A 218,142-nucleotide genomic window follows, 5' to 3' on the forward strand; every position below is an offset into this window, starting at 1 on the left:
TGCTCTTAGACCAACTTGTCTCCATTCTGTTTCTGTGCTACTGTGATCCCAAGGAGCCAGAAGTAGAACCTTACAAATACTTTGATCTTGTTCCCCCATAGATGTGGACCCTCAGAACCAGTGAAATTAAGAGGCAGTCCTAGGTTCCACAGCAAAATCGAGACTAATCCCAGGTTCTAACCCTGCCTGAAAAGGGCTTTGTGAAGGAGCAAAAGAAATGTATGGGGATATGTTTTTCTCAAATGGTAAAACCAAAGTCAGAAGGAAACATTTTAAAATCATATTTCATTTGAGCTATTATCCCCATGAATGGAGTAACCTTGCTGAAGGAGAATTGATGAACCCACACTTTAAGCACCAAGTCCTGTCAAAAATCAACTGAGAGAATACTTTTTGGACCCTTACTTTTAGAGACTGGAATTCTAATTTTTTTATTTAATTTCCATGTACAACCACACTGCAGGCCAAACAAAATGTATTGCAGGTCAGAGGCAGCCAGAAGTCACTGAATTGCAACCTCTGGACTCTCAGAGGCAGCCTATTCCCAGACCTCCAGGCCTTCCATGCCTCCCCCAACCCTACACCAAGAACAACTGATAAGATTGAAAGAATGGGAGGCTTGCATCTTTAAGCCCTTTGTATTGTCTTTCTCTTTTTCTTATCAATTTCCCTTTCCCGATGTATTTGCTCTGGGTATAAACATCTAAGACTGGCTTAAGAGTGCCTGGTAGGGCAAGCGGAGAAGATGCATCTTATATTGTGCAGAGTCTCATGCTAGAGCCATTTCTCAGGCCTGGCTGCATATTAGAATCACCTGGGAGCTTTAACAGATACCTATGCAAAGGCCCAGCCCAGGGATCCAGATTTAATTGGTTGGGAGAGGGCCCAAGGCATCATTTTTTGCTTCAAAGTTCCCCTGGTGCTGACAGATGAGGTCAGCAGGCAAGTGAACATATAGGCTAGAAAACATACAAGGGTTAACATGCACAGGTGCCCTTTCATGATGAGTAATGGGAATTGTGTTATCATCATATGGTTAAAATTAACTCCGCTCCAGCCTGCAGTTTGGAAGACTTTCTCATTCCAGCAAGTCTCCAGAGTGGGATTTGCTGCAGATTTTTGCTGTTGTCTGGGAGAGGAGATGAACAGCAGTTTTGATATGTAGTGCAAGCAACCCAAAGTGCAACCTCAAATCAACATTAAAATTCATATTGTGGTTCACAGATGGATGTTATTAGCAATGTTCTATTCGGTAGAATAATAATTGATGATGGAGCTAAGGGCTGAACTCAAGTGTTAACATGAAATGTAACTCACTTAAAAATGGTTCAGTATTGTTCACTATTTTAAAAGCATTAGACCCATCCTAGACAATACTCTAAACCAGCTGCTTTGACTTACGTGATACTTAAGCAAGTCTGCAACAAGCAAGTGCGCAGGAGAAAAACGTGCCTGGGCAAGGTCTGACTCTTGTAAACCAAATTACCAACAGAAGATGGTTTTGTAATTTGGCCCATGGATTGTGGGGATTTTTTAAGTTCTAGGCTCACTGTCTGATAGAGGAGAAAGGCCTCCAACAAGAAGTTATGAAATGAGATGGGCAAGGTGTCCTGGGTGGTTTCACTGTTGACTCTGACATGGTGAGAGCCCATGTGGAAGGGCAGCCCCTCAGAGAAGACACAGAAACTGAGAGGCAAATCGTGGGTAGACTCAAGGGTCCTCAGGCCTTTGTGCCATCAGTGTTCTTCAGGGAAATGGACATCAACTGTGGTGTCAGTTCCGGCCAGCTGAGAGCTGGAAAGGAGAAATCCAGGGATGAGTGCTGCTTCTCTCTGGCATTAGATGGTGTAGGCATGCAAGCTCAGAGGGCAATTTGTGCCTCTTAAAGTAGATTATGTACCCAGAGCCACCTCAATCGGAACCACAGACTAAGTTCCACCCCGACCTCCCAAATCCGATTTCTATGATGTAATTTCAAGCCCATTAAAACTTATAGAGAACCAGCAACCTAGAGCAACAAAATTCTGTTATTCTCTAATCGTCAATGTCAGTTTCTTAAACAGGGCAGCCTTTCTCAGCTGCCCTGGGGCCAATCTTGGTGGCAGCTACGGGCAAAACCCCCAGCAAAACACCCCCTCCCCTCGCCATGGACCTCCTTCCAGTGCAAACAGTAGAGCTTCTGGGTTTTCCTTTCTTAAGGAAGGTGGTATTTCTTTACAGGGCAGGCATCAGGTGGAAAGGCAAAGTGCTCACTTGAATACAACAGAGGGGGAGTAACTAACTACCCAGGCAAATGTGGGCGAGCTCCTGGGAGGTGAGGAACTCCTTTCCTAGAGATCTTTAAAATACAAGTTGCTATCTCCATCAGTACTCAAGAGCTTTTAGAGTCAATTACGCGCCCAGAAGGAGACGCTAGACTTGAGTCGGTCCCACTGGCTTCAAAGTTCCCCTGATGCCAAGCAGCCTATAATAGAAACAGCTGGCTTACTCATGCTGCTTTTCTGGCATAATGACTCACTGCAACCACACCTCACCCCAAACAAGAAGTGGCCAGGTCTCGCCACCACCAGATGTGCCTTGGGTGACTTAACACTTCCATTAGTGGTGAATGATCCCATTTTCAATCAACAATACATTGGCCTTTGTTTTTATCTTTAGCTAATGTCATGTCAGCCCTTTATTCAGCACTACTTCTTACTACTTAACAAAAATCCCCAAAATTATCCTTACATTAATTAGTACTAACATCAACCAGACTCTCCTCGGTTTTTGTGTCACTGTCTATTCCATTAGCTCTGACATCACACTAAAATAAAGCAGGGCTGCATGTTCCAAAACAGAAAGTGAAACAGAACAGACCTTTGAAGGTTTAAGGTTAAGAGTGTTAGAAGCCTGGTACCTGAGCTCTGAAACTTTTCAATGTGATAAAGGCTAAAACGTACTTAGTAAACTCATGAGGCTTACAGTAGGGTAGGAGCAGGAAAATATTTGTTTTAAAAAGGATGGAATACCATTCCTTAATGGACTCACCCTCTCATCAGTTTTTCATGTTCTTTGTTCTTATCTCCCTGGTACTACATAAAAAAACAAGCAGCAACTCAGATGATGTTTTCTGAAATGTTTTAGAAGATGGCCCAAGCCAGGATAAAAAAGTAACATCATAAAATTTTACTTGGGAAATTAAAATTAAACTTTGAAGAAAAATAGAAAATCAGATTTCAAATAGGGGCATTTAGCTGGACAAGCTTACCAAGGGCAGGAACCATCTTTCTTATTTGTGTATGCACATCCTTGGTATAGTGCCTGATACATAGCAGGGGCTTAATAAGTGCTAATTTTCAAGTTTATTCCCACTTGTTGAGGCAAGAGCAAACCCAAGTCCTGATCTTAGAATGGACTAAGCACACCAAATTTACAAAGCACAGGCAGATTAGAAAATACAATTTATCTAACCTTGCCAACAAGCTTTATGAACCACCTAAAGAGGAGGAAGAGGGAAAGAGGAGGAGGAAGGAGAGAAGTAGGAGGGAAAAGCCAGTAAAAAACTAAAAGAAAACATGGTTAAAAAAAGATTTATGACCTTGGAATGGAACCACCTTACAACAAGCAAATTACAAAAGACAAATTTGGCTACATAAAAATGTAAACTTCTGCTATAAAAACTACTATATTTAAAGTAAAAACAAAGTATAAACTGTGACATCTGATAGAAAATTTCCTTAAACTTTCAAAAAAAGTTTAACAAGAAAAAGACCACAATCCAAAAGCAAACAAAAGCAATATACAGATCAGTAAATACATGAAAAGGTCAGCCTTACTCATAATAAAGGGACACAAATCAAAACCATGAAATACTATTTTTCATCAATCATCTTGACAAAAACTAAATGATTAGGTAATATCTGGTGTCAATAAAGGTGTAGGCAGATAGAAGGCAATTTGGAAACTTCTAACAAGATTTCATATACTCAGTAACTAAACCAGAAACTCCAGTGCTAGTAATGAATTTGTTCTATGAATAGAATATATTAGGATGTTCACTGAAGCATTATTTGGAATATAAATAACCTGAAAACCTGAAAGTTCAACAATTAAGTATGGTTAAATAAATTGTAGGTCCACCCATAGAAGTAATTGCTATTAAGTTTTGTTTTTTAAATCTATACTTACCAAAATAAAATTTAAAAATGTCTAAAATAGAGCTGAAAAAGACAAGATACAGCCCAAGCTGGTTTTGCTCAGTGGATAGAGTGTCGGCCTGCAGACTGACGGGTCCCAGGTTCGATTCTGGTCAAGGGCACATGCCTGGGTTGCAGGCCCGATCCCCAGTGGGCGGGGGGGGGGGGGGGGGGGGGGGGGGGGGGGGGGGGGCGCGTGCCGGAGGCAGCCGATCAATGATTCTCTCATCACTGATGTTTCTCTCTCTCCCTCTCCCTTCCACTCTGAAGTCAATTTTAAAAAAAATAAAGACAAGATGCAGCAGAGGATAAAATCCATGTGTATTTTTTTTAATGAAAAGAAAAATAAATACACATATGCAAAGAAAAGTTCTGAGAAGCTACTCAAAAAACCAGTTATGGTGATTACCTTTGAAGAGTTCAAATGGGAGGCAGAGAGACATGGGAAGGGAATTTTCTTGTTTTAACTATTTAAATTTTTACTATATGAAGTTTTCCCCCATACATATGTATAACTGGCAACCTGAATTCAACTAAAGAGCAGCTCAACTAAAGCACACTGATAATAAAGACACAAACTTCGAGGTAGTTTTGGGGTTTTTTCAAACATTTACTGAACACAAACACCCTTTTCTTTTTACACAGCAATTTTGTTAGTTTCAAATTAGCTGAACTATTAGGACTATAAATTGCCATGAAATTAAAAATGATTCTACATGTCAAACTCAAATAGAAAATGTCATGCAATATATAAATCACTACTAGACCTCTTGTGCAGTCAGCAAGTTTACTAAGTTTATTAAAGTCACGTAAATGGTTTGACAAAAGTGCACAATAGAATAACATCACTGGTTTTTTATAAATCACAGTGAATTACTAGAATACAACCATTTAGTTCCTATACATCGAGGATTGCAGGATGGGATGAATTATTATAAAAATGGGAACTTTCAACACATAAAGCCAGTCAGATTTTACTCCCCAACTATGTACCTCTGAAAAAAGTGGTTAGCAAAGCTGAGGTTTTTTTCCCTCATGTTTTCTCCTCTACCAATTACTATGCAACAATAAAAAAGCCATGCACAAATTTCACAACACCTGATTAAAAACATACAAAACCTTGTTCACTTCATCACTTGGCAAAGCTTGCATCTTCGTTCCTTCATTGTTCTGATTGGGCCGTTCATCACGTGACTCACCCCTAAATGAAAAGCTGTTAATAGTTTAGCAATACTCACCCCTGCACACACATCAAGATACACTCCCCATAACCACCAAGTCAATGTGTCCCTTCCCTACACATTAATACAAATGAACACACCACAAACCTAGGACTAGAGACCACATTTACTTTACAGTTTTAAAAAGTAATATATCTATCACCACTATCAGTGTCGTATTTATTTCAGATCCCATATTGGGGGTGGGGATGCTATACAACCCAGCCCATCTGGAGATGTGGGCAAATCTGCCAGACATGTATGAGAAAGCCCTGCAATGTGCCATACATAGTTAGGAGCTTTCTCCTTTCCAGAGGATGTCCAGAGCAGAGCTGTGCATTTTCACAGTAGGATACACAGCTTAAAATCTTATGAACTAGTAACTTGTCAGAGAGCAAAAGACAGAGTTTGGATTTCTTTAACCCATTTTTATGTTACAGTATAGTTAGTGAGGAAAAACAGACTAGTCATCTGTACATTGGTACATCTGACTAGCCTGAAAAGGAACATTTACGACTTTTACAGAAAATCTACCATAAAAACAAGTCGTTATACTTTTATCCATCTACTCACTAGTTTAATCACCGGCTGCTTCTAAAACCAGCAAACTGTAATCCAAGGTCAAGCAACTCATTCCTCACCCAAATGCTCTACCTGAATAATCCAAAATGGTCTTATTCATCGAGGAGCTGCCTCAACTGCAGTGACAGTGTTGTTCCCTTGGGATTTCAATTTTCAAAAACACTTGCCAAATGCAGTTATTTAGGGATCCACTGCCCCCAAATCATCTTTTACTTCACACAGTGCTATCACACCTACGTTTCTCATGATTACCACTTACTAATCAACAGTTAGTATCACGAAATAAAACCCTTCCCAGAAATAAGCAAGACCAAAGCTTGCTTCTGAATTTGTTTGAAGTTCTCACAGCAAAGAACCTTACAGTAGTGGGGCTGTGCAACCAAAGTAAACTGAAAAAAAAACGATGTTGTATCAGAATTCTGTCAAAAATGTCCCCCGTCTTTATCAATTGAGGGGATGAATTTGCTGCCCGTCTCTTGAGTTAGTTACCTAACCTCAAAAATTCAATTTTACCAACTCTACTAAAAGCACAAATCCTAGCAAGTTTCACATGGTTTGCCCAGGCACTCATCCACCTGGGCCTCTAGGTCAACCAAATTTATATGACAGTTATAAGCAAGACAAAGAAGTTTTGATTGAATTTGTAATGCTACCGAGGAAGACTTACAATCCGAAGCTTACTCCTACCAATAAGAAACATAAAATGTCAATAGTGGCTGGAAAATGGAGACAGTCTAGAGTTCTCAGAGAGCTGAGATACAGAACTATCACCTTTCTTACCTATTTATTTTCCTTAAGAAAAAAAAAATCAAAAACAAACTTAAGTTTGGGAAGGGTTTGGCTAAACATATTTTAAATTCTACCAAAAACAAATAAAAAACAGGCATGGAGATCACTTTTCAAGAATGGTTTTATACAGGTGTTTCACAAAACATATCTGATTTTATAAGACAGAATCAGATCCTTAGCAATGTAGTACACATGTACTGCTATACTATAGTAAAAAAAAAATCTCAGTTACCATCAGCAGAGTTCATAGTTTATTCCACTGTCTTCAAATTTTCTCCAACTTTGTCAGCATTTCAATCAGCAGTTTTACTTTCTCCAGCATTCAGTCCTCCCTTCTCAAAAACAGCATCATTAAGTTTTGATGTCTAAATATGTACACATAATCATTATCTTCATTTTACAAATAAGCAATATCTAAAAGAGTGCTGGTCCTGGGTAGCCAAAGGGATGAAATGATTTTTAAAACATGCAACATTATCTGATATTTGAATTTTTGGTGTTTAAAATCACATACATTAATAATGAAACCAAATGAATACCATGTATCACAGCCATGCCTCAGACTGTCAATAAGCAGGCCTTGAAGTCTGAAAAACGCAGGGTCTGATCTGAGCTGTAGAGAGGAGTGATTCACTCACCTTGAGGATGGGCATTTTCTCTTTCAGTCCATTAAAGTTGCCAAGAGCAAGGTACAGTATTTCCTTGACTCACACCAGGGGGATCAAGGCCAGTAATTTTCAAATTAGGGTTCATTCAAATACCTCCCTTTAAACCAATCTTCCTTGTAAAAACTCAGGTTAGAAAAACAGAAATATATTACCATGACAGAATTAACCATCAAAACATTCCTAACTGAAGCAAGAAGACACACGAAGTACTAGTATAACTACAGTAGCTGTAAAAGTATCTTGCATTCTTGGGGGAAAAGCTCTTGAAGTTCCCCCTTTCCATTCCCTCCCACCCTTCAAAGTATTTCATTTTGTGGGGTATCTCTATTTTATTTAAGGCCCTAGGTGCTGATTTTGGCTTGGTCATTATGTTTTATACTGATCCAACTGCAACCTTTCTTATACTTCACAAAGCAATTTCCATACATAAAATGTTAATTGAAACCTTACAGGTTTTAAGTTTATGTCTGATGTTGCTACATCATTATAATGCTTTTCATGAAAGAAACAAAAAAGCTGTAGGTCTTCACTTACAGTACCATGCACTATGAATAGCTAAGGCATTCATTTGGCACTAGAGAGAAAAATACAGATATAGCTAATTTTACTTTATTTTTAACATCAATAAAAATAGGTGTGTATGCTTTGCTTGAATTTCTGTGATGCTTAAAAGATAATCACAGAACAATCTTTTAGTCTTACACTTAAAATGTTGCCATTAAAGCAAAACAAAACAAAAAAACATAAAAACCTCTGTACAACCTGTCGGAATAAGTGACATTTTGTGGTTGAAAAATGTGCAGTTCTCAAACAGAACTATCTTTCAAAGTGGCATTGCAAATTCTTTTCATCATCAAAAATATTTAATCTCCTATACCACACTAGTGATTTTTTTCTACTTCTTATCACAGACTAAAGTGGAAAACAAAATTTAAAATATCCTGGTTCCTTTCATCTGTCATACACACCTTAATAGGGAGGTACAGATAATGCCTGCTAGAAAAGTAGTTTCCAAATTTAAAAACTACCACACAGGAGGAAAGAAAGAAAAAAAATAGAATGTGTAACTATATGTGACAATTTGTTTCATAAGAAAACACAGCATTCATAATTTTTACATGTTTGTGAGCCGAGTCAAATGCAGACTGCTGCAATTTAGATAAACTACAATAAAACAGAGACTTCAAAGAATTTTAGAATTCGAAGCCTAAAGGCAAATAGTCCATCAATATTTTCTGAAAAGTCACTTTAAGATTATTACTACTTGGTATATACCACCCAGCATAATGCAATAATTTCAATTGATTTAACTTTATAAATTTATAACTATTATTAAGTAAGCATATTTTTCAGATTGATCTGCAGTTATATTTTTTTAAATCCTCCTGATGTTATAATGTGCTGTATCACTCCACATAATTAATGAAAGAGTGAAAACTACCTACAGCAGTTTGGCATGTGCAAAACACCTGGGTATCCCATTACTTTTAAGGTTCACGTTTAGTTGTTTTTCTTCATGAAATCCTTAAAACTGCTACAAGAATAACATGCTGACAAAGGCTTAACAGAAATACTTTTGTAGGCAATTTTTTTCAAACATTATCAACTTCAAATTAGAAATGTTCTCTGTTACATAAACAAAACATTTTATATTCATTCCTTAAAAAAAAACAAGAAAGAAAAGTAGTTAAGTGACCAATATTCAAACACCTTAGATTAGTTACACCTAAACAATGTGGCTTTGTTTAAAGTGTATTTGAAATCAATTACCATATGAGGCAAGAAGACCAAATACAGAACTAAGGAAGGATGGGTAGGGAGAAAGGGTAATGGAAAGAAAAGTAGAATTTATGAACACATAATTCTATTGTCTGTGATTAAAGTTCTTTACTTTTTAGCACCACATTAAACAATTTTACATATCCAGTCACTTAATGATATCCAACAAATTCTTCAAGAGTTCTGGGGATCTGGTCTTGGTAGTTAATGTCATTAGCCCGAACTGCTCGGGCAGCCAGGCACTTGAGACTCATCTTCATTTGAGTTTTAAGTAGTATTTCAGATACCCCAGTTGTACTTTTGTCTAGTGGAGTCTTATTCTGTTTATTTGTCATGTCAGTGTGAGCGCCAGCTTCAACTAGGCTAATGATGATAGAGTGCAAGGTCAAAAAATCACTGATGGGCCTGTTGTATTGAACGATAATATGAAGGGCACTGTTCCCTTCGTTGTCCACAGCATTCACCTCAGCACCACAATCTAGCAGAAGCTTGGTGACAAGTGCATTTGGAAAGCTGCAAACGTCGTTGGTGTGGAAATCATCAACTGGGGTATTCGAATTGACAGCTAGATGCAGCAAGGTGAAACCTTCCCGAGTTCTGGGATCAAGGTGAATCAGGTTGTAGATCTGCTTGTTAATTTTGCACTGATCTTCTTCACTGCACTGTGTTTTGGTGGAGATGCACACTAAATACAGAAAGGTGTAGAGATTACATTCATAATTGTCCATAGCACTGTGGACATCAGCATCTGAAATATTTCTTACTCTGTTCATACTTTGTTCTATTTCCAAAACACTGCATCTCAAAACGCATTCTATATCTGGTGCTTTCACAGTTTCATTCAAATGTATCATCTGTGAGAAAACTTGAGCAAATCGAAGAAGATCCTTGTGGGTATTCCTGTTACCTTTCTGTCTGAGGTGCAGGGCATGAAGCCACAACTTGATACACTGTTCGAATTCCATATTATCTGCATAGACAGCTCCCCTATAAATGATGGGATGGGAAACATCAATATTGTCAGCACCTAAAATCCGTTCCCGAACTATAAGGCCTTCCATATGAAGAGCATCTCTGTCTTGTCGAATGGATTCCAGCTCCTGAGGATTTCTACATTCAGTTCTGTTCCCATAAGCATGGATTGGTGGGAGAACCTCTTTCTCAAGAATGTTATCACCATCTTGAAATCTTTCCAACATGGCTAAATATAAATAGTGGTATGTCTTCATGATGTCATAGTTCTCACGGTCATTTGCAAAGGAGGCACCCAAGAGTTCCAAAGCTTCAATCCGACTTCTTCGGTCACAATCAGCGTGAGAGAGCAACAGTTCGACGACATCAGCTTTACAGCTTTCGGCAGCCACTTTTAATGGTGTCATCCCATGGCCATTCACTACTATAGCAGCACGCCATTTTATCAGCTCTTTCACAATATCTATGTGCCCAGCTTCAGCTGCAAAGTGCAATGCTGTGGCTCCACAATGTGCTTTAGCATTGGGATCAGCACGTTGTTCTAAAAGGTATCTGACCACATCAGTGTGTCCCTTATATGCTGCAATCATTAGGCAGGTGTTGTCATACTTGTTGGCAATACTGATGTTGGCATTATTTTCAACCAAGTATTTCACAATGTCCAGTCTGCCGTCAAAGCAAGCTGCCCGCAGAGGGGTCGAGTTAGTTACTGTAGTATGGTTCACGTTGGCTCCATGACTGACTAGAAGTTTAACAACTTCAAAATGTCCTGCTCCTGCTGCACACCATAGTGCAGTGGCACCATCAATGACATACCTATTATGAATGAAAAGAACAACAGTCAGAAAATGGAGGCCACATAAATTTAAAGATAAATTTAAAGAATGGATTCATTTCTACTGACCAAAACTTCAATCTACAGAATATTTAAAAAAAACATTATTTTTGGTGAAAATAAAACCTGGTAATTTAAGTAAAGCACTATGCATAGAATCTGTAACTAGTATGAGCTCAATAAACATGAGCTACTAGTTTACTACTAAAGCATATACACTTTTCAAAACATCACCAATTTTCTACTAGCAAAAGTAAATAAATTTCAGATAGAGGAAATGAATGGAGATATGTAACTTCTTTACTACCACACTGATACACTAGCTCATATATGTGTGTGTGTGTGTGTGTGTGTGTGTGTATAATCTAATAATAGACAAATATGCAAATTGACCGCACCTTCGCTACACCTAAGCCACGCCCAGCAGCCAAGCCACGCCCACCAACCAATCAGGATGAGTACGCAAATTACCCCAACAAAGATGGCGGCTAATTTGCATAGCAAGACAGCGTCCAAAGAAGCCAAGAGCTGCAGAAGGGAGTAAAGCTTCGAAGAAGCAAGCAAGCCGCGGCGGGGGGGGGGGGGGGGGGGGGGGGATAAGGGCGGGGCGGAGGCGGGGCCGGGGGCGAAGGGAAACTCGGGCGGGCTGAAGGAGAAGGCGGGGCGGGGGACAAGGGCGGGGTGGAGGCGGGGCCAGGGGCGAAGCGAAACGCGGGCGGGCTGGAGGAGAAGGTGAGGCGGGGGACAAGGGAGGAACGGAGGCGGGGTAGAGTGCAGCAGGAAATCCTATTGCAGGATTTTTCCTGCAACGGGAAAGCTAGTATATGTATGTATATATATATATATATATATATATATATATATATATATATATATATATTTAATTAGGGCAAAAGGTTAAGCCAGCTCTATGGTTAAGCCGTGCTCTTTTTCCCCCTCTGGAGCTCTAGGCTGCTTAAAGCCCTCTTGAATTGCGCCTTCCAAACCCAGCGGCCTCAGCTACATGCTGGGGTAAATCCTGATAACACTAGCTCTTATATAAAATTAGCTTGCTCAGTGGTTGAGTGTTGACCTATGACCTAGGAGGTCATGGTTTGATTCTCAGTCACACCATAAGCCCAGGTTGCAGGCTCGATCCCCAGGCCATGTGCATGTTCCTCCTTCCCAGTAACCCCCAGGTATCAGCTTCTCTCAGTAAGTCAGTAAGAAAGCAACCCAATCTCTAAGGTTTCACTGTGTTAGAAACTGCTTTAGAGAGAAAAGTATTTAAGCAGATAACTTTGCCCTAAGATTATCTACGCTAACCAAATATTATACGTACCTACTCTAATATAGAAAAGAGAATGAAACAATTACTGCTCCCACAACAAAATGGATGGATCACATAAACATGATGCTGAGCATAAGCAGTCAATAGAACATAGTACATACTGTATTATTACATTTACATATCTATCTGTAGTGTCATTAGTCAGGATACTGGTTACCTTTAGGAAGAGGAAGTGAATGACAGGAAGCACAAAGAGGACTTTGTAAATATGTACTTTTATGTATCTGTCTCTCTTATGTTATACTCCAATTTAAAAGTTTAAAAAATATATACTAGTATGTATAGCCCTGGCCGATGTGGCTTAGTTGGTTGCGTGTCCTCCCGTGCATCGAAATGTTGACAGTTTGATTCCCAGTCAGGGCACATGCCTGAATTGCCAGCTCAATCCCCAGTAAGGGTCATGCAGGAGGCAGCTGATTTTACGCTCTACCTTCCTCTCTCTCTAAAAATCAGTAACAACTATTAAAAAATTGTGTGTGTGCGCGTGTGTGCGCACACACACGCACACGCGCACATTGTGCCTCTAAGTGTGTTGCTCAACTAAGCCACTGGGGAAAAAACACTAATCGCAGGAAACGACTATCGGTAGTACTATTCGAAAACCAAGTAGGCATCTTCCCTGACCTTCAGTTTATGATTGGACGGTGTGGCTTCACAGTCACCACTTAATTACTGAGTGTTTAATATGTGCCAGATTCATTACTTATATAAAATTAGCTTGCTAGGGCCCAGCCAGCATGGCTCAGTGGTTGAGTGTTGACCTATGACCCAGGAGGTCATGGTTTGATTCTCAGTCACACTATAAGCCCGGGTTGCAGGCTCGATCCCCAGTGTGGGGTACACAAGAAGCAGCCAATCAATGATTCTCTCTCATCATTGATGTTTCCATCTCTTCTCCCTCTCCCTTCCTCTCTGAAATCAATAAAAATATATTTAATAAATAAATAAATAAATAAAATTAGCTTGCTAGGAAGCCAATCTTTCCCACTTTTTCATTTCAATATTTTCCCAACTTCAGTTTCCCAACTTTTCATCATATTACTATCAACCCTAAAAGTAGATATTTGCTAGAGATAGTTAAATCTACTGTGCTACAATCACTAAATATACCTATTTGAAAGTTAAAGAAAAAGGTCAATCAAAAGCAATATTCTCTAGAGCAATTAATTACCAAACACCTAACTGCTGAGTTTCTCACCATACAACCTTATAACTCAGCTCAACATATACCTCCCATGAAGTAAAAGAGTACAATCCTCCTGGTATAAATGTCATAGATTAACCCCAATTAACAACACCCAAAAAAACAACACTATCTATTATTTCTGCTGAATATAAAAAACCCACAGATAATTCAAAAGCAATCACTTTTCAAATAATGACACAAAATGTTTATAAGCAAAGCCTTCTCGCCCTAGCTGGTTTGGCTCAGTGGATAGAGCGTCGGCCTGGGAACTGAAGAGTCCCAGGTTCGATTCCAGTCAAGGGCACATGCTCAGGTTGTGGGCTCAATCCCCAGTGTGGGGCGTGCAGGAGGCAGCCGATCAATGATTCTCTTTCATCATTGATGTTTCTCTCTCTCTCCCTTTTTCTTCCTCTCTAAAATCAATAAAAATATATTTTTTAAAAAAAAGCAAAGCCTTCTCATGGGGTTACCTATGAGGAAGGATGTAGGACTGACTGGGAAGAGGCTTAAAGCTACTGAAAATATCCTATATCATGATCTAGATAGTAGCTACATGGGTAGATAGGAAAAAAACTCACCTAACTGCACACTTAAGATCTGTGCATTTTAAATACTGAGATAAATTTTGAGATAAATCTCAAAAAAATTTAGAAGCCCTCTCAAACTTTTTATTTTTTAAGTGCCGCATAATTTTTTAAATTAAAGAATGAATAAGAAAATAAGACATTACATACATATGTTTTAGTGGTTTCCAACTGTACTTCTGCAAACAATTAAAATTCATTTATTACATTTTTATTGTCATGGTTAACACAAACTTCAAAAAGTTTGTCTTTCACTGTCAAAAAAAAAAAAAAATACCAGACACCAGAAAATATCTAGTAATAAATCTAATGAAAAAATGTGTAAGACCTTTACATGAAAACTACAAAACATTCAGGATAAATTAAAGACCTAAATAAATGGAGAAATAGTCCATGTTCATGGTTTAAAAGACTCAAAAGTGCTAAGATATCAATTCTCCCTCAAAATGACCTATAGATCTGATGCAATCAAAATCTTAGCAGATGCATCCACATGTGTAGAAATTGAGAAGCCAATTCTACAATAAATATAGATATGCAAAGGACTTAAAACAACCAAGATAATCTTAAAAGAAAAATAAAATTGAAGGACAAACTATAGTAATTAAGATAATGTGTCACTAGTACAAGGATAGACCAAACAAACAAAAACTCCAAATGTTCAAGGTATGACAAATGCTCAAGTGAAATTCAGGTACAAAGTATGGTCTTTTTAACAAATGGTGCTGGAAGCAACTAGATGCCTGAATGGGGGGGGGGGAAAAAAAAAATCAACCTTGACTCTTATCTCATACCATACACAAAAATGAGAAGTAACATTGATCTATAATATGAAAAGCAAAACAATAAAAGTTTCTTAAAAAAAAATATTATCGTCATGACTTCAGGGTAGATGACAAATTCTTAAACAGAATGAAAAAATAGCGAATAACCAGTGCTGGCCAGGTAGGCCAATTGATTAAAGCATGTCCCGATATGGCAAAATTGTGGATTCGAACTCTGATCAGGGCAAATACAAGAATCAACCAATGAATGCATAAAAAAATAGACAACAAATCAATGTTTCTCACTAGCTCTCCTTCCCTCTCTCTCTAAAATCAATTAAATGAAATAAAAATTTTAAAAATAGCAATAACCATAAAAATTTTTTTATTAATTAGACTACATTAAAATTAAAAGCTTCTCATCAAAAGGCATTGTAAAGAAAGAAAACAGGCAATCCACTCACTGGGAGAAGGCATTTGTATTAGATGTATTTGACAACTCAATAAGAAAAAGCAAGCAACCCCATTAAAAAATGGGTGAAAATGCCCTGGCCGATGTGGGTCAGAGCATCAGCCCTCAGACCAAAGGGTTGGGGTTTGATTCCCGACCAAGGGCACATACTTCGGTTGCAGATTCGACCCCCGGCCCTGTTTGGGATGTGTGCAGAAGGCAACCAGTTGATGTGTCTCTCTCACATCAATGTTTCTCTCTCACATCGATGTTTCTTTCTCTCTCCCTCTCCCTTTCTACTCTCTTCCTTCCATTCTCTGCAACTACATGATAAATCTCAAAGACCGTGTTAAGCAAAAAAGAAAAAAGCTATACAGAAAAGAGTATACTGTTATTATAGGAAATTCAAATACAGGCAAAACTAATCTATGGTGATAAAAGGCAGAATAATCATTACTTGTGGGATGGGAACGGAGAGGGATTGACTGAGAAAAGACACAAGAGAAACTTTTAGAATGATAAAAAATGTTCTACATATTGATCTAGAAGATGATTACACATATGTAAATATATGAAAATCTTATCACATTGTACACTTAAGAGTTATGCACCTTACTAAATGTTATACCTTAACTAAAAAAATAGGCATAATTATAAACAAAAAGAGAGGCACAAATCATTTTAAAGAATAAGTTTAAATGAACACCAATAGCTAATACTTTCAATGTGCCAAGCACTGTATTAAGTGCTTAATATATCTCATTTATTTCTCACAATAACCTCCTCTCCATTACCCTATGAGGTAGATACTATTAATATGACCACTTTACAGACATATAACTACTAAAAAGTTTATGAGGTTAAAAATAAAAGAGTACTTTGGAAACTATAAAATGCATTAACTGTAAGAAATCATAACCCATGACATTTGTTTCAATTTAAAAAGCATTTTTTCAACCTGATTATTTATATAATCTACCCTAAAATTAACACACAATTAATATATACATCTACATAGTTACATCTACATAGTTCCAATATTTTCTTGCACTCTTTAAAAGTATAAAATTATTGTCCCGGTCAGTGTGACTCAGCTGTTTGGAGCATCATCCCATACACCAAAAGGTCACAGGTTCGATTCCCAGTCAAGAGTGTGTGCAGGAGGCAGCCAATGCATGTTTCTCTCTCACATCAGTGTTTCTTTTTCTCTCTCCCTCTCCCTTCCTCTCTCTCTAAAATCAATAAAAACATATCCTCAGGTGAGAATTTTTAATTTTAAGTGTAAAATTATTATGCCAAGAACATGAACCTAAACTACCAAAAACTTAAGAAATGTTACATTAAAATGGGCATTCACATACATTATCTGTAACTCTGGAAATAACAGTACAAGATAAATATGACCCCATTTTAAAGCTTAAAAAGAGAAAAAAATGATTAAAATATTTTTCTGCCCTCAAATTTCAAGAATTATGTAAGAGAAAAAATTAAAATATAAGTATATACTTCACTTGGTTTTTGCAATAGTTTAATACTTTTCCTGGTATAGCCTAATAATTTCCATTTTTCTATATTTTTTGTAGCACGCTACCTCAAAAAAATTTCCATTACCTATTTTCACTGAGGCAATTACAATTCCTTAAATAGTTTATCACCAAAACAAATTCACTGCAATCTATAATAATAAAAGCGCAATATGCAAATTGACCGATGGCTATCCTGAAGGCCATCAGGACGAAGCCGGGGCTACAGCCCTGGAATCAAGGCAGACAATGCGGTTGCAAGGGATTGAGTGAGGGATCGAGACAGCCTCCACGGCTGTGAAGGCCTACTCTTACATGAATTTTGTGCATTGGGCCTCTGGTATATTATAAAATGACTAGTCCTCCAGAAACATTAGCCATAGTAAAATTTTAATTTCTACATGTAAACAAAAATATTAAAGATATTAAAAAGAATTATAATCCTAACATCTATGACATTCCTTTTTCCATCAAATTCAGCTAAAATTATAAGCATACACTGCCTCAAACAAAATACTAAACACATTTATAACAGAAAATAATAAAATTAATGCAATACTTACTTAGTGCCTATAGGAGAAGCACTCTATAAAACCATGACCTTTCTAAACTCAGTCCAAAACTGCAAAGCAACTTTCTATTATTTCATATTAAAAAATCAAGAAACTATAATCTAATATTCACTTTTTTACACAAAATGTATACATCAGATGATGGAAACACTTCACAATAAAAAATAACATTTCTGTTCACAAAATTAAGCTTAACTATTTTCTGGTTCAATTTGAAATAAAAAAATGTCTGGTTCAAGCATTTGAAATGGAAATAAAAACTCATTAAATGTAAATAATCAGCACTTTATTCTAACCAAAGTCCTTAAAATCATTTATTAGATCAAACATAGCTACTGGAACTATATACTGGCAATGACTTCTTAATGAAGTCAAATGATGTGACTCTATGCCTTTCCTCTAACTGGACATTCATTAAAAACATTAGTAGTAGCACTGTCTTGTTCTTTTTGTTTTCTGTTTGTTTGCGTTTGGGTTTTTTTTTTGCATTCATCTCATTTAGTTTCTTCTCCTAGGATATCTTATTCCTCACTCCTTTGCTATTTTTTTTTTTAATCCTCACCTGAGGATATTTTTCCATTGATTTTTAGAGAGTGAAAGGGAAAAGGAGAGACTGAAACATCAATGTGAGAGAAACACATCAATTGGTTGCCTCCCGCATGCTCCCCAGCCCCTTCACCACCACCACCACCACCAGGGCCAGGAGCTTGCAACCAAGGTACGTGTCCTTGACCGGAATCGAACTTGGGACCCTTTGGTCCACAGGCTGATAAATGCTCTATCCACTGAGCCAAACTGGCTAGGGTAGTAGCACTGTCTTTAAAAGTAAAAGCACTCAACAAAAAGCCTCAGAATTCCCAGAGGTCCTGCTCTCCTTCCCATCTATGTCAGCAAACCTCTCCTAGTTATAGGGTTCCTACAAATTCTGGCACAGAGCAGTCAGGCCCTGAGCACTCAAGTCAACACAATATTGTGTGATCACATGACACCTAGCCTTCGTTCTGTTTCCATTTCGGTAACATTCTTAACATCTTCCCATTCTCCAACTAAAGGTTCTTTCATTCCCACTCGTAACTTTTCTTCTTATCCAGTCATCTGTGTCCATTTTATCCTTCACATAGTAAGCCATAAGTAAAACTATTTCAAATGTTACTCCCAAATATATGAATAAGGACTCAAGTATCATCACGGAACTTAATCTGGGAGGGTAATCCCTTCCCTGTTGAAGTTCTAAGATGAATCTACTTTTGTTTCCTAAGGTATTATAGAAGTTTTTAGGCAAAACATAGACCTTTTCTTTACATTTTTAATGTTTTTATTCTCTCTCTCTCCTCTCTCACTAAACACACATACACACACACACACACACACACACACACACACACACACACAACACACCATGTCAAGCCCATAATTATACTGATACTGTTGCTTAGGTTTATAAAGCTAAGAAGTGAGACTGTGTTTTGTTTTGTTTTTAATATTAGGCAAATAACAGAAGAGGTGGTAAACAATTTGGCAAAAAAATTATGAAGACGATAGATAAGTAACTAAAAGTTGGGAAAGACTATTTGTTCCCCCTGGCCATGGGTCTCAAATGTCAATGGACTATAAAGACGGGGGTTTGACTTAATCCATTCACCTTTTTCACTCAAACCCCAAAACACAACCATCTCCCCCCGCCCCTCCCTCCCGCCACACACACACACACACACACACACAGCTGTAAGTCTGTTACTTGTCTCTGAGTCTGTTTCTGTTTTGTTTGCTAGTTTATTTTGTTCATTAGATTCCACACATAAGTGAAATCATATGGTACTTGTCTTTTTCTAAATGGCTTATTTCACTTAGCACAGTGGTCAGCAAACTGCGGTTCGTGAGCCACATGCGGCTTGCGAGCCTCAGTTTGCCGCTCTGTTGACTAATGAGTTTGCCGACCACTGCAAAAGGCATTACCCTTACCCAGAAGTTTTGACTTCAGGTTAAAGACATTAGTACATTATTAAAATGTTTTTTAAGTGTTTTTCCCTAGCAGTGGTCGGCAAATCTTTAGTCAACAGAGCGGCAAACCGCGGCTTGTGAACCGCATGTGGCTCACGAGCCACAGTTTGCCGACCACTGACTTAGCATAATACTCCTCAGGTCCATCCATGTTGTCACAAAGGGTAAGATTTCCTTTTTCATGGACGAGTAGTATTTCATTGTATAAATGTACCACTGGTGAAAAAGGTGAAGGGATTAAGAAAAAACACTTCATAGACACAGGCAACAGTATGGTAATTACCACAGGGAAAGGGGATAGGGGAAGACAGAAGAGGGTAAAGAGAAGATAAATGGAGATGGAAGGAGACTTGATTTGAGGTGGTGACCACTCAACAATAAACAGATGATGTATTATAAAATTGTACACCTGAAACCTATACAACTTTATTAACCAACTAGAGGCCCAGTGCATGAAATTCATGCACGGGGGTGTGGTGGGGGGGGTCCTCAGCCCGACCTGCACCCTCTCCATCCAGGAGCCCTCAGGGGATGTCCTACTGACAGCTTAGGCCCGTTCCCCGTGGTTCTCTGCTCTCTGCGGGGTCTGCCTGCTCCACACCACAGCAATGGGCAAGCAGGCCCTGCTGGGTGCTGCCTGTGGGCCGTGCTTGCCTACTGGGCTCACGTTGCCAGGGCAAGGCCATCAGCATCCCGCCTCGGCCGCTATGGGCGCGGCCATCTTTGTCGCAGAATGACGGTTAATTTGCATATCACTCTTTTATTAGATAGGATGTCACACCAATAAATTCTATTAAAAAATAAAATAGGGCCCTGGCCGGTTTGGCTTGATGGACAGAGCGTCGTCAGCCTGCAGACTGAGGGGTCCCAGGTTCGATTCCAGTCAAGGGCACATGCCCGGGTTGCGGGCTCAATCTCCAGTGGGGTGCATGCAGGAGGCAGCCAATCAATGATTCTCTCATCACTGATGTTTCTATCTCCCTCTTCCTTCCTCTCTGAGATCAATAAAAATATATTTAAAAATAAAATAAAAAATTGCCCTAGCTGGTTTGGCTCAATGGATACAGCTTCAGCCTTCGGACTGAAGGGTCCCGGGTTCGATTCCGGCCAAGGGCACATGCCCAGGTTGTGGGCTCAATCCCCAGTAGGGAGCGTGCAGGAGGCAGCCAATCAATGATTCTCTCTCATCATTGATGTTTCTATCTCTCCCTCTCCCTTCCTCTCAAAAATCAATAAAATATTTTTTAAATAAATAGGCAAAAATAAATAAAAATGGGAGTCTAACTAAGTACCTCAAAAGCCAGCCCCTAAGGGATGAGTGAGCTTCATACTGTGAACACCTCAGGCTAACATTTTCACAATGTCTGGAATGAGCGCAAAGTGAAATCATCACATTTACTATAACACTCTCTTTATCTAGTTCTGAAATGCTACAATGACTGGGATAAACTGCACAATAATCTCAGAGTCCTGTGAGTGGGCAGAAAAGTGGCCATAAACTTCAATTCTCCTTTGTTAATTAGTCAAAAGTAGGAACTTTACATTTTTTCTGAATCTTCCACAGAATGTGGCACAGGGCTAGGCCCATCATAGGCATTTAATAAATAAAATAAATACTAAACTATTTTATCATAGCCATCAATAAATTCATAACTGTAATAATCCATAAACAAAAAAGCTTCAAGAAGGCTCAGAGGAAATCATGAATGATAGAAATGTTTGTGACTTGAGTCTCACCAGTCTGACTCTTGATACTTTACACAAGGATCATCAAAATCTGGCCTCCACCCCTCTTGTCTCCCACAATCTCAGTCTTAATTTCCCTGGCTTGAATCCCTTCCTGCAACTGCACTAAAACACTTGTCACTGCAACTACATTATGCTGCTGACCCTCTTCTTCACTTCCTACAATCCTTTTAAGACTCAGCTCAAGCATCACCTGGCTATGAAGCCTTCCCTGGTTCCCCCAAAGCTGAGCACTTCCTCTTCCTGTGCTCCTCAGTAGTCCAAAAGATTTCTAAATGGCATAGCATCTGCAGTTACTCATTGATATATCTATCTCTCCCCCGCCTAACTAGACTGTCTTCCTCCACAGTGGGAACAGTGTGTTAATCGTCTCTGCCTACCCAATTAATACCACAGAGCCTGGCACACAGTAGGTGTTCAGTAAATGTTTGCTCACTGAACCCCTTAATTTCACAGGCCAGTGCAGATTACTGGGCAAGGTAAACCACAAAGCAGGCTGGATTTCTAATCATTTCAAGGTCTTTTAATTGCCATCTCAAAATAATTTTCTCTTTGGTGGTTAAGAAAGACATTGGAAAAAGCAAAGCTTTTCCAAATGCTTTAGAAAACTACGTTTTCTCCCCACTATTCTTCCCTCATCCAAATAGACCTTAGAAAGCTCATTAGCAGCACTGTTCCCAAGGACTGTTTTGCAGAGATTCTTATCTCAGTGGATGCATGTGCCTATACAACTGGAATGGTGCAGGAAGTTCAGGGGTCTACCTGCTTCACTCCTCTGGATACAGGAAAGGCTTTGGGAATACAGGGAGCTACAGAAGCCAGTACGGGAAAGCAAACATGAATCAGGGTGCCATCTTTGGTTAACATGAAAAAAATCATTTCCTTAATGTCTAGAGAGGTAGTAGCAGAGATTAACCACCACCCATGGGCTATCATTTCATTAAAATGTAATACTCTAAAATATCTTCTTCTCATCTAAAACAGAAGGAAAGGCCTTTATTATTCAAACCTAAAAAAGAATCAATCAAAATTCAACAATGCCCTAGTTATCTTCAAGAAGTGATTTTTTTAATCATGTTTCAACCAAGCAGTTTTCTATCACCAAAACTAGAAATACGTTATCTTTATGCTTGGACTACACCTACCTCAAAAGAAAATATTAAAACAGCTTAAGTTCTGGCACAAGTCAACAAAAACAAATGCAATCAATGAAGCAAAATCCTTACGCAGTTGTAATCTGTAAAACACTTTATAATCATCCAGCACAGAAAAGAGAATAATGTCAAACCTTACAATTCTGTGTTCAACATTAGCATACCCCCCAAAATGTACAATTAAACCCAAAGGGCAAGTTTTAACTTTGACAATGTGAATTTTTGAACTCCCCACCATGAAAAACAGTAAATTATAAAGCTTCCCCACAATATCACCAGATAACATGTAATCTAACCATGGCATCATCTCCTACACCCAGTTCAGTGCCATTTTTACGGCCAATATATCTAGCCCCTGCAATGTGGAATGTCAGTCATGTCTGGGGATGTCTGACTGCGTGACCAATCCCTCAGGAAGCGGTGCTGCTGCTGGCTCTAGGGGCTTGTTTTGACACGAAGGCCCCCGCAAAGCCACTGAGGGCTTCACAGGCCCACTAACTTGAAGGGGTAAAAACTGGTTGGACAAATAACTCATGAGAGGTCTTCAATGTTAACTGCTGACCTCGTTAATTTCTGATGTCGGTTACAACCTCTGTACTGATAAAGGCAAAACCTCCTTCATACTGCTTGCTCACAGACTATCTAGAGAAGAATAAACTATTAGACATCAAAACAGAGGGTGTGGCTATTTACCTACAGAGGAAATAAGATGTTGGGGCCGATGAGGGTGAGCAGCAAAGCATGGGATGGAGTATTAGCCCCGGAAGATGAAGTGGGCATGAATGGGGCAGGAGGAGGTACAAAAAGGGACAAGGGATACCTCCATGAAGAGAGTGGGGGAGGGGAGGGACCAAGAATCGGCCGGTCCGCGCGCCTGGGAGAGGAGGCCGGAGTTGGGAAGTACCTACCCGTCGAAGCGGACGGTGCCAGTCTGCTGAGTCTGCACCCGGTAATGTTCTAACAGCAAGCGCACCACCTTGGCGTGGCCATTGCGGGCTGCGATGATAAGGGGCGTAGAGCGCTGCCCTCCTTGCTGGCTGACATAGCCCAGCAGATAGCGGATGTCGCTTTCAGACCGGTTGAGAAGCAAGGCGGCTAGGGTCAGCACCTTGCCCTCGCTGGCCGCCTTGTATACATAGCCAGCCAGGCCCTCCATGGCCGCCGCCAACTCCAACACCCGTTTGGTCGCCACCGCTGCTGTTGCCTTGCGCCCCCGGAGGCCGCGTTCGCCAGCGCTACAAACCTGGGCCCTCACAGCCCATTCAACAGGGCGCCGTCGCCGCCGCCGCGCCCAGGCAGCAGCGCGGCCCGGGGAGGGCGGAGAGGCAGAGGTGGCGGGCGGCCGCGGGGGGCACGTCCGCGACCCGGCCCCGGCAGGGAGGAGGGCGGTCAGGGCCGCCCCCAAGGCTCCTGGCGCGGGCCCTGGGCCGAGGTGATCTCCATAGCGGCCGTCGCCCCAGGCCTCAGACTGGACCCCTCCTTCCTGCGGCCTGCGACAAGCGCGTGTCCGAACTACGGGTCGCCGGTGAGGTCCCAAGAGGACCGCGCGCGCCCTGTTAGGCGAAGGATGGGCGCGTCTCACTGGACCCGGTCCGCCGGGCCTAAGGCCTGAAACTGCCTCCGCCTCTGTTCTCCGACCTCCCCAGCTGGAGGGAACGCGCGGGCCCTCGCCCACCGCAGCTCAGAAGTGCCAGAAGCTGTCGGTGGCTTCGGAGCTCCACGCCTGGGGGCCCCCGGAGCGATGCGGAACGCGCCCGCGGCAGCAGCCCCGACCCGCGGGCGGAGAGAAAGGCGAGCCTCTGCAGACTGGGCCGGGAGGGGGGAGGGTGCGAGCGCGAGGGACGGTTAAGTGCGGTGTCTCTTCCAAAGCGGGCCGGCCGGGAAACCAGGCCTTGGTGAAGAAAGGTTCTGCTGCGCGAAATTCGCCCATCCCCACCCGGGCCTCCATGTCCTCATTGTCCTTGACGCCTGGCGCCTGCCTCTCGCCCCCACATTGGCCTGGGGGGTCCCTAGCCAGAGACGAGGAACAGAGGGAGGGCACTGAACCGTTATTACCGGTGGACCGGGGGGCCCGCCCCATTTTACCATAGACACCCCCAGGTGTCCCCCACACTCTGCCCCTGATTGCGGGCTCAGGGAAGGGGTTCGGGCACCAGGCAGGGTCCATATTTGGAAAAGGGCGGCTTCTTTGAGCCCCCGAAATGTGGGACGACTTTGAGGGCCGCCGCACCGGGCTCTGAGAGGGGACTGGAAGCCCTCCCGTCCTCCCTGGAGAGGGGCATTGGGTGTGCAGGAAGGTCGGGAGCTGCTCCCAGTGGCCTGGCGCGTCCTGGGAAGGAAGGCGACCGCCGTGTTCAGACAGAACAGAGCTCTGGTCCTGAGCCTGAGGTCCCTTTTGCCCATATGTCACAAGATTTAGGATTTAAAAAGATCATTTATCCAACTACTGCTACAGATCTATGTGCCAGGCTCTGCTTAGCACTAGAGATTCCGTGATGGACCTGGTAGATACAGTGCCCTCCCTTCAGGGCTGTGTGGTGGGAAAACAGACAATAAGCAAGTACACAAATGACAGACAAGACTGGTTGAGCATCATTACCATTTGCTATGAAGCCAATGGAATGAAGTGATGTGTCGGGGCTAATTTCGTGTAGGTGGTGAGTCAGGACCTCCGTGACAGGTAACTAGAACAGAGGGAATTCCAGGGAGGGAATAGCCAGTGCAAAAGCTCTGAGGCCCAACAACGGTCTTGATGAGCTTAGAAACAAAGGTCAGTGCAACTGCAGCAGAGGGGGCCATCTATAATAATAAAAGCATAATTTGCTAATTAGACCCGACAGCCGAACGACCTTCCGGACAAAGCTGGGACTGCGAGGGCCGAGGCAAGCTGTCGTGGCTGCCAGGGCCAAGCCCCTTGCACGAATTTCGTGCACCGGGCCTCTAGTAGGAGATAAAGTCAGCAGAGTCCATCTTGTTAGGGCCTAGTAACCTATGGTAAAGTATTTAACTTCTACTCTTAAAAGTGTGATGGGGACCCGGCCGGCATTGCTCAGTGGTTAAGCTTGGACTTATGAACCAGGAGGTCATGGTTTGATTCCCAGTCAGGGCACATGCCGGGTTGTGGGCTCAATCCCCAGTATGGGGTGAGCAGGAGGCAGCTGATCAATGATTCTCTCTCATCATTGATTTTCTATCTCTCTCTCCCTCTCCCTTCTTCTCTGAAATCAATTAAAATATATTTTTTAAAGTATGATGGGGCCATTTGAAGAGTTTTAAACAGGAGAGTGCCAAAATCAACCAAAGGACTTGTATGCATGCATATAAGCACAACAAATGGACACAAGACATTGGGAGTGGGGGGGAGTTGTGAGGGCATACGACAGGAGTAGGGGAGGCTGGGGAAGGTCAATGGGGAAACAAAAGGAGATATATGTACTACTACATGTAATATTTTAAACAATAAAAAAAATTTAAAAAATACAATTTATCCTATATAATAAAGAGGTAATATGCAAATTGACCCTCAGCCCTCACAAGATGGCTGCCTACAACCAGGCCGGCAGGGGGGTTAATGAGGGACAACCAAACGACTGAACAAGCAGGCTGTGTGGGGTGACCAGGCTTGCAGGGAGGGGCAGTTGGGGGCGACCAGGCCTGCAGGAGGGACAGTCGGGGGTGACTAAGCCATCAGGGGGGGCAGTAAGAGGCGACTAGGCTGGTGGGGTGGGAGGCAGTAAGGGGTGACCAGGCTGGCGAGGGGGGGGGCAGTTAGGAGCGACCAGGCCAGCAGGGGGAGTGCAGCTGGGGGTGACCAGGCCAGCAGAGGGGGTAGTTGGGGGAGATTAGGCTGGCAGGGGGGCAGTGAGGAGCGACTAGGCTGGTGAGGGGGGTAGTTGGGGGCGAACAGGCTGGCAGGGGGGACAGTTGGGAGCAACCAGGGAGGCAGTTGGGGGCCACCAGGCCGGCATGGGGGGCAGTTAGGAGCGACCAGGCCAGCAGCAGGGGACAGTTAGGGGCAACCAGGCAGGCAGGTGAGCAATTAGGAGCCAGCAGTCCAGGATTGTGAGAGGGATGTCCCGGATTGGAGAGAATGCAGGCTGGGCTGAGGGGACCTCCCCCCCAGCACGAATTTTGTGCACTGGGTCTCTAACGTTTTTATAAAGATCACTGTGGCTGCTGTGTGGAGAGTCAACTCTGGGAGGCAAGGGTAGAAGCAGGAAGTCCATTGAGGAGAAAAGGTCTTGAACTAAGATGGTAGGAGTGGTGATGGTGATGCTCCTGGGCAGTCACAAAAAGTACACTTTCAATATAGAAATTACTTCTTTTTCCCCCAACACCCTCACCTCCTTCATTCCCAAGCCAAGGACATTATCTACCACAGAGAAAGAACAAATGTATTTATTTGGTCCCAAGGGACAGGGGATAGTCTCAACAAGTTTACATACATTATTTTATTTGAACCCCATCAGTCCAGTCCTAGTTGGTAAAAGCCTCACCTCAGCTGCAGAGCTATTGGTGGGAGTTTGGGCCACTTCTCAAATTCTTTCCTCCGTTCTGCAACGTGACTTTACCTACTTGCCATTCCCGACACAAACATTGTCCCCTCACCCCTTACCATATTAAACAAAAATAATGTTGAAAATGAGGGCAGAATATGAGATGGGAGTCTCTGAAATAGCTGGTGGAAAAGAGGTGGGAGGTGGGTGGTTCCATTCTGGGGCTTCAGGATTAGAAGATCCAGTTCTGGACAGGCTGACCCAGGCTTTTTGGCCTCTGGAGACTTGGCAGCGACACATTCAGATGAGTGATCTGAGAGCTGTCTTCCTTGGCTCTGAGAGCAACCAGGCCTCCTCTTCCCTCACTTACCTCTCCCTCTCCCTCAGCCTTCATTACCCTCTTCCTCTACCTCCTCACTCCGTCTCTCTTTCTCCACCCCCACCCACCCTGCTCCTACACACACACACACACACACACACACACACACACACACACACACACAGCCTTTTGCCCTGCATCATCAGTCTTTTTTCACCTGACTCTTTGAAGAAGGTGATCCAAACATGGGCACCTTTTTCCCTTCAGTTTTATTTTCTGAAGAATACCCGGTTCATCCAGCTCTTCAATGCTGAATAAGAGACTTCCTTCTTCCTCCTCTCACCCTTGTAAGATAAATTAGGGTTCATCCTGGTGCTGACACCTCAATTCAGGGTGTAACTGGGTAGGAGCTAGGAGGGGTAACTAGACCCAGAGTCATGCTAGAGAAGGGCTCAGAGCTTTCACTGCATGGCCTCCTCCACCAGGTAGGAATACACTTCTGCTCCACAGTCCAAGGCCAGGAGCCTTGAGTTGCTCTTCTATGGTTATCACAGTTGTCTAGTACAGTATAGGGTTCTGGGATCCTTTGGTTGTTCAGTAGCATTGGCTGACTGGAGAGTTACTTGGCTGCCTGTATTTACCTGGGCTTGGCAAGCAACATATCTGTGGTCAGATTGTGCAAATCTGAAGAGAATGTGTAAACAGGATAAGGCTGCTTTCCAAAGGCCAAAGCCCAGAAATAGTTCCTTGTGCTTCTGACCTAGTCCCCACCCCCTTGACAGAAAGCTCCTGAGCAAATGAACAATAGTGAACTATAACTGCTGGAGGTTGATTTGCAGATGACAAAAACTGCAACCTTCCACCTGGACCAAAGACAGAACCAACCTCCAGTGCTTTGCTTCCTGGGAATTGGGAGGTCCAGCAGAATTAGTTGGACCCTCCATGGGATATTCCTTTTTCCAAGCCAGGTAGGCCCAGCCTTACAGCTCTAAATCAATGGAGTTTCCCAGATGTAATTCAAAGTGCATGCAACATGTCATATTTGAGCACCAGAAAGATACTTGTTTTAGTCCTATAACCCTCCCACATATTTTAATGGAAGAGAATGACCCCTGGTGTTGAACATTTGGGGGTTGAACTCCCTTTTCTATGGGCTATCTGTGGCCTTGAGCAAGTTTCTTCCTCTGTACAATGGAATTAATAACTACATTTCTTGCAGGGCTGATATAATGGCAACATGCAAGCTCCTCCACCCAGCCTGCTCCTGGGAAGGAGGCATCCTTCTGTTGCAACATTAACCTGCAGGGACGTGTCTGCCTCTGTGAATGGAGATTAAATCTACAGTATGCAATGGGCTCAGGAGGCTAACCAACAAGAACTCAGAAATTACAACAGAGCTACAGAAGGAAGATGTCAGAAAGCAATGAGTGTTGTGGAGAGCGGCCACAGCATTTGGACAGGTTCAAGCCTCGGACTAATGAGAGGGCACAGTCCTCTCATGGCAAAGCTACGTGCAAGTCCTAGCTTGGAGGGCAAAGCCCTCCCAGCACAATTATAGCCAAAGGCTATAGTTGTAAGCTTGAGCCTATGGTCCGAACCTGTGGTCCTACGTAGCTGAGTGATGTTGCCTTGATAGAGTTCAGGTGCATGTAATTGAGTAGATTCGAAACCCACGAGAATGTTGTAAACATCTTGACCACGCCCTTACTTTGCCTCGTGGAATCTGGCTATAAAATAAAGACACAGCTTGTAGTCCAGGGCGCTGTCGCTAGCTCTCCATCAGAGAGGACAGCGTCCCACCCTGACCCAGCTTTTTTCTCTTGTCTGTCTTTTCTCAATCCTTCACCACCCCCTCTCAGGCTCACCGAACCTGGCTGAGTTGGCTCGGCACATATGGCGCCCAACGTGGGGCTGAGTATGCCATGGCCGTGCCAGCTCGGCACAGAGTGTAACAACCAAGACACCACTGATGACCAGTCTCTACTAGCCCAGTTTCAGAGGACTGGTGGCCCATTGGCCTTATCTCCTTCCTCTTCCTCCCAATCCTCACCTCTCCCTGAAAAGCATGATTGTCAAAAACAAAACCTAAGGTGTAGGAGGGGGGCAGAAAGTCAGTGTTGTCTAATTTCTTCTCAACCCACTCCTCCCTGAATCTTGGTACAGTCAAGTACCCTGGGATGATAACAGAATAACAATAGCTGGCTCTTACTGAGTGCTTACTGTATGCCAGGCATGGTAGTAAACACCATACACAGATTAGCATGTGAAATTTGCACAAGCCTCTGAACAACATACCAGCATTAGCAATCCCCGTTCTTCAGATGAGAAAACTGAGTGTAGATGGTTTGCTCATGGCCTGGGAACTAGAGTATGGGAGAGCACCAGGATTTGGATCAGGCTGTCTGACCCCGACCCAGTCACTCTTTATCCTCTTTTAAACAAAAAAACTTAACTTCCACAGCTAAAAACCTCTTTATTTTATTTTATTTTTATTTTGAGATATATTTTTCATTTGAAGGTAAATCTTAATGTCATTAAAGTCACAAAAATATGCTAATTTAAATACCAACTTCTATTTATCTAAAATAGTGATTAGCACTGATCTTCTTTACTTATTAACTCACAAGGAAACACCTTCAAAACTGCATTTTGTTAAAGTTTCTGTACTAAAATGTAGAAAAAGTGAACTACACAAATATTGAAAAGTTAAAAATTCCTCAATTTTTTTATTCCTGGCATCACTACCACAATTTACAGGGCAGTATACCTGATGCAATGAAAAGGAAAAGAAAGGCTACCATAGAAAAAGACCTCAGGGATGTACATCTAATTGACATGACATTGCATTAATCAATAGCTGCACATTCCGCAAACTGTGGCTCTGGCAGTCCTGAACAAGAAGGGTTTCCTATTTAAGCTGCAGTCAATTTTCTGACTGTGGATCATCGTTCCTCCTCTGGCAGATTCTTACAGTTCCTCTAGAGCAGTGGTCGGCAAACTCATTACTCAACAGAGCCAAATATCAACAGTACAACAATTGAAATTTCTTTTTCTTTTTTTTAATATACATTTTATTGATTTTTTACAGAGAGGAAGGGAGAGGGATAGAGAGTTAGAAACATCGATGAGAGAGAAACATCGATCAGCTGCCTCCTGCACACCCCCTACTGGGGATGTGCCCGCAATCAAGGTACATGCCCTTGACCGGAATCGAACCTGGGACCCTTCAGTCCGCAGGCCGACGCTCTATCCACTGAGCCAAACCAGCTTCGGCCGAAATTTCTTTTGAGAGCCAAGTTTATTAAACTTAAACTTCTTCTAACACCACTTCTTCAAAATAGACTCGCCCAGGCCGTGGTATTTTGTGGAAGAGCCACACTCAAGGGGCCAAAGAGCCGCATGTGGCTCGCGAGCTGCAGTTTGCCAACCAAGACTCTAGTGCATTTGGGACGACTGTCTCAAAGTAACCTGCAGCTTTCCTGACGGCTCCTCGCTCACTCTCTTGCTAAGAACCGTAGCCCCTTTTCTGCTGAGTTTTTAGAACCTTCTGCTACCATATCTACCACTTCCACCACCAGATCCATAACCACCACCACAGGGGCTGCCAGAGCTTCTTCCACCAAAACTGTTCCCCTTCATGTTGTCCACTGTAATTTCCAAAATCATTTAGCTACCACCACCACCACCGTAGTTACCGCCAAGATCTCCCCCTTCATTGTAACCATCGTATGTATCCTCCACCACCGCCACCATATCCACTGCCTTGGTTTCCATATCCTGGTCTACCACCACCTCCTCTACTGCTACAACCAGGACCACCACCATGGTTGCCACCATCACCTTCAAATCCATTATATCCACCACCACCTCCTCCATAGCCACCTCTTCTGCCATCTCCATAGCCTCTTCCACCAAAGTTTCCTCCATGACCTATGAAGTCGCCAGATCCACCTCCACAGCCTCTTTGCGATCCATCCAGCAGACTCCATTTCTTGTTTAGAAAGGGCCTTGTTCACTTCACAGTTATGTCCATTAATAGTGTGGTGTTTCTGAACAATTTTATCAATTGTATCATGATAACAAAAGTTACAAAAGCAAATCCTCTTTTTTTGCCCACTCTGCCAGTCTTCCATAACTTCTGTGTTTTCAATCTTGCCATACTTTTCAAAGTAGTCTCTCAAATTATATTCTTCTGTATGTAATGTTAACGTAAAAACCATTCAAACCTGTAAAGAATTTTGTGAGCTTATTTGAGCCAATCTGTCAACAATTGCAGGGAAGCAGAATCTCAACGATTTGGGATAATGCTCCGGAGAATGGCCAGTTCATACCTTGTTTTTGTGGGTTACATGAAATTCATTGGTAATAGATTAGGGAGGTGGGAGAAAGCAAAGCGGGGGAAACCTCTGGGATAGGATAAAAGTGAAATGATGGACATAAGCTTCTTTTACATAGATGAATACAGGAGAGTTAAAATAGTTAACAGTTGATGATTAGCATGATAACAGTAACAATGAGGGAATGCGGTGGTGCCATTTGTTGTGACCTGAGGGGAGGAGGGGGTGGGGGGAGGGAAGTTACAAGTTACCCAGACATTTCACAGGTATGTTATCTTAGCTGCAAAAAGACAATAGGCTCAGTAAAGATGAAGTTGATCTTTGTCAGAGAAAATACTGGCCTGGGACATGACTACCCACTATAACCTGCTTGTAGTTAAATATTTCATTTCCAGACCGTCCTTTGTGGTTATTTTAGGTCTTTGAGTTTGCACAACTGCCATGCGGGCCTTCCCTGAACTAGTCAGGTTAGCATGTGGCCCCTTTCGTCCACACTTCTTTAGTGCCAACAGCAAAAATATTCTTCACTGTTAGATGGGCACCAGGCTGGACAGAATCCTCTCTAGAAACAGCTCTCATGGTTCCACTACTCGCCCATCAACCTTGTGTGGCTGGGCACACATTGCTGCATCCACCCCTTCAACACAGGAGTAAGTCACAAAACCGAAGCCCCGGAATGTTTTGTTTGGGGGTGTCTCAACAAACACACAGCCTGTGAGTGTGCCCCATTTCTCAAAATGTTCTCTTAAACTGTCCTCCGTAGTTTCAAAGCTCAGAGCACCAATAAACAGTTTCCTCAACTGCTCTGCTTCTTTAGAATCATGGCCCTCCCTCCCTGTGAAGTGGGGATAATAATAGTGCCTCTCCTACCTGGCTGTTGTGAGGGTTGAATGAGACACACACACACACACACACACACACACACACACACACACACACACACACACACACACACAGCAAGCAACTCAGTAAGTGTTGGTTATTGTTATTATCTCACTAGGTCATACGCCAAACCCTACGGGAATAAAGAAAGCAAATCAGTTCTGTCATCCGATGTAAAAATGAGTTTAAACCCGATAATCTCTACGCTCTCTTCCAGCACCATTAAGTGATGATTCCACCATGAGTCACAGTTATCTATGGACACATCTTAGCTCTTCTAGGCTGTAGCAACCTCCTCAAGGCCCAACCCTCAACAGGGGGACAGGGGACTGTCCTGCCAGGTCCATGTTAACATGTAATCATCGCCCAGGCCTCATCCAGGCATCAGGATGAACAAACGAGAAATTCCTGTATAGCATTTAGCACAGTGCCCGGCGCAAAGTAAGCTCCTAATAAAACAGTTAATGTTGTTGTCCCATCTTACAGTGAGGCTCTCTAACATGATTGTTATAAACAGAGACTCTGGAGCCATACTGCCTGGGTTCATCCTAGTGCTGACCCTGTGAGACCTTGAGCAAGTGAATTATCCACTCTGGGCCTCAGTTTCCTCATCTGTAAGAGGGACATGATGCTAACAGCACATGCTTAATGAGGATGCTGTGTGATTCAAATGACTTAATCTGAGAAAGACACTTAGAACTGTGCTTGTCAAACGCTTGGCGTACACAAGTGCTTTTGGTCATCCTTTACAGGTGAGGAGACCCAAGCAGTAGTGGAGTTGGGATGCAAATCTAACTACCATAGGTGCCTGGACTATCCCAGAGCCTCAGTCCTAACATTAGGCTACGTTCCTGCCCCAGGTGGTCCATGTGCATTTGAACAGGAGCCTTCTCTAATGGTGGAGACCCCAGGAGTGGAGCAGCGTGAGTTAGCGCCAGAGATCCCTGGGGTGAGCAAGACCACAGGATGCCGTCAAATCATACCAAAGAAGTGACCTTTTCCTCACCTGTGTCTGGCCCCATGGCTTTAGCATTTCATGAGGGCCACAGCCCAGAAGCCCATAAACTTGGCACCACCCACACCTGCCCTCTAGCCTGGAACCTGCAGCGAAACCCTCATTATGGACATTGGTGTAACATCAAAGCTGGGCCTCAGCCTTCCAACACAGGCCCTGGCCTTGAGGCGTTTTCCATTTCTGAGGCGTGATTCAGCCCAGGAGACAAGACCCGACAGGCACAGCCCATATCAGAGGAGGGCGGGCTGGGTGGTGGATGGAGGGGAAGAAAAACAGACGGGTTAGTGCTGGGTGGGTCTCAGAGCTGCTGAGCTGGGGGGAGGGGAGCGGGGGGAGGGGGAGCAGGAGCAAGCAGAGGGAGCATGCCCTCTGCAGGAGCTGCACACAGCTGCCCACTGACCAATTGATCTTCCTTGCAGTCAAATTTCTTGATTTACACATGAATCCAACTATGCTTCTAAAGCCCCAGGGAAAGAACACTAGTAACAGTTCACATTTGTGCAGCTCAATATGATTTTAAAAGCCCTTTCACGCCAATAGCCTTAATCTCGAGTTGCTTTTTTAAATAATTTGACTCTCTTGTTACAAAGTAGCCTGTGGTTATTGGGGAATACTGGGAAATTTTTTTTATGTAAATTAAAAATTTTCAAATATACCACCAGCAATAACGTTTTCAGTAAATTTCCAACTAGTCTTTTTTCTAAGTCCACATACATATATAGTTCATTAAACAAAAGTGGAGGCTTACGACATAAAGAGTTTTATCTTTTCTTGATCACTTGACATAAAATCATGAGCATTTTCCAATGTTATCAGTCATTCTACTGTAATAATTCAAAAAGTCTGCTTTTTTGCCCAACCGGCGTGGCTCGGTGGTTGAGCATGGACCTGTCAACTAGGAGGTCTGGGTTTGATTCCCGGTCAGGGCACATGCCCCCTTTGTGGGCCTGCTCACCAGTAAAGGTGTGCAGGAGGCAGCCAATCAATGATTCTCTCTCATCATTGATGTTTCTATCTCTCCCTCTCCCTTCCTCTCAGAAATCAGTAAACATGTTTTTTCTTAAAGTCTGCTTTTATCAGCATAGGTTGCCACAATTTCTGTAGCCATGCCCTAATTGTTGGACATTCAAGAGGTTGCAAACATGTTACTATTACAAATAACACTGCCACGGACATCTTTTTACTTATATTTTTGTCTCTATATCTAATTATGGTCTAATGATAAATCTCTGGTCATTGAATTACTAGCTTGAAGGATTTGAATTTTTTTGAGTACAGATAGCTGAATTACTCTCCAGAAAATATATTCATTAACACCTCCCACACCCCCCACCCCAGAATGTACCTCTTACTCTCTGTTTTGAACCTGTGAGCCAGTGAGTTAGGTAACAGGTGTCTCACGTTGCAGAGGAGGAAAGTGGGAACGAAGAGTTTAACTAGCTGGGGTTCACACAACTGAGACTCGAGCTCCAGCCTCCTGGATCTGCTGCCAGGCCCGTCCCACTCTGCTTCCCAGACAAGGAGCGCTCTGAACAGGTTTTCCTGAGAATGGAGTTGTGTGAAGTTCTCTTTTTGTATCCATACTTGTTGGTGACGCCCTAGCTGGTTTGGCTCAGTGGAGAGAGCCAGCCCAGGTTCGATTCCAGTCAAGGGCACATGCCCAGGTTGCAGGCTCGATCCCCAGTAGGGGGTGTGCAGGACACAGCAGAGCAATGATTCTCTCTCATCACTAATGTTCCTATCTCTCTCCCCCTCGCCCTTCCCCTCTGAAATCAATAAACATCTATTTAAAAAATACTTGTTGTTGACAATATTTTTTTAAATCTTCAGCTTGTTGACCTTATTTGTGCCATGGTCCCCTTTGGCAGCCTGAGTAAGCAGCCTACCAACCCTCTCTCAGAATAAGGTATTTATATGTACATAATAAAATACATAGATTTATAAAAGAAGCCAGTCATATTAAAATATAAAAACAAAATGATGATATGGTAAAACATCTGCTCCTTTATTAATGCATTAATAACAGGATCCAGCACTACATGTTGCCGGGGCAGGGTCCTGAACTCCCCTGGACATTCTTGCTGAGTGTGCCAGACTGCAAGGCTTATCCATCACGTGATACTGAGCAGTTTCGGTATCTCGTCACTTAGGCAACCAGGCCAGCCTATTTGCTGCTTGCTTCATTTACTGCTTAAAAAGCACTGGGCCCTGGGCCCTAAATTCCTCTCTTGTAACATAATCCACTGCATGTGCTCCTATCACCTGGCCCTTTGAGTTGGCCTGTGGGAATTAGAGATCAGGGAAACAGCACAGATACACTGACCCTGGCTACCACTTTTGCTGTAATGAAGTCTTTCATCTAAGATCCAGAAGTTTCGTGCCTTCTGTCAGCAGCCATGAAACTGTGGCAAGCTGTCTGTCTGGTTAGCTTGCAAGTAGGGCAACATCTCAGAGCCTTCACAGCTCTGCCGCCACAGTCATTTCGGAGTGGTGGTGGGCAGAAATGCCATTTTGAGAATATGCGACAGCTCTAATGCAGACTGAAAAGACCTGTATTTTTACGGGTGAAAAAGCCACCGGGGTTTGTTCATAATTGAAGGAAATGCTAAGTTTCAGTTAAAGGGTTATGAAAGTGTCAGTTGCTTTTTCACTCAAGTCCACAGATTTTGTGAGAACTCTTGTCTACTGCCAACACCCCAAAAGAACACCAGAAAAACCTGTTGATCAAGCAAAGTCAGTCCAAGTCTGTTACACGTGTACTGCAGCGAGGGAGAACACCAGCCCCACCGAGACTTGCTACTATGTCAGAAGGGAGATTTCAAGAAAGGCTGTTTATAGGACTTTGGGATCTGAGCTCAAGTGGCTTAAGGTGGTTTTTCAAAGCAAAAAAAAAAAACACAAAAAGAAAACCAAATGGGATTGGACACAGTTTGTGACATTTAAGACAGTTTAGGATTTGTAGACACACAGAAGTGAGGGTCTTGAAGAAAATCTTGATAAATAAACTTTGTCACATAAATGAGCTCATTGCCTATGTGAGCAGTCTGTAGTTCTGATAGGGGAGCAGTCTGTCCTGTCCCCGATGACCAAACTCGGAAAAATTAATTTCTTGAAGCACACAATTAATCTATTTCTCTTCCTGGGCAAGAATTTCCAGGAAGAGTGTGTCATGTTGATATGGGTGGTCTCGGTTCTTACTCAACAAGACCAGCTTAGCCTGAATCTCCTTTTTCACAAAAGTGGAGGCCTGCCTGTTTTGGCCTCTTTTTGCTGTCTGTCCTTTCCATACTGTGAGTTTACCGTGGGCAGGGCCTCAACCTTATACTCCTAGATGTGAGGTTTGTTTTCTATATATTTGTAGTCAAAATGTGTAATATACACTACTTATAATGTTTGATTTTATTTCCTGCTTTTGAAAAAATTAATATTGTGTCATAAACATTTTCCCATCATATTATACAATCTTTATAAAAGCCATTTCAGCCCTAGCTGGTTTGGCTCCGTGGATAGAACATAAGGAAGGGAGAGGGAGAGAGGGAAACATCGATGTGAGAGCAGAACATGGATCAACTGCTTCCTGCACACCCCCTAACGGGATTAAAACCTGAAACCTGGGCATGTGCCCTGACCAGGAATCAAACCAGCAACCTTTCCATGCACTAGACAATGCCCAACCAACTGAGCCACACCAGCCAGAGCTGTACCTTTTTAATTGTGTGAATGTCCTACCTATCCAAAAATACAGTTTAAAATCATCTTTCTTTAGTCCTGGCTATGTGGCTCAGCAGTTAGTGTTGGCCCTCACACTGAAGGATTTCAGGTTCTATTCTTGGTCAAGGGCATGTACCTGGGTTGCAGGTTCATCCCCAGCCCTGGTTAGGGCATATGCAGAAGGCAACCAATGAATGTATCTCTCTCACATCGATGTTTCTCTCTCTCTCTCTCTCTCTCTCTGTCTCTCTGTCTCTCTCTCTCTCTCTCCATTTCTCTTTCTCCTTTCCACTCTCTCTAAAAATCAATGGGGAAAATATCCTCAGGTGAGGATTAACAAATAAAAAATCTTTCTTTGAATATTAAAAAGTAAATTAAGTGGTAGTATACAAATTTATGACTTTCACAATCTAATCCAGGGTTTAACATTACTATGCTATTATATTACATAGCATTTCTCTCTGACTTAATAGAGTTTAATATAAAAATAATTTTATAGTTTTTTGTTAAATTAGTATATAGTCAATATGTAATAAAGTTATAGAATGCAAACTTCTTGCAAAAAGTAGTTATCAGCCCTGGCTGGTTTGGCTCAGTGGATAGAGTGTCGGCCTGAGGACTGAAGGGTCCTGGGTTTGATTCCGGTCAAGGGCATATGCCTGGGTTTCGGGATCCATCCCCAGTGTGGGGCGTGCAGGAGGCAGCCGATCAATGATTCTCTCATCACTGATGTTTCTGTTTCTTTCTCTCTCCTGAATTCTGCCACTTCACAGATGTGTGACTTTATACAAATATTTTAACTATTTTTGTGTCTCTATTTCCTCATCTATTAAATGGGCTTTATACTACTTACCTTGTAATGTCATTATGGGAAACAAATATTATAACCCATGTAAAACATTGCACTCAATAAGTGTTTGGTGCTTGTTTTTAAAAGTAGTCCTTTTAGTTATGTATGGTGATCAGATCATCATAATTCTGGAGAACTTAATGACTTGACAAAGTTGCCTCTCTTCTTCCTATTTTCCTAATAACCAGGTTGCTGGGAAAATAGTAGTCGAGTTTGCAGAAACTAAGATGCGCCTGGAAAGTGAAAATTTAAGATCCATCTACTTTCTTTCCTTTTAAAGTTTGTGGCAAACTAGGAAAAATGGCCATACATTTTCCCCATTCCTTAAGAGACCCTTTGCAATGTAACCGCAACTTCTTCCATCAAGAGGTGGAGTCTACTTCTCCACCCTGTGAGGCAGGGCTTGGCCATGTGACTTACTTCTCCACCCTGTGAGGCAGGGCTTGGCCATGTGACTTGCTCTGGCCAATGGCACCGGAGCAAATATGGCCAAAGTAGAAACACAAAAAGTGCTGGCACACTGTGTCTTATTCTCTGGCTGCTCTTTGGAATCTGGAGACGGCCAGGCCAAGAACCCAAGGCTGCCTAGAGAAGAATGAGGGGTCACAGAGGGCAGGGAGATGGGTGTTGCTGGAATTTACTCTTATCAGCTGAGAATGATGAGGGAGACCAGGGAGTTCAGGGTGTATTCCCAGGAGTGACTTGGACAGTGGACAATGACATTAAAACTGGGTAAAGAAGGAAGGCAGAAGGTAGGGAGGGAAGGACAGAGAAAAGGTGGTAACATCAATCAATTGTAGGTCCCACTGGAACCAGTTATTGGACTTGTGGTGCTGGGGGGATGAGCTGGGCAACCAGAAGGAGTGATTAGAGTCTAGGATGCTTGAAATTGAGATTATGGAAGCGGATGGACTACATCATTTGTGGGCTCAGTTCAAAGTTAAAATGCAGGGCCCCTTGTTCAAAAAGCTTTTTCCTTTCTTCCAATGATTTCTCTTGTCTTGTTGTGGTCTTTCTGTTTGCTACTCAATGTCTAAATAAAGTAAAATTAAAATTTTTAAATTATTAGCATGAATTTTTGAAATTTTATTCATTTCTTGATTTGAGAGACAGAGGAAGAGCAAGAGCCAGAGCAAGAGAGAGAGAGAGAGAAAACATCAATTTGTTGTTCCCGTTATTTATGCATTCATTGGCTGACTCTTGTGTGTGTACTGACCAGGATCCAACCACAACCTTGGTACATCTGGGCAACAATCCAACCAACTGAGCTACTGGGGCAGGGCTAGCATGAATTTCATCATTCATCGTTATATTGTGCAGTCCCAGTTTTAAATACAGATATCACGGTATTTAACTCGCATGTGGATTTACATTTATTGTGTATTAATTTTTAAATTATTAGCATGAATTTTTGAAATTTTATTCATTTCTTGATTTGAGAGACAGAGGAAGAGCAAGAGCCAGAGCAAGAGAGAGAGAGAGAAACATCAATTTGGCTTGTCCCCAGAGCGTGCCTTGAGCTTTCCAGAAAAGACAAACACAGCAAAGACTGAGGACGTTTAGAAGGAGAAATAGAAGTTCCGCCGCACCCCTGCCCCAAGCTTGCAGCCGGACTATGCTCCCCTGGGCACCTGGACACTCTCAGGGTGAGTGGTGCCCCTTCTCAGGGCCCCCACCCACACCTCCAGGGCGGGGTCCCTCCACACGGGGTGCGGGTGCACGCGAGCGCCCTGGCGGGGTGCGATCTAGAGAAGTCAAGCCAGGTGTCCCTCCTGCCCAAAGGTCCGCTGCCCAAACCAGGACAGACAGGCAACCCCCGCCGGTACTGCCAGCTTGTCGCACTCCGCACCTGGATCTGGGTAGCCGAGAGTTCTGCGCTGCCGGCCCGGGAAGGGATGGTCACCACCACAGCCCTCTCCTTGACCGCGCCCGCCCCCTGCCGGCGACTGAAGGTAGTAGCAGTGGAGGGGGGAGGGCAGGGCCTTAGGAGCCATCCCTGGAAGGCAGGACAGTGCTCCAGTGTCCCATGAGACTTCACCTCTAAAACTCAAATTCAAGGACGAAAATTTTAAATGTCAAGGCAATGACAGCAGAGCACGGGGCCCTGTGAGACTGCACTGGCCACACATCCCTGAAGCCAGCCCATAAGTAGGTATCGTATCCCAATTATTGGTGATAACATCTAGGGAGCAATGCTGTCCAATAGAAGTAAAATATGGGCCACGCATGTGAGCCACGCGTATCCTTTTAAATTTTCTAGTAAAAAAAAAAAAAAAGAGTGAAAAGAAGCAGGTGAAGTTAGGTTTAACTTATACTAAAACACTATCATTTTAGCATGTCATCAATATTAACAATTATTGAGACATTTTTACCCCCTTTTTTTTTCATACTAAGACTTCAAAATCCAGTGTGTAGTTTACACTTACAGCACATCCATTCCAATTCCTTCGCCACATGTGGCTAGCGGCTAATGCAGTGGACAGGGCAGGGCTGGAGAAGGAAAAGGAAGTGTGTGGCTGCAGCCCTGTGTGTGCTGTTGCCACTCAGTGATGAACACTGGCGGCTAAAACAGAAATATGACCCACATTTGTCAATCACATTACGTTAACAAGCAACTTGGCATCAGAATTTCTGTGAGTGGTTTTGATGACTAGTGTGTGGCTATTTTAACATAAATGTTATTAGATTTAAAATATTCCTATATATAACAGTGTCATCCAGACATTCATTAAACACGGGTTCTAATGCTAATGCTGAAAAACATAGCCCCAAATCCATGAACATAGAAGGCGAAGTTTGATGTGTCCCTTGCCATGAGGGAGGCCAAGTAACCAACTTCATGCTCCATGTTGTTAATTTAAGGAATGAACACCTTGGTAGATATTGGAAAATTCTGAGAAATAAAAATCAACATTCAAGCAGATACACTTTTGTTTAATCTATATGTTTTTATTGTGCACAGTATTACAGATGTCCCCTCATTCCCCCCCGCCCCCCGTGCCCTCCTCCACCTAGCCCCTACCACCACCACCCCAGGCCTTCACCACACTATTGTCTGTGTCCATGAGCTATGCATATAAATATAAAACACTTGCAAGTTTATAAAATCGTTACATAACCAGGCAGAAAGGAAAAAACCCGGCCACATGGATTCAAGATCCCACACCAGAGTAATGTGCACTGAGCTGGCCTGGTTAAGCAGGTAAACTCTCTAAGAACACACAGCCCTTTTTTATGTGTTCCTCTGGGAGACAGTGAATGCTACTAGGATGCGGCCACAAGGTACATTTCCTTTGTCATCAGCCTTTTCCTTCCAGGAGTCACTTTACTGCCGGACTAGCCTGCCATGTAGTGGTGAAAGAGGGAAACTACAGGCTACTTTAAAAAGACTTCATGCCTGGTGTTTGATACATCAAAAGAATAAATGTGACATAAAATAAATTCCTGTAAACCCACCATCCAACCTAAGAACGAGAACGTTACCTATTGATGCATCCACCTGTATACCTCTTTTCCTATCTTATTCTGCCTTCTCACCAGAGGTAACACTAACTTGAATTTTATGTTGAGCCATTTCTTGATTTTCGAAAATACGTAGTTTTATCGCATGTTTATGCTCCCCTAAACAAAATATTTAGCATACTTATTTGATTGAGCTTTATAAAAGTGATATACTTTTACATATACATATACTTTTTCTGTAGTTTCCCACAGCTTTCCTTTTCTATATGTTACTAGAGGCCTGGTGCACGAAATTCATGCATGGGTAGGATCCCTAGGCCTGGATCAGGGCCTTCCGGCTGCCAGCCGAAGCCTTCCTTCTGGCTGCTGGCCGGGGCCTTCCTGCGTTCTGCGCCACCCCCTGGTGGTCAGCGCACGTCATAGCGAGCAATCGAACTCCCATTCTCCCGGTTGAGCTCCCAAGGGGACACTTTGCATATTAGCCTTTTATATGTATAGATATTTGACCAGATTACAAGTATGTGTGTCCCTGTAGTGCATTCACTGCCTGAACAGCTATTTATTTATCCATTCTCCTATCAATGGACATTTAGGAGCTTCCAATTTTTTGTTATTGTAATGGTACTGCAATGAATATTCTTATGCATGTGCAAGAAGTTCTCTGTAGCATATCTAGTTTAATTCTACAAAATATTGCCAAAGTGTCTTTCATACTTGTACCAATTTACAGTCCACATGTGGTATATAAAAGGTTCCACTGATCCTCAGCCCCACCAGCAATTGGTGTTACTAATTTTTTTTTTTTTTTTTGCCAGTGGAGTTGGTGGAAAATGGTATCTTATTGTGCCATTGATATATATATACCCGATTGTCAATGAGGTTGAGTGTGTTTTTATTTTTTGTTGGAAAATTGTTTCCTTTTTTTTGTGCCTATTAATGTCTTTTGCCCATTATTCTACTAGTTTGTCTTCTTATTTTAAGATTAACATCTTGATCTTAATTTTTTGTCAGTTATATATGTCACATATACTTTCACCTAGTTTTCATTTTTAGCAACCTTGCTGGACTCTCTTATGAATTCTAGTAATTTGCCGATTTTTGGGGGCTTTTAAATGTATACAATTATATTAGCTGCAAATAATGACAGTGTTGTTTCCCTCTTTCTCCTTATGTCTGTCTTATCTTTGCCTCATTGAACAGAAGAGGTGATAACAAACACCTTTGTCTTGTTTTGCTCTTAAAGGAACAATGTTTTCAATGATTGCCATTAAGAGTGATTGCTACTAGAGGCTTTTTAAAAAATTCTTTTAACATTAGCAAGTTTTATTTTATTCCTGCTTTTGTCATTAATGGATATTGGCTTTTACTGAAGGACTTCACTACATCTATTGAGATAATCATATAACTTTTCCTTTAACCCATTAATGGGATTAATTAAAGCTACAGGTACTCACCCTAGCTGGTTTGGCTCAGTGGATAGAGCATCAGCCTGGGGACTGAAGGGTCCCAGGTTCAATTCGGTCATAGAGCACATGCCGGGTTGTGGGCTCGATCCCCAGTGGGGGGCATGCGAGAGGCAGCCGATCAATGATTCTCTCTCATTATTGATGTTTCTCTCTCTCTCCTTCTCCCTTCCTCTCTCTGAAATCAATAATAAAATATATATTTTAAAAATAATAAAATAAAATAAATAAAGTGACAGGTCCTTAATGTTAAATCATTCTAATATTATTGGGATAAATCCAGCTTAGTCATGATGAATTGTCTTTATTATACACTGTTGGATTTGATTTGCTAGTATGTTGTTTATAATATCTCTATCCATGTTCATGAAGGATTCTGTTCTTTTCTTTCTGATATAATCCTTGATTGATTATATTTCAAGGTTATACTAACCTCATATAATGAGTTGGGGAGTATTACTTTTGTTGATAGTTTTGTAAGAATTTGTATAAAATCAGAATAATTTGTTCTATGAAAATCTGCTAGGAATTGCCTTAACCAGCTACACTTGATTTTAAAAATCAAAACACTGATTCCATTTCTTTATCACTATTTTAAAAATCAGGCTTTCTTGATACAGCTTTGATTAAGTTATAGTTTTCTAGAAGCGTTTCCCTTCTAATAAGTTTTTTAATTAATTGGTATAATGTTATTCTCGATATACTCATGTTACCTTTTTAATCTCTTCTGTATTTGCGGCTTGCTTCTGTTATTTCTGTTATTATTTGGGCATGCTGCTACCCGCCCCACCCCACCTCCCTTTAAAGTGAATCTTGCCACCTGGCCTGGTAACTCAATTGTATGGAGCATCATCCCAATATGCCAAGATTACAGGCTTGATCCCTGGTAAGGGCATACAAGAAGCAACCAATGAGGGCATAAATAAGTGATCAGTGGAACAACAAATCTCTCTCTCCCTCTCTCTCTCTCTTCTCTCAAATCAATAAATAAATTAAAATCTTTTAAAAAATGAATCTTGCCCTGGTGTGTGACTCAGTTGGTTGGAGCGTTGTTCTGTACACCAAAAGGTTGCTAGTTCAATTCCAAGTCAGGGCACATACCTGGGTTGTGGGTTCAATCCCTGGTCTGGGATGCAACCAATCGAAGTTTCTCTCTCACATCAATGTTTCCCTCTCTCTCCCTCTCTCTCTCTCTCTCTCTCTCTCTCTCTCTCTCTTCCACTCTCTAAAAGAAGTTTTTAAAAACCATGTCCTTGGATAAGGATTTAAAAAAAAGAATCTTGCCAAAGGCTTGTCTGTTTTATCTGGCTTTGGTTTGTTGGTCACCTCTGTTGTATGTTTGTTTTTCATTTCATTCATTTTGGCTCATCTTTATCTTTTTCCATATACATATTTTATTTGGGTTTATTCCATTATTTTCTTTTCCTCTTAGAGTGAAATATAGCCTATTCATTTTCAGCCTTTTTTCTTTCTTTCTTTTTTTTTTTTTTACAGATTAACATATTTAATTTCTTTTTATTTTTTTTTATTTTTTTAAATTGTTTGAAGTATTACAAATAGTGGTACATATGTCTCCTTTTTTTCCCCCATTGACCTCCCCCCGGCCTCCCCTACCCCCCAGTACATGCCCTCACCTGCCCCCTACCCCCCAGTGTCTTGTATCCGTTGGTTATGCTTATATGCATGCTTACAAGTCCTCTGGTTGATCTCTTACAGCCCCCCCCCCCCCCCCCCCCCCCGCTGTAGGAATCCCTTTCACGTCCCGCGTGGTTCAGGGTTCCAGTTCAGGGTTCGAGTTCTGGAGAAGGGCCACACACAAATGAAAGGAGACTTGAAGAAATTCAATTTGGCGAAATGGGGGGCCAGGCGGTAGTCCACCTCTAGTGGGAGAACTACTCCCTGCTCTGGCCCTGCCATCCCTTTAATTGAGGCTTTGGGGAAAACATCTTAGCCAGGATAAACAGAAACTTACATGGGAAAAACAAAGGTGGAGGCTGCTTCAGCTAACAATGTCTCAACTAAAGGGTGAGTGGTTAGAGCAATTAAGGTTGTTGACCAGCCTTCCTGGCTTCCTGTCAACATCTCTCTTTTAGTGAAACTGATTTGTTTCCGGCACCCCGCAACCTCCCCTGCCTTCCCACTGTAGTTTGGCAGTCTGTTCAATGCTTCTTTGCCTCTGTATCTATATTTTTCCGCATTTCTTTCCTTTAAAAAATCTTGCCTCTGCAGACTAGAAATAAACATATAATAACAAAAAATGTTTGAGTCCCAATTTCAATGTCCAACAGTTCTGAGTCTCCGTTTCAATGTCAAACAGCTCCTTATGTGTACATGTCAGCAATGATATCTGGATGGTGGGCACATGGTGGCAATGCAGGTCCGACCCTCTCTGGTTTGGTCCTAGGCAACCTGCAGCGATGCACAGCTGCTGACTGAGCATGGCAAGGCGTCATCAGCGTCTTTCATCTCTGGACTGTTTCTCCTCTTGTCTTTGTGGTTGGAGCAGGCCTGTCAATTCCTCTCTGTTGCAGGAATCCACCTGGTCTTGGAGTTGTTTTCTGAAAATATACAAACATATTCTCGACCAAAAGTTAATAAAGGAATCTTTTCTATATAATTGATTTGGGATCCTTTTTATTTTTGCCCAAACAGTTTTCCTTTGTCTTATTTAGATACCATGTGTGTTTTTCTTGGTGTTAGCATTATAAATGAAAATTAATTTTGAAAAGTAAAAATTTTCTAGATGTAATTTATTTATAGGATATTTTTCCTTACATGATATTACCCTACTATCTCCCCTTTTTTTGATTAATGCAGGCATTTGTAAATTTTATAATGCAGTCTTAATAACTTTAAATTTTAATTTTTTGCACAAAAATATGATTGCTGTAGGTTCATTGCATGTTCAGGAATTTTACCATGAGATGAACTACCAATAGAAATTTTAGTTACTACTTTAGGAACAGCTTTTTTTGTCCAGTACAATTAAATTTTCTTGAATATTCACTTATTTCAATTAGCCTATTTAAATTATTCTGAAAACTTGATTACTATTTTACTGTCAAATTTAATACTCTACCAACAATCTTAGTTTACCCTGTAAATATTAGTGGAAAGGATTATTTGCATTCTTGAGTAGGCCCTAAGCATTCCTGGTGCTAGGCTGGATTTAGATATAGGGCAGCTGCTGTCCACCAAGTCTCTATCTGTTACCTGGGTCCTGATCTGAGCTGGGCCAAGCCTCTGTCTGTCTCCTGGGTCCCGATCTGAGCTGGGCATGGGAAGCAAAGCAGCCATGGGGGCGGGAGACCTCCCTCTGAAGGGATGAGGGTTCAGGCCCCTGCAAGGTTGGGGGGGTGAGGGTTTGTGCCTCACCTCTGTTGACCCCCAAGTTCTCTCCTGATGGCCCCTCTGCGACTGTGCCTGTCTTAGGTTGTTCCTTCCCTGAGGAATCTTACCTGTCTCTGGCTAACCAGTCATCCTCCTGGGCCAAGCAGGGTGATGTGAGGTTCAGTTCTGTCTCCTTGGTAGCCTATGCCCCTGTGGCCTCCACGCCCAGCACCTGCCTTGGGATCCCCTCACCTGCTGGCGGGGCCCCAGCTCTGATCACATATCTCGGGGAACTCAGGTTTCTTCTCCAGGGAGGGCCCAGCTCACATGATTGGGCGAGAGACAGATCCATGGTACCAGCCACCGCGAGACTTCAAGCTCAGCGTGAACAGAAAGCTCAGGCAACAGCTGAGGGCAATTGGATTGTGAGAAGAGGGTCCCTCTTGGCACAAAAGGCAAGAGGGACCAATATAGAATGCTCAAGTGCCTTCCCAGTGCCTTAATTCCTTCTGAAAGGGATTAAATCCCTTCATGTCCTTTTTTAAATTGCTGCCAAACATTCAAAGAATTAGTTTGTAAGTTTGTTTGGGATAATTGTACAATATGCTGTTGTAAAATATCTAGAATTATAATGACATTATAGAATAATATCATGTAAGGATATTATTTGCTCTAGGCCATAGCAATTCAATTTCAAACTGGCTGTCAATTTCTTTTTGTAACTTTATATAAACTTTGTCAGGGAGGCAAAAACACAAATTATTTACTTTAGTTCAAGAGGCCAAATATATTGACTTTCAATTACAATCCTTATGACTTTTGAAGGAAACTTCTCTTTGTTTCCTTCCAAAATAATTTTCAGGCTACAGAGAGTTTCATTTAAAAATCTTTATCACATGAAACCATTTTTTTTAAGGTTATGGTGACCACTAGTATGGATTAGATTTTATGTTTTATTTTTATTTTATTTTTTTTTAATTTTTATTTTTTACATATGTGTCCTTATTCCCCCATAACCCCCTACCCCCCACTTATGCCCCACCCCCTTGTTGTCTGTGTCCATTGATTAGGCTCATATGCATGCACACAAGTTCCTTGGTTGATCTCTCCACCTTACCCCCACCCTCCCCTACCTTCCCTGAGGTATGATGTTCTGATCAACGTTTCTCAGTCTCTGGATCTGTTCTTGTTCATCAGTCTATGCCGTTTATTATATTCCACAAATGAGTGAGATTATATGATATTTATCTTTCTCTGCCTGGCTCATTTTGCTTAGTATAATGCTCTCCATCTCCATCCATGTTGTTGCAAATGGTAGGAACTCCTTCTTTTTTACCGCAGCATAGTATTCCATTGTGCAGATGTACCACAGTTTTTTAATCCACTCATCTGCTGATGGGCACTTAGGCTGTTTCCAAATCTTAGCTATGGTGCATTGTGCTGCTATGAACATAGGGGTGTATATATCCTTTCTGATTCGTGTTTCTAGATTATTGGGATATATTCCTAGAAGTGGGATCATTGGGTCAAATGAGAGTTCCATTTTTAGTTTTTTGAGGAAACGCCATACTGTTCTCCACAGTGGCTGCACCAGTCTGCATTCCCACCAGCAGTGCAAAAGAGTTCCTTTTTCTCTGCATCCTCGCCAACACTTGTCATTTGTTGATTTGTTGATGATAGCCATTCTGACAGGTGTGAGATGGTACCGCATTGTTGTTTTGATTTGTATCTCTCTGATGATTCGTGACTTTGAGCAGGTTTTCATATGTCTCTTGGCCTGCCTTCTGTCTTCTTTCGAAAAGTGTCTATTTAGATCAGTTGCCCATTTTTTGATTGGGTTATCTTCTTTTTGTTAAGTTGTATGAGTTCTCTGTATATGTTGGAGATAGCCTTTTTTCTTTCTAATGTAAGCATCTAAAGCTAAAAATTGCCTTTATAATTATCATTTTTTCTGCACCCACCAGTCTTGATATGTAGAATTTTTAAATAAATATTTTTATTAATTTTTAAAGAGAGAGAAAACATCTTTGAGAGAGAACCCCCATGGGGATTGAGCCCTCAATCCAGGCATGTGCTCTGGCTGGGAAGCGGGCGGCCTCTTGGTGTTCAGGACACTCACCACCTAAGCCACATGAGCCACGGCTGGCATTTTATCACATAGCCTAGAGATGTGTCTACGAAACTTCCAATTTCTTTTATGGTTTCTTACTTGACTCATAAATTATTTAGAAGTGTACTTTCTAATTTCAAAATCTCAGGGTGTGTGCCATTTATCTTTCTGTTACAGACTTCTAACTGAATTGCATAAGTTAGACCTATGATCATAGATCATAAAATGTGGCATATGTGAATCAGATTCTGTGAAATTAGTTAAAACTGGTTTTATAGCATTTTATACGATCAATTTTGGGGAATGTTTCACATGCACTTGAAAAGAATGTATATTACTTGATTGTTTGATGTAGAGTAATTTATAAATGGCCACTAAATCAAGCTGGTTAATTGTGCTACTCAAATATTTCTTTTTTTTTTTTAATATATTTTATTGGTTTTTCACAGAGAGGAAGGAGAGGGATAGAGAGCTAGAAACATCGATGAGAGAGAAACATCGACCAGCTGCCTCCTGCACGCCCCCTACCGGGGATGTGCCCGCAACCAATGTACATGCCCTCGACCGGAATCGAACCTGGGACCTTCCAGTCCGCAGACCGACGCTCTATCCACTGAGCCAAACCGGTTTCAGCTCAAATATTTCTTGAGTCATCAATAATTGAGAGCAGTGTATTGAAATCTCCCACTATGTTAGTGGGCTAATTAATTTTTCCATAGTTCTATCATTTTTATTCTATGCATTTAGAAGCTATTTTAGTAGGTACCCACAACTTTAGAATTATTATATATTTATGATCATGATAGAAGGTCCTAATAATACATATTTCTTTATAGTATTTTTTCTAATATCATTAGACAAAATGTAATTATACCAACTTTAATTTAATTAGTATTTGCCTGGTATATCTTTTTTATCATTTTACTTTTATCCTGCGTCCCTCTGTTTTAGGTATATCTAGATTTTTTTAAATCGAGGTCTGAGAACCTGTCCTTTAATTGATTGTTTAGCCCATTTATACTTATTGTGGTTACTGATAATATTTAGATTTCTACCATGTTACCTTTTACTTTCTATTTGTGCCTTTGCTTCTGCTGGGTGCCAGGATGCCTACTGACCTAGGGCTACGTTAGCCTCCATCATCAGAGTCTCGTTGGGGAAGTGGAAGCCAAACACTCTGTGTTCCAAGTATATTCACCTATGTGGGCTTAAAGAGAACAGTCAGCTGCCCCTGGGTGCAGCTCACCTGTGCCCCAGAAGGTTGCTTCTTGCCTTTCCAGAGACTCAGGACAGGCTATCTGGAGACAGATTTTAAAAGGGAATGTTTAATATGAGGAATTATTAAGCTATGATAAAAGAATTATAAAATATATAAAGAACGGTAGGGCTAGAAGACAGGCTTTGAAGGGGGGCTCCCGCCCCTAAGCTGGGGTTCAGACCGCACTGGAGAAGATGTGGTTGCATCCCCCTGGATGGCGGAGAAGTTTTCAAGGTGGCTAGTGGGTAGAGCGTAGTGGAACCCCATGAGGCAGAGGATTCTGGGAAATGTAGTTTCCACTTCTCCTCTGTAAGGCAGAGGAACCCTTAGAAATTGGGAGGGGTGCAGTGACAATACATAGTCCCTCAGAAACCTGAGCTAAGATGGAGTCTTCAGTCTGACCCCCACGTTGTCATTGGTCCAAGGGCAGGCTTCCCTGTAGCAGCTGAAATGAGCATTGGCCTCGTGGCCACCCAACCTTGCCTTTGCTTCCAACCAGGGCTCCCTACTCCAGTCTCAAGTCTATGATTTTTTTGTTTGATTTTAATGGTTTGGAGATTTCCCCTACTTCCTGCAACCCAACAACACATTAAAAATATTTTTTCCCAGGACCCAGTTGTTTCATGTGGAGAATCTAGTCCATCACACTGCCAAAAGCAGAAGATCCAGGCTACTTTGAAAAAGAATGATTCCCACTCTGAACACTCCTCAAAACTCAATGGAATAATTGTAATGTCACTGCTTGCAACAGAGAAAAAAAAAAAACCCTAAGAAATAAGTGATTCAAACTTGTGGCTGTATCACAGAGGCATGTGAGGATCTGATGAAAGCCAGGCATTCCAGAAAAATAATATCCTAAAAACGTGCTGCATACAAGTTCAGGTGGTTCAAAGGTCCCTGTGATGCCTGTTTGTGGACCCTGTCCATGGAGAGTAAGAACCTGGCCCAGCGCTCTGCCTGTGTGGCTCAGTGGTTGAGCGTCGACCTATGAACCAGGAAGTCAGGGTTCAATTCCTGGTCAGGGCACATGCCTGGGTTGCATGCTCGATCGCCAGTGTGGGGTGTGCAGGAGGCAGCCAATCAATGATTCTCTCTCATCATTGATGTTTCTATTTCTCTCTCTCCCTCTCCCTTCCTCTCTGAAATCAATAAAAATATTAAAAAATAAAAAGAGCCTGGTCCAAGAGAAATAAGGTCACATACAAAATCTCAGCCCAGCATTCATAAAGAGGCCAAAGCCATCAGAATTTTTCTCCCAATGCTTTTCTAAACATAAACAAAAGCCTTTCTAATTAAATGTTCACCATTTACCACTTCCAGCATTTTAGTTTTGTATTATATTAAAAAATTTAAAAACATAGGTTTTTGGTTTTTTGAGTTGCATAAAAAAATTTGCAGTGGAATAGCCCCCTTGTGTAATTAATATCTATAATACCTTCATGCCTGTTTCATAAAGACCAAGCAAAATTTTACTAATAAGTTATTATAAAGGTTTATATTTGTAATAACTTTTCTTGTATAAGATTTTCATAACTTCACTTATGTCAAGATCTTCATCAGGAACACAGTCGGAACTCAAACACTGTTCTTATGGGAAAACAGAGTTTCATGCAATGGTCAGCTTTCTCAACTGTTTTCAGGAATGCCGAGTGAAAAACTGGATTGTCTTATGCATGTTAATCTAGGCCCCTCAGCTACCCTGCATGTTCCCCAGGGAAGGACTGGCATAGCAGGAAGAACTCCGAGTCCATCCTGGCCTCTGCCGGGTAGACTTGGGCAGGTTAGTTTACATCTCCAAGTTTCCGTTTAATCATCTATCGAGGACCAATGACAATATCCACGTAACGGTGGGGCAAGGACAATAAGGCTGCAAGAAATATTGGTTTCGTGGTGCAGCCCAACAAATGCTTACTGACTGATTGGGTAACTGAGAATGGGCTCTGGTTTATTGTCTAGCTAGGAAAGGGGATCCAGCTTGGTCTGCTGGGCCCATTTATAATTATGACTTGCCCATTGTTTGATGGAGGATCCTATAGCCAAACAAATAAATAGTTAATTTAAAGTCAAGCAACAAGGGCTCTTTACTTTGGCTGGAAATTTAATTCCCAGACAGTCATACATTATGTAAAGGCTGCCTTGACCTGCGCCCAGTACAGGAAGATCACGGAAGCACAGGGGAAGATCAGAGATGGGGGGGAGGTGAATGCCATGGTTTAGAGCAGGGGTCCTCAAACTTTTTAAACAAGGGGCCAGTTCACTGTCCCTCAGACCGTTGGAGGGCCGGACTATAGTTTTAAAAAAAACTATGAACAAATTCCTATGCACACTGCACATATCTTATTTTGAAGTAAAAAAACAAAACGGCAAAAACACCCGCATGTGGCCCGCGGGCCATAGTTTGAGGACGCCTGGTTTAGAGCTTCCCTCTCACATTGCACGGATAAGGAACCTCCCTAGGGGTTAACTCAGCATCAGGGTGATATTGATGTAGTTATATCTGCTGTCGTCCAGAAGTGTTTAAGATGAAAGAGCAGTTGAAATGGTCCAGCTACTTTGGAAGACAGTCTGCAGTTCTTATAAAGTTATATGTATACTTACCAGGACCTAGCAATCCCATTTACTTCAGAGGTACTAGTATTTACTGAACAGAAATGAGACATCTGTCCACACAAAGATTTGTACATGAACATTCCTAGCACTTTATCACAATCACTCCAACTGGAAACCACGCAAATGTGCTCCCACTGGTGCAGGATGTGGTCCTTCCAGACAACAGAATTCTGCTCAGCCATGAAGACTGGACTCTTGATACATGCAACAACACAAGTGATTTCAAAAGCATGGTCTTAAGTGAAGAAACCCAGAAAGAAAAAGCTAGATGATTCCACTTATATGAACTGTAAGGAAAGACAAAACTACAACGACATAAAGAAGACCAGTGGTTGACAGGGACGGGGGGTGATAGAAGTGACTACAAAGGGACCCGGGGAAATTTTTTTTTTAATATATTTTTATTGATTTCAGAGAGGAAGGGAGAGGGAGAGAGTCATAGAAACATCAATGATGAGAGAGAATCATCGATTGGCTGCCTCCTGCATGTCCCCCCACTGGAGATCGAGCCACAACCGGGGCATGTGCCCTTGACTGGAATCGAACCTGGGACCCTTCAATCGGCAGGCTGACGCTCTATCCACTGAGCCAAGCCAACTAGGCAGATGGTGTTTTTAAAGACTTCTCATGGGATGGGAAAGAGAGGCACTCACACCCCACCAGGCTGGGGATAGTTTTCATGGTGTTTTTTGAGGAAGGCCTGGCCCCCCTGCCAGCCTGGACTCCCTTCTACTCAAGCGCCAGCTGCCGGCTCCAGACAGGACACAGATTTGTTGGTATTTAAGGGATTGGAGGATTAAATGGGCCAGAGAGGCCCCTCCACACAGCCTCATCCTCTAATGCTGGGAGCCAGCCCTGGGTGTTATTAAATCTGTGGTTACATCACAGGCGCCTCAAGCCCCTTCCTTTGGAGCCCAGCAGGCTTTCAAAGCCAACAGAAAGTGAGGAGATTGGGGTCAGCGCAGGGAGCCTCAGTCCTTCTCTGGTGTATACACAGATCAGTCTGCAGATGGAAGATCAGATTCACCAAAATTAAACCTGGGATCCAGTATGAGCATTGTCATTGGCTGACCTTGGGTACAGGACTTCAGCTCAGGACACTGATCTTCTCTGCTTCAAAACAGGGACATTGCCCCGCCGGTGTGGCTCAGTGCTTGAGAGTCGACCTATGAACCAGGAGGTCACTGGTTCAATTCCTGGTCAGGACACAGGCCCGGGTTTCAGGCTCCGTCCCTGGTGGGGGGCGTGCTGGAGGCAGCCAATCAGTGATTCTCTCTCATCATTGATGTTTCTATCTCTCCCTCTCCCTTCCTCTCTGAAGTCAATAAAAATACGAATTTTTAAAATCCAATACAAGATCCCAAGAGAAGACAGGGAAGAAAATAAAATGTAAATAGGCATAGCTCAAACCCCTTACATCATGGAGGGAACATCAGGTCCCAGAGACTATCTATATATATAAAAAGCCAGTGTCCATGACAACTGTGATGACCAAAGGACCGGTCACCCTGGCCCACGAGCGGGGCTGGGCAGGACTGGGGACTGGCGAGCGGGCGGAACGGCTGACCTCTTGGTCCTTGCCCCCGGCCTCCAGGCTCCGATGGATCAGCGATTGTGAACGGGGGAATTGGGGTGGGTGGTGGGAGGAACGGGCTGGCTGTCAGGCCATTGGGATCACCAGCTCATCCCCAGCTGCTCAGGGGCTCAGGCCTGCGGGAAAGCAGGCACTGGCAACTTCACCTCCATATGCGTGCACCAGGCCGGCCGCTGATGGAACATGCTGCCTGCTTGCTGCCCACCCCCATGTCGCCACCGCCGCCGCTGCTGCTGCTGCCGCTGCTGCTGGGGCTTGAGGCACTGACAGAAGCTGCAGGGCATGCCCACGACCTACCCGCCCCGGCATGAGTGGCCTGAGCGGGCAGCACGTTCCACCAGCGGCTGGCCCTGCGCACGTGCATGGAAGTAAAGTCGCTGGCGCCTGCTTTCCCGCAGGCCTGAGCCCCCGAGCAGCCAGGGATGAGCTGGTGATCCCAACGGCCTGACAGCCCGGCAGTGGAGGCAGCGTTCGGCCTAGGGCAGTGATGGCGAACCTACGCGTAGCCATTTCTGATGACACGCGGCCGCTGAGGCAGCCGCATGCCGAGGATGAAACATTTGCTGCTCGTGAGGATGAAACATTTGCGAAATAATGTTTTTTCCTCAAAGTAACACACTACCCGAGTTATGCTCAGTTTTTTGGCGAAGTTGGACACACCCAGCTCAAAAGGTTGCCCATCACTGGCCTAGGGACTGGCGAATGGGCAGAAGATGACCCTGATCACAGGAGGCTAGGCCCTAGGGACCCTACCCACACAATTTTGTGTGCTGGGCCTCTAGTTATAAATAACAAATCACCAGGGCCAAACTCTGTGCTAAGGGCTTCATGTGTATTATTACCCCATTTAATCACCACAACCCTAAAGCAGTGGATGCCACAGGCTTCTCCTTGCTGAGTAACTGAGGCTGAGAGGGATTGAGCAATTTGCCTAAGTGTCCCAGCTAGTTAGGAACAACACCAGGATTGAAACTCTGCCATTTGTCTCTCTGCTCACAGGGGCGCTGTCTCCCCAGGCAGCCTCTTGGGTTCTGATTGAGGCACAAGTCATTCCTCCCAGCTCCCAGGTCTGGCCTAAGCTTTAGGTCCACAGGTGCAACAGCCTTCTTGACCCGCCTCAAGATTGTGCGGGCAAAGATGCATTCTCATTGACCCCAAACCTGCTTTCCACCTTCCCAACCCTGACATTCAAGTCACAGCTAAGGTACTTCCCACACACCTCGATGTCAACTCTCACCTTCCCGCTGTCACTAGGACAACTGCACCCCTCAAGCTCCACCTCCCAGGCTCCCGTCCTGCCTCCTCTGACCGTCCCCAGGCAGTGGCAGCGGCGGGAAGGGTCTAAATGCCCTGTGATGGTGCCACGCCTCTGCCCCCGAACTCCTTCCCACTGTCCCCGGGCTAAAGGCAGGGTCCCTGCCCTCGGTCTGGTCTGTTCCTCTTCCGCCAGCATCTGCCGCTCTCACTGCACTTGTTTCTGTTCTCCAAACACCAGCGAGCCAGGATCGAGCGTCCCTTCCGCCCCGGGTGGAGGTCGCCCCGCCTTCCCAGCTCCCTGGGTCCCTCCCGGCCCCGCCCGCCCGCCCGCCCTCCTCTAACCCCCGCTGCCAGCCCCGCCCCTGGGTGCCCGGCTCCCGCCCGCGCCTCGGGGCCGGTGCTCTCCCGCCGGCCCGCCCCGGCCCGCCCCCGCGCGGCATTCCCTGCCGCCGCCTGCGGAGCCTTCTCTCCGGCTCCGACCCGGGACGCAGAGCCGAGGAGGCGGCGGCGGCGGCGGCAGGGCAGCCATGGAGGCGACGGCGCGGAGGCGGCAGCACCCGGGAGCGGCGGGCGTGCAGCCGGGCGCCTCCTTCCTGCAGGCCAGGTGGGCGCGCTGCGGCGGAGCCGCGGGTCGGCGTCCCCGCCACGGGACGGGCGCGGGCGGCCGGGGAGGAGCGGAGCCCGGGGTGGGTCGGCGGCTGCCTGCGGGTCGGGCTCCCTGCGCGGCAGCTGCTCCCGCGCCTGAGCCCCGCCTCCCGTTTCGTTCTCTGCCTGGGGGCGCCCCGAGCCGCGCCACCGGGCGGCGCTGGACTCGCAGCTCAGCGGGGAAGACCGCTCCAGGGGCCTGAGAGCTCCGGGAGGGGGCGGCGGGCCCAGAGGACACCCCCGCGCACTCGGGCCTCCAACGCACCTGCAAGCCCGGGGGCCACCCCCCAGTTCTCGGGGTCCTTCCAACCCTGACTAGGACCCGGATTCCGGTGTGGTCAGGAGGCTCACGCCTTGCCCCGGGGAACCCTAGTGTGAGAATGGAAATGGGACCGCAGAGAAGTGTGGACGGTCCTCTCCAGAGAAAGAATGAGGAAGGGCTGTCCTCACGTGGTCGCTGGCCCTCCCGCCGCCCCGGGGAAGACGTTCCGGGTTGATGTGTTCGGGACCAGGCGGGGCCGAGGAAGAGGCACGGAAGCCGCCTTCCAATCTTTCCCTCCATTCTGCTAGAAACCGTGTGTTCGGCGGGCATTCATTCAGCATCGCTCCTGTGCCCAGCGCTGTGCCAGGCGCTCCGGGGGTGGGCAAGGTGGAGCCGGGAGGGGCTCACAGTACGGAAGGATCTGGGAGGCCTTCGTGGAGGAAGTGGCACTTGAGCTGAGTCTCCAAGGACTAAGTGGGTGACAGGGAAGAAAGGCTGTTTCCGAGAGGGCGTGAGTTTGGGGAAAGGCAAAGAGTGGGATGGTCCTGGCGCTTTCCAGAGGTACAGTGTCAGGAGGATGCAGACTGGGTGTGAGGGACCTTTAATGGCAGCAGGGCTGGGACTAGAGGGAAACATTTAAGGAGACACTCTCCGGACAGGGTACAACCCTGAGAGTGAGTGCCTACTTAGCTGGGCCCTAGCCCAGCCAGCGTGGTTGAGTGTCAACCTATGAACCAGGTCAGGGTTCCATTCCCGGTCAGGGCGCATGCCCAGGTTGCAGGCTCCATCACCAGTGTGGGGCGTGCAGGAGGCAGCCAGCGACCAATGCTTCTTTCTCATCATTGATGTTTCAACCTCTCTCTCCCTCACCCTTCCTCTCTGAAGTCAATAAAAACATATGTTATTAAAACAGAAAGGAGTCGGGCCCTGTGTGCGTGGCTCACCTTAGTTCCTGCTCTGACTGGCAGGTTAGGGATGCAGCCTTTATTCTGTAGGTACGGGCGAGCCATGGAAGGCACTTAGGCACTAGTGTGCTCAGAATAGATTCTAGGAGGTTTGTGCTATGATTTGGGATGAGGGGAGAAGTCTGAGAGGCTTGGCTGAGGGTAGCTCTTTCTCCTGCCACTGAGGGACGTCTCTGATCAGGATCCCTTTCAAGGTGGGAGTCTGTCTGACTGCCCTGAACTGTGCGAGCGCAGTCTGTGGGCATCAGATATGGTCCCCACTTCATCTCATGTGTGGGGCTTCCATGTGCAGCATCTTAAGTCTTTTTGTATTTTGCATATGGGGAAACGGAGGCCCAGAGAGTTTACATCATTTGCTGGTAAGAACCAGGGCCTATCCCTAGCCAGTTTGGCTCAGGGGATAGAGTGTCGGCCTGCGGACCAAAGGGTCCTGGGTTTGATTCCGGTCAAGGGCACGTACCTTGGTTGCAGGCTCCTCCATGGCCCAGGCCCTGGTCAGGGCATGTACAGAAGGCAACCAATCGATATTGTTTCTCTCACATCGATGTTTCTCTCTGTCTTCCCCTCTCTCTTCTACTCCCCCTGAAAATCAATGGAAAAATATCCTCGGGTGAGGATTAACAACAACAGCAGAAAAGAACCAGGGCCTACACCCAGGGCTTCTGACCTCTGGTTTCTGCTCTTATTTCTCCACGTTGGTTGCTAACAAGTGACGTCCCTCTTTACTCCTGCATGAGCTTCCCATCAGCTAGGATGCTCCCTAGGACTGCGGGAGGGGGTTGCTCTCTCTCAGGGTGTCTCTGTCACCCTCACTGGGTGCCTCTGGGCCCATTCTGACTATCATCGCTGCTCTTGATAGTAGGTAGAATCATCCTGTCTAATTCCTAGGATGCTTGGATTTCCTCAGCTGCATCCTTACATGCTTCTAATGACAAGGTGCTCATTACCTCGCAAGGCATTCCTGCTCTGTTGACAGTGTTTTTGTATTGTAATAAAAGCAATATATGCCCATGATTAAATAAAATAGCACAGAGGGCTTAGTGTGAAAAGCAACAGTCTCCTGTTCTACCTCTTTCTGGCACCAGAAACAACCATGTTAGCTTCTTTTAGCTGTTTCTATCTGTTAAATTAATATTTCTAAACTAGAGGCCCGATGCACGAAATTCGTGCAAGGGGCTCGGCCCTCATGGCTGCCTCGGTCCCTTGCAGCCCCAGCTTCATCTGAAAGGTCGTCCGGAAGGTCGTTTGGCCGTCCGGTCTAATTAGCATATTACGCCTTTATTATTATAGATAATAATAGGGAACGATGTAGCAGTTTCTGTGGACCAGACCCTGCTCTACATTTTTGCACATATTAATCCAACCATAACTCTTGACATAGGATCTACTATTATCCCCTATTTTACAGTTGAGAACATTGAGGTCCAGGAGGTAAGTAACTTGCTCAAGACCTGGTTAGTGGCAGACCTGGGATGTGAACTTCGGTGGTCTCCAAAGTCCACACTCTTTTTGGTTTTTGTTTGTCTGTTAATCCTCTCTCAAAGATATTTTTCCATTGATTTTAGAGTAGAAGGGAGGGAGGGGGGGAGGAAGAAAGAAACATTGACGTGACAGACATCGATTGGTTGCCTCCTGTGCACCCCAACTGTGACGGGGAGGGAATCGAACCTGCAACCCTTCAGTGTGTGGGCCGACACTCTAACCACTGAGCAACACTGGACAGGGCCAGAGTCCACACTCTTAAAAGCTATGTTCAGCTTCTATGTCTCGGTTTATCAATTTTACCCTCTAAGCTAATGTTTACCAACTGACTTTTCCCTCCTATGATTTGGCTCACTTATACCTCCTCATCTTCAACAGGTGGTGTTTTTGTCACTATTTTTAGTTTTTCTCTTTGTTACCTTTGTAGCCTTAGGGAATTGCATATACCTTTATTTCTTTTTTGGTCAACTGTAGGCCGTATCCCTTGATTACTTTTTAAAAGAAGAATATTAGTCCCCTGCTTACTCTAGCCTTCAGCTGTCTTGACCCTTTCCTCCAACTCCTGTCATATATAGTTTTACTCTATGTTGTCAAAGTTGGCAACATTTACCTGCTGTTTTTTAACCATATTGCCTTCGGTATTTTATCTGTGGGTTGATTCTAAACTTTGAAAATCAATATACACTATTTTCACTAGTTAAGCCATGTAAATAGTGTTCTCCGCAAAACCAAGTAATAGTTAGCAGTTACATGTGCTTTCTTCTATTGCTTTTGTTTTTCCTGGAGTTTCTAATTGCCTTTGTTTTTCCCCTCTTGTTATTTCCCTTTATTTCCTCATTTTTTGTTCAAACTTTGCATCTTGTCAGGTATTTCACCATTCTTTATATAGAACCAAAATCAGTCCGTCGACAGTCCCTAAGCATGGTCCCTGCTTGACTCCACCATGGCCAAGACCCCCTCCTTTTCTGCTAGGCAGTCTTGCAGATGCTGCTGACTGCTTTGACTATGTCAGCTGTAAGGTGTGCATGCCCAGGGCTACGGTATCAGTGTCCCCACATGGTAGCCTTGTAAAGCTGTGGAGGAGAGAAAAGGCCAGCCTTGCTTCAGGTTACCTGCCATTGTGCTTTCACCATTGCTCTCAGCAGTAGTTCCTGGTGATCGAGAACTAGAGCTGATGTAGGCTGGGGTGGGGGGCAGTGTGTGAAGTCTGTGGAGTCAGCAACTTGGGAAAAGCTTAAGGTTGTTCATCCCCAGGACAGGGGATGGGGGAGAGGATGACTTCACCCTCCATGATCTACCTTCCATGGTCAGTGATCCAACAACAACAAAAAACAGTTAGATGCTGCTCAGTGATTCCCAAGCTGGGTGTCTGCCCTGCTAAGCCAGGTTGGACTAATGGCAGGGATCCCCATTGACGGAGGCGCTTCCTGAGGAGGAGGAGGAGGAAATAATTACTGAGCCTCTAATATGGTTACACCTATGTGCTTTCCCAGGCTTTCAAAAAGCCTTTATTCCCTGTACCAAACATTCTTCTCCTTGCCCAGCTTGGAAGTTTCTGGAACAGAACACTGAGGACTCTTATCCTCCTTCTCCATACAAGTTCTTGGGCCTGGTGGTTATCACTGTCTGCTTTTTGAGGCCTTGCGCTGATGGTCACTAAGGGGCAGGGGCAGGGTGGGGCCTCAGTCACTGGGCTCAGAACCTGAGCAGTCCTTGCAGTTAGTTTCTGAGCATCTACCCAATCTGAAGGCCCAGCCAGTCCCTCCCTTCTCTTCTCCACCATAAGCCAGGCATCTCAACTCCATGCAGTGCTCACGTCCACCTCCAGGCCTTCGATCCTGCTCTCCTGCCGCTTTCCTGCCTGGTTAAATCCACCCACCCATGCTTTGAGGCTCCCTTCCTTCTGTACTCTGTGCACTGCTCCAGGCTGCTCTGACCCCTCTCTAAGTTCATCTCCTAGTATGCTGCAGAGCTTATTCTAATGAACAAAAACAGACTAGCACGCGATTAAGCGCAGGTCTTAAATCCATGCAGACCCAGTTTTGAATTCTGTGCTATTCAGGACTCTTGGGTTGCAAGTGACAGAAAGCCAGTGTGAACGGTAGCATCATAGCAAAAGGGAATGTGTTGGCTCATGAGGTCAAATCACTGGCCCTCGGAATGCCTGGAACTGGGACTGTGAACACTCTCGGGACTTTTGGCTAAGCAGGAGTGACCTTGGCCAAGCACTTAATGCCTGTAAGCAGCGGTCTCCTTATCTGTAAAACAGGAGAGTAAACGCCCTGCTTCCTGGAACTGCTGTGAGGATGAGATGAGATGAGACGGTGCAGGTGACGCTCTTGGCATAGCACACAGTCAGACTCTGTCAGCGGTGGGGCGCTGCGTAGGGGGCGCAGAAAGACCGAGCTAACCTGGGATAAAGGCCCGCTCCACCTGTGTTGCCTGCAACCAGAGGATGATAAGATCCCCCCCCAGCAGCTTGCCTTCCTGGTCTCACAGTGGCTCTACCAGTGGGGCCCTTCTTGGAATTGACTGAAAAGGATCCTGGAAAGGCATGGGAGCAATAGCAACCTTGACAGGAAAACCTTTCTGGTGCCTTTAAGCTAATGCTTGCCACTGAAAAGAAGGAGTAACTGGTCACTGAGATGGTTTCAAATCAGCCAGTAATCACTGAGCCTAAACCAGGCACTGAGCTGAGAACTCTGGAGAAGGCAAATCCAGGTCACGTCGCTTTTGTTCTTGGCACAAACGGGACAATAAAACTCACACCTCCGTCATCTTAGGAAGTAGTGAGCTGCCTGTCACTGGAGGTGTGCAAGTAGGAGCAGGGATGCTGTGAAGAGGATTTGGACTCTGATGGGGAGGCGGGTGAATTGAGAGAAACGTAAAGGTCACTCCTCTTCTTGAGGGTCTAGATAAGAGGCAAACTCCAGCCCTGTGATGTCATGGCCAGGCTGCAAGTCAGAGACGAAGCAGCCCCTGTAGTGGAGCTTTGGGGAAAGCTTCATCAGGGAAGCCTTTCTGGAGGAGGTGGCCCTGGAAGTTCAGCTCGTCCGTGAAGAGCCGAGGCTAACTGCCTTTCAGGAGGGACAGGCACCCAAAGATGTATTAGCAGATGGTGCTCCGCTTCTCGCCGTGGCTCTCACATCAACTTGTCCGCTGGCATCCTTCTCAGGTTTCACTGTGGACTGGTGAGAAGGGGCATCCCAGCAGTCCCATCACACTTTCTCGTGGTTAGGAACCAAGGGGAGGGAGACCCTGCTCATCCTACTCTACAATCTCTGAGGCAGATTTCACTAGAGGGCTCTGATTGGTCCAACTCAAGTCACATGCCCATCCCACAGACCAATCACTATAGACACAGTAATGGGCTGGAGGTAAAAAATATAAGCTCTAAAGGCTAATCATTTAGGTTCACATATTTAGCAATGTTAACTGGGCAAGTTGCATAATACCTTGGGCCTCCATTTTTTCACTCTAAAATAGGGGTAATAGACAAATCTCAAAATATTCTGTGAAGATTGAAACAGGTAAATGAGGTAATACATGTAAACAGCTATAATGTAAATAGTGCCCAGAATATATAATAAGTGTTCAGTAAAGGTTAGCTACTATCATCCATCGTTATGTTTCATGTTTTTCAGCTACATTTGCATTCTTTCCCCTTTTTGATTTCCTCATCATTTTATAGGTGAGAAAACCCGACAGTTATTAACGCCTGTTTGGCAGCTTTCTTCCTGAATCACAGCGAAGCTGAAGTCAGGGCAGCTGGAGTTCATTTTTAGGACACCTTCCCCTTGGCCACAGGCCCAGGCCCAGACCCCAGTATTTCCTGCAAAATTCTTTTCCTAGAACTTAATTATGTGTGTTTCCTCCTGCCCCCAAATTCCTTTCTGTGGCTCACTGTGTGCATGGGGGGTTGGGGTGGGGGGGGGAGTTGAGGAGGTTCCCGTGGGAGGGAGAAGCACTGACCCCTCTGGTCTGGTTCCTTCCCAGGCACAGCTCCATCAAGGCTGAGGAGGCCACCGGCACGGCTCCCTTTCACCTTGACCTCTGGTTCTACTTCACCCTGCAGAACTGGGTTCTGGACTTTGGCCGCCCCATCGCCATGGTGAGTGTGAAGCTGTGGACGGAGCCCCAGCCAGCAGTGCGGAAACGGTGTGACTTGAACTAGCTCGGTGACCTTTGACAAGACATTTCCCCCACTGGTCAGCTGCGAGGATAGGCCTGGATGACTCCATGTCCTTTGACCCTGTCACTGCGGCCAGTGAGGCAACTACCAGCAAGTAGGGGAGGGGGTCTGGGGCCTGAACAGTCATACTGTGCCCGACTCCCATATTGGAAATGGTGGCTCTGAAGTCAGACGGTGCCACCCACCGTGTCTCACCTCCAGATCAAGCTAGAGGAGTGTGGGAAAGAGAGCAGAGCCTCCCCACTGGCTCCCCGTAGCCTTGGAATAGTATTATTTTTCTGGAGGTGAAGAGTATAGGCTGATTTTGCATGTTACATATGACTCTGAGCTTCAGGTAATTGGTGCCATCGGGTGAAACTGTCCCCTCCCCTCCAAGGCCACTTCATGCATCAGCGTGCGGTGGTGGCCTCACAGAGGAGGTTAATACTGGAAAAGCTCCAAAGCCCCTCCCTGGTGATGGATGGATGGATGGATGGATGGATGGATGGATGGATGGATGGATAGATAGATAGATAGATAGATAGATAACAATGTGAAAAATATTGAAGGAGGTACCACCATGTACCAAATTGTTAATTTTCATGTGGGGGTGATAAAAATAACAATATCCACTGCTGAAACTTTGTTTTTTCACTGCTGAAACCTTTTATTTGCTAGTGATAGTGCGAATTATCAAAGCCTTTTTGGAAAGCAGTTTGTCAGGGTGATAAATAGTACCTAGAATAGTGCCTAGCATGATAAGTGCTCAATATACTTAATGAATGAATATGAATAAGAGTAAGGTAGACATAGCAGCTAACATACATTAAGTTCTTACCCTGTTCTAAGCTCTTTCCGTGGTTAAACTTACTTAGTTCTCACCTCAACACTAATATTAATCTCACCTTTACACAGGAGAAGACTTGAGGATAGAGAGGGTAACTGGCTCAAGCTCACCCAACTAGCAAGTGGAGGAGCCAGCATGTGCACCCCTTCCCATCATATATATCTCCAGATCCTGCTGTGTTCATCCCTCCTTTTTAAAAAAGAAATTTTATTATTATTTTTATTGATTTCAGAGCAGAACGGAGATGGAGAGAGAGAGAGAGATAGAAACATCAATGATGAGAGAGAATCACTGATTGGCTGCCTCCTACTGGGGATCGAGCCTGCAACCTGGGCCTGACCGGGAATTGAACCTGTGACCTCCTGGTTCATAGGTCGATGCTCTACCACTGAGCCAAGGCAGCCAGACTGTTCATCCCTTCTGACCTAGTAAAATCCTTCCAAGAATCTGCCTTGAAGACAATCAGCCAGAGACAACAGCCTTTATGCCCAAAGATGTTTGTTGCAGCTTTGCTTACAATAGCCAAAACTTGCACGTGTTTTCAGTGTGCAGCAGCAGGGACTGAGTCCATCAACTTAGCTGTATCCAGTACAGAATCACCTGGCCATTAAGCAAGAACTATGGATCCCATAGAGCAACCTGGAATGTTTAAGGAGAAAAGAGGTGTCTAAGTGACACACATACTGACTGGTTACAAGTCAGCAACAACCCTAACGGTCTTGTATTCATGACTCCAAGACGAAAGGGGTGGAGAACAGCTTTCCTGGTGGTGTGTCAGGGAAGAGCTACGGTGGATGCTGGTTCTCCTTTCTGAAAATACGTTGTTATTGTTTTTAATGTAGGAGAAAGGAAAGGGACTGAGCCAGGAGTCAGGATGCCTGGTCAGGTTTTGGGTGACATGGGCAAGTCACTGTCATTGGGGCTTCAGTTCCCTCATCGGTAAGAAGACTTGCGAACTAGCTGCTCTGAGCCCCCTTCCAACATGAAGGTTCCACATATTGGAGGACACAGGAGCTGCCCATCAGACTGGTGCTCTGCGGAGGGGAGAGATGAGGAGAGCCTGCTCCTGGCTCTCCTCACGCAGCAGGACTCAGTCTCATTCATCCCAGAGTTGCTATGGCCACTCTAACCCCAAGTGGGCTTGTGGGGAGACGATGCATTTGAAAAGTTCGTGTATACACTGGGGCTTTTCAAATATATGCATGTTAATAACTACCAAATAAAACCTTTGACCAGTTATAAAAGTAATATGTTGTAGCTGTAACAAGTCAGTTCATACCCAGGTGTATAGAGAAGTGAGAGTCCCATCCCTGACAGTTTGGGGCACATCCTTCCACTCCTTTCTCTACTGGTACAGCATACATACACATCTTTTTTCTTTTCCTAACCAAAGTGAGATTTTACTTTATATCTTATTCTACAACGTGCTTGTTTTATTTATTTATTAAATATATATTTCCTTTATTGATTTCAGAGAGGAAGGGAGGAGAGAGAGATAGAAACATCAATGATGAGAGAGAATCATTGATTGGCTGCCTCCTGCACGCCCCCTACTGGGGATCAAGCCTGCAACCCAGGCATGTGCCCTTGGCCGGAATTGAACCTGGGACCCTTCAGTCCGCAGGCTGATGCTCTATCCACTGAGCCAAGCCGGCTAGGGCAACAACGTGCTTGTTTTACTTTATCATGGACAACTTTCAATGTCGGTACAAATAAGATATCATTTCTGTTAATGGCTACTGAACCTTCTATTGTAAATATGTACTATAGTATATCCAACTAGTCATATTTGGTTGAAGAGTTGGCCTATTTCTGGCATTTTGCTATCATAAAGAATAATTCAGCCACCATGTATATCTTGCTATAGATATAGAGGTATACACACATGAGTAAGAGAAAGAGTGAGATTTCTGTATCCCAGGAGTTTCTACAGATTAGTTTTATCCAATGTGGCATTTCTGAATTAAAAGAGATAAAAATTTTAATGAAACATTTTGGTCATTACACCTGTTCTCATTCAACAGATACTGGAAGTTTAGTTTGGTGGTGGTGGTGGTGGTGGTGTGTGTGCGCGTGTAATGTTTTGACTGCGAATGACGGTTTTCACGCTGACCCCCACGAGGCCAGGACTCCCTGGGGTAGACCAGTAGGAAGAACTGCCCCTGGCCTGCCTCCTCTCTCAGGGAAGGTAGGAAAGGAAGAACTGAGGCTACTTTGAAGAACTCATTTTCTCCTTTGTTTCCTAATGTATACCCTTCACCTGATTCGGAAGCAGTCCATCTGCTCAGTACAGAGGGCATTTTCCACCCCGGGCCTCCTGACCAGAAGAGCTTGTATTCATCATAGGACCTAGAGTGCCGGGTCCCTACGAGTCCATGTGGACCCCCTGGGCCACATTTCTTGTGTTACAGATGGGGAAACCCTAGAGAGGGGAAGGACTTGCCCAGGGTCACCAGGAAAGCTGGTGGCACCACTGAGTCCCACAGGAACCTCCATCTCCCAGGCCAGTACCCAGGAACATTTATTTGGTGCCCACTGGGAGAGGGACACGGGACAAGGCCAGGCCTGGATTTGCATCTACCGTGTGCCTGGGGACAAGTCTACCTTCTCTGGGGCTGTTTCTCTGTCTGGAAACTCCTTTGCCTCGGGGCTGCCCAGAGGATCCCAAGAAACCCCGGAAAGAATTAAGAGTGTGTGGAGGAGGTGGGGCTGACCTCTGAGCCTCGTGGGGCCGTGCCTGGTGAACACCACTCCTCCCCTTGCTCCCCAGCTGGTGTTCCCTCTCGAATGGTTCCCGCTCAACAAGCCCAGCGTGGGGGACTACTTCCACATGGCCTACAACATCATCACGCCCTTTCTCCTGCTCAAGGTACAGTCCCAGCCTCCTTGCCCCTCTCCCTGCTCCCCCCCCCCCCGTCATTGCCGCCTCCAGCCGGCAGGGAGTGCCAGCCCTGAGGGTGCCCTGAATCAGGCTCCCCTGCCTGATCCAGAGCTAGGGGCCCAGGGGAGGCAGGGCTGCCTCTGGCTGGGAGGGATGAAGAAGGCCTCCTCAAGGAGAGTGTCTGATTTGGGCCTCAGCCTGCTGTGCCGGGGTGACGTGGGAGAGGCATTCAGGCAGAAGGACCCGAAGACAAGGCCATGCTCGGGAAACCAGCGTCCATTTTGGGAGGCTGAGGCAGGAGTGGCTGGGTTGCCCCCGAAGAGGTGAGAGACCATTTGGGAAGGCAAGTCAGGGCCAGGTGACAGGACTCGCAGCAACGGAGGGAGAACTGGATCCTCCGGCTGGGAGGTCCCTGACTTTGAGATGCCACTGGGAGCAGAGCTAGCCAGGGCTGCCGGTTTCGCATTTTGCCACCCAAGGGGTCTTAAACTATGTCACCATCTACTGTCCCCACCATTTTGTTTTTAGAAAGGTATTTCAAGTCTCCGAAAGTTATAAATCTATAATCACAAAATTCAGAGGAGTCCTCAGTTAAATAATTTAATTTCTGAAGCACCTGCTCCATCCCTGTCACTTTTTTTGTGTGTGTTTGCCATGGATCAGCCGCTCAGAAATCTGAGGGTCTCTTCAGTATACCCGCCCAGCCTGGGGCACAGCTGGGGCGGTAGGAGGCCTGAACCTGGTGCCCTGGCGCCTGTAGTGAAGGCCTGGCCGTCACAGCCAGTCGGTGGCTGGTGTGTAACCTTGGACAAGGAGCTGGCCCCTCTGTTTCCTCTCTGGCGAAAGGGGGTGCTGTTCCCTTGGCCCTGCTGGGTTCCAGGGATGGTGTGGGAGTCTGGAGGCTGGGCTGGCCCACGAAAGGGACCCACCAATTGGTGAGAGGCGCTCCCGCTGGCGGCGTCCATCCCACCCCAGGTGCGAGGGAGGGGTGTCTCCTGTTGGGAGGGAGGCCGGGTCCTACTGCTGGGCCTCCCTCTGCCCTCAGCTCATCGAGCGCTCGCCTCGCACCTTGCCTCGCTCCATAATCTACATCAGCATCATCACCTTCATCATGGGCGCCAGCATCCACCTGGTGGGCGACTCCGTGAACCACCGCCTGCTCTTCAGTGGCTACCAGCACCACCTGTCGGTCCGCGAGAACCCCATCATCAAGAACCTGAAGCCGGAGACGCTGGTGAGGCCGCCTCCCCCACCGCGTGTGACCCCTGCGGGTACGGTCTGCCCTGGAGGCCAAAGAGATGCCGCGCCCATCTCTGTGCAGGGCCTTTGTGAAGGCGATCTGCCAGGGAGGGCACTCGTGTCCTTAGGGGGTGCACACCGACCTCCACGGGGCCCCCTCCTACGGGAGGGCAGGGAGTGAGGACAGTGGGGGGGAGGCCTGGGCGTGGGGGAGGGGTGGGAACCAGGGGGCTGTGTGCACCTCCCTCTAACCCTGTCCCCCTGCGCCCTCAGATCGACTCCTTCGAGCTGCTTTACTACTATGATGAGTACCTGGGCCACTGCATGTGGTGAGTGATGGGGCCAGTCTGTCTCCGCAGGGCCCTGCCCCCCTCCCCCCTCCCAGCTCTGCCACCAGCCCTGGGGACACTGGGCAAGACTCTGGGCCTGGGGCCTCCAGGTGTCCAGCGCAGCGGCTGGAATGTGTTCTCTTCCCCGGGGGCATGGGGGCGGGGGAGGGGAGTCGCCGTGAGCTCCGCAGAGACGCGGAACCTTGGCTTCCCTCCGCCTCCTCCAGGCCGGGCAGTGCCCGCGGCGGCCACTAGAGGGCAGCGAGCGGCCGTCTCGCCCTCGCCCGGCCGGAGCGCCTGAAACCCCTGGAGAAAGAGGTCATCCTGCTGATAAACATACCCCACCCCCCGCCCCCCACCATGTCAGGCCGCTGTCTTGGGGGATGGAGGAGGAGAGAGGCACAGAGGCCTGAAATAGGAGAGGACATGGGAGTGTAGGGGCACCTGTTGGGGGGCATGAGGAGGAGGGTGGGGAAGGAGGCAAGATGGGATGTGAGAAGAGGGGGCATGTGGGCAAAGCAGCCCCTGTGCGGGGAGGAGGGTGGGGGTCCTTTCCGGGGAGATGTGTGCGTGGAAGTGGGGGAGGCTGTGGGCTGGGTGTGAGTGAAGGGGCTCCCAGAGCTCCTTGGAGGCCCCCAGCAGGTGCTGTTCTTTTTGTTTACCTGGACCTCAGGCCTCTCCCTGCGGCACACCTGTTTCCAGGCCAGTGAGAGGCTGGGCTACTGTGGGGCTCTGCCTGAGGCGGAGGCACCCCTCACCCAGAGTGAAGGAGGCGGCCAGAGCCGTGTGGAAGGAGCAGCCCCATCCCCGCAGCCTGTGGCCTCTGGTTTGCATGTGGGCCTCATGGCCACTTCCTTCCTACCCCAGCTGGACCCCAGCGCTGGAAAGGCTGCAGGGACTATGAGCGTGCTCCCCAAAGCAGCGTTTTGTAAATCATGCCCTGACACTCCACGGGACAGGGGTCCTCAAACTTTAAACAGGGGGCCAGTTCACGGTCCCTCAGACCGTTGGAGGGCCGGACTATAGTTTAAGAAAAAAACTATGAACAAATTCCTATGCACACTGCACATACCTTATTTTGAAGTAAAAAAACAAAACGGCAAAAACACCCGCATGTGGCCTGCGGGCCGTAGTTGGAGGACGCCTGCCATGGGATGTTGCAAGAAACCAGCACAGGGATCCGTGGGGAGGAGGCGGCTGGGAGGGGCGGCTGGGCAGGCCCCTGAGGCATTGGCTTCCCTGTTGCAGGTACATCCCCTTCTTCCTCATCCTCTTCATGTACTTCAGCGGCTGTTTCACTCCCACCAAAGCCGAGAGCTCAATGCCAGGGCCGGCCCTCCTCCTGGTGGTGCCCAGTGGCCTGTACTACTGGTGAGTGGGCATGGGACCTGGGTTGGGGGGTGCAGGGCGCACTCAGTGAGCCAGGCGGTAAAAATGTGCTCTGGACCACAGAGCTGCTGTGTGAGCCCAGGTGCGACCTCCCCATTGGAGCCCCGCTTCCTCTTCTGGGGGGGACTGTGACCGTGGCCTGTGGGGGCCTGTCTGTTCCCAGGAAGCCAGGCCTGAGTTTGCCCTTTCCATCTGCATGTCCCTCTACCCTGTGCCCCGCCGCCCAGGACCCCAGTGCGACTTTGGGGCAATAAGCTCCATCTCTGACACCAAGCCCTGTAGAGCCCCGTGGGTCTCGGTTTCCTTCCCTGTGAAATGGGGGCAACGCCTGCTTGTCTCCCTCTCAGAAGGGTGAGGATGCCGGGGAGAGGAAAGGGCTTTGCTGACTGGAAGGTGGTGACAGAATTCCATGGCCTCAGGAGCTCCCCACCCGTCTTCCCTCCAGCTCTGCCTTCCCATTACAGAGGAGCAAGCTCTACCCCTCCTGTCACTTCCGGCCTGAAGGCAGGCTCCGGTGAGGGGAGGGGGGCGCTGTGGGTGTCACAGGAAGGACTGGCCCTTCTCTAATGGGAAGCCTTCATCAAATGGAAAGGACCTCCTCCCCTGGGCCAGCTGCAGCCCCCCTCCAGGGCCTGTCCCCTGACTGGCCGAGAGGGCCCGCCAGGGTGAGCCTGTGTGCCCCCTGAAGAGGGATTAAAAGAAATGGGTGTCAACTACAGCAAGAGGGAAGAGGTCCGACCTGGGAAAGAGCTTCCTGCCCACTGCGTAGCCATAGCGTGTTAGTGCTGTGATGGCCACCGTCGTACCAGCCACCAAGCGCAGTACACAGCTCTCGTTAGCAACCTTGAGAGATAGGGCCGCTTATGCCCCCTTTATGAATGAGTAAGAAACCAGGCTTCCAGATGTCATGTAAATTCCCCAAGGTCACAGCTGCAGAGCTATAGTTCCTGAATGGGTCAGCTTTGGGGTTCTCTCTAGAGGCAGGGAATTGGACCAGATAACCTCTCCGAAGCCCTCCAACAAGTGTCCCTGAGTTCCTGGCCATGTGCTAGGTGCTGCCTTCGGAGCTGCAAGGAACCCTGGGAGATCTGAGACTGTGTCCCAGCCTTCAAGGAGGCAGTAACGACAACTCCCATAAACTGCAGTTGCATTCCCAAATTCAAATGCCTATAGGAACCAAGTTAGTGTATCAAGCAGACATCAAGTGAGGCAACAGGGAATGGTGGGGACTGTGGCAAACTGTAGAATAATGCTCTAACGGGGGCCGCTGCTGTCCCCCCTCATCGGTTATTGTAATGTGAGAATGCAAGTCTAATGTGACCAGACAAACCAGAAATTCACATTTTCAGGCACTCTGATATTTAAATATTGGCAACACACTCAGCATTTTAAAAAATAGTAACTATTCAAGCCAAATGGCTTCCTGAGCGCCCTTATTAGGTGAGCTACTCTGACTGGGAGCAGCTTGGTACCCGGGTGGCGGGAAGGGTGCCACGCAGGGCTGTCCTAGCACCCGCCTCCCCTCACCGGCCTCTTCAGGTACCTGGTCACCGAGGGCCAGATCTTCATCCTCTTCATCTTCACCTTCTTCGCCATGCTGGCCCTCGTCCTGCACCAGAAGCGCAAGCGCCTCTTCCTGGACAGCAACGGCCTCTTCCTCTTCCACTCCTTCGCCCTCACTCTCCTGCTGGTGGCGCTCTGGGTCGCCTGGCTGTGGAACGACCCTGTGCTCAGGAAGAAGTACCCAGGCGTCATCTACGTCCCCGAGCCCTGGGCCTTCTACACCCTCCACGTCAGCAGCCGACACTGAGTCCCTGGCCTCCGCCCCTGGTGCTCTCTCGGGCAGGAGACGGGCCACAGAGGGTGTCTGAGCACAGGGGGGGTGTGTACATGTGCGTGTGTGTGCGTGCACATGGGTGTGTGTGCGTGCGTGTATGTCCGCCCACGTGTGTGACCGCACCTGAGAACATGAGTGAGTCCACCTTGTGCGCACGGATGGGTGTGTTTGTGTGTGCCTGTGCGCGTGCGTGGGGTACACCGCCAGGAAACCCCATTGTGCTGGTCCAGTTTCTGTTTGGTTTGGACCTTTTCAAGCTGAGATTTTGTTTTAGGCCAAGGTGTGGGCACTGCCTTCCCTCCCGCTCTCACTGCTCAGGGCTGACCGCTTCTTCCTCGGACGTTCTCTGAGACCCGTACAGGAGAGGCCTGGGGAGGGCATTTGGCGTGCCACCCACCGTCTGGCCCACTCCTCAGGCCCACCCTGACCCCGGCAGCCAGATTACACAGGTTACGGGGACTTTCTGTGTATTGCTGAGTAATCACGCCCCTTCTCTGGGCTTCATTGGCACTAGATGGGCCAAGGGTTCCGAAGTGGGTCGGGGGGGCTAGGTGCAGTCTCCTCTCGGGCAGCCTGGGGATAGAGTAGTTCTATCCTGTCACTGTCCTCGAACCCTGAAAGGGATAGGTGCACCCCGGGCCCTCATCCCACCTCAGGTTGCCTGGGGTGCTGAGCCACCCAACCCTGAGGGTCGGCAGGCCAGCCTACTCCCCTAACCACCAGCCAGATTGCTGGTCTGGCAGTGATCGCCCAGCCAGCTCGGCCTCCCTCCTTTGCCTCCAGGAGAATTGTGGCCCCACTGCAGCAGCCTGACTGCGGGCTCTGAGCTGCAGCTGAGGCCCAAGCTCGCACACTGGCGCTGTTCTCTGAACTCCTGCAGGGGGTGGGGGTGGGGTTGAGCTTTCTCCAGGCAGCCTTGTCTGGGTCTGAATCTCAGCCTTCTGCCTGGGCCCTTCTCCCAGAAAAGGGAGGCCTCATCCCAGCAGGTGTCCCCCTTCTCCCAGGCACTGCAAACGTCACACAGCGGCAGCCTCACAGCCCCATCTCCAGCCAGCACTGGCCCACGTGTACCTGTGGGTCTCGAGGGGGCCTGCCTTGCTTTCCCCAGACCTGCCTCCTCTCCTGTGTTCTCAGGGAGCCCCGTGCCTCACATTCTCCTTTCATGGTGGGGTCCCTCTGAAGCCCCCCAGAGGTCCCCCAGCCTCGGGTCAGTCCCTGTCTGCGGCAGCATCAGGTGGTGAGAGGTGTGAATAAAGGCCGTGTGGAAGCCAAGCCTGGCTGGGCTGCTGCTTTGTGAACTGGGGAAGCAGGAGGGAGGGAGGTCCCCAGGGCAAGGGAGAGAGTGGCTGGTCTGGGGCCCAGGCACGAGCACTGGGCAGACCCCAAGGGCCCACTGAGCCCCATCTGGCCAGGAGCGCGTGCTGCCATTGGCCCCCCGTGCCACTTTGTAGGATCCCTGGGTTGGGGAGAGGGGGCGGTGAGAAGGGCCGAGGTCCATCCCAGCCCTCGGCCCTTTGTAGGAGCCCTGGGTTGGGGGGGTACGGGGGCCAGGATAGGGCATCTCCAGACCTGCCCTCAGAGATGGCACGAGGAGCCTCCCAGCTGTGCTGCCAGCCTGGTTCAGAGGCCGGAGCAGAGAGGGTCCCCTTCCGGGCAAGGGAGGGAGCTGGTCTGTTCGGTCTGTTGGAGGTCAGTACTCAGCCTTGGGCCAATCACCTGATCTCTCTGGCCTCAGCTCTTGATCTTCAAAGGTCTCGCCTCTTCCCCCAGGCGGTCATCTGGAACTTCTGGGCTTCTATTACCATTCACCAGGAGGGGGCTGGGCAGGAGACTGCATCATTAAGCCCGGATGCCCGCACCTGCCCAGCAGCCTCATGTGATTCCTTCCCTATCTCCAGGACACGGCCCCTCCAAACCCTCGGGCCTAGTCACAGAGGGACCTAATAGACATCTGATCAGGCACAGGCCTGGTTGTGTGGGGCCTGAAGCAAATACAATTTGAAGGGCCCTTAGTAAGAAAACAGTAAAAAAAAAAAAAGAACAAAAAATTAGGGATAAAAGTGAATACAGTTGGCCCTTGAACAGCATGGGGGTTAGGGACACTGACCCCCTGCAGAGTCAAAATTCTGCATATAACTTTTGACTCCCCAAAAACTTAGCTACAGCTGGTCCTTTATATTCTTGGATTTCATATCCATGGATCCAAACTGTTTTTCCTTTTTTGTTTTTAATATTCTGGCAACTTTTTTTTCCCCCAGAGAGAGAGAAAGGGAGGAAAAGAGAAACATCGATCAATTGCCTCCTGGGATCAAACCCTCAACCTGGTTATGTGACCAGGAATCCAACCCACCGCCTTTTTGGTGTGTGGGGCGATGCTTCCACCAACTGAGCTACCCAGCCGGGGCCCAAACAGTTTCAATCTGTGACTAAAAACCCACAGATGTGGAAGGCTGACTATTGTAATAGCCTATGGTTGACCAGAAACCCAAATGACAACATAGTTGCTTAATACATACTTTTTATTAATAAAGTAAAGCTAGAGAAAAGAAAATGTTATTAAGAAAAGCAAAAGGCCCAACCAGAGTGGCTCAGTGGTTGAGCATCAACTTATGAACCAGGAGGTCATGGTTCAATTCCCAGCCAGGGCACATGCCAGATTTTGGGCTCGATCCCCAATGGGGGGTGTGCAGGAGGCAGCCAATCAATGATTCTCATCGTTGATGTTTCTGTCTCTCCCTCTCCTTCCTCTCTGAAATCAATAAAAACATTTTTTTAAAAAGAAAAGAAAAATGAAGGGGAATACATTTACTGAAAAAAAATCCACATAGGAAGTAGACCTATGCAGTTCAAGCCCATGTTCAAGAGTCAACATATTTAGAATGAAAAATCCTGGTAAATTATTAGAGGCTTAGAGATTTAATGTCCCTTTAAAATATATATATACACATACATATATGTATACACATACACACACATACACACACACACACTAGAGGCCCAGTGCATGAAAATTCATAATTCATGCACTGGAGGGGGAGGTCCCTCAGCCCAGCCTGCCCCCTCTCACAGCCCGGGAGCCCTCAGGGCAGGAGGCAACCTGGTGATCAGGGGAAGGCGACGCCCCATCACACCTCTGCGGTTGCCACTGCCGGCAGCACAAGCCTCGGCCAGCCCTGGTTACCTGAGCCTCGGGCGGCCCTGGGCAGCTGGGAAGCCGCCATCTGAGGCTTGCCTGCACCTCAGGCGGCCCTGGGCGGCTGGGGGGCTGAGGGGACCAGGGGACTTGGGAGGCAGGCACACAGAGTGGCCGGGCCCGCCTGAGGGCAGGCTCGGCCTTGCCACATGCCTGCCGCCCCAGCAGGGCTAAGGGGACTGGGTGCCACCATCTTGTGGCTGTGGGCACCACCATCTTTGAGGGCAGGGCAGTCAATTAGCATATTCCCTCCTTATTGGCTGTGGGCTCCACCATCTTTGCGATGGCATGAGGGTTAATTAGTATATTCCCTCTTTATTAGATAGGATTGATTTCAGAGAGGGAGAGAGAACCATTGATTGGTTGCCTCCTGCACGCCTCCTACTAGGGATTGAGCCCACAATCCGGCATGTGCCCTTGACCAGAATCAAACCCGGGACCCTTCAGTCCACAGGCCAATGCTCTATCTACTGAGCCAAACCAGCTAGGCGCAGTGGTCAGCAAACTCATTAGTCAACAGAGCCAAATATCAACAGTACAGCGATTGAAATTTCTTTTGAGAGCCAAATTTTTTAAACTTAAACTTCTTCTAACGTCACTTCTTCAAAATAGACTCGCCCAGGCTGTGGTATTTTGTGGAAGAGCCACATTCAAGGGGCCAAAGAGCCGCATGTGGCTCGTGAGCCAGTTTGCCGACCACTGAGCTAGGGCTTAATGTTTCTTTTGACAGAGCTCTCTGGGCACATCTCTGGAAATGTTTCCCTAGAAATACTTAAAAAAAAAAATTTTTTTCTTGATTTCAGAGAGGAAATGGAGATAGAGATAGAAACATCAATGATAAAAGAGAATCATTGATTGGCTGCCTCCTGTACACTCCTACTGGGGATTGAGCCTGCAACTCAGGCTTGTGTCCTGACCCGGAATTGAACTGTGACCTCCTGGCTCATAGGTCGACGCTCAACCACTGAGCCACTCCTGCTGGGCTAGAAATACTTCTTAGTTGCCACCTGGCTTCACTCCACTGGAAAGCTAGGCCAGTGGTTCTCAAAGTGTGGTCCCAACTGGCAGCATCAGGATAGCTGCAAATTCTCGCCCCACTCCACCTGCTGAATCAGAAACCTGGTGATGGGGCCCTTCAGGTGAACATCTCAGCCCCCCACGTCCCGAGGGGTATGGAGGGGGTTCTGTTTTTTCCTGTTGAGTTGAAGTGTAGCATACACACAACAGGACAGCAGGCAGCCGGATGAACTTTTGCATAGTGAACCCTCATGTAGCCACCACCCTCGTGCAGGTGTTTCCATCATATGAGCGACACATAAAAACCTAAGGAAGGAGGTGACAAGGGTATGCCAGTGGGGACACAGCCCTAAACCCCGGCACACACTGACTTACACGAAGGAAGTGCCTATCTCCTCCCACGTGCCCCTTCCCAAACGCAGGGCGATTCTGAGCATGCGCTTGGCCTGGCCCCCCCAGACTTTCCCACAAGGCTCAGCCCTACCCCTTGCCCTTCCCAGACCCCACCTGGCTGTCCTTCCCCTCCCCCCCACATAGCTGTTAGTGAGAGTTCCCCTTCTCCTGCACCCTGATAGCTCCTCTTCTCAGCCCCAACAGGAAGGAGTCAGAATCCCCCAGCTGACACTGGGTCTAGAAACAGGTGTGAAGAGGTGACTCAACCCACAGTTTGGGGGGAAAGAGAACCTTGCACATGGAGGTGGTCGGGAAAGGAGGGCCGCACGCGTCCATGTGCTTGTGCACATTAGCCAGATTCCCTCTTCCTCTGGGCAGCCAGCCTCGCTGGGGCCCACTCACCCCCTGGGCCAGGACCCCTTGTACAGGCACAACCCATGTGGCCGAACCCTGGAGTGGGAGCCCACAGACAGGGCAGCCACCAGCTGTGGACAAGGAGCTGGGAGGCGAGAACCCAGCTGTGCCCAGCTCAGCAGCTCTAGGGACCGCCCCACACTGCCCTCACTTCCTCAGTGTGTGTGTGTGTGTGTGTGTGTGTGTGTGTGTACAGTGGGGGTGGGGAGCAGCACAAACCACTGAGGAAATGGGGAGTCAGCAGCTTCTGCCGGAAGGAGTGGGGGCTGCGGAGGGGAGAGAAGGGAAAGGAAGAAAAGGAGGAGCTTCCTGGCCGAGGAAGTCACCTAAGAGGCCTCCCTCTGAGCCCCTGGGGAGCCCGCTGTGGGGCCCGGACCCCAGCGCTGGGGAACTGGCCCGAGGAGAACGGGCTGTGCGCTCGCCATCTGAATGCACACAGTCCTATGTGAGGCCCCTCCGGGAAACAGGCGCAGAGCAGTGCGGGGACAGGCCGGGCGCACGCAGCCAAGGGCACGCGGGGAAGGAACCGGATCCGACCCTAGGCACCGAGGCCCGTGTCCCTGCTCCGAGGCCTGGCCAGTGGCAGCGGCCATCGCTGGGCTGAGCCATCAGGTAGGGCCTCCTCCCCGCCTGCGAGCGGGTATGTGGTGCCTCTTAAATAAGACAGTGTGCTGCCCTGACTGGTTTGGCTCAGTGGATAGAGCGTCGGCCTGCGGACTGGAGGGTTCCAGGTTCGATTCTGGTCAAGGGCATGTACCTTGGTTGCCGGCACATCCCCAGTAGGGGGTGTGCAGGAGGCAGCTGATCGATGTTTCTAACTCTCTATCCTCTTCCTTCCTCTCTGTAAAAAATCAATGAAATATAAAAATAATAATAATAATAAGACAGTGTGCTAAGCACCCAGCACCTGCCAGCCCCCTGCTTAGTCCCAGCTTAGTCCCAGGAGAGAAAGAAAAGACACCCCCCACCCAGGGCAGGGCCCAGGACACCCCATCTGGGCCCCGCTTTTGGTGTCACTGACCCCTTCTCTGTGTCCAGGGAGGGCTCCCAGGAAGGAATGTCTGTCCAGAGCTTCAGCTTCCCGGGGCAGGACCGAGCCCCCGGGGAGCCCTCCTGCAGCCCTGTTCTCTCAGAACCCACCTCCTGCTCTGCCCAGGCCTTGCTGGGCATCAGCTGTGCGGGAAGCGGGAATCCGACCCCTGGCGCTGGGCCTGGTCTCCATGGCAGCGGCGGGTTTATTACAGGGGCCTCCGCCCAGCTTGGCGGACTTAGGACTTGAAGCCGGGAGGAAGGAAACCAAGAAGGCAGTCCCGGGAGCAGGGAGCTCAGGGGTGCAGCGGAGGCCCGGAGATGGTAAGCGAGGGTCTGTGTCACCTGCCGGGCTTGGGGCAGGGGTTGGGGGTGGGGAGGGGAGGGCGGGGAGAGAGTTCACGGAGCCCCTCCTGACTGTTTCCTCTGTCTGCTGCAGGCCAAGTTTCTCTCCCAGGACCAAATTAATGGTAGGTTGGGTTTGCTCTTTAATTAGCAACTCACAGCGAAATATGGGTCTCATTAAGCAATTTGCTCTGCTCAGTTTTTGTTGGTGGGAAAAAGGTGCGGGGTGGTGGGGGGGGGGGGGGGGGATGTGGGCCCACCCACAGGCAAGAGGCCAGGAGGCCGCTGCTGGGTGGAGGTGGGGTGGGCTCGCAGGTAGAAAGGTTGGTGCTATGTCTGTCAGTGTGAGTTACAAGGCGGGGAGGGAGGAGAGGGGCTGGAGAGAGAAACACAGCTAAGTGGCTGGGGCCGAGGGGGGGCCGGACAAGAGGAGGGCTTTGTACTTGGCCGAGGCAGAGCAAAGAGACCAGGTCTGCACCCCCACACAGCACCCTTCTCTCTGGGCCTCAGTCTCCCCACCTATAAGGTGGGAGGTCAGCCTAGTGGTCTCTGAGGTCCCCTCCACCCTGACGTCAAGCCTAGTTTTGGTGTGTGGAGCACTTTATTCCTGAGTCCCCGAGCAGGCTTCAGTCTCCACAAGGCCAAGGGAAAGAGTTGGGTTACACAGAGCGCAGGGCCCACACCTAGACCAGGGAGGCCCAGCATAGCTGAGTTGGGTCCTGTGGGCCCTGCGTGGGCTTAAGGTTACCTGGGTAGGGATTCCAGAGCTCTGAGTACCCAGAGCTTGGTCTAGAAGGAAGAGTGGGTGGGTAAATGGGTTTCAGGCTCCAGGTGGGCACCTCCCCATAGACCTCCTCAGTCTCACCCCAAGAGGAGGGCCAGATCAAAGAGTTCTAAAACACAAGGCCCAGGGCAGGGCCTCTCATGCCCAGGTCTCAAGGCAAGACTGAGTGGAGTCTCGCTCAGCCTATGTCCCCCACCCACCTCTGGTTCTGAGGCTCACGGACCCTCCCTCTGGGGCCTCCGAAGCTCCAGAAGGAAAGGCAAACTTCCCTTTGTATCCCAGTGTCTGACACCAAGAAAGTGGCCACTAATGTTTAATGAATGAATGACAGACTGGACAGAGGCAGCCTGCTGCAGTGGGAAGAACAGGAACCTTGGAGGCCTGGGCTCCTACCATCTCTGAGCCTCAGTTTTCTCACCTGTGAAGTGGGGATAATGACACCACACCAGGCTGCTGTGAGCGACAGAGAGGATAGTGTCAGGCACATGCCTGACACTGGGCCTGGTGCAGCCTGGGTGGCACCCACCCTGTGCTGGGCCAGCTTGCTGTAGCCAGCATGAGCTTTAGAAATTTTGTGAGCTTGTTGTTAAAATCAGCCATTATTAAATAATGTAAGATCAAACAATGTCCCAACCCCTGCATTTGTGAAAACAAAACAAAGCCTTAAAAGATGGCCCTATTGCAGTCAGTAGTGCTGACGATGTGAAAGAGGTTTGAGTTTAATGAGTGTCATGTACAGGGTAGGAACTGGTGCAATAGTAGATCACTCATCAGACTGAATAATAACACATTCGTTGGGAAGAGTTGCATCACTGGCATGCACCTCACTTGTCCAGTCACAGTCCCTACCCCCACCCCTACCCCATCCCCCAGGCAAAGGCAGTCCCACCCCCAGTTCTGGAGTCCCAATCTCTGTGGGAGGGCCCAGGGTGTTCCTCCAGAGCTGGGAGCTGGGGCAGAGAGGCAGGTGGGGGCCCTGCTCCGCTGGGCTGTGAGACTGGGCTCCAGAGGCCTCAGCTCCTGGGGCCATTTCGCCTCCATTAAGGGAGAAAGGGTTGGAAGAGAGCTGCCAGCCGGTTCTAGTCAGAGCTGAGAAAACATCCTGGGCCCCTCCCCCAAGTCTCTAAGAGCAGACCCAGGGCTGGGGTCAGAGGGCAGCTTGAGAGTTCAGCCTGGAGGCGGGGTCTGGAGCAGTGGACTCAGAAATGGCCATCATTGTAATAATTGTCACCCCAGATGAGAGGCACTGTCTGCCAGGACTTCCCAGGGGGGTTTCTGGTGTCTCAGTAATCCAGAGGCATCATTACTCCCCTTTCCCACATAAGTTGTCTTTGCAAAGGTCCCCTGGGTGTCTGGATGCCCTGCTGTGGGCTCCTTCTCTCCCTGGACTGGCCCTGCAGGGCGGGACAGCTTCCCAGTGGTTTGAGTCAGTTGTGGGAGGGAGAAAAGGGGGAGCAGAGGAAGGGGAAGGAAGGGAGAGGAAGGGGGTAGGAAAGGAGAGAAAGGGAGCAGGAGGAAGGGGAGAGGGAGGGGACAGAATTGCCAGATAAAATACAGGATACTCAGTTAAATTTGAATGTCAGAGAAACAACAAATACTTTCTCTTTCTTTCTTTCTTTCTTTCTTTCTTTCTTTCTTTCTTTCTTTTTAAGACATTCTTATATATATATATATTTTTTTAATTTATTTTAGAGAGGAAAGAAGGATAGAGAGATAGAAATATAGATGAAAAAGAACATCAATCAGCTGTCTCCTTGCAGGCCCCCTACTGAGGATCGAGCCCACAACCCAGGCATGTGCCCTGACCAGGAATGGAACCAGTGACCTCTTGGTTTATAGGTTGATGCTCAACCACTGAGCAACACCAGCCAGGCAACAAATATTTTTTAGTATAAGTGTATCCTGTGCAAAAATTTGAGACGTATTCATACTAAAAACTAGTGGCCCGGTGCACATTGAAAGGAAATTAATTAGAAAAAATACTTTAATATCACTATTTACCCTTTCTCTCTAATGGAAGTCTCACCCAAATTCACAATCAACTATGACAGATCAAAACACATGTGTGTGATAGGCGCCAGCGAAAGCTTTATATATATAAACTTGCTTAATTAGACCTGCTTTCTGATTTAGCTAAACTTTTTCCAGCCCAGTGAAGCACCCCAACTTCTCTATCAGGTAATTGTCAGCAACACAGCAGTAAATATCAACACAAAGCAGATTATTATTGTAGATCACGCAGGGAGAACAAAGGGTAAAATATTTAACTGTTTGTGGGTGCCAGGTCCGTGGTGCCATTTCCCTGTAAATGGCCAGTGTGTGTCATGGCAGCTCCTGCATTGAACGCCTGGCCCTTGGTGGTCAGTGTGTGTCACAGCAACCAGTTGGATGGTCAGACACTTAGCACATTAGCCTTTTATATATTTACCGTATTTTCTGGCGTATAAGATGACTGGGCGTATAAGATTTTCCTGGGTTAAAAACTTGTCTTATACGCCAGAAAATACGGTATACACACACACACACACACACACACACACACACACATATATATACCATATTTTCTGGCGTATAAGACAACTTTTTAACCCAGGGAAATCTTATATGCCCAGTCGTCTTATACGCCGGAAAATATGGTACTAGTATATGTGTTCATTATTTATTGGAAGTTCAATTGAACTTGGCAGTCCTGTATTTTTATTTGTGATGGGAAGGGGGACAGAGGGGGTGGGCACAAGGAGGGAGAGGGGAAAGAAAGGGAGGAGGGTGTGTGTGTTGCGGGGGAAGGAGGGTGACAGAGTGCTCCTGATTCTCCCTCCTGGCTGTGCACAGAGTACAAGGAATGCTTCTCCCTGTATGACAAGCAGCAGCGGGGGAAGATAAAAGCCACGGACCTCATAGTGGTGATGAGGTGCCTGGGGGCCAGCCCGACACCAGGGGAGGTGCAGCGGCACCTGCAGACTCACAAGATAGGTGAGTGGGCTGGGCCAGGCTGGGGAAGAAGTGGGCTGGGCTGGTGGGTGGGCCTTGAGCCCTGCAGCTGTGGTCCTTGGGAAGAGCCCACAGTGGGTACAGATGGTGGATGTGAGAACAGGTCAGAGGTTAGGCATGCTGGTGGTAGTCAGAGCTCTCCAGCCGGGAGCTGTGGAGGCATTTGGCCAGGTTCCTTGAATCCTCACAGCAGTGGTGACACCTCATCTCACAGAGCGCCCTGGGACCAAGGTTCCAAACTCTGCAGTCAAGAAAGTGTAGCAGCCCTAACTGGTTTGGCTCAGTGGATAGAGCGTCGGCCTGTGGACTGAAAGGTCCCAGGTTCGATTCCGGTCAAGAGCATGTACCTTGGTTGTGGGCACATCCCCAGTAGGAGGTGTGCAGGAGGCAGCTGATCGATGTTTCTCTCTCTCATCGATGTTTCTAACTCTCTATTCCTCTCCCTTCCTCTCTGTAAAAAATCAATAAAATGTATTTTTTTAAAAAAAGAAAGTGTAGCAGTGATCCCCAAATGGCTTCGTCAGAACAGTTTCCCTTTCTGAGTACGTGTCACGTGCTTAGCGCAAACCAGTGGAGAAGGCGCTGTTTTACAGGTAAAGACCAGGGTTCGGAGCCATGGGGCACTTGCCCGAGTGCTCAGGCCAATGGCAGAATCAGAGTGGGAGCCAATTCTTCTGATTTCCGACTGACCTTCTTTTATATATATATATTAATTTTTTACAGAGAGGAAGGGAGAGGGATAGAGAGTTAGAAATATCGATGAGAGAGAAACATCGATCAGCTGCCTCCTGCACACCTCCTACTGGGGATGTGCCTGCAACCAAGGTACATGCCCTTGACCGGAATCGAACCTGGGACCCTTCAGTCCACAGGCCGACGCTCTCCCCACTGAGCTACACCAGTTAGGGCCCGACTGACCTTCTAAAAACTGTACAACACTGGGAGGAGAAAAGGTGGAAGAAAACCCAGCCAGGTGGTTCTCTAGGCGCTGGGATTATGGATGATTTTCGTCCCCTTTGTTGTTGTTTCCTGTATTTTTGACAAGGGGAGCATATGGGACTTTTATAACCAGAAACAAGCAAGTTGGGTGTTCGTGTTTTTTTAAAGGAACAAGAGGGTGTCTGAGGCTGGGGTGGCTGCTTGCCTTGGTAGCTGGACACTCAGGAAGGAAAGACTGGCCCAGAGAAAGGGAGTGGCCTGGAAAGATCACTCGATCCGGAGCCACCTGAACCTCAGTTTCCTCATCCCTCAGGGGGGTCCCCACCATCTGCTGGGGTTACCCCAAGGTCCCATCGGAGCGTGGCTGCAGCAGCGCTGGGCGGCCAGGCTGGGCCCGGGGCGGCCTCTGGAGGCCGAGAGCCCAGGGGCAGGCGCTCAGTGACTGCGGTCCGTTTCCCCCGCCAAGGGGTGGCGGTTTCCTTTGGTTACTGTCTCCGAACAGGAAGTTGTGGGCAGGGGAAGTTCCAGTTTCCTGCAGTTGTACCCCGGCCAGGCCAGGGCCGAGGCCCCCACACATGCTCGGAGGAGGGGCCTGGGCTGGGGAGCTGGGGTGGTTGCAGTGAGGGGAAAGGCAAGCAACCAGCCCAGGAGGGACTGGGCCTGAGGCCCCGGTGGGGTCCCCTCCATCTTTGTGGGTGTGCCGGGGAGGCTGCTGAAGGGGGGTGGACGTAGATGTATGCCCTCCAGTTCAGGGCACCAGGGCAGCACCGGAAGGGGGCAGAGGAGGTGGCGCTCCATCCTGGTCCTGCCACTGCTCTGGGAGGCACTGCCCACTCACTGTCTCCTTAGGGGGCAAAATGGGGAGATGATACCCACTGGCCCTGAGCAATGTTGGGAGGGATCACGGAGGCATATCCGAGGTGGGACCTCAGGAGAGGGGCGCATCCTCCTCACCGCCACCACTGCCACCATCAGGGCCCTTCCTGAGTCCGGTGGCCCTGGAGCCGGCCATGAGGGCTTGGGCAGGAGGCAGGTGGGGAGCCTTTACCTCCCTGCTCACTCTGCTGTGTTTGGGGGTTTCCTAGACAGAAATGGGGAGCTGGATTTCTCCACTTTCCTGACCATTATGCACATGCAAATAAAACAAGAGGACCCGAAGAAAGAAATTCTCTTGGCCATGTTGATGGCGGACAAGGAGAAGAAAGGCTACATCATGGCGTCGGAGCTGCGGTCAAAACTCATGAAACTGGGGGAGAAGCTCACCCACAAGGAAGGTAACGGCCTGTTCCCTCTTTCCCTGCAGCAGGAGAGGACTGGGGAGTTGGGGGGAGGGCACCAAAGCCCAATCCATGGCCCCAGGATGGTGCGGACACTGCGTTTCATGCATGCCCCAGGAGGCTGCGACTAGATGGCAAGAAGGGTGAGCTCTGGACTGGAGTCCAAGGAAGAGCTAGGGGACCTGGGGGTAGCGGGAGCAATCTAACAGGGCGAAGAGATGGCCTGGGAAACCGAGGTGAGAGCTACTTGGGCCTCACCCTGAATTTAAGCTTTCACTGTGGGTCTTTATTTAGAGCTCTGACACCCCTGGGAACACTAGTGACCCGCATACTGACAAAGACACAGGTGAACTGAGTGGCTTGAGGTAGCAGAGCTGGGAGTTGCATGTAGGTCACAGACACTCCTCCTCCCTCTTCTACTGCCCCCTCCTCACCCTCCCCCACCTCCCCACCCTCTGCCCATCTCAGGCTCTTCTTTCGCACAGCTGTTTTCTGAAGTTGCTGCTCTTGCCAGGTGTCCAAACTGAGATGCTACTTAAAAAAATTTATATATATATACTTTTTTGTTTTTTATTTTTTTAATTTCAGAGAGAGGAAGGGAGAGGGAGAGGGAGAGAAAGACAGAAACATCAATGATGCCCCTAAATGATTTGGCTCAGTGGATTAGAGTGTCTGCGGACTGAAAGGTCCTAGGTTCAATTCCTCTCTCTCTCTCTCTCCCTCTCCCTTCCTCTCTGAAATCAATAAAAATATATTTTAAAAAAGAATGAAAGAAAGAAGAAAGAAAGAAAGAAAGAAAGGAAGGAAGGAAGGAAGGAAGGAAGGAAGAAAGAGAGATCAATGATGAAAGCGAATCATTGATTGGTTGCCTCCTGCATGCCCCACACAGGGGGTCAAGCCTGCAACCTAGGCATGTGCCCTGACCAGGAATCGAACTGTGACCTCCTGGTTCATAGGTCGATGCTCAATCACTGAGCCACGCTGGCTGGGCCTGAGATGCTGCTTTGTTCCCTCTCCTCATGACTCCGCCAGCTCTAACAGCTCTTCCCAAGGGGTGTCCATGGTGGCCTTTGCTGGGACTGCTGGCCACAGGACCCATAAGAGACCTTTGCCTTGGACCTCCCAGCACCTCGGAGCAGGGCAAGGGGCCGGGTCTTCTGGGAAAGCCCTTCGCATGTGGTTAAGGGCGACCCCAATGCTGGGCCATTTGCCAGTGCTCTTCCTGCCTGCCCGCTAGCCCCTGGGTCCGGCCACAGCTGCCATTTAGAGTCACCACCAGAGTCCACACCACCAGCCCCAGAGGCTGGGATTCCTCCTCATGCTGCTGGGACACAGTGGGCGGAGGAAACAGGCCTCAATAATGTGGGGCCTTTGGTGAAGTCACAACAAACCAGGAGGGGTTGCAAGGTTGTGGTTGGAATTAGATTTGAATCCTGGCTCCTCCTCATCCTGGAGGACCTCAGACACGTTTCTTTCCTTTTTTAAAAAAAATACATTTTATTGATTTCAGAGAGGAAGGGAGAGGGGAGAGAGAGATAGAAATATCAATGATGAATGAGAATAATTGATCGCTGCCTCTGGCATGTCCCCCCACTGGGGATCGAGCCTGCAATCCAGGCATATCCCCTGACCAGGACTCAAACCATGACCTCCTGGTTCATAGGTCAAACATCAACCTCTGAGCCACACCGGCCGGGCCTCCGACAGGTTTCTTAACCTCACTCACCCTCCCCAGTTTCCTTGTTGGGAAATGAGGTTACAATAGACAACCCCTCAGGTCCCCCCAAGTGCTAACATTCTATAACGCGGACCGCTTCGATTTCACCTGCAGTCACAAAGGCTCAGCACTCGGCCTTGAAACACAGTGCTGCAGGAGGCACACTCCTTCAGGCTGGCGCTGTCTGACCCGTCTTTCACCGTGGCTGTTCTAACGCGAGCAGGGGGACCAGGGGCTCGCCCTCCCTCCCAGGCTCGCAGGACTCCGCTCGGCCTTTGATGTGCCAGGTGGAGTGCTAGCAGAGAGGGCCAGCTGGGCTTCCTTCTTACGGTTCACGATCCCTGTCTCAAGTAATACCCCGGGCCCCAAACTCGTCCACGTTTCTCATTCGTTTAACCAGTCAAGAAACATTTCAAGGAAAATGGCAGTGTGTTCCCGACAAGCTGAGAGACCGATTCCCCTTCCTTCGGCTCAGGGAGACAGGAAAAATGATACTAGAAGTAGGAACCTTGAACTCTGGGTGATTGAAAGGAAACCCATTTTACCAAGAAGCATCCTTGGAGCAGCTGAAGGCTGGCAGGGAGGGCTCCTTTTTAAGGCCTGGGGTGGGCTGGCGCCGGCATCCTGCTTCTTTCTGGGTTCACCGTGAATGGCATACCACCCAGCAGGCAGACCCAGCACCTGGCTATCAGCTGAGGCTCCTTCTCTGGACCGGAGGAGGCTCAGTGGTCGGCTCTGAGCTGGTGTTGGACCTGTCCGCTGGGATGGTTGGGACCATGAAGATAACTTCGTGTTCTTCACATTCTAAACATACTCGGCACCACGGGCGGCTCCGGCGCGGAGCACAGTAATTACATTTTGGAGGAGGCTGCTAAGCAGAGAATCACAGGGTGTTTGCTAACTGTCCAGCATTACTGTCGGGATGTCTAGGGCTGAGGAAGCTGTCACAGGGGAGGGGACAGTTTTTGCAAGAGGGTCAGGGTTTTTCAAAGAGCCAATGGTAGATTGGCTCTGAGAGGCCTCTGTGGAGACATATAAGCTGAAATGGCCCTTCTTCTTCTTTTTTAAATATGGAACGCTTCACAAATTTGCGTGTCATCCTTGCGCAGGGGCCATGCTAATCTTCTCTGCATCATTCCAATTTTAGTACATGTGCTGCCGAAGCGAGTACCAAAATGGTCCTTCTTGCCGAGATCTGGGACAAACTAGTATTTTGTGCAAGGAATCCAGAACGAGAAGAAACAAGTAAATGAAGTGATATTTTTGGAGCAGTGTCACGGAGAGCAATGGGTTTTGTACCCTTTCAGCTTTAGACACGTTGAATTTATTTTCTCTCAAAGTATCCCTATCCCCAAAACACAAACTTTTAAAAAAAGAGGTGATGGTGGCAGACACCACTTGTCACCAGGTCCTCTCTTGGGGTGGGGCATGCCAACTTGGCAGGGAAGGCAGGCAGGCCAGGGCAGGCCAAAGCCCGGGCCACGGCGGCCCAGGATGGAGCTGCCGAGGGGGCCTGATCAGCTGGGAAGCTGGAGGGTGAGCTGTGGGAGGTAAAACCCATGCCAAAGATTCCTGGAACTATAGGTACCAGAAATATAGGGCATTTTCTTTCAAAACTAACAAAAAACACAAGGTGGCTTGGCTTCAGTGAAATCCGATGAACTCAGAGTTGTATCAGTGGTCTCCAAGTTGGGGGGTGGGCTTGTCCTGGTCTGTTCGCTGTCTGACTTCCTGGTCTATGTGAATAGTCAACTGGACACTCAGGGAACACCTCTGGGGAGCCCCAGCCCCCAACAACTCGATGTCCTGTAACATAGCAGTAAAGCTGAACTGAAAAATTAATGTGATTTATTGCAGTGGATGATCTTTTCAGAGAAGCAAATATTGAAGCAAATGGCAAAGTGAAGTATGATGAATTTATCCAGAAGATCGCCATTCCTGTGCCGGACTACTGAATGGAGAGAATGCAAGAGAGCCGCCCCTGGGCCTGAAAATCAGACGGATTAATTTTTAACAAGAAAAGTGTTCCTTTCACTCTAGGGAGACAGCACAGCGGCATGACGCTCCCTGACTGTAGCAGAGGATAACGTAGCAATGAAAATAAATGATTTCGGCCATGGTATTAGCATGTCCTTAATATAAGATTTTTATTAATTTCAGTAACTGCCATTAGTCTAGTCCTTTACAGCTTGGAAAGAGCCTCTGGTTTGGAGATGGGCCTGGGTTCCAGTCCTGACTCTGCCATTTCCCAGCTGTCTGACTTTGGGCCAATCGTTTCACCGCTCAGAGCCTCAGGATCTTCACTAACGTTAAGATTCCTTTTTTTCTTTTTAATATATATATTTTTATTGACTTCAGAGAGGAAGGGAGAGAGAGGGAGAGATAGAAACATCAATGATGAGAGAGAATCATTGATCGGCTGCCTCCTGCACATCCCCTACTGGGGATCAAGCCCACAACCCCAGGCATGTGCCCTGACCAGGAATTGAACCATGACCTCCAAATTCATAGGTCGATGCTCAACTACTGAGTCATGCCAGCCAAGCAGATTCCTCATTTTTATCTCGTGGAGCCTGCTAAGGATGGTCTGAGTTCATGACTTGAAAATGTCTTTGCAAACTGAAGAGCTCTGTGCAATCCTGAGTTTCCATGGTAGTGCTTCTTCGAAGAAGGGCAATCAACCAAAAGGCTGCATTCTATATTTGGGTGCTGGAACCATCTTCCACATTTCTAAGACAAAGCCAGTGCTGGCTGAGAAATAGCAACAAGCAGAGCTAAAACAAACACACAAACAAACAAAAACTATGGCAACATTTCTTGCAGCACCACAGGGCCACTTACAAATTCTCATTCCCATCTCAACACACAGTGACACCATTCACATTCATTCATAAACACAGAATCCAGGGTGGGAAAGGGTAAAGCAAGGCAGCCTCAGCTAAACAGTGGGCAGAGGGATCTGACTTTACAGCCCGCACCAGAGGAAACCAATGTGACCCAGGCCTCGCAGAACTGGGAAAGCCCTTTCTTTTTTTTCTTTTAAATATATGTGCTAAAGATGTTTCTTTTTAAAAAATGTATTTTTATTTATTTCAGAGAGGAAGGGAGAGGGAGAGATAGAAACATCAATGATGAAACTCATTGATCGGCTGCCTCCTGCGTGCCCCCTACTGGGGATCGAGCCCACAACCTGGGCATGTGCCCTTGACCGGAATCGAACCCGGGGACCCTTCACTCCACGGGCTGACGCTCTATCCACTGAGCCAAAACAGCTCTGGTGGAAAGCCCTTTCTGATGCTCCCGTCAGAATGTCCAGCTCCCCCAGCCTGTGACCAGAGAGGTTCACAAGAATGGGATGGGTCTGCTCAAGTGGGTCAAATTGATCATGGCTCCAAGCCATTTCCCATGACTAATGGGAAGTAATAAGGGGATGTAACAGGCCATGGCCATGATACAGCAAGAGCCCTGGCAAACAGTAGTAGGGGTACTGGCCCTGCCGGGTCAAGTAGCTGAGTTTTGTAGCCAGGAGGTGCCGGCCGGTGCCGTGTGCACATCAAATTTGTGGATCCATTGGTAGTGTCAACCCTGCCCTAAAAAGGGTTGGAGTCACACACTGGCATGTTGGGGGTGAAGGGGCAGAGTTCTAAGTACAGAGATTTTCGTCCTTGTATGTATCAAAATTGGGCGCTCTGGGCTGTGGCTTTGTCTAATGGTGCTTAGTGGCAAAAGCAAAAGAAAACCAAACCGAGGGAGATGTCTTTTGGGAGGCTATTCAAGACACAAACACAAGGGCCAGCCACCAGGGAGACGGCAGGGGACCAGTCCGTTTTAGTGCAATGATCTCACAACAGTGTGACTGCCAAAGAGAGCAGAAATTCCTAGAAGCTGTAGAGAAGGGTTCTGAGGGCGGCAATAAGTGGCCCAGACAACCAATAGGTGAAGTTGTGCTTGTCTAGCTGGGAGCGTAGGCTCACCCTGTGCAGGAGCAGAACCAGGTTTTGTGGGGTCTCAGGCTGTAGGATTGGGCAGCCTTCTTTAAGAATATAAAAATAGACCTGGTAGCCCTGCTCCCAGGGCCCAGTGAGGGCCAGGTGCAGAAACCTCATTACCATCGTGGTAAATCCCCGAGGGCTGGTGAGGTGTTGCTAACCAGCAACGTAGAGAACTACTTTATTTCACTTTCAGCCACGGATCAAGGGTCTTAGCCCACATCTCCTTTGAACTCATCACGGACGTTAGGAAGCAAATCCTGCACAGCCAATCTGGGATACCGAGGATTAGACAGTAGACATCTTTGATTTAGATGGGACTGGGCAAGAAAGTTCTGTTATAATAAATGAGGGTACTTCACCTTAAAGCCTTTTTGTCTGGTCAACGGAATGGCCCCAGTATGCTGGGTTTTTTTTTTTGTTTTTTTTAATTTAAAGAGAAATATCTATCAGTTGCCTCCCCTACACGCTCTTGATCAGGGATCCAACCCTCAACGTAGGTATGTGCCCTGACCAGAATTCGAACCCACCACCTTTTGATGTACGGGATGACACTTTCATCAACTGAGCAACCCAGCCAGGGCCCAAGTATGGCTTTAAAGTAACTTTTAATCTGATTTGCCTAACAGGAATCTCTGAAGTATAGCTTCCCCAAAACACACTAAGTGGTGTGAAATGCTCATTAGAACCTGGGCTCATCTCCACTGACCCAGTGCCCCTAATTAAGGGTCTTCAGTGGCTGGGGTCCTAAGTCCTGTGAGGCCTCTGATCTAAACCTCTATCCCAGAAACGGATTTTACACCACCCCATGTCCAGGCTTTATGCTCATTCCTGGAATTTCAGTTGGTTTATCTAGCACCTAGTATTGTCTACAAAAAAAGGCAACAGTGCTTTTAGCTCTCAAATTGCAGATTAAACAGGTTTAAAACGAAACAGATGCTGCGGTTCCTTACAAAGCCACCCATATTTCAATAAGGGGAATGATGACTGTACATTCATTACTTACCTCAAAGCATGTTGCAAAAGAACTACTCGTCATGCTTTGAAATCTCTGGATGAAAGGTGCTTTGGAAGCACAGAGCATACGGCCTTTCTCTTAGCCTGTCCCCTTGCACACCCAGCAGTGTATTTTACAGAAGACAAATTAACTGAAGGCTTTCCTTTTATTACATCTAAAGAGCTCTACATAAACAGGTAACATTCAATAGGTAAACAATTTTTTTCCAATGCATGTAATAAATATCTTCACTTGGTACTTTTATACAAACTGACATTGGTTTACTATACATTTTTAAAAGCCATTTTACTGGTTTGGCATGCGGTATGGAAATTCTAAGAGAGAAAGTCTTAAGGCAATGAATCACAGATTTAAGTTTATGGAATTTATGATAACTTTTATATGTTTATATACATTTCCCCTTTGTTAATTAAACAATTAACAGCAGCACACTCTGGGACCACCAGCTATTCTCCCTCCCTCTTGCTGAAATCTAAGCTTTGTGGTTTTGTGTTGGTTTATTTTTAATTATAAAACAAAATTCAACATATATTGATAAAACAAAACTCTTACTAAAATAATTTCAAATGTGCTCTAAAGTCCTGAAGATCTTGAAGTGTTTTATGTACTAAAAACGAATTGTTTAAAAATGATGTTCAGTAATTAGAAATTAAAATTGGGATATATTTTCATTCAGCTTCAAGCATTTGACTCAAAGGAAAATTTGCCAAGGTATCCCATTTTTCAGAAGCTTGAGTGAATCTTTCCTAAGTTGCTAATGATACAGAATTGTGATAATGTCTAAATTAATATAGAAAAAAACTTAATGTTCAAAATAAATTAGTCAACCAAGTGTGGCATGGTTAAACTTCAGATTGCTTTAAAAAGGTGTCCAATAATGCCCACAAAATAACTAAAAAGCCACTTCAACCCTGTTAGTCAAACAGCTATTTTACCAAATTATGTGTGATACACACACATACAATACTATTCAGAAACACAAACATATGCACACCTATTATGAAAGACCAAGGCAAGGGAGATGGTGACAACTTGCCTAAAGATTTTGAGAATCACTAATTCTCCGTGCATGGAGGAGTGAGTGGGCTAAGGAATAAAGAGATGAAATGACTATATACTTAAAAAAAACAAACTTAGAAGATGCAGTGCATGGCTCTACTAATAATTACTACAGATCATGAAAGTCTAATAATATTGGCCATGAGACCAACAGAGTAATAGCTACTACTAATACCAACATTTTGAAAAGTCAGCAACGGAAGGGAACAAACTCCTTAGAGTACAATAAACTAAAATAGAGAGACAATGAATGGTTTCTCCTGTGGAGACATGACCAAAGCCACTAACTAGACAGACATGTACTTCTCCCTATCACCCATTCTTCCCGTGGGTTGGTTAAATGCAGGACACTAAGGGGAAATCAACCCTCTCTAAAACTGGCTGAAGAAAGTCAAGGGACAGGTTTCCAACTGGATCATTCAGTGTTTGTAATTCAGCATCAGACACAAAGTAACTGATCAGAATTTTGAGACCACTAACACCAATGACAGAAAAAAACAAAAACGTAGAAAACTATTCATTTTACCTTATGTAGTTGAATTATTAGAAATGTTTCCTATTGCAATGTGAAAAAGCAACTCCCCATAATTTAAGTAATTTGTATCCCAATCTGAATTTAGACAAATTATACTATTAGATATTAGCCTAAGTTAATATGGTAATAAGAGTTCTTAAGTATTTACTCACCATCAGATTCATTTTAAAACTTAACTACTTCCTGCTTTAACCAACAATAAATCTTTTTTTTTTTTATTGCAAATTGTTTAGTGACTAACTCAGCCATGTATGTGTGGAATACACATGCCTTGGGGAAGACTATATTTGTCACTCACACACACTTGTCTATAAATACATATATACACACACACATATACATATCAACATTAACTTGTTTTTCAAAATTCAAGTCAACAATTTAGTGGCAGAGAGATGCTGTAAGAAACATATTATTTTTAGATGCCACATAGTCATGTGAGCCGTAATTTTATCATACAACCAAAGATAACAGCCATCTTGAAGTCTACCTGGATTACAGGAGGCCGTTTTGCAAGGTTTAAAACAACAATGTCACACACAAAGGTGGCCGGTCCTTCATCAGCTCTGAGAACAGTAACAGTTGTGATACAAAACCCAGTTTGGAAAACTGGTCATCATGATGCCCCTTCTTGATCTGTTCTGTTTAACCTGCTAAACCTCTCAATCAGCTAAAAAATCTCCCCCAGACTCGCAGTCATCACCTGGAAAACGGCATCACCTTCTCTGAGGAGGATGGTGGAACACAAGTAGAACTCCTCCTTCCCTCCAGCTCTCACTCATCTCCTGGAAACAGCTTTCGCTATTTACATGTTGCATTATTAATAAGAATAGATCAGACTGATCCATGAATTTTAAAAACAAAAACACATACCTGACTTTCCTATGTCATGTTTGTCTTTTAAAAGGTGGTAAATAAAACAAGATAGCTAAGCAAATAAGCACACTCAGAGCCAAAGAATAAAATGACTAAGAATCAAGCCCATTTTGAATTTCAGCTGTTGATCAGATAGCAGGTTTCTACAGACTGACACGTATGGTGCATTGTATTGTCTGAAGAGAATATACTTTTAGGATAATTGACTTTCTTCTTTTTCTGGGGGGAGGTGATGCAACCTTCTCTCTCTCTGTCAGCTGCACAAGACACACAACAGGGCTTTCTAAGCTATTTTTACTTCCTACTTTGGTATGCAGATCTTACGAGAAGTCTTGTTACCCTGTGGCTAAAAAAGTAGGTGTTCACAGACTTTGTTTAAGTGCATAATACTGGCAATCCAAATTTAGAGTAAAGAGCTAGACTAAAGCGTATTATTCACAGGTCTGCTAAGCCTACCCCTTACCCAGACAGCTTTACTCCAATCTCTAAAAACATATTCTCAGGGGTATCTAGCAAATAAGGGGAATCTGTGATGGAGAACATGCAATTGGAATAGTCAATAAAGATGCTCCTACGTGAGTTCAAGAACTTCAAAGCACTTTGAAAGAAGCAGGCAACTGATTATCAACTGAATGCAAACCCGGGAAGAGAAGGAACGGTAATGACAGAAAAACGCAGACACACACACACTGGAAACACACATTCATGAGCTATGTCCTGAAAATACACAGGGAATGCAGTGGGACAGATGAGATTTATAAGTTAAGGCTGGATAAAATGTGCACACACAAACAAAACTCAAGTCTGTCATTTTTAGAAAATGGAAATTAAAACTATGCCCCCAGCTCCCTCCCCACAACAAAGAAAAGCCCACAATTTAAAACTTCATACATGCAATTCCGTTTGTTATTGCAAATAAAATAATGCCATTGAAGTAAAATAACACCAAAACCATAGGACAAATGATGAAAAAAAAAAAATCTTCAGAATCCAGAAAATTGAACTGAAGGTGTTTTGTGGGTATTTGTTATTTTTTTCTTTTTTTCCTTTTCTTTCCTTTTTTTGGTTTATTTTTACAAGTGTTATATCAGACAGGCAGTCTTAGATTTATATATACAAAAGTAAAACTGAAAATATAGTTTTGTTCTCTGTACATTTCTTTTAATTTTTTTCCCTAAAAAAAGGAAAAAAACACACGCTTGTGTACTTTTCTAAACAGAATAAGGTAAAACATAGCACAAAGTTCTCTTCTTTCTGCCAAGTTCACTTAATCTGGGGTGGGGATGAGAGCAGCAGGGGCAAGGAACTCAGTCCAATGAAATAATGTCTGGTATGATGCCAAAGATGGACGCCGTGTCCGTGCTGCTCCTGTTTGTGACCGTGTGGCTATGGCTCTCCCTCAGGCTGTTGGAGGACACCAGGCTGCTGTTACTGCCACTACTGCTTCCATTGGTGGTTGGCAGAGAAGTACTGCCTCCTGCACTCAAATGATCAAGAAACATCTGGGAGGAGGTATATGGAAAAAACCGAGAAGAATGTAAGAGGTCTTGATCATCCGAAACTGCTGCTGCTGCAGCGGCCAGGAGGGAGGTGTTATAATGCTAGGGAGGGGAAAAAAAGACAAAACAAATGTTAATTATACTTATAAATTCATAAGCTTTCTCTCAGCAGAACAAAGTCCTAACTTTAATATATTCTGAGTATCTATTTTTTTGAAGTATTTATTAAAACATTTTGCAAAATCACACTGGGACAGTGGGGGCTTGCCCAGGGTGGGAATGGCTGGGGGAGGGAGGCTGTCAATTGGGGAAAAAGGAGACATATGTAAAACTGTAGACAAAAACAAAAACCATTTTGTAAAACCAAATGGCCTTATGAAATGATCAGATCATTGATCCTGAGACATTTTTGTATCTGAAACAGAAAAACAATTGTTTTTGTTTTAATTTGCATTGAAAGCAATTTTCAAAATTATATTTCCAAACTGGCACACGCTCAGAAGTAGCAGAAAAGAAGAGAGTCTACCCTATTTTTCTTATGGAGATATTTGGCCAGTAAAGCCCAGGCTGGGTGGCTCAATCGGCTGGAGCGTGGTCCTGTACACCAAAAGGTTACCGGTTCAAATCTAGGTCAGGACTCATACCTTGGTTGTGGGTCTGGTGCCTGCTCTAGGCATGTAGGAGTCAAACAATCAATGTTTCTCTGTCACATCGCTGTTTCGCTCTCTCTCTCTCCCCCCCACCCCTCTCAAATCAATAAACATGTCCTCAGGTGAGGATTAAAAAAAACACGTATTAATCAATACGAATCACTCCCGTTTGATTCTGTCCTTTCTACATACTCAGGCACAGCTGACAATGGGTTCTGATTTAAATTCTTAATTAAAACATTAACAATACAGTAATAGGTATGACTACCCTGAATTTTCTAAGAAAATTTATTTTCTTCCTCTTGGCTACATATTATACTTCCCAATGTTAAAATATAGCATTTTTTTTTCATATTACATACCTGATTGTCTGATAAGAAAGGAAATAAATCTAATCCTGTGAGAGAAAAAAAAATTATTTTAATTTTTTGGGGAAAAATGTCTCCCAAATGCCCCAAAATAAACACAAGTTTTAAATGCTAATTCTAATTTATTTAGAATTTAATTTAAACATGAAGAGTTGAGCTAAATGTTTTACATCCCTCCCTTCTCTAGATTACTGAGCCTGAAGTCCAATTTAGGAATGATGTGCCCTCCCAGTGACTCCACTTGTGGGACTTGGACCACTGCTGCCCTGTCAGACCTCGTACTGAACTGACATAGCACTTTCCACCAAATGCTCTCACTGACTCCTCTTCGGTAACTTTTCAAGCTCCTCTAATTTACTCCTCACAAGCACCTCATAAGATACATAATTATTGTTGCCCTCATGTTTGTGAATGATAAAGTTTGAAGTTAAAAAAGTTAAGCAATTTTTAGCACACATTTTCTTTCTCTTTCTTAAGTTTGCTCAGTTGCTACTATCGAGAGGGAAACTCTGAGGGCGGACTGATGATCGAGGTGGTAGCTATTACAGAAGATCAGCTCTGATCCCTGGCTGCCACCCCTTGCAATTTGCATTCTTGTCTCTATTGCCCAGTGTATAATGCAAAGAAGAGCAAGTAAACCACTGTGAGTAAAATGCCTTGTATGACATCTAACTTGGGGAAAAGTGCAAGCAAAGATAGATACAAATATGACTACACTAGAATGGATTATAACATGAAGACCTGCAGTGGGCTAAGTGAAAAATAGGGCTGCAATGTCCAAGAGAATAGCAGCTAATAACATGATATGGCTATTTAAATTTACTAATATTAAGTAAAATAAAAAATTCAGTTCTTCAGTCACACTAGCATTCCAAATGCTCAACAACCATGTGGCTAGTAGCTACTATGTTAGCTGGCAGATTACAACATTTCCCTCATTGCAGGAAGTTCTATTGGATGGAGCTGAAATAGGTGTGTTTTTTTTCATTACAGTTACTAAGAAGCCAATCAACTACCTCAGCTCCCAAGAATCCTTGCCAGTGGCCTGAGATTTCTGCTGGGGAGGTGTGGAGGGAAACTTCCACTTTGCATTTTGTGGTAAATTTTCTACAATGAGCCTATATGTCTTTTTGCAATAAAAAGGAAAAATGTTCTTAGATTATATGGATAATATACAAGTTATTAAATTATGAAGATATATGAGAATAATAATAATTCTTTTTGGTAATGTAAGGATCATTAACTCAAAATACATTATACAGATAGGTATAATGACATTTCAAACTACTTTAAAAAAGAAGAATATGCTCTGATTCTTCTCAGGGATAGAGCATCGGCCCAAGGACTGAATGGCCCTGGGTTCGATTCCGGTCAAGGTCATGTACCTCGGTTGAAGGCTAGATTCCTGGCCCTGGTCGGGGTGTGTGCAGGAGGCAACCAATTGATGTCTCTCACATCGATGTGTCTCTCCTCCTCCCTTCCACTCTCTTAAAAATCAATGGAAAAATAGCCTCAGGTAAGGATTAATAAAAAAAATAAAGAAGAATCAGTTTCACTGGAACAAAAATTAAAAGCTTGTAATATTTCAATTCTGCATTATCTAAAAGATAATACAAAATAGTTACCCACAATGCCTCTTGCATCATAATTGGATTCAGGGAACAAAAAGTAATATTCTAAGTATCAAAATTCAAATCAGCATATAAGAAATCATCCAAAAACAACTTGTAGACTATTTTGAAGTTCACAAAACCTAGAGATCATTGCATTAGTGTTATCACTGGTAGCAAAACACTGGCTATTGATGAAAGTACAAACAAGAAACTGGATTTGTATTTATTTATGACCAGTTCCACAGGCCCAATCCCATTTTCCCAATCTTTCAATTCTTCCTTAGATTCACCCAGAAGAAGACTATATAAATCAAAGTCATCCATAATGCTATGTGACAATACAGAACAATCGGTGACTCACCTTGTAAGTCATAAGGCATGGGTGTCATGTGGAAAGAGTGCCTGTAGTCTTGGATAAGAGGTGTGTTAATATAGCTTGTGTCTACAGCAGGGAGGCTTGGGGTTCGGGACACTGGAGATGCTTGATGTGGAAGACTTAATATGCTAGAAGAAAAAAAGGTTTACACAATTTTCATGAGTCATATCAACTTTTAAGTTTAACAGACAAAGGGGTTGCATCTCATGAGTCCTAACTTTTGTGCTAAAAATAAAAAGAAAAGGGAGATATAATTTAGACTATTATAATCACAGTTGTTCCTTGATATCCACAAGGGATTGGTTCCAGGAACCCTCACAGATTGGATGCACAAGTTGTTTAGTTGGTCCTCCCTATCAGCATGTTCTACATCCGTGAATTTCAACCAACTGTAGACTGTGGATGCGGAACTTGCTGACACAGAGGGCTGACTTTATTAGGAAATGATCTGTATACTTAATAGCTGCAGAGGCTATTGGGAGAAATGGATGGATGCAATGGTATCTAATATTCATAAATCATATGCTGTCTTAGGATCACCATCATCTATACTTTCAGAATGCAGGGGGAAGGCATGGCTGAGCTACTTCAATGGGATATGAGTGAAGTGTATCTATATAGTGGACGAGATTCTGAAACGTTTTAAAAATAAGCACTGGAATGTCGGCTAGTAAAAAGCATAAGTAAATCCTTGCAAAGAAAACACATATAGACAAGAATGGGGGAATGTAGCAATCTGAGCAGTGAAGTTAACAGCTGGCCCAAGACTTGTAAGCTTTATGAGAACAAAAACTAGGTACTGTTTATCTTGGTATATCCATTGCCTGGCACTGTTTGCATAAAAGGCCTGCTGAATGAACAATGACAGCAAGACAAGGAGAAGAGATGCTCCATAATGAACAGGTATGGAGTTTTTAAAGGGAGAATGGTATAACGGGGGGGGGGAACATAACACAAAAAGTGGGATTTTGGAATAGAGTGAAATGTTTAAGTAGCTGAGTAGTCAAATAATTTTTCTTTACCAAAAATTAGGCAAGAAGCAAAAAGGAGGAGGAAAGGAAAAAGAAAGAATTGAAATGATTTTAAAAATAAAATAAAATAAAATGATTCTAATAGTCCTAAGTGCAAAGACAAGGATCATATGGTATTCCAACCATTAGGAGGCTAATAGGTATGTATATAAATTATAGAAAATAAAAGAAAAAAGGCATAAAGAGGCTATCGTTTGCTTTTAAAACTTCATGTAAAGTACACGGGGTGTGGAGATGCCTGGCTCCTTTTCTTTCAATTTTGTGATAATATTCTAAAATGCATTTCCTCCTTTACAACACATGGTATAGAACAGTGGTCGGCAAACTCATTAGTCCACAGAGCCAAATATCAACAGTACAACGATTGAAATTTCTTTTGAGAGCCAAATTTTTTAAACTTAAACTTCTTCTAACGCCACTTCTTCAAAATACTCACCCAGGCCGTGGTATTTTGTGGAAGAGCCACACTTTGCCGTCCACGGGTATAGAATATTTAAAAAGATGCCAAGGTTGGCCCTAGCTGGTTTGGCTTAGTGGATAGAGCATTGGCCTGCAAACTGAAGGGTCCCCAGTTTGATTCTGGTCAAGGGCACATGGCTGGGTTGTGGGCTCAATCCCCGACGGGGGGTGTGCAGGAGGCAGACAATCAATGATTCTCTCTCATCATTGATGTTTCTATCTCTCTGTCCCTCTCCCTTCCTCTCTGAAATCAATAAGAATGTATTTTAAAAAAAATGCCAAGGTTGGATTTCCAGGAATGGAGCTCCAGTTAGGACCATCTACCACATTTTATGAATGGGATACAAAGCATAAAATACATTCTCATCCACTTCATAAAAATGTTTCATCTAATAGAAACAATTAAACCTCTTCCATCTATAAAAACTAGCATTTTCCATTAGCTGTCTCCTCTGACAATGCCCAAGGGATTACAAGAGAGAAGAAGGCAGTTGAAATGCTAGTCTTTGAAAACATCTTGGTATACCAAACAGCAAGGGAAATGTCTGGATGAATACTAAACACTCAGTGGCTGAGACTTACATTTACTGATCTTTTTTCCTCTTTTTAATTCCTGCCTGGCTCCTTTTCTTTCAATTTTGTGATAATATTCTGAAATGCATTTCCTCCTTTACAACACACAATAACAAATGTAATATGCTGCCTTTAGGCTTCTATTTATTGGCTAGTCGTTATTGTAAAATGGCCACTAGTATTGAACATGGCATTATTCTTCTCAGAATGTCATAAAATCCAGGTTGCTTGTTTTATTTGAATACAGAGAAAGATCTGGCATTTGCAAATACTATGCCTGGGTTCAGTTATGCATTGGGAAGCTCAGGAAGTAGTTAATGCACTTAATGTAATTTTCCAAATATAATAAACAAAGCTATTTTTGGAAGAACAAAGTAAACATCCAAAGAAGAAACATTACATTTCTAAACACTCAAAAAAGTTTCCTTTAAGGAAAAAATGTATATTCAGACAGTAAAATTATTATACAGTTTACATATAATCAGAGGTAAAATGTTCATAAAGTAGGATTTGAAGTAGAATTAGTGTTTAAATATTCATTTTGTTTAGAATAATGCTTTTAATTGTTTTTATTTCTGTCTGTATGCTGAGATAAGCTACTCTAGAGTGGAAATACCATCCTGTGTTATGTTTGATTATACCACAAAGATTCCTGAAATAGTCAAAGTCCTCTAACAAGTGAGGAGCTACATTTATGACAATTATGCATTTACTGTTGCAACTTAATCTTTCAAGTAACTATCTATATATATAAAAAGCCAGAGACCGGAATGCCAGTTGCTATGACGCCCACTGCGGCCAGTGAACCAGCCCTATGGAGGGCCGCCCCCCCCCCCCCCACCCGGGGCCGCCAACCTCCCACAGCCCCTCACCCTGGCCAGCTCCTCTCCCGATGGGCCCCCACCACCCCGATCAGGGGCAGGGCCGACCAGCCAACTGCCTGTGGCCCCCTCCCCCAGCCAGATCCGCCCCCAATCCCCCCCCCCCCCCCACCAATCAGGGGTAGGTCTGGCCAGCCAAACTCCCACAGCCCCTCCCCCAGCTGCTGACCCAATTGGCCCCCCCACCCCATTTGGGAGCGGGGCATGCCAGCCAATTGCCCGAAGCGCCTCCCCCCAGCCGGCCCAGCCCTGATTGGGGCAGGCTGGCCAGCCAACCTCTCGCTGTCTCCTCCTCCCGACAGGTCCGGCCCCAATCTGTCCCATTGGGGTCAGGCTGGCCGGACCCCACCCGTGCATGAATTCGTGCACTGGGCCTCTAGTAAATATGTTAAAATAGAAGATCGTTTTATCTCATCAAATAATAGCAAACCGGAAAGTAATGTGTCTCCAAGCACAAAATGCCTCCTGTTCTTGGCCTGGTGTTGACGTTCTTTCCTGAACCCTGAAATCTGTAACGAAGCCTCCTGTGGACTTTCCTTCTTTCACTTACATTCTTTCTCCAGGCACTACCATTTGTTGGAAGGAGAGTTTAAAAAACAGCTCTTTATTCAGTTACAACAGGCAATGTAATTCTGATAAATACCTATTTCTATTTTTTTTTAGTAAACTATGCATGTTATTTTATTTGCAACCCCATGTGTTAAGATGGGACACTGTTAAATTAACAATCACTTAAAAAGCAACAACCAACAAACCAGTATTTAATTTGGTACTTAAAATTAATTAAAAATCAAATGGAAGCAATGTCTAAAATAACTAAGATAATTCACAATAAAAACCATAATTCAGGCTCTGCTTATAGAAATATGATAATTCGAAGTCAGCTAACCTAAAATGTACCTTTAGAGATAGAATGAGGGATAAGTTAGCAAAGTGTTAAATAAGATTTCAGGGAGCCACTAAAATTACTTTTAAGAATGTCAGAACTGATTATATATAAAAAATATTAACTCAAGTTTAAGTTCATTCATACATGACCTTATTTGAAGCAGTGTACTTGCACTCACTAATAAAATTCAAGTCACTAAGATTTTTGAAGTATTTTATTTCCCAGATATTTCATTTCTTTGAATTCGTTGTTCAGTGACTAGTCTGAATTTCTATGAAGACCTAATGAAGATGTGTTCCTGGAAAGAAGGCAATTTTCTACAATCTGAAAACAAATGACTAGAAAACAAATCTTTGGTTTTTAGGTAAAGTGGCAGGAAGGATTTTGCAAAAAGAAATACCCAAGAACCAAAGCAATGAAAAGGCTTTTAATAAGCAATGGGAAACTCCAAACCCCATCTTGTGTGTTGGAGTGATGGTCAATTTGCATATTACTCTTTTATTAGATAGGAGAATTGTGGCTTCAAATGCTGTTTGCTGCTTCTTGGACCTTTAAGAAACATTCTTAATGAACTTCATAGAATTCTGAGGACAGGGTTGTTTTTCATTCAAGTTTTACTCTGCTTCAGTATTTATAAGAGGTCTGGGTATAGCTGTAGCATTTCGTATGCTTTCTTAGAGAGAAATGGACAGTTTCGTTGGCCACTGAAGATGTTTCTCATGTAATCAAACAACAGTTTATACATCTTGATACTATTCTTTTTTTTTTACTGTGTGTTTCTTTGGAGTTAAAATGGCTATGATAGCCTCATCAAAAACAGTCTTCAATCCCTTCTGGGTTAAAGCTGAACATTCCACATAGCAGCACACTCCTATCTCTTTTGCTAGTTTTCTGTCCTTGTTCCACACATATAGGCTTTTCTTTCATATCATTCAGTCTTGCTAAAGTTTTGGGGTCATCGTGGAGATCAATCTGAGTTCCTATTAATAAGAAGGGTACATTTGGTGCGTATTCCTTAAGTTCTGGTACTCATTCCTCTTTCACATTTTGAAATGAGGCTGGATTCACCACAGAGAAGCATATAAAGAAGACATCAGTCATTGGATAAGATAAAGGCCTGAGACGATCATAGTCTTCCTGTTCGGCCGTGTCATAGAGTCCCAAGAGGTACTGCTTGCCCCCTATGGTGATGCTGACTGTGTAGTGGTCGAAGATGGTGGGCACGTGCTCCTCTGGGAAGGCATCGTTGGCATAGCTCATGAGCAGGCATGTCTTGCCCAAGGCCCCGTTGCCGACCACCACACACTTGAGCATCAGTGTGCCGGGCCCATGAGCCATGCTGCGGCTGGCCGGCTTCTGGGCATGGTTCCCCCGGAGCCCGTGCCCTGGCCCCCGGCTCAACCCCAGCCCGCCTGGGGGGTCCACCGCCGCTGCTCCGTGCAGCCGGGCCGTCCCCCTGGCCCCATGCAGAAGCTCCCCCAGCCCAAGGGGAGGGGGCGGCGGGTCCAGGGCGCAGCCGCCGCCGCCGCCTCGGTCGCTGCCCGGATCCCTGCCCGGGCGCCAGTTTCCGCTGCCCCAGCTGCTCGGCGCCCGCTCCCTGACCTGGCCTCCCCAGGAGGATCCGCTGGATCATAAGACTGTCCGGCCCCGGGGGAGACTGCAACTTTGGGGAGGGCAGAGAGGGGAGGGACCAGGCAGCTGTCCCTGCCCCACGTGAGCCCAGGCCCCCTCCCCGCTGGGCCCAGAGGAGGGCGGTCCCAAGTGCCTCCCGCGAGTGAGGAGTGAGGGGCGCCTGCCACCGGCTCCTGCATCCTGCCCGCGGCTGCGGCCGCCACAGACCCCACCAGCTTGCCCTAGCTGGACTCCCCGCAAGGGCTTATTTCTAATCTTTTGTGGGCTACTATTGTGCTTCACAGCAAAGCATGAAGTCTTTTTGCTGAGAATACCCACTGTGTCTAGGAGACTAACAGTCTGTTTAAGAGTACAACTAGAGTTAGCTTCTTGTTTTATCATCTTCTACAAGGTGTTGAACACTTCAAGGTTAAGACTGTATATACCAATTTTATTTTCACCCATGTTTATTTAGCATGGAATATCTTACATAAAATAGGTAACAGTGTTTCATGAACTGAACTGAAGCATAACCAAGGTACATTATTATTGATACTAGAGGCCCAGTGCACAAAAATTCGTGCACTCGGGGAAGGGGGTGTCCCTCAGCCTGGCCTGTGCCCTCTCACAGTCTGGGAGCCCTCAGGAGATGTCCTCTAACAAGTGAGGAGCCAGGCCTCTCCCCTGGGGAGCAGGCCTAAGCTGCAGTCTGGCCTCCCTCTGTGGAAGGCGACCGGGCAGACCGATCTGGGGATGGCGCCAGCCGGCCTCACCCCCTGCCGCCGCTGCCACAGCCACTGGTAGCCTCCCTCTGTGGGAGGTGACTGGGCAGGCCGATCAGGGGATGGTGCCGGCTCCCCGATCGCTGTCCTGTCCCTCTGCCCGCTGGTGGCATGTGCCCTGGCTGGCCTGGCGCCACCTGCTCGCCAGCCCCACCCTCTGGTTGTTCCACTGTCCGGTCGATTTGCATATTACGCTTTTATTATATAGGATGAGACTTAATGGGAAATGAGTCTGCAAAATAGAAAGCATTAGCCTGCCTGGCGTGGCTCAGTGGTTGAGTGTCAACCTATGAACCAGGAGGTCATGGTTCGATTCTCGGTCAGGGCACATGCCCGTGTTGTGGGCTCGATACCCAGTGTGGGGCATACAAGAGGCAGCCAGCCAATCAACGATTCTCTCGTATCATTGATGTTTCTATCTCTGTCTCCCTCTCCCTTCATCTCTGAAACCAATACAAATATATTTTCCTTTTTCTCTTTTTCTTTTCTTTATTGATTAAGGTATTACATATGTGTCCTTATCCTTCCATGGCTCTCCCACCCCCCACTCATGCCCTCACCCCTCTGGTATCTGTATCCAGTGGTAAGGCTTATATGCATGCATACAAGTTATATGCATGCATACAAGATCTCTCCCCCTTACCCCTAATCTCCCCTACCTTCCCTCTCAGGTTTGATGGTCTGATCAATGCTTCTCTGTCTCTGGATCTGTTTTTGTTCATCAGTTTATGTTGTTCATTATATTCCACAAATGAGTGAGATCATGTGATATTTATCTTTCTCTGACTGGCTTATTTCGCTTAGCATAATGCTCTCCAGTTCCATCCATGCTGTTGCAAATGGTAAGAATTCCCTCTTTTACAAATATATTTTTAAAAAAGAAAGCATTAAGTGTACTGCAACTTAAGTCTTAGACTTCTTTCATTGCCAGCCTTACACATTGAGGCAGGTTTGAAAGTATTTATCTGGTCTTCCTCTGCTTTCTACCTTAAACATCCTACTTAGGGTTAATTTTATGGCATATACTTTCCAAATTGAGTAAATGTTCTAAATCCTATGAGCACTGGACCACTTGGGAAGTTACTTAGAAATATAAAATTTTTCAGTCCTTATTCCTAAATCAGACACGTGATGGGTAAGGAAGCAATGTATGGTTTAATAAGGCCTCTGAGTGATTCTGATGTACACCAAAATTTGAGAACCACTGTACTAAAACCATATTTTGGTTTGATGAATTCTATATCTAATTTAATGCATTATCCAAACCCCTCAAGAATATCACACACTAGGGAAAAAAATTCAACTTATTATTTGATTGCTAAGTAAGTCTTATAATCATGCATAATCTTATAATCATACATAATCATTTTATTTGGAAGATCCTATTTGCAAAATTAACTTTCATGATGACTCTTTCAGCACTTACCCTTTATTATTTAGTGGTGATGTGGGAGATAAGGAAGGACAGGCCCTCTTGGCAGGTGGCTCTTCCTCCTCTTCATCAGAAGAACTGTCTATGGTTAGGTCAATCACCTCTACTTTCTTATTTTTATTTGAGGACTGGTGGTGAGAAGTCACCTGATGTTCCAGTGTAGAGCTCAAGCATCCTGTGTGGGAATGATTAAAACACAAGGCAAAAAGACCTATGACACCTCTCTTTTTTTCTCAGTGTGCTCCTGAGTTAATTTGTCAGTTATAGTTTACACTTACAATATTGCTGGGGTCAGAGAGTAGAAAACCAACAGTGGTTCTGTTTGCCTAAGTTTAAAACTACTATTTAGTATTGGCTGCTAAAAAAATTTTTTTGAAAAATAATTCTGAATCAAGACAATCAAAATATATGTCCACTTCAGAATAAAAGCAGTTTGAGCGCAAAGCCTATGTATTACGTGTGTTTATCTGTACAGTACCTGATATACTTAAGTAATGCTGTGGTAACATTTTTAAAAAGTCATTTAGCCTCTCTCCAGCAAAAACATACTAAAAGCCAGGAAAAGAAAAAAAGTAAAAGAATATTCACGAATCTGTACCAATCTGCTAAAAATTTAAAAGGATACCATTTCAAAATCATGATTTTATAAAGACTTACTATATTACTTTGGAATCTTATACCACAACATTTTGAAAGCTGGCAAAAGTGAGTTTAAAAGGAGCTTTACAACTTCTGAACATGTAATTAATAATTTAATAGGAGTTATTGAGCTGAGTGGGGTTTTTTTTAAATAAAATTTGAGCATTTTAAGAGCAGGAAGATTGCCCACCCTTTAAAAAAAATCAACACTCACCATCAACTCCATTGTAAGAGGAAGAAACTTCTTGTACTTCCTTTTTTGATCTCATAGGTGCCCAAGAGCCATCTTCCTTAAACTGTATTTCATCACAATCTGTACAGTACTTTAGGATTTCCATAAACAAGCTATAAAACACAATTTGCCTTTTGAATATCACATTTTAAATGAAGATAGATTAGAGTTATTACTGTTAAAAAAACATTCAGATCCTTCATGTTTTATACAAGTATAAATGAGAAAGAAGAAAGTGGACCAGATTAAGTTATACTTGTTCTCAAAATCTAGAGCTAAACAGAAAGTAGTTACTTATATTATGGTACCTTTATGCAAGGAAACATTACATAACCATGAAAAACGAGATTTCTAAACATTTGTTAGTATGGGAAAATGGTCACAGAAAGTAGGAAGAGGCCAAGAAAAGAAAACCTTCCACTTAAATAAAATTCTGTGTGTACATGGTACAGAAATAGCACTTATCTCTGAGTGTGACACTTATTTTTCTTCATACCTTTTTTTACATAGTCCAAATTGCCTCTAATAAGCATATCTTGTTTGATAAACTGAAGCAATAAATACAAGACATATATTGAATGTTAAGCCTCCTGATAAATATCATGGAGATATTAAAAAATGAGACTTGCAAAAAATGTGTAAAACTAATGGTCAAATTCTTAGGTTATAATGTTAAATGAAATCGGATAAAAAATATTAATACTGTGCAATCACAATTGTGAAAATAACACACCACAAAAGCTTTTTAATTTTCCTATGTTTTTCAATTCTTCATTAAGTGTATGGGTGTATATATATATGTATGCATACATGACTTTTAGAATAACAAATCTCAATTGATGGGGGGATCTAAAGCAATATAATAAACAATTGGTAAAATATTATTCAATTGAGATTAGTGATCATTGCTATCTATCTAAAATTAAACATAAAATATTAAATTACATGTTTACTTTCCCCACTACTGATTAGTCCCTTGTATTGCTAAATGTATTCCATTCCTCAAGTTACACCTTCAGACTCCTATGTTTTCTCAAATACTACAGATAAATTGCCTTGAGTGTTTTGTTAGAGAGTACAGGAAGTACCAAGAAGATCCTTTTTTTCAGTTTCTTTTTGTTCAGTGGCAAAAAAGGGGGTGGGGGAAGGAAGCTAGAGAGTAGGGTAAAATTTAGAGGAACATTCCAAGATGTTTGGTAGGGTAGATAAAACATGAATGTTAAAAATATAGATTGTCATGAGGCTATAGGTGGACAAGAAAGATAAACACAAGTATTTCAGAGAAAATTAAAAAAAGTCAGCTGCTACTCATTCAGTATGTTGATCAGTTTTAGGAGCCCTTACAGCAGGGAATAGGCATGAGAAAATCTCCAAAAACAGGCTAACTTCTAAAAAGCCCAATTTTTGGTGAGCTTACGTTAACCAGAGTTTCACAATTCTTTCATTTTTTTCCTAATATGGTCTGCATGTCAAGGGATAAATGGATTCACGTTAGGAAAAGGTGTAAGCACAAACCTGCTTTGAACTATTAGTGCTTAAATGGTAAAGTCAGGAGGCACTGACAGTAAAGCATGCATTTTCCAATAAGAGGACATCAAGTTAAGAAGAGAAAATGTTCATAATATTATGTAGTTTGAAAAATACTATTTGTAGAATCATGAAAATCCTAAAAGTATGTAACTCAGAAAACCTGACCTGATAATTAACAAACCCAGATAACACCAATACAAGGAAAAACTTTAAAGTGACATACCCATCAATAATAAGGTGCTCATACGGAGCCTTTTTATCACAGACAGGACAAACCCAGGTTGGCTTTTTCTCATTCATTTGAATATAAAGAGTTGCATCAAAACACTGCAGATGAGAACAGGTAAGGGCCCGACATGGAATTGTCAGCCGCATTTTACCAAGCTTTAAAAAAAGGAGACAAAAGTAAATATTAGACAACTGTTATTCAAATGTAAGTTTTGATAAATATTTCCTGATGCACAATGTATATATGTGTTCTGATTTAAAGCATTCTGTGTTTACTTTTTGTCAATATGGAAGAACATTAAACACATTTTCTGTAAAACAACTATTAAAAAATTACAGAATTTCTTTAGATATCAAACACAGTGGCTATGGAAAGTCTACAGCAAGGGTTATTTACCCTCACTCTACAGCTCACAGATAGGCTTTTGTGGGGAGGAAGGGACATGAACTCCTTGAAATATGTAAAATTTTGGCCTGGTGTGCCTGGCTCAGTGGTTGAGTGTCGACCTATGAACCAGGAGGCATAGTTCAAATCCCCAGGTTGCGGCCTCAATCCCGAGTGGGGGGCCTGCAGGAGGTAGCCCACTGATGATTCTCATCATTTATGTTCCTCTCTCTCCCTCTCTGAAATCAATAAATCAATATATAAAATAAATATGTAAAAATTTTAAAGTATGTGCATTTTTCCGGAGTGCTTCCACTAAATTCTTAAATAATCCCTGATCCAAAACAATTAGAACCATTTTTACTAGCAATTTGGGAAAGGAAAAAAGAATGTCTTATTAAATATTGCAGTACAGTATACAGATATAATGACATTACTATCAACCTGATACCTGAATGAGAGTAGTACCCAGGTCAAAATGAAATGAATGACAAGCATTCCCCACAATGTTTTTGTTTTTTTTTAAATATTTTTATTGATTTCACAGAGGAGGGGAGGAGTGATAATATCAACGATGAGAGAGAATCATTGACTGGCCGCTTCCTGCACATCCTCTACTGGGGATCGAGCCCACAACCCAGGTATGTGCCCTTGACCGGAATTGAACCCGGGACCCTTCAGTCCACAGGTCGATGCTCTAGCCACAGAGCCAAACCAGGTACGGCTTTCCCACAATGTTTGACTTAATTACCGAATGACGGCTCTGAGAAGGCAGGCAAGTGTGTGCACTTTCAGTATGCCCTCCCTCACTGGGCACCATCACAAGCAATTCAGCAAACACCCCTGGATTTCTAGCACCTCCAGCATGTTATGAGATTTTATCTTCCTGCCCTGCAAATGTTGCTTAAGCTGACACAGGCTGAGTCTGTCCTATGTACAATAAAATCTGCTTCTTCTGGTCCCTGAGCTGTTAGCTTTGGCCCAAGGCAGAGGAGCCATCCATCGATCTTCCCACACGGAGCTGCCATATCACCACGCCCTTTCCCTGAAGAACACTGTGTACAGTGCAGCTGATTTCCACTGTGGGGTCCAGAGAGGCCACACTGGCCATATCTGGGCATACCTCGTTTTAGTGCACCTTGCTTTATAGAGTTTCACAGATGTGCGTTTTTTCACAAATTGAAGACAAGACCCTCCACTGGAAATAGATTACGACTCGCTATACTGTGATGGTTTAGAACTGAATACGCAGTATCTCTGAGGTATGCCTTCAGTATAGAAGTTATCTATTTTCAATAACCACATTATTTGCTGAATACCAGAAAAAGATTTTCTACACATTTGCAAGCTTAGAAAATATAAAAACTTGAAAAAGATCATGAATTAAATGAGGGATAAAAGGAGGAAAAGATTCTTGGCTTAGAATAATTTCAGGGAAATGTGCAATTTCCTAGTCTACTAAGGAAATTTACTGTCATTTGGGGCCCTAAGTTATTGTTCTGGCACCAATTATTTACTGTGCCTCTAGGAAAGGCCCTTACCCTTTCTGGGCATCTTTTTCTATCTCTAAAGTAACACCGTTTCCTCCTGACTTCAACAGGATGCAGTGATGAATAAAAAAAAGGACATAGATGTGCTATAAACTTATGAGAAGGAAGTAATGCCAGTTTACAGTATGAGAAGTATGAACAGGAGGGGCACAGAGAAAACAGACAGCTCTCTTCTCTATGCTTCCAACTCTACCATGCATATGATCATACTATTCATTTATGTGCGTGTCCCCTCCTACTAGAAGCACATTGGCTTAATCTCCTTGTCCTTGGCACTTGGAAATGTGCCTGCTATACAGCAGGAAGGCGGTCTGGTGTACTGATAAGGCTTCAGCTGTGCAGAGTGAGTCTTAGGAGGCACCGTTCATGCAGTGTGCACAGGCTGTATGCACCACTTCCCGAGGCAGCCCCGAGTAGGAGTCTGGAGTTAGGCTACCTAGGTTTGAATCCTGGCCTCACTACTTATTTGTGAATCCTGGATGTTACTGAGTCTCTCTGAGCCTCAGTTTTATAAAATGTACTGCCTAACTAGTAGGCTACTTCTGATAGTTTATGAAGACAATGGATAAGATGATAAGGTCTTCATCTCAGATAGCTTCATTCCTATAATCCCCAGCTATTAGTTCATCATTTTGATCAGAGAGCAACTCCTAAGGCTTTATGAGCAGCCACACTGACAAATTTACCTACAGAGTTTTTAAGGAACACTGCTACATGAACAGCACAGGAAGAACATTTATAAATAGGTACAGGAAAGGAAAAGTTCACTTTCAAATGTCTTGTTTATTAGCTGTCACACAAATGCCTTGCTTCAAAGAATCACAAAGTTTGCTAATCCTCATCATGTACCTGATTTTTAAAAACAATCACTAAATTCCACACTTATCTACAAATGGATACTGGTTTCTTTTACCTGGTATCAGACAGAAACTGAGCTTTGAATATCTTCATTTTATAATTACAAATTCCCCTTTTCCCTTTAGAGGATGTGGTGGATATATGCATCATTTGCAAATAAACACTGAGAAAACAACTCCCAAGTGAGTTTTCTAATGCCACTAATCTTACTATAACACTAGAGGCCTGGTGCACAACATTTGTGCACTGGGGATGGGGGGGGGCGGTGTCCCTTAGCCCGGCCAGCACCCTCTTGCAGTCCAAGACCCCTTGAGGAATGTCCAACTGCTAGCACGGGGAGCGGGCCTAAGCCAGCAGTTGGACAGCCCCCTCAGGTTCCTTAGCCACCCGCCACCACTGCTGCGCTCACCAGCCGTGAGCCCGGCTTCTGCATTGAGCGTCTGCCCCCTGGTGGTCAGTGCGCATCGTAGCAACTGGTCGTTCTGTGTTCGGTTGATTTGCATATTAGCCTTTTATTATATAGGATAATCGTGCTATATTAGTAACTAACTGATGAAGGTGCAAGAGAAAATACCCAAGCTAGGTATGTTTAAACCAGTTTATATCAAAAGGAGCCTAAAAAGCCAATAAAATATGTATTTTCCTTATAAAAAGAATAATTTCACAACTTTTTCTTCATCATCATAAATATTTCATAAGTAAATTTCCAAGGAGTTTATTTATTTTTCTTCTATCAATGGCAAGTCACTTGTATTTGCATTTACAGGTCTGAGGAGTATCTCACAAAGCAAGTTCTCAGACATTTTTCTAGCTCTATTTTTAATAAATCAGAATGAAAAAATTCCCAAAGAACAAAAACAGTTTCAATTATTTTCATTGCTTTTAGCTAAATAGCACACAAACAGATACTCATTTATTTTAAGCTGTGTATATCACAACAAGGGCAATTGAAATGCACTGTCAGATATCATATTTACATATTTCAAAGGGGACAAATCTTTTATTTTATAAATTTGATATATAGATGAGTTGTGATTACTAAGTTTTACTTTTTAGAATAAAAAAATACCTAAAACATACTGCCTTTCCATTTCAGAATAATTGTAAAGGGATTGTCCCTTTAGCCATATAGAAATCCATAAAATTACTATAATTATGCTTTACATATAGTTTTTTCTATAACCTGAATTTTGAAAGCAGGTGTCAGTTTAAAAAAAAAAATTGTTGAAACTAAAAATGGAGGAGCTGGGGAATATGGAAAGAAAAATTAAAAGCTGGCCCACTAAATTAATAGGTTCAAGAAGCAAAATGTGATTAACATTTTCTAATAATACTAGAGGCCTGGTGCACAAATTTGTGCACCAGTGGGGTACCTTGGCCTGGCCTGAGGGATTGGGCTGAAACCGGCTCTCCGACATCCCCTAGGGGTCCTGGATTGCGAGAGGGCACAGGCCAGGCCAAGGGACCCCACCGGTGCAAGATCAGGCAGGGGAGGGACGCGGGAGTTTGGCCAGCTGGGAAGAGACCACTGGGAGAGCTCTAGGACGTGTCTGGCCCTTCATGCTCAGTCCCCATCAGCCGGACCCCAGCAGCAAGCTAACCTACCTGTCGGAGCGTCTACCCCCTGGTGGTTAGTGCATGTCATAGCAAGCGGTTGAGTGCCCTTAGTGTATCATTAGCACATTATGTTTTGATTGGTTGGTTGAATGGCCGACTGGTCAACCAGACACTTAGCATATTAGGCTTTTATTATATAGGATAGCAAAGATCACCTGATTTATAAAATTCAAAACTAGTTTTATAAATAAAAATGTCAAGATTTATACTGCAGTGTTTATTTATGTGAATAAATGCTTCATCTACATATCAAATGACATCATATATATTAGCACAACTGTAAACTGTGCCGTGCCAGCACAGCCAAGGTTTCAGCAAGCCTGAGGGAGGGCGGCGAAGGATGTAGAAAAGACAGACAAAGAGAATAAGCTGGGTCTAGGTGGTTCTCCTGTGCCTGGCAGAGGCCACAGAGAAAAGATCCAGACGGCAAGCTGAGCCTTTATTTTTTTTTATTTGTTTAAAATATATTTTATTGATTTTTCACAGAGAGGAAGGAAGAGGGATAGAGAGCTAGAAACATCGATGAGAGAGAAACATCGACCAGCTGCCTCCTGCACGCCCCCCATCGGGGATGTGCCTGCAACCAATGTACATGTCCTTGACTGGAATCGAACCTGGGACCCTCCAGTCCGCAGACTGACGCTCTATCTATCCACTTAGCCAAACCGGTTTCGGCTGAGCCTTTATTTTATAGTCAGAGGTAAACAAGGTAGTGGTCACCACAGTTACAATGTTCTTGTGAGTTTCACTTGTTTTGGCAGCACTTGCTGCACCTCCCACAGCCCATTAGCTACCTAGGAAGGATCTAGGGCAGTGAAGGTGAACCTATGACACGCGTGTCAGCACTGACACGCGTAGCCATTTCTGATGACATGCAGCCGCATGCCGAGGATGAAACATTTGCTGCTCCTGAGGATGAAACATTTGCGACTAGAGTCTTGGAGTTAGTTTTTTCTTCAAAGTGACACACTACCCGAGTTATGCTCAGTTTTTTGGCGAAGTTTGACACACCAAGCTCAAAAGGTTGCCTATCACTGATCTAGGGAGTGTCATAAAGTCAAGCTTAATTATGCTAAGAAGGTTGTGCCCTCTAAGCTGGGACTTGTTTGTGGCTTTGCCAATAGGTCAGTCCAGGCTTAACCCTATAGCCGCTCTTTACAGTAAACACTTTTTAAAATTAATTAATTAATTAATTAAATCTTCCCTTGAGGATATTTTTCCATTGATTTTTAGGGAGAGTGGAAGAGAGAGCGAAAAGACAGAGAGAAACATCGAAGTGAGAGAAACACTTCGATTGGTTGCCTCCTGCATGAGCCCTGACCAGGATCTGGGCCGGGGAGAAGCCTGCAACCAAGGTACATGCCTAACTCCAGACCCCTTGTTCAGCAGGCCAACGCTCTAACCACTGAGCAAACCAGCTAAGGCACAACTGTAAAGACTTTTAAAATGATATTGCAGAAAAAATAAGACTTCTTCCAGTTATTTAAATGGAAGTTGAAGCATATACACTTTTCTAAATTTCTCATATTCTCTGTACTGGTGTTTTATAATGGAATGGGTGGCAAGAAATTACATGGAGGGGGAAGGTAGATAAATTAGGATTTGGGGGAAAGAGGATTAGTATATATCTTTATCTTTAAAAAAAAAAAATCTTTGTCTTCTTCCCATCCTCCATTTACCTGGTCTGTGAACCATTTTTCTGAATGTTAAAAAATACCAGATTCTTGCCCTGGTTGGTGTTGCTCAGTGATTAGAGCATTGGCCTGCACACTGAAGAGCTGCAGATTCAATTCTCCGTCAAGGGCACATACCTGGATTGCAGGTTTGATCTCCAGCCCCAGTTGGGGCATGTGCAGGAGGCAACCAATCGATGTGTCTCTCTCCCACTGATGTTTCTCTCTTTCCCCATCTCCCCTCCCTTCCACTCTATCTTAAGAAAAACAAAAAAAAAAATCAATGGAAAATACATCCTTGGGTGAGGATTAAACAACAACATATATCAGATTCTTTTTACACCAGTCTGTTATAACATTTATCTAGTTACTTAGGAACCCACCCCACACAACCCCAGCCAATATTTTTTACTGTGGTAAAAAAAATGTATTAAATTTACAATTTTAACCATTTTAAGTTACAGCTCAATAGTGTTAAGTATATTCACATTGTATGAAACAGATCTATACCCACAACACTAATTTCCTCTAGCCCCAGTCCTTGGTAACTACCTATATTCTGTTTCTATGATTTTTGACAACTTTATATGTTTCAAATGAGTAGAATCATACAGTATTTTTGCTTTTGTTGCCTATGCTTTGGTGTCACAGCCAAGTTGTCACTGCTAAATTCAATTGAAGCTTTAACCCTATGTTTTCTTCTAAGAGTCTATTTAATGTCTTATGTTGTAGGTCTTTAATCCATTCACTGATTTTTTTATATATTGCAAATTAAGGGTTCAAATTCGTTACATTGCATGTGAACACAGTTTTCCTAACACCATTTATTGTGTAGATGATCTTTTCCCCACTGTATAGTCCTGGTACCCTTGTTCAGTCGTTTGGACATAAATGCAAGAGTTTGTTTCTAGACTCTTTATTTTGTTCCAATGGTCTACATTATCTATCTTTATGTCAGTACCAAACCATCTTAATTGCTGGTGCTTTGTACTTTGTTTTGAAATCAGGGAGTGTGAGACCTCAAATTTTGTTCTCATTAAGATTGTTTTGGTGCCCTAGCCAGTTTGGCTCAATGGATAGAGCATTGGCCTGTGGACTGAAGAGTCCTAGTTTGATGATTCCAGTCAAGAGTACATGCCCAGGTTGTGGGCTCGATCCCCAGTTGGGGGGGGGGGGGCATGCAGAAGGTAGCTGATCAGTGATTCTCTCTCATCATTGATGTTTCTCTCTCTCTCTCTCTCGTTTTCCCTTCCTCTCTGAAATCAATAAAAATATATTTTAAAAAAAAACTTTAACTTAAAAAGAAATAAGATTGTTTTGGCTATTTGGAGTCCTTTGAGATTCAATAGAAATTATAGAATTCCTCCCACCCACCCCCATTTTTGCAAAAAATGCCATGGGATTTTGATAGAGATTGCACTGAATCCATAGATCACTTTGACCAGACAATAAGTCTTTCAAACCCATGATATGGGATGTCTTTCCATTCATTTGTACTTTATTTGAATTTATTTAGTAATGCTTTGTAGTTTTCAATGTCTAAGTCTTTCATCTCTTTGGTTAAGTTTATTCCTAAATAATCTTTTTTGATGCTATGGCAAATGGGATTGTTTTCTGAATTTTTTCAGATTGGGCATTGTTATTATATAGAAATATAACAAATTTTTGACTGTGGATTTGTAACCTATAACTTTTCTAAATTTGTTTATTGATTCCAACAGTTTTTCTGGCATATTTAGGGTTTCCTATAATAAAAAAAATCATGTCATCTGTGAACAGATCACTTTACTTCTTCCTTTCCAATTTGTATGTCTTAATCCTTTCCTTGTCTATTGTCCTGATTATAACTTCCAGGTGAGAGTGCGTATCCTTGCATTAATCCTTTAGAGGAAGAGATTTCAGTCTTTCCAGATTGACTATGATGTTCACTGTGGGCTTTGCATATATGGCTATTATGTTCAGGAAGCTTCCTTCTAGTCTATTTTGTTGAGCATGTTGATCAGGAAAGGATGCTGAATTTTGTCAAATGTTTTTTCTACATCAATTGAGATGATCATGTGTGCTTTGTCCTTCATTTTGTTAATGTAGTATATGACATTAATTTTTGTTATGTTCCAGCCATAAATCCCACTTGGTCATTGTGTATAATACGTTTGATGTGCTGGTGAATTCAGTTTGCTAGTATTTTGTTAGGGGTTTTTGTATCAACATTCATCAGGGATATTGGTACGCAGTTTTTCCCCCGGGCTTGTCTTTGTCTGATTTGGGGATCAGAGTAATACTGGCCTCATAAACTGAGTTTAGGGAGTATTCCTTCCTCTTCAATTCTTTGGAACAATGGGAAAAAACTGGTATTAATTCTTCTTTAAATGGTTAGTATGATTCTGCAGTGAAGCCATGGGGTCTTGAGCTTTTCTTTGTTGGGAGGTTTTTGATCCCTAATTTAGAAAAGTTTTGTTCAGATTTCTTATTTCTTCATGATTCAATCTTAGTGGGTTATATGTTTGTAGAAAGTTATCCAATTTGTTAGTATACAATTGTTCATAAGTAGTCTCTTATAATCCTTATTTCTGTTTCTAATTTCAGCTACTTGAGTCTTTCCTCTTTTTTCTTAGTCTAGCTTTTGCCAATCTTTAAAAAAACAACAATTTTTGGTCTCATTAATTTTTTTCTATTATTTTTCTATTCTCTTTATCTTTGCTCTAATCTGTTATTCCTGTCCTTCTGCTGACTTTGAGTTTAGTTTATTTTTATAGTTTCTTTTTTAAAAAAAAATATTTTTATTGACTTCAGAGAGGAAGGGAGAGGGAAAGAGAGATGAAACATCAATGATCACTGACCGGCTGGCTGCCTCTTGCACAACTCCCACTGGGGATTGAGCTCACAACCCGGATGTGTCTTGACTGGGAATAGAACTGTGACCTCCTGGTTCACAGGTCAATGCTCAACCACAGAGCCACACAGGCAGGGCTATTTTTCTAGTTTCTTAAGGTAAGTTAGAGTGTTGATTTGAGAACTCTCTTCTTTTTTAATGTAAGCATTTAGTACTATAAACTTCCCTCCTCCTACTGCTTTTGCTGTATCCCATAAGTTTTGGTATATTGGGTTTTGTTTTAATTTGTTCTCCAAATATTTTCTACATTCCCATGTGGAATTTCTTCTTTAACCCATTGGTTGTTTAGCCTAGCTGGTATGGCTCAGTGGTTGAGCATCAATCCATGAACCAGGAGTCACGACTCTCATCATTGATGTTTCTATCTCCCTCTCCCTGAAATAAAAACACACCAAAAAAAAAAAAAAGAAAAGAATGTGTTGTTTAATTTCTACGTATTTGTGATTTGTGCATTTCCCTGTTTACTTTCTGCTATTGATTTCTAGCTTTATCCCTCTGTGTTCAGAGAAGATACTTTGTATGACTTTATTTTTAAATTGGTTAGGAGTTGTTTTGTGGCCCTAGCTGGTTTGGCTCAGTGGGTAGAGCATTGGCCTGCGGACCAAAGGGTCCCAGGTTTGATTCCGGTCAAGAGCGCATGCCTGGGGTTGCGGGCTTGATCCCCAGTAGGGGACTTGCAGGAGGCAGCCAATCAATGATTCTCATCCTTGATGTTTCTCTCTCTCTCTCCCTTCCTCTATGAAATCAATAAAAATATATTGGGAAAAAAAAAGTTGTTTTGTGGCCGAACATGTGGTCTATCTTGGAGAATGTTCCACATACAGTTGAGAAAAACGTGTAATCTGCTGTCGTTAGGTAGAATAGTCTAGGTAAGTTTTTTAGGTCCAATTGACATGTAGTGTTTGTTTGTTTGTTAATCCTTACCCAAGGGTATTTTTTCCACTGATTTTTAGAGATAGTGGAAGGGAGGGGGTGAGACAAAGAGAGAAACATCATGCAAGAGAGACACATGGATTGGTTGCCTCTTGCAGGGCCCGACCAGGGCTGGGGATCGAGCCTGCAACCAAGGTATGTGCCCTTAACTAGAATCAAACCTGGGACTCTCCAGTCCACAGACACTCTATCTTCTAAGCCAAACTGGCTAGGGCTGATATATAATGTATTTTTAAATCCTCTATTTCCTTAATGACCTTCTCTCTAGTTATGTCTAGAACTGAAAGTGAGGTATCAAAATCTACTACTATTTTTGTGTTGCTGTCTATTTTCCCTTCAGTTTTGATCAATGATTGCATTATATATTTGGCAAAGTATTTGTAATCTACATATATAAAAGCCTAAGCAGCCCTAACTGGTTTGGCTCAGTGGGTAGAGCGTCAGCCTGTGGACTGAAGGGTCCCAGGTTTGATTCCGGTCAAGGGCATGTACCTTGGTTGCAGGCACCGACCCAGTAGGGGGTGTGTAGGAGGCAGCTGATCCATGTTTCTCTCTCATTGATGTTTATCCCTCTCCCTTCCTCTCTGTTAAAAAAAAAAAAAAAAAGCCTAAGCAATCAGCCAACTGGCCAGTAGCTATGATGTGCACTGACCACCAGGGGGCATATGCTCAACCCAGGAGTGGAAACCACAGGCATGGGAACATGGAACAGACTGATGAATCTCGGAGGGACGGGTAAGAAGAGTTTAATCAAAGATCTTATATGCATATTAAGAGGCCCAGTGCATGGATTTGTGCACGGGTGAGGTCCCTCGGCCTAGCCTGGCCTGGCCTGGCCTGCGGGGATTGGGCTGAAACTGGCTCTCTGACATCCCCAGAGGTGTCCCGAATTGTGAGAGGGCACAGGCCAGGCCGAGGGACCACACCAGTGCACGAATCCATGCACTGGGCCTCTAGTAATAATATAAAGAGCCTAGAGTCAAAATATTTTCCCTAAGCAATGGCTATGGTAAGGAATAAAAAGATAGAAGGATATATATACAACATGATAGGATTTTGGTGGTTTTTATCAATTTAACTATATTTTTCTATAATTTATAAAAGTTTAATAAACAAAAAGTTTTTTAAAAGGTCTATGTACAGTACAGTATTATAAACTAATTCACAAGCTACTGAATTTTCATATTGTATCTGAGGTTTTATAAAGACTAAGATATAGAACAAATAGCATTTAATCTCTATTTAAATTCTTTGTCTCTTCATCTTAGATTAGTAGGATTTCAATGTTAAAAACTTTCCACATCAGGCCTACCTGAACAATCCAGGCAAATCAGGAAACAGCTGTGTCCTCTTTATACTTTCTCCCTAACTTATATATAATTAATTTGATTATAATTATACAACAAAAGATAATAAGAATGTCAAAGTAATTTACTCTTAGCTGTTCACATATTTTTTGTATAAAACACATATTCATCATATCAAACAAGTTACAAATAAACCTTAGCACACATTTTTTTGGGAAACTTTTTCACAAGTTTAATTATTTTGTATGTCTTGGGGCTTATATCTACTTTGCACAAATGACTGATTTTGACCTCATTTTCTGGTTTAAAATATATCAAAGTTATTTTATATGCATAGTCAATTCAATTATTCAAGCTAAATAAAATAGTTTTTTAAGTGGTAGATTCTTATAATGCAGTCACTATTGGCAAAATGGTTAAATTGGTAATCAGGGCCAGATTTTCTTCAAAAAGAAGGATATGATACTATTTTTTAAAATAAATTCTTAGCCCTTGCTTGTTTGGCTCAGTGGATAGAGCATCAGCCTGCGGACTGAAGGGTCCCGGGTTTGATTCCAGTCAAGGGCACGTGCCTGGGTTGCGGGCTTGGTCCCCAGTAGGGGGCTTGCAGGAGGCAGCCGATCAATGATTCTTTCTCATCATTGATGTTTCTATCTTTCTCTCCCTCTCCCTTCCTCTCTGAAACCAATAAAAATATAAAAAACAAAACAAAAATAAAATCTTATAAATACACTGAGATAAACATTCTTTATTTGGAGATTTTACACTTGAGTCTAAGAGACAATTTTTTATTTTTTTAAGTTTTTAAAGCTGACCATCTGGCCATGTTTATCATCATGATAATACAAATAATAATAAAGAATTATGTGCTTTACACGTGTTAAATCCTTCCTTTTTTTAATACACCTTTGTTTTTTTATTACTTATTTATTTATTGTCTAAAGTTTTACATATGTCTTCTTTTTCCCCGTTTGACCACTCCCCACCAGCCATTCCCACCCCAGGCAAGCCCCTATCACCCTAGTGTCTGTGTTCATTGATTATACTAATATGCATGCATACAAGTCCTTTGGTTGCTCTTTAACCTCCTCCCTCCTCCCCCGTCCCCTGCCATTTGTCTCTGGATCTATTCTTGTTCATCAAATTATGTTGATCATTGTATCCCATATATGAGTGAGATCATGTGATATTTATCTTTCTCTGACTGGCTTATTTCACTTAGCATAATGCTCTCCAGTTCCATCCATGCTGTTGTAAATGGTAAAAGTTCCTTCTTTCTTATAGCAGCATAGTATTCCATTGTGTAGATGTACCACAGTTTTTTAATCCAGTCATCTGCTGATAGGAACTTAAGTTGTTTCCAAATCTTAGCTATTATAAATTGTGCTGCTATGAACATAGGGGTGCATATATCCTTTCTGATTGGTGTTTCTGGTTTCTTGGGATATAGTCCTAAAAGCGGGATTACTGGGTCAAATGGGAGTTCCATTTTTAACTTTTTGAGGACACTCCATACTGTCTTCCACAATGGCTGCACCAGTCTACATTCCCACCAGCAGTGCAGGAGGGTTCCTTTTTCTCTACATCCTCGCCAGCAATTGTCGTTTGTTGATGAGACAATTATTAATCACAAGCGATATCTAAATGTTTTACTAAGAGTAGAAAATTTTTATAGACCTATAAATTTGTTTAGAATCCAAATCCCATATACTAATTTTGTCTTTCCACTTTCATAAACTGTAACAAAGGTAGACACATTTCAAAAGTAAAGAAAATTTCTCAAATACTGAAGATACGTAATAAAAGAGAATATGTATGTTAAATCTTACGTAAAACAAATATTAGTTAACACTTACTGGACATAGTAGAGAAACCCTTAGGCTGGTTGTAGCTATTTCACTGTCTGGATCCGCAGTCAATTTCTCTTTAACTGGCATTCATTGAAGAGAAAACAAACACAACAAGTTTATGAAAGATACATCACTAATGCAATATAAGAAAAAGAATTTAAAACGAGGAAACTTAAAAAAAAAAAAAAAAAAAAAAAAAGGAACTAGCCCTGGCCGTTGTGGCTCAGTTGATTGAGCGCTGTCCCTTGCGTTGAAAGGTTGGGCTCCTGGTCAGGGCACATACACCCAGGGTTCCGGTTTGATCCCCAGTCGGGGTGCATGCAGGAGGCAACCGATTGATGTTTCTCTCTCATAATGACCTCTCTCTCTCTCTCTCTCTCTCTCCCGCGCTCTCTCTCTCTCTCAATAAAAAACATATTTTTTAAAAAAAGGAACTAAAAAAAACTGTTCAATTAATTTCCAATCAACTGAATGAAAATATAAAAAGTATATGGTTTATAATTTCTACAATGAACAAAGGAAGGAAAACAATTGTGTATCTATAGACTGACTGCATTTCCTGTAAGTTTCTCATCTACAGAGCAAAAACTGCACTGCAGTTAGAACATAAAGGAAATTCTATAGAAGGTCGACATATTCAACTGGTGGCAGGCCCTTTTTATTTTATAACTTTTTTCTTTTAAATTATGATCAATATTATTTTAAAATAAAGTAATAGCTACTACAAAATTAACATTTATAAGTTTTTCCAAAGCTCAGATAACACAATATTGTTTACAAACATCATTCCGAGGATTGATGCTCTAACTACTGAGCAACACCTGTCAGGCAGTAATTTTGCTTTTAATGGCTATTCTGTTTTAAGTCTAATATAACAAGGTCTTTAATACTTCTCATTTGGAAACCTGAGGCATACTTCTAAAAGCCACAACTTAGAACTTCAATTAAACTTTAACACAGAAGTGAGACTAGAAATGCCTCAAGTGTAACATTCCAATAACTTTAGAACTATTCCACAATAATTTTAAAGTCTTTGGGTAGAAAGGGGTTGCCCACATGGAGTGGCTGTGTACATAGCCAATCACAGAATTTCAGAGCTGTGGTACAACTAAGTGTGTCCAGGTAGTTAACATATAATAAAGAAAATGGGGAGAGGAAAAGTACTCAGATAAAGAAGAATGACTTCAGAGTAGTTATCTGTGTGCTGAAAACTATTTATGGGAATTAAGAATCCTGCCTTTATTAAACATGGTGATCACAAAGGCTGGATTTTTTTTTTAGATGGTCCAAATTTTAGATATTCCATCCAACTGTCACCATAAATCATTGGATCTCAGCTAAGATGTACATCAGAACTACCTATAGAGCTTTGTAACTTATAATTTCCCACTGAATCAAAATGGGGAAGAGAGACACCAACGGAGAGTTTTTAAAAAGCTGCAGATATAATTCTGATGTCAGACTAAAAAGTCATTTCATGGCCTGGAAATTCCAAATTTTTAAATCTATATAACTCATTGCCTGCCTCATAGCAGAAAGGTAATAAAATCCTTAGGTTTTAGTTTGTAAAATATGGCTGTCACATCATCTGTGCTAATATCATATGTAAATTATAAAAAGTATGACTTTCCTATTATAGACCCAATCTTAGTCAACTCTTTCTTATAAAGGTATATTTAACAAATAGTATCTTTTTAAGGATAGCAAATAACTGTCACAAAATAAACATGCAAATGGAGTTCTAATGTGATCACTAACCATTCTGTATGCCTTCACTAAACATCCCTCCAGTACCCACCGTACACACGGCAATGGGAACAGTAACTGACTTTGGATTTTGTCTATTTAAACTTCCATTTAAATGAAGAAATAGTATAGATCATAATATCAGCTTTATGCTAAACAAAGTTCAGTGTTTAGCAATTTGAAAAGAACTGAAACAGGAGAGGCAACCTGAGGTAGGGGTAAAGCCAACATCTAAAGCCAGCCTAGGTTAGAATTCAAGCCTTAGTCAAATCATTCAATCTCTTTGCCTTAGTTTCATCATCTTGTAAATATGAATAATAACAGTCCCTCATAACACTATTTTAAGGATTAAATGAGTTAACATACATAAAAATGCTTTAAAATAATCTAACATCATACTCAATAAATATTAGGTATTGTTACTTAAAACAAAATGTGATTTGCATGTTCACTTTCTATCAGAGGTGGGATAATTTCCTGAAATTATTTTAGAATCAGGTTGTCAATTTTATTTTAAAATTAAAAAAAAAAAGCTTTGTCTTTCACCTTTGCCATTATAAACTCAATCTAAGCCAATCCTTTCATGTAAAGATACTTTTAAAGATTTTACTACGATCTTGATTAAATTTAACCTACAGATCACTTTGGAGAGAACTGACATCTCCCCAATAACAATGAGTACTCTGATCCACTAACATGGTACACATCTATATATTATTCAGGTCTTATTTTATCTTATTGATTTGTAGAGAGAGAGGAAAAGAGAGAAGAGAAACATCGATGTGAGGGAGAAACAGCAATGTGAAACATCGATTGGCTGCCTCCCACACACCTCCTATGGAGGATTGAGCCTGAAACCTGGGCATGTGCCCTGACCAGGAATCAAATCACCAAACTTTCAGTGCATGGGATGATACCCAACCAACTGAGGCACACAGGCCAGGGCTATTCAGGTCTTATTTTAATTTCAGCAACATTTTGTAGTATTCAGCATACAAATCTTACACATATTTTGTGCAATGTATCCGAAGTATTTCATATTTTTGGATGTTACAGTAAATTCTTGTTTTTTTGAATTTCAATTTCCAATTGTTTACTGCTAGAGAAGTACAATTTATGTTTATAAATCCATCATGTACTCTGCAGCTTTGCTAAATTCACATATTAGTTCTGGCCGATTTTTATTGATTCTTTAGGATTTTTTTCTACATAGACAATGAAGTCATTTTCAAGTAAGAAAAAGTTATTTATTAATTTCTAATCTGAATTCTTCTCTTGTCTTATCTTATTGTGCTAGCTAGAATCTTGTGGGTAATGCTGAAGAGAGGTATTAAGATCAGATATCCTTGCCTTGTTTCCATTAGAGGTAAAGCATTCAAGTTTTTCACTATTAACTATGATATTAGTTAAAGGCTTTTTATAAATAGTCTTTATTACACAGAAACAATTCCCTTTTCTTTCTATTTTGCTGAGATTTTTATAATGAATGGATACTGAATTTGACCAAATGCCTTTCCTGCATCTATTAATTAAGATGATCATATGATCTTTTTCTTTTTTAGTTTGTTGAGAAGGTGAATTATACTGACTGATTTTATTTTATCATTTCTGTGACTGATTTTAGAATGTTGTATCAACCTACTATTCCTGGAATAAGCTCTATTTGGTCACTATGTATTATTATTTCTATATTGGACTAAGGCTAATTAAATGGAGGAAAAGATAAGTCTTTTTAACAAATGTTGAAACAACTATATGGGGAGAAATGAACCTTACCCCTGGATCATATACAAACATTAACTTAAAAAGTACAAACTATAAAAAGAAATGGAGAAAAGATTTGCATAGACATTTCATGCAAATGAACTGTCTAAAAGATGGCAAATGAACACATGAATAGATGTTTAACATCATTAATCATTAGAAAAATGCAAATTAAAACTCAAATGAGATACCAACTACACACTGACCAGAATGGCTAAAATCAACGCAGTCTGACAATATAAAGTGCTAGTGAGGATTGGGAACAACTCAAAAATCTCATATATCATTGGTGGGAATGCAAAAATAGTATATACACTTTGTAAGACGCTGCTAATTTGTTTTCCATACACTTATCATGACTCAGAAATCCCAGACCTAAATATTTACCCAAGAGAAATGAAAATGTATATCTACAAAACTGGGATATCCATATTCAAAATATAAGTGTTTTAGCAGCCTTTATTCATGACAGTGCAAAACTGGAAATAATCTAAATGTAAATCAACTGATAAATGGATGAACACATTATGGTACACATAAAGAGGAAAAACTACATGGATGAACTTCAAAAGCATTACACTAAGTGAAATAAGCCAGACAAAAAAGGGTACATAAGGGTACATGCTGTAGCATTTCAAATATTTGACATTCTGTAGAAGATAATACTACAGACACAGAAATCACATCACTGGTTATGGGAACCAGAGATAAGGGAATGAGATGGACTGCAAAGAGCCACAGGGGAGGAGCTTTCTGTGGTGTAGGATGTTCTATATTTTGATTGTGACAGTGGTTCATGATAGCATACATCTGTCAAATTCATCAAACTGTCCACTTAAAAAGGTGAATTTTTACTATTTATAAACTATACTTCAATAAACATAACTGAAAGAAAGGGGGGAAATTACTACGTTAAATTTAATCACAGTATGGAGGAAAAATAAAGTAAGTATTGTTATTCTTTGTGGGCAAGGGAATAAAAAATAAAAACAAGACATAATATTCATCCTGCTATATCAACCAAAACGTGAGAAGCCTCTGGAAGTTTTCTCGTATCACTGTGAATTTCAGTGGTAACAGTATTTCATTATATGAGCTATATACTAAAGTTACAGCTAGACACATTTAAAATTAATCTTTTACAAATTCCTGTTGTCACAAGCTATGAGAGTTAGCTACTAGTCACAAGTGGCTATTTTTAAATTTAAATTTAATAAAATTTAAAACTCAGTTCCTCTGTTGCACTAGCCACATTTCAAGTGTGCAATAGCCACATGCTGCTGGTGGCTACCATATGGGACAGTACAAATGTAGAACATTTCCAGCATCACAGATTGTTCTATTAGGCTTGTTTTCTAAAAGTAATTTCTATCCTTCCTTAATATTAGATTATTTTATATTCATCCTTTTAGAATTTTAAGGCTGGAAACAACTGAACATATTAATCGAATATTTCATTTTATAGGCAAAGAAACAGAGGTTACAGAGACCTGATTTTTACTGTAGATCCCTTTTTACAGTTTACGTCAACAAAAATCTGAGGATCTACTATGTGCCCGGCACTGTGCGAAGCACTAGGAATTCAAAGAAAAATAAGATTAAATTCCTGCTGAAAGGAACTCATGGTCTAGTAGGGAGTAGAGATGCTGATGGAAATATGTTCAGAAAGCCAGCTAAAAGTCAACTCATCTACTTTGGGGGGTCCTGAGAACCTTGTGGAAGAAGTGAAGCATCACGGATAACTGAAATTAGGCAAAAGAGGCAACAGGGAAGTTTTGAAGCATAGAGAACAATACTCGCAAAGCAGTGAGGAAAAAGAAAAGAACTCAGTATTTTTAAATATAAAGTACAAGAAGAAAAGTGAACACAGATGACATTGGAAAGTACTAAGTAGGTGCCACACCCTGGAAAGCTTGCACATGTCACGCTAACGAAGTTGGACTTTTTATTCCATTGGTGTTAAGAAGAAATGAACTGTAAAGGAATAATGGCAGGATTAGATCTGTATTAATCACTTAGGTTACTACCAGAAGAGATATGAAGAGGAGCCAAGAAAGGAGAGGAATATGTTACTTAAGAAAAGGTATTTATTTATTTTTAATAATGATAGTTTGTTTATGTGCCTTTTTCTTTTCTTCTTTTCCATATATTTTTATTCATTTCAGAGAGGAAGGGAAATGAGAGATAGAAACATCGATGAGAGAGAATCATTGATCGGCTGCCTCCTGCACGCCCCCACTGGGCATCGACCCCCACAACCTGGGCATGTGCCCTTGTCCAGAATCGAACCTGGGACCCTTCAGTCCGCAGGCAAACTCTCTATCCACTGAGCCATACCGGCTAGAGCTAAGAAAAGGTTTTTAAAATAAAAGCAGAATATGAGAGCTTAAAAAACAACTGGGAGAGAGAAAAGACAGATTTGAGAAACATTTAGGGTATAAAGTTTGAGAGAACTTGCTGAGTTCAGTTTTAAATACTTGAAATTGAAGAACCAATAGAATGTTTCTGTGAAGGCAGTTAGTTATACATATCTATATTTGAAATTCAGGGGAAGGTCTGGGGTGAAGATATGTATTTGGGAACTGGTGCTAGTTTTAACCATAAGAGTGGATGATATAATTATCTCTAGGGAAAGTATGTACAAAAGTTGACCAAGAATGAAATCCCAGAGAAAACAAACATTTAGCATGCTTCCCTTAAGAGAATCTATTGAAGACAAGTATTGAGAAGTAACACTCAGAAGAGAATTCCAAGCAGAAAGTGGTTGATATGAAACACAAAAAAAATCCAAGAACTAAAAAGATAAAATGTAAAATTTAGCAATCAGATTGGTCGTTTGTGATATCTACCAGAGCTGTTTCAGTGGAAGGATGAGAGTTAAAAGATCACAATGGGTTGCCCTGGCCAGTGTGACTCAGTTGGAGCATTGTCCCGTACACTCAATCAAAAGTTTCGGGTTTGATTCCTGGTCAGGGCACATACCTGGATTGTGAGTTCGATCCCCAGTTAATGTGGGTGCAGGCAACCAATCAATGTTTCTCTCTCCCTTCCCCTCTCTCTAAAATCAATAAAAGATAACAATGTCTTACAGTGAGGAGGTAGAAAAAGCAAGTACATACTACTCGTTGAAGAAACTAGGATGAGAATAGAGGGAACCCAGAGCTCTAAAGAATAGCTTGTTTTTGTATGTTTTAAAGGATGAAAAGAACTTGACAGGGAAGGTTGACAGGAAGAGCCTATAGAGAGGGAGGAACTGAAAAAAGTACAGGACAAAGAGCAGTTAAATGAGGGAGCCAGATCTCTTAATACGGTTTCTGAGCATCTCCTTCTGGATGTCTCATGGACATCTCAATACCAAAAGTCTAAGAATGCTCTCTCACCTTTTCCCTGCAACCTGAGCATTTCAGCACTGTATTCCATATCAGTAAATGGCACCCCATGTAATGTGGTGCTTATGAAGCATAGAAATCCTCCTTGACCTCTCCTTTTTCTTCACTCCTCACATGCAATCCACCATTTCTACCCTTCAACATTTCTCAAACTGTCAACTTTTCTCTACTTCCAGTACCTTTTTAAGAAACTATCATCTCTTATCTGTGCAACAGGTTCCTAACTGGCCTCACTGTATCAGCCTTGTTCCTCTTCAATTCAGTCATCAAAGTGATCTTTTTATTGCCCAAATCTGATCATGTCACTCTGCTTAAAAACCCTTTAAGGGTTTTCTATCATCTATCTTTCTACCACCTATATCACTTCACCCCATGGCTATCTCTCTGGCCACTCTCCTCCTCTGTTCTCTCCACTCCAGCTCCACTGGCCTTGTCTCTTGGCATATCCCCCTCCCACCTTGGAGCTTAATTCCTCACCATCCTTATAATCTTGCATTAAACATCACAGCACCAGAGAGGACTATGTTCTTCTGTTGTTACCTCCAGAGTTCCCTGTCTTTCTTCTTTAAGGCACATGTCACAACTATTAATTCATTAATAACTTATGCAATCATTTAATTTGGTCTTTCCCACCAGACTAACTTCTGGGGGATACAGAAGCTGTGTGTGTCTTGCTTAATGCTATATTCTCTGGTGCCTGGAACATAGTAGACTCTTAATATAACTTCTTGAATGAGAAGAATAAATGAATAAAAATTGACTTTGAGCCCAGCTGGCGTGGCTCAGTGGTTGAGCGTTGACCTATGAATCAGGAGGTTACAGTTCTATTCCCAGTCAGCACATATGCCCGGGTTGCGGGCTCGATCCCTAGTGTGGGGCGTGCAGGAGGCAGCCAATCAATGATTCTTTCTCATCATCAATGTTTCTATCTCTCTTTCATTCTCCCTTTCTCTCTGAGATCAAGAAAAATATATTTTAAAAAATTAACTTTGAGCAGGAAAAGGGACATTTCCTCTTGAGACTGAAGAAAATAAAGTAAGGTTGGCTACAGGTACAAATACGCTGAAAAGTAGTTATGGTGGCACTAAGTAAGGAAGAAATGGGTAGTTTAGAGAATTCTAAACATTTTGCAGTTCCAATTTTTTTGCATTGGCAGGTGCTGAGATGAGAGGAAGAACAGTGTTTGAGTCAAGTATGGTCAAGGTATAAAGTGACTGCTGAAAGAAAGTGAGAGAGGAAATTGGAACTTGACTAAGAATTAGTAAATGACTGTTTGTTTATGTGATAGTTGTTTCCACAAAGGTGGAAACCACAATACAAAAATTTGCTAAATCTACTGAATGAAGGATGGATTTCTCTGTGAAAGGTCTAAATACTATCAACTTTATTCTTTCAAGAACATAATAGTGTCTGATTTGACTATTAAAACTTTGCCAGTAGAGTTTATTGATAAAATTAAGAGTGACCTGCCAGCTGGTGTGGCTCAGTGATTGAGTGTGGACCCACGAACCAGGAGGTCACTGATTAGATTCCATGTCAGGGCACATGCTTAGGTTTGTGGGCTCGATCCCCAGTAGGGGGGCATGCAGGAGGCAGCCGATCGATGGTCACTTAACTTTTTGTGTTTCTACCTCCCTTTCCCTCTCCCTTCCTTTCTCTCTAAAAATCAATAAAAACATATTTTTAAAAAGAGTGACTCATATTTTTAAGTAACTTGATTCTTCAAAAATATCTGAGAAACCTGCCAACATTTTCTTCTGTCAAGTTCTTTTACGTAATCTTTTAATTACACAATTAATTTGTTTGGAAAGTTATAAAGGCAAACAGATAGCATAAAGGCAAACAATTTGTTCTCTGGTTTCTTAAAATAAATGTCTTATTGGTGGGATCCAAATGAATGTTTTTTGGTTCCCTAGGCCAGTAAGGTAAGATATGAACTGCCACAAAAATCCTACCCAATCTGCAAGTACCCTTCACCCCCCTCTTCAGTACTGTATCAGAGATTAAATAAATAGCCTTTGAATTAAGTAGCTTTTGCTGCTAACGGCCACTTCCAGAAAATAAGGTAATTCTGAGCTCACCTTCCCTCCAGGTGGTGCTCCAGCTCCAAGTTGAGAGCTTGAGCAGAGACAGCTCGCCTTATAATTATTAAATATAACAACTTCGTCTGCCTTATTTTTTGGTATTACCTTTTCCACACAGCTCACCTAATTCCAGAATACTTTCAGACAGATGAAATTCTAGCACTATGTGGCCAACACAAAGATTCTCTGTAGAATGACCAGGAATGGACTTCAGCAAGTGTAAAAAAAGAAAACTTCTTATCTTGCTCTCTTTCAAAATAGAGGTGTCTGATCCTTCTCTTCTTTGAGGATCCCCCACTATCTCCTTGTACCTGACAAATGGTGGCTTCCACTCCCATGCCACTGCCTGTCAAGGAATGCCTCCTGAGGCATTAGCAGAAGTGTGCTTCTCTTAACTCAGGATTATTTGTCTTTTTATTTATTTATTTTAAATATTTTTTTATTGATTTTTAGAGAGGGAGAGGGATAGAGAGGTAGTAACATCAATGAGAAACATCACTGATTGGCTGCCTCCTGTAGGCCCTCTCTAATGGGGATGGAGCCCACAATGGGGGCATGTGCCCTGACTGGGAATGAAATCGGTGACCTCTTGGTTCATGGGTCAACCAATACTCAATCACTGAGCCACACCAGCTGGGCTATTTGCCTTTTTAAAAAGCCCCTTTAATACAGAAAAAATCTTCAATGAACTATTGCAGATATACTGATATTCAGAGGAACTGGGACCTTTACTCTGGCATAGAAACAGGTTAGCAAGAAAACATAAAAGCTATGTAGGCCACAAAGGGAAATGAGAGGAAAGATGGCCTTAACTACTTTACTTTTTTCCACCAAAGTGTTCCTAACTACAATCTGATAGTGGGCTTCATTAATCAATTCACATCAAGAATCCTTAAAGGGTAATAATCTAACTCCTGTCTGCAAAAGGTTTGCTCCTTAAGTACCCAGTACCACTCCCAAATCCATCCATGAAAACTCTATCTTTCACAAAGAAGATAATAAAGGAAGATCTTCATTCACCTCTTTGGAAAGGCTGCCAAACTCTGGTCTTAACCCTTAAAAACTGAGGCCAGAACAGTCAATTTGCAGACCTTACTATATCTCAAATTCAACATGACAAAATGAACCATCTCATTATTCATACCTATGAGCCCACACTTTGAAGGGGTTTTTGGAACCATGTGGTACAAACCTCTTACTATACACTAGTGGCCCAGTGCAGGAAATTCGTGCACCGGAGGGCGGGGGGGGGGGGGGGGGAATGTTCCTCAGCCCGGCCTGCACCCTATCCAATCTGGGACATCCCTCTCGCAATCCGGGACCGCTGGATCCTAACTGCTCACCTGCCTGCCTGCCTGATCACCCCTAACCACTCTGCCTGCCGGCCTGCTCCGCCCCCAACTCCCCCCCGCTGGCCTTCTCGTCCCCAATTGCCCCCCTTGCCGGCCTGCTCACCCTCAACTGACCCCCCTGCGGGCCCAATCGCCCCCAACTGCCCTCCCCTCCTGGCCTGATTGCCCCTAACCACCTCTGCCTCGGCCCTGCCACTACGGCTTTGTCTGGAAGGATGTCCAGAAGGTCTCCTGATCTAATTAGCATATTACCCTTTTATTAGTATAGAAAATGAGGAATATGAAACTCACAGCAGAACCTATTTCATTATCATTTCTATGACCCACTGACTCTCTTTTCACTTTGTTAATGCAGGGATGTGATTACTAGATATCCCTGCACATTATTCCTGGGTAAACCTTAAATATAAAATAATTTTCATGAAATATATGCAAAGATTTCCTTCACATCAGCTATAATTCCTTAAACATTTACTTAGGAAAATATTCTTTCATGTACTGATTTTACAAAGTTAATTTTAAGATCAGTAAAATACAGAAAAATATAGATCATGACAAAGATACTAAATTATTCAAGTCTGGATTTATGCTAGCTCACAAAACAAGGTTTTCAGTATTTTTAATCTTCTATGATAAGCTCTAATAAAAAAAAACAGACCCCAAAATTTCTTGAGTTGAGAATATACTACTCTAATCTTTATCAAAATAGTTCAGCTGCACAAATGAAATAAGTTTATTATACGTACTTAAAGCTCTAGAATGATCCGGATTCCTTATTCCCTTTGCTCGTAACCTCTGAAGAAGAACTGTTGAGGACAACTGTTTTACAAGATAGACTGCCATGGAATAGTTCTGGAAAAAAAAAAAGATGTAGAACACAAACAACATATGTAAGTAAATAGTACATGTATTTTAATCCCACAGTGATAGGGAAAGAAAACTAATTCTTGTTAAAACACCTACTGTGTGTCATACACTATCTTAGATGTTTTCATGAACAGTAAATTCATTTAATCCTAACCAAAAAGCTGCTGAGGTGGTCATAAAACTACTCTGATGGATGAGGAAAGTGAAGTGTAGAGAAGTAAAAGAACTTGCCCTAATTTTGCAACTTTCAAGTGATAAAGCCAGGTCTCTCAGGCTTCTATATTAACTAACTACTTATGCTTGAAGCTAATCAATTTAAAGCATGTATATAAACCAACACCAACCCTGGCTGGTGTGGCTCAGCGGTTGAGTATCAACCCAGGAACCAAGAGGTCACCGGTTCGATTCTGAGTCAAGGCACATGCCTAGATTGTGGGCTCAATCCCTGGTGGGGGCTGTGCAGGAGGCAGCCAATCGATGACTTCCTCTCTCATTGATGTTTCTATCTCTCTATTCCTCTCCCTTCCTCTCTCTCTAAAAATCAATAAAAAATATATTAAAAGTAAAATAAACCAACACCAATATGGTGTGTCAAAGTCATCATGAACCGGAAGGTAACAGATCTATGTAAAATAGTGCTTCTTTTAAAAATTACAAATTAGATTGGCTTCCTAACCTAAGTCTACTTAAACTCTCTCCACGCCTTTAACTATTCTTCAAAAGATCCTACTTGGTTCATTATCACAACAAGCAGAGGGAATAGTAAATATTTTCAACAAGTAGCTGCTAGTTTGGGAAATGAACAGATGAATATCCATTCCCTGCAGATGGACCACCCAGATATGGAAGAAGGAAAGGGGGACAAAGAAAATAGTTAATCAACAAGCCAAGGCAGAGTGAAGGGCATGTGATTAAGAGGAAGAAAAAAGGGTGGAGGCTTATGAAGGGTAAGAAAGATAAATGAGAAGGCCCACTTCCCATTTGATGTTGGAATCAAGAGTAAGATCAAGAGACTTGGAAAGAAGCAAAAGAAAAAATAGTTACTGCCATCTTCTATCTTACACTTACAGTTTTCAAAGCACTAAACATATACTCTCTACTTCATTTAAACCTTGCAGAAGGACTATAAGAAATTAGTAAGATAAGTATATTTCTAAGTGAAGGGTTGAAACAAAGGCACAAAAAACTAAGTGATCTGCTCATGCTCATGCTCATGCATCTGCCTGGTGACAGAGCCGGCACTAGAAACCAAGAGGAAAGACTAGGGATGTCAGGAGAATGGACTTAATAGCCAAGGCCAGTATACTTCTCTGCAGTTCTTGCTTTCACAAACCCTGTTTGCTTTGACTCTCTTAACCTAGTCCAAAGTACATTTCAACTTTCAGTTACTTCCACAGTTTTAAAAATGCTTTCCCTAACTCTTTTGGCAACAATTAGAGCTCAGAAACCTATACATGTTCACATGTACTGGGGGGAAAGATGAAGTGTCAAAGCTAACTTACTTTCATTAATAAATTTAAAAATTAGCCCTAGCTAATTTAGCTGGTTTGGCTCAGTGTACAGAGCGTCGGCCTGTGGACTCAAGGGTCCTGGGTTCGATTCCCAACAAGGGCACATGCCCGGGTTGCGGGCTAGGTCCCCAGCAGGGGGCATGAAGGAGGCAGCTAATCAATGATTCCCTCTCATCATTGATGTTTCTATCTCTCTCTTCCGCTCCCTTCCTCTCTGAAATCAATAAAAATATAAATTAATTAATTAATTAATTAATTTAAAAATTAATGAGGAACAGGTAACCTTAAAATTTACCTAAATTTTAAGCATACAACGTACCAATCTAATATTAAACTGAAAGGCTTCTTTTAGAGGAAAAAAATCCTTATTCACCTTTATTATTTATTTGATTAATGTTTCAAGTATGATAAAAACTAGAGAAATACTAATTAACACTGAAATTATGTACTGACAGCTTGAATCTTCAGAACTAGGGATTACCCTAAGGCTTTATATAAAGTTTTAGAGAAAGATCAAGTAGAAACCACAACTACAAGTTCAGTGAAAAGGTATGCTCACTCTAGTTGAAACATGTACCCAAATAAGAAAAAAAAAAGGGCAGCAATAGCAAAAATAACATCAGGTATTAACAAATGCCACTTGCACTGATAATATGGAATTAAAACTTATACCACATGGCCGAAACCGGTTTGGCTCAGTGGATGGAGCGTCGGCCTGCGGACTCAAGGGTCCCGGTTTCGATTCCGGTCAAGGGCATGTGCCTTGGTTGCGGGCACATCCCCAGTGGGGGGTGTGCAAGAGGCAGCTGATCGATGTTTCTAACTCTCTATCCCTCTCTCTTCCTCTCTGTAAAAAATCAATAAAATATATTTAAAAAAAAAAAAAAAAACTTATACCACATGAAAGAAATTCAGTAGTAAACCCCCCAAAACTTAATGGTGGTACAGTATCTCTTCTAGGTAGATTATTCCCACTAGCCCTTCAAAGTACTACCTAACTCCAATTATAAATATATATATATATATAGCATAACACTGAAATTTTTGTCAAATGCTTTTCAAAAGTCTTCAAAACTGTCTATCAAGTTCATAGGATATTTTCGCCATCTATAATAATAAAAGCATAATATGCTAATTAGACCAGACCTCCTTCCAGATGACCTTCCGGACGAAGCCGGGGCTGCCAGGGAAGCCGGTGCCGGCAGCCAGGAGAAGGGAGGCCTACTCTTGCACAAATTTCATGCATCGGGCCTCTAATAATTAACATATAATCTACTCCATTAAGTGCTCTTTATACCAGTATCTAAGTAACTTCTCTACAATAAGCATTTAATAAATGCTAAATGCAGTGACTACCTGAGGTAGGATAAGAAGTTACAATACAGTATCTTTATAAGTTGAATTAAAACTAGTGACTGAAAAACAATCTAAATTATCTTTTGGGCTTTCAACATTTTACTTCAAAACAAAGATCTCCAGCATGTAGATGGGGGTCTACACAAGGTCTTACCTTGCCTGGTACACCTTCAAGTCATTGAAAATACTGTCTACTATCTGAGTATGGAAGGCTCAGAGGTATCTTATCCCCCCTCTCTTCTAGTGTTACATATCAGCAACCACATTTCTCTTCTCTCCCACAGTGTCAGCCTTGTGTATAGTTCACTCTAAACCCCTGGTGTTTACTACACTTCCCTGCTAGATTATCCTTTTCACAGAGAGACAAAAAAACAAACATTTCAATACCCTCTTCGAAAAGGGAGACAAAAAAGGGAAACCCCAGGGTACAATAGAAGTAAAATATTTAAAAATATTCAGAAAACCTAATGACATTAATTAGGCAAAGGAAACAAATACAATAACCACGACAGATGTAAAAAAAAATTTTGATAAAATTCAAAATCCATTTCTCACAAAGATATCCAATAAAAGAGGAATATAGGAATACATCAGATATAATTAAACTTATCAAAAACTAAGTTATTATAATACTTAATGTTATGACACTAGTAGTACTCTCATTAACATAAGGAATAAGTGAAGAAATGTCCATTAGCACTCATGTTATTTGACATTGTTTTGAAGGTTCTAGCCAGCACAACAGAACAAGAACAAGAAAATATGTCATAAGTATTAGGATTATCATTATTTGTATAATGATGCATCTCAAACTAAAAATTACCTACTCAGAAACACCAAGAAACCAACTAAAAAGCTACTGAAAGCAATATATGAGATTCGGCATTAAGTAAATATTCAATAATAACTGGCTTTTAAATAAATCAACAATAAATAAGATTTAGGGAAGTAATGCAGGGGTACATCTCACTCTCTGCGATTACTTTTCCAACATGTCCACTCTCCTTAAAGCCCCTATTTATTTCCTCACTCTCAGCAGACTTACCTCACTTCCTATCCCACAAACAAAGAAGTAATCAAATCAGAACTTACTCATCTCTCCAGTATCAATCGTATACCTTATCCAGTCCTTTTATTTTTCATTAAATAAAGCTGTGCCTCCTAACTATCCTGTGTTACTAGGCAGTTTACTATTGATTATCCTTTCTTTCTGTTTCTCTTGTGTACTTAACCTCTTCCTCTCAAAAGGATACTTGCCATCATCTTTAAAACATGTTTAAAGACTCTCCCATTAAAATAAAAAATAATTCTCATTTCCCTCCAGCCACACTTCTATAACTCACTCTCTCTACTGCCTCCCCTCCACCTGGTCGCCATCTGGCTTCTCCTCCCACCATCCACCAAAAGAGCTCCTGCTAAATAAAGCTACCTTTATATTCCTAATCCAAAGGGTATTTTTTAGACTTCAATATTTTTGACTTCTTAACATCTGTTCAATACTCCTTACCATCTCCTTCCTTTTTGAAGCTCTTCCCTTAGCTTCTCATACTCTACCTCTCAGGCTCATTGTGTATATTGCTCGTCCCCATTCTCTGCACTCTACCCACAGTGGCTCCCTTTCAGTTCCTTGGAAACAGCTTCGCTCACCCCTGCCACTGGGCTGTTGTGCAGGCTGTTTCCTTTGAACCTTTTGCCTGATTCCTTTTACTCTTCTCTCAGCTCTTGGCTCTGTAACTACTTCATCACGGAAGCCCTGCCTGACCCCTCTCTCTCTAGTTCACAATACCCTTTAATGCAATCTAAAATCACCACACACCTCTCCTTTATAGTACTTATGATAAATAAGTTCACATTTTTGTGTGTGACCACCTGGCCCCTGGATTTAAGGCTCCAAAAGAGCAATACTTTTTTTTTTTTCTTATAGAGTGCATGGCATACAGTAAGCATTCAATAAATTTCAAATGAATTAGTGAGTAGATATGAGCGCATATCATAAAACTGAAATAATAAAAAACAATGAAATTGTTCCAGAAAAGAAACAATATTTTAAAAGTTCAGAAACATACTCAGGATAAATAAAAATCAAATATTCGTGACTTCTCAATTGGCATTTATTTAGTGGTATTAGAACAACTGTCTGACTAAAAGGTGAAAGTAAATTTTTATTTCACACCACACATAAATTTATGATGGATTACATATTTAAGGTAAAACAAGAAACTTCAAAATTCTAAAAGAAAATATAAACAAGTATTTATGTAATCTTGAGAAGGGCCGACAGACTAAGCAAGCATTAATGGGGGCGAGGGGCAAAAACTATAAAGGAAAAAACTGGCTCCATAATAATTTAAATCTTCCACACATTAAATAACCACATAAATAAAAATAAAAGGCATACAAACTAGAAACAAATATTTACAACATGTCAAGGAAGTGTTAAGTCTTAATATATTAAGAACTCATAAATCAATTAAGAAAAACATCAATAGAAAAATATAAATATGATTTTAAAATGTAAATAATCACAAACATAAAGTATGTTAAATGTCAGTAATAATAAAAGGAGTATTAATTAAAGCAATGTGGTGCCATTATTTACCAATTTTAAAATTGGTAAAGAGTTTTAAAAAGATAAAATCCATATTGACAGGGTATGAATTAATAAGCATGTGAATAAACACTGGAAGTCAGAGAATTTGTACGTCCTTTCATAAGGCAATCTACCAATGTACACAATATTTCTTAAAATTCTGTATGCTCTTTGACTTAGTAATTCCACTTCTGGAAATTTACTCTAAGGAAATTATCATGTCCCTATGCAAAACTATAGCTACTAGTGTGGTCTTTAAAATGTTCTTTGAAATAGCAATGAACCAATCAATAAATCAAATACCTGCTCAACAATTGGGAATAGGCTAAATTACAGGATTCTCATATTAAAATATAATTTAGTCATTTAACATCATGTAGATGAATATGTAATGACATAGGACGACATTTATGATAAACTGCTGAGTAAAAGGATCAGGTTATAAACACCAGATACTTCACGATCCCATTTTTTAAGTGGGAACATGTTGAAAATTCATTATGAGACAAAAATAAGTCCCTTTGCAAATCATTTTGCAATATCATTCACATATAAGCTCAAGTAGCCATGGAGATTAACCCTTTCTTATAATAAAAAAGTCTAGTAGAAAAAAAATTAACTTACTCTTCCAATTTCTGCAGTCCAAGAAACAACAATGGTGTTTGGTACTGTTGTGGACAATCGGACAAGTGAGGTGATATTAATTGGTCGGCTGGGTCGCTTTGGTTCCACACCATTTTTAGTAGGTGGAAGATAACCCTAAGGATGAAATATAATTTATTCCTACTTATTATCTCTACAATTTCAACTTCCATTTAAAAAAAAACCCTAATAAAGTATGTACTAGAATATATGAATATTTCCATTAAAAAATAGAGAAGCAAACGTTTACAAGTTTCCCTAAATAACCCTGTAGTCTCATTATAGTAAGTGTGAGAAAAATACTGGTGCTAGATCTCAAAAACCTCTAAAATTAAAGAATGAGGATGAATTCATAAAGAGCTCAGGTAAGTATATAAGGAATATTCGAAAGTTGACCGTTAACAGTCCCCACTCTCTCCCTCTGTTTAAGGCATGGCATTCTTCTACTCTACCATAGGCTTCCAGATGCACATGAATACAGCTGAGATTTTACTGAAACAATTTATTCTCCCCAAAATCCAGTAAAGCACTAAAGATGCCACACCTATATCTAAGTCCTAGATTTTGTCTCCACAGCCAATGTCACAGCTGTTAATTATACATAGTTGGTACAAGTGTTTCACTCAGTGAATATATATCCAAAATAAAGATGTTTCCTTAATGAAAAACTATAATTAACAACAGCTGTGGTAACTTAATTGATAGCTGTGTTGGCAATGCATTTTAAAAAATAGCTTTTAGGACTTACGGGAAGGCTGCAAGGTTTTGTATTCACTTTCACACAAAGGTTGGGTGGGAAATGATCTTCTTGTGGACAACTGGTTTCTGATAAACAAAACCTAAACAATAAAGAAAAGTTTAATTTCCTTTATTAAAAGATGACCTCATTATTTTTAAGTAGCTAAACTAAAAGATCACCAAACTTAATTTAAAAAACTATCAAACTAGACACTTCAAAGAATGAATAAGCATATTTAAACAGGTTTAAGAGAAATAGTTCTGTAAATGTAGAGTTTCAGTGACCATGGCTATCAACCTGTTGTTGTCTGAGTAATGTTCAAAGGTAATGGGGAAGGGAGGGGGTGGGAGGTTTTGTAGTTGAATAAATTTAAGTAATTCTGAATCAAAAAATGAAATTAGGTTTCCTTAATATAGAAATTCTCAGAACTAGGGTAACATGCACTATAACTTTTTAAGAGGGAAATATAATATACAATATTTCCCAACTTCATTTGCCTGTGAAACATTTCTTTTTTTTTTTTTTCCGGTTTTCAGTGAAATGTTGTAAGTTCATCCCAGAACTAATTCTATCCACTAATCAAGTCACTCCATTATTCCCTGAGAACTGAAGATGTTGAATAATAACATTACTTATCATATATTCACATGTATTTAGAATACTATTTTAGAAACTCATGAAAATATTTATTTCTAAATTAAATATATATATAACCTTTAGGGAAAACTCAATGCAACTATATAATTTGTAAATTTTCACTCTATTCATTTTTATATAGATCAAGAAATAAATTATTAATTTACTATTTATCCCATCTGTTCTTAATTACTTCCTTATTCCCAATACACAGTGAGGCTCATTCCTCTCCACCTTTCTACCTCAGACTATTTTGGTTTTTGTTCACCTATGAGACACTGTAGACTTAACCTAAGTTCCTTATCTACAATAGTTTGCCGCTTATGCAGAAAAGGCCTTTGCTCTCAAATGATTTGCTATATTAAAATCTAAACTGGATAAAAATTAGGACATTTCATAACAGAAGGTTTTCCCTCACCCAAACATCTAAACCCAATATTTTCAATACATTTAAAAATTAGGCAAATTAAAAAATTTCTTTAAAGAATATTAACTTTTAAACTTTGGATATATACTGTAGTTAATTAACACTGTACCTTAACTGGACCTGCACTGTGAAGTCACATTTGGTCCCAGAAATATCCCTAGAAAAGACAGAATAAGAACTACAATTATTTTTAAAATATGCAGATGAAACCTGATTCAAAGACACTGTTACTACTCCAGAAAGTTCTTCAAATTATCAGATACAACTGTTTAAGGGTAACTAATACTATAATAGTATTTTTAAAACTAAAATTTGCATGACATTAATACCCAATTCACTTATAGACTAAACTGGATTTAAAGGCCAAGCTGCAAGTTACACTTGAAGACAACTTACATTGAACTACTGATTTGCTGCACTTGTTGTGGTGTCAATGCAAATGCAAAACAGGTTTCTCGAAAGCGTTGACTGTTGTCTGATGCTAAAGAAAAAAAAATTATACTTTTAATTACCCTCAAATTCATCAATAAAGAATACAACAAAAATAATAAAATAAATAACAAATCACATGCCTTTAATCAACTAGGATGTACTCTAGAGTTTAGATTAACATGGCAACTAAGCACTTTTAAAAATATATATTTTTATTGATTTCTGAGAGAAAGGGAGAAGGAGAAAGAGATAAAAACATTTATGATGAGAATCATTGATTGGCTGCCTCCCACATGCCCCACACTGGGGATCAAGACCGCAACCCAGGCATATGCACTGACTGGAAATTGATCCGTGACCTCCTGGTTTATATGTCAGTGCTCAACCACTGAGCCATGCCAGCTGGGCACAACTAAGCACTTTTAAAAAATAAGAAATCTGACATCTGTAATATAACAAAAATAGGCACAAAAATGGCTAATTCCGGAAGAAATATCAGGATTCGGAAAATACATAATCAAAAAAATCCTAATAGCCCTTAGCCAGTTTGGCTCAGGGGATAGAGCGTCGGCCTGCAGACCAAAGGGTCTCGGGTCAGGGGCACGTACCTTGGTTGCAGGCTCCTCCCCAGCCTGGGGCCCTGGTCGGGGCTCGTGCAGGAGGCAACCAATCAACACATCGATGTTTCTCTCCGTCTTTACCTCTCTCTTCTACTCTCCCTAAAAATCATTGGAAAAATATCCTCGGGTGAGGATTAACAACAACAAAAAATACTAGTAAAAGTTACCTATCTATCTATCTATCTATCTATCTATCTATCTCTCTATCTATCTATCTATCTATAAAAAGCGGTAATATGCAAATTAGCCAGGCGTCACAACCAGCTCAGGAGGAGGCTGCATCACGACTGCTCAGGAGGAGCTGCGCGTGCAGATGAGCGGGAGGGGACTGCGTGCCACCCCCAGCCCCAGTGGACACACAACAGGGGTGGGGGCGTGCTCCAAGTGGCCTTGGCGCGGCTCAGAGCACACCCCCAGTGGGTGGCAGTGGTGGCTGGAGCAAAGCAGCCTGGGTCCTGGGTGCCGGAGGGAAGCCGGAGCCGGAAGGCAGGGGAAGGAAGGCCTATTCTTGCACGAATCTTCGTGCATCAGGCCTCTAATCTAATATAAATGTCTAAAAAGCACACTTGTAAACAAAACATGCTGATATTATATTTACTTAAAATAAAACATAAACCCATTTTAAGATATAGTATATGGTTTCTGAGCTAAATAACAAACATTCTCACCTTGAGATCTGCACAGGTAAGATAACATTTAGTCTTTAAGGCAAATTAAGAATTTTATCATCTCCTAACTATATACCACTCAAGTTTTAGCCAATAAATATCATATATAATTTTTCCTAATCGTAGATGACTTAACTTCAGAATCTGCCTGTGGTCACTATCTCAAAGATGCAAAGACTTACAAGGAGAAAGGAAGGGAATAAAGAAAAGAAGGGAGGAAGAGGAAGGAAGGTGGGGAGAGAGAAAAGAGCAACAGAAGAGGTAAGCAAGCACAGGTCAGTGTAGAGTAGGGATTCCCTACAGTATGCTGTGTGAGCAACAACAGTCTCTTAGCTTTTAATACATGTTACATATGGCCGGCATGGCTCAGTGATTGACCATCAACCTATGAACCAGGAGGTCACAGTTTGATTCCCGGTCAGGGCACATACCCAGGTTGTGGTCTCAGTCCCCAGTAGGGGGGTGCAGGGGGCAGCCAATTCATAATTCTCTCTCATCATTGATGTTTTTATCTCTCTCTCCTCCCTTCCTCTCTGAAATCAATAAAAAATACATTTAGCCCTAACTGGTTTGGCTCAGTGGATAGAGCGTCGGCCTACGGACTGAAGGGTCCCAGGTTCAATTCCGGTCAAGGGCATGTACCTTGGTTGCGGGCACATCCCAAGCAGGGGGTGTGCAGGAGGCAGCTGATCGATATTTCTAACTCTCTATCCCTCTCCCTTCCTCTCTGTAAAAAATCAATAAAATACATATATATATATATTTATAATATATATGTATATATTTAAAATATATATATAATTTTAAAATAATTTTTTTTTATATTTTATTGACTTTTTTACAGAGAGGAAGGGTGAGGGATAGAGAGTTAGAAACATCGATGAGAAAGAAACATCGATCAGCTGCCTACTGCACACCTCCCACCGGGGATGTGCCCGCAACCAAGGTACATGCCCCCGACCGGAATCGAACCTGGGACCCCTCAGTCCGCAGGCAAACGCTCTATCCACTGAGCCAAACCAGTTAGGGCTAAAAATAATTTTTTTAAAAATCAATGGAAAATTATCCTCCGGTGAAGATTAACAAAAAAAAAAAAAAAAAAGGAAAGAAATGCCAGATTAAACTATTTAAACTGTACTTTTCCAGGGTAATTTTCTAGAACGAAAAGATCCCTATAAGTTATTAATCAAGGAACTCCTGACCTGTGGGCCACTTAAACCTGTGCAATAAAAGTAGCTTGCTTAAACTGGGTTTGATCCTAGTTGCAAGCAACACTTCCTCCAAAACTACCATCAATTGAACTGCAGTATGTGATGCTGAAAAATCTAAATAACCGTATACCTATATGACTATGAGAAAAAAAAAAAATGGAAAAGAGCTTTGATGCTCTTTCATCTCAATATAGGAGTATCTTATTTATTTATTTAATTATTTACTTACTTACTTACTAGAGGCCCCGTGCACAAACTTACTTACTTACTAGAGGCCCCGTGCACAAACTTACTTACTTACTTACTTACTTACTTACTAGAGGCCCCATGCACAAACTTACTTACTTACTTACTAGAGGCCCCGTGCACAAAATTCGTGCACTTTGTGTGTGTGTGTGTGTGTGTGTGTGTGTGGTGTGTCCCTCAGTAGAGGCGGGAGAGGCTCCTGCCACCGACTCTGTGCTTGCCAGCCATGAGCCCAGGCTTCTGGCTGAGTGGCGCTCCCCCTGTGGGAGCGCACTGACCACCAGGGCCCAGCTCCTGCGTTGAGCATCTGCCCCCTGGTGGTCAGTGTGCATCATAGCGACCAGTCGTTCCACCATTTGCTCTATTTGCATATTAGGGTTTTATTATATAAGACTAGAGGCCCGGTGCACGAAATTCGTGCACGGTGTGTGTGTGTGTGTGTGTGTGTGTGTGTGTCCCTCAGCCCAGCCTGCACCCTCTCCAATCTGGGACATCCCTCTTACAATCCAGGACTGCTGGCTTCTAACTGCTCGCCTGCCTGCCTTCCTGATTGCCCCTAACCACTTCTGCCTGCCAGCCTGATCACCCCCTAACCACTCCCCTGCCAGCCTAATTGATGCCTAACTGCTCCCCTGCCAGCCTGTTTGCCCCTAACTGCCCTTCCCTGCAGGCCCAGTCGCCCCCAACTTCCCTCCTCTGCCGGCCTGGTCACCCCTAACTGCCCTCCCCTGCAGGCTTGATCGCCCCCAACTGCCCTTCCTTGCAGGCCTGGTCCCTCCCAACTGCCCTCTCCTGCTGGCCTGCTCACCAACAACTGCCCTCCCTTGCAGGCTTGGTCCCTCCCAACTGCCCTCCCCTGCTGGCCATCTTGTGGCGGCCATCTTGTGTCCACATGGGGGCAGCCATCTTGTGTGTTGGAGTGATGGTCAATTTGCATATTACTCTTTTATTAGATAGGATTTTTATTGATTTCAGAGGGGAAGGGAGAAGGCGAGATAGAATCATCAATGATGAGAGTCACTGATTGGCTGCCTCCTGCACAGCCCCTACTGGGGATCAAGTCTGCAACCCAGGCATATGCCCTTGACCGGAATCGAACCCACGACCTTTCAGTCCGCAGGTCAACGTTCTATCCACTGAGCCAAGCCAGCTTGGGCAGGAGTATCTTTTAAAGGCCAGGTTTGTGTTTCTACTTTCTGTGATGTAGGAGTTTTGTGTTTTTTTTTCCTTTCTTAGAACAGTACTAAAGTAACTTACCAAGTACAAATATTCATATTACTCACTAGGTATAATTTCAGATTCATTTTAGAATACATGAGTACAGTTAAGTTTTGGACATGGCAAATGCACATGCAGATTTAGAGAAAGAAGATATGACTAAAATAATGAGGCTGTTTCTTGTGCCATATATAGACTCTGTTTTATTACTTCATAATCCCTATTTACATTCTCTTTTACATACAAACTAGAGGCCCAGTGCATGAAATTCGTGCACGAGTGCAGTTCCTAGGCCTGGCTGGCAATCGAAGCATGAGTCTAGCGTGGAAGGGCAGGTCCCAACTGACCTCTGGGCCCTGGGCAGCACCTGGGCCCCCACACGCCCCACTCTGCCTGAATCATGGCGCCTGAGTCCCCACGCGGAGATGCGATGAGCGAGGCCGGACGCCGCGGGCCAGGGTACAACATGGGCCTCTGGGCCACTCAGTGGCGCCACATGGAAGCCGGGCAGGCAGCGTGCTCTCTCCCTTCCGGCCTCGCAGACCAGCTCTTGCGCAAATCCATGGGGAGCCCGACCGACCCCTGTGGTCCCAGCAGCTGTGAAGCGGGCTCCTCGCGGGCGCCAGCACCTGAGTGTGGGGGCTTCCCTGGCACGCGAGCCCTGGCGTCCCAGGTGCGGGTAGCAGGGGGAGTGAGAGCGAGCTCGGCAGACACCCCGCATTCTCACTGCACCTCCGTCCACATCACCCCTGCCCCCCGATAGCTGGCGAGAGGTCGCAGCACGTCGCTGACGCCCGCTATGTTCTGCTCCGCCCCCTGGTAGTCAGCGCACATCATAGCAAGCAAACTCCCAGTCGAAGGGACAATTTGCATATTAGGCTTTTATTATATAGGACTAGAGTGCAGGAAATTTGTGCACAGGTAAGGTCCCTAGTGGCTGCTGCCTGCCGGCCTGGGCCTCCCTTCCCCTGGATGCCTGTTGCTGCTGCTGGCCAGGGTGGGGCTGGCCAGGGAGAGGGCTTGTGGGTGGTTGGCCGGCCGATCCTGCCCCCTGGTCAAACTCCCGGTCGAACTCCCAGTCTAGGGGACAACTTCCATATTAGGCTTTTATTATACAAGCAATGCTCACAGAGTTACTACTATAAATCTAGAAAAACATCTTTTTATACTATGTGGTTTTAGGCATAATTTCCACCATGAACACCAGTAAAGAATTTATAGTTTGGGTCTTAGATAACAGAGTATCTAAAAACTTTTCTAAGTGAGTTAAGCTATCATTATCCCTTTCAGAAAAATTCAGGCCAAACAGACTCTTCATACTAAAAAAGAAGTCTTAGAAGTCATCCAAAATAATGACTTCTAATGTTTGGGGCATGCACCTCAATGTGTACATAAGACAATCCATTGGGATACAGGAAAAAACTATCTACCTGTAAAACAGGAGTTTTAAAAAGTTGAAATTATACATAACATCTGAAGTCTACTACAGTAATTTACAAAAATATCTAAAATTGTATATGAAAATGTTAACTTATATGTACACTAGAGGCCCGATTCACGAAATTCGTGCAAGAGTAGGCCTTCCTTTCCCCGGCTGCCAGCACCGGCTTCCCTCTGGCACCCAGGACCAGGGCTTCCCTCACAGACCCAGCTTTGTCCGGAAGGACATCCAGTCTAATTAGCATATTACACTTTTATTATTATAGATGCCAAATTATTTTGCTGAGCAGTCCAAGTAATCAAATAAGTTTGTAGAACATTGATCTAGAGTTCAACCTTACTTTCAATCCTTTCATTCATACTTTGAACCCTTTTAGAGATGGGGAAGAGTAGCCATTACAGACAGTCCTCAGGCTACATGTCAGACTCAACGTACATCGTTTCATGGTTACGTCGCCATTTCCCATTTATTTAAAAAAAAAAAAAAAAAAGTTCCGTCACTTCGACGTATGTACATATGTGCTTTGTTTGTTATTATTTATTTACCACAAGTAAAGGTCAGGAATTGTTATCTTTCTTTTAAATTTTGTTTTACTGTTTCACTTCATTACTGCTGTGTATGTGCTCCATGTGAGTGACGTAGGTGCTTATGTAGGTGGGTTCCGACTTACGGCAAATTTCGCGTTACATCGTGCCATAGGAACGGATCTCCAATGTAACCCGAGGATCTACTGTACATTGTTAGGCAGAAGGTGGGTAACTGGTGATGAACAGTTTAATTGTAAGAAAGTTTGCAGCCCTATAGAGAGCAGCAAAGTTTAGTGGAAAGTGATGAGATCACATAGACCTAGATTCCAAACTGATTTTGCCACATATTTGCCATATGACCTTAGGTATTTACTTACCCATTTTGAGTCTGTTTCCCTCATATACAAACACACATCCACATACACAAAACTCTAATAGAGTTATTTTGAAGAATATAAATGCAGTAAGGTATTTAAAACAACCAACAATTTCCTTTTCTGTCCCCTTTCCTCCTTATCCTCTTATCCTATACCAGGGCCCAGTGCAAGAATTCATGCACCTTGAAAGGAACTGGGGGCCACGAGGCTGCGGTAGGCACAGGGGTGGGTCTCGGCCCATCCTCCGTGCCCCTGCCTGGCCCCTCCGGCCACGGCCCCCAGTCCCGTCTACCAGCAGCCCTGCTTCTGCCACCACCACTGCCACTCCCATGTGCTGATGGCGCCAGCCCCACTCGCACCCGTTGAGTGATTGGGGCTGGCACCAGCAGCAGGTGCGAGCAGGGCCAGTGCCGTCAGCCTGCAGCTGGCCAGAGGGAGGGAAGCCCGGGTCTCGGTTGTGGGGCGAGGCAGAGGCGGTTAAGGGCGATCAGGCCAGTAGGGGAGCAGTTAGGGGCGATCAGGCAGGCAGGCAGGCAGAGGTGGTTAGGGGCGATCAGGCAGGCAGGCAGAGGGGTTAGGGGCAATCAGGCAGGCGAGCGGTTAGGAGTGAGCAGTCCGAGATTGCGAGAGGCAGTCGGACATCCCTCGAGGGTTCCCGGATTGGAAAGGGTGCAGGCCAGGCTGAGGGATTTCCCCCCTCACCCCGTGCACGAATTTTGTGCACCAGGCCTCCAGTTTTGATATAAAGTTGTTTAAAAAGGCAGTTACTAAAGCAAAATGGCAAAAAGGGCAGAAGGGGGGAAAGGGCTGAACAACAGAACCATGCGGAACTGTTACTAATATTTAAGGCTCAAGTCAAGAAAGAATTATAGCTAAAAATTCAGAAAGAAAAGGAGGGGAAATGGTATTCTTGATACCAAGGGAAGAGAGAATTTCAAAGCAAGAGTGGACAGTGTTAAATGCTCAGAGATCAGTTAAGATATGAATTGAGGACAGGATTTAACAACCAGCAAGTCAAAGGCGATCTTAGCAGGACGTGTTTTAGTGGCATGGTAGGTAGGAGCAAAAGCCAGACTGCAATGCCATCAGTGTGAATAGTAAAGTCATTCGTTAACACTTTTAAAAGCTTTAATTGCTTTTCTATCTGCGATAGCAAATTATACTAAAATCTCATATTTGTGCATTAATTACCATACTATTTTCAATCACTGTAATCTAGCCTAAAGGTATCCAAAGTTTTATAATGTACAGAAATTTGAAATTCTGCTAAGATAGGAGTTTGAATATTGGCGTTTTGGGGATGCAGGATGAGTATCCCTCAGGTAGGTAGTACCTCAGCCTCTCAATGTGACATGAATTTTATACTTGTCAATAGCTCCCAATGAGGATAAAAACAGAAGTCACTCCAATTTTCACTTATTCTATGCTCCAATTAGAGAAATGTTCTAGTGGTGTTCATAATTAAGCATACTTAACAAAGGTCATAGTTACTTTAAAATATTCTCTTATAAATATTAAGCGTTTATGTGTTCATAAGAGAGACAATTTGACCACCACACCCCCGTAAATATTAATTATTAATGTTTCATTTGTAAGGATGAAAAGCATTGCTCAAAATATCCAAGATTAATTGTAATTCAAAATACATAAAATATGCAGGGAAAGTTAAGGATTTTGAAATTTCCTTTTTTTTTTTTACATATTGTTCTACAGACATATGAACTAGATTAAAAAAAGAGAAACAGGAGCTCTAGCCAGTTTGGCTCAGTGGATAGAGCGTCCGCCTAAGGACGACAGGGTCCCAGGTTTGATTCTGGTCAAGGGCACATGACTGGGTTGTGGGCTCAATCCCCAGTAGGGGGCATGCAATAGGCAGCCAATCAATGATTCTCTCTCACCATTGATGTTTCTATCTCTCTTTCCCTCTCCCTTCCTCTCTGAAATCAATAAAGATATATATATTTTTTAAAATAAAGAGAAAAAGAGGAATCATGTTGCAATTTACATATATTCAAAACATTGGACTGTAAAGCCTAGATACATAAAATAAGCAAAGTTGTTGAGATTCTGATGACAGAAACACTGAGCTAAATTCAGTGGCTGTACTTTCAACTGCTCTAAAAATATTTGCTATTCCACCTCACCAGCAGAAAAAGCTAAAAATAGTCATCTTTCTGTTATAGAATATTTCTTGCTGTCTTGGGGAAAGTGAAACTGAAGTACTTATTTACAACATCAGCCTTAAAATCTTTAATGAGCTCTCCAGTTTATTCATACAAACAAACAAAAACCTGGATAACTATGTGATTTTTTAAAACATGCTTGGAATAATAGTTTCATCAACTAGACTGCTAATTACCATTAAGACAGAAGGTGGCAGAAAATTTGTTTCCTCTAATACAATGCATATACTGAATTATCAACAAATTTACATTGCTTTAACTACGTACCTTATCTTTAAAAATGGTAAGTTTTAAAGGCAAACAATATTAATAACATGAGAAGTCACAAAATATTAAAGGAAAAAAGGCAAGATATAAACATAAAATATATACCATAAGTACACTTATACATATGCATTAAAAGATCAGTAAGGGGAAACAAAACTGATTTCTTTGTAACTACTTCTTCACATTGAGCACATATTGGTTTTGGTTTTTTTTTTACATAGCTTGTAAAAAAAAAAACTGTAATATCACACACATTAAATATACAGCTGGAATGTTCTACTGGTAGATTGTGAGAATTTTCAAGGTGGTCAATATTTCACAATAAAACCTAGCTAACGTTTTTGGGGTACAACAAAAGTTACACATGCATTTTTCCACTCATACAACAAAAATGTACCAATACTAAGAAAAAGGAAACAATTGTCACATGCAATATTATTGAACTGTAGCTCTATAAAGCCCTTTGATTTAATTTTATCACACTTTAATTGCAGGTTATTAATAAACTCATTTTCAGTAAACTTGTCTATAATTTTTTCATCATCTTTTATCTTCTGGAGTTTTGTGTTGTTTTTTTAAAATATACTTTTACTGATTTCAGAGAGGGAGAGACAGAAACATCAATGAGAGAGAATCATCCAACAGCTGCCTCCTGCACATGTCCCCCTACCCGCGGGGGCCCTAGTCAGCAACTCAGGCACATGTGCCCTGATAGGGAATATAACCGTGATAGTCTGGTTCACAGGTCAACACTCAACCTCTCAACCGCACCGGCCAGGCATATCCTCTGGAGTTTAACACTATCTGTCTTATTTAGTCTGTCTTTACATTCTGTCTACGTTTACTGAATTAGCAGCTTGGTCTCTTCATGGATTTAATCAAATGAGCCTATAAAGACTCCTTGGCAACTTTAAAGCTACAAGTACTGTATGGTAAATACTTTATCTGGCCCATCTATTCTCTCACAGCTGGCAGGCTATCAGGCTATTTAAAGTCCAGTGGGGTTAGAAACAGGACTGGACCCTAACCGGTTTGGCTCAGTGGATAGAGTGTCAGCCTGCGGAATGAAAGGTCCCAGGTTCAATTCCGGTCAAGGGCAGGTACCTTGGTTGCGGGTACATCCCCAGTAGGAGGTGTGCAGGAGGCAGCTGATTGATGTTTCTCTCTCATCAATGTTTCTAACTCCCTTCCTCTCTGTAAAAAATTAATAAAACATATTAAAAAAAAAACACAAAAAAATAGGACTGGGTCAAACCAAGCTAGCCAGTTACGAACCAAGCCCGATGATCAACGTTTAAATGCAAAAATAGAAAAAGGAAGCAGATTATAATTGGGAAGTTAGTTTTCTTTCTGTTACAAAAATGTGTTGTCTTTTTTTTTTTTTGGTTGCTGGTAATACAACCATTCCAAGTTAGAAAAAAAAAAAAAATCTAAAATTCTGCTACTTGATGATAGCAAGCTAAAAAGCATTTTGATATATATTCTTCCAGGCATTTTCCTACACATACATACATCATGGGTGTAATACACACATTGTTTCCCACAAATTTGCACTGAATACTTTGTGACTTAAAAATTTGTAATAAAAAAATCTTTCCGTGTCAATAGCATGTCTTTGTCATTCTATTATATAGATGTACTATAATTTAACCCATCTCCTATTGCTGGACATTTAGGTTATTTTCAATTTTTCGTTCCAGAACCAATGCCTTCCTGATCCTTTCCTCCCTCCCTGGGTGTGTGGATATGTTTTTCTATAACCTTTATTTCCTTAGGATATCCTCTTAGAAAAGGAATGGGTGAGCCAAAAGATAAACACATCTTTTAAGCTTTTGGACAAGTTGCAAAATTGTTTCCAGAAATGTTGTTCACTTGCGTCAAGTGGTATATGAGAGTTCTAGATTTCCTTGCCAACACAGGGCAATAGATAAAAAACACCTTATTGTCCCCCTAGCCGGTTTGGCTCAGTGGATATAGAATGTCAGCCTGTGGACTGAAGGGTCCCAGGTTCAATTCCAGTCAAGGACACATGCCTCGATTGCAGGCTCAACCCTGGCCTGTGTTGGAGACAACCAATCGATATGTCTCTCTCACACTGTCACGATGTTTCTCTCATTCTGCCTTTCCCCTCCCTTCCACTCTCTCTGGAAATCAATGGAAAAATAAACTCAGGTGAGGATTTAAAACAAAACAAAAAGAACCACACATCTTGTTTTATATTTGTGTTTCATTGACTAGTTTTCATACCCTATTGGCTTTGTGTTGTGAATCACTCTATTCTGTTGTATTAGTCATCTCTTAATTTTTTTCTTTTGATGCTTCAAACCTAGAAACTTTTAATGACTTTGATGAAATTAAATAACAGCAGTTTCTTTGGTACAGGGTAGGTGAAAACCTACCTGGAAAAGATTCATGAGAAAAAGGGAGAAAAGAAATCAGAATCAGTAAATGAAGACACCCCTGGTGAAGAACTTTGTGGTGAAGGCAAAGAAAATGGAGGTATAGCTGGAGATAAATTAAGAGAAACAAAATGTTTTTTTAAAATGTGAAAGTTTGCATAAAGTCACATATTAATGGGAATCATCTAGCAAAGATGACATAGGACAGGGAAGAATTACTAAACAAGGTCCGTGAATAAGCAAGTGAATGGGATCTAAACACGAGTGTAAGAATTGGCCTTAGCACAAAGACCCAATAGTTCATCCAGAGTCACAGAAGAAAATGTATACAGCATATTGTCAGAGAAGTATGTAGGTACTTTCTGTGGGGTACAGGGGAAAGAGGGTAATTGGTACTTTTCATGGTGAGAACTTCTAGAAGTTAACTTTTGATTGGTTCCACTTTCTCAGTGCATAAGAAATATGAAGCAAAGCCAACAGCAGAGTGAAGAATAGTTGTTTGTGAAAGAGAGTATGCCGTGTGAGAATAAGATAAGAAATAGTCATCTAGCAAAGACAGACAATATATGAACTAGTGTAACACTATCTGATGGCTGAGTAAGATTAAGCACTTTTATTCACACAATTATTTCTAAAAGCCTTTCATACATTAAAGATATTCACATATTATAAATACTTTTCCTTGGTTTATTTTGTCATTTAATATAATAAAGTGTTTGGGGTTTTTTGAGTTGTCACAATGAAATTGCATTGCTTCCTTTCTTCAGGGAAAACTCCTTCCTAGCCACAATACTATTTAAATATTACTTATGCACTTTAATGCATTATTTAGACATTTATTTAAATGCAACCTATTGTTTCCTGATATTTAGTTTCACTTTAAGTGAAACTCTTTAAATAATTTTGATGTTATTCTGTTAAGTTACAAGGTAGAAATCTTACTTTTTAATGCTTTATTGGGTATTTTGGAACAATTAAATTCATGCTATTAATTAGAAATTTCACTTTTATGCTATTTTCAAATTGTATTTTTACTTCATTAACTGCTTACTAAGGCACCAGTTCCAGTTTCAATTACTATACCTTTGCCATATATAGAGATAGTATATTTTATATGTGATATTGCATACACCCTTTTCAGAATTCCTGTTTTCACTTCTAGATTATACTAGACATTTTGGTCATGGCACCCACCACATTCTAGTTGAACCTTTGCAACCCACACCTCCTATCACGGAAGTAACTTTTCTATACTGAACAGCCAAATTTCCAAGGGGTGGCCCATCCACTGTCTTCTAGGCCAGTGGTCGGCAAACTCATTAGTCAACAGAGCGACAAACCGCGGCTCCTGAGCCACATGTGGCTTGCGAGCCGCAGTTTGGCGACCACTGTTCTAGGCAATGACTAGGCATGAAAGGATCCATCCATCATTAATAACATATTAACTAAAATCAATTCAAACAACCTTCTTCCAGGATTTGGAGTGTGGAACTTTGAATATTTTGTGTTCTTTTTGCCCAGAGGTAAACAAAATAGATGCTTAGAAAAAGATACAGAGGTGCCATAGATGGAGAGAATGCACATAACCAGACAAAGTATATAATCATAGTTTCTGATTCTGATTTTAATTCTCATATTTTCTTACAAAAAACTTTTCTTAGGTGACCTGGAGTATTATCTTTCCTTGCAATCAAAAAAGCCTACAACCTTGCCCTAGCCCAGTGGTCGGCAATCTCATTAGTGAACAGAGCGGCAAACCGCGGCTCGCGAGCCGCAGTTTGCCGACCACTGCCCTAGCCGGTTTGGCTCAGTGGCTAGACATAGGTCTGCGAACCAAAGGGTTCTAGATTCGATTCCAGTCAAGAGTAAGTAACTCTGTTGTAGACTCCTTCCCAGCCTGGGCCCTGGTTGGGGCTCCTGCAGGAGGCAACCAGTCGATGTGTTTCTCTCACATCAATATTTCTCTGTCTTTCCCTCTCTTCCACTTTCTCTAAAAATCAATGGAGAAAGATCCTCCATTGTAATAATAAAATAAATACAAAAAAGCCTACAACCTAAAGGAATTTTATAATTTGATAAAGTTTCCTTTTCTTCCCTTCACACCCCTCTCGATTAAATTGGATTTTTAATTACAATGACACTAAATTTCTTGAGAATAGACATCTTTCGAAGGACAGTGTCTTCCTATATATTTAACCCTTTGCACTCGCTTGCTTTTTTCTCGATTCCTTTATTCTACTCGGGATTTAATTTTTTAAATACCCCAGATTTTACAAAGCGCGGCAGTAGAATAAAAAACTGGAGTTTCTTTTCATACAAACTTATTTATTTGGATTTTTTTATATTTCAAATTATTGATACATTCCAAGAGTATAAAAAGAGCTGCTACCGATGCTAACCGTGTCGAGTCACACTCGACATCCAAGTGCAAAAGGTTAGGAAATAAGTCCTGCACATTTGATGAGTACTCTTTTGTATTTTATTTAATTGTTACATGAAATTTTCTTCAATTTCCTCACTAGTTCTTAGCAAACATATCATTATTTCTCATGGTGTGGGCCATTAAGAAAATATCTTGGGATAATCTGAAAGGAAAGGGTTCCATGTTCAAAGAATTTTGGGAAGTTGTTACATAAAACATCTCCCAGTTAGAGATTTATAGAGCACATTTTAAACCCTGAGGAATTCTACAATAACAAAACTTATTTAAATTTAAGTTCTCAAACTTAATGGGGCATGGTCAAAGAACACCTACTGGGTTCTCATGAAACCAGTATCTAAGGACCACATTTTGTATAACAGTGGTATATAAGCCAGTAGGCATTCCCTGTATACTTAATTCAACAGTTTCTATTCCCCCAGTAATCATTTTTCCTTGTGGTTTTATTTCCTGTCTCAGAATGGAGCATGTGACCAAAGTCTAGGCTGAAAAGTGCATTGCATTCCTTTGCCAGGATTGATTGGTCAGGGGCTAGATATGGCATTTAAAGTAGTGCAATCATAGTGAAGCTCAGGACTTTTCCTGGAAATGTTAGCACAAAGACTTTTTCTCTTTTTGGCTAGATTTGAATCTGGAAGAATTCTGGGAACTGCTGGGAACTACATAATGTCTAAAGAAGTGGGACCAACATCAATGAAGCAAAGCCACAAAATGGAGAACATTAAATAAATTTGTTACACAGTCACTCAACAGACATTTCTTGAGCATGTATAATAACATTTATAATATGTATAAGATATTATTCTAGGTGTTTGGAATACTCAATGACACAAGAGACCAAAACCTCTGTCCTTATGGCACATACATTCAATCTGGAAAGGAAAGATAAGAGACAATCCTAATATATAAAAAGCCAGGGGCCATCATGACCGAAACAACCGGATGGACGACCAAACAGCAGGCTGCATGGGGCAACAAGGCTGGCAGGGGGGTTAGTGAGAGATGACAAAATGACTGAACAGCAGGCCAGCAGGGGGGACAGTTGAGGGCAATCAGGCCGGCGAGGTAGGGGGGGCAGTTGGGGGTGACCAGGCCGGCAGGAGGGGCAATGAGAGGCGACCAGGCCGGTGGGGAGAGGGGGCAGTTAGGAGCAACCAGGCCAGGAGAGGGGGGCAGTTGGGGGCGACCAGGCTGGCGGGGGAGAGGGGGGCAGTTAGGTGTGATCAGGCCAGCAGGCAGAGGTGGTTAGGGGTGATCAGGCTGGCGGGGGAGGGGGGAGGGCAAGTTAGGGGCAATCAGGCAGGTAGGCAAGCAGTTAGGAGCCAGCGGTCCTAGATTGTTAGAGGAATGTCCGACTGCCGGTTTAGGCCCGATCCCTGGGATTGGGCCTAAACCAGCAGTTGGACATCCCCTGAGGGGTCCCAGATTGGAGAGGGTACAGGCTGGGCTGAGGGGACCGCCCCCCCCCCCACCCGTGCATGAATTTCATGCACGGGGCCTCTAGTCCTATATAATAAAAGGCTAATGTGCAAATAGACCAAATGGTGGAATAACCAAACAACCAGTCACTATGACATGCGCTGACCACCAGGGGGCATGCACGGAATATGACGGGCATCAGCCACAGCAGGATGGTGGAGCAGGTGAGTGGGGGCACCAGACCAAGGTGGGGTGCCAGTCGCCGTCATCGGGGTTACTAAAAATTGTTTGCTCTCACGTGCCGCAGTCTCGCCTGGCGCTCGCACCTGCTGTTGGCACCCAGCACCGGCCCTGATCGCTTGGCGCTGTCAGCAAGTGGGAGCAGCGGCTGCCAGCCCTGATCGCCCCTCAGGGCTTCTTCACCCCGCCTGCTCCTGAGGGACAACTGGGGCCGGCAGCTGCCCCTCGCACCGGAAAATCAAATGGAGAAAGATCCTCCATTGGGGCCGGCAGCTGCCCCTCGCACCTGCTGCCGGCGCCTAGCGCTGGTCCTGATCGCTTGGCACCATCAGCAGGTGCGAGTGGCAGCTGCTCCACCTCCCCCTGCTCCTGAGGGGTGATTGGGGCAGTATCTGCCACTCATATCTGCTGATGGCACCGGCCCCACTCGTACCCGCTGGGAGCAGTGGCAGCGGGAGCAGGGCTGCCGGCAGACAGGGGACCAGAGGCCGCAGTGGGAGGGGCTGGGCAGGGGCGCAGAGGATGGGCCAAGACCTGCCCCTGTGCCCACCACAGCCTCTTGGCCCACAGTTCCTTTCAAGGTGCACAAATTCATACACTGGGCCCCCAGTATAATAAATAATGTTAGGAAGTGATAAACACTATGGAAAAAATAGGGCAGAATAATGGGGACTTGAATGGAGGATGAAATTTTAAATAGGATAGTCTGGGTAAGGCTCCTAAAAAATATTGATATCTTGAGTTAAAGGAGGTGAAGGAGATAGCCATGTGAATATCTGTGGCAAGAGCATTTCAGGAAAAAACAACAACAGCCATGCCAAGGCCCTAAGAACATACAGTATATTTGAGAACAGCAAGAAAGCCAGTATGGTTACAGCCAAGTTAACAAAATGAATACTAGTAGATGGAGATAGCAGACAGGTAATGAAGAGAGGACTAGATCGTAAGAATTTTGGATTTTACTATGAGTTACAGTGGAGGCCAATGGACAGTTTAAAACAGAGAAGTAGCATGAGTAGCATACATTTAAAAGAAATCACTCTGGCTGCTACGTTGGCTGATAATACTATAAAGCGGGACAAAGGTAGAAGCAGAAATCCACGTAATAATCCAGGTGAGAGATGATGGTGACTCAGATCAGAGTAGCAGTAGTGAAAGTTATGAGAAGTGGTCAGATTCTGGATATATTTTAAAGGTAGAGCCAACAAGATTTGCTAACTAATTAGGTTAGGCCAGGATGAGCCTAAAAATTTTAGCCTGAGCAACTAGAAAAATGAAGATACCCTTAACAAAGAAGGAGAAGACTGTGGGTATAATTTGTTTTGGAAGAAAGAACAGATCTTTCCTTTGGACATAAGTTTGAGATAGACATCTGAATGGTGACCTTTTTAATAGGCAGTTGGATGAGACTCTGGAACTAATAAGAAAGATCTTGGCTAGAGATATAAATTTAGAATCACCTTAATTACTATTTAAAGCCTTGAGACTAGATAAACTACCCAAGGAAATAAGTATAGACAGAAAAGAGATCTGGGAGAAGAAAAGGAACAAGCAAAGAAGTGTTAAGAAGAAATGACCACTGAGATAGAAGGAAAATTGAGAGGAGTTTCCTGAAAGTAACATATAAGAGAACCTGGTTAACTGTGTCAAATGCAGCTAATAGACTGAGTAAACTAGGAATTGAGAAGGGCTTTGACATCACAGATCTTTCAGTGGAGTGATGGAGCAAAAGCCCAACTGGAGTGGACTTAGAGGAGAATGAAAGGTGAGCAGTTGGAGACAGAGATTACGGAAGATTTGCTCATGGAATTTTGCCCCAATGTGGAGCAAATTAATGAGGTAGAAGCTGACAGGGAAATGCAAGGTCAAGAAAGGATCTTGGGTCCTATCCGGTTTGGCTCAGTGGAGAGAGTATCTACCTGCAGACTGAAGGGTCCCAGGTTCGATTCCGGTGGTCAAGGGCACATGCCTGGGTTTTGGGCTTGATCCCCAGTGGATCAGCAGGAGGCAGCTGATCCATGATTCTCTCTCAGCATTGATGTTTCTAGCTCTCTCTCCCTTTCCCTTCTTTTATGAAATCAATTTAAAAAATACTATATATAAAAAAAGAAAAGAAAGGATCTTGGTAATGTTCATGGTTCTCAGCACCAAGCCCTTCATTCTTTGCTTACATAAACTAATGGGTTAGCTTTTATGTTTATGACAGTTTAAAGTGAAATTTTCTACCATTTGCAGGTGTTTTTTTTTTTTGTGTGTGTTGTGTGTTTTTTAAAGCCAAACCAGGCCAATTATTTGCTCTTGTCATCTTCTTTTTTAATATATTTTATTGATTTCAGATAGGAAGGAAGAGGGACAGAGAGATAGAAACATGAATGATGAGAGAGAATCATTGATTGGCTGCCTCTTGCATGCCCCCTTATTGGGGATCCAGCCTGCAACCCAGGCATGTGCCCTTGGCCAGAATCGAACCCGGGACCCTTCAGTCTGCAGGCTGACGCTCTATCCATTGAGCCAAACCAGCTAGGGCCTATTTGCAGTTTTTAAAAAGAAAACTGAGCCCAGCCAGCTTGGCTCAGTGGTTGAGCGTCAACCTATGAACCAAGAGGTCACTGGTTTGATTCCCAGCCAGGGCACATGCCCAGGTTGTAACCTCGATCCCCACCCAGTATGGGGCATATAGGAGGCAACCGATCAATGATTCTCATCATTGATTTTTCTGTCTTCTCTCTCTCTCTCTCTCTGAAATAAATAAAAATAATATATTTTTTAAAACCGTTTTTTAACCCTTTGCACTCGCTTGCTTTTTTCTCGATTCCTTTATTCTACTCGGGATTTAATTTTTTAAATACCCCAGATTTTACAAAGCGCAGCAGTAGAATAAAAAAATGGAGTTTCTTTTGATACAAACTTATTTATTTGGATTTTTTTATATTTCAAATTATTGATACATTCAAAGAGTATAAAAAGAGCTGCTACCGATGCTAACCGTGTCTAGTCACACTCGACATCCAAGTGCAAAAGGTTAAAAATTAACTTTTAATTAAACAGTTTGTCACAGTTGATTTTCTAGTAGTTTTCTTGAACAAGAGTTCTTGCATAAAAGTAGCTGGAAGTTTCTAGCTACACTAACCACTCTAGACCAGCAAGGAAAATTATTTTAAACTGAGGCCCGGTGCATGAATTTGTGCATGGGTGGGGTCTGGCAGGCCCACCCCGATGGGGGCCCATCAAGCGGGGCTGGCGGGGGGGCCGAGGGCAGTTAGCCGGCTGGCCCTGCTCCTGATTGGGGTGTTGGGGGCCAATCGGGGTCCAGGCTGGCCAGGGGCGGGGGCCAATCAGGGTCCGGATCAGGCTGGCTGGCTGCTGCAGTGTGCATCATAGCCACTGGTCATTCTGGTGGTTCCTGTTGCTGGGCTTTTATATATATAGATAGATGTTTCACTATCTACCTAGTAGTACAGACTGAAATGAAATGAGTGTGTCCTTAGTTTTTCTTAAATGTGTCTATTTTCTCTAGCTAAGTATAAATATTAAGGATTTGCCATCTACCTTTTTCCTGTTTATAAATGTTGGCCACTTTATCTTTCATCAAACATTACTACTACTTATATAATTGCATTTAGATATAGTTTAATAGCCTTTTCCAAATCCATTTTACACTATCTTTCTTAAATGAAGTATAAGGATAAAACACTAAAATTTGAGTAGCAGCTTATATTCATGAACCAAGAAAAGGCTCTAAAGACTGTAATTATCTAATGTAGATATTAGGCATTTAATAACATTTACCCAAAACTGATTTTATACTTATAATAGACAAACTAGAAATTCCAGGCATGTGAATAAACACTGACCTTATACTTCTGAAATATATTGCTTTAAGAGAACCTTACAAATTATTATGTTTACTTTCCCCCAGCAAGATATGGAATTTCCTTCTGATAAGGATTAAGAGTACTCATGAGGTTGAAGGTAGTGGCAAATGAGCCCATATTCAAGAATACTTGCTAAGATCAGAGGGAAATAGCTGTAAGTTAATAGACAATCCCTGACAAACATCTAATACAAATAAGCAAACAGGTATAGTTACTACTATCCTAGATTCCTATACCTAAGTAGAGAACCTATCAGTTTCTTTTTTTATCATATTTTTTTAAAAAAAGTTTTTATTAATTTCAGAGAGAGAGGAAGGGAGATGGAGAGAAACATCCATCAGCTGCCTCCAGTATATACCCTAACATGGGACTGAACCCACAACCTGAGTATGTGCCCTGACCAGGAATCCAACCAGCAACCTTGCTGTGCACGGAATAATGCTTAACCAACTAAGCCACACTGGCCAGGGGAAGAACTGATCAGTTTCAAAAGTTGAAATGTTATGAATATCAAGATTAATTTAACGGAGCTGAACCAAAAGAATGCTCAAGCAGAAATGAGCTTCTTAGACTTAGCTCATTGCTCAAAACCATCTTTCCTCTATGGCAGTGGTCGGCAAACTCATTAGTCAACAGAGCCAAATATTAACAGTACAACGATTGAAATTTCTTTTGAGAGCCTAATTTTTTAAACTTAAACTTCTTCTAACGCCACTTCTTCAAAATAGACTCGCCCAGACTGGTATTTTGTGGAAAAGCCACACTCAAGGGGCCAAAGAGCCGCAGTTTGCCGACCACGGCTCTATGGTATCAAATAATCATAAAAATACCAGTTTTGCCATAGTCCCCAGGTAAGAAGAGTGTTAAGTTCCCTCAGTCAATTTCTTTGAATCCCTCCTAACAAGAACATCTTACCATGAAGAATAATGCTAGTCTTTTAAAGATCTAATAATGATTTTTTTTTAAAAAACCACAAAACATGCCCCTAAACATAAGCCAATTTCATCTGTATTCAGCCAAAGAAATAGCAATGCTCAAGGAAAGCTTACTGGGCTGTACATTACTTTAAACATGGCACATTACTGTAAGGTACAATTTCAGGAATTTTCAGCAATCAGACCAATATGTTGACTTTCAGAATCAACTTTCTTCACTCTATAGATCAAACTGTTTTCTTGCATTTTACAGATCATAGTAAAAATAAAATTGAGGGGTTTTGTGGGGTTTAATATAGGGATACCACCTGCAGGCTTAGAAAAAATGCCACAGTGAGGAACTAAAAACATTAGATGCCTGATGAAGGGGGAAGTATGAGGTGGGAGAAGCATGAGTAAAGACAAATGGCAAGATGCCAAAAACAACTTTCCAGTGAAAGTTGGACCAGTTTTGCATACAGGTTAAGAGAATAATTTTGTTCCTGCTCCTAAAGCTCACCTTCATACCACAAAATTCTCTATTCAGAGAATCTAGAAAATCTAGAAGCATGCATTACTTTCTTCATGAGCATAGAAACAGGTTTACCATCATTTTTAGCCTTGATAGAGGAGAAAGGGGAGTACAAATAGTTGAATATCTCTAATATATACATGCTTATTTTTTTCTCGTCCTCTCTCTAATTCTGGGTACAAACAAATGTACTGTGTCATATACACATATTAATGTATACCAATGTATGCATAAACAAACTATAGTATACAAAAGCCAACTGGAAAGGAAGTATCACCTTTAATTAAATTAATATCTAAATTGTAGTTAGCCATATAGAAAAAGAAGCATACTTTGCAATGACCCACAGTTGAAGAACTGGATGGATTAGACTGGTAATTATCATTTATTTAAATGATAAAATGTTTAACTGTGTGAGATGATTTCTTAGGTAACAAAAAATATTAGTGCCTATCCTCCAATTTTATATAGAAGTTAATCTATATAGGGCAATGAGAGATAAAACAAATCACTATCATTACTAACTGTAATTTCATTTTATATAAAGTTAAAATACATTTCAGAAGTTACATTAAAAGCATAACAGGGTAAAACTAGAGGTGAAATGCTAGATTAGGGAGCAAAGTAAAAAGTAAGCTTCAGACTTAGAAAGGCTAATATAGATTACCCATGAGGTATAAACCTCCAGCATTTTTATTCTAGTCACACTAAAGTTAAGCATAATTCTCCTCCAAATATTCTTCTGATTAGCAAATTTAGATCTTACGGTAGGAAGGTGAAAATTAACAAGAAAAACATAAATATAGTCCTGCCTTAAAGTTGACTTCAAAAGTACTCCATAATCTACACAAGCATAAGCAAATTATACACAAATATACCAACGATACATACAAACACATGGCATGATTTGCTTTATCTAAAAATAACCACAAGATCAAATTCTACAAAAACTTCAACCTTAAGTAAAAACATAAGTTATAGTATCAAGGCTATCTGATAAACAACAATGTATTACTTCTATTAAAGAGGAAGCTAATTCACATCCTGAGTGAATTTGAAAACCTGAATTTCCTTATCTACTAGATAGATAAAACTGCAATTGACATCTTAAATATTATAATAGCTCTATACTCTCTTGGTTGAATTTTAACTAATTTCTCATCAGACTCAGCAATTCCACTCTTACTTTCTTATCTCCACCCCACTTACCTTAAGTTAAATGACTGCTTCTTAGCTTTTGAATTCTATGAAATAGAAATTTGAAGCACTAAAGATAAATGCATATTTCTCCATTTTACAGCAATTATTTCATAACCTTAATTAGTAAATGTTATAGTCTTTGTGGAAAATAACTTTGCAGTTCCTTTTAAAACTAAAAATGAGCTTACTACATGGCCTAGCAAGTGAATTCTTATGCATTTATCCCTGAAAAATGAAAACTTATTTCCACATAGAAACTTGTACATGAATGGTCATAGCAACTTTACTTATAATAGCCATACACTGAAAACTATCTAAATGTTTTTTCAGTGGGTAAAATGGTTAAACAAATGGTAGTATATAATATTATGTAATACTTCTCAGCAGTAAAAAGAACAAGCTACTGATATAGAGCGCGACTTGGATAAACCTCAAAGAATAATGCTAGCGAGAAAGCCAATCTTCAAATGATATATAAAGCATAACTCCTTTTATATAGCATTGATGAAATAACGTAATTTACAGCTAGAGAATTTATTAGTGGTTTCCAAAGACTAAGGATAGGGGAAGAGGATGAGTGAGGCTATGAAAGAGTAGCAAGAAGGGATTTTGTGAAAGTATTAGGAAGTGACTTTTAGAGAGAAAGGGCTAGAGAGGGAGAAATATCCATGAGAGAGGAACATCGCCAATTGGCATGTGCCCTGACCAGGAATCAAACTGGCGACCTCTTGGTTCCTGGGTCAACACTCAACCACTGAGGCACCCTGGCCTGGCGGAAGTTAAATATCTTGATTGTGGTGGCAGTTACATGAAGCTACACATATAATAAAATTGCAGAGAACCACACACACATAAGTGAGTACGTACATTAAAAAAATCGTAAAATTTGAATAAGCTCTGTTAATTGTACTGTCAATTTCCTGGTTTTGATATTTCACTAAAGTTAGTTAGGAAAGATGCTAACAATGGGGGAACTAGGTGAAGAGTACACAAGACATTCCTTCACATACACTTCTTCACAACTCCCTATAAATCTATAATTATTTCAATATCTAAAGTTTTAAGAAAAGAAACAAGCTACAGACTGGAAGAAAATATTTGTAAAAAACATCTGACTAAGGATTAGTATCTAGAATATATAAAACAACTTTCAAAATTCAGCAGTAAAAAAACTAACAAACAATACAATTAAAATATGTAAAAGATGTGCACAGATATTTCACCAAGGAGAATACAGAGATGGCAAATAAGCACATGGAAAGATGTTTAACATTATTAGCCATTAGAGAAATGCAAGAACACAATGAGATATTCCTACATACCTATGTAAACACCTAAAATAAATAAGTAACAATATGCTGGCAGGAATGCAGAAAGTCTGGATCTCTCATATATTGCCAGTAGAAATGTAAAATGATACCCAAGACTTAGGAAAAGAGTTTGGTGCTTTCTCAATAAGCTACAGATACAATTATACGTATGACCCAGCAATCTAACTCCTGGGTATGAATCCATAAAAAAAGGAAACTTATGTCATTAATGCTTATAACACTAGAGGCCCGGTGCATGGATTCGTGCATGGGTGGGGTCCCTCAGTCTGGCCTGCACCCTCTCACAATCCAGGACCCCTCGAGGGGGATGTTAGCCTGCCGGGTTTCGGCCCAATTATCCCGGCCCACTGTGCCTGCTGCCGCCATCCAGTAGCACTCCCGCGGAGGCGGGAGAGGCTCCTGCTGCTGCAGCCACGCTTGCCAGCCATGAGCCGGGCTTCTGGCTGAGTGGCGCGGCCACTGTGGGAGCACACTGACCACCAGTGGACAGCTACTGGTGGTCAGTGTGCGTCATAGCGACTCGTTTGGTTGTAACGGCTGCTTAGGCTTTTATATAGATTATTTGTGATAAGACAAAAACTGGAAACAACTAAAATCCCCTTCAATAGGTGAGAAGGTAGAGAAACTGTGGTACAGCCATATCGTGAAATGCTGCTTAGCAATAAAAGGAAATAAATGAGAAATTTCCAATACCAATCATAAATAAAGTCAAGATATATCACACTGGGAAAAAGTTGAAATTTATATCACAAAATGCTAAACCCCTTAATTTTATATCAGAGGAAAAAGCCCAATAATTCAATTTTTAATGGGCAAAGTTAATGAATAGTTCAAACAAACACAATTACTCAAACATATAAAATAAAGCCACACTTTGCCTGGAGGGTGTGGCTCAGTGGTTGAGTGTCGACCTATGAACCAGGAGGTCACAGTTGAATTCCTGGTCAGGACACATGCCTGGGTTGCAGGCTTGATCCCCAGAGTGGGGTGTGCAGGAGGTGGCCAATCAATGATTCTGTCTCATCATTAATGTTTCTATCTCTTTGTCCCTCTCCCTTCCTCTCTGAAATCAATAAAAATATATTTAAAAACAAAAACACTTCACCCTCACTCTTAAGAGAAATGCTAGTTAAAACTATAGTTACAAATATCACCCATTAAATTTGAAATTATCAAAAAGATTAATAACACACAGTATTGCTGAAGGCATAGAGGGAAAACTACTCTGCATAACCAGTAGGATTAGAAATTAACTCAAACTTCTGGAGAGAAATTTGTCAACATCTATCAAAATTTTAAATGCATATTCTACTTCTAGGAATTTACCTTTTAAAATATTGGATATTTGGACATGTGTATAGTGATACATGTCACAGAACATTCTCAGTAGCACTATTTTCAACAGGAAAACACCTATATGTCAATCAATAAGAGAATATGTAACAAAGCATAGTCCAACCAATCACATACAAAGTCGATGCTAAAAAAAAGAATGAGGCAAACGTTTGTATATGCTCTCTGGAATGATGTAAAAGGAACTGAAAGTACCGCCTGTAGTTGAGATAAAGGGAGGAAAGGAACTTCCCTTTCATTATAAACGCTTTTTGTAACTTTAGATTTTTGTATCAAATGAATGTAATGTCTATTCAAAAATTTTAAGACAATAAAAAAAACTAAATACAATAATTCCATGTTAGTGGAGAAATATACAAACAGGTAAGTGGAATAGAATAATATCCAGAAAAATATTCATTCAAAATAGTTTGGGAGGAATTAGAGCCTTACTCTCATATAAAAAAGATAATAAAATTCAGAATTGATTTTTAAGACCCCATAAATGTCAGAAATAGAAATGTAGGAAGACTGTTAATTTACTCATTTTGGAGATAGGACATCAAAATTCAGGTAAAATCCAAAAGCCACTGTTTAATATATGAAAAGCAATCAATACACCATATTAAAAGAATAAAAAACAAAAACCACAGGATCATCTCAATAAATGAAGAAAATGCATTTAAATAAATTCTAAATTCCACTTTCATGACTTAAAAATTTTTGACAAAAAGGGCACCTATGAAAAAATCCACAACTAACAGCATACTCAATGGTAAAAGACTAGATATTTTCCCTCTAAAGAGCAATATAAGAATGTCTACTCTTCAAATTCAACAGCATGAAAAGGATTATACACCATAACCAAGTAGGATTTGTGGAACACAAGGATGATTCAAAATATGAAAATTAATCAGTATTAATATACCACATTAACAGGAAGAAAGAAAAACCATATGATCATCCAAACTGATGCAGAAAAAAATCATTTGACAAAATTTAACATGCTTTCATTATTTAAAAACTCAATACCAACAACTATAAGCAAACTATTTCAACATAATAAAGTATATAAAAAAACACACACACACAACACCACAGCTAACATCACACTCAATGGTAAAAGACTGAGAAACAAGCTCAGAAACAAGACAACTTTCTATCCCTCTTCCTTCCTCTCTCTAAAAATCAGTAAATTAAAAAAAAAAAAAATACCCTGTTATCATTAAAAAACACACACAATAAACCAAGTGTAATGGAAACCTACAAAATGGCAGAAAATATTTGGAAATCACATATCTAATCAGGGGTTAATATTCAAAATCAATAAACTCCTATAATTAAATAAATAACACCTATAATTCAAGAATAACAAAACAAATAACCCAGTTAAAAAATTGGCAAAGGACTTGAAGAGACATTTCTACAGAGAAAATATACAAATAGCCAACTAGTACATGAATTAATAGATGCTCATCATGAATCATGAAAAAAATGCAAATCAAAATAAGATAACTTCAGGCCCATCATAATGGCAAACAAACAAACAAACAAAACAAAACAAAAACAGAAAATAAGTGTTGGTGAGGATGCAGAGAAGCTGGAGCTCATGTGCATTGTTAATGGAAATGTAAAATGATACAGCTCTGGAAAACAGCATGGTGGTTCCTCAAAAAATTAAATATAGAACTAGCATTATGACCCAGTATTCCCACTTTAATTGTTTAAATATAAACAATAATATTCTAAATAATTTTATTATTCTAAATAATATTAAAGGACTGAGGGGAAACATCTTATATCTAAATGTACATTAACAAAATATCTTAACCCAAAATTATTTGCCCATTTGACTTTCATAATTGTGTAAATTTCATAGCTCATCAACACCAAGAGTGGCAGACTATGTAAATGATATTTCAATACATGGTGCTCAATGTACTATGAAGATAAAAATTTTTCTGTGCCCAATTATTTACATGAATCAATAATATATGTGGCTAAGATCCTGCTGGGTTAAGTCAGTATTTGAGATTCTCCTCTTCATTAAAACAAAAGCAGAAATAATCACACACTCACACACACACACACACACACACACACACACACACACTGATGACTTCTGACTAGAGGAACACAACAGAAATATTTTAAAAACTTATGTCTAAATTAAGTAGTGTCTATGGATTCTACATTAAATGTGCTATCTTTATAATAAGGAGAATATTTTTAAATAGTCTATTAAATATTTTCTACCTCTTATAAGCTACTGTTTATGATAAGTGATATGCCTCAGTTGTATTTGGATGAGAAAATGGTTAAAATTCACTGAATTAAAGTAAAAGACTATTGTATTTAAATGAATTGGAGAGCTAATAAATGTTTACTGAACAACTACCATGTAACAGGTTCATAGCTAGCTATTATGGGAATATGTAGATGAATACAGCAGAGCCCTTACAATTTTAAGAAACTAACAACAACAAAATGTTAGCATGCAGAAAAGTGATATCGATTCTGAATGGGAAAGGAATAGACAGGTTGAGTGGGAAATCTTAGAAAAATTAATGGAAAAGGTTTTAAAAAAGCATTTGAAATAGGCCTCATAGAACAAACAGATTTTAACACTGACAGGCAAAAATACACAATAAATCAAGCATTTTACTTTACAACCACCTTTACTTCATCTCCCCTTCTTCTAGTTAACTATAGACAATGAAATACATTATCTTTAATATGTGCCCCCAAAATGAAAAAAGCCTTAAAATTAAAAGTACTTTAAAATTAAAGAATAATAAAATTATTGTAAGAATGGGTAAGAATTATCTAATAAAGTAGGGGATAACAAAACAACTATTTTGACTTTTTAAGAAACATGAACCATGCATAAAGACATTCAGCTTACAGTAGAACATCTAAAAATCTGTTTAAATCTAGTGCTTAAGGCCAAAATAGAAGGGATACAAATGAAAAATTAAATTTAGCTGTCACATTCTGGACTTGAGTCATTATACTTCCTTATGAACTATCTGTTTCTAATATTTTAAGGGGAAACCAGATATTTAACCCATTACTAAGTTCACATTAAAAAATTCATAAAGAGCCCTGGTTGTTGCAGCTCAGTGGTTAGAGCATAAGCCCACACACAAAAAGGAAGGGGATTCGATTCCCAATCAAGGGCACATAGCTGCGTAGCAGGTCCAATCCCCAGCCCTCGTTGGGCCAGCAACCAATCACTGTGTCTCTCTCACATCTATGTCTGTCTGTCTGTCTGTCTGTCTGTCTCTCTCTCTCTCTCTCTCTCTCTGTCTCTCTCTCTCCCCTCCCACTCTCTAAAAAAATACATGGGAAAAATATTCTCAGGTGAGGATTAACAAAAAACAAAACAAAAAAAACTCATAAAGATAGATGTACCCTGAAGTATTAAAGCTTTAAGATATAAATTATGATATACTAGAGGCCCGATGCATGAAATTCATGCAATAGTAGGCCTTCCTTCCCCCGACTGCCAGCACTGGCTTCCCTCTGGCACCCGGGACCTGGGCTTCCCTCGCAGCCCCAGCTTCGTCCGGAAGGTTGTCCAGAAGGACGTCCGGTCTAATTAGCATATTACGCTTTTATTATTATAGATTAAGTTATGGCTACATAACCATGACCTGTCCAGTCTGCACTTCTACTCTGAAAGAAAATTTAGATACATGTGTAAACAATATCTATTCATACTGGTACTTGTATGAAAATAAAAACAGCAAGACACATTAATCCTCTCTAATAAAATGGTAATATGCAAATTAACCATCACTCCACTACATAAGCCACGCCCACCAGCCAAGCCACACCCACCAGCCAATCAGAGCGAGTATGCAAATTAACCCCATCCAAGATGGCTACAGCCACAGAGAGCAAGGTTTCCCAGGTAATAGAGCAAGCCAAGCTTTCCATAGCCGTTGCAGGCCTAAGCCTCCACTCAAGCTACAAAGTTTCAATTATAGAAGGTAAACAAATTCAAACAAATGGCAGCAGAATGGAGCTTGAGAGAGCAGGCCAGGGTTGCCGGTGGCAACAGGGGAAGCAAAGCTTTCCGCACACCCTGGCTGGGTCCACCCGCTTAAGGCTACAAAGTTTCAATTGTAGAAGGTGAATTAACTGCCACAGAAATGGCTGCCGCCCCGGAGGGAGCAGCAGGCTTGGCTCCGCTCCAGGCTACAAAGTTTCAATTGTAGAAGGAAAATAAATTTCAGATACCAGGGCCTCCGCTTAGGTTGCCAGGGGGCGTGGCTGGCCTGCAAACCACCACATGCCCCTCGCTCAGGCCGCCCCACGCCCCAAGGGAACCCCACCCTGATCCGGGACACCCTTCAGGGCAAACCAGCTGGCCCCCACCCCTGTACCAGGCCTCTATCCTATCTAATAAAAGAGTACTAAGCAGATTGATCATCACTGCAACACACAATATAGCTGCCCCCATGTGGACACAAGATGGCCACCACAAGATGGCCAGCAGGAGAGGGCAGTTGGGAGGCACCCAGCCTGCAAGGGAGGGCAGTTGTGAGGGACCAGCCCTGCAAGGGAGGGCAGTTGAGAGGGACCAGGCTTGCAAGGGAGGGCAGTTGGAGGTGATCAACCCTGCAGGAGAGGGCAGTTAGGGGTGACCAGGCTGGCAGAGGAGGGAAGTTGGGGGCAAACAGGCTGGCAGGGGAGCAGTTAAGCATCAACCAGGCTGGCAGCAGAGTGGTTAGGGGGTGATCAGGCTGGCAGGCAGAAGCGGTTAGGGGCAATCAGGAAGGCAGGCAGGCAAGCAGTTGGGAGCCAGCAGTCCTGGATTGTGAGAGGGATGTCCGACTGCCTGGTGGGATCGGGCCTAAACGGGCAGTCGGACATCCCTCCAGGAGTCCCAGATTGGAGAGGGTACAGGCTGGGCTGAGGGACAACCCCCCGCCGTGCGAATTTCGTGCACCGGGCTTCTAGTTTAGACTATAAGAAAATCTGAGAGCTAGGAATCCAATCAAATAAAAGCCACCAGCATTTTTTCCTTTAAATCTCAGATGATGTTTACTACAGCATGTTTTTGGCAACAAAACGCTGAAAATATCTGTCTTTTAATAAAAGACTTTAAATCATGGAATAGTATATAATCTTTAATAAGATATGAGCTATAATATATATATACATGCTCACATATGTACACATACATGCCATATATAAATGTGTGTGTATATATCTGGCCTTCAATTAAAAATGTAAATAAATAAATGAGACAAAGAGAGATGCCTATAAAATATATTACGGGGGGGGGGGCGCGGAAACATCACAGAATACTATGTATAATATGATTCTTCCTTGAAAAACAAGAAACAAATTGTTTTTATATGCATACACATTAAACTGCTAATAAGGAAAGGACTTGGCATTTTCATTTTTTATAATGAACATGTGTAAGCTTCATAAGCATATAGGTTCTCAACAACTGTTAAGTTTTCTTATTATGGCTATTTTTAAAATAAAATGTGATATAAAATTCATGTTGTATGAAAATAACTCCTACAATCTTGATTTATTCAGGTAAATTCTGCAAAATATAAAAACAAACATTTCCCAGTTCAAAGAATTTCAGTAAATGTTCTCCAAATTCAACACTCAACAATCCCCAAACTGAAATGTTTAACTATTTGTAACAGGGGTTGGCAAACTTTTTCTGTGAGGGCCAGACAGTAAATATTTTAGGTTTTGCAGACATACATGGTCTCTGTTGCATATTCTTTTTTTTTTTTTTTTTTTTTAAAGAACTCTTTAGGAACATTTCAAAACACACACATAAAAAAAAACATTCTTAGCTCAGATCCACAAAAAACAGCCAACAGGCCATAGTTTACCAACAACCACTGATTTATAAGAACAAACAAGCACCTGGAAATTTGATTTTAAATAAATTACACCAAAGGCATCAGAGATCACAATAACGTTTGTTTTATTCTTCATTAAATAAAGTAAGGTTGCATTATAGCAATTAAAATTACAAACTGATTGCCCAGCCAGTATGGGTAAGTGGTGGAGTGTCGACCTATGAACCAGGAGGTCATGGTTTGATCCCCAGTCAGGGCACATGCCCAGGTTTCAGTCTTGATCCCCCAGTAGGGAGCATGCAGGAGGCAGCCAATGAATGGTTCTCTCTCATCATTGATGTTTCTATCTCTCTCCCTCTCCCTTCGTCTCTGAAATCAATAAAAGTATATAAAAAATAAAATAAAATTGCAAGTTGATTAATAAATTAAATTCTATTTAGTATTCTAGGAAAAAAACACAGTAAGTGAAATTTCAAGTATTTGTATTGTATTGCCATGATTACATATGTGTGCACCTTCAAAGCACATATGTCCACTTTAAAAAGTCAACTGAAACTGAAATACTACACATCAAAGCTCAAAGCTCCTTTTAAAATAATTAAAACCATGAACCCATTTAAATAATCAAAACTAGCTAGTCATTTGTTTTATATGTCTTAATTTCTTGAAAATTAAAAACTGAATTGAGAGGTCAGTAATAATTATTGGGTTTTTAATTTTTAAATTTGTAAGGGTTATAATAAAATATTAATCAATAATTTAAAATATACTTCACAAGTTTATATTCTTGAAGACATTTTTATATTTACTGTGTCAGCAACCATCACTAGAAACTTGACTACACTTTTATTGTCTAAAAGATAGCTTTTATACATTTGATTCTGTCTAAAATTGGAAGATCATTATTATCATCTAGATGGTATTACCAAGTATAAATTTCATTATGAATAATCAACTGGGTCAAATTAAAACTCTAAAAGGAAAATGTATCCCCCAAAAGTAACCAAATAACCATTATAGAATAATCATCTTACCTAGACTGGTGGGTTTTATCAGTTCATCCAATAAATCATAAAATGGCAATTTTTGAAGTTTTATATCCGGATGGACTGGGTGAAGAGCTGATGTAAGGTGTGGGAGTTCCAGTTCATGTTTAGGTCCCAGAAGAGAAACAGGGAGTAATGGTGATGATGTAGGGTGACCATCATAAGTGAGCTGTGGAATGGTAGATGGAGACAAAGTTGCTGGCATAGGACCTGAATGTACGCTGGGGATGGACAAGTCCGCAGGCGTCATGATTTTCTGGGGGAACCTCCGCCTATAGAGTTCTTTAATTTTCATTTGTACAGCAGGACTGCAGCCAGCCTTTAGCAAGTGCAGGGCTTTTGTGAGAAGTTCGTGTTTGCGTCCGTGCTTGTTTCTCCCAGCGTAGCCCAATAGTACTTGAAGTTCAGAAACTCTAAGGCTCATAACCATTTGCTTAGAGACAAAACAAAATGTAAAGCATTAGTATTCCAAGAATATAATTTACAATATTAAACAATACTTTATTATAACACTTTCTCCTTATCGTTTGCTTAGAGGACAATTTATTTACAGTGAGTTCTAGTTATTTCAAACTTAGGTTAAATCATTTAACATAACCAAAGAAAATTAATATTCATAAATTCACTGACTTCTACCTAGGGTTATGAAACATTTTAAGATTAACCACATCTCACCTCATCCCACTGTTTTGATAAAACTGTGAGTTCTTTATCAAGCACTTACTCCAGAATGCTGACTGATATGTGGATGGCAAAATATAATAATGAGCTTTCAAGAACATTTGTTTTCTTAGGGAAAAATTATATAAGTATACATGAAACATTTAAGCAGCCCACTTCAAATACCAAATGTATACAGGATATAAATAACATATTATCAAGTACTACATTCTATACTAATTCTGGAATTTGTAGGACATAAGCTATACCTTTTTTGACCCATTATACATTAAATACATTTGATATTTTCATATTGGTTTTCACTAAATATTTCCAAATACACAAGGTGTTATCCTTCTTGCTTCATATATAAAGAAACTAGTTAAGAGTGTTAAATAACTTACCTAAGGCTATTGAGCCACTAAGTAGCAGTCAGGATTCAAACCCAGTTATGTAAGATTCAAAAGCCCCTTCTCTTTCCACTACTAAACCATTAGGAAAAGGATGGAGCGGGAAATACTATTGAGGCACTACACTGGCAAGGCCAGGCTAAAAAGTCCAGGAGTTCAATGCACATGCCCTAACGTGTAAGGCTATAGTAAAGAAATCTATTTAACTTTGTTTAACCCTGTGTTCCCAAACTGCTTTGGTCATTGTTTCTCCATTTCCAACTACTAAGAAAGAGACTGTCAACACCATCTACGCCAAACATGTCAAACTCGTGGCCCACAATGAGTATTTTTGTGGCCCAGCCAATGTAACAGTGTGAGCAGTTATTTACAACTAGAGGCCCAGTGCACGAATTCATGCACTGGTGGGATCCCTCGGCCTGGCCTGCGCCCTCTCGCAATCCCAAACCCCTCGGGGGATGTCGGACTGCCGGTTTAGGCCCAATCCCCCCAGGGGCCAGCCCATCATACCCAGTCCCGATGGGGGCCAATCGGGGCCCAGGAGGGACAGCGGGAGGGCTCCAGGGCTTGTCTAACCCGTCTCGATTCGTGCACCAGGTCGATTTCGGCCCGATCCCTGCAGGTCAGGCCGAGGGACCCCACTGGTGCACGAATCTTTGCACCAGGCCTCTAGTATGCATATAAGATCTTTGGTTAATCTCTTCCCGCCCTCCCTCCTCCCCCTTCCCTCTGAGATTCATCAGCCTGTTCCATGTTTCCATGCCTGTGCATTGAGCGTCTGCCCCCTGGTGGTCAGTGCACATCATAGCAAGTGGTTGACTGAACGAATGAGCCTAAGCAATCATTATGACCGGTTGATCAGATGACCAGTCATTACGATGCGCACTGACCACAGGGGGCAGACGCTCAACACAGGAGCTGCCCTCTGGTGGTGAGTGCACTCCCACAGCCTACCTCCTGCAGCTGGCCAACCTACCGCGGTCCCTCCCCCAGGCCAGCCAGCTCTGATGGCCCTAATTGGGACTGGCTGAGACAGCCCTGATCGGCCCCAATTGCCGGCCAGGCCAAGGGACCCCACCCCTGCACAAATTCATGCACCAGGCCTCTAGTAGATTATGAAAGAAAGTAAGTCTCCTGTCAGATCCAGAATTACTGACATTCACCTTGGGTCAGTTTTGAAAGTAATCACTGTGAACCAGATTTCCCCTGAAGTAGGAAAGACAATGGCAAAGAAGCAATGCCATGTGTCAGGAAGAAAACATTAATTTTACCATTGCTCTTGTTCTTTTTTTTATACTATACTTTTCTAAATAAACCTACGTTTCTATGAAAATTGAAGCTTTTGTGTGTGTTTTTTTTGCAGCCTACATAAACTTAAACCTGGTTAAATAGTATTTGGCCCATGTTAGCTTTTGAGTTTGACATGCTTGATCTGCACCAATAGTCTCATTTTAAAGTGGAGGAAAATGAACTCTATTGAAAAGAAATGACTTACCCAAAATCATACATCTATTAACAGCAAATCCTGACTTTGAGGAAACAAAGCATTTTCTAGACCAGAAGTAGAAGAGCTCATGTTTCTTTGATTAACCAGCTATATTGCATATAAAGGTCTTTATACACTCTTTTTTTCACTTTTGTATTTTTTTTGCAATCTGCAAAGAACTTCTAGAGGATTGGCTAGGGGAGGCTGTCATCTCAGGGAGTGGTGGGGAATTAAGGAAGGCAGTTTAGTATGTTGTGAGGGGATAAAACTAACAGAGGAAATAGTAAATGGTAAGCTTACATATGTCTTCCATCCTAAAACCTTTCTGTTAGTTTTATCCCCTCACAACATACTAAACTGCCTTCCTTAATTCCCCACCACTCCCTGAGATGACAGCCTCCCCTAGCCAATCCTCTAGAAGTTCTTTGCAGATTGTAAAAAAAAAAAAAATACAAAAGTGAGAAGAAGAGTGTATAAAGAGCTTTATATGCAATATAGCTGGTTAATAAAGAAACATGAGCTCTTCTACTTCTCTGGTCTAGAAAATGCTTTGTTTCCTCAAAGTCCAGCTTTTGCCCATTAGGCCTAGAAGAACTAATGACTCTCCTCACTACTCTTACTGGCCATTTTTCTTATCTTTATTTTAGCACTAAATCACTGTATTATAATTTTCTGTTTATGTAAGTGATTCCATGTCCAGAATGAGATCCACTAAGACACAAGGCCATGCATGTTACCCTCAGAATCTAACACTGGGGCCTGACAACTGTAGAAACTCTTCAAATGCCTAGAGGATGGGGGGGGGGGGGGGGCGGGCGGGAAGGAAGAGGAAATCTGTTTTAATCTCTTTCTTAAAAATATACCTCTGGCCTGGCCGGTGTCAGTAGTTGAGAGTCAACCCATGAAACCAGGAGGTCACGATTCAATTCCCAGTCAGGGCACATGCCAGGGTTTCGGACTAGATCCACAGTAGGGGTGTGCAGGAGGCAGCTGATCAATGATTATCTCTCATCATTGATGTTTCTCTCTATCTCCTTTCCTCTCTGAAATCAATAAAAATATATATTAAAACATTTAAAGTGTGTGTGTGTGTGTGTGTGTGTGTGTGTGTGTGTGTGTACACGTGTATGTATGTATCCTGTACCCCTCCATCAGACTCCAATTTGGACTACATGCTCTCTAGGCCTGTACACAATTATGGTCATAGCAGGATTTAACTTATCCTGGTAATCCCCTTGTCTCTCTTCCATAGTGGATCCTATTTCCTTAATCTCACTTCTTTGTTGGTTTTCTCTTTTTAGTAGGGTATTTCTACCCTTTGTATTTCCCATAACCCACTCTCCATTTTTTTTTATTTCTTACATTGTCTAAAAATATCTTCACTTACCCATATTTAATAACCAAAATTGACTCGGTATAAAATTCTAGACAGGAAAACATGTTCCATCTGAATTTTGAAGGCCTTTCCTCAATGTCCTCTGGCTTCCAGTGTTGCTGTTAAGAAGCCTAGCACACCACCATTCTGATCCCGAATACTTCATGGTCACCTGTATATCCCTCTCAGGAAGCTTATGGAAGTTTCTCTTTATGTGCTCTGACATTTTACAATGTGTCATGTGGTTTGTGGTTGGGTTGGTTTTTTTTTGTTTGTTTTTTCAATTGTTTGAAGTGATAATTGCTGAGTCTTTTAACTTTAGAGATGTGTTCTTTAGTTCTGGCAAGTTTTCTTATCTTCCTTAGACTTTTTTCCTATCCTCTTTCTTCTCTGCCTATTATAATGCTTCAAGTGCATGCAATACACCTAACCTACTGAACATCATAGCTTAGCCAAATCTACCTTAAACATGCTCAGAATACAATATCCAAAAAACACTGACAACACAGTACACAGAAGAGGATTTGATTGTTTACCCTGGTGATGGCAGGCCTGACTGGGAGCAGTAGCTCACTGCAGTTGCCCAGGATTGAGAATGTACCTTAACCGCATATTGCTAACCTGAGAAAAGATCAATGTATATGCCTTTAGCACCATCGTAAAGTCAAAAAATCGTAAGTCGAACCATCCTAACTCAGGAGCTCTCTGTATTTAGATACTGGCCTTCTTAGATTGATTCTCTACTTCTTTTCCACTCTATTTTTTCCCTAGTATTTTATATCTCTTATCTTTTAGCTCTATTTTCTGAAAGATATCAACTTTATCTTCTAACTCTTCTATTACATTTTTAACTTCCATAAGCTTTCCTGTTTGCTGCAAATTTCTTTTTAATTTTCCCTACATCTCATTATTTTCCATGAATGTAGTATCTTCTTTTCTGAGGATATAAATTTGACATTGTTGTTGTTTTCTTCTGATCTCTGCACTGTCTCTGTAACCTGAGTTCTTTTTGCTATTTGCTTTGGTCTCTACCTTTCATGCTGACATTTCCCTCAAATGAGAATCACCCGGCTGGTGTTGCTCAGTGGTTGAGCATCAACCTATGAATCAGGAGGTCACAGTTTGATTCCCTGCCATGACGGTCAGGTCAGGGAACATACGGGGGTTGCAGGCTCGATCCCCAGTGGGGGACGTGCAGGAGGGGCCAATCAGTGATTCTCATCATTAATGTTTCTGTCACTCTCTTTTCCTCTCTGAAGTCAATAAATATATATATTTTTTAAATCATTAAAATAAAATGAGAGAATTCTTGGATTTACATTTATATCTAACAGTATGACACTAAAAGATGATTAGAAGATCTGTGTGAGTGAGCAGACCAGGGTATTTATTCTAAAATAATCGGGCAGGAACCTGGCTATTTTGAGGATTCCTTTTGTCTGATCACTTTTGACAGAAAGGAATCCTCCAATCTCTTTTTTTGGCAGTATAAGGTTGGCTTCCAATGTTCTCAAGACAGAGTAGGTGAATGGGAAGAGAGGAGGGGAGGTGCTTATAATTCAGTAAGACATTTCACATAATCTCCTCTGCAGAAACATAAAATTTTACCAACACACACACACATATATATACTTATACACACACGTATGAGAGAGTGCTATTCCAATTAAGAGTCAGGAAACATATTCTGAGAAAGACAAATACAAGTCAATATTCAAGCAATATTAACAAGTATTAGTAGACAAAGTGCTTTTACAATTAAAAAGAAAGTGCCAGTTTTATTGTTTCATTAGCTATGACCTTACATTATTAAAGGTCATATTGAAATTGTGAATAAGAATTAGGTACTTCCTGTAAAACAACATAATTACTCTCATTCACACACCCCACTGCTGTGGTTTAAAGAATTAGTCATAAAGCAGACTCTATATTCTGAATCTTTATCTGGTATCAATTTATAACCAATTGTAAACCAAAGTGAATTCTAAAGATAGACAAAATGAGCATTTAACAATGTCATAATATCTCATTTATACTTTTACTTTCTACCTACAAAAGCAAAGAAATAAAAAATGCTAAAATTGCATACAGTAAAGCCTGTACTACAGTACATCAAAAATATTTAATTCATAATTTTCAAACCCAGATTCTTCAACCAATGAAACTGACTTGACTTGTGCATCATTCTTAATCCTCTCCATTGGAAATAGTTAATAAGCAGCTGTTAGATTAGCAATTTGTCAACAATACCGAGTTCAACCAGAAAACCTAGTTAGACAGTCTCTACTAAAGCAGCAAATCAAGTTGGTTACATCTCCATAATCTTGTTCCACCCAATTTATCTTCTTTTTTCCCAATATAAGATGACTGAAAAATGACCTATAGTTCCTACTCCTCTAGCTGATCATGCTCCTCCGTTCCTGGTCTATTCCATCATACTGATGGCATTTAGCTCCCACAGAATGACAAAATATGCAGATTCCATTCTCCTTCAAGCAAAGTATAAACCTAACATTCCACTGACATGGTGTACCTGGCATCAGTATTTGATAGATAATTTAATCATCCCTATTTATGTACTGCCCCATCTCATGAAACATAGATAGATCCCTTAGAAAAGCTCCTTCTAGATAACGTAACCACTAAAAAATAACCCCACTAAGAACATTTTAAAATTTTAATGAAATATTTTTTCTAATAAAAAACAAAGTTTAAATAGTTTTGTTTTTTTAATTTTGTTTAAAATTCTAACACACTGCAAACCATATTGTCCAGAGGGAGAAAAATAAGACTTTTATTTCGGTAAAAAGCTGCTCTGCAAACAGATGTTCAATAAATGATTTTGGGATCAATGCACAGGTCCTAAATGAGTACGCAGACAGAAGGACTATAGGAATAAACAATGAACACACATAAAGATATGCTAGTCTTCAGCTAATGACTAAATCACAATCTTTCAAGGTCTATTTTCTCACTTCAGAAAATGAGAAATTAACTAGAGGTTCTCAAGTTCCTTAAAATTTCAAAATTCTATAATGCTATAACTATTAAATGAACTCATTCTTCTCTTCCATAATTAAAGAAATACAAACAATCCAACTAGACAGTGGAATCTTTCTATATTAGCAATGTTTTCAATAAAAGTTTTAAGCATCATTTACTTGGGTTAAGAGAGTAAAAATAATGATAAACCTAATATATATTAAATGCTTACACTATGCCAATTACATAATAATGATTATCTTATTTAAACCTCACAAGAACCAGAGAGAGATCATTTTTATTTCCATTGTATGTATTTAAAAAAAAAACAAAAAACCTGACATATAGATAGGAAAAACCGAATCACTTTTCAAGTAAAATCTAGAATTAAAAAATAATAAGCAGGGCTTTAATAAATTTTAAGTCCATCAAATTATAAAATTGAATATTCTTTCCTAACTACCCCAACCAAAAACAGACAAAACAGTGTATTTACAATTAAAGTGTCAACAAGACAAGAAGCAATTAAAGAAATAGGCTATTCTATGTGAAAGAAGCCCAAAAAGAAGAAGAGACAAATATTAACAAAACAAAAAGTGAGAGAGAAAATGCATTCTATGCTCAGGGGTGGGTAATCTTTTTCTGCCAAAGGCCATTTGGATATTTATAACATCATTCTCAGGCCATACAAAATTATCAACTTAAAAATCAGCCTGCTATCCTATATAATAAAAGGCTATATGCAAATTGTCCCCTTGGGAGTTTGACCGACCAGGAATCTGACTGCTCACTATGACATGCGCTGACCACCAGGGGGTGGTACAGAATGAAGAAAGGAAGGCCCCAGCTGGCAGCCAGCAGCCAGCAGCCAGCAGCCAGCAGCCAGCAGCCAGCAGCCAGCAGCCGGGGAAAGGAAGGCCCCGGCCGGCAGCCAGAAGGCCCCGATTGGCCCTGATTGGCCCTGATTGCTGGCCAGGCCTAAGGACCCTACCCATGCACGAATTTTGGGCCTCTAGTCCTATATAATAAAAGCTTAACATGCTAAATGTCTGGTCGTCCGGTCAACCAATCAAAGCGTAATATGCTAATGATATGCTAAGGCCGCTCAACCGCTCGCTATGACGTGCACTGACCACCAGGGGGCAGACAGTCGGTCAGTCAACAAGTCACTATGACGTGCACTGACCACGAGGGGGCAGTTGACCGGTAGGTTAGCTTGCTGCTGGGGTCCAACCAATCGGGACTGAGCAAGACAGGCCAGACACGCGCTGGAGCCCTCCCGCGTCCCTCCCAATCCCCGATGGTGCACCGGTGGGGTCCCTCGGCCTGACCTACACCCTCTTGCAATCCAGGACCCCCTCAGTGGATGCCAGAGAGCCAGTTTCGGCCTGATCCCGCAGGCAAGGCCGAGGGATCCTACTGGTGCACGAATTCTATATTTATAAAAGGCTAATATGGTACGTGTGTCCTTCCCTCCGTCCAGGTAATGATGTTAAGTAACACGCACGGCTTTCTCTCCCTAGTGACGACTAGCCTCCTTGCAGTTTCTTCAGCCCAGGAACACTTTTCCACCTGGCTAATCAAGTGCCTACGAAGCGTTTTCCTGTGCCTCATCTCATTTAATCCTCACAGAAGTCCTGGAGTAGGTAGATAAAGGACTCGGTGGAATCCCATTTTATTTTCATTAGCTGGAAAACGGAAATTTAGAAAGTTGAGAAACTTGACACAACTGAAAAGAAGTAAGAAATGGGTGGACTTGAAAATGACTTCAGGTTTTCTCGCTGTGCAGAATAGTCAAACACTGCTGCAGTTAAATATTTTACCCTTTGTTCTCCCTGCATGATCTACAATAATAATCTGCTTCGTGTTGATATTTATTGCTGTGTTGCTGATAATTACCTGAAAGAGAAGTTGAGGTGCTTCACTGGGCAGGAAAAAAATTAGCTAAATCAGAAAACAGGTCTAATTAATAAGCAAGTTTGTTCTTTATAAAAGGCTAAGTTGATTCATGCATGCACAATACATACAAAGCTCTTGCTGTTTTGATCTGTCATTGTCAATCGTGATTTGGTTGACATTTCTATTATAGAGAAAGGGCGAATAGTGATATTAAAATATTCTCCTAATTAATTTCCTTTCAATGCGCACATATTCGTGCACTGGGCCATTAGTATTTTATATTTGGTCCAACGTTTATTTAACTCATCTCTAATGCCTTGGCAGGGCCAAATCAAATGATTTCATGGGCCATGTAAGGGCTGGACGTTTCCCACCCCTGCTATAGCTAAACAAAGTCTTTAAATCAAAGCCTTCAATCTGGGTCCCAGAAAGAGATCAAGGAAAGCCCTAGAGAGAAAGTATCAAGAAAACTATTTCAGAGTAACAGGTGTAACCTACTCAAGGTTACAGAGCTAGACTCAAGTCAGATGCCAAAGTGCACGCAATGCTGCAGAGTACTAACAATGACACACACTATTAGATACTTGGAAAATTATAATTAGATAATTTGATGTCTTTGGGGAATGGTAGGATCATAATATAAAACAGAACTTTAGAAATCTTGTCCAACTCTCCATCTGTAACCTCCTTAATTGATGTTATCTCGGCTGCTGCTGAAACACTTCTAAGAGTTCACAGCCTAATTTTATAGTAGCCTACATTACTGAAAAGTCTGTGAATCAAAATTTCCTCTGACTTTTACCCAATGATTCTAAAAGGTTATCCTATTTGTGTACCACAGAGTCTGTCTTTAAAATGTGTTAAGAGGGCTCTTTTCCTTCAATTGACTTGGTTTCTAGACCCCCTTCCACCATAATCACTGTTCTCTGAGCATTCTGCAGTCCATGGGATGGTCCATCCTACTCAGAGTGAATTAAGTAATCCAGATAGTGGTCTGTCTAATCTTGAATACAGCAGTATTACTCCCTTATTATGAACACAGTATCTCTACCTATGTAACCTAAGAAGGCATTCACATTTTAGGCTGATTGGTTTGTTTTACTTGGGCAAGGGGAAGGATGCAATATGTTTCAGCAGGGAATGGGAGTAGCAACTGTTGTTCAATCATACTGTTGCTCATAAAATACTTGTAGTTAACTAAAAGCTTTACTTTTTTTTCCACATGAACTGCTATTAAGTTAAACCTCCTCATTCTTGAATATAATTTTTTAAAATTTAAAAGAACTTCATATTTAGTACTGTTAAACATTTTTTTCTAGTTCATCATTTACTTGAGTTATCATCATTTACTACACCCTCTATTACAGCACTTAATCATCTGGTGTTGTAAATTGTTGATTTTTCTAGTCTATCTCCTTCCCCCACTTTGAGCTCTTCAAGGGCAAGTACTTATCTCTGTATCACCTAAGCTAAATATAGTACATAGCACCTAGTAAATGACCAAGAGATGATGATGATGAATTAACTCCCCTTGATTCTGTTATCTAACATATTTTTCCCAGTTTTGTACCATCTACAAAACCTAAGAGTTTTACCTCTTAAATATTCATACAAGTCATCCTTAAAACTTTGAATATAACAAGGTCAAGATAATACAGCCCTGTGGCACATCATAAGAGATTTCCCTCCACTTAACAATAAAGCTTAAGGTTATAAAAAAGATTGTTTAACTACTTAAGATTCAGATGACTCCTTTTCCCCAGGATTCCCCAATCTTTTTTTTTTTAGAGAGAGAACTTAAATTTTTTTTTAATTAATCCTCACCCGAGAATATATTTCCATTGATTTTTACAGAGTTAAAGAGAGAGGGGAAGACAGAGAGAAACATCAATATGAGAGAAACATATTGATTGGTTGCCTCCCCCACCCGGGCTAAAGAGGAGCCTGCAACCAAGGTGTGCATGCCCTTGACAGGTATTGAACCAGGGACCCTTCACTCAGTAGGTCGACGCTCTAACCACTGAGCCAAATCAGCTATGACAAGATTCCCCAATCTTAAAAACTGTCTAGAGTACACCAGAAAAATAACTAAGTTGATCATATTTCAGTCTTAATTTATAGATTTCCGAGAAAAACAAGTTTAGAAAAAGATGTACACAATGCTCTAAAAAGTCCTAGGAATGATCTTCACAAACTACAAAAAAATATTAAAAAGAAAAAAACAGGTTTCAGGAAAAAGTTGTTGAAGTCTTGCAATGACAGATTGCCTAAGTATTCTTTCAAATTCCATCAGAAACCTATTAATAATATTTCTTCCATTTCTACACAGAATAGAACTCTTGTACCGTTATATTATCTATATATATAAAAGCCCAGCAACAGAATAACTGGTCGACCAGTTGCTATGATGCGCACTGACCACCAGGGGGCAGACGCTCAACGCGGGAGTTGCTCCCTGTGGTCAGTGCACTCCCACAGTGGGAGCGCCGCTGCTCGGCTGACCGGCTGACCGGGATGAGCAGCACTCCCACAGCAGGAGCAGCTACTCAGAGGGCGGGTCCACAGCTGCTTGGCTGACCAGGATGAGCGGCGCTCCCACAGCTGGCAATCCCCGCAGGCCACACACCCCACCAGTGCACAAATCCGTGCACCGGGCCTCTAGTTAATCATAAATAAGAGAAACAACTTCACAACAAAAAATGCCTTATTCTACACAAGGTAAAATTGCTAAATTACTATAAAACTTACACAGATCATAATCATCAAAACAGCATTATGATTAATATTTACATGCAAAGTTTTTATAGTGAAATCAAGTTTAAGAAAATGCCCATATACTCTTTAGAAAAATTTCACTAGTGTACATAAAAAATACATTTCAAGATGAGAAGCATAAAAACATACTACACAATCTTCCTGAAATTTATGGAAAGGGAAGATGAACTACTCACAAACTTCTGGCACCAAAAACTCTAACAGCATACATTTTAACACCCCCCAAATATTAACAAAAAAGGAAGGAAGGAAAAAAGATAAGAAGGAGCAATGCCAAAGTTACTGACAAAGAGTAATTTTTTTAAAAAGCACAAAAACAGAAGACATGTTTAACTGTGATGTCTAAAGGATAATTTGTAAATTAGCCAACAGAAAGAAATGTACTATGGTTATCTTAAGAGTATTTTAGCTTTTCTTGCCATTAAAAAGTGAAATGAAAAATGAGCTTATCATAATCAAAAAGGCCAAACTTTTTTTCAATGCCTTTCCTTAAACATAGAACTAATCAAATTCCACATCATTTCTCCAAAAACTCAAAAGCAGCCAATGTTCTTAAAAGTAGAAATTCAATTCTTTATTTCCTAAATCTAGAAGGCATAATTTCCCATTTGAGGATAAAAAATGTAGAGATAGGTTCTGTGACAGAGAAACAATACCTATCCCTGAATCCTAAGTTTAAAATGCTAAAAAGAAACAAATGCAAGCATACTTGCCTAGTATGGCAGAAATACCACAAAAAGGCCTTTTAAAAATCTGTTCAATCAACTCCTATTCAATTCCCAAAGTTCCCTTAGTAACAAAACTGCAGTATTTTTCTTTTTTTTTAATTGATTAATTTGAGAGAGAGAAACATCAATTTGCTACTCTATTTATGCATTCATTAGCTTCTTGTATGTGCTTTGACCAGAAATCAAACCAATAATAACCTTGGCACATGGGAATGACGCTCTAACCAACTAAGAACCCAGAGCCAGGGCCCAACTGCAGTATTTTTCCAGAAAATATAATTGAGGTTATATTTTTTAAACTTCAAATTTTACTTATTTTAACATAGTTACCTGCCTAGACATCACCAATCAAAATCCCAAAATAAAACTTACTACTAAGAAGCAATCTGACAGAGCTTCACATGAAAGAGCTCCAATTTATATGATAGAATACCCTAAATCAGCATTTTCCAAATTAGGTTCATAATGCTAATAGATATTCAGAGAAATAGGGTTCTGTGACAAAACAAATTCAACAAATTCAAGATCTATAACTCCCTGCCATGCCCTCCCTTCTCAAATCATATTAACATATTAAAGGTCCCAAGAAGTCCAGCAGAAAAATGTTAACTTTACATCTAACATTTTGCAAATTTATTAAGCCACAAAACCCTTCTTTACTATTATCACTGTTTTCATCTCATTTCTTAGCACTTCACACAAAAACAATTAGGGAAAAAATTATAAGATCTTCAAGTTTTTCAGGAGTTCCACTTTATGCCTGTTGTTCTAGCAAAATTATTAAAAGCACTCTTCTTCCACTCTTAAAAGTGTCCCAGTTTAGATGATAAATTATATGGTTACCCTAAAATTAATACTATAGCCCAGCCGGCATGGCTCAGTCGTTGAGCACTGACCTATGAACCAGGAGGTCATATTTCAGTTCCTGTCAGGGCACATGTCCTGGTTGCGGGCTCAATCCCCAGTGTAGGGCGTACAGGAGGCAGCCAATCAATGATTCTCTTTCATCTGATGTTTCTAACTCTCCCTCTCCCTTCTTCTCTGAAGTCAATAAAAAATAAATACATACATACATACATACTATAAAACTAAACACATATTATAAAACATGTGAACTACCTTTACCAAATGTTACTGTATGCAGTTAAAATGATATGTAAATGATGATTAATCATTATCTGTTTTCCCAAACTTCTGAAAGAATTTTCCACCAGCAATCCTACATATAGTTTCAAAATACTCTGGACTACTGAATTCTCACTAACTGAACTCACAAACCAAAGAGATTTTAGATAGTAAAAGATATCTGTATTTGCCTAATTTTTTAAAAGAGTATGTTATACCTAATTGTAACGTAAGGACAACTCTTGAAGACATTAAAGCAATCCATGAAAGATGTTTAAAACACATTTTTTAAAAATTATTCCAGGCCTTAATTGAGAGTTCCCCAGTATGCTTGACTATTTTCATTCAAGCCCAGGCTCCCTGAGTGACTTCATCCATCCAAGGGCTTCAAAATGCCATTTCTAAAGTCCTAACGGCAAATCTTTATTTCCAGCTTAGTCTTTGTCTCCTGAATTACAATTGCACTTCTACTAAACACCTCTATGTCCCAGAAGTACTCAATATATTCAAACCTAACACATCAAATTTCTCTCAAAACTTCCATCCACCTAACCAGTTGAACAAGCCAGAAACTTCACCACCACCTTCTCTTTCACTCACATCTATTTACCATGTTAAGTCAATCCTACCTACTTGAAATGCCCAAGCCCCTACTACCACTTTAATTCAGACTATCTTGATCTCTTCCCTAGAAGTCTGGAAGGGACTCAACTGTTCTTCCTGTCTCCAATATTATCTCCTCCGAGTCAATTCTCCATACTAGTGATCTTTCTAAAATATATATCTGATCATACCACTTGCTTAATCTTTCATGATTACTCAACTGCACTCAGGATATAAAGGCAAACTTCTTAGCATGGCCTAAGACAGTGGTAGGCAAACTCATTAGTCAACAGAGTGGCAAACCGCGGCTCTCGAGCCGCATGTGGCTCGCGAGCCGCAGTTTGCTGACCACTGGCCTAAGATATACTACACGACCCAGTCTCAGCCACTGCCACTAACTCTCTTAACTAGCTTTCCATGCTCCAGGATTTTTACATACATGATGCTATTTTAGCAAGTAACTCTTCTCCTCGTTACCATCCCAACCTTTTTCTAGCTAACTCCAACTCATATAGGTCTCAGCCTAGATGTCATCACCTTTGGGAAAGCTTCCTTTGCCAACCACCCCCCCTTAGTAAATTTACTCTCTTTTGTACTCCCCAGTTTAATCCAATACAGCCCTTATGCTACTAGTATATGTGAGAGACCCTGTTTACTTGTTCTCTACCAAACTATAAGCTCTGTCTATGCTGTGTCTTGTTCACAATCAATGAATATGAGTAATAATAGTATAGCATCTCTTAATTATTATTAACCACATTAATAGGACAAACGTATTAGAAATGATACATCTTACCTTCCCAAAATAAGGACATTATATAATTCTTCCCAGTCTTCTCAGCATAAATTAAAGAATCTATATTAATAAAAGGTTAATATGCTAATTAGACCAAGTCGACCAGACATCTTCCAGAAGTCCGACTTCCTTCCAGACAGTTAGGGGGTGGCCAGTCTATCAGGAGAGTAGTTTGGAAGGGACCAGGCCAGCAGGGGGCAGTTAGGGTCAACCAGGCCGGCAGGGGGGCATTTAGGGGGGGGGGGGTCAGGTTGGCAGGGGGCGACCAGGCCAGCAGGAGCGCAGTTAGGGGGGATCAGGATGACAAGCGGGCAGTTAGGGGGCAACCAGGCCCACAGGGGGGCAGTTAGGGACAACCAGGCTGGTAGGAGACCAGTTAGGGGGCGACCAGGCCCACAGTAGGGCAGTTAGGGGCCAATCAAGCTGGCAAGCAGAGGCAGTTAGTGGTGATCAGATAGGCAGGTAGAGTGGTTAAGGGCAATCAGGCAGGCCGGCAGGGGGGGGGCACTTAGGGGGTGGCCAGGCAGGCAAGGGGGCAGTTAGGGGTGACCAGGCCGGCAAGCAGAGGCAGGGGTGATCAGGCTGGCAGGTAGAGTGGTTAGGGGCGATCAGGCAGGTGAGCAGTTAGTAGGCAGCAGTCCCAGATTGCGAGAGTGATGTCCGACTGGCGGTTTAAACTGCAGTCAGACATCCCCCGAGGGCTCCAGGATTGGAGGGGGTGCAGGCCCAGCTGAGGGACCCTCCCCTGCACGAATTTCATGCACTGGGTCTCTAGTTTTATTATTAATCCAACAAAGAATAAAAAGTTACAAACTCTTTCCAAATTTCAGGAAATGTAGGGGTAGGGAAGAAACTGACATAATGAAAAAGTCAATCTGACTGAGGAGTAAATAAATTGATAAGGGCAATTAGGATATGAGACCAATTTAGGTTGTTGGTTATAACAATATGAAACTATGAGAGTTTGAAATAAGGAGGTACTGGTAGTTGGGAAGAAAAGAAAAGCATAACATTAAGAAAGATTTGAACGTGGAGGAAGTTTGTAGTTCACCTGAAGTATGTAATTACTTGAGCACTCAAACTAGGTCAGGTCTCCTTGTTACATGTGCGTATAGGATTTTGTCCTTTTCCTTTATACAACTAAGTAGTTTCAGACTCATAATTTCACTGTTAAAAGTTTTGATAATCCCCCAACTTCCCTTAATTTGCATTACTCTCTTATACAGATCTCCACACATGGATCTACTGGGTGTTCCATATCGACTAGGTGTTCCATAAATATACTTCAGTGTTTCTCTCCTCATTACCTTTGTTCATGCTGCCCCCTCTGCTTGACATAACCTTCTTGTAATGTGAACTTTCAAAAATCTTCTAAGGTCAGTTTGAAATAAGTTTAGCCAGAAGTAACTATTTTTCCTCTTATGAATACTTTGTCCACTATTTACATGGTTACTCTTTTATAATGCTTTCTATTGTAGTTGTTCTAGACATTTCTCTCCTCCACAAAAATGAGGCATACTCCTTGAGGTTATCTATGGGACAGAAGGAGCAGAGGTAGGTATAGATGGACTGAATAGAACGAAATACCAAGCACAAAGAACAGCAAAGAGAGAGCACCAAAGAACTCAATGAAAATAAGTCTAAGAAATGTCCACTCTCTCTCCCACAGGATTCTTATACTGGGTTCTACAAACCCCTACATATGTCTTTCCTCTTAATCCTCATATTACTTATTGGTAATATTTATATAAATCAATGCCCAAAAAAAATGTAATGTAAGCTACAAATGCGAGTCACATATGTAATTTTAAATGTCCTGCTAGCCACATTTTGGAAAGTAAAAAGAAAGAGGTAAAATCAATATTTAACTTAACCCAGCATATCCAAGATATTCTCACTTCAACATATAATCAATATAAAACAATTATTTATGAGGTATTTTAATTCTTTTTTTCATACTATGCTTTTGAAATCCAGTGTCGTGACCCAGAGGTTGAGAACCACTGCTGTAGAGCCTAAGACCATCGGGAAACACAGATATTTACTTTACGATTCATTAACAGTAGAAAATTACAGTTATGAAGTAGCAACGAAAATAATTTTATGGTTGGGGTCACCACAACATGAGGAACTGTATTAAAGGGTCGCGGCATTAGAAAGGTTGAGAACCACTGCACTAAAGGTTTTAGAACCTGCTTCAACTATCCAGACTCCAACCCAATAACTCTGGACTACCTTTTTTCTTTTTAGCCACACCCGAAGATATGTTTTTATTGATGTTTTTGGGGATAAGGGGGAGGTGCAAGGGGGGAAGAGAGAGAGGAGAAAGGGAGAAGAGAGAGGGAGGAGGGGAGTAGTGGGGAGGAGATACTGGTTGCCTCCCATACATGTTGGGACCAGCAGATCCGGAAACCTTTTGGGGAACGGACAATGCTCCAACCAACAACCACTCAGCCAGGGCCCTGGGCTGTATTTCTTAACTCATCATTACTCTCCATCCTCAGCCACTCACTCCTATGGCCATACCTTGGACCTTATGGCCACAACTTGGACCTTTCCAAAATAATTCATGCCCTCCATTCTCAACTTCATGAATATCTCAGATTCATTAATACTATCACTCTCTATCCATCAGCCTCCAAGTTCAGTTTAGTAAGATTCCATGGTTCATCATTAAACATTCCTTTGCAAAATTCTTTCCCCCTCTATGCCTGGCACATTCAAATGATTCCAACTTTACAGCATGGACAGACAGAAAAATAAATGCACACATGCAAACAGATGTTACTATACATCCATAATCATTCATCTCAATGGGCATAGGCATCCACTAGATTTTCCAATAAGCCAGCAATCAAAATTCCCACAATTGTAATTTCAGGTATTTTCCCTGCTCTTCCCATACCTCCTTGCTCCAAAAACTACATTTTAAAAAGCATCCATCAGCCCTAACCGGTTTGGCTCAGTGGATAGAGCATCAGCCTGCAGACTGAAGGGTCGCAGGTTCAATTCTGGTCAAAGGCATGTACCTTGGTTGCGGGCACATCCCCAGTAGAGGGTGTGCAGAAGGCAGCTGATCGATGTTTCTCTCTCATTGATGTTTCTGACTCTATATCCCTCTCCCTTCCTCTCTGTAAAAAAATCAATAAAACATATAAAAAAATAAAAAATAAATAAAAATAAATAAAAAGCATCCATCAGCCCTAGCTGTTTTGGCTCAGTGGTTACCGCATTGGCCTGTAGACTGAAGGGTCCTGAGTTCGATTCTGGTTAAAGGCACATGCCCCGATTGTGGGCTTGACCCTCAGTGGGGGATGTGCAGGAGACAGCCAATCAATGATTCTCTCTCAACATTGATGTTTCTATCTCTCTCTCTCCCTTCCTCTCAGAAATCAATAAAAATATATATATATTTATATTTTTAAAAGCAAACATCAAACAAATGACTATATTATAGCCCTAATCGGTTTGGCTCAGTTGGTAGAGCATCGGCCTGCAGACTGAAAGGTTCTGGGTTCGATTCCGGTCAAGGGCATGTGCCTCAGTTGCAGGCTCCTTCCCAGTCTAGGCCCTGGTCAGGGCAAGTGCAGGAGGCAACCATTCAATGTGTTTCTCTCACATCGATGTTCCTCTCTGTCTTTCCCTCTCTCTTCCACTCTCTCCAAAAATCAATGGAAAAATATCCTTGGGTGAGGATTAAAAAACAACAACAAATGACTATGCAACTTTAACAACGCACTTAACATTGTAATTTGATATTCAAAAAAAAATTTTAAGCAGCATTTTTTGCTAATTATAATAATAAATTCTTTTTAAAAATTCAGATACAGGTACAAGAGAACCAAACTATTTTTTAAATATATATTTTTATTGATTTCAGAGAAGAAAGAGAGATAGAAACATCAATGATGAGAATCAAAGAATGGCTCCCTCCTACATGCTCCTCCCCCCCCCGCCTCCACCCCCGCCACTGGGAATCAAGCCCACAATCCAGGCCTGTGCCCTGACCCAGAATCAAACTGTGACTTCCTGGTTCATAGGATGATGCTCAACCACTGAGCCACGCCGGCCGGGCAAACCAAACTATTTTTCATATATTTATCGGAATACTAGAATGTGTTTTACAAGGGCAAAAATTCAACCCATTTCATTCCCAATTGACTATTGAGTATCTAACACAGTATCTGGCAATTAAATCAGCCCTTCTTTTTGGGGGAGAATGAGTTAAGAATCCTGCTTTATGTAATTCTACCGAATAATAGACAATTATGCAAATTGACCATACCTCCAACACACCCACAAGCCACGCCCACCATCCAATCAGAGCGAGTATGCAAATTAACCCAAAACAAGATGGCTACAGCCACAGAGAGCAAGGTTTCCTAGGTAACAGAGGAAGCCAAGCTTTCCGCCTGCCCTTGCCAGGCCTAAGCCTCCACTCAAGCTATAAAGTTTCAATTATAGAAAGTAAACAAATTCAAACAAATGGCGGCAGGATGGAGCTTGAGAGAGCAGGCCAGGGTTGCCGCCGGCAACAGGGGAAGCAAAGCTTTCCGCACACCCTGGCTGGGACCACCCGTTTAAGGCAACAAAGTTTCAATTATAACCCCAACAGAAATGGCTGCCGGCCTCGGAGGGAGCCCCAGGCTTGGCTCTGCTCCAGGCTACAAAGTTTCAATTGTAGAAGGAAAATAAATTCCAGATACCAGGGCCTCCGCTTTCGTTGCCAGGGGGCGTGGCCGGCCTGCAAACCACCACAGGCCCCTCGCTCAGGCCGCCCCATGCCCCAAGGGAACCGCCACCTGATCCGGGACACCCTTCAGGGCAAACCAGCTGGCCCCCACCCCTGTACCAGGCCTCTATCCTATCTAATAAAAGAGTAATATGCAGATTGATCATCACTGCAACACACAATATAACTGCCCCCATGTGGTAAAGATCCTGCCCCCATGTGGACACAAGATGGCCACCACAAGATGGCCAGCAGAAGAGGGCAGTTGGGAGGCACCGGGCCTGCAAGGGAGGGCAGTTGAGAAGGACCAGGCCTGCAGGAGAGGGCAGTTAGGGGTGACCAGGCCGGCAGAGGAGGGAAGTTGGGGGCAAACAGGCTGGCAGTAGAGTGGTTGGGGGTGATCAGGCTGGCAGGCAGAAGTGGTTAGGGGCAATCAGGAAGGCAGGCAGGCAAGCAGTTGGGAGCCAGCAGTCCTGGATTGTGAGAGGGATGTCCGACTGCCCGTTTAGGCCCGATCCCGGACATTCCTCGAGGGGTCCCATATTGGAGAGGGTACAGGCTGGGCTGAGGGAGAACCCCCCTCCATGCACGAATTTCATGCACTGGGCCTCTAGTCCTACCTAATAAGAGTAATATGCAAATTAACCATCACTCCGCTACACTCACAGCCACGCCCACCAGCCACTCAGAGCGAGTATGCAAATAAACCCAACCAAGATGGCTACAGCCACAGAGAGCAGGAGGGAGGCTTGGGTTTCCCAGGTAACAAAGGAAGCCAAGCTTTCCGCCTGCCGTTTGGGGCCTAAGCCTCCACTCAAGGCTATAAAGTTTCAATTATAGAAGGTAAACAAATCCAAACAGAAATGACGGCAGCCACAGAGCTGGAAAGAGTGGGAGGCTTGGGTTTCCCAGGCAATGGAGGAAGCTAAGCTTTCCGCACACCCTGGCCAGCCCAGGCCTCCGCTTAAGGCTCCAAAGTTTCAATTATAGAAGATACATAAGTCCTAAGAGAAATGGCTGCCGGCCACGGAGAAAGCAGGAGGCTTGGCTCCGCTCCAGGCTACAAAGTTTCAATTGTAGAAGGTAAATAAATTCCAGATACCAGGGCCTTCGCTTGGGTTGCCAGGGGCATGGCCGGCCTGCAAACCACCAAAGGCCCCTCCCTCAGGCCACCCCACGCCCCAAGGGAACCACCACCCTGATCCAGGACACCCTTCAGGCAAACCAGCTGGCCCCCACCCGTGCACCAGGCCTCTATCCTATCTAATAAAACAGTAATATGCAGATTGACCATCACTCCAACACACAATATGGCTGCCCCCATGTGGTCAAAGATCCTGCCCCCAAGTGGACACAAGATGGCCAGCAGGGTAGGGCAGTTGGGAGGCACCAGGCCTGCAAGGGAGGGCAGCTGAGAGGGACCAGGCCTGCAAGGGAGGGCAGTTGGAGGCGATCAACCCTGCAGGGGAGTGCAGTTAGGGGTGACCAGGCCGGCAGAGGAGGGAAGTTGGGGGCAAACAGGCTGGCAGGGGAGCAGTTAGACATCAATCAGGCTGACATGGGAGTGGTTAGGGGGTGATCAGGCTGGAAGGCAGAAGCGGTTAGGGGCAATCAGGAAGGCAAGCAGGTGAGCAGTTGGGAGCCAGCAGTCCTGGATTATGAGACAGATGTCCGACTGCCCGTTTAGGCCCGATCCCAGCCTAAACGGGCAGTCGGACATCCCTCGAGGGGTCCCAGATTGGAGAGGGTGCAGGCTGGGCTGAGGGACATCCCCCCACACCCGTGCACGAATTTCGTGCACCGGGCCTCTAGTTGTGATATAAAAAGCCAAACATGAAATAAGCAAAAGGAATGCAGAGTGAGTGCTTATTTGTTTTCAAGATTTAGCCCAGTAAATGAATAATTCTTTTTACTTTACATAAAATTTTTAATGTATCAAACAAAATGATGGTCAAAAATATATAAAATATAACAGATTTTAATGGCTTCTATAAAAAAACTTGATTTTTCTCATAACCTTATTCAACTTCTTATATTACAGGATACATACATGTAAAACTAAGCCCTTTTCAAGACTTAACCAAGGATTTAACAAAGTGTGGATCACTACGGTAGTTAAGTTCCTTCTTCTTCCCCAAACATTAGGCATAATTGATAGATTCTATGGGCATGTACATTTGCTGTAGTTACACATATTTTCAAAATTAAGGTCTCCATCAATACTTTCCCCTCTCCACCTCTACCTATGAAATCCCCCTCTTTAAATAATGCGTATCAAATTTGGTAATTTATTAACACTATGATATAGTTAAATGGTTTAATTAGAATGGCTTAAAAACAACCTTACAAGTAAATAATATACAAAACTAATATTTCACTACTAGTTTCCACTTTTAAAAGTAACTTATTAATACAAGTTACCTGAGAGGAAGTGGGGAAGAAACACATGAGGGTGCACAAATATAGGCCTCAAAGTTTTGGAATACTCTATTAAGTTTGATGTTTATTAGTCTTCCATAAGTTATACAGTCTTCTACAGTTATATTATTTTGCATATACTGTATATTTATTTTTTTAAAGCAACCTAAGTTTTGTCTCAGAACAAAATTTCTATTATCGTTCAATGTAAATATTTTTTAAATCACAAATAGAATTTTTTACTTGTCACCATTAAATGTCTGGATTTTAAACAGATTCTTGGATTGGGGACTCATATCCATCAGCTCATTTAACTTTAGCACCTATCTCATCCCCAGTTGCTTTTCCAGAACTGCTACCTTCACCATGAAGCTCCATGAGTTTTCCCCAATTCAAACTTGGGCTTCTTGTATTTTGTCTTTTCTAACAAAGACATCACGGAGCAGATACATTGATTAGCAAGCCTTTTCTATGTCTTTTCCAATGCTATCTGAAATCAATATATTGACCACTTCCTTCAAGTCATTTGTCTGTACCTCTCGGACCATGATTTCAATCATCTTCCAGATTTGGCAAACCTGTTGCTGCTGAGTCTAAAAAGACTCCCAAATCTGATGGTTGTGTTTTATTACTAAAACCAACACAGAATAGATAAAGCAAATAATCACTGGTAGTCTGGACATCAACATGAGCTTCAATCATGGTAGGCCTTTTTTTGTTTTGTTTTTTTTTACCATGAAGCACATTTTGTCATAGGTTCCATGCCATAGAAATATGTCCAGCAGTTTTTGCCATGAACATCCTCAGTAATTAGCTTGAATTTACTAAATAAAAATTCATTCTGCAGATCAGGTAGGCTCACTTCAAAAACAAAACCCCTGAGACCCTCAGATGCAATTTGGTTTCTTGAATTCTCATGACTAGTTTTTCCAATATTTCTTATATTGAACATTGCTGGTGCATTCACAACACTACAATCTTTTTTAGAAAATGAATCAACCAACCACTTCCTTCTTGGCTCCCTTTGGTAAGGAGCTTGTTCGGCCAACCACCATGGTACTACTCAGAGAGCCAAAATGGTGCAATATAAGTCTTATTTCAATATTGGCAGGTATTTACAAATGGTTAACATATTATTAAAAGTTTGTATTATGAGCTTCACAGAGTACAATGTGCACCGTTAAATACAAACTGACCATACACAGACATCTACCATATTCCCTCTCTAAAAAGAAACAAAGACAGTAAAGGAAGAAAAATTATTTCGCAAAAACAAGCAAAAGACAATAACCGACTAATTAAAAAAGAAAAAGTAAAGGCAGAGATCCAGTCCTCTAACAAGATAAACGGAGAAAATCACTAACAGATTAATATAGGAACATTTCCTAGAAATAAAGGATGTGTCTCCACACTGGGCCAAGTACCTTAGCACAACGACTGAAAAATACCTACACCAAAGTATGTCATCATGAAGTTTGAGCACACCAGGAATAAAGATCCTGAAACTCCCAGACAGGTCACATGTAAAGATTCAATAACTGAAGTGGCACTCTATACCCTGTACAATGTGGACATCACCTTTAGTTTGTTATTTTAAAAAAAAGGAGTAAAGAAAAGAAAATGTCTGTTCTAACTGTTAAAAATTATACCATACTTCAAATTGTCTAGAGCAGTGGTCAGCAAACTCATTAGTCAAGAGCAGCAAACCGCGGCTCACAATCCGCATGTGGCTCGCGAGCCGCAGTTTGCCGACCACTGGTCTAGAGTTTCATTCAAGAGATAAAACTAGCCTTTAGAAAAAATTTTCTAAAAACTAAAATCTATCAAAAACTGAACAGTTAGCCCAGTGGGCATTGGCTCAGTGACTGAGCATTAACCTATGCACCAGAGTCAGGGAAAGTGCCAGGTTGCAGGCTGGGTCCCCAGTGTGGGGAGTGCAAGAGGCAGCCGATGGATGTTCTCTTTCATCATGGATGTTTCTATCTCTCTCTCCCTCTACCTTCCTCTCTGAAATCAATTAAGAATATATTTTTAAAAAACTGAATAGTTAGACTAACTTTGAGTAAGATAATTATTGAAGTTCAATGTTAACTTTATTTAAACTCCTTTTGCTCCTAATAGATTTGGGTTATTTTAATTTAGCTTGGCAAAATAACTAACCTAAAATGAGTGATACTTTTTAAAAATCATGGGGCATGAAGGGGATGAGGGGTTAGGTAGCTGGACAGAAGAGACACAGGAATCTCAGAACAAAAGACTTTATATAAGATTTGTAAAAGATTAAAATATGGTAATTAAATTTTTTCCCCATCAATCTAAACCATTCATGTGAAAACTGAGAAAAACAGTTAACTTTTAAAAATATAATTCAGAAATGTAGAGATACAAAGATAAGCAAAAAGTACTTATCAACTACACACATTATTGCTCTGAAGCAGGTTAATTATGATAGATTATGTCTAATCTGTCTACCAGACTGAATTTCTCATAACTATGTTTTAATTATCTTTATACACTGATGACTAGCATAGTACCAGGCACACAGCATAAACTCAAATATTTACTAAATAAAATAAATGAGTACTATGAAAAGGCCTACCATGAAGTAAAAAAGGTTCTATTCAATACCTAGTTTTTAATGACCTAAAACTATACAAAGGAAAATATTAAAAAGTCAATTTTTAAATCAAATGAAATTATTTCATATTATCAAGGTTATTATTTACTTCTTCAAATACCCTAAACCCACGGCTAATAATAAGAGCTTAAATTTAACCATTTGCACTTCACATCAATATCATGTTTTCCCTTGGTTAACTTTATTTGTAGAATTATCTTGGATGGAGGACAAACCCTATGGGTTCAATAACATTCACAGAATTCTTACCATGCCCCCAAAACCAGCGCACCAAACATACCATCACCTGTCCCAAACATACCATCACCTTCAGACCCCATTTCCTCAAGTGGATTATGCAGTTAAGATGACAGATGGCTGAACAACAAAAAAAGGACCACTTTTACTAAAGCTACAAATAAAATTGAAATCTACCTGCAAAACAAAACGTTCACTATCATGCTCCACAATCAGTAGAATCAACTGTTAGATTATTAGCAGATTCCAGAAAACTAATAACTCAGTGGAGTACAAAGTGTTTACCTACAAGTAAATATGTCCTAAACAATTATCAACCAACTTGTAAGTAGCAAAGTTAAACCTACTCAACAGAACAAACTATCCAATACTTATAAGCACATTTTGTTTATGTACAAATGCTGATTACAAATTAGCCTTCTCTAATATCCTTTCTATTAGGCATAGCAGGGTTAACACTTGGAAGAACTTTTTAAAATAGTTGCCACATATAACAAAAAGTAACTTTTTAAAAAATAGTCTGAAATTAAGGGTTGTTCATTTTCACTGTTTATCCTTAGTCTGAATTATTCCTGGGATTACTATCTAAATTCAGGAGTGAAAATTAATGGCAATCCTAAAATTCATGTTCTTTTTCCTAATTATGATTCTATTAGACACCATACTATAAATATATATACCTTTCATGCTTAAAAAGCTACTTTATTTTGAAATCACATTTTAGAATAACTTTCGCAATAAAAATCCTTTTTTTCCAGTCTTACTTTAATACTCTGAGGAAAAGTGCTTAAAAAATACAGAAGCTGCCCTGCCCTAGCTGGTTTGGCTCAGTGGATATAGCATTGGCCTGTGTACTAAAGGGTATAGGGTTCAATTCTGGTCAAGGGCACATGCCCAGGTTGTGGGCTCGATCCCAGTAGGGGGTATACTGGAGGCAGCTAATCAATGATTCTCTCTCATCATCCATGTTTCTTTCTTTCTCTCTCTCTCTCTCTCTCTCTCTCTCGCTCTCTTCCTCTTGGAAATCAATAAAAAAAAAATTTTTTTTTTAAATATACTAGCTGCCCAGCCAAGGTGGCTATGAACCAGGTCATGGTTCAATTCCCAGTCAGGGCACATGCCCAGGTTGTGGGCTCGATCCCCAGTGAGGGACATGCAGAAGGTAGCCGACCAATGATTCTCTCTCATCATTGATGATTCTAATTCTCTCTCTCTCTCCTTTCCTTACAGAAATACATATATACATATATATTAAAAAGCATATATATGCATATATATTTAAAAAGTATATATGTACACTTTTAAAAAAAGAAATACAGAAGTTGAAGTTTTCAAACAAATCTAAAGAAAGGTAGAAAGAAACTAAGACACACTCAGAGTTTTATCATCTCTAGATTCATAATCTGTATGTCCCATGTTAATCCCACAAGAGGAAAAGAAAACAAAATAGAATGAAAAAAATAACCAAAAAAAATAGGCTGAATACAAATCCATCATCTTAAAATATTTGGTAAGAGCTAATAAAATCTGAAGAAATTATTGGCTAAAATTAGGTTATGGAACACACCTGTATGGATTTTTTATTCAACCAAACATTTCTACCCCCTACTATGGGGGATGGGTGGGAGGAGGGCAATCAAAGATTGAGACATAACCTTGACAAAATAAAAAGTTATACAACTCCCACACCATTATTAATTTAAAGTACTTGGAGCTCATTCGTCAATGAAAGCCATTACTGTTTAGCATTTTTACTACAGAGATGCAAGATACAATTAAGCACCTTCTCTTAGCAAACTTGCCTTGTAAATGGATCACTATCATCTATAAGTAAACTATTTTTTCTTTTAAATTATAAGAAATACCATGGGTAAGAAAGTAAAAGCGATATTCCCATTTTAAACTACTGACTCCTGGTCCTGACTTGGGCCTCAGTTGGTTGGAGCATTGTCCACCAGAAGGTGGGGGCTGGGGTCCATTCCTCATCAGGGCACATACCTAGGTTGTGGGTTCAGGTTTGATCCCTGGTCAATTTCCATCCCTAGTTGAGCACATGCAGGAGGCAACTGATGGATGATGTTTCTTTCTCACATCATGGATGTGTTTCTTTCTCTCTCTCTTTCTCAAATTAAAGTAAATAAATAAACCACAGACTCCTGTACCTGCACTGTGAATCTTATATTAAAGAAGTGTTCAGCCCTAACCGGTTGCTCAGTGGTTAGAGCATCAGCCTGCAGAATGAACTGTCACAGGTTCAGTTCCAGTCAAGAACACATACCTGGGTTGCAGGTTCGATCCTTGGCCCGGGTCTGGATGTGTGCAGGAGGCAACCAATCAAAGTGTCTCACTCACATCAATGTTCCTCTCCCCTCTCCCCCCTCCCTTCTACTCTCTCAAAAAGTCAATGAAAAAAATATCCTCAGATGAGGATTACAAAAAAAAAAAAGTGTTCAGATTCTCAAAGGTTTTGCTCTCTGGACTCTTCTAGTTTTGAACAAAAAACATTGATTAAATTTAGATTTGCTGTGATAGAAATTAAAATTGAAAAAATTTTAAATGTTCATTATCATTTAAAAATAATAATAAACTCATTACTTGTTAACATTAACCACATACTAACTCTGAAAAAACTATATTCCAAAACAACAAAAAAATTGCTGTTTTACATTTTTGCAAATCTCTTTAATGTCTGATTCTCATATCCAATTTTGCAATCAATCTGCAGCATTAGATTTTTAAAAATTTATCTTTATTTATTTTATATTTTTATTGATTTCAGAGAGGAAGGGAGAGGGAGAAATAGAAACATCAATGATAACAAAGTATCATTGATAGACTGCCTCCTGCACGTCCCCCACGGGGGATGGAGCCTGACCTCCTTATTCATAGGTCGACACTCACCCACTGAGTCACACTGGCAGGGCTGCATTAGATTTTGATCGAAATACTGAATGAAAAATACCTCAGCCTCCTACAAAGAACTGTGGCTATTCTTTGATCCTTCACTAAAACTCAACAAGTGCGAGTTTCTTAAAGGCTGTTACAATAGCAATATGGAATCTAAAACCCTATATATGAACATGTCCTACTCTGATATATTGAAATCCACAGGTCTATCTTCCATTTCCAATGGATCTTTTTAACCCATGCGTAATTTTGTGACACCGTGCACTGGTTATTTAGAAAATACTGGTTCACTGAATTACATGGTCCTTTAAAATGTTGACACTTTCAACACAACTTCACCGTATCACATTCATTACTACCACCATTGATTGTATATTTAAAAAAAAAAAAAAAAAAAGCCTAGTACTGGGAAGCTGTCAAACTCATAGTAGCAACAAATATAGTCAGTTGTTTTTCTTGCAGGGACACAAGCTCACCCTAGTTTTGAGAAAATGTCTGCCGAGTACCAAAGTCCCAATAACTACACTGTCAGTTTTGAGTTCTTTCAAGTAACAATGGTGTTTCAGAAAAATAAAACAGGGAATTCAGTTTGCAACTTAAAACAATTGCACAGATGCTTCTCCTCGAAATAACCATTGTTTTTCAGTATTTAACAGAAATGCTTTACTCATACTTTACATTTCATCATTAAGCACAGTATCAAAAAGACATGTACTCAAGGGTCAAGATTTAATAAAATTAACACTTTTATTACTTCATGGAAGACATTCTACGTGAAGCTGGATTTTTTTAACTTGAGAGTGCGTAGTGGTAAAGAACACAGTGACTACCAATAAGTACAATTTGGTGCCACTAACTTATTAACTCGTGCTAATGTGCCAGGCAGCTTTACCCCTCATTGCTTTTGCACCACCAGTACAAATGTCAATCTAGGGGCAACTGCTAATAATATCTTGGTATTATTATGAAAATTGTCTTTGAAAGACCCCTTAGGATAGTCTTGTGGATCAACAGGGGTCCACAAACCATATTTTGCTAACAGCTAGACTAGAGGAAAGAAATTCAGAAAACAGTAAGATAAGTCATAACTCAAAGGCTGATGGCCTAGAGGAGGGAACAAGGGGTAACTACAAGAAAAACAGGAAAAGAGAGTCCCTAGAAGGGACTGTAGAAGATCCTAGGGTTGGCAGGCAGATTTCAAAACTGAGGTTTCCTCGGGAGGCGCCACAGTACAGCTCTCGCGACGGGCCTGTAAATATCCCAGCCTTGTCCACATAGTGGCCCCAGGCGGCCGGCAGGCAACCTGTTCCTACAACCAGTCTATAAAGAGAACTAATTATAGGGGGGAAAATGAGATTGTGGTTATCTTAAGCAATGATGTACCCAGCATATTTGACTCTGGAGCAGATCCTTTTTTTTTTTTTTTTTTAACTGATTTAGATTTACAGACATTGAGAGTTCCCACATACCCCACACCCAATTTCCCCAATTAACATTTTACATTAACATGAACCAATACTGATACATTATGAAAGTCTACTTTATTCCTATTTCCTTTTTTATTTTACTTTTTTCTGTTCTAAGATCCCATCCAAGATGTCACATTGCATTTAGTTGTCATGTCTCCTTAGGCTCCTCTAAGCTGTGGCAGTTCTGATCATTTTAACATTCCTCTATATGACAATTCTTCTCAATAATAACTAAATAAAACAAATAAAGTCAATGGCCAGAAAAAAAAAAGGCAGTCAGTAAGAACTTTCTTTTATTGAGCTTCATATATACAGTCATGTCAAGTAAAATTGGTATTCCATTTAAAAAAAGCAGCTAGTTCAGCCCAGCTGGCATGGCTCAGTGGTTCAGCGTCAATCTATGAACCAAGAGGTTATAGTTCCATTCCCGGTCACAGCACATGCTGGATTGCAGGCTCGATCCCCATCATGCAGGAGGCAGCCAATCAATGATTCTTTCTCATCAATGATGTTTCTATCTTTCTCTGCCTCTCCCTTCCTCTCTGAAATCAATAACTTTTTTTTAAGCAACTAGTTCAGCATGCAACTCCTACAATTGCACAGCTTCTTTTCCTTGAGTTAACCATAAGATTTGGTATTTAGTAAAAGTGCTTTACACGTACTTTCCATTTCATCACAAAAAAATATTTTCTCAAGTGTAATCAAGTATTGAGACATTATAAAATTAGTGTTATTGGTTCATTAAGAAATTAAAATGTAACTCGCATTTACATTTTAATTCCAAGTGCAAGGTGATATACTAAACTTGTACAGTTTGGTGCCACTACCTTAATTCCTGCTAAGACACCAGCAATTTTACCCACTGTTGAGATTGCAAATGTCAATACAGTAAATAATGCTTTATTATATTAGGAAAATAGTTCTGACCTAGAGGACTCCCAGAAAGAGTCTGGAGAACCACCAGGGGACCAGAAAATAGACTTTGAGAACCACTGTAATAGCTGATACATTACTTGTATGATTAAAAAAAGATGTTTGCCCGACCAGCGTGGCTCAGTAGTTGAGCACCAACCCATGAACCAGGAGGTCACAGTTCAATTCCCTGCACAGGTTATGGGCTCGATCTCCCTCCCTCTCTGAAATCAATAAAAAAAATATTTTTTTTAAAGAAGGTAATGTTTTAATAAATATTCCCTCAAACAAGCGTTTAAATAAATACACACATATACTTGGAGATACACTCAACATATAACGAATGATAGTATAATAAATACATCACAAGTAAATAACAAATAATTACCAAGTACCTATCATAAGCTAGGCCCTGAGCTAGGTGCCTTCTACATTAGCTTTCTTGGGTAACTTACAGAAGCCCATAGACCAGAATAATTATTTTAAAATGAAAAAATTATTCATCCTGAAATCTCCCAGATTTTTTTTAAAATTAGGCCTACATGACTACAAAAAAGTCTTAAAATGCTCCAAAGCACAAGATAGCATGTTAAATTCTATTTTAAGCACTATGCCATGAAGCTAAAACAGGCATGCTCACATTCAGAAACCCAAATACAAAATGAACTTATTTGGCTGTGTCCTGCCAGAAACCCCATAAAAAGCCTACATTCCATCTCTCCTCAACCCAAACAACCTTTACCTGTAACAGTTTTCATTCCTATTTTTAAGTAAAACTCCAGTATTAAGACTATAAAGGTTACATTAAATGCAGCAACTATTTTTTTAATTGTTATAACAAACCATCAAAACAAGTTAAGAATTTTTAGACATACATTGGTAAGTTCAAGAAGTAAACCTCTATAAACATACACATGAAATATTTACACTGTTGTAAAGAGTAAGACCAGCTCTCTAGCTCGGCCATATGGCTCAATGGTTGAGCATCAGCCCATGAACCAAAAGGTCAGAAGTTCAATTCCTGGTCAGGGCACATGCCTGGATTGCAGGCTCGATACCCAATACGGGGTGTGCAGGAGGCAGCCGATTGATGTTTCTCTCCTTCCCTCTCCCGTCCCTTCTCTCTCTAAAAAATCAATAAAAACATATTTGAAAAGAAAAAGACCAGTGCTCTCTTCGACAGAACATAAAATTGGAATGGTACAGAGATTAGCATGGCCCCTGTGCAAGGATGACACACAAATTCATGAAGCATTCCATATATTCTTCATCCACTATCAATAATAAATCTATTTCTCATAAAAAAAAAAAAAAGGAATAAGACCATCTCATTTGGGAGATGTCATGGAAAGATCTTCAGTATATGTTAGTAAGTGAAAAAAGCTACATATAGTATGATCCCATTTATGTTTTCAGAAAATGTTTATGTACAAGTACACTCATTTAATAAATACTGAGTTCCTTCTATGCACTTAGTCTGTTATGGATCTAGACATATACACACACAATAAGTTATAAATATTATACAGATATACATAATTAAATGCACAAAGAAAAATGAGTAGCTCAGATACAAAAGACTATATATTACACTAGGGGCCCAGCGCACGCATTTGTGCACCTTGAAAAGAACTGTGGGCCATGAGGCTGCAGTGGGCACAGGGGTGGGTCTCAGCCTATTCTCCATGCCCCCGCCCAGCCACTACCACCTTGGCCACCAGTCCCATCTGCTGGCAGCCCCGCTCCCGCTGCTACCACTCCCACACGCCCCTCAGGAGCAGGGGGAGGTGGAGAAGCCCTCAGGGGCAATCGGGGCCAGCAGCCACTGCTCACACCCACTGATGGCACCAAGCAATCAGGACCTGCGCCAGCAGTGGGTGCGAGCAGCGGCGCTGGCAGTGGTGTGAGCGGTGGCTCTGGCACCGGCAGTGGGTGCGAGTGGGGCTGATGCCGGCAGCAGGTGCGAGCCCGGGCAGGACCGCAGCATGGGGGAGCAAAGAATTTTCAGTAACTACCAGAGGCTTGCCCTGATGACAGCGACCGGTGCCCTACCTTGTTCTGGTGCTCCCACTCACCTGCTCCACCATCCCCGCCACGCGCCATATCCCACACGCACCCCCTGGTGGTCAGCGCACATCATAGCAACCGGTTGTTCAGTTGTTTCACCCTTCCGTCTATTTGCATATTAACCTTTTATTATATAGGAGGATGTCTCCATTTATAAGAACTTTCTGAATTAGGTAAATCTACAGAGACAGAATGTAATAGCTGTCTGAAGGTGAGTTGAGTTGTGGGAAATAGGAGTGAAATCTGAAGGGTGCAGGATTTATTTGGGGGTTAAGAAAAATATTCTAAAATTGATTGTGATGATGGTTGCACAACTTGTAAATATATTAAAAACCATTTGGGGGGGAGAGATCAACCAAAGGACTTGTATGTATGCATATAAGCATAACCAATGGACACAGACACCAGGGAGGTGAGGGCATGAGGGGGGGTGGTGGTTCAGGAGGCAATGGGGAGATAAGGACACATATGTAATACCTTAATCAATAAAGAAAAAAAAAAAGTGATGCAACAAAAAAAGTCAATCAAAAGGGCCACATCCACTTGAAGTTACCCTCAAATAAACCCAGGAGCCTAGGGAAAAAAAACAACAAAAAAACATTTGGCCCTAGCCAGTTTGGCTCAGTGGATAGAGCGTCAGCCTATGGACCAAAGGGTCCTGGGTTCGACTGCGGTCAAGGGCACGTACCTCAGTTGCAGGCTCCTCTCGGGCTGGGCTCTGGTCAGGGCACGTGCAGAAGGCAACCAATCGTGTTTCTGTCACATCGATATCTCTCTCTTTCCCTCTCTCTTCCACTCTCTCTAAAAATGAAAAGATATCCTCGGGTAAGGATTGAAAAAAACAAAACAAAAAAAACACCATTTGCCCGGTGAGTGTGGCTCAGTAATTGGGCATTGACCTATGAACCAGGAGGTCACAGTCCGATTCCAGGGTTGTGGGCTCGATCTCCAGTAGGGGGCGTGCAGGAAGCACCCAATCAATGATTCTTTCTCATCATTGATGTTTCTCTCTCTTTCTCATCCTTACTTTCTGAAATCAATAAAAATATACTTTTTTAAAATTAACGTTATTTACTGCTATATCACTGCAATGAGAAATATATTCATTTATTATTTATATAAGGTAAAGATATATAAATAAATCTAAAATAGTCTTTCATAAAGTATTGTGGATTTAATGTTATGCATGTTCATCTAAGAAGCAGGCATAAAAAAAGCGTGAAGATATATAACCCTATCTCAGAACTTTTACAATTTAGACTGACAAATAGACATGTGCATTGGCCCTCTCACTAACAAATATCTTGAATATAATTTGTTCATTTGACAAATATATCTTAAGCACCTACTGTGTCCACAGGGAAGGGGGTAACAGATGGGTGAGAATGGAACAGTATCTAAAACAGAATACTGTTCAACAAAAAGAAGCAAACTAACAGCTCTGGCTTTAAATTAAGGCCTTTGCTATACAGTGAGGGAGACAAAACATACAAAGCAGACTGGGGTCAGTGTATAGAAAATCTTTAATACCAAAATGAGAGCTAAAACTTTAATCCTGTTTTTGATGGAAAGCCACTGGAGTGACAGGATGAAAGGAGTGTTTTGGAAAAATTAACCTGGCAAGTGGGGAATTGAAAGCGGAGAATAGCAGAAAGGGTAAGAAAGAGATGAAATTTTTAAAAATAAGAACATTTGTTAACAGTCCTGTGTTAGTGATATTTCAAACTTACTAATTAATGTTCAAAGTGTTTTGTTTGCTTGACCTAAGGTTAAGAAGAAAAGGAAAAAAGGTGGTTTCTTAACTTTGTTGAATTTTAGAAGTTCATAGCAAAGAATGAAGTTTATCAGAAAATTCTAAGGGGAGAAGCTATGTTTTCATGTGATGTCACTGAAACCAAGAGTAGAGGGAAATAAAAAGCAATGGGAGTTCCATAATTTTTAACATGGAAAGGGAAGTACAGTAACAAACATTTTGTAGCGAGAGTAGCAAAAAGTGCATGGCAATTAGTACTACTATAAAACTAGAGGCCCAGTGCACAAAATTTGTGCACTGGAGGGGGTTCCCTCAGCCCCGCCTGCACCCTCTCGCAATCCAGGACCACCGGCTCTTAACTGCTCTCCTGCCTGCCTGATCGCCCCTAACCACTCTGCCTGCCTGCCTCATCACTTCTAACTGCTCACATGCCTGCCTGATTGCTCCTAACCGCCTCTGCCTCGGCCCCTACCACCGCGGCTTCGTCCGGAAGGACATCTGGAATGAAGTCCGAAAGGGGGTTCAGCTGTCTGGTCTAATTAGCATATTACACTATTATTATAGACGAGAGGCCCGATGCATGAAATTCATGCAAGGGGCTCAGCCCTTGCAGACCCAACTTTGTCTGGAAGATCGTTGGGCTGTCTGGTCTAATTAGCATATTATGCTTTTATTATTATAGAAGGTAAAGGAAAACTAAGCACTTTTACATTTATCAACTATTTTTTTAAAATCCTAATGATGAAATTTGTTACATAAATTTAGGTTTAGGTGGGGACCAAATTTGACATCAAATTTAGAGTATGTTCAATTTCACACCCTTAATTTCACCAACTGTTCCTTCTACAGTGCTGTATTTTTCAGATGTTGCACAAATAATCTTAATTCACATATACATTTATTAATTCCTTTAACCCATAAAGGTCCCTTCGTAAAATAGAAAAATGTTTTCATTGCCTATATAACCTTTCTCTAAAGTAGGTACCTCCTAGAAATAATGGTACCTACCAATCTAATACTGTGGCAACACTTCTCTGAGATTAAAAATGTGAGTAAGGCAAATTCTCATTTCTACTTTCTCTAGATTAATGTTCAGCAATGCTTTTTTAAATGCCACTTAAAAACAGATGAGCATCTAAAAACAAGGCACAAAATCTTGCAATATCTGATTATTGAGATATAATTTCCCAAAATCAAACATACTTGAAATAAGTTATACATACTATTTCATAATCCATTTCATACTTTATTGAATGTTCTGATTCAGAAAAAATGTTTGCTTACATTTTATAAAATATCTGCCATCATTTAATAATCTTACTGATAGATTTATAGAAACAAAAATAAAGGTATAGACAATGAACAAGAAATTACTTATTTCACTCGCACTTCATCTACTCAAAATTCCATCTGTACTGCTCCCTAAAGCACCAAAAGGTCTGTCATATTAATATATTGAGTTAGAATAAAACATTTGCAAACTTTTATATCAGGCTATTTGTCAAGACATTGTTTAAAATAGCAACAAAGTGGAAATAATTTAATTGTCCAAAGAGACTAGCTGAATAAAATAGAAAGATAGGCATGAAAACAGCAGATTAGAAAACAAGAGTAGTGTGTTATTATTTGTGATGAATATACAAACACATATGCTCACAGAGAGAAAAAATAACTGGATAACCCAGATGTTGACCATGATATTTCTAAGTGCTGGAATTACAGATGTTGTTTATTTTTCTGCCTACTTTTTTCACTATTCCCTGAAATTTTCCCAAGCAAAATGGTATTTCTAAGAATTAATATTTATGATTCCAATTAACAAACTCCAAAATCTTCCTTGCAAAAAAAACCCAAAAAAACAAAATTACATCCCAAAATACCCTGGGCAAAGAGCAAGAGGGAAAAATATCAGCCACAACATAACTAGAATTCTTAGTAAGCAAGGCACCAGGACTAATATGGCACCTCTAAGGCAGTCTACAGTACATTTTGAAATCACAAGACCTAGGTTCAAGTTCCTGCCACTTTTATTTGTATGACCTTGGGCTAGTCACTTACCCTTTCTGGGCTCACTTTATCGATGAAAGAGAGATATTACCTGCCTTTCCTACCTCAAAGAACTGTTAGAAAGATCAAATGAGATAATGTGATACATTATGACCTGCAAAGCACTACATAAGATTATTCAAACATATATTATAAAAACCACAAGGTGCTTAAATGCCAGAGCAGAATACTTCAAAAAACACTACAACCAATTATATGAAGTAATGAGCCAGGGGGTTTGTTTTGTTGATAAAGGCCACACCTCAAAAAAAAAAAAGAAAAGAAAAGAAAAGCTACATCTCATCATAAACACACCAGTTTTTCAGGAACTTAAATATTTCTTCCCAGTTCCCACTACAATCATAAGCCTTTTTTTTTTTTTTTTTTAATCCCTAGCTACCAGCAGAAAAAGGGTACGAATTACACTGAACTCAAAAGCCTCAGCAAGAACCATGGAGCAGCATGTTGATGGAGTTCACTAGGAGAATCCCAAGGTTAATCAGCTGTGGACTCACCACTAAACACCACAGCAATCAACAGGGATTACAAGAGACTCTTTGAAGAGAAATACAATACAATCACCCAGGAGGAAACGATGGAAGAAAAGACAGTATTTCAAAAACAATTATATTAAATACTTTAAAACTAAAGTGTTCTATAAATTGTTCTTAAGTAATGTTCATAAAAATGGTGACCTAAAACAAAAGCCATCTAAATGTGGCTCTTGACAAAAGCAAGTTATGGAGATTCAAATCAAATCCATGAATAAATTGTCAGATTTACTTGCTCCTATCTGAAATAAAAGCAGGCAAATTACACCACAAAATATCAAAATTAAGTGGCTATCTCTTGAAAATGAAGAGGCAAAATATGACAACGGAATTTACTGTCATGCTTATAATACTTTTTAAAATATGGTTTTAAATGTATGGTTTGTCTTCCCATTGAATTCCACCATTTACTCCACTAAAATGATAATGAATTTCTTCCTTACCACTGTTCCTATGAGCTAAAATGGCATTATAACTTGACATGAATTTTCATGCAAAAAACATTTGTAATTTTTTTTAAAAAGTACTTTAAGAAGGGATACATGAAGCTGTAAGATTAACTTCCAATATCAGCTAGCCATCACACCCTCCTGCTTTTATGTTCTTAAAGATAATAAAATGCTCACTCTCTACATTCTCACAAAAGTCATTTATGGGTATTCCCCTTAAACCTTTCACAAATGTGCAGAGAACTCTTTTTGATATGCAGGACTCACAATCCAATTTTTATTTGCAGTATCTGTAAGTGTTGCCGCTTGCACCAGATCTACAGGGGATACAGATCTATCCATTTTTAACATCTGATCTTTGCAGATTTGTTATAAATCTAAAAGGACTCATAAAAATGGGCCACGAAGAAAATAATTATTAAATACAAATCCAGAGCAAAATGAAATGTGGGCTATAAATTAAGATTAAAAAGTTACTTCATTTACTCAAAGCTTCACAGATGGAAATCCATTGGAAGTACTGTATTTCACATAAAACTTTGAAAAATCTAGGTTTTTCTTAATTCTTACTCTAACTTTTCCTACCTTATTAGAAGTAAATACTATTTACCTCCAAAAATCAGAAAAAGCAATTTCCAAAAGGAGTATCACTGCACAAAACATTATATAAATAAACGCATTCTAAAATAACTATGATAGGCATTCCTAAGGTCATCTCCCCTCCCCCGCAAAAATAAGAATAGTAAATATAACCACAATTATGTATTAAGAAGATTAATACAGCTATCACAGCAAAGCAATTAATCACAGTTCCTCAAAGTATTGGGCACACGCAATGACAGACCAGTATGTCAAAACAGTTATAACTTGAAAAAAAAATTGTACAAGAGGACCATAAAAGTAGAAAAGAACTCCTCTGAAAAAAACTCAAGTAGATTTTGGAGAGAGCAAAAAAATGAGATCCATTTTAGAAAAATGTCCCCCCCCCCCCCAAGCGTTTTTGCGTTTATCTGATACAGGCTCGTTTTTGTAAAGAGAAACTTCACCTAACAAGACTCACACTAGGGATCTGATCTATCTATCCCCCAAAGGCACTTTCTTAAAATGAGAAAGAACAAAGGAGGAAATCTCCCAGCATGTGCTTTCCATACCAGTTTCTTTGGACAGCATCAAGAGTGACAATATAGCAGCACAAGCTTTTCAGCTTTCCTCTATGGTCCATGTACAACAGAACTGATTAGCTACATTCAAAAGGGCTTCTAACAGAATAAGTACTAGAAAGCAAAGATCACACAGTGACTATGTTTTAAGAGTAAAACTACAGAAAACATGAACTAAAGTTTCGTACTCTTTAGTTCAAGAGTTAATTACCTCCAAATCTTCAAATTCCTGAGGCATTTTCATTTCCAGTCAAATAGTTTCAAACTGGGGAAAAACGAAACTAACCCTTACAAACCTGCTGTCTCTTCGTGTGCCATTAGAAGCATACTTAAAAAGAACTGCCACTCCAAGGCAGTGCCTGAATACACAAATTTGGGAATGTTAACATTGCAAAATTATTGGGGAAAACCATCTTTCAATCTTTCAGCGGAGCCTTCTGCAGAAAAAAACTCTCCTGAGGCTAACCTAGCATTTGGCTGTTCTGGAAGTTGTGGTTTCATGATAACGCAGGGGGAAAAAATTTTTTTTAATGATCTTTATTACTTATAAAGAGAGGACCCCCCCCTCAAAGATTTACAACTGTACATCCCAATCTCCACTGGCAGAGATGTCAGTTCTCTGGGTCAGGACAGAACCGGCTGCTTGGTCCACGGAGCGGGGGGATATCGCGCTCGGAGCCTCGGCAGGACACGCGTTAGTTAAAAACTGCTCGCTGCCAAACCCAAACGATTCAAGCGGAGCCCCATTTGTCACAATCCAATCGTAAGGGTTCCACCCCCCTCCCCCAACTGCCTGTGTGGTGGTCTATTTGCTTGGGTAGAGAAGCCATCATCAGGTGAGGAAGACTGGGGTGGGAGAAAAAGCGGGGGGGGGGGGGGGGGGGAGAGGGGCCCCCTTTCCTCCCATTTCGCGAGGCGTGAGAGTCCTCGGTACAGTTGGGAGGAACGGAGGGACGTTCTATTTATCGGGGGTTGAAGTACGACAAGGGGAGAATTTCGTGCAAATCAACATGGCCAGCAAGATGTCCCTACAAACAAAAGGCAACAGGGGGATATAAACACGAACCATTCACCTCCATCAGCTATAGCATCGCCATCATGGTGTGTGCAGAGACCCCCCCCGCCTCCCCAAAGGCTCCTCGCACCCTCCACACCCGCCGAAGGAAGAGAAGGAAAGGGGGAGAGAGAGGTGCTCCCCACCACCGCTTCCAAATAGGAGGCTTCTCCCCCCCCCTCCGGCTGCCCAGCATCAGAAGAGTAACGTCCCGCCCCGGCAGACGCCCCCGCGGCCCCTCGGCCGAATCCCGACGCCGAGCCGGGGGTTTACGAAACTTTACCGGAGCTGCTCCCCGCACCCCCACCCCCTGCCCCAGACCGCGCCGCCCGCGAGCAGGGCGCCCGGCAGCCTCCTGACAGGCCGGCGGCCGGGGAGAGCCGAGCGGGGCGGGGGCGGCAGGGAGCCACGGAGGGGCGGGGCGGCCGGAGCCAAGTTCCCGGGGGTCTGAGGAGAGCGCCTGACAGGAGCCCGGACGGCAAAGAAGGAAGAGGAAGCGGCCGCGGGGAGCTCTTCCAGTCCCCCGGCGCGGACACCCTACCCCAGCCCCCGCGCCCCCGGGAGGGCGGGGAGGCTGCCCGGACCGGGAGGAGACCCAGCCTCGGGGGCAGCCGCAGCCCGCACCTCCGACTCCCGATCTCTTCCCCCGCCACCCCCGCCAGGGGCGCCCACAACAATAACACGCCGGCGACGACCCGTCAGCGCCCCCGAGGCACCCGGGGCCCGCGGCCCGCCGCTGCCGGGCCCCCTCCGCTGGGGCCGGGCACGCCTCTCCTCCCTACAACTCCAGACCCCGGCGGAGGCTGGCCCGAGCGGCCCCCCAGGGTCAGACCCATCCCCCCGGACAGCAGCGGCGCCGTCTCCGCAGCCCAATATTAGAAGTGAATTCGAGCTGCGCTTTACCTTTAGTTCCGCACTGTCCGCCATCTTGCGTCTGTCAGCGCAAGCGCACTGAACCTCGCCGGGGGCCGGGGCTAAACCCGCCCTCCCAGCCAGCCTGGCCCCGCCCCGGCCCGGCCCCTCTCGCCCCTCCACCTCCCCCGCCCACCCCCGGCCCCCGCCCCGCTCCGGGAGCTCGGAGCCCCGCCCTGAGCACGCACAGCTACGAAAGGGCCACGTACCATTTAAATAATGGCGCCAAGCGGGGAGGTTTGACAGTTACTCCCCCTCCGGCCTCCCCGCCCCGGCCAGCGCCTCCAGGGACCGACCACCGCTACGGGGCTGCTGGCCTGAGCCCGCCCCTCCGAGGCCTGCGGAACCCTCTGCAAAGCTTCCATAGCTACAGTCCCAGGAAACAATCGTGCCCTCCTCCCCTAGTCTGCACCTGCTACCTGCGAGGGTATCCGTGGGCTTAAAAATAACAATCCCTTCCGTTTAGACATCACTCACTTGATGGAACATTTCCAGGTTTATTAGCTCAGATCCTCCTCATGACAACCCAGTGAGGTAGGCGGAGAAGAGATTAAATTCCCATGGTATATGCGTAAGTATTCAGAAATGAAGCTCAGAGAGGAAGTGTCTAGCCAGTGGTTCCCAAGGTGCGGGACACGCCCCACGCGGGGGGGGGGGAGGCAATTTGATTTTTAAGGGGGGCAATTCGAGAATGAGTTAACTGAATTTTTTACATTTTTTTTTTACCAACTTCTTAGTGATTTCTTCCTCAGTATTTCAACTATCCTTTTGTTCTTTTATTTTTCTCTTTCACGGATGCCATATGTCTTTAGAAGCTTCTTTAGACCAAGTTAATGGCCTTCAAGGCTTCCTCCACGTGAATAAGCATTCACTTTTTGAATAGTAAGAATTGTATGTCGGGGGAGAGGGGAGAAGGGCATCAGGATTTTAGTGCTGCTTAGGTGAGGAGGCATGGCCAAAAAAAAGGTTGGGAACCACTGGTCTAGCCCAAACAAGCCTTAAGAGGGACGGATGGGTTAAAGACAAAATTCTGAAGACATTCACTAACTACTACTTTGTTTCATCAAGAATTACTTATCTGTGCAGGCCCCATTTCTAAGGGTTCTGTATACATTGGGAAATTACAACAAAGTCCCTGCCCAACTGTAGGTTTCTAACGGGGGGGAGGGGGAGGAGGAAGGGGAGCAGGCGAGTGAACCAATAAAGATACTACAACAGGTGATCAGTCCCAGAAAAGAGCAAATGGGCCAGTGAGAGAAAAAGGGGGACATGTATTTCATCCTGGGAGGGCTTTCTCCACTAAATTAACATTTAAGTAGACGATAAAAGAATTATTTCACACCTTTTCCTCTTCTAAATGCCCCTATACCTCCTCCCCAGCCTCTACGTTTTGCTTCTCAACTTTACCTGATACCTCATGCAAAAAAAGCAAAACAAGACTCCCTTCTCGCTATCAAAACTACTCATATACCATAGAAATTTGAGGTTACTATGAACTGCCCTATTTCTCTGCTATTTTCACTGCGTAAATTCTCGAAAGGTTTTTCAGGCTCTCTCTACAGTGCTTGTTCCCACTTCCTCACTTCACATTCACTCCTGGGCCTACTCTGATCCAGTTTTGACTTCCCTCATCAAGATCACTTATGGAGATTACTGAGGATCTCCGTGTTTCCAAAGCCAATTGACAATTCTCAATTCTTATCTAATTGACCCCGAAGCAGAACTACAAACAACAAGCTTCCTTTTAAAACGCTTTTGCCCCTGAACTTCCCTCAATGTCTCACTGTTGGGATTTTCCTATTCCCTCACTGGGTCTGTTATAGAATAGTAAGAAGCTAGGGAAATTCCAAGACAAGTGAGATAGGGAAACTGAGACAGATGGTTTAAACAGCAATGTGCAGCCACCTAGTAAATCCTGTATCTCCCCTTAACCAAGGGCACAGGAATAAATGGTTTGCACTTATCTCCAACCAGAGAGTAAATAGATTAAATCACCTTACTCAGGCAGGCAGGTAACAGAAATCCAATAAAGTGCCATTTGCCAACCATACCCAAGGACAGACAAATTAAAATAAATCTCATTATGGTACATCAGCATAAAGCTAACCCTAACCCTAACCCCCTCCCCACCGTGCACATATCCCCTAACCTTTAAGGGACCCCATGAGACTTGCAACCAGGGGAGCAATGGGCAGTGGCAGCTTATCCTGGGGTAACCCCCTGAACCTGTCTCCAAGGCCCCATTTTCCCCCTTTTCTCTGACTTCCCAGTGAGCCAACACAGCCCAGCCTAGGCTCTCCTGCTGCTGCTTCTATGTCCTTCCTAGTTTCACTGCCCTAAGTATGTTTTTGCTGCAGTCAATAAATTCTTGCTTGCTTTTCTACACCTTGTCTCTTGATGGAAATCTTGCCCTCAAGAAGACAAGAACCGAGGTCTCTGTGTCCTGGTAACACCTCAACTGGCTCACTCCTCACTTTGAGTGTATCTTCAATAAATCCCACTTTGCTTTACTTTCATTATCATTGACCTTAAAATTTTTTCTACGTCCATGAGAATCAAGATCCCAGCCAGTAACCTGAATCGTTAACAGGTCTTCTGTTCAAAATCCCTGATTTCTCTCCTTTGACTCAATCTTTAAATGTTGCTGTGTTCCAAGGCTCAGTCCTCACTTTCTTCTTTTCTCTGTCTTACTCTCAGGTGATGTCATCCAAACTCCTTGACATTTAAGTCTCTAAACTGATGCTTTTCACATTTCTGTCCAGCATAGACATCTCCACCAAAACCCAGGTTCACAAATCCAATTAGCTGCTTAATCTCTCTACTTTATGACTCAGCGTCATCTCATACTCATGTCAAAGAGAGCCTTGAGCCCGGCCGGCGTGGCTCAATGGTGGAGCATTGACCTTACGAATTAGGAGATCATGGTTCGATTCCTGGTCAGGGCACATGCTCGGGGGTTCGGGCTCGATGCCCAGTGGAGGCCTGCAGGAGGCAGCCAATCAATGGGTTCTCTCTCATCATTGATGTTTCTATCCCTTTCTCCCTCTCCTTTTCTCTCTGAAATCAATAAAAAATAGAGAGAGAGAGCCTTGATTTTACCCCCAGTCCTGCTCCTTTCCCAGTATTCTCAGTGGACGGCACCATCATCCATCCAGTTGTTCAAATCAAAAATCTGGAAATCACCCTTGGTTCCTTTCTTTCATTCACCTCCCACATCCAATCCATCAACCAGTCCAGTTGAGTCTGCCTCTAAAACATATACCAAGCCTGCCCCATTTCAATGGATCTCCACTACCTTCAGGCTACTCAACTGATAACTTCTGTGGCCTTAGGCACTTTTGTTTTCTAGAAACTGTGGTATAACAAAAAAATTATCCACTTTGTTCCTGGTTCCCAGGACAGAGCTCCTAACACCTTTGGAATTTCCTAATAGGATTGTCTTTCTTATTCATAGCTTCTTTCCAACACACTTGAGTATAATGCTAATGAGGTGATTTAGGGTGGGGCTTCCTGATGGGAGCTGTCACTGGGAAGACCAAACGTGATGAGAGGGAGGTTAGTGAATATATGGAAGTACTGGAAGGCAGGGTGCCAGGAGAGAATGGAAGCTCTGCACCTCCTTTCCCCAAACCTTGCCCTCCGCATCTCTTCCATTCGGCTGTTCCTGAGTTGTTTCCTTTATGTAAACTGGTAAACATTAAGTGAAGTGTTTTTCCTGAATTCCAGTGAATTATCAAACCTGAGGAGGGGGGTTTAGGAATCCTCAAATTTGGTCAGTCAGAAGTACCAGTGGCCCATGGGATTGGTGACTGGTATCTGAGGTAGGGGCAGTCTTGTGGGACTGAGCCCTTAACCTGTGGGGTCTGAGCGCTTACTCCTGAAGTTAGTACCAATTTGAATTCTTGGATGCCCAGTTGGTCCTGGAGAAGTGGTGTGAAAAGACACCACATATTTGGTGTCAGAAAGAAACTCAGAGGCCCCTGCTTCCTTAAAAAAAATATTGAAGATTATATGTTTTACAACTGCATTGGTATAAAGACTAATGCAATCCAAATATACTTAATTTTTTCTTCTAATTTTAAAGATTTAAAACATTTTTGTGGGACCCTAAAACTATTGTGCTCCCCTTAAAATGAATAATAGACCTAAATAGTAGTTAAAACTATAAAACTCATAGAAGAAAACTCAGGATTTGGATTACACATAGTTTTAAAATATTTATTTAATTTTTATTGATTGATTTTTAGAGAGAGAGAGAAAGGGAGAGACATCAATTTGTTGTCCCACCCATTTCTGCATTCATTGGTTAATTCTTTCATATACCCTGACTGGGGATCGAACCCGAAACCTTGACATATCAGCACGATGCTCTAGCCAACTGAGTTACCTAGCCATGGCATAGCCATAGCTTTTTTAGATATGCAGCACATGTACATTGTTGGTAGGAATGGTATAGCCACTTTGGAAAATAGTTTTTGAGTTCCTTTGAAAAAAAAAATGTACTTACCACACAACCAACAACTGCATCCTTGAGCATTTATCCCAGAGAAATGAACACTTATTTTCTTTCAGGAGGTTTTACAAGAATGTCCATAGCAGCTTTATAAGTTCCCCAAACTGGAAACTATCCAGATCTCCTTTAATGGGTACAGGGCTAAACTATGACATCTACACCATGGAAAACCACTAGCAGTTTTGAAAAAAAAGAACAAACTATTGATACACACAACTTGGATAAGCCTCTTAGAAGTTATGCTGAGTGAAAAAAGAAAAGATCCCAAAAGGATGTTTATTACATAATTCCATTTATGCAACATTAATGAAATAGCATACTTATAGAGGTAAAAAACACATTAGTGGTTGCCAGGGAGTTAGGGGTGGAGGGAGAGAGAATGAATGGTTCTTATCAATGTCGACTACGTGGTTTTAATATTGTACTATAGTTCCATATGATGTTAACTTTAAGGGTGCCTATGGGAACAATGCATGTGACTTCCCTATATATTTCTATGCAATCTCTTATGAATCTACAATTACTTCTAAATAAAAATACATACTCTATATAATAAAGATGTAATATGCAAATGGTCGTTACACCGTGAAGCATAACGACCGACCACATAATGACTGGATCACGGATCAGCAGGAGGGTGGGGCAGCGAGCTACAAATGGGCAGTGGAGAGCTACAGGATGGGGCGTGGCAGCAAGCTAGGAGGGGTGTTGCGGGGAGGGGAAGGGAGGCAGGAGGGAGGAGGAAGGGAGGCAAACTACAGGAGGGCGGGGCAGCGGGCAGAGAGCTAAAGGAGGGCGGGGCAGCGAGCTACAGGCGCACGGATTCGTGAATATATATACGTCTGAAGAGTGTGTGTGTATAAGATGCAATTTATCAAAATTTGTGGAAAGCGGGACGTAGCAAAATATCACAGTAAGCAGCTCCAAACTCCCAACCTCCACAGAAACACTGAGATAAACAACCTGAACTGTCAAACCAACTTTGTCCAAACTTTAGAAAAAGTCAAAGATTTACAGCAACCAAGCGAATCTTTAAAATGGTAAGAAAACTTAAAAAGAAAAACAAATAGTAAGAAAACTTAATGACATTTTTACTTGCCCCTGCCCTACTTTCTATCTTGAAGACAGCAGAACACCTTCCCAAGGTGGACACCTGGTCCCTGGCAATCCTAGTGTTTGTTCTAATGCGTCTGGGGCTAGTTGAAGGACTAATTCCAGGCATTCGTCTGTTTTTCCTAACATAAACCCACAGCAAAAAAGTGGGCATTGAAAACATGGTAAGATGAACAACCAACCTCCAAATGCCTGAGACCAAAGATTACAGTGGGTACATATGATAGAGCATCTAAAGCCTTGGAGTAAATCTGGGGAGAGAAATTCACTGGGAAATTAGGGCCTTCAAATTCAAAAATGTTCATGAACACGGGCATTTAGAAAGCCACCACATGCCTGAGACAAGATACATGCTGGGAAAGACCTGAGAAGACCCTAAGATTCCACCACTGGCTGGTATACATACTGAGTGCAATCAGGAAGAGAAGGCTGAGGAAGAATTTCAAATGGCCTGGCTAAGTGTTAAAGAAATACTTCCACAGAGCCAAACTACAAAGATTGGGAAAGGTTTTTGATTAATTGATTGATTGATTGATTGATTGACTTTGAGAGAGAGAGGAAGGAGGGAGAGAGAGAAACAGTTAGACATCGATTTTTTTTATTCCAGTTACTTATGCAATTATTGCTTGTTTCTTGTGCCCTACCCTAAGGAATTGAACCCGAAACATTGGCATATGAGGACAGTGAGCTACCCAGCCAGGGCTGGAAAGGTTTATTATTATTATTATTATTATTATCATTATTATTATTATCATTTATTTTGTTTGTTAATCCTCACCCAAGGATATTTTTTTCATTGAATTTTAGATAGAGTGGAAGGGAGGGAGGGAGAGAGAGAGAGAGAGAGAGAGAGAGAGAGAGAGAGAGAGAGAGAGAGAGACATCAATTTGATCTGAGAGATACATTGATTAGTTGACTCCCACATACCCTCAGACTAAGCCTGGGGATCAAACCTGTAACCTAGGTGCATGCCCCCACTGGGAATCGAACCCGAGACC

General features: G+C 42.4%; 4 protein-coding genes, 1 non-coding gene and 3 pseudogenes across 5 annotated transcripts; 3 read left to right on the plus strand and 5 right to left on the minus strand.

Moving 5' to 3' along the window:
* Positions 1 to 6,872: 6,872 nt before the first annotated feature.
* Positions 6,873 to 24,142, minus strand: FEM1B (fem-1 homolog B). Its single transcript, XM_008139089.3, has 2 exons — positions 23,243 to 24,142; positions 6,873 to 11,004 (listed from the first exon to the last, which is right to left on the minus strand). Exons 1-2 carry the CDS (start codon positions 23,488 to 23,490, stop codon positions 9,369 to 9,371), a joined length of 1,884 nt encoding a protein of 627 aa, XP_008137311.1. The 5' UTR covers positions 23,491 to 24,142; the 3' UTR covers positions 6,873 to 9,368.
* Positions 24,143 to 30,815: 6,673 nt separating this feature from the next.
* LOC114230566 (heterogeneous nuclear ribonucleoprotein A3-like) lies at positions 30,816 to 33,390 on the minus strand (annotated as a pseudogene).
* A 22,092-nt stretch (positions 33,391 to 55,482) lies between these two features.
* On the plus strand, positions 55,483 to 72,347 carry CLN6 (CLN6 transmembrane ER protein). Its single transcript, XM_054716097.1, has 7 exons — positions 55,483 to 55,632; positions 62,379 to 62,493; positions 66,171 to 66,269; positions 67,327 to 67,515; positions 67,794 to 67,849; positions 69,098 to 69,220; positions 70,778 to 72,347. Exons 1-7 carry the CDS (start codon positions 55,556 to 55,558, stop codon positions 71,046 to 71,048), a joined length of 930 nt encoding a protein of 309 aa, XP_054572072.1. The 5' UTR covers positions 55,483 to 55,555; the 3' UTR covers positions 71,049 to 72,347.
* A 4,796-nt stretch (positions 72,348 to 77,143) lies between these two features.
* On the plus strand, positions 77,144 to 87,296 carry CALML4 (calmodulin like 4). Its single transcript, XM_054716098.1, is given in 6 exon segments — positions 77,144 to 77,419; positions 77,421 to 77,445; positions 77,561 to 77,591; positions 81,083 to 81,223; positions 83,266 to 83,454; positions 87,032 to 87,296. Coding segments are annotated over 6 exon segments (591 nt in total). The 5' UTR covers positions 77,144 to 77,312; the 3' UTR covers positions 87,130 to 87,296.
* Positions 86,239 to 86,345, minus strand: LOC114230684 (U6 spliceosomal RNA). Its single transcript, XR_003616651.2, has one exon. It is a non-coding gene; the product is annotated as a U6 spliceosomal RNA (small nuclear RNA).
* Positions 87,297 to 90,312: 3,016 nt separating the features above from the next.
* PIAS1 (protein inhibitor of activated STAT 1) lies at positions 90,313 to 211,542 on the minus strand. Its single transcript, XM_008139090.3, has 14 exons — positions 211,510 to 211,542; positions 171,363 to 171,807; positions 140,010 to 140,094; positions 139,723 to 139,770; positions 138,560 to 138,650; positions 137,794 to 137,928; positions 131,592 to 131,697; positions 120,517 to 120,590; positions 107,440 to 107,600; positions 105,669 to 105,799; positions 104,810 to 104,990; positions 97,143 to 97,285; positions 95,163 to 95,197; positions 90,313 to 94,252 (listed from the first exon to the last, which is right to left on the minus strand). Exons 1-14 carry the CDS (start codon positions 211,531 to 211,533, stop codon positions 93,959 to 93,961), a joined length of 1,953 nt encoding a protein of 650 aa, XP_008137312.1. The 5' UTR covers positions 211,534 to 211,542; the 3' UTR covers positions 90,313 to 93,958.
* Positions 101,588 to 102,328, minus strand: LOC103283779 (rho-related GTP-binding protein RhoQ-like; annotated as a pseudogene).
* On the plus strand, positions 202,696 to 202,792 carry LOC114230698 (U6 spliceosomal RNA; annotated as a pseudogene).
* Positions 211,543 to 218,142: the final 6,600 nt, after the last annotated feature.

The sequence above is a fragment of the Eptesicus fuscus genome, chromosome 5, assembly GCF_027574615.1.
Source record: "Eptesicus fuscus isolate TK198812 chromosome 5, DD_ASM_mEF_20220401, whole genome shotgun sequence".
NCBI lineage: Eukaryota > Metazoa > Chordata > Mammalia > Chiroptera > Vespertilionidae > Eptesicus > Eptesicus fuscus.

What these genes read in the sequence shown, in the direction of transcription:
- FEM1B (XM_008139089.3), bottom strand. Translation starts at nt 23,490, where the DNA reads ATGGAGGGCCTGGCTGGCTATGTATACAAGGCGGCCAGCGAGGGCAAG. An exon ending in GGCACCGTCCGCTTCGACGG is followed by an intron (nt 11,005 to 23,242) that starts GTAGGTACTTCC and finishes CATTCATAATAG; the next exon opens with GTATGTCATTGATGGTGCCA.
- CLN6 (XM_054716097.1), top strand. Translation starts at nt 55,556, where the DNA reads ATGGAGGCGACGGCGCGGAGGCGGCAGCACCCGGGAGCGGCGGGCGTG. An exon ending in GCCTCCTTCCTGCAGGCCAG is followed by an intron (nt 55,633 to 62,378) that starts GTGGGCGCGCTG and finishes GTTCCTTCCCAG; the next exon opens with GCACAGCTCCATCAAGGCTG. An exon ending in TTGGCCGCCCCATCGCCATG is followed by an intron (nt 62,494 to 66,170) that starts GTGAGTGTGAAG and finishes CTTGCTCCCCAG; the next exon opens with CTGGTGTTCCCTCTCGAATG.
- PIAS1 (XM_008139090.3), bottom strand. Translation starts at nt 211,533, where the DNA reads ATGGCGGACAGTGCGGAACTAAAG. An exon ending in GGACTGCAGAAATTGGAAGA is followed by an intron (nt 131,698 to 137,793) that starts GTAAGTTAATTT and finishes TTTTTTTTCCAG; the next exon opens with AACTATTCCATGGCAGTCTA. An exon ending in CTCTTACAATGGAGTTGATG is followed by an intron (nt 104,991 to 105,668) that starts GTGAGTGTTGAT and finishes ATTCCCACACAG; the next exon opens with GATGCTTGAGCTCTACACTG.